We start from the raw sequence: 213,784 nt of genomic DNA on the forward strand, positions 1-213,784 counted from the left end.
ATCAGCTTTCACTACCGCACATGAATTAGGTGAGGACTCTGTTTAGTTAAAAATGGCTTTTACTAAGAAAATAACTGCAAAAACACCTCACACAAGAAGTGTGACAAGTTAAGCGTGTGAACATTGTAAAGCGGTGGGCCGTGATGTGGTGAACACCGCCACGCCTTTGACAATCTGTGGTCTATTTAAGCTGAATCCTTCAGTCTGGTGGATTTTGACAGAGGCGTCTCACTAAATCTCTGATTCTTTCATCTTTAAACATGACTAATGGAAGTGTTAGCTGTTTCAAGAAAAAAAAAACCCAGTCAAGGCCTTATTGCTAATGAATAAAACAATGACAACAGCAATCAAGAGTTCTCCTCATCTGTGAAAACAAGGTTCTAATAAAAGACATATGGGAAAACATTAGCAGATGCCGAAAGAACCCTTCATGTCGGGAGTGGTCCATCAGTGCCATCCTTTTACAGGCCTATAAAATAGTTTATACATAGTTGTATACGTTAGTCACACATAATATAGAAAGAGACACAACATACCAACAGAAATACAGACAATGATTTAAAGTCAAACAGATAGGAACATGACAGATGAATGGATGATTTTAGTTGACCTTTTTTACCTTTCTGCAGGTCACGTATTCAGTATGCCACATGACAACGTCAAGGCTTGTGAGGATGTATTTGGAAAGTTAAAAGACAACCATATGATGTCCCCTACACTGATCCAGATTGACCACATCAGGCCCTGGTCTGTCTGCAGTGCTGCCATCATCACAGACTTCCTGGATTCTGGCCACGGTTAGTTCAGCTGCTCTGTTGAAATCAACTCCGTCATATCGTATTATGTGCATCTCATCTGTGATAAGATGCCAGCAATCATTGCTTCCTGGCATTGCTGTTTGATGTAAAATGGTACAGCTAAAACTGTATTGACACAGTCAACAAAGCTAATAAAGTTAAACAAATATACTATGAATAGAAAATCAACACCATATCAAAAACGTATGCTATGATATACAAATCCAAAGACAAGGGTGTCTGTACAGGTAGGACTTTCAATTAATATGAATTTATTAATAAAAACTATTTGCACTACAAAGTATGTTTTTGCTCTCCAGGTGACTGTCTGTTGGATCAGCCCCAAAAGATGTTGTCTCTTCCCGAGGACCCTCCAGGTGTCACCTACTCGCTCACCCGTCAATGTGAGCTGGCCTTTGGCTCGGGATCTAAGCCGTGCCCTTACATGCAGCCCTGCACCAAACTATGGTGCACTGGGAAAGCTAAAGGACAGTTGGTGTGTCAGACTCGTCACTTTCCTTGGGCAGATGGCACGAACTGTGGAAGCAACAAGCTGTGCTTTGGGGGGATTTGTACTGATAAGAAAAATATCACCATGGTTAAGGTGAGTCATTCCACAACCTGACTGATGACAAATGCATTTTTGTTTTTGCATTGTTTTCTTAAAGAGCAACATCATTGTTAATGGACAAGCCATTACGTTAACCAGAAGATGGTTAAAAGTTGGTAAAGTTAGTTGGCTAAAATGGTCTCACTAGGAATAATGGTTGACCTGTAAATTGTGTGGCCAGCAATTTCAGCAAGCATGTAATAGCTTATGAACATTGCCTGTTTCTGCAGGTAGATGGCCGATGGGGTCGGTGGGGTCCCCACGGTCCATGTTCCCGTACGTGTGGTGGAGGGGTACAGCTGTCTAAAAGGGATTGCAACAACCCTGTCCCTGAAAATGGGGGCAAGTACTGCCAAGGACTGAGGGTGAAGTATCGATCCTGCAACTTGGACCCTTGTAAAGACACAGGTAAATTCTGTTTAAAAAAAAAAAAAATGTTCAATATAGATTTTCTTAACTCATTTCCTAATCACCGATTCATTTATTCATAGGAAAGAGCTTTCGAGAGGAGCAGTGCGAGGCATTCAATGGCTTTAATCTTAACACTAACAGACTCAGTCCTTCTGTGGTCTGGGTCCCTAAATACTCTGGAGTCGCTGTTAAGGACAGATGCAAGCTTATTTGCCGAGCCAATGGAACTGGATATTTTTATGTCCTCGCGCCAAAGGTTCGTAAACTGATATATTTGCATAAACATTGCTTAATTTAGAGGCCGGGTTGTTTTGAAATGAGTGGTTCACTTAAGGAAAATGCTAGAATGTGCAGTTCTTTATCTATGGGACGAAACAACATCCCCTTTTCAAAGCGAACAAGAGACTTGTAAAAGTAATGGTGGGATCGTATCTGTCAGATATGGCCGTGTGAAGTGACATAGTACAGGGCTGATAAAGAGTTGCTGTTCACGTTATCTCTGTATCAGCTGCACTGTATCCGCTTACAATACTGACACAAATAATTCTGACTGAAGCAATAAACCAGGAGAGGCCAGCGATTTTATAACAGCGACGATAAACCAATGTTTAATAAATAGATTTAGGTCGGAGCCGATAGTGTAGTGGACAGTGCTCCGACATATGGCGCAAACATACGGCGACCCGAGTTCAAATCCCGACTCGAGGTCCTTTGCCGATCCCGTACCCCTCTCTCCACCCTGTACTTTCCTGTCGTCTGTCAATTACTTACTGTCTATTAATAAAAGGCAAAATGGCCCAAAAAATAAATAGTTTTAGATTTAGCTTTATCAAAGTTTTTCTTGAGACTTGGGGCTATTTGCTTTTTCCAAAAACAATATGGTTAATTTATCTATTTATATTATACATATAAATATTAAATGTGCATACATGCGTTAATATACACTGTGAAAGATGCTGTGTTGTTTTGAACCATGCTTGGGTGATTTACAGCATGTTCTGGGTTAATTTAAAGTCCCTTGTAGTCCATAATTTTGAGCATCATAATAGCATATATAAAAGTTTTACCTGTCACAGTAATTTCTTCATGCTTTAAAACAGCTTGAATGTAACTCTACACCCTTGCCTCTTTAGTATAGGCGGATCAATGAATATGCAAATTAGTCCCCACCTCTACTCAATTGCATAGCAAATTAGTCCTCGTCTCCACTATTTCGCACCACCTCGGACCATAGATATATATCTACATAGATGCTACAGTCCGCAGTTTCAGACACATAACTGCATGCTAAGTCCGGTTTCACACAATGCATACGTGAACTGCGCATTTGCAGCACTAATCTTTTAGCGCTGATGTTAACAGGTTACAGCCCTCACCCTGCATGTGTGAGCAGCATGTGTGGGCATTACAGAAGCAGAGCTGAAGCAGCTGTGCTACACTCGTTCAACTGTGATTGGTTACATGTTTGTGACGTAGAGAAAACACGGCAATTTCAAACCGGGAGAATGAGTCTTCGGAAAACAATTTTATGGAAAAAGTACTCAGCAATGGTTTTGAATGACGAATTCTAACATGGTTTACCGTAAAGCATATAAAAAACGCAAAATAGACATTGGTTGGATTTGTTCAGCCTTATCTCACAGGAATTTGAACGAGTTGGCTAATTTGTATGAAGTGAATTGAACAAAAACGTAAGATTATAAAAATAAACAGTAATGAAACCCCACTGCTAACCCCACTGTAAAAAATTTATTGTTCAATCTACAGTAACTTACTGGCAACAATTAGCCAGTAAGTTACTGTAAATCCTTTTTACAGTAAGGGTACTGTACTTCCATTTACAGTATTTTATGTATACACTGTGAAATCAAAAACACTTAAATACTGTGATTTAAGTTGTATTTACATTATCTTACGGGCTAATTGTTGCCAGTAAGTTACTGTGAATACGTTTTACAGTAAGGGTACTGTACTTCCATTTACAGTATTTTATGTATACACTGTAAAATCAAAAACATTTAAATACTGTAATTTAAGTTGTATTTACATTATCTTACGGGCTAATTGTTGCCAGTAAGTTACTGTGAATACATTGTACAGTAAGGGTTTGTAGTCACTTCACAAAGGCTCTGAATGCAATCAAATGCAAAGTGTATTTGCTACATATAATTTGCTAGCTTTATTTTCAGAAAAGTACTCCCTATTTGCTCACAAAATTAACAAAACTTTGTCACACAGATAAAGTAATTTTCTCTTACACAATTTAAACTACAAACATGCAAGCCTCTCAAATTCTCTTTCATTGGCAGATTTTAAAACACTTTACAGACACTCAGCTTTACACCTTGAAGCATTTTAAGTTGCCATACCTCATTGTGAGGCATGCAGTGATAGTAAATGTTATCTTTGTGGTAGGTGGTGGATGGGACACCTTGTTCCCCTGATACTTCAGCCGTCTGTGTTCAAGGAAAGTGCCTTAAAGCAGGCTGTGATAGCAAGCTGAACTCCAACATGAAGTTTGACAAATGTGGTGTATGTGGCGGAGACAACAAGAGCTGCAAGAAAGTGTCTGGAATGTTCACAAAGCCCATGTAAGTGCCAGTATGTTTCAACAGTGTCAGGGCCTCAGTGCAAAAAGTTGTGGGTTCAATCCCTAGATTAAATGCACTGCAAGTGGATAAAAGCATCTGCTGCATGTCAGTTGAAAGCATCATGATTTATTTCTTGTATTCGACTTAAGAATGAAATCTACAGTATATGTGTTTCTCATTTTTGATCTCATTTTTCAGAAATGGATATAACTTTGTGGTGACTCTACCTGTCGGAGCCTCAAACGTGGACATTAGGCAGCGAGGTTACCGGGGTTTGGTCAGTGATGACAACTATTTAGCAGTGAAGAACATTCATGGCATCTATCTCCTCAATGGAAACTTTGTGGTGTCAGCCACAGAAAAGGACATTATTGTAAAGGGAAGCCTGTTGCGTTACAGTGGAACCGGCACGGCAGTGGAAGTGCTGCAAGCATCGAGACCACTAAAAGAGTCTCTTACTGTGGAATTGCTATCCGTGGGAAATATGACTCCTCCTCGGGTCCGGTATTCCTACTACCTGACTACGGTAAAAAAGGAGGACAAGATCTTAAAGAAGGAGGCGAAGAACCCTATGCAGAATAGCGTGTTGGAGGACAGTAATAAAGTGGAATTGAAGAAAGCAGCCAAGTGGGTAGCCGCAGACTGGAATAAATGCTCGGTTACTTGTGGAAATGGGGTCCAATTCAGACTGATACAATGTTTGGACACAGATGGGAAAAAAGACACACGTTGTGACACCACCCACAAACCCAAAACCATGAGGGTGTGCGGTGACCCCTGCCCAATGTGGAGCATCGGTGAGTGGTCACCATGCTCAAAAACCTGCGGGAAAGGATTTAAGAGACGTCCGCTGCATTGCATCACTCAGACAAGGGTGTATTTACCTAGAGACCGGTGTTCAAGCAGAAAAAAGCCACAGGAACTGGACTTCTGCACCGTTCAGCGCTGCTAGTGACCATTTCAGACATTTTGGCAAAATGTTTATGTGTTTGTTTCCTCCTGTGCCTCACCTTTGAATTACGTTAAGAAATTGGGAAGATGCAAACTCTTTGACTGATTTATGTTGTAAGGTGCAGTTTAGATATCGCCTACCTCGAAATCGACATTGTTTTTTAGGGCAGCCACATGAAGTTAGCTGAAAGGTTTCACAAGTAATACATAACCTTCAAGTTGTTATGGCAAAACCCGAACGATTGCAACAGCATCTCTGCATGTGGATCGTAGATGAAGTGAGCATATCCAAAATGTGGGTTTGTATTTAGACTGTACAAATATATGTGAATAATTTGATCCAAATGTGAAGCATTGTATGCAAAATAAGGCAACTTGGTCCATGCACTATCAATTTTGCATTCGTATTTTGAGCTGAGCTAGTATAAATCACTGACGGTACAACAAGCAGATACTTTTGTGGTAATTTACCGTGAAAAAGAAAACAGAACCTACACAGATATCATATAAATGTTAAAATTTAAGTATTAAACTTGACGTGTTATAATGGTGCTTTACACAAAGAGATAAAACCTGTTAATATTCAGATTTATCACATCAGCTTTCTATAAACATATACTATAAAAAAATCATTGGTTGTCTTAATGTTCTAGTAAAATGTGTATTTTCTGAGAGGTTTTAATGTTGAAACAGCCTGGTACTGCAAATGATTATACATAAGGCTATACTAGTGTAGTTTTACTAAAACTAGATCTGATATTAGAAAAGTGATGTCTTTATCTTTTTTTTTCTTTTTTTGGAGAAGAAATGAAGTTAGATCTGTACATTTGCCGCCTTCTGACAGTTTAATCTATCAAATATTGTTTTACAGGTCAATTCCCAGAATGATTACCCATAATGCAGCTGCTATAGCCACTGTAAGTGTAAAATCACTATGTTTTTTAGATAGACCATTAATGGTTTTGTTGTAGGTGTATTAGATCTATTCTCTGCTGAACATATGAAGATTTATTGTAATATTGTAAAAAAAAATCCTGTAAACAAGTTGTATTGTTCTTATTGCTAAGCTTTGAGAGAAATGTCTCTTCTATCCAAAACGAGGATCCATATTTTAGTTTTTGTCCTTGACACCTCTTCTGATGTTAATACGGCAAAAGGCACTTATCTTTTTGTATTGAAATCCATTGTATACTATGTATACATTCATTGTGCACAAATAAACAAAGAAATTACATTAAATGTTTTGTTAATGCTCTGAAGAAATATCCATGCACGTATACCCGTGTCTGTCATGCCTCAAACTACTTAAAAACCTCTCGTGATTTTATCATGCCACACTCTTTACCAAAGGCCGTTTGGAGCGTCATGGACAATTCTGATGATGCAAGTGTTTCCTGGAAAATAAAGCAAAAAACTGACCACCTCATTGATAATCCTTTGCTTTTGTTTGAAAACGCTTAGGCCACACAGAATCTGCCCTTTCACCGAACTCAAAGGCTTTGTTTGGTAAATATTTTGGCAAATTTGATAAATGATGTCCGGTCCACTAAAAATATTTTACCATATGTGACCCCCTGTCTGTAAAATCCAGACTCAAAAGTCTCATAAAATAATGATGGGATTAGGAGCATTAAAGTTTGATTTCAATCACTGATTTTACACTGATTTCAATCTTTGATCTTACTCGGTCAGCATTAAAGATATATAGTATAGTTTGGTAAATCACACACGCACAAAAAAAGCCTTCACATGCAGGGTCACAGAGTATTTAAAACGTTTCTGAATATTTTTATAAAAAAAAATGTTTAACAGATGGTATACCACATGTTAGATGAATGTTGGTCTACAGATGAATTTAAGGTCTACATCTATAATTTATGAAGCAATGTGCATATTTCTTACAATAATCACAATGGATAACCTGTGACCAAAACAAAATGTATTCATTCTCCAAATATTTAGGGGCGGTTTCCCACGCAGGGCTTACCCTAGTCCAAAATGCAAATGCATATCTGATCTACTTTAATTTGAGAACACCTTGTACTGACGTTTATTAGTGACATTGTTTTGTCTAAAGAATGGTTTGTTTGTAAAAACGACTTAAATGTTCAATATAACAAAGGCAGAATCTTGGATTAATCTAAACCCTGTCCGGGAAACCGGCCTATAGGGTTGTGGGACGGCTTGAGCTTATCAAAGCATCTTAGGCTATAGGGATGCAAACACATGAATGTCAGTCCATAAAACAAAATGATTAAACAAAGTGTGAATACACTATTTTATGAACTAATAATATCAAGACAGTTTTATGCTTGAAAAATCAGAAATGTGTTAATTGCTCAGGGAAGATTTTCCAGGTCAAACAAGTGCAAAATAGCCATAAAATATCTGCATTCATAAACAGCTGCATTAAAGAGGACTACAATTTATCTTTGCCAGCTCTGCAGATCTCCTGTCAATACAAAACAATGGTGGTCAGTCATTTCCATATTTAATATTTCCAACTCAGTGATTCATAACAAATGTATTTTCCCCTGCCGGGATTAACAACAATTTGTACAAATTTAACATTGTGTTCCTGTAGCTCAGTGGTAGAGCATTGGGTTTAATTTCCAAAACGTGATTCGCTGTAAGTCGCTTTTGGATAAAAGTGTCTGCCAAATGCATAAATGCAATGTATTAAATGTATTACCATTGAAATCACAGCAATGAATTGTTCAGCTCTCTTGAAATTCTGATTATAACTACAGTGAAACTTGTTGCATGCTTTGCTGAATTAATGTTAATGTAGTGACACCCAATATTTAATATATGAACTAATATTTTCTGCATTTTATTAACTTATTTTGGCATCTTTTAAAACTAATGCATCAAGATATCGTGAAACACTGACTATAATAAAATACTGTCATTTTTAAAATCAGTTTGTTATATTTGCTTTGCTGAATTTATGTTTATGCAGTTTCATCAAGTATATATAAACTACTATACTGTATGTAAACTACTGTATCTACGAGTGATGATGTTTGGCAGGAGAATTGTCTCCACAGACAACAAAAGCAAAATTTTCATTGCATGAAAAGATTGGATACAAAAGATTTTCCATTTAGTCAGAAGAAAGCATAACAGCACAATGACTGCATGCATACACTGCAAAACGTCTGTGATTATAAAACTAAAAGCTTTGTGTTTCAGGTCTACTGGGGTTTTCTTAAAAAAATAAAATAATAATAGAAAGAATGTCAACACTTTTGGAAATGCATTCAGTGCCCATTTTATACTGTTCCTTTTGAGCATATAAGCACAAAGGGCAAATGCAAAAAGTTTTCTTTTCACTGCTACAATAGAAAAGGTTTGTGCCACTTCATTATATTAAAATACTCAACTGCCCTGCATCAATTGTCACATGGGATAGACCTCGTCTGCTTTTAACTTGAGAACACCCGTGAAAATCTACTTGATCAGCATCACTGAGGTTAATGCTTCAAGACGGCACCAGGAAGTATGGACTCATTTTAAAGTCAGAAAAATTACCGTTTAAGACATAGATATCCTGAAGTGTTACATAAAAACGAACCCCCACTCGCCATACATCTACATTCACACATTCAGTGACGTGAACTTCATTGTAAGCTATTAACTCATTGTAACCTATGTCTTTGTATGGACCACCATAAAAATCAAAAGCCAAGCGTGAAGCAAGCCAGCACCAGTTAAGCAAGAGAAGAAAGACTCTGGGAACTAAAAGACCACATCTAGATTATCTTTGGCTTCACTCGTCTGTTTCAGAGACCTGCTTTTAATCGACATCTTTTGAGACACAGCTTAACAAGGTCATTTGAGAGTTCAGGCTTAGAAACTGAACAGGACCTTCTGTTAAAGGCGTCTTACATTATGAGCTGTTGGACTATTGAACAAAGAAACCTCTACAATATTGCACCAAGTTTAAGATGATAAAATGGGGTCAATATCTAATACTGACATGCACATTACGGTTTCAGTAAGGGAAGTCATTTATTAAGTTTCTTCATGTTCTCTGAATTTGATATAAAACTTAAAAGGATCTATGTGAAGATCTGGAAGGAGGAACATCTGGTCAGATCATGACTATGATTTCAAACATTAATGACGGGTTACTGATATGACCGTGCATATAGTTGTTTTACAGCTGGCTTTTCTCACAAAACCGTCACCTTTGGTACACTGTGAAACATGGATTTGCATTTTACTATAACTTGGATTTTAGTGGTTGATGAATATCCCAGTATGGAACTTGTTAAGATAACTCTGTTATCAAAATTTTTGTTGGCTGAACTTTTGATTGCTGGAAACATTTTTCAGATGAACTCAAAACTGTAAATCCAGAGAAATATGAGATCACATTCACAAAGCCTGAATAAATTATGTGAATAACATAATCTTATTGTTTGTTATTTTATCATTCGTTCGGCCATGTGTGTCTGGTTAAAAAGTGACACAAAGTCAAAATTAATAAAAAAAACAAGATTAGTTTCACATTAATTTCCAGACTATCTACATATACTGTAAAAAGTGAAAGTTGGATTAACTTAAAAAATTACTTTAATTGGTAACACCTAATTTTTTTTCAACTTTATGTGTAAATTTTAAATTTAAAAAGCTTACATTCAAAAGTTTTTTCACCTTACATTTTCACTTAAAGTTGGAAAATTTAAGTTGACAAAACGTACATTTTTAAGTTTTATCAATTGTTTTATCAAAAAAGTAATTTTTTAAAGTAGATTCAACTTTTACTTTTACAGTGTACATGCATGGTCGTTCTTAAACATTGATGTGCACAAAACAATTTCATGGCAATTCGTATGTATTTTACAAGGTTGGTAATTCGTATTATTTTGATACTCACATTCATATGTTTCTGTAAGATTAGCTTTCGCTCAGTAATACTAGTGTTAGGGGTGGGGTTTCATTGTTCATTTTTATAATCATATGTTTTAGTACGATTCACTTCATACGAATTTATACGAATCAGCTAACTTGTAAAATACACACAAATTTCTGTAAGATCAAGCTGATATGTAATGGTTTTTATAGACCCCTTCAAGGTTTGTAAACATTGAATGACTATCGGGTGCGCCCGCAGCATGGGGTCAAACTGTTCATACAATCGAGGCTTTAAAATTTTATCTAACAGGGCTGAAAAATGATGACTTACCTCAAATGAAGTGAGCACTACAAACACAAGCCTCTTTGATATTTGCATTGTTCCAGTCTGCACGTTAATAGCTTGCAGCCGCAGATGTTGTATTTTTTTGTTTTTGAGATTCTTCATGAATCGCGAAAACTTAACGGAAGACCTGGCGCGATTTTCAGAGCCCACGACGTAAGAAGGCATTTTTACGATACCGAATAACACGCAACTCAATCTGCTGTAATTACTTTTCTGACCCCGACATGCGCAGTGGGAACCGCCTGTGACGTGAACCGTGAAGGGGTCTATACATGTTTTTGCTAATTTAAACACTGTTAAAATAAAAAAATTCCCTTTAAAAGAGAAAAGTTGAATCAACTTAAAAAAACAACTTAAAACATATAAAAACATTTTTTTTCTACTAAATTTTTAAAGTAAAAAACACTTTAAGTGAAAAATCTAAGTTGAAAAAACATAATTTTAGGTGTTACTAATTGAAGTAATTTTTTCAGTTTATCCAACTTTTCACTTTTAAAGGGACACTCCACTTTTTTGAAAATATGCAAATTTTCCAGCTCTCCTAGAGTTAAACATTTGATTTTTACCATTTTAAAATGCATTCAGCTGATCTCCAGATCTGGCGGTACCACTTATAGCATAGCTGAGCATAATCCATTGAATCTGATAAGACCATTAGCATTCTGCTTAAAAATAACCAAAGAGTTTGGATATTTTTCCTATTTAAAACTTGACTCTTCTGTATTTCCATCGTGTACTAAGACCGACAGAAAATTAAAAGCTGCGATTTTCTAGGCAGTTATGGCTGGGAACTATACTCTCAATCTGGCGTAATAATCAAGGACTTTGCTGCTGTAGCATGGCTCCAGGAGGCGCAGTGATATTACGCAGCACCCGAAAATAGACCCCTGGCATTAAAACTCTGGTCATTTTTGAGCGCAATGCTAAATGGTCTAATCAGATTCAATGGATTGTGCTAAGTTATGGTAAAAGTGGTACCGCCAGACCTGGCTGAATACTGTAGATGCCAATACGGTAAATATCAAATGTTTAACTCTAGGGGAGCTGGAAATGAGCATATTTTCAAATGAAGTGGCGTGTCCCTTTAAAGTGTAATACAGCTATTCCAAATATAAGTTGCTAAACAGTGTATGCAGCTAGAACAATGTTCAAGTCAGTCATAATTTGCAACTCCTGAATATTTTCCAACTTTTCCCACAAGGAATTCCAAATACTTATTTGGAGAAAAGAAACTGCACCGTCTGCGTTAGTTAGCAACTTAATTGGGGATTTTCCAGGGTTACTGCAGATTTAAGTTGCTATGGTGAAAAGGTGTGATGCACATCAAAATAAAGGTTATGTTTAATGTGTGTGAAATCATGGCCTTGCACTGGAACTGGTGAGCTCATGGGCACTCCCTGATGATCAACACATAGGAATAGCCACGTACAGTATTGTGAAATTGTGTAGCCAGCATCATTTACCCAGGCTGACTTTGGAGCATGGCTGGTGTTGACAACTAAATGTGCTTTTGAGAAGCATAAGGTAATTATTGATATGTTGAAATGGAAATATTGAGGTGGGCAATAACTGAAAACCCCATCTTAGACCACAGAAAAGGATAAAAGCAGTAACTGATGTAATCCACTTGCATAAACTTTACATAAGTTCATCTGACATTCTCTTCCTCATCCTTTACTTAAGGAAGCATCTAGTTGTAAATATGATTTTCTTGTTTCCATGGGTTTAAAACAAAAAAATATTTTAGAGCTTAAACTCACTTTCTTGAGTTGATGTTTGCACTTGAGGGATAAAAAAATGAAAAAGCGTTTTTGAAACATCATTAACGATGGACGCCTGTATATATTTTTCCATGGCCTACTCTCAGTCAATATACTAAGAGATAAGGTTATACTTTATGTAGAAAAGAAAATCACAACAAAATCTTTTTTTCTGAGTTTTTACGGGCATGTTAACCACATCATGCTGCAGTGCATGTTGCTTTTAAACTCTTGTTTAATGTCAATTTGTTTGTTTAGTTTGCAGTGTTTGGTAAATTGGGAAAACTTTTGGCACGGACTGGACAAACACTTGAGTATCTGTTGTACGTCCAGTTACCAGAAAACTGCATTAGACTAATGTTTAGACAATTTTTATTTAGTATTACCTTTGTTGAAAGAACACTTTGCAAGTTGGACTAAATATTTTAAGTAATACAGCATTTTTTCTTTAATGTAATGTTCCTTTCAGGACAGATCATGTCATCATTTTATTTCATCAGTGAGTTGAAGATGAGTTCTGGCTACTTCTCCAACCAGACAGTCTTTGCTCGATTTCAAAGCTTCTTTACCCTTACACAACAAAACTGTCTTTTGTTATCTTAAGAAGATGAAACCAACGAATGCCAGGAATCCACAAGCGATGCCAAAGCTTTGATCCATTATACGGTCTTCACTGATGCTTGGCCTTTTAAAGCGTAAAGCAATAGTTCTTTGTCATAGATGCACTGTAAAAAATCAGAGGCTGGAAAACTAAAGGTTACATGCATCAAACTTCAGGACAATGTCTGTGCCAAGTAGTTCACTGAACTCAATTTACGGAGTAATTTCCCATGTCTTTCAACTTCATAACAAAAATAAAATCAGTTAACCAGGCAATTTATTACATGTTGATTTTTGTGTTTGCTCAACTAAGAATATAAAGTCCACCCAACTTATTTTTAAAACAGAGTTAAAGGGAACATATCATGAAAATCTGAATTTTTCCATATTTAACTGCTATAATTGGGTCCCCAGTGCTTCTATCGACCTAGAAAATGTAAAAAAGATCAACCAATTAACTTAGTTTTGGTAAACCATTCTCTGCAAGCATGTGAAAAAATAGGTAATTGAAATGTGACCCCCTTGTGATGTCAGAAGGGTATCTTCTTATAATAATACCATCCCTTAATCTGCAACTATTCAACCACAGCACTGCCATTTAGTGCAGAGAAACAGAAAATAATTGACAGCACAAATGAGTTTCAATTTTAACAAACCACCATTAGGCGATCAATGTTTGCATTTCATCAGCTCATTTGCATTTAAAAGACCCCCCCCCCCCCCAAAAAAAAACCTGCACATTTTTGCTCACACCTACAAAGTCTAAATTTTAAAATGCTGTAATAAATTATCTATATGGTATTTTGAGCTTAAACTTCACATACAGATTCTGGGGACACCAAAGATTTATTTTAAGACTGATCTCACAGAAAGTCGTGTTATAGTCATGAAAATTTTGATTAATTTATTTCTGTTCATGGAAGAAATTATTTTTTTTGTGCCTTGAGCACGAATGTCTTTGTCGTGTCACTCATGCAAATTTCTATAAATAGTTTTTTGTGTCCATAGCACGACTTTCTTTTTCGTTTCATTTTTTGTATTGTTTTCTTAATGTTTTTTCTTATTTTCTTACCATTGTCGCTTGGGATTGGGGTTAGAATCACTTTCTGTTACATTTTTAGACATCCTACACCAAACCCCAACTCTGACCAACACTCTAAAAACAAACGGTGCTATATAGCACCAAAAGTGGTTCTTTGCTCGTAATCATAGAAGAACCGTTTTTAGTGCCATATAGCACCGGTGAAGCACCTGTGTAGAACCATATAGTGCTATGTAGAACCAAATGTGGTGCTATATGGCCCCTATATGGTTCTACACAGGTGCTTCACCGGTTCTTCACCGGTGCTATATGGCACTAAAAACGGTTCTTCTATGGTTACGATTCAAATCAACAGTTTTGGTGCTATATAGCACCGTTTGTTTTTTTAGAGTGAAAAGTTTTAAAAGCGGAAGAATAACATGTAGAAACCAATATATAACAGTACATCCAAACCCAAACCCCATATCTAACCACAAGCGACAATGATTTAAAATTAAGAAAAGAAGAGAAAACAATACTTTTAATGACATGAAAAAGACAGTTGTGCCACAAAAAGCTGAATTTCGTGCCATGGACACGAATAAATTAATAAAATGTCTCCAGAGTATGTGAAGTTTAAGCTCAAAATACTTAATAAAGTGAAATATACACTCCATACAGGTCAAATATCTATACAAAGAGTTTGTGTTGAATACACTTTTACTAAGTACTTAATATTACATAATGCATCAAGACTCAATCATGGTGACAATCAACAAACTTCATTCAATAAAACCAGCTTTAAATACAACAGATAACGTAACACAGACAATAATAAGAGCATAAATAAAGCCAGCAAGCACTATAACAGTAATCCTTTGTAATAATATCAAACACATCATTATAATGTTGGAATGCATTCTGGGAACTTTCAAATGCTTGTTGAATGTAAAATTGTTTGGACAAATACTTGAGTATCTTAAGTCTAGCTAACAAAAAAACATTATTGGCAATATGTTGAGGACTAATCTTCTTCAGTATACACAAAACAATAAGTTTTCTCTTCCTTTAAAAAAAAGTTATTTTATTACCCTATTTGGAAAAACATTTTGAAGTTGTATATTTTACAATGCAATACACTTGTAATTCACAAGTGGTTGAATCTGTAGTGCAAATTCCATTGTATGATAAATGGCTTATGTGTTTAATACCAGCTAATCAGGAAAGGCAAAAATATAACAGCTGGATCGCATCGAAGGTCAGACCTGCTGATTTGGTTCTAGTTTGAAGGAATAACACAGGACAGAACAAAAGTTAAATGTTAATTTGCCGTGTTTGCATGGCATGTTGATTAGTGTGATTACACAGACACAGTGCTATAATAATAGTGCACAGAGTTATTAAACAAACATCTGTGCTAGCAAGGAGACAAAATAATAATGTGTGGCTTTCACCTTTCAAGTGATTTTAACAATAGTGTGGTCTAGAGATGCTTGTAAGAAATCCAGTCAACTGATCTCTCCAGCTGTCTGAAAGTGTTTGCTTCTCATAGTGTCAGTTATCTGTGAATGAAGCCAGGTGGGTCCACACACAGAGCATGGGAAAGCTTAACTTCATTAGTGATGTGTTAAATTACAGACAAGACATAGTGTGAAACATGTTCTGTCCTCTATAAAACCTTTCTCTGTCTCAAACCCGAACAAGACAATTTAGTAAAACAAATTCTTTAAAACCTCTTTCCGTATGAGAAAAAATTTAGACTAGAGGTAGTTCGAATATTAATTTCATATCTAAAAGATTGATTCACAATGAAAGATTGACATTATAAAGGCAGTACAAAACACATAAATGTGTTGTCTCAGTAACAATGCAATTCTATTTTTATAGCATACCTCAATCACATACCATCACTTGGACTTCTGTGCGAGCAGCTACGTGGGTTGCCAGATCCGTGTAACAAAACCAGCCCATTAATGAACAAAATTTTTCCATCTTTAACCACTGAAAAAATCTGTTTAAAAGTAGACTAATTTCTTAAATCCGCTGAAGGCCGCAGACTTGGCAAACCAGTTTTTTGTGTTCTCGGTTAAAGTTCGAATGCTTCTCTTTATCTTTGGGTAAATGTACAGTAGCAATGCATACAGATTCGTTTTGGGGTTTTGGGGCCTTGATTATTTATGTAAAATAATGCACTGACTATTCAAGTAAATTGTTAAAATTTAAACTTGATATTTACAGTATACTGGGGCATGTGCAGATTTACACTGGGGCACGTGCAGAGCCGTTTATAGCTGTTTTGACACCCTAAGCGAAACCTCTATTGGCCCAAACACATTCATACAATTTAAATGCAATATTACACACAAAAAACCCCCACAAAAATGTACACATTTTTTCATTGTCTAATAAAGTTTTATAAGAGGAAAATAATTTTGTGGTTTTTACTGAACCATTTTTTTTTTAAATTGACCTTTGAACCCTCTGATCTAATGGTGGTATTGAGCGCTGAAAATGCTAACTTTACATTATTAATATTTTTAATTATTAATAATCAGGCAGTAACTGATAGCCCTCTGATCCAATGGCATATGTATCAGATTGACAGTACGCATGCTTAATGGTGCTAGGGGAACTGTGGGGGCAGCAATCATATTTTAAGGTGGCTGTGCTACCTGTTGGACCAGGGGTAGGCAAATATTTTATTTTTAGCTGGCCACATCATATTTTATAATACATTTGAAGAGCCGCGTAGTAATAATATTACTATGTGAATGACAAATTTAGCTTTATTTATTCCAAATCAACACTTAATTATTACTGTACTATGTTATAAATGGACATTTATCTGCTTTTAGGAACACAAATAAAACTGTACAAATGCTCCTGTGCAGATCATACAGTATTTACAGTTCTAAAGCAAACATCATAATCAAAGTAATATATTTAGCATAGTAAGACTTTACAGAATTTAAAGTAATTTACAGTAATCATGATGAGAAAAATTAACCATGGATTATTTTTTTAGTAACCATGATTTTAGCAGATAAATTACCATATGTATTACCATAGTTTTACTACACATTAAATACCATTGCTAATATGGTGAGAACATAGTAAACTTGTGGTTACTTACTACAAATAAAACTTTGTTACTATAGTTTAATCTTAAAGGGATAGTTTGGCCAAAAATGATATTAAACCCATGATTTACTCACCCCAAAGCCGTCCAAGATGCATATGTCCATAATTTTTTAGACGAACACATTTTCAGTTATTTTAGAAAATGTGCAACTTATTTTGTTGCAGTGCTCATTTTTCACTCAGTCAAGTCAGTGAAGCGCAAGTCAAAATGTATATGTGCTTTTTGGCACTTCCTGCAGCTTGTGGCACCCTAGGTGACCATCTATACTAGTCAACCTTTATAAGTTGTCTTAATATCAATACCCATTCTTGTCCCATAAACTTTTTTGATCCACTTCAAATGCTGACTAGTGTAGTTCGCCTATGCCTAGAAACAGCCCTGTGTTCATTAAATACCTTCTGCTTAAAAAATCTGCTTAATCATGGCCTTAGGACATTTAGAAATACCGTTTTTTTTTTCAGCAAAAGCCTCTAAGTGCATGAAAGATGAATTGGATGAATGATGGAGTGCAAAAAGACAATGGATCACATTCGTCAACTTGCGTCCATTTTAAGTACTTTGAAGACAATCCGCATGGATCACAGCGCCCCCTGATGTATGTTTCAGTTTCTTCATTTTCACATTCTGACTTTCATCATTTCCAATGCTTAGTTGCAGTTTTTGTAACTGTTTATTATGTCTAGTCTTATGTCTGTTTATTATGTCTAGTAAGAAGTGGATTTTTTAGAAGAGAAGGCCAAAAAAGCTTGAATGCACTTAGGCTGGAATTATACGGCAAACAGTGGCGGTTCTACACGAAATTAAACCCTGGGCGAGACTCCCTTCGAATTTTTTGACAACACGCATAATCTTTTAAAAGCGAATCGTATTTGATATCAAAGTTTATAATAAACACTTGGCAAAACAATTCAAGGTAGGCATACTCACCCAGAACAGCTTAAACTACATAGGAAGTAAAATGTTGCGATATGCAATGGACAGATCAGCCTATTGCTATCAGGGGTGGGGTCCACCCGAGTTGACGTCATTTGCCAGCATCGCATTTGCAAGGAATAATACTTTTATTATATGAATAATGAGCCTTTTAATTGCCATTACTGAGCATAATAACAAAGCTCATTAACAAAAAACATGTCAGATGTACTTAGAGGGGTTTGCAATCTCGTGTGCAATCTATAAAGTCATTATATTTAAACAAGCAGCACACAACAGAATAAAACACAGTAAAAAAGCAGACTAGACTAGAAAAGTAAATCACATCAAATGTCCACCAATAGATTTGCATTCCACTGCAGATTTATTTACTATTTACGTGATGATGACACTGCAGGTTTTGCTTGTTTTCCTTTGCATCTTTGCTATTAACATACCGAAGGACTTGTAAAACTAAAGCCCTTAAATCTCTCTCCAATGCCTTTAAATCAGAGTAGATAACAAAATGTAGTTCTTTATACTGTGATAGGCACTTTAATAGTTTTTATATTGTAATAGGCATTACTCATTGGCATCTCAGGGGTTTGTGAGGTTAAACATCTTGTCCGATTACTCTTAGGTCAGGTATGTCTCGTAAAGCCTCGGGTGTTGTGTCAGTCTTTTCAATCATTGCTCTGCCAGTCTTCTCTATGAGGTAATGCATATCCTAAGGCCTTTTCTGAGACGCTCAGTCCGTAGCTCTTGCACAACAGCTTGACTTCATCAGCTTCACAAAGTTGTATTTGTCTTCACTGCAGCAGGTTTTCGTTGTATTGTTCAGCACCACAAAGGAGATGTAAAATTGAAAGCTCCCATAACACACACTGTTTCCGCATATATGATGTTAATCTGGAGTACTTATAAAGTAGTATTAAAATCTTAATATCTCCGAAGAGACTTTAGTTTTATAATATTTATAAAAAACAGATCAGCTCTAGCGATTCTTTCCGATAACGGAAAATTCGGAAGGAGGAGTTACGAGCTGCGGGAGGAGCGAGTCGCGAGCCAAGCAACACTTTATACAACACTGTTTAACTTATGATTCACTGCATGTTCAGGCCCATTTATATTATATGCACTTATGCGCCAATTTCCAGCCTAACACAGAAGTCTTGCTTACCGCATGCAACTCATGACCCAGTTGGGACTTTTTAATGAAATCCAGCGTTAAACAAACACACAAGCAAAATGGTTCATCGATGGCATCACTGTAAATAACTTTTTAAAGCAATTTATTTTTAGGCGCATAAGACAAAAAACAGGCATGTAGATACCATGAGAACATCACACTTCTCAAACCTTCACATAAAGCTGCTTTTGAAAAGCAAAGTGCACCAAAACTATTTATGACTTTAATGCTTTTTGACACTGAAAATTTTTCAAAATTTGAAGGATATTTATTGTACTCCCACCACATTCCAAAAACATTCCCAGAACAATCCTTTATACGCCCTACACTATTACTGTATAATCCCTGTGTGCTGAGCCAAGCCTGGATCAAGCAGCAAACATTTACATGTATGCATTTGGCAGACACTTTTATCCAAAGCAAAAGTGCCTTCAAGCTATACATTTTTATGAGTGTGTGTGTTCCCTGGGGATCAAACCTATGACCTTAACATAATGCTCCACCAAATGAGCTATAGGAACACTTACTGAGCTACAAGCACATCTAACATTCCCAAAACATGACAATATAACAAAGCCTAAAAATTGGGCCATGCTAAGCAATTTAAGTGAAAACATCTTAACGTGCATGGTCAAACATTGTTATTGTGCTTGATAACTAACTAGTCCAGTGACCAAAGACACAAGTAGGACATACAATAGTCAAAAGCTGCACTCTTCTATTTTCGAGTTTTTAACAGCAGCAGTCAAAGCCAACATCTTTTGGTCTTTTTGAAGCCAAGAGGATTTTTGATGTCCAAATGATGGATTCTTATCTTGCAGCATTTTTCTGAAATCCCATACATTCTACTCTACATGGAAACCAGCCAAGGCTTTTAAAGAAAAATCAGCAACCAGCACCGCACACATCGCAGCTGTCTGTCCACATCACTCAGAAGTGGTCACTTACCGTATTTGAGACAACGTCTCACCAATTCTTTCTGTTTAGAAAGACCATGGGTTAGGCATGTATTGTCATGGCTATGACAGAATTAATGAAAAACAGATGCATTGAAAACAGATGATTGTCAAGGCGTCAGCCCTGAGTTTCTGTTTTTCTTGCAAAAGCACATTTTAGTTAATATAAACAGAAATGTTTAAACCCCACCATCAAAATGCACTTACTGTACTTTTTTCGTCATTAGGATGCGAATGTTTGAACAGAGACGGAAGTAAAGCGCTTTCTTTACACTGGAAGCCATCGTAATGTTAAATCTGTGTTTTTTATTTACTCTCACATGCCATCATATTGCTTAGTTGGTCTGTCAAGTGTGCAGCCCGGACATTCATGTAACCTTGAACCGCGCTCGAGCCCACCTCTGCAAGTCGGCCATGGTGCGATTACCCGAACCACGCCCGAGCACGGTTTGGTTTGGATAGTGTGAGTGCGCCCTTAATGTCAGTTTTTATCAATTGATGATTGGCTCTTTTTACTGAAAGGCAAAACTTATGGGGAGTGCATTTCCCCCATCCTCTTACAGCAGTGCCACATCTTGTTAATATCTATTATATTTGTTTTCACACAGCTGACAGGATTAATAATCTTAACAAGATAAAAATAAAAGTCTCACTGTTGCAAAACATTAACTTGAAGTTACTTCTAATGGGAATAAAAGGCTAATCATTTCATGACAGGCACAAATCATTGTATTTTCTCATTCCTTACAATCAGGTGCTCCATTGAGACTCAGGGAAGAGTTTAGACATCTACAGTATGACTGCATCTGTCTGCCATTTTGAGAAGGCCAAATGTATTTTTTGGAGATGGCGTCATAAGCAACACTTAGGGGAAACACAGTGAGTAAAGAAGTGTGCAAAATCCGAACAGCAGTTTAATGGGAATTTAATAAGGAGTCATAGAAAAGCTTCTAGTAGACCTGAGAGATTTGTAACACTGTCAGTTTAACTAAAAATCACTATGGTACTGAACATGACCACTACCCGAGGTGACAGATGGACTTGTACTGTAAGAAGTAGTTTTGTCATCTACAGTAAATTGCGATCACGTTAATGGCCGTTAAAGGGATAGTTCATCCAGAAAGAAAAATTTTGTCATAGTTTCTTCACTCTCATGTTGTTATAAAACTGTATAAGTTTCTTTATTCTGTTGAACACAAAGGAAGGCATTTTTATAAATGATGTATCCACAGTTCACGGTATCCATTGAGTTCCATTGACTTTCCTTCTATGGAAGAAATCTCTTTTCTTGGACTGCAATGGTTTGTAGACAACAGTTTACGTCCTCAGCGAGTTGACGTGGACTTGATGAACATAATTATAATTCTAATCACAGCCTGTAAGTAGTCTATGTTTCCATATTTAAAGAATTTCCTACTGACTATTCAAACCATGACACGAGTTTTGAGTTGCGCTTTTTGTATGGTAAGAAGCGTGACATTTTCGTCACACGGTTGAGGAATTTGGCCAATCCAACACACTGGATAGCTGGCACACCATGCTTTTGAGAATGATGAGCTTTGTATAAATCGACATGTTTCAGCAACAATAATGTAGGTATGTGGAAAATAATGTGTTTTTTAACAATTAACCTTGTAAACGCATTGCTTTACACCAAATACACCAAATAAGATTCTTTTTAGCAACGTCATAGGGTCTCTTTAAAACCAGAGTAATGCATTGCCAGATGGAGAGAGTTGTAACACAACTTTTCAATGTATACTTTGGACCCACAAAGACATAACTGGACACCAGGCCTACATTTGTCACAATCGTGAAAGCACACAAACGCAAACACACACACGCACACATGCACTCACCTTTATGTTAACAACTAAGAATTTAGATAGATTTAAATGGATGCCTTTGTTTTTGAGGAAATTATGAAATACTTTGGAATCTTGGCTTTTTATGAGTGTGTAAGCTAATATCATTTTACAATTACCCTATAATCAGATTTTCCAAGAACCCTGTCTAATTCCCAACAAAAACGACAGGAAAGTGTGTTGGAAGTGGAAACCTAAGAAGGAATAATTAAGTAAAAGCTGTTTCCCAATGGATATTTTGTTACCGATACATCTGTGTACCTCCAGAGCTAGGCTGACTTATTCAATTATTTTTATTGGCTCTAATTCTTGTTTAGATCATTGCAATTTTCTGGTGGTCCATCCCAGATGACTTTAATGTATTGTAGCAGTGGCTACAATATAACATTCATTAATCAACAGCTAACAGTTAAGCATCTGTGTTGTTGCAACAACTTAATCTTAAAAACCCAGTTGGATATTCAACTAAAAAATTTAAATAATTTCATCAGTACTGTACATATATTGCAAAGTCTTGTCAGTACTGTAACTGTAATACTCAGAAATGCCTAACATAATTTTTTCCTGTCTGTTTTATTTGGGATTCTTGATCTGTTCAATTTAATTAAATCTTTGCACATCAATGTTCATCTCAGCGAGATTTATTACAGTGGACTTCGCCAAAAACAGACCCAACATGATTACACAATGCCGTTGAATCACCGGACAGCGTCCTCTCGGGATTGCGTCAACAACAACCCTTCCCACATTATAAACAGCTGTTCCTGTTTAACCTTCTCTCCTTTCTGCCATTATAACACATCATCCACAGGTAACATGCAAAATGCATCAATAGACACTGTCCATTGACAATAGACAAACTGATCTAGGGGATTACTCCTATAATAGATCACCCTATCTGTGAAAACCAAGCTAAAGTAATATTTGTGATTTAACGTTTTCTACATGAAATCATAATCTAACATTGTGTATACATTGTATGTATGTCATGTCAAAGGTGGAAATCAATGAGTGACATCAAACTTTGACGCAGTCATTAGTAAATTAACCTGTCAACTAGAGTAATCTGTAGTGAAAAAGTTTAAACAACTTTATTGGGCATTTTCCCAGACAGAGTTTAGATTAAGCCAGGACTAGGCCTTGGTTTTATTAGGATATTGAAAGGTACAGTACAGGGTTTTAGCGGACTGCAACTAACCTCAATTTCGAAACGCAATGAGAAGCTACGAAAGATGCCACAGGACAAACATCCCATCATCTGATTTTAGGGACAACTTAGGGACGAAACACACTCTGTAAAACATTTTGTCAATTTGGGCTACTGTAGAAACAAGATGGCGACTTCCATGTAAGGAGACCCGCAGTGTATATAGATAAAAAAGGCTCATTCTAAGGTAATAAAAACTATATAGTTCATTATGTAAGGTCTTTATATGCCACTGATAATATGTACATTATATTGCATTTCTGTCAATAGATCCCTATAAAAGTTACACATTGCATCTTTAAGTTGTTTTTACAAACATGCCTTACAAACAACATTACTCGTGTGCATCTTAAGACAAAGCAATGGCATTGATATATTTAAAGATATGTCAATCCAAGCTGTTTTCCAATAAGATTAAGCCCTGTCAAGGGCTTAATCGTTTTGAACCTAAACCATAAGATGCCTTAGCCAATAATACGCTCAGCTGTTCTTTTTGCTGTCGCACAACATCTTGCACTTATTAAACGTGTAATCAGATATGGTGTCCTGGTGTGATTTGTTTCATCCTCGTGTGTGTAATTATGTGTAATTAAGTGCACAAGAAGACACTGACGCCGAGTTCCTCTCAGCACTGGATGTGACATACTTCAAATGTACCACTTTAAACCATAAACCCTCCATTGCCCAAAGCTCGTAAGAAGACATGCTAACCGCTTTTGTTAGCTTTCCAGTTTAGCTGTCAAAAAAATCATATTGTGCCAGATAAATGATGCTGTGCTAGCATTTGTCCTGCAGGTGTATCAACACAGAGGGTAATTCTACATACTGTAGGAATTTTGGCTGATTTTACTTGTTTACGTAAGAATGTTTATGCTTAACTGTGCCACACACGCATCTTGCCGAAATCATAGTTCCAGGCTTCCGTTCTAGCTGGAAATGCGGAATTCTATTATATTTCCAAGTAGGAAGTTTGGAATTCCTTTAAGTTGAATGGAATGCAGCATGCCTGGTTGCTAGTTTAAGCACTCGCAGTGTTTATCAAATGGGCATTTTGTACATTAGATTAGATTACATTTCATTTCACAACCCACTTAAAGGTGACAAAGAATAATTGAACGGGGTATTTATCCTTGTTTTGTAATGTGACATGTAGACAACAAAATATTGGTTTGGTCTGTAATGCCTTAGAAGCTTTTTAAAAACCTCTCTTAGAAAGCTATATTAGGGTGGGGGATTGAAAACGCGTGGGTTTTCAACTAGTTGGCGTCCCTTCAGGCTTTACTGGCAACCTCACTATAATATGCAAGCACTTGACACTGATTGGTTACCTTTGCTGCCACTCAAAAGAATGTTAACTTTGCCGTCTTCAGAACACGGACAGACCAAAATGTTACAGATAGGAGGGCACCACAGATATATACACTAGATGTTGCCTTGGGGTTCTACTGTAAGCTTCCGTCAAAACCGCCGCCATCTTGGAACAGGGGTCTTGTCATAGGAAGTAGCTAGGTAACGCTGCTATCTCCGCCTGTACTTCGAATTCATGGACGATGCCGGACTTTTGTTCTGCGTATGGATGTTAGGCCTAGCCTGGCTCCGCCCTCCTACGTGCTTCCGCTTAATTTTCATTTCGCTTCAGCAGTACGTCTGGGATTGCTCTATAGAGTTTCGTTTTCTCCTTCAAAAATCTGCAGGACCAATCAGCGAACAGATGGGGGTGGCTAAGAACGATGACGTTGAGGTCGTGCATCAGTTTGAGTTGTAGTTCAGTAATGGCAGCGGAGAAAGACGTGAGAAAAGCTATTCGGTCCGTTGTTGCAAAACTGCCGAATATACAGAAGTTAAAGCCGGAGCAAGAACCAGGTTTGCTAAGTTTTGTTTGTCTGATTATTCTGACTTGTTGTTTCCGTCCGGTATCGGTGCATGATATACGTCACGACCACACGTTAGCGATTGGCTTTGGCAGATCCTGAGTGACTCTGGGCAGATCCAATAGTTTTAAACTTCAACAATGGACCCTCCTTAACGGAAGTAACACTTTGCAATGGAGCGTGGCCAGACTCTCTGTACAAATGAAATGAATGTACGAGAGTCTGGTTGGACCAGGCTATGTTAGGCCTACTAGCAATGCATTATAGTTAGAAAAAGTAAATTTTCATAATATCAAAACTTAAATTTTTTTTCTGGACTCAATGCTAAATACATGTCTGACTGATGAACAAACCAAAAGAAAACCAAGAAAATCTAATTCATGAAGACTTATGGTGATATTATTTTTCGTTACACCATTGCCTACAATGACGATGATGCAGGGCTCCTGTTTCAAGATGGCGGCTCTAGTTGACGCATTCCGTCCAATGAACTGCCGTAGCCAAGGCGACATCTTGTGTACATATCTATGGGAGAGCACACCTCGGGACGCGACTCGCCATTTCGCTTTGAGCTTCGTGAACAATGCTGCAATTTACTTCCCGTTGGAGGTGAGAGGCCGGATGTATGCAAATTATTTTGAAGGGGAGGGAATTGATTGAGAGTGGGGGGTGAGATGCATTTTACGTAACATGTATCCGTTGTTCAGATTGGGCCATTTTCTGGCGGACATTTCTAAAGGAGGAATTTCTATGTTCAGAATACTTTTCGTATGTTCGTGAATCTCAGGACCCACCGTAATATTTATAAATGGAAATATGGTGGAAACACACGTTTTCTTTTAGAAGAGAGTAGTTCTTATTTCCTGGTCTATTGTAATATAGGCCACTGTAAGTTTAATTGCTAGACCAAAATACCCTTTGGTATGTCGTATCAAATCTTTGTCAACAACATTTACGACCTTTTCTCGCTTTGAGACCCACAAGTGGCTCCGAACCCACCCGCATTAGAGTATAAAGCTTAAGATGCACTATTTACTAAGCAGGTCTGGACAGTATGGGCATTATGAGGATGCTGCATGTGGGTTTTACATCATTTCAATGATGACTTATAAGTCATAACGTAAAAATTACTGTTTCAGTTCCTTGCAATAACATTTAAAGACCTGAAAGTTAAAAAAATAAGACTATAGACACATGAATGCAGAACCTTTATTTTGAAAAGTGGATGACAAGTTGCTTAAAAATGTAGTATTTAATACAATTCATCCACCATAAATGTAACCGTGTCCAAACCAATACTTTCAGTAACCTCTTACAGTACATTATTGCTTTTGTTTTATCAGTTTGTATAATAGGCAGTTTATAAATGGCAGGTTCAACTGTGACATCCAACTCAATATAGTGTGTCGACACGTCTGTGCATGCCGCAACATCTTGTCACTCTAACAGTGAAAACGAAGTAAACTAATATGATTGTTAAGGCGAGTTACAGCTTCTCAAAATCAGTGAGATCATGTTGATATTTCTTTTCACAATGAGAGCTTTGTTTTTTGTCTCTTTTGTTTGGAAGTTGACGCTCACCGCGGGTCTCTGGGGCTCCGGTCATCACACTGAAGCATAACCAAACCACGAAAGATGCACAATATGATTGAAAGAAGACGAAAACTCAGAATCAGTATTTACAATAACTGTAAAGCACCATGGTAACAAACTATGAAAAAACCTTATTGTATTGGCTCTGTACAGGTGTGTTTCCTCCGCTGCTTTGCAGTTCCAACTAAACAGTTTGTTTGACAAATCTCGCACATCCATCACTGGTGGTGAGTTAAACCCTCTGGGGTCTAAGGGGTTTTTAGGGCCCTGGGGAAGTTTTGACATGCACTGACATTTGTGCTTTTTTCAGTTGCTTAAAAACATATTAATGGCAAAAGTCTCATAACACTGTGTTCATCACAAACTGGGCTACAATATCATATAATCAACATGTATGTACATGTTTGTATTTTTGAGAGAAAAATGTTTATGCGTGGTTTTTGAAAAAGCAAAATTTTTAAGTCACTGATATAACTCCACAAAACTCATTCTAAACATGTTTTCCCAAGACTTTCCAAACTGGATCTAGTAGTCTAGAGTTTTTTCTTCAAAATGATGTGAAAATCATATGGCCTACTCAATCACATAAAGCAAGATATTGATTTACAATTTCTAAGACACTTTTGCTTGAGAGAGGCCGTATGCGTGGAGGCGGGAAAGCTCCTGAATAATCAGTGATTGACAGCTGAGAGACAAAAGAATTGAATAATGAGCCTTGTGGGGATGTTCAACAGGAATGTAACTACCTCTGTAGTAAAACCATGATAAGGTTTACTTTTCAATATAATATATATATATATATATATATATATATATATATATATATATATATATATATATATATATATATATATATATATATTTCTATTGAAATATTTTCTATTCATTTCACAAGTATAAGTTACCTTTTAAAATCCATGGTAGCCTAATCCTGGTAAAGATACTGTTTGGCCATCGTAAAATGAACACACTTCAACCCAGGGTTAGTGTTTGGTTGGCCAGCGAGAGGTTTACTTTTGTGCAGTAAAAAGCTCAAAAGAACAACTGCCTATCGTTGTCTGGACTCCTATTTGTGTTTTTGTAATCATTATAGTAGAAACACAACCAGGGACACGCGTGATAAACTTATCAATGTTTGTTTACAGCCGCCGCCATTACCTCACGTGTTGATCATGAAAGCAGTGAATGTGTGCACATGCGAGTGATCCTGTGTTTAATAAACTTGCTGTGCGGAGATATGCGCTTAGACGCAACTAAATAAGGATTGTACTGTTTGCAATCGCGTATTTTATAAGAATACCAAAAAGCGCTTCGAGTTTCCTGACTCGCGTGTTTGTGTGTATGTGCGTTCCCGTCGCCTCAGCTGTTTGACGGAAGACAAAGAAAACACTCGCGTCTGGAGATACTGACACACATCCGCAAGTAAATAAGGATTTATATGTCGGACATCGATCCCGTCACACTGACGAAGCACAAACACTCGCGTCTGTCTGGAGATTTAGGCGCGAGTAAACAAGTATGTGATGTGTGTAATCGCATCTTTTATAATGATACCACAAAGCGCTTCAAATATGAGGCATTGTGTGTTTGTGTGTGCGTTTGGACGTCGATCGAGTCACACTCGCGTCTGGAGATAACTTTAGTTACAGTCACGAGTAAACAAGTAGATGTCATGTTTCCAGCACTCGGATTAAAACTCATTCACAGCAGTGAATGGCTGCAGAGACGGAATGGAATGTCCATTGACTGTGGGGTTGCCTAATGAATATGGATGTTCTCTGCTCTTTTCTTCAATGGAGCGGGGCGTGGCTCATTATAGATAATGAAGCAACAGAAGAAAGACGGTACATCTCTCTCTTCTAATACAGTTAACTACGGAGCCCTTCTCATGACATGGTAAAACTTTTTTTTTAAATCGTGGCCACGAATTAGCAATTCGTTACCACGAATTAGTAAATCGTGCGCACGTTTTAGTAATTCGTTCCCTCATTTAAGCTAAATCGTGCGCACGATTTAGTAATTTGTTCCCTCGTTTAAGCTAAATCGTGTGCACGTTTTAGTAATTTGTTCCCTCGATTAGGTTAAATCGTGCCCACATTTTATTAACTCGTTCCCTCGATTAAGTTAAATCGTGCCCACGTTTTATGAATAAGTGCCCAGAATTTCATTTAAACCATCGGAATAGTGACGCTTATCGCAGCTCAATGCATTAATACATTGCTATTAAGTATAAAATTTAGGGGTGACCCCGAATAGTCGAAGATTCGATGCATCGATAGGAGAAGCCTGATTCGACTACCAATCTCACAGTCCAATCGTCGCAGATGTGTTATGAAATGAGGATCATTCAATTTTAGCCGTATATGGGTTCACACATTATCTGATTTCACATATAACAGCTTTCTCACAATATATTAATATACAGCATATTATTATAATGCTGCAAATAATATGTGAAGTAACAGCTTTCAATAAATATTTTTAAAATGCGTTAATAAATCCAACATCCCCTGTGACCGGGCTACACGGAGGTTTCTTAGTTAATAAAACATTGCCTCTTTGTTTCTACATTTAAAAGACAAAGCTGGCAATTATATTATGGCTATAGATTTCTATTCTTTCAATAATTTATTTTATTTTATTTATAAATCACTCTGGGTTATCTGATTTGATTTAACTATTTGGCTTGTGTTTTGTTTCTGTGCACTTGAGGCATTTTGAATATTTGTTCTGCACCTTGTTACTTCTGATGACCTTATTTTATTTAAAAAATGTATCTATTATAAAACGTAAATTCTGATCTAATTTAAGTCTGTAAATTTTGGATAGCTTTTCGTTGTATCAATGTTGCGCTACTGCGTGGTGGCCATGCTTGCGCATGTAATTTAGCCGAACAGGCTAGGTGCTCTGCCTCTCATATTTAGGAGTTCATCAAGCTAAACATTAAAAAACGGATGTTTTTCGACGGGTATAAGTTTTTAAAATGTATTTATCATACATTTTGGTTATCTTGTCAAAAGTTAAACTACAAAACAGGTAAGCCGTTATTTAAAATTTCGGTGATGAAACGGAAACTATCTGCACCGAACCTATTTCTGCCTGACTTTTCTTGTGATTTAATATTATGGTTGGTGTTCACTTTTAAATGATAGCAAAGAGATTCCTGAAATAAATAATATCATCAGGTCTTTCTGTATCTAAAGTGAATACAGAGAGGATCAAAGTCAGAGCAAGCAAACAGGTATTTCTGTGCTAAATAATAACGCATAGTGTCTATAAAATCATTAATTTCAGTGTTTTTCTTGTTATAAATTAAAGTTTAATAAATTGTAAATAAAGATTAGTTTTTATCATTTACAGTCACAATCACAAATTATTTGTCATTTCTCATTTGTCGGGTTTTTTTTTTTGGTCATGACTGCTTTGACGCGCTATATCTCCAAATTAAATAAAAACACTGAATTAGCCGAGGTTTCCAAGGCAGAATCACCTTTGTTATTTTTTAGGTTTAGTTATCAAAATTTATTTTTGTGTGATGTTCTGTAGATCTTGGCTTTAAAATGTTATGAGGAATAAATAAACAAATGTTGCCTTATATATTTTACCTTAAAAAAATAAATATATAAATGCATCGTCAGTTTTGTCTTCGTTCATCACTTGAAAGACAGTTTTGGTCACTTTAACAGAAAGTTGTTTATGTGTGCTGCTTGTGAAAGAAAATAAAAGTTAACAATTTGTACCTGGTCTGGCCCCCTCCCAACCCATGCAGACAAACATAGATATGATTCGACTATCGGTCGACTATGGAAAGATTCGACAATTCTGATTCAAATACGTAAATCCTTAGTCGAGGACACCCCTAAAAGATGCACACATTATTCATGAACACGTTCATCTCTGGCCTGGCTCTGTTATGTAATAGCTGATTGACAGGTGCGCAACTCCGTCTTTCGAACAGGTATAATTTTGTATAGTTACTCATTTAGGAAAATTATCCATGATTTAATGATTTTATTATTATTATGAAAATGTTTTTTTTTTTGCAGATTGATTACGATTTGTATACCCTAGTTTAAATACAAGACCTTTTTTTTTTTTACCACGGAGGGCCGGTGGTATACGGAATTTCCCGATAGATTTTTTGGTCCCACTCCGCCCCTGACTGTATTAATGCGTTAGGCGTCACATTAATGTCCCTACTTTTTAATGGCCTACTGTGCACGAATTAATAAAACCGTATAAGACCCAAGGTGTATGAATTTGATCCTTACATAGCACTGTATCATGAGCCAGTTAATGTCCCAATATGTTTTTTAATTCTGTGCAGGAATAAATAAAACGAACTATGTGACTTATTAATAAAGTGATTTTGCATTAAGCGTCATGTTAATGTCGGTTGTGTTAAGTTTTTTTTAATTCTGCACAGGAATTAATAAAACTGTATATGAAGTTTGGCTCATTAATAAGGTATATAGATCAATCTTGATCTTTACATACTGTATTTATGCGTTAAGCGTCATGTTAATGCCCCGATGGTTTATTTTTTATTATTCCGAGCAGGAATTAATAAAACTGTTTAAGACCCAAGATGTATGAATTTGATTCTTATATAGCACTGTATCGATGCGTTAGCTCACGTTATGTCCCAATATTTTTTATGTAATTCTGGGAAGGAGTTAATAAAACTGTATATATACACGAGCCTAAGGTGTATGAATTTTATTAGGGGTGTCCTCGACTAAGGATTTACGTATTTGAATCAGAATTGTCGAATCTTTCCATAGTCGACCGATAGTCGAATCATATCTATGTTTGTCTGCATGGGTTGGGAGGGGGCCAGACCAGGTACAAATTGTTAACTTTTATTTTCTTTCACAAGCAGCACACATAAACAACTATCTGTTAAAGTGACCAAAACTGTCTTTCAAGTGATGAACGAAGACAAAACTGACGATGCATTTATATATTTATTTTTTTTAAGGTAAAATACATAAGGCAACATTTGTTTATTTATTCCTCATAACATTTTAAAGCCAAGATCTACAGAACATCACACAAAAATACATTTTGATAACTAAACCTAAAAAAATAACAAAGGTGATTCTGCCTTGGAAACCTCGGCTAATTCAGTGTTTTTATTTAATTTGGAGATATAGCGCGTCAAAGCAGTCATGACCAAAAAAAAAAAACCCGACAAATGAGAAATGACAAATAATTTGTGATTGTGACTGTAAATGATAAAAACTAATCTTTATTTACAATTCATTAAACGTTAATTTAAAACATGAAAAACACTGAAATTAATGATTTTATAGACACTATGCGTTATTATTTAGCACAGAAATACCTGTTTGCTTGCTCTGACTTTGATCCTCTCTGTATTCACTTTAGATACAGAAAGACCTGATGATATTATTTATTTCAGGAATCTCTTTGCTATCATTTAAAAGTGAACACCAACCATAATATTAAATCACAAGAAAAGTCAGGCAGAAATAGGTTCGGTGCAGATAGTTTCCGTTTCATCACCGAAATTTTAAATAACGGCTTACCTGTTTTGTAGTTTACCTTTTGACAAGATAACCAAAATGTATGATAAATACATTTTAAAAACTTATTCCCGTCGAAAAACATCCGTTTTTTAATGTTTAGCTTGATGAACTCCTAAATATGAGAGGCAGAGCACCTAGCCTGTTCGGCTAAATTACATGCGCAAGCATGGCCACCACGCAGTAGCGCAACATTGATACAACGAAAAGCTATCCAAAATTTACAGACTTAAATTAGATCAGAATTTACGTTTTATAATAGATACATTTTTTAAATAAAATAAGGTCATCAGAAGTAACAAGGTGCAGAACAAATATTCAAAATGCCTCAAGTGCACAGAAACAAAACACAAGCCAAATAGTTAAATCAAATCAGATAACCCAGAGTGATTTATAAATAAAATAAAATAAATTATTGAAAGAATAGAAATCTATAGCCATAATATAATTGCCAGCTTTGTCTTTTAAATGTAGAAACAAAGAGGCAATGTTTTATTAACTAAGAAACCTCCGTGTAGCCCGGTCACAGGGGATGTTGGATTTATTAACGCATTTTAAAAATATTTATTGAAAGCTGTTACTTCACATATTATTTGCAGCATTATAATAATATGCTGTATATTAATATATTGTGAGAAAGCTGTTATATGTGAAATCAGATAATGTGTGAACCCATATACGGCTAAAATTGAATGATCCTCATTTCATAACACATCTGCGACGATTGGACTGTGAGATTGGTAGTCGAATCAGGCTTCTCCTATCGATGCATCGAATCTTCGACTATTCGGGGTCACCCCTAAATTTTATACTTAATAGCAATGTATTAATGCATTGAGCTGCGATAAGCGTCACTATTCCGATGGTTTAAATGAAATTCTGGGCACTTATTCATAAAACGTGGGCACGATTTAACTTAATCGAGGGAACGAGTTAATAAAATGTGGGCACGATTTAATTTAATCGAGGGAACAAATTACTAAAACGTGCACACGATTTAGCTTAAACGAGGGAACAAATTACTAAATCGTGCGCACGATTTAGCTTAAATGAGGGAACGAATTACTAAAACGTGCGCACGATTTACTAATTCGTGGTAACGAATTGCTAATTCGTGGCCACGATTTAAAAAAAAAGTTTTACCATGTCATGAGAAGGGCTCCGTAGTTAACAACGAATTACAATATTTGTTTTCGATTTCACTTACATCTTCCAAAAGCAGACATTCCAAGCATTATGTAGACATTTATCTTTTGTTTATATGACAAATATTCGTTAAGTTAGAGTTAATTTTTCTGACGTGTTTCTGAAAGGACTTCACTGAGGGAGAGAGAACAAAACGCGCATCATGTTTATTTTCTTAATTTTGCGAAAAGCACAACATGCTGTTTTTATTGGGAGTGGACAGAAAAAAACTACACAATTTAACGTTTTAAATGATGTATAAATCATATCTGTATGTCAAAAATCAGCAGAGTTATCTAAGTCTCTTTGGGGAGTGATCGAAAAATAAAGAGTTTGCGGCGCCCGCGCCGCAGCCGACCCCAGAGTGTTAAAGGATTAGCCACGATGATACTTTAAACATGTAAAGCTGGTTAACAGTAGTGTTCCTGTGTAGCATTATTTTGCTAGTGCATTATGTTAGCAATTGAAAGGTCATGGTTCGAACACACACACTGATAAAAAAAACTATGCATTGAATGCATTTATAAAAGCATCTGCCAAAAGTATAAATGTACCAGATGCCTGTGGATCCATACTATGGTGAATGCAATTGATTTGTACTTGACAATTAAGGGTTAAATCTACTATGTCTAAGTTTCGCTTTACCTGCTCAGTCAAAACATCTTTCTTCTTTTCTGAATGTTTTTGTAATATATCACACAGCTTGTCAAGGGTAGATGACTCACTGATTACAAACGCTGTCTTTTGAAAATAACCAGAGAGACCCAAATCGTTGAGGTTAGCAAGTAGCAACAGTTTCTTTAGTGCTTGAAGTGTCAGGGATTTCAATTCATTTGAATTCCTGTGAAGCATGCCGTTTCCAGATAATCCACCAGCATTGAGACCTAACAATGCTAAAGCTGGATAATAATCGTTGCTTAATGAGAACCGTTTATGTTTATGCATTTGACAGATGCTTTTAAAGTGACAAGATAAACATTTTAGCAGTATGTGTGTTCCCCTGACTTTTGCATTGCTAATGCAATGATCTAAATCATCAGAAATAAAGATACAAAAGCTGTCATTGGGACGGTACCCCCTTTGAAAAAGTCCTAATATGTGCCATTCATGTACAGAAATGTACCTTTGAAGTACAAAAACTTTCTGAAAGGGTCCTGGTCCAGTTTTTGGACCTTTATTTCTCAGATTGGACCAGATGAGCCATGATTTGTTTTTCTATATATTTTTTATACATCACAAATATTGCAAAAACATTTATGTGCCCAGCATAAACAGTGTCATCATTTTGTGTATTGTGTTCATGCCATGTATTCAAACTAAAACTGTGTTCTTGTTAGATGTTATTAAAGGAATAGTCAATTTTCTTAAAAGAAAAATCCAGATAATTTACTCACCACCATGTCATCCAAAATGTTGATGTCTTTCTTTGTTCAGTCGAGAAGATTTTTCTCATTTTAATGGACTTTAATAGAGCCCAACATTTAATCTTAACTCAACACTTAACAGTTTTTTTTCAACGGAGTTTCAAAGGACTCTAAATGATCCCAAACGAGGCATAAGGGTCTTATCTAGCGAAACCATTGTCATTTTTGACAAGAAAAATAAAAAAATGCTCTTTTCAAGCACAACTTCTCGTCTATAGATCCGGTCGTGATGCGTCAGCGTGACCCCACGCAATACGTCATGACATCAAGAGGTCACAGAGAACGAACGCGAAACTACGCCCCAGTGTTTACAAGTGTGTTGAAAGAGGACCGTTCCTACGTTGTTGTATGTCAACTGATACTAATTAATGTCTTTGTGTCAGTTTATTGTTTACAATGGTCCGCAAATGTGCGTTTTATATATGTAACACGTGACCTCCCTACATCACTACGCATTTACGTTAGGTCACGCTTAGTCTCAGCCTCAGATGTCACGCCCACAAACTGTTGGCTGAACAGTTTGAATCAGTATTGAAGGTCTGGCTACGCGAGACTACTGACAAAGGGTCGGCCAGGCTTGGAAAATGAGGCTCTTTCCAAAACCTGTTGGCAAACAGGTCAAAATATCCCTTTTCGACTCAACTAACTGCCTCAGGCAAAACTCCTGAACGTCTTTTAGAGAATCTATGGCGTGAAGTTCGCATATTTTTGAGAATGCAGCGTTCAGCTGATCACGATAACTGCTCATTATTACCCACTTAAATAACTGCTGCTCTTCCTCGATCGAACGACAGAGCTGTTTCCTTTCCGGACCAAAAAAATCGCGACACTCGCGTCTCCTGGAAATCCGTTTTTTTTTTTCAACCAATCAAAGGCGACTTTAACATTCTCACAGGGTTTCCAGAAAAGTGTACGAAAAACATCAGACGTTCAGCCAACAGTTTGTGGGCGTGACGTCTGAGGCTGAGACTAGGTCACGCTGGACCGGACCTAGACGAAAAGTTGTGGTTTAAAAGAGCATATTTTTATTTTTCTTGTCAAAAATGACAATCGTTTTGCTAGATAAGACCCTTATGCCTCGTTTGGGATCGTTTATAGTCCTTTGAAACTCTGTTGAAAAAAACTGTTAAGTGTTGAGTTAAGTATTAAATGTTGGGCTCTATTAAAGTCCATTAAAATGAGAAAAATCCTGCAATGTTTTCCTCAAAAAACATAATTTCTTCTCGACTGAACAAAGAAAGACATCAACATTTTGGATGACATGGTGGTGAGTAAATTATCTGGATTTTTCTTTTAAGAAAATTGAATATTCCTTTAAGACTGTGTTTTGGACGATGTTATGGACTGCAAGGGGCGTATTTGGTTTGATCATCCGGGGGTTGAAGTGTCAACTATACATACATGTATGTTTGCATTCATCATTATATAAATATTGCTAGTTTTGACTATTGGTGGGAAACCGTGTGTACGATATCACTGCATTATTGTTGAGCACATATTGTATGAGATTTTACTCACTATTACACAGCCTATAACCACTGTATACTTAAACTGACCAAAAAAGAGGTAAACATTATCCATCATGCTTATGTAAAGCAAACCAGGCGAGAATCAGAATAACTAAAAACGGGCTGTGTTTCCAGAAACGTATGCCCTTACATTTGGATTCAATCCAAATATTTGTAACAGCACATGGAGCTTATTACACATTAATCCTCAATTACCTCACTAGCAAACACTGGCTGTAAGGATCATGACCCGCATGGGAGAGCGAAAGTATTAACTTTTATGTTTAACAGCTGCCAATTACAAACGACACCAGCACTATCAACCTGCACGACACCAGCCAGATCGTGACATCTTTAGTGTTCATTTGAGCTAATTTTACGGCACGACCGCAGTTCTCCGTTCCAACAAACTGAGGCTTATTCATGACCCATACACGGTGTCTTTTGTGTGGTTTACGGTATCACTGACCTCAACCCGCCGCTATTTGTTCAGCATCACATTATTTTTTAAAGCTCAAAAATGTGAAACAGTCAAAGAGCTGCTGACTCCAAGAATGAGAGATTGATTCTTGTGCCAGCTCATGCTTAAAATACCTCTGTAAACATAAAGACCCCTCTCGACTGAAACAGGGCCCGACATGCTGAAAGTGCTTAGACTTCAACACAACATTCAGAAGAACCTGAAAATGTGAGAATGTGCTCAAATATGTCCACTGCGAGACCTAAGGACAATTTTTCTATATGACTGACATCCTTGTCAGACCGTAATCCTTAAGTCTTGAGGGATCTTTACTGAGGTATTATTTCCTTGCCCTTAGGTGAAGCAAAGTTTCTATGGGAGCCCGAAAACAAAGTCAACAATAATTTCACAGTCACCTACAGTACTGTATATTACAAACAGACCCTCATATCCTGTGAATTTAACCCTGGCTGATATCATGCAAACGTACACAGAATACCAAGAGAAAGCTACAGCACATGATGCGAAGATGGTGCAGAAGATCCTATGTTATTAATGCACAATCAAACTTAAAGTGCTTTCAAGATATAGGTGTTTTATTAAGTGTGTTTCATGGGAATCGAACACACAACCTTTAGCACAACCCTTAACCAACTGAGCTAACTGTACAAGAATACCCAAGCCAAACAATGACAATAATGACAATCTGTAACTCATGTATTTTCTTAAACATGAAGGGTGGGTCGTGTACATAGTAGTCTAACATTGATGGGAAAAGGATTCAATTCAATGACTTAAATGTATAAATATCATCAAATGACTGTTACTGGTTAGGCTTCATTGCCATTTAAGCTTCACTGCCAGAAGGTCCGTGTGCTGTTTGTTTGATCTGCTCTGCACTGGCTTGTTATGGAAATTCCACTTCTCTGACCGTATGATCTTCAGTCCTGGACTGAAACTCTGTATATGACATATTCATGCATGACTGCTCGTAATCCATCTTGGTGACACACATTACAGAACAATGTGAAGCCACTTGAATGGCAATATTAAGCAAGATTTAAAGGTGCAATGTGTAATATTTAGAAGGATCTCTTGACAGACATGCAATATAATATACATAACTATATTATCAGTGGTGTATAAAGACCTTACATGATTAACTGTATTGTTTTTATTAGTTTAGAATAAGCCGTTTTTATCTACATACACCGCGGGTCTCCTTACATGAAAGTACAGTAGCCCTAAATGGACAATTGTTCTACAGAGCGCATTTACTCCCCACATTGTCTCAGACGACGACATGTTTGTCCTGTGGCAGCTACTGTAGCGTCTTATTGTGTCTATAAATTGAGGTTGGTTGCAATTCGCAATCTCACATTATACTATCATGATTGTTCTCTTTCATTTTTTTTCTTACATCCAATAGTAAGTGATGTACTGTACTGTATGGTTATATTTCACGTCAACTCCAGTGGTCCATGGCTAAAATTTTAATTTTTACTGAAGATAAAGAAACTAAAAAGATGAAGAAAGCCAAATTATTATGTGTCAATGATGAATATTTACCAAGTAATCTACAAATTTGTAAAGTGGAGTCAAAACAACAATTTTTACCTAAAATGTGGAGTCACATTAAAGGTGGCATCATCATTATTTCATTTATACACAAAGATTGTTAAAACTATTATTGTTTTTTTTTATGTTGACTTTAGCAATCTTCGTTGCATTGCATGCCAACAGTGACAGTTCAAAGTCTATTGGGCGATTTCCCGGACAGGGTTTACATTAATCCAGGACTAGGCCTTAGTAATATTAGGAAATGTAAGGTTTTTTTACAAACATACCTTATAAAAACAATAAATCTTCAGCCTTCAAAATAATGTATGTTAAGATAAGTCAGTGCAATATATTTTTAAATTAAAGCAGCTCAAACATGCATTTTTAGTCTTGGACTAGGATAAGCCCTGTCTGGGAAACGGACCCTATATTCCTGTACCTTTGTAGGTATTATACTGTAGCCTATATCTTTATATCCCTTTAAATTCTGGAGGAATATTAACTTGTCTTTTAGATCTAAATGTATAAAGCCCTATATGGTACAGTACCAGAGATATGAAGATCTAACTATGGCTCCATGTGGAAATTGTCAACGTGATCACACGATAAGTTATAGTTTATTCATGTCCATGGCACGGAATTCAGCCTTTTTTTTGTGCCTTGAGCATAAATGTTTTTTTCGTGTCACTCAGCACAAATTTCTATAAATACTTTCTCTTTCCATGTCATTTTATGTATTTCTCGTTTTTTTCTCCCTAATTTTAAATCTTTGTCACTTGAGGTTGGGGTTAGAGTTGGGATTTGGGTTAGGATGTACTTTTATTTACTGGTTTCTACAAGTTTGTCTTCCAATTTTAAAACTATTCTTCGGGTTAATATGTCTAAAAATTTAAAAGAAAGTGATTCTAACCACAACCCCAAGAGACAATAGTAAGAAAATAAGAAGAAAAAAAACTATGAGAAAACAATACATAAAATGACACGAAAAATAAAGGAAGTCGTGCCACGGACACAAGAAACTATTTACAGAAATTTGTGCGAGAGACACAACTTTTTGTAGATTTATTTAATTACAAATGTTTCTTTTCACTTATAATTTGTTCAGGTAATGATGTCTGAAGAAATGTACTTATTCTTGTTTTTTCTTTTTTTTATGTCTATGATGTGACTTTACATTGATTTATTGGATTTATAAAACAAACGTAGGTCTTAATCCTCAGTTTTAATTGGAATATGCCACATGATGCAATGTTTAGATTACAGAGCTATAAGTAGATCATAAAATTTTTAATGATGACCACACAAAGCAGTGTATTATGTAATTATGCTTGTAATGCTACGTACATGTGTAAAAAAAATGAAGAACTTAACATGAATATTTTCTGCCGGGCTGAAATGGGGATTTCCATTCCAAAAGTCACTAATGCATTCAATTGCCAGCGAAGTGAGTCCATGGAATATCCGTTACATAATCAGCCTGTTAAAGTGAATCACATACGATGTTGTATATGAATGAAATCATGGTTAGACTTTCAGTTCGTATGATGTGATTCGAACAAAAATGTACGATTATCTGATTAAAAGCATGAATTAAACCCAAACTCCAACATCAAAGGGATGAAAGCTGATCGTTTAAAAACGTTGAATGAGATCGCACAAATTGATTCGAATTACCCAACTCGTAAAAAAGTATGCCATGTACTTGTGTTGGAATCCTACAAGTTACTTTGCTATACATTTTTATTTGTTGCAGACAAAAATCTCTGTAATAGTTGACTAGCTGATCAAAAGTATTTCTCATACAATACATTACCATCAATGCTGTCGTTGAGGTCCTCAAAGTAACATTATGTTTAATTCAATCAACTAATCGATTTCAAAAAACAATAAGTTTCAATTTTAAGCTCACAACCAGGATTAGGTGCTAATTGTTTTTCACTTATCATTTCCCACTGATTGTAGGGTTTTTAGTCATGGTTAAGGTTTGGGGTGGGTTTAGGTTTTATTTACAAAAATCTTGCCCTTGAGTCAACACAATTGGTTGCCCTGATGACATCTCTCACTCGGCAAAATCAGGTCGAGCGCGGTGTTAACCCTCCATCATAAAGAACGATAGCACATTATGTTGTCATCACAGATTTCTAGGTAATGTTAAATTGCAAAACATTAGTGAAGTACAACCAAACTTCAAAGTCTACACATTCCATAAAGAGCAACATATCACTGACATGAGTTTACCAAACTAGACCTGCTCGGGCACGCTTTAACTCAAAGCCATAACACACACTACATGACTAGAATACATACACGTAAAAGATATTGCAAATCAAGCGGGTTGTTGTTGTAGCAAAATAAACCCCTTCAGGGTGATGCATGACTTTGGGGTCTTGTATCACCCTGAAGGAGTTCATGTTGCGAACCAGCTTGATCATGTACTGTACATTATCCTCCTTATTACACAACTACTTGCAACATAAGTAAATAATAATACACAAAATTATGATTTAAAATATTTGATTGGTTCATTTCTGTGAAAAAATTCTAAACTGGCATGAGAAAAGAGATGGCGGAGTGATACATTCAACTTATGAGCATTGTGTTGTAATAACTCAATTTATAGCCTCATTATAAATGGTTTTCCAATTTTTATGATGTAGTGATGCTGGACAATAATGCAGTTTCTTGGCATGAAGATGTACGCAATGTCTGTATTTGTTTTATAAGCAAAGCTTAGCCATATCAAACAATGAGCGAACATCTAATCAAGACATTATTTTCTTTACAGTAATAACTACCATTGTACCATGCACTTCCGAACCATCTGGCTAAAGCTGGAAATGTGGTCGCTATAGTGCTCAGGTGTTTCCCAATTATTCCTGGGAGAGCTCGGATGGCTGTTTTTCACATGCTTGAATTTCAAAACTTCTCTCTACATGACAGAACTGAGTCATTAATCACAAGCAGAACTAGAGTTGCTATAAGAGCCTTTTTGACCAATGACATTCCAATCTGTGCTATGCTGAAAATAATAAGGTTGTTGTTTTGAGTTAGGGCCTTCATCCATCATATTGTAATTGGGCACTCAGGGGAGCGATTCTGAAAGATCCTTAAACTGTGTTTTGAAGAACACTCATTCATTCACCACTCACAATGACCTTTCAGACGCGACATAATGAAGTTCTGTACGGCATTTCGTGAAATTTTGGTACTTTAGGTCTTTGCTACAGTACATTCAAAAGTTTTTAACATGTAGATTTCCATGCGCTTGCTGAGAAAATTTTTTTTAAATTATCTTTCAATTTAAATTATCGAAGAATAAAGTGCACTTTTTATTTTCAGTGGTTAATGGCAGAATAATTAAATGTGATAACTTGAGTTTTCCGAAACCATCAATACAATACAATGGTTGTCAAAAGTTTAGGATCACTTGCTCATTCTTAATCCATGTTAATTTTCCACATTTTATTGATAGTAAACTCATCAAAGCTAATGAGACAAATGCAACTAGGAATTATGTTTTGGACTTAAAACATCCAAAATATATCAAAACTTTGTTAATTTTTTATCTCAAGTGAAGTCACCTTTTACCTAGAATTTGTAAAACTCACATTCATGTCATCTATTTAAAAAAAAGAATTTGCTAAAATACAATTTTATGTATATTTTTTGTCTAAAGTAAGTTGAAATATTATGGGTTGGTTTCCCAGACAAAGATTTGCTTAAGTCAGGACTTGGCCTTTAATTAGGAAATATAACTATAAAACATTACTTGTGTGCATTTTGATGCAAAACAAAGGGCATTGATGTATTTTAAGATATGTCATTTGTTTTCAGTTTGTACAGCTCTTACATTTATTTTAGTGTAGGACTAGTCTAATCCCTGTCTGGGAAACCGCCAGTTTCCAGGACAAGGTTTAGATAAATCCAGGAAAAAGTTCAAGTTTTTAGGCAGTTTTTACAAACAAACCTTACAAAAAAATAATACTGGTGTGCATCTTGAGACAAAACAATGGTACTGATATATGTTAAGATATGTAAGTACAAGGTGTTTTGAAATTAAGGCAGCTCAAACATGCATTTTAGTCTGGGACTAGAATAAGCCCTGTCCGGCATACTGACCCAATAACATACTGTACATATTTTAAGATCATGAGAAACATTAAGCTGAAATGATCCTAAACTTTTTTTTAACAACATTTATCAAATATTGTCACATGCATTAGTAAAAACTGTTCATTTTTTTATTATAACTTAATAAACTATAAATAATAAATAATCCTACAAAACTGAATACAACGATAGCTTAGTACCCTTAACAGGAAAAGAAAGAAAAGAAGAAAAAAGCACACATCGATAGCATACATGTCTATACTCTCAATTTCCATCAAGTCAACAAAAGCATCGCCAGAAAGTCATATAACATTTTGCAAATGGGAAGTGATCCTAAACTTTTAAAAGGTACAGTAGTGTGCATTTTTTTTTAAATAGTTAAAGACGATCCAAGAAACAAATTGTCAAAATTGTTGGGTTTAAACGTAATCCATTAACGCTGCAAATCTATACTGCGTGTCATATTCCAAAAATAGACTTTGTTTAAATGAGTAGCTTCCCAAAAAAAAAAAAATGTATTTTCAAACCCACAATATTCTTCATTCCATATAGAACAGTGAAGGAGAAAGGTACCAGACACTCTTTCAATGGCATTACAATGAACAAACCTTTGAAATGAACAAGCAGCATGCAAAAGTAAAAACTCTCTTTCGTAAGAGATTCTCCTGTTGTGTTCTACAGGCAATGATACACAGATCTGAAACAACATGAGGGATTTTTATTTGTGGTTGAACAAATCCTTTAAAAATGCAATTGAAATCATATTAAAGATTATATCGTTGGTTAACCTCAAAGGCTAAGTTAATCTGTGTGCCTTTTTTAAGTATAACGTATACTGCATTTACTCAAGCAACTCAAAGGCAATCATTTCATCTCAACATCTGTAAGAGGTTTAGCGCTGGTACAAAGCAAATTTCCCTCTCTGAAACGTAAGCATGGCTCACGCATGAAAAAAAAACCCTGTGACCGCAGCTGTTTCAAAAGCTGTCAAAACACCCATGCTAATACAGTCATGTGCTCCCTCAAGGTCACTAATTACATAAAGATTTTAGATGGTGGCGCACCAAATGTTCTCCGAGGTAACAACACGCAAGTTCACTCTCAATTTCGCCTGACCTTTTCTCATGCGTCACCTCCATTTCTCATTTAAATGTCAACGCCTTGATTTACACCAAACAAGCCGTGGGGTTAATACATTGAAAAATGTAAGCTCATATGTTACATCGTCATCGCCTCAAGCGTAAAAAAAACGGTTGTTTCAAAGGCTGGAGCAACTTTTCGGGATTACTCATACAGAACATACGCTTTGTTTGCATGGTTATGAAAACATACCCAGGTAAAAAAGTAGTATACTTTAGTGTATTAGAAATATGATTGAAGTACATGAAGTATAAAACAAGTATGCTTCTACTTGTTGTACTTAATTTAAAGAGTATTTAATATGTACTTTTTAAAAGTATACTTCCAAAAAGATATAATTAAGTTCAACTTAACAGTCCAAAAAATAAGTATACTAATTTACCAGTAATTCAATTATCTTTTAAATGTACTTTTTGAAAGTATACTTCAAAAAATATGTAATTAAGTTCAACTTAAGAGTCCAAAAAATAAGTATACTAATTTACCAGTAATTCAATTATCTTTTAAATGTACTTTTTGAAAGTATACTTCAAAAAATATGTAATTAAGTTCAACTTAAGAGTCCAAAAAATAAGTATAATGAATTTACCAGTAATTCAATTATCTTTTAAATGTACTTTTTGAAAGTATACTTAAAAAAAGATGTAATTAAGTTCAACTTAAGAGTCCAAAAAATAAGTATACTAATTTACCAGTAATTAAAATATTTTTTAAATGTACTTTTTGAAAGTGTACTTTGTTGTCAATGTATTTTAAATTGTATAGAAGTTTATTTTTTTTAAGTGTATTAAATTTGACATACTTAGAGTGACAATTCAATATACTTATGGGAAGTATATTTTTTGGAAATTAATTGTTAATTTACTTTTTTAGCATACTAGGATCTCACTTCATTAGAAGTGTGACTTCTGTACACTTTATACAGTACACTATAAAATAAGTGTATTTTTAGTTGCATATCAGAGTACTTTCATAAAATACGTTAGAATAATAAAATGTAGGCTATACACTGCATGAAAAGAGCTGTATCCAGACAAATACGGATGGGAAATCCCTGCTAAACTTTAGGTTTGCCAGATAAATGAGGCAGAGTGCTTGGAAACGTAATACTCAGAAGTAAACTCGTGAAACATCCAGAAACCTTGTGTATATGGATGTATACTGGTGGAAGTTTCTAGGAATCCTCACAGCTGGTTGTAAGGAGTGCTGGTTGTGAGGTGTGAAGGGTTAATGACAGAGTTGCTGTCTCTGTTTTCAAAGCTGGGTGGGGGGTTCAAGGCAGCACATAACATAAAAACATTATATATCTACAAGTGTGTTTACTAAATACATGTATTATTATGCTAATGTAATTTAATTGATAAAGGTTTTTTTTATTTAAGAAAATCTGAGCATCACTCAAAATAACTGTCAACATGTTTGTCAACTAAACATGTTTTGTAAACGTTATACATTTTATAAAAATATTTAATATTTTTATTATTGATAAAGTATAAAGAACAAATCAGTGTGAAAACGCAGATTATAAAAAGTACATAAAGTGCCAGCAGAGGATCCAAAATAATGAAAAAAAAAAAAAAAACATCCAATGCAACTTGGAAATTGTAGTCAAAATACATCTACAGCAGCATGCTAAAGCAGTACCAACGCCAGGGCAAAAGACTCAAATTCCCAGAATGCACCTGCACCCACCCATTCATTCCCACCAATCAGGATCAACGGCATTTTTCAAACCGCTACTGACTCGTTTTCATGCTAAACAGTACGGCTGAGGTAAGTTTGACTTTCATTCCTTTACATCGCGCAGATCTGTTCCATATTTGTTCCTATTTTGTTCTTCACTGTGATTATTTTTGTCTTTATGCGAGAAGTGTTTTAATTTAAAGCACACACAGGAAACATTAAGAGTAAGTTATACACTGTACACAGTAACGTTAGGAACTTGAACATGCGGTTTTTCAGTGAGCAAAGTAACATGCAAAATGCCTGATAAACGAATCAATTCGATGTTTAAAACTTTAAAAATAAAACGGCAAGATTACTTGTGTTGGAGATGTTCAGCTAACTGTAGCAAATGGCTCTTTCTGCTATTTTAAACGATAACCTTAGACGATTTCTGTTGTTTAAAAGCTCATTGCTGTAGGTAAGTTCTGATAGATGCTGCTTATTTTGCAAGCCTGTTTTAATAGCTTTATTCTGTTTAGTAACCAAGCCAGCTTCACTTTAAGTTTAAGATAAACTAACGTTAGATGTTGTTGTAAAGAAGCTTGGAGTCAAAATATATTTTAAAGTTGTATGATTGTCTTCTTTTTTAATATGATGTCTATCCATGTTTGTGTTTACAGAGGTCATGTACCATGTGGTCGACCTTGCTGACGCTGAAGAGGTTTCTGTGTAAAAATGATGTAAGTTAAGTTTAATCTTTTAATTTAATATTGTGTTAATTCATGCCCATGTCATGCTGGCTACCAGTCAAATATCGCATACAATTAAAAATACTATTAATCACCAATAAAACCTTAAAAGGCCCAGCACCTTCGTGTCTTAGAGAATTAATATCAGAATACAATCCAACACGTACACTGCGGTCGCAAAATTCTGGTCTCTTAATTTTCCCTAGAATATCAAAAGTGTCTAAGCTCTGAAATGATTTGCCAACTGGTATCTGTGAATCAGACACAGTCAATCACTTTAAATCTAAAGGGACACTTCACCCATTTGTATTAAGCTTTGTATCTTTAGAACCCCAGTCATGTTTTTGAATGGTCATGCATCATTTCCTGAGACAGGAGAAATACAGATTTCAGTGTTGCACTTCCTTCTTTCAATGATGTAAAAAATTATAATTTTGCATCATTGAAAGAAGGAAGTCCAATATCTTTGTTGAGGTGGTGAGACTACAAACACCCCTTTTTTAGTCAAATAGGCACCAAATTCGAAATGTATGTTACATTTCCACTACAAATATGAGACACTTTCAATAAAGATTAATGTTTCTACAGGTGAAATGCTCCATTAAAGGATAATTCTGGTATTTAACACTTTGAGTCTTATTTCTGGTTTGTTTTGGATGAATTACAGTGATGGACACTGTAATTTTGACAATGGGTCGTGTCTTTTTTTGACTCGTTTAGAAGCGTCTCTTCACTGCTTCAGAGTGGAAGTCAAGGGTCATGCACAAACATGTCATTAAAACAACACTTAACCTTCATTTTCAAAACTGTCCCTTACGAATATTAACCATGGTTTTATTGTGGTAAAAGTGTAGTAACCATGTTTTTTTTGGTCAATTGATTACTATGAGCAAAACCATGGTTTTACTACACTAACCATGGTTTAACTATGGTTTTTGAAAACCATGGTTGTCAAAACCATTGTTATTTTGTGGTAGCTATGGTTTTACTACAGTAACCATGGTTTTTTTGGTCTTAACTGTAGTAAAACCATGGTTAATTTTCGTAAGGGGTGCTACTCACCGAGTGGTTCTTGGTGTTCGTTGATGATTAAAAACAAGTAGTGTAGCGAAATACAGTTTCTGTGGTGTTTTATTTGGCATTTTGTAAAATTCCATTGACTTCTCTTGGAAGACTCATTGCTCGCTGATATATCACTCTGCCGCCGGAAATGGAAAAGGGTCTGTTTACATCTGGTTGTAGTTTTTTCGCTCGGTTTCTCTCAAAAGGCTAGCATGAGCAGAGCAACTGTGCCCTCGGAGTAGGGCACAAATTTTTCCCATATTTGATGGCTCAGTGACCAGCCTTAGGTTTGAATTTGAGCTCGATTGTGACTGTCTATACGCTAGACACCAAGTTCCGTTCAGCATCCTTGTTAGGCAAAGTGGTTGTCGCCATCAAGTGGTCAAGAGTGTGCTAACGCTTCAGACTCAAATATAGAGCGGAAGTATATACGTGGTTGTGAGGTGTCTGAAAAAATAGATCCACTATAGCAAATAACACGGATTGAAATCATACATTGCTCTGATATATTTGTTTTTAATCATCAACGAACACCACAAACCACTCTGTGAGTAGCACAGTTTTGAAAATGAACGTTAAGTGTTGTTTTAATGACATGTTTGTGCATGGCCCTTGACTTCCATTCTGAAGCAGTCAAGAGACGCTTCTAAACAAGTTAAAAAGTCAAGACACGACCCATTGTCAAAATTTCAGTGACCATCACTGTAGTTCATCCAAAACAAACCAGAAATGAGACTCAAAGTGTTTAATACCGGAATTATTCTTTAAGACTTTTTTTTTTTTTAACAAAGCATTCACATAATTTGTCTAGTAAATTATACTTATCTCGCAAAAGTTAGCTTGTACGGAACAAAGCATTCACATAACTCGTCTGGGTAATTTACTAATGCCGCAATAGCTAGCCTGTCTGGAACCGAGCAGATATTAAAACAACACTGTGTGACACTGCATTACATGTGAATGGCCCCTACGCTAATAGGATTTTGTTTCTCTCTCCCTGTCTCGTCCTCAAACCCGAGGACATTGAGACAAACAGACCAGTTCTGGCTGCCGTGGAGGTCAACTAGGGCTGGGTAAAAATATCGATTCATCAATGCATTGCAATTATTTGTTTCTCAATTCAATATCGATTCATCAAATCCTATGAATCGATTCAGCCCCCCCGGCCAGTGGCGGCGCTGTGGGCAACACTCTAGTGAGAGCGTTCAGCGTTGTACAAGGCGCTATATAGAAAGATAAAATAGAAAGATCAAAGATGGCAAACAGCAGCACTTCTTTCAAGCCTGCACCATCAACGTGATCAAACATTAGCAGAGGTGGAAAGAAACGAATTACATTTACTCACGTTACTGTAAATGAGTAGTTTTTTGTGTACTTTTACTTTTTTGAGTAGTTTTTAAAATCTGTACTTTTACTTTTACTTTTGTTTGAAGTATTGTACTTCGCTACATTTTAAATCATATCCGTTACAGAGTATTTTTTTTTTAAAGCAAGGTGATAAAGACGCGCAACGGATGATTGATGGGCGGGGGAACGCGCAAAAAGAACCATGGAGACGGACGAGACAGGCGCGCGCTAATGCAGACCCGCCTCAGTTCAAATCTTATGAAAGAAACCCCTGGCCATATTTAAGCGACCACTTTCCACTGACGCGAAGCGAGTGTTTCATTCCTATGAAAGGTAGGATTCATGCTCTCGAGTACGAAATTGCAGACCGGGTTTTAACGCTCATTTGCACGACGCGTTTTTAATACAATGCGCATTATCCATCGCAGCTTCGCGTCAAGTCAAACACAACTTCAGAACGTCCTCGAAAATGCGCAGGTCATTAGACATTGCAGAGAGAGAGAGAGAGAGAGAGACAGAGAGAGAGAGAGAGAGAGAGAGATCTGACATCAGGTACTCAGGGACGCTAGAAGACAATAAACGTGTCAAAAGTATGACATGGCACTCATCTCATTATATGCTCATTTAAACTAGATATATAGTTTAATAAAATAATGTATGTTACCAGCAATACATAAATTACAACCTTACTATAGTAATTGTATTTACAAGCTGCTGACCACCTTCAAAAGTGCATAACTCACATGTAAAATCATTAAATAATTCCATAAATGTTTCTTAGTTTAAAAAAGCTTTTTATTTTATTAACTTTTTGTTATTGCACTTTAATTGTAAAGATGTTCCTACAATTAAAAATAACTAGTTTGAGATTTATATTCCCTTGTCGTTTTTGAACTATACTAAAATCCTCCACCTCTCCCCGCTGTAAAAAAAGTAACTTTTACTCTGAGTAAAGTTAAAATGATTTACTTTTTACTTGAGTAGATTTTTAGACCAGTAACTTTACTTTTACTTAAGTAAAATAGTTTATACTTTTCCCACCTCTGAACATTAGTAATACTACACACATTATTTAAAAATATACTCAGGTCCTTAATTGCTTGTGTATTTACTTATTATTGAATCGATATCGAAGGAAGTAAATCAATATTGAATTGAATCGAATCGAATTGAATCGAAGCATCAAGAATCGAAATCGAATCGAATTGTGAAATTGCTAACAATACCCAGCCCTAAGGTCAACACACCACTGATCTACTGGCTGCCCTTCAACGTGATGCCCAGCCGATGCCTGACCACCGACGGAACTAGGGCTGCACGATAAGTCGCATGTGTTTGTCAGGCGCATCTCCTCAGTAATGCCGGTTCCTTGATTAGTATTAAATCGCCATCAGCTGTTTTCAGATGTAGCAGCTTTAACTACACAGAGCCGTAGTTCACTGACAATCGGGGCAATTTCGCATTAATTATCGCGGACGTATCGGCTGCGATATGTATGCGATATGGCCCAGCTTGTCAGGGAACTACGGCTCTGTAGTTAAAGCTGCTCCATCTGAAAACAGCTGATGGCGATTTAATACTAATCAAGGAACCGGCATTACTGAGGAGATGCGCCTGACAAACACATGCGATTTATCGTGCAGCCCTAGACGGAACCCGTTAAATCTCCTTATCCGTTTACATCCCATATATATATATATATGTGTATATCTTTTCCTCCTAGGACTTTTTGTTCCTCCCTGAGGTTTTTCTCCTAGGGTTTTTTTAACCCCGGGGAGTCAAGCAACATTGGCTTAACTTAGCACCCTCTTGTATACGAGACATTATTAATTTGCTCACTTGTAAAGTTTATTCATAGCCGCTGTATTTTGCTACTTATATTGTCTGTCGATTTTTCTGTTTCCCCTGCTTCTTTTAATGTAAAGCTGCTTTGAAACAACTACAAATTGTGAAAAGCGCTATATAAATAAAATTGAAATTGAAATGTCTCTTTCCTGTTTTACAGATGCAGTGAGGGAGTGATTCCCCAACATCGAGGTGGCAGAGATCCGGGACCTTCTACGGAGGAAGTGCAACAATGCCAGTTACAAGGCCTCCAGTAGTTCAAATCAGAGCTAGATGTCCATATAGTACAAGTTGTTCGCAATTGTTCTCTTCCCGGCATTTCAAAGAAAGTCGACTGTTTAAGGTTCCCCATTTTGCCAATATCTGTTTTGTGTGTTACTTTTGTGTCATTAATAAAGATCCTTTTTTGAAATGCAGTTTGTAATCTGTTTGTGTGCATTTGAACTGAATTGTTATATTATACACTTGTAGTGTAACAGCAATATTCATGCTTAAGTATAACAAAATGGGGATAAAAGTACAAATTAAATATACTTAAAATATAAAAAATACACTATAATAATATTGCACTGAAAGTACGTGTCTATGATGTTTAGGTTATAATTGAAATTCACTTTAAAAACATTATTATTGTCATAGTGGGACACTTTAAAAGCACTAAAAATAGTTAGGAAGTGCATTTGTAGAGCACTTGAAATATTACAGAGGCATACTAAATTAACATAGTTTATACTAATTATAAGTATGATAGCAGTATGCACAAAATGTACTTAAACACAACTATAATTTGTGCTGCAATGGCTTTTTAAGTGTATTTCCATTAAAATTGCAATACAATGCAATTGTACTGTAAGTGTGCTTAATTACTCATAAATCTTGATTTTCAGGAGTGTATTTTAGTGCACTTGAAGTTTAAAAAAAGTTGTTCCATTTTAGCATACTATTTACACTTGAAGTGTAATCAAATAGGTGTTAAGTTGAAGTTAATACATAATTGAGTACACTTAACTATACTTGGATTTGACGAAAATAGTACAAAATCTAGAAAATATACTTAGTACACTTTTTTAAAGTATATTTTTAATAGAATTTTTTTTCACCTGGGTATGTGCATGTAAAAAAACTTATTAGAAACAGATACTGTAATGCAACTGATTTTATGCAATACGTTATTCTATAATACTAAGCTTAAAATGCAGTAGCTTATATACCGATGAAGTCTTTAAAATGTTACTATCAGGGTTCCCACACCTTAGTTAACTTCAAATTCAATGATCTTTCAAGGACTTTCCAGGTCCAATACCCTCAAACTCAAGTACTTAATGTGGGGACACATTTTAAATGAGAGCAAGGTTACATTGTGTTACCTTTTAAGATACATTGTTATACAGTTGACTTTTGAGGGAACTCGCGCTGCGTCACTGTGGTGACACTTTGGGGACACCTCCAGGGGTCTGAAGTGCATCTAAATGTGTATATCAAATTCAACCAATGGTGAGGCTTAACGACAAAGACAGGGTGACGCAGGAGCCAGAAAGTATATCGCTATCTGAAATATTGCCAAAGACGGTGTTACAGGGACGCAGGAAGTATGGCAAGGGAGACGCAGCGTCTCGTTCCCTTTTTAGGGAACAACACTTACATACCCGAGACGTTTTCATGTGTCAAACACAACTATGCAAAAAAGCATTTTGGTATGAATCAACATTCGCATACATAAGATATAAGCATTTAAAGCGAACAGTTTAGCAGGTGTGCTTAAAAAGTCTAGAATTTGTATTATATTTTCCTAAACTACACAGGGAATAATATGGATTTTTTTCCAGAAAATTTCTTTCATAAAATAGATTTAAGCACTTTTAATGACCTGTCTCTATGTAGGCCTATGTATATTTTCAAAAACTTTCCAGGGCCTTGAATTTTTTCCCCAGATTCACAAACTTTCAAACATTTCAAGGACCTGTGGGAACCCTGTACTATATTTCATAAAAAGTTACTCTAAAAATGTAAACTCTAAATTTAACACAAACATGATCTCATTTCCTTATATTAGCTACAGATAACAGACATGTATGGTTTTAGCTCGAGTAAACAATGTAAAATTCAACAAATTAAATGAAAATAAAGATAACGTTTGTTTCCAAAATACACAGTCTGCCAGTTAAACAGATTATTGGTTGAGTATTGCTATAATAATAAATGTGCCATCAAACACAAAATATTAAACCGGTTTCTGTATATTAAGTCTATGAAAGCAAACGACACAAAAGCAATGCTAGTGGAACTGCTTTGCTCAGTGAACCATAAACATGTGAACAGAGATAAAGATGTTTACATGCGAGATGACCCTCGGGACACGACCCTGCCTTAGTTATAAAAACAATGTCATGTTCAATGTATAAAAACAGCCGGCAGAAGTGATGTGACATATCTAGCCATTATTTAAACCTCTCTGAAAATCTTACAGCAATGCACTGTAAGATAAAAGCAACAACTTTAGTTAAATTACTGGAGCCAAATGTCTGTTTTTAAGAGGAAAGTGCATATACCGTACAACACACAGCTTAACTGCATCCTTTTACATTGGGAGGATCGGAATGTAGAAATCAATCAAAAGGATTTTACATTTAAACTGTTTATCATTGCAGCTGTAACATTATTTGGCAACACTATTACCTAAATAAAAAAGTCTAGTGAATAAACACATTACTTTGCTCTGTTGTGTGCATTGGTTCGCATTTTTGTTGCTGTACGCCTCTTAAAACTTACATGTCTCCTGTGAACAATTTAATCATATTTCTCTATAAAACGCATGACTTCAGCTATTAGTTTTTGGCTCAAAAGAGTCAAAAATTTGGCTTTTCTTCTCACTTGAAGTCAAACGATTCGAGTGCTCTTGTTTTGATCATGTAAGCTGATAAGAGCCATTTAAAAGCAGTTGGCGAACTGTTAAACAGCACAGAGGTCAAACAGCCCATTAGTGTCACATTAATGCTGAGAACCCTTCAGTAAACACAAAACAGAGCTGCTCACAACATCACTGCTAATGGTGTTAAAAATGAGTGTTTATTGTAGACATTTAAACAATACAGAGAACTTGAACTATTTTACTATAAGTCAACGTGTAGCCTATGTCTTTATATTTAAACATACATAACATTTACAATGACTATGCACCCTCATAATGAGATTTTGGAAATATTGCGGTTACACTTGTAAACTCATGTAAACACACAACTTCCGAAAGCTTAGGCAGCTGACTTGTTGCCTCGCTACCTCATAAGGCAATGACTTCAGTTAGTCACAATACATACCGAAGAGATTTAACCTTATTAAATCACATATATTATCATATTTACGTCTATTTCTTTAAATGGAAAATGTGTAGTTTTTCTATGCTGTAAGCGGTACCGAACTAAACTACACGTGTTATTGGGTGTTTATTTAAACAACCCAACCCAAAATAAACATTCAAGAGATGTAAAATGATTTCCAACCAACAAATACATCTGTTCTCTCTGTCAGCACTTCCAAAGACATGAATCACAACTATTCTCATTTACCCACAATGCACTGCAGACCTTCCCCAGCTCGCTGATCTAACCCGCTGGCCATTTTTTGGCAGTGTCATATGAAGTACAAGCAATCGCTGGAGGAATGCAGATAGAATCAGGCCAGAGCTGGAAGGTGAAACTCATGCCTGAACAACGCCGAGCACCAATGCTAAGAGCATTCGCTATGGCAACCCAGTGTTTCACTCAGACTGGGTGGAGTGGAAGTTTATATACCAGGAGGGAGAGCGACTGCCAATTTCTGGCAGATGTATGTTTGAGGTCAGCTGAACACCTGCCTCCAAAACCTTTTACTCATTAGTTACCACGTCAGTGATGCACGTATAGGACAAAAAGCGCATACATCAATTGTTGCTTTCGTTCTCCACCAGCTATGATTCAAATGATGTCATATTGAATTTGAAATATTAACAGAATGATGATTTCATCTGTAATACTGCTCTGTCATTTGTGACCGTTATTAAACAAACACACGATTATACATCTAGCACTCGTATTTCACGTGTATGCTTTTCATTAGGGCAAATAAACGGCCACCTATGATCTGCTTCATGTCATTCGTAAGGAATGCAAGGGTTCCTGCCCCTCAGTTCGGCTTTGTTTTTGTTCCGCTGATATGGCACTTTCATAATGTCAGAAAAAAATCACATGCCACTATTTAGTTTACGTCTGTCCATGATGAAATTATTAAAAGGTTAAAGGGACAAGCCGTCACAGATCAGGTTTAAAATTAAAATCTTGCTTTAGTTAAGAGTAGTTACTCTGTTTGTTTACACATGTTTAATGTCACTGCATGGTTTTCCTGTACAATTATTTTTTAATCTTGATAAACCACTAAATGTCTAATCATCAGGCACTGATACTGGATCAATATTGAACTATTTGAGCTAATATAACGAAAGTAATGGCCATTAAACTCTTTTTTAAATAAGATGTAAATTGTATCTGTAGTATAAAGGAGTGATACTGTTGTATTTTGAGAAACTCTTTTAGCATGCTTTTGCTCAAAGAAGGGGTTAACAGGGTAATGCAGAAGGTTTTGTGGAGGATATGAAGGATAATGTGTTTGAGGACCCTCTGTAAGGCTTTAGAAAGAAATTCACTAAGAATTATAGATATATGCATTGGTCTCTTTAATGCCATATGCATTGTTCATCAACAAGATTGAGCACTCCTATGGAGTATGAATAGGGAACGACGCAAAGTCCCACCTTCCATTTACAAGAACCAACTGCGTTAGGCGCTTTCCAACCTGTGCACATGCGCACTGTGCAGTAGCCAATGTGATTTATAGTCTGTTTTTACATGTATGCAAATGCTTGCGTGTGGTTGAACGCACAGTTCATTATAGTTTATTTGACTCGTAGGTCAACACAGACACAGATGCATGCGCATTACGAAAAAATGCAATGCATCTCCTGGGCTACATACAAGAGATACTTTAATTAGGGAGATATCAACCTTCAGTATTCTACCATTGGAAAACCTGTAACGTCAACTTGGCTAGCATGCGGCGCCTCAGCCAATTAATAATGATCATTGACATCTATTACGGGCATTAATGTTGTGTTCACACCAGACGCAATAGAGGCGGCAAAAACGCGGACGTTTGAACATTTTGGGTCAGTTTCCTGAACAGGGATTAGACTAGTCCTAGACTAAAATAAATGTAAGAGCTGTCCAAACGGAAAACAACTAGCACTGACATATCTTTAAATACATCGGTGCCCTTTGTTTTGCCTCAAAATGCACACAATTAATGTTTTTAAGTAAGGCATGTTTGTTAAAACCTGTTATATTTCTTAATTAAACTAAGGCCTAGTCCTGGTTAAGGATAATCCCTGTCCAGGAAACCACTCCCTCGCTCGCTCGCTCCCTGTAATCACGTCACTACTAGAGCAATCTCCTGATTGTTTAACGCAGCGCAAATATCTGCCAAAGTTCTGATTTTTCAACTCGCTCAGCAACGTTCAATTCACGTGGAATGCGTGTACCACACCGCAGGATGCCTATTCGCGTCTTTGCATTGATTTAAGTAAATCACTCATGCTTGCCGCCTCTTGGCATCCTGGTGTGAACGCCACATAAGAGTGTTATGACAGTCAGTTACAGTTTACATTGTACAGTTTATTACCAGAATCTGGTCTCCTTCCCTGTGTTTAGCAGTACTACGCGTTTTTATGCTAAGCTTGCAGGCTTCATAAGTACATGTTCATACTACATTCGCCTGTACGCGCATGCGCAACCTAGGTGTGCTAAGTACATGCAGTTACAAAAATCTGCCGATGCGTATACAGTGTGCATGTACTATTCGCAACATGATCTCACAAAGTTCCGTGGGATAGTCATAGAATTTTTTGCTCATTTTTCCGTGACATTCTCACGGATCTCCGCATATGACTTTCTTTTCCGTGACATTCTCACGGATTGGTTACTCAACTGCTTTTTCCTATTTTCAAACCATTGTCGCTTCGGTTTAGGGTTAGATTTGGTGTTTGCGTCAGTATGTCACTTTAAGTATTGGTTTATACAATTTTTTCTGATTTATTCTTTTATATTTTCTAAACTTTAATCAATTGTCGCCTGGAGTTGGGTTTGGGTAGAGATGTCATTTTATGTAAATCTAACCCCAAACCGAAGCGACAATTGTAAGAAAATAGGAAAAAACAGTTGAGTAACCAATCCGTGAGAATGCCACGGAAAAGAAAGTCCGTGGCAGGGCCACGGAAATATGCGGAGATCCGTGAGAATGCCACGGAAAAATGAGCAAAAAATTCCGTGACTATGCCACGGAAATTCGTGAGATCAGGTTGACTATTCAATATGATTCAGTATGTGTAAAAACTGCACTATACATTTAGCGTAAGAAACAAAAGTTGGCACAAAAGTTGTTAGGCTTTATTTCATTTTTTCAGAAAAACTTAGTTTTATTGTGAGTTTAGAGATATCTGATTTCAAGTAGATAGGAGTCTTTAGTCTTGCATGACTGAAAAAACTGCCCGGATGTGTTGCAAACATGGATGCCTAATGGCGTGACTTCCTTAGAGGCACTTTAATATGAAAATAAACCATTTACAGAGCGTATCTGGATGATGCGACAAAACCTAGTTTGATTGCGTGAACTTACTGTAAAAGATACAGTAAAGAAAAATTACAGTGTTAAAAACTTACTTTTCATGGTTCAAAGTTTTCTACTAGAAAATCATAATATTGGCAGCAGTGTGATGAAGCAAAAAATTAAATATATTTATGAAAAAAGTCTTTCAATTACAATACTACAAAGCCATATATTGCAAACACACTGTAGTGCAAGGACCAGTACAGACACAGTGAGTGCCAAAAGTCTAAATAGTAAAAGACAGAGAAAACAGCCAAAGATAAAAAACACTCCCTCTTACTTCGATGATAATGTCTGCTTAATCATAATAACCTTCTCTATAAAATCCAGTTTCATTGAGCTGTGTAATGGCAGTAGATCTCTACAACAGATCCGTTATTACGATCATTTACAGAAGAAAACAAGCATCTTGGGAGATGGTGCGGTGGATGATAATGAAATCCGATCGTGTCTTCTGTCTCCTAATGTTTTAGGAATACGAGTATGATAATACTATCAAAACACAATTATAGACATCAGGGATGAAAACAATATCCCATTTAATTGTGTTGCCAGGATAAAATTGACTTTATCTCATGAGAGTTTTCTCTCCAAATGGATTTTTAATGCAATTCATTTGCGCAGGCAAATGGAAAGCATGCGCAGAGACATGCATGTAACACGACAAGCTCTTTCAGAAATTGGTGGTCTTGTGATAATTGCAAACGGCAGACTGGGTCTCATATTTGCAGCGGGCAGGGCGTGTTGGCACTGGATCTGATGCCGTGGGGTGGCAGTTGCGTAAACCGAGGCGCACATCTGCATGGCCTGCACAGGCTCCAGTCTCTCCCATGATGTCATGAAAGATGAGGTCACTGTTGTCATTACGAGTCCAGAACAAGCAGGGGTCTTGCCTGCCTGTCTGTCTGTCTGCCTGCACGTACACAGGTGCAGGGGTCTGGCAGAGGCTGAGACAACCGTGCAGCTCTCTGTCTCGCGGATCATTGAAACCCAGACTGTCAAAAGCAATAGGTACATATGTGCTTGCTTTCCTCACACTGATCTGTGATCAGCCACGGAGAACGTACGCCATTTAGTCTCAACAAGAAAATGTATATTATTGCACCTGGGTCAACACAGTATCATTGCAATGCGTACCTAATTTACGAGGTGACCACTTTGTAAGTATTCGTACAATCTCACGAATACATTTCAGTACTATCGGCTATTGTTCCAGTGACGTTGAGGTTAGGAGTGAAGTTTCATTTGTGCTTTTTTTGGCAAAATAGATGATAAGTTGTACCACCTGGCATTTCTCTGAATGGGGATAAAAAATCATTAAAATTTACTGAAAACTTTTAAACACAATTTTTAAAAACGCAATACCTGTAATTATAAGTTTTAGAAGCATTTTTTGTCATTGACACATTTGACGAATTCCTCAATAGTTGAGTCATGCTAATAGTCATTTTTCATATGCGATAATTATATCTCGCTTTGTTTCCTGTTGAATGAGGAGGAGATGAGGTTCTCGCTAGCTTATCATTAAACCGAACCCTTATTCTTTTCCAGACAGTCTCCCACAGCAAATGAAACATAGCTGATGTCAAGAATCATGGTGGGAAGTTTGATTGAGTCCAGTATAATCGTATCCTTCAGCAGAAACCTGAGACACACAAGAGGAGCTGTGTTTATAAGTCACATCAACACCCAGCATCCTTCAGTCTATACGCTGGGTCAGAAGGGCACTGTTGTTTTGCAAGAGTAGGTTACATTACCTCAGTAACTGAGCATGTAAGATGACATCACACACTGTAATTTTATTGGACGGACTAACTTGTGACGTGTCGCCACGAACCTTTCACACGATAATAAGCGACATCTTTCAACAGCTACGTGAGGAAATCCTATCATGTAAGTTGTTTAAGAGCTCTTCGTATGTCATCAGACAAAAACTGATCTCACGGAGACAAAATGTTCTGTCGTGTAATGTTGTCGGGAAGTTTTGTGATTGTCAAAATGCTCAAGTAAACGAATTTCACATTTAAATATTTCCTGGAAGGTTTTGTGATTACAACCAAACCCAATTTAAATCAAAAGCGTCTTTAAAAGCAATCATTTTTGCAAGTAGCTCTCACAAAAGTGTACGGCGGAGATGTTTTACAGTACCACAGATGAATGCCGTCTCAGGGGATGATGACAAAATCGTAAAGCATTTTCCCACCAAAAAGCTGAGAAGTAGGAGCAGGTGCAGTTGACGAATAAATGATAAAGTGTGATCGGATTAAAAGCGCCACTTTCTCCCACGGGGATCAGGTTTTGTGTTGTACCAATGGCATTTTACTAATGATTTAAGAAATTGTCATCTGAGATATTTTGAGTGTGTAATCATTCAAGGCAGAGTATTCTTTAATAATACTCCATAGGTTGAGTATTGATTGCTAGTATGCATTATGTCAATTACAGGTTATGTTTGCTATGAAATACAACCTTTCTGTGTAGAATGTACTGTATACTATGGCTTAAAGGATTAGTCAATTTTCTTAAAAGAAAAATCCAGATAATTTACTCACCACTATGTCATCCAAAATGTTGATGTCTTTCTTTGTTCAGTCCAGAAGAAATTATGTTTTTTGAGGAAAACATTGCAGGATTTTTCTCATTTTAATGGACTTTAATAGAGCCCAACACTTAACACTTAACTCAACACTTAACAGTTTTTTCAACGGAGTTTCAAAGAACTCTAAACAATCCCAAACGAGGCATAAGGGTCTTATCTAGCGAAACCATTGTCATTTTTGACAATAAAAATAAAAAATATGTACTTTTAACCCACAACTTTTTGTGTAGGTCAGGTCCAGCGCGACCTAACGTAAATGCGTAGTGACGTAGGGAGATCACGTGTTACATATAAAACGCACATTTGCGGACCATTTTAAACAATAAACTGACACAAAGACATTAATTAGTATCAGTTGACATACAACAACGTAGGAACGGTCCTCTTTCAACCACTTTTAAACACTGGGTTTTTTTCAACGTAGTTTCAAAGGACTATAAACAATCCCAAACGAGGCATAAGGGTCTTATCTAGCGAAACCATTGTCATTTTTGACAATAAAAATAACAAATATACACTTTTAAAGCACAACTTCTCGTCATGTAGATCCGGTCGTGATGCGCCAGCTGACCCCACGCAATACGTCATGACGTCAAGAGGTCACAGAGGACGAACGCGAAACTCCGCCCCAGTGTTTAAAAGTGTGTTGAAAGAGGACCGTTCCTACGTTGTTGTATGTGGAATGATACTAATTAATGTCTTTGTGTCAGTTTATTGTTTAAAATGGTCCGCAAATGTGCGTTTTATATATGTAACACGTGATCTCCCTACGTCACTACGCATTTACGTTAGGTCGCGCTGGACCTGACCTACACAAAAAGTTGTGGGTTAAAAGTACTTATTTTTATTTTTCTTGTCAAAAATGACAATCGTTTCACTAGATAAGACCCTTATGCCTCGTTTGGGATCATTTAGAGTCCTTTGAAACTCCGCTGAAAAAAACTGTTAAGTGTTGAGTTAAGTATTAAATGTTGGGCTCTATTAAAGTCCATTAAAATGAGAAAAATCCTGGAATGTTTTCCTCAAAAAACATAATTTCTTCTGGACTGAACAAAGAAAGACATCAACATTTTGGATGACATGGTGGTGAGTAAATTATCTGGATTTTTCTTTTAAGGAAATGGAATATGTTAAAAAAGTGTATCGTTTTGGGTGTGTCCTATAAAAAGCAAATGAGCTGATGAAATTCAAACACTGATCACAATATTGGTGGTTTGTTGAAATTGAAACTCAATTGTGCTGTGAAATATTTACTCTCTGTCTTTTTCTCTGCACTAAATGGCAGTGCTGTGGTTGGATAGTGCAGATTAAGGGGCGGTATTATTGTAATAAGAGCTCCATATGACATCATAAAGAGAGTCAATTTTCAATGACCTATTTTTTCATGTGTATGAAGAGAATGGTTTACCAAAACCACGTTACTCGGTTGATCGTTTTCACATTTTCTTCACTGGGGACCCAATCATAGCACTTAAATATAGAAAAAGTCATACCATGGCCCCTTGAAAAACAGTTCTGAATTTATTATTTTGGTAATTTGTTATTTGGTATAATTTGGTAAATATCATGTGACTATTTATGCTGGGAAAATAGCACCATAATGTTGAACATAGTTAACTGCTCATTTATGTGACCTAAACTCAGTTATTTAATAAAAAACATACCATGCTGAAATACGATACCATCGTCGTGCTGCTTGCCCTCCTTCTTTCCAGCGCATTTTCAACGCGACATTCTGAAAAGTAAAAGTATTTTCAACGGTAACACTTTATTTCGATAGTCCACTTTAGACATTTTACTAACTATAAGTAACTTTGCAACTACTTATCAACTATCAATCTTTAGAGAATTAGTAGAATGTCTGCTTAATATCTACCAACACTTTATTGTGATGATATCTCAACAGACATTCAACTGTCTATAAGTATCTTTGCACGTGCTTGTCAACTTATTCCACTAACCCAAACCTCTTCCCTAACCCCAACCCTTACAGTCTACTAATACACTAATGACAGTTAGTTGACGTAACTGGCTTAGGCTCATTCAAAATAATGTATTTGTGCGCTCTAAAGATGCGAAATATGAATCGCCCCTTGTCGCCAAATGTGAAGCATCGTGTTCCTTGCTCTAGATTACTCGCAGGATTTAGCTTAAATTTTTTACTCGAGTTGAATATTTTTATAATGGGGCATACACACCAAACGCACATTCAATAATTTGCGCGAGTAGATAACATACAAAGTCAATGTGAATTGACGCGAACTGACGCAGACCGATGCTGACATGAACGGACCGACATGAACGGACGCGAATTGGGCAGCACAAATGCCGCGAAAACACACGCTATTCACCTTACACGTATCTTCGCATAAGTTGAAAATATTCAACTAAAACTACAAATTTGCATAACACGATGTTAAATCTCTTGGTAATCTAGAGCGAGGAACGCAATGCATCGCATTTGATGTGTACACAGCGTTAAGACGTCTGTAAGGGTTTCGTCTTGTGTTTTGTTTTCAGGTCTTTAATTTTGAAAATTAGTACTCTCATTTTTTGTTTGTTTGTTTCATTTTGTAAAGCGTCTTTGCGTCCTTTGAAAAGCGCTATATAAGACTTATGTATTATTATTATTATTATTATTATTATTATGTCATGTTCTGTTTCCAGTCTTTTATTTTGAAATCTAGTCATGTCATGCTTCACATTCCACTTCCTGTTTGTTACTATAAAACCAGTTCAAACTCATAGGCACACTGCGAAGTATTGTAAGTGTAAAAGCTGCATACCAAGCGTTCTTGTGTCCTGTGTTCATGTTTATGGTTTGGACCCTTGCCTGTATTTTGGATTACATTTTTGGATTACCCTTTGGATGTGTTTGCCTGACCTTTTGGGATTTTATAAATAAACTTCTCTGCATTTGAATTCTCTCGCTCTTACTCACTTTGTGTAAGCAGCCCCTTTGTTACAACGTCTTCTTGTTTTGATGGTTAATAAGTCCCACAGAAAGCAATCCTCACCAAGGCATATGCTTAAACCAAGTCCTCATAGAGAAAACATCTATAGATGGCTAAAAACATTCAAAGCATGCATTATATTATCCACTGGCGGCAATTTACTGAAGCAAATGCACTTTCTTTGGTGTGCAGCAAAAAATAGTGCTGGGTTATTTTAAATCCAGCATTTGAAGAAAAGAGGACACACCCAGCCATTGGGTAAAATTAACCCAGAAAATGTTTATATTTGACCCAACAATGGCTTATAACAACCCTGCATAGGTTAAGTTACAACTCAGCGGGTTGGGGTCATACCGTTTGGACCCAACGCTGGGTTAAAAGTAGCCCAGCATTTTGTAGTGTGCATTACTGTATACAAAAAATAGCCCCAAAGATATTCAATATGTATGTACAAACACAGTCAATGAAAAAATGACTTTATATAGGACAGAATAAACACTTTAAACTAGAATGTAAATGAAGTAAAGGGAAACAGTATACTGTATGCTCCTTCAGAGACTGCAAATCCAAACTTCACAATTAAGATATTTACTTTACACTGCGTGTAAGAGAGCCACAGTCCACCCTCATAATTGGGCCACGTGAAATCAAGCGACAGCCTTGGTTAGCGTGAGATGCCAATTGTCATCTTCTGCTTGTTGGATATACAGTAGTTAGTCTGATGGATAAGTCCAGGAAAGCAAGACAAGCTCTCCAGAGAAAACAGGAATACAGTCAGAGGGCATGAGGACATTCACAAGCCATCATTACCACATGATTAAAATAACACATGATGGAGGACAACAGCTTAAGGAGCAAAGGCCGGGTACAAACAGGGTGTAAGAAATAAGGAGTTGCCATGCCAACCAAAACCTGCTGGATATAACAAACTCGTACAGTGTAATACAGCCTTAAATCATTTCTTTCCAAAAAAACAGTGAAGCCAAGTCTTTTTCGTAAGTCTTTTTGGGAATATTCAACTGCATCATCATTTCGTTTATTTTGGGGCTAAATGTCTGTAACAGTAAAAGAGAAACAGAAATAAGGTTTCTAAAATCATGCATTATTAAACAAACAAGGCCAGAGAAAGAAAAGATCGGTGCTGCCACAACACAAGCATGTCATGTGTGCGTTTGCCAAGAAGTTTCCAGCAACCATTTGTTTTTTATTGCATTGCTATACAGTTGTTGGGTGTTATGAGTGGTTGTTGGGTGGTCACATATGGGCACACTGTCAAGTGTCTAGGAAATTCCCCAGATATGGCAAAAATTCACAGGAAAGACTTTATGTACATTTTACAGTCATGGGTTTTTTGGGGGGTGGACCCCCTCTCATCTAGGTCCAATAAGTACTGTAAGGAGTATTATGGAGGATCTTCATGGCAACCCTAAATGTTCATAAAACTCCAAGTACATCTAGAAAAGAGGCTGTAACTTTAAATAAGCCATTTGGGGTTTTACATTTATTCACATTACGTTTATGTTTTTGGCAGACTTACATCTCACATTCTAAAAATTCTGTGTTATTTTCCATAAAAAGTCTGTCTGTTGGGATGTAATTTAACCTATGCTTGGTTGTTTTACCCATTGTTGGGTCGAATCTAAAACACCCCACGGATGGGTTTGTCCCTTTTTGAACCAACACTGGGTGGATTCAAGGTATACAATTTTAACAGTAATGTATGTGTGTGAATCAAACAACAATCTTTATGGTTCTAACACAACGCTCTGCCCATTAATCTACAAGAACACAGAAGGTTTTCATTACATTTACATTACAGCACTCAGTGAAGGAAAAGTTACTGTCCCCCACATTGAATATTTAAAGAGCAACTATGGTCCGATTCACGATTTTACATTTTCTTTGGTGTGTAAGTGTGTATTAGTTCATGTTAACAATATGCAAAAGGTACAAACCCCAAAGTAAACAATGACGCGAGTTATCATCTCCAACGTAAATCTCTTTTCTTGCACTACAACAAACAGACCGATTGTAGGCAACAGTTTACTTCCTGGGATTGGTGATGAAGACAAGACCGACATTATCATAATTCCTCCTGCTTTGAGTCACAACCTGTAAGTTTACTCCTGTTAGCATTGAATGTGACCGAATCTTTCAAACATGGTAAGGAGCGTCACATTTCCAGATGACGTCAGAGGTATTTAAACCAATCAGGGACACAGCGCTTTTCAGATCGATGTGTTTTGTACAAAATATGAGCGTTTGAAGAAAGCAGGAAATCTGGAGCTACAAAAATGTACGGTATGTGAAAAATATTTTTTTTTTACCATAAACCACGCAAACACATTGTATTATACCAAATAAAAAAAATTTTAGCTATGAAATACGTGCTCTTTAAGGATCGTAAAAATGCAGCATTTAGTAAAAAACTAAATTTTATATTACTTTAACTTAACAAAACGAGTTAAACCATTTCAACTTGTTTTTATAAGTTATGTCAACTTATTACAGGTCAAAACTTAAAATAGTTGGTTGAAATGACTTGCATAGCAAAGTTGTTTTAACTTCATGATCCATTTTTATTACAGTGTAGGTTATTCAGTCAAAAAAAAAACATTTTCCTAATTTCCTGTCCTCTTATAGCTTTCCAAATCCTCCTCCTTTGAACTCACAAGTTAATTTTCCCCATGCAACCTGGTTGTAAAGTATGTTGGCTTTCATCCTTGCAGCCCAAAGCAGCATTATGTATGTGCATCGATTATGTTATGCATCTACTTGAGGTGCAGCTCTCACGAGAAGCACTGCCTCTCATTCCCCCGGTCAGATCTCCTCAGTAATCAGTGCAGAAACAATATACTGTACACTCCCTTCTATACAAACCCTTTACACTCTCACGCACCCACAACAGCAGCACATCCACGCAAGAGTCAGGAAAACATGCGGAGTGACGCAAAGGCACCAAACTTCCCCTGTACACGCGCCAGCCCAGATGAGAACCATGTTAATCACTGCAACATCTGACAGTCCTTGTTTCTTTCCAGAAGAAAGCATGATGTCACGCTAAATGTTGTAACATATTGTAGCGCTAGTACATAAGAGGACCTCCGGTATAAACTTGTTGTTTCTTCCGATAACAAGGTGACATAATAAATGGAGAAAATTGGACATATTCATTATTCACGGTCGGTGTATGAAACTATAACTATTAAATTACAGTATTATGATGAATACAAAACTCTTAAAAAATTATTTTCTTGAACAAATGTTAGCATTTTACTAATACATAGGGCAGTGTCCTGGACAGGGTTTAGGTTAATCCAGGACTAGGCCTTATTTTATTAGGACTTTTTTACAAACATACCCTACAAAAAACACTACAGGTGTGCATCTTGAAATAAAACAATGTCACCGATATATGTTAAAATTAGTCAGGAGAACCTGGTGTTTTTAAATTAAAGCAGCTCAAACATGCATTTTAGTCTTAAACTAGGATAAGCCCTGTCCGGGAAACCATCCTGTTAACTTATGCAATTGGTTAGAAAAACTATTAGGAATAATTCATTCAAATATTAAACTTTATCATTTATTCAGCCTTATGATGTCCCATATGCAACTATGGACTACAAAGCCCTGGTCATAAGGGTGGATTTTTTCTAGATTGAAATGTACACATTATCTGAAAGTTGAAAACACACTTTTCATTGATGTATGGTTTGTTAGGATAGGACAATATTTTGCAGAGATCCAACTATTTGAAAATCTGGAATCTCAAGGTGCAAAAAATCTAAATATTGAGAAAGTCACCTTATATAGAAGTCTTTAGCCACACATATTATTAATTATAAATACAGTTTTTATAAATTTATGGTAGTAATTTGATCTTTACTTAATACACTGAAAAAAATATTCATTCAATTTACTCATTTTTTTAAGGAAAGTGGTTGCAATCAATTTATTTAAGCTACATTTAAAGCTCCACTGTGTACTTTTTTAAGTTAATTATTAGCAAAAACCCATGTGTTCTTTCAAAAGTATGTGCTCATTCATATGTAATTACTTCCCACCCACTAATCAAAGTATTCTCGTAAGTGTAGAATCTGCTATTTAAAATACATACGGTCGAGTCGCTCGACTAGCTGAATCCATGTTGTGCCTCCATCTTTGAAATACATTCGCCGACGAGGGACATTCCTGAAATTCAAGCTCCGCCTTTGGCGCTTTCAGAATAGACTCACGCTGGCCGCTAGCTGAAGCCTCCCGAGGTTGCATGTGTAGGCGGTCTTATTTCAGAATATTAACAATTATAAAGCTGACAATTATTCTTAGTTAATTGTAAATTGATGTAATATGATTATGACTTGCGAATGTAATGCTCAGTTAATTTAAATAAACCTTGATGACGTATGCAGCCTATGCGACCTGTGCAGACTGAATGCTTCGGATTTTAAAACAGCCGCACACTGTGATGAACCTCCGATCTAATGCTTTGATTTGAAAGCCTGTTGAAGACCTATTTTCGAGGACATTAAAACACGTCGCCAAGGAAGTGAAAAGGGGATTTAAAACGACAACGCGACAGGAAAAAACAACAAGACCAAAGTCAATATTGGAGTAATGTTAGTTTTCCAAGATCATGAGGCTCACAGGACTCGAAGTTACCTACTTTCTATCTTCTCCACAGGTAATTCAGCATATTTGTTTAAATATATACAGTCTATGGTGTAAACTCAAAGTTTAATAGCTGCTTGTGTAACTATAGCATGGTTATGCATAACACTTGTTAGTGTAAACACGCATGTGGTTTAATGTGTTCGAACAGCCACATGCCGTCTCTCCCATTTATGTAATCTGAGGTACTGAGATAAATGTTTTTCATCTTTTCTGACCTCTAGCACAAACACACGGTGACAGCGCTATTTTTAGCCTTTCATTGATAAAAGCGTCTGATCTGCGCGTCTTTCGTTTCATTTTACAAGCGTGTGAAAGTTGCGCCATCTTTTTTTACCAATATCAGAGAAAGCTCTTACATATACACGGACATGTAACATGTTTACTTAAAACATAAGCATTGGACTCTGACATAATATTAGTTTGCGTCCATTTAAACCCGTCATTACTCCCGCTCATGATTAAATGACATGAGAGGGACTCGTTCACAGACCACCCTCTCAGTAATCTGGAGGGAAGCGGTCGAAAATGGACAAAAAGAGACGGATTTAAACACCAAGTGTAAACGTAATGTGTCTCTCTGGTCCACTTGTGATCCGATCGACGAAAACACATCTTAATACCAAGTGTAACAGTCCCTGGGATATTTTTCCTCGCGTCGATGAAAAAGGAGTGTCTAAGCTACGTTTATGGATGTATGTGATTTTAAGCGGACATAGCATGAAAATAACTTTTTCCATGTTTAACATGAATCTGTGTGCTTTGATGGATCACAGGCAAAGGACATTGCAAATTGTTCATTTTTTTCATTGCTTTTGCTTTGTAGCTACTGGCAGCCATGTTAACCTTGGCATGACACGGCCACCGAACGAGTTAAAACGCGTTCCGAATGGTGGGGGCGGGAAAAGAAAGTAATATTCAGTTGGTTGTCATATAGAATTTCACCGCTAGATGGGAGTAGAACCTACACAGTGGAGCTTTAAACAAAAGTTTTTATTTTATTTTACTTTATAATCTTTATTGTTTAAATGTAGCTTAAATAAATTGATTGCAACCACTTACCTTAAAAAATTGAGTAAATTGGTATATATTTGGCAAAAAAAGTATATTATGATTTTGGTCAACTCCTCAGATCCCCTCACCCCTGGAAAAACTAACTTATGATCTGCATCAAAGATCAGATGCTTTTTGGCGAACTTGTTCGTCTTTGTGGAACTTTCTGGAAGATTTTCAGTGACTTATATTTCCTTTTAAATCTTTTTTTTTTTGTCTATAAAATGGCCCTGTTAGTTACTTTGATATGCCCTGTTTTGTTATTTTTCTTTTTATTATTATTTCTTTTTATTATATTATTTTTGCATTCTATATGCCTATGTCTGAACATCTGTATATTCAAAGATTGTAAGGTGATGTGGCTGTGTGTATGACTGTGAGATACCGGTACCACTGTGTTGTGTTATTGTTACAATAAAAAAATAACAAATTTTTTTTTAAATGAGTAAATTGAATGAATACTTTTTTCAGTGTACAAAATCGATAATTTTGAACCATACAATGTATTGTTGGCTATTGCTACAAATATACCCATGCTTATGGTCACATATGTTTATGATTTCCTTACTTCAGTTAAGCACAAACAAAAATTTTTTATTAAAATGCCGCCATGTTATCTTCTGTAATAACCCATGGAGCCGTGTGGATTACTTTAATTGATGTATGAGCCTTTTTGGAGCTTCGCCATGTTGACCCCATAAAAAGATCAAATAAGGGCATTTTCATGTAAAGTTATTAGTTTGTGTTCAACTAAAGAAAAGAAGTCATATACATCTGAGATGGCATGAGGGAAAGTAAATTAGGAGTAGATTTAAATATTTGGGTGAACTATTCCTGTAAGCATGGCTTCGGATAAACTTTAAACCAAGTACAAACGACGCTAATGTATCTTGTACACTTGTTTTAAATCAGACTATAAACTCGTACAAGTCTTGTTTAACGGTCTAGCAACCACGAAACAAAACAAGGCGGCTTTGTGATTTTGCATGTTTTATTGCTAAATTCAGATTTTACAAGACCTCAATTTTGAGTTCTCACAAACGCAAGAAATACACAAGCCAAGTGTTGTGCCAAACATACATAGCACAGCATACATTTCTTGGAATTTCCTCAGGTTCGGGACAGATTTTTGTATTTGTGTGTGAATCTCTGAAAAGGACAGAGGAAATCCGAGAGGAACATCTGAGGCTAACAGCAGCTGCAGCTGAACGTGTGCTATTAATCGGGAATTTAATAAACACATACCATATTCCTGAGAAACTCCCACTCCAACAGATGGTATTGTCAATTGCTTTCGTTGGCTGCTCGGATGGAGACCCATCTCCTAACTTCAACAACCTTTCAAACAACACTTTAAAGAGTTAACGAAATAGTCAGCAGGTCTATTAGTTTATACAGTCTCAAGGCACAGAAGAGGTCACTAGGACAGTACACTTAAAAAGGTCATAAAGGTACCTCTGAGGGACTAATATGCACTCTTTGGGTCAAATGTCTACTTTTTAAAAGGGTACCGCCCCACTGACAGCTTTTGCACATTTTTGAGTTTCTTGAGTTGAGTTTGATGTAAGCTCAGCATTACAGTAATGTAAGGGAATTAAGTTGTATTTGTTAAAATTAGTCATTACACGGCTTGTTGGAATGCTTGATTCTGATTGGCCAGTCACGACGTTTGCAGATTTGTTATTTCCAGATAACAACCGCTTAAAACTAATGACACACGGTAAGGATGCTGCAATTAAATCTTTTTTATATTAATATTTATATTTATTATAGTTTATTATTACACAATTAAATATAAATGGGTTTATGATAAAAGAGATGCTCACGTTTGCCAGATCACTTAATCTCATGTGTAATCAGAGTTTAGTGTTAAGATAATTGTATTGGCAACAAAGATGAATAAACGTTGAAACTATATTGCTCACCATCTCATTCCCCACCATCATAAACACTAAGGTGTTACAGCCTGTGTTCACTTTGATAGCAATCTTTATGTTTGTTTTGTAATGTAAAACGTTTTTTGCACAAAGACCACCAAAGGCTCCTCTGGAATTCAAAACAGGACGACCGACACAGAGCGCAGTGTCTTGTCCTGGATGAGCCTCTTGCTAGATAATGGGCAATTCTGCTATCAATGCTTGTAAATGCAGCTAAGTGCATCTCATCATGAAACAGACCCGAAGCATGAAAGGTCAAGAGAGGTTCAGCCTTTGATCGTGCGCCAATGTAAAGCACAAAATAGACTGGGACCATCCGAGAGATCTATTCAAGTTTGATCACTGCCCTGTGTTAAACCGAGGCCAGTCTGCGAGGGCGGTTGACCTGATGAGCACAGTCATTTAGGGACAAGCCGTCCCAGACGTGTCATGAGGTATCACAACACTCCTCCCATCTCATAACTTACTTTTCTAATGGAGGTCTTCATATTTCTTAGGCGATGTGTGTCCAGTGTGATGTCCAGTTCTGATTAAAAATTAAAGGATCAAAATGAAAGCTGAGCTTTAATTTATATAAATAGGTGTTGGGTGAAACTCTGTGAGGATACTGTAGTTTACCCAAAAATTTAAATTATATTATCATTAACTAACCCGCATTTACTTTCAAACCTTGTTTTTCTGTAAAACACACAGCAGAGGTTTAGCTAAAATGTTTATGTTGTCTTTTTATGCATGCAGTGAAAAACTTCTTGTCAGCATTACATAAAATTTCAAAGCAGCATGAACGTGAGGCATAGCATTGGTCTATGGGGGGACAGAAATCTCAATATGAATATGCAATAAAAACCAAATTGTCCTTAGGACATAGATATACAAAACAGTAAAGACTGTTTGCAGATCTACTGTCAGAATAACTATGGGATTAAAGTGTAATGTTGCTGACCTGTACTGTAGTATTCCCCAAAAAGCACACACAAGTCAAGTTTGTGGTAGCATTTGTGATAATTTTAGGCAAAAAATGTGTTTTACTGGAAAAGCGACATTGATTATATAAGTGTAGCTATAGTCAAAACAAGTCATTTTCTTTAGGAGCATAATATTTGGGATTTAAAGCCACATTTACATTGTGCAAGAGAATCAGATGATGTTAATTATAGTACATTAACTGAGGATATTGTACACACATAGCGTATTAAATTTAACCAAAGAAAGACATTTTAAGAACGAAAGATAAATATTTATGCTGAATATACACTCCCATTCTGAGACCACTACAGTGAAAACTCTTCTATGTTGCATTGAGCAAATAAAAAAATCATGACAAACTGTATAAGCATAAAAACTTAATTAAAAAGTTTAGTTAGAAATGTATTTTGATCAAATAAAATTTTTGAATAGATAGGAGAATTATATTTGGTAGGTTTCACTTTTGTTTATGTGCTTATCTGACCCAAAACAAAGCAGAATTTTGAGTTTCTTCTTCTATATTTCTTTTATTTTCTTATCAAATCCCTAAACGTCATTTATTTACAGGTTTAAATGACATATTTAGCCCTAGAGTTTCTATGTGATTTTAGACCCCAATGTATTACGTAGGGTAGAGACTGAATTTTAGTCTTTGCTCACACTGCCACCTGATGGCTGGAAACCAGACGACTGTAAAATCCAATCTGGTCTAGGGCTCCTGCTGTGGACACAAAACCACAAACTTGTGTTTTGTTTAGTATGTTACCCTAAATGAATTTTGGTAAATGCCAATTAAAGGCTGGATGTTAGATGACAGTAAAATTAAATGTTATTATGGCCATAAGCAACTGAAAGCTGTCAGATCAAAGAAACTCTTAAGCAAGTTGGGTTTCATTGCCTTTCATCGTGCAGACTGAAGGCTATGAGAGTCTGATGATCACCAGGTGGCGCTATGTGAGACAAAGCTTCAATACATATATATTACATATATATTACAAGTTATACAATTTCTCTATCACAATACATGTATCACCATACATACAGTACATTAACAATGTAAACAAAGCAGTGTTTTTGATCACAATTGATTTAAACATTTCACTCCTATAAGAATTCTACAACACTGAAATAAAGCAAATGTAACAACACAATATTTAATATAAGTGCATATTTTTGAAATAGCTATATAATACAAGATATTATAATTTTATATAATCATAGAAAACTAAACTATTTAAAACATTTTAATCAAAGTTTTTTCTTTATAGTCTCATTAATTTTTTCTTCGTATTTTTGTATACCAATTTTAATGAAACTATTGAATACATTATAATGTATAAATTGTAATATGGTGTCTAATAAAGTGACTAATAAAGGTGATAAGTTTAAAAAGGGGATCCTTTTACTAAAAGGTACTTGGGGGACACGAAGGTTCTTCTATGACATTAAAAGTGAAAATCCCTATTTGATTCTTCTTGTCATGCTTATTTTAAATATTTTGTTTATTAAAGTATTATATACTGTAATTATACACCCTAAGAAAAAAAAATACAATATATAACCATCCATGACAACTTTTGTACCTATTTTTTAAGAGTGTAGTTTGATAGTTTGCTTCAGCCTACACCTTTTGGTCAATAAAATTGTAATGGAATTTTTTTATTTTTATTTTTTTGTATTAATATTCTTTTTTTTTTTTCTCTCTCTTTTTGAATGCTTTTGTATGTGTATATGCATAATTGTATGTATGTACTTATACGTTTTTATGTTTTCATGTGCAAACATGACCAATGCATTTGTTGACCAATAAAATCTAATAAATAAAAAAAAAATATATGTTCAAAGAGATGGTTGGTCCCATAATAAAACATCTGTCATTATTTACAGTACAGGTTAGTAAGTGACATAATATGTCATATTATGTGACTTGCATAAGTGATTAATCCATTTTGCTGAAAACATTGCTTAAAACGACACTTGAATGGCTGCATCTCAAAATGAATAACTGTGTTATGAAGAAGTGGAGGACACTACATATTAGACTGATAGGTTTTACAGTAAGACTGTTAAACACATCTTACTGTCTTTGACTAAAGCCACAGGATAAAACAAAAACCAGACCCCAAACTATACTTTTCAACACTTAACCTAGCGCATGTATTTGAGTTTATTGCACAAGATAGAAAGGGAACGACAATAAGAAAAATGTGCATCTCATTTTTGCCAAAACTTAAAGCATGTCAAATGGTTCTCGACAATAAACGTTTAAGCGAATGATTGCATAACTTCAGTGAAACCATGTGTTTTCCACAAAAAAATGAAGGACGGGTTCAGTCTAATCTTCAATTATTCAACAAGCCTACAAAAAAAGGGAATTTAAGCCTTACGAAATCAATTATCACCAAATAAATATGACCGAAATGCTCAACGTGGCCAAAAATACAGCATATATGACAAACATGATTTATTGCTGTACTGAACAAAGGATAAATTACAAACCCCATGGATGGCGTGAAAACTTTATGCAACAGCCAGCCAAAGCAGGATATAACTTAAGTAATTTGTTGATTTATATTATTTAAAAAGACCAATATTGTGCCAGAAATGATCACTGACAGAAGCAGCACGGCTGTCAGGTTGTTCATAATCCGCACATGCTGCTCAAAGGTAATGACATCCTGTGATACAACAACATGCACTTTCCAGAAAGTCTTAGAGAGACGAGATGGCTTTGAAAATGTATGTGTGGACAGGACCTAAGGAGTGACCATGTTTCAGGGTAAACGTTGCTAAGTTCATTCACAATTTTCTGACAAACTGTTGTATGATTTTGCTATATGCAGTCAAGAAGATCTCTGCGGACGGACAAGCCAAAAGTATTTTATTCCATTAAACAGTAAAATTATTATTTCAATTTTACATTTACATAATTCTTGGTAAATTTACTTTAGAAATGTATCATTTTTTTTTATAGTTATCATAGGTATAAACATTTGGATTTAAAGCTCAAATGCTTTATAAAACAGTCCTTCCAGAAAAGCAGTTTTTTGTGAATGTTGTGGGCAAAAATCCTTCATCTTGCCGCACCCTTTCTTAAAAAATGCGATGAAATATGCGGGTATTTATGCAATTTAATTGCCAAAATTGCGGGAAGTTGCAAAACCTATGTGAACTTGCAAAAACTGTTTGCTGCTTTTCTTTTATGTTAACATGGCGAAATTACACCACTTCATAACATTCCTATGAAAACAGGGGACATGGCTGCACATGGGTGAACTTGCTGCTAAGATATATATGACTTTTTGCTACAAAAATGTGGGAATTAAAAAGCCCCACATATTTATGTGGCGAAAGTGCGGCATATTTAAAAAATTTGGCCCCCGCATAAATATGCAGACTTCGGCTAAATGGAACCATGCAATCGCATTATCGCGTTTTTCTGTAGAGGGACTGATAAAAGTTACTGGACATTAAAGTGTCTCATACTTGGCTATCCAAAACAACCCAATTAGAAAAATTCAGGTAAATAATCACAAGTATTCCACTTAAGAATCCTTTGAAGAAACATGAGGTTAAAGGTCCAATGTGGGTTTTTAGCAGCATCTAGTGGTGAGACATAGATATATACACTAGATGTCGCCTTGGGGCTCTGAGCATGCGTCAAAACCGCCGCCATCTTAGAACAGGGGTCTTGTCATTGGAAGTATCTAGGTAAAGCAGCTATCTCCGCCTGTACTTCGAATTCATGAACGATGCCGGACTTTTGTGCTGCGCATGGATGAAAGGGCTACTAGCACTATGCATTACAGTTAAAAAAAGTAAATTTTCATAAAATTAAAACTTTTATTTTTTCCTGGACTAAACGCTAAATACATGTCTGACTGTTGAAACGAACCAAAAGAAAACAAAGAAAATCGCGTTGATGACGATTTATGGTGATTTTATTTCTGTTACACCATTGCCTACAATGACGCTGATGCGGGATTCCCCTGTTTCAAGATGGCGGCTCTGTTTGACGCATTCGGTCCAATGAACTGCTGTAGCCAAGGCGACATCTAGTGTACATATCTATGGTGGTGAGATTGCAAATTGCAACCAACAGCTCACCCCACAGCTCACCCCTCAATTTCGAAACGCATAGCAGTCCCTCCAGAAAAACGCATGACGTAACGCATAATCAGCCAGTCCGCTTATTTATGCGGAGGGATGCATTTTTTTTAAATACGCTGTACTTTCGCAGCATAACTTGCAGATTTCCGTGCGCAAAATATGCGGAGCTTGCATGATTTCATAATCCCTGCATTTTCGTAGCGAAAATCACATATCTAAGCAGAAAGTCGAAAATTTTGCATTAACCTCACACAAGCGCAGACATGTCCCCTGTTGCCATGGGTACCTTATGAAGTGACGTGATTATGTGACATAAACATCGTTGAAAAGCTGCAAATGCTGAAAACAAGTTCCCGCAATTTCATAGCATAAAATTGCATAAATATCCCGCACATTCCATCCCAATTTTTAAGAAAAAGTGCCGCACGATCAAGGATTTTTGCCTGCAACAATCACAAAAAAACCTCTAGTTTTTCTGAAAGGACTGGCATAGAGAAGCTACGGTAGCCGCCACAAGGACCAAATATGCTCTGTAGATCAGTTTGTCTGTTTAGAGCTACAGTAGAAACATGACGGCGACTTTCATGTAAGGAGACCCGCGGTGTATGTAGATAAAAACTATGGTAATAAAACAACAATACAGTTCATTACTGTATGTAAGCTCTTTATACACCACTAAGAATATAGTTATAAATATATTATATTGCATTTCTGTCAAGAGTTCCTTCTAAAAGTTACACAATAATGCACCTTTAATGCTGTAGTTCATGGGTTCCACCAGATTACATCACCATGAATTCCCTCAGCAAGTAATACAAAAGCCGTCTTACAATGTGAAATCCCACAGGCTGCACATCTACATTCAATGTTTGCTTGCTTTATTTGTAAAGTCAATCATGACGAGGACACTGGATTTGGATGCAGGGTGGTCCCGCATGGCAGGCCTGCTTTTGCAGACGTCAATGGTGACTAAGTCTAACACAAGCGGTTCCAGCTCTGCAGCACTGCAGGATAAAAACCCTGAGCTCTGCGGTCTAAAATCAGGTTAGCTCTAGTGATTGTTTCACAATGTTTGTAGAAAGTGCTTGTAGGGATATACCTGGCTTATAAACACATTTTGAGAATATGGACATGTTTAAAGAGGTCTGTAATCAAAGTAATAAATCTGACTCTAATTCAATGTTCGTTTGAATGTAGCTCTTACACATGTTTACATTTATACTTTAACACAGGCAGATTCATTACTAACGTATCATTACTATTGTAATGCAGAATGTCAGAGCTGTTCCTTTCCTTAATGTAAAAGTAAATAGAGAACAAGATTTTCATGAATAATGGCTAACATTTTAACTACCAAGAGTTAACAATCTAAAGTTTTTTTTTAATCAGACCCTGTTCTGCACTTTATATGTATATGAAGAAAAGTGTTCTGTTTAAAACATCGACAGAAAAATGTGACACAATTTTCATTTTTGAATATGCTTTTCCTTTAATATCCAACATGTTTTTTTAAAGTTAAGCAATCCTTATGTTTTGCTCCCTAAGATCAACATCGCTAGTATTTCAGTACAACACATATTTTTAAGTAACTGGACCTTTAATATTTAAAAATTCCACTTTGACTGAGATCAGGTTTTATTTCTGTAGCTTCCAACTTATTTTTAGCGCCAATGTCTTTTATATGCCAGCTCTTAGTGAGTCAATGGCACTGAGTGTTTGGGATTTTGGCTATTCAGCAAGTAAGGCCTAAGAGTAGGGGAGAGCGGGGTAAGTTGTCATACGGGTAAGTTGTCACACTGTTAATAACTCCAACACTAGAGGCTCTATCTCAAAAATCAAATAGCCACTTTATGTGACTTCTTCTTCTATAGTCAACTTCCTGTTCACATGTGGTCAAGATCACTGTAATCTGAGGTTAGCACAATTTTCTTATTTTTCTGCTTAAAAAGTAAATAAAAATCACTTTACATGTTATGCAATACAACTTTGCTAGGTGTGAATGTTTAAAATGATTATTTTGCACAAAATAGAGGAGACCGTAAAGTGTCTTTTGATACTTTAGCTAAAGTGATATGATGAGCTAAACTTGAGATTTAGACAACATTAGCACACAAGTAAGTATGGGGCAAGTTGTCTCAATGACTTTGGGGCAAGTCGTCACATCTGACAACTTGCCCCTGTACAAACAAACACATCGAACATGCTCAGAAAACACGATATAGAAAAGAATAAGCCTCAATCTAGCAAAAAGCTGTTTCAAAAGAAAGGGAAGCAGAAATCTGGACCTATGAAAAACAAGGCAGCTAAAAGAAGAAAAATCATGCAAGAGTCATCATCAGATGATGAAGAGTGCTTCTGCCTCGTCTGTGTAGAGCCATTTTCAAAGAGTCGTCCAAAGGAGACCTGGGTAAAATGTGTAAAATGCAACAATTGGGCCCATGATGCTTGCACCTCAGGCAATTTATGTGTGTCAGAATTGTGATTCTGGAGATGAGTCCTATTAGTCATACAGGGCATCTGTTTTGTTCAGAGGTTAAACATGTTAAGTTAAGCAAGTTATCTGCAGCGTTCCATTCAGTTATCTGGTTTTATGTGAAAGCCGTAGAACATTTGAACCAAAGTTCAAAGTAAAGTGGTCTTGCCACTTAATTGAAATGTGCATTATTTGGATTGAAATAATTGTTTTTCCAGATTCTCCAGGCACGGATGTTTATATTTCCAGTTTGGTTTGAGTTTAAAAATTAAAATCAATATTCACAATTAAGTAGTTGTGTTCTTATTTTTAGATAATCTAGTGTGACAACTTACCCGCCCTAGTGTGACAACTTACCCTCCGATGGGGCAAATTGTCACAAGTGCACAGTCACTATTCAACAGTCTACAACTCTGTAATGAGATAAGATATAAAGATGTTATGAATACAACATATGTGCCCAAGACTTCCTTCTTTCATTTGGTATGAGATTTATACCATTTTGATGTATGGTGCTCAGTAAATGTTAGACAGTGTGAAAAGTGTGACAACATACCCCGCTCTCCCCTACTGTAAATGTTGAGGCCTGTGATGTATTATATAAATGAAATCTCTATTCAAAAATGTAAAATACACTCAATACTGTCAAAAAAAAGACCAACTTGAGACCAACAAAAAAATTTAATTACACTTCAATTATCTTTTTTCCGAAGCTGGTTTCTGTCATTTACTGTAGTTTTTATCACGCTGATGTAAATTCAAATGTTTGGTTTTAAAATAGGTTTGTGTTTAGTTAGTTATTTAAATGATATAAAAATGGTGGTTTCACATCATGATTGACAGCTGTGATATCGTGTGATATGGGCATTCTGCGAGAGAGAGGGCGGGGTCTTGATTTCGCGGCTTAACTTCCTGCCCACTACTGCGCATGACTGGTCCCGAAAACGCTACTGCGCAGACTCAAGACCCAAGATGTCAGCGCCATATCGGGACACTGGCGGCTTCACTTTTCACCAATGGAAGAAAGCGAAAAGGCATCGTCCAAAACACATTGTAGTTTCAAAGTAATGTTTACTTCATATTTTTGAACACCATTTTTCTCATGTAAGCATGCTAGTGTGATACTACAGTAGTGTGTTCAATTCAGTCAAACAAACCAAAAACAGGTTGTATGATGCATGCAGATCGATTTCAATCGCTATAATATTACAACACTATAATATTGCAATAAACTGTGGTCCACTGCACATTGTTATTTCCTCTCACAAAAAAACGGAAATATCTATAGATGCTTACATGCCCATGCTCATAGTTTACATTCTAATCAAAAAAATTTTGCGTCAGTAAAGCTGTAATCTACTGTATGGTGGGATGTGTTGCAAAACACCAAGGTTTGTGCTAGCTTAGCATCATTAGCATAGCACCACTGCAGCCCACGTCAATGCAGGCCTTTGGTTTGACAGAAATGATTGGCTTTAATTGTCAAAGGACTTGTTTAAAAACTTTTAGAGAGTCATCAAGGACAAATGAGCAAAAACAAAGAACTTTTTTCATGTGATGGCGAACATCCACTCATCGTTTTTATTTCATTCACTACATTGTGTGCTGCCCCACAGGTTTCCTTTCCAAACACGTGTCTTTTAAGGCAAAGAAGAAAAGTAATAACAAAGCCGTCTAAGACATAGTGTTAAAAATCTACACTCTTGTTTTGGAAAATCCAGAGATCTTTGAGAAACATATGCACAACATCTTGTGTTTCTACAGTACATCTGAAGACTAGAAGAAAAACTGGTTTGTTATTAAGTATTATATAACTACACTTGGTCTTACTTAAGCAGAATATTGTCCTATATTAGGAACACTTTTACTAAAATACTAAAGCATCTGTGGGTACGAGGAACCGCTGGACACCAGACCATACATTTAAATATACTGTAGTCAGTATGAATTTAGATTACAACAATAATATAAGGTGCAGATGGCGAGATTTAGGTTTGTTGTACCTTTGTTAACACATTAATCAATTTAAAAAAAGCAAGCGGCTATTTGTCATCAATATAATTTTTCAAAGATTTAAGATTAAAGTCAACCTGCCAAACTCATTTTGTCGGCTCCAGAATTAGTCCCAGATAATGTTCTGATTTCAATAATGGGATGTCCCTCTGTTAATCCATTTCTGTTGATTTTGGAAATAGACCTTTTTTCCAAAGGCAAAACTGGACAACGGTTTAGAGATGTTTTTTTACTAAACTCTTGGAAATCTAGATGTTTAGTTCCAGGATGTCTGTGCTTATAATCTCATGACATGAGCAGTGATCAAGGCTGTATTATTTAGGATTAATGCATTTAGGTCTCTCTGTTATTTTCATAATGAATTACCATGCTAATATTTTTCCTTTAGAAACCGTATTAACAAAAAAAGTCATAAAATAGCATCAATATTATTAGATATAGCAAACCTTATATGTGCTGCCAAAAAAGGGTCTATTGTCACATTTATTTTTATAAGCAGAGGGGCAAAAGTTTAGTTGAGAAATGCAGTTGTCCACTATTGTCTATAATACAGTCCAGCTGTGCTTATACACAAACACACACAATAGAGTTAGATAAAAACAAACCTTGCTTGATTTTCATTAGACGGATAAAGAGTGGCGACATTCACGTTAATTCAAAAGGTCACCGACACAATTACATCTTTATAAATACGGCATTTAATTTGTGCCAGAAGATATTTATGTGCTGTTGTAGATTACAGATTATATAAATAGATAAATAGGGAAAACATGGAAGTGTTTGGTGGCTTCTAAATTCATTCCTGTTTGGATCCTAAGGAATGAATGGGGCTAGGCTAAATGCTAACGCATTCACGACACGCTGTACAAAGATTCAGTGCACATATTGAATAAAGATAGCTGTGTATTAATTAGTCTAAGCTGAGGTAAGAACATAGTAAAATATTGAAAAACTGTGGTGTTTTCCTTTAAGGAAACAGCTTGATGATCATCATGCATACTTTTTATAATGCCAAGCTTAAGTTTAATATTACTGTAAACCCTAGAATGAGGGGAAAAAAGTAAATTCTGTGAAGTTCCTGTCTGAATTCTAGCGAATGATGTTATGAGGTTAAATATTAGGGAAATTATGTCCAATTATAATACATTATTTCACTACTAAAAGTGCAAAATATGTTGGGTTATTTTCAACCCAGGGACAAACTCAGCCAAATATACATGCATGTGTGTGTATTTATATATATACAATTATTATACACTGTACACACACACACACATATGATGTAAACAAAAACTTTTATTCTGCAAACAATAAGTTTTCTTTTATCGTTATGAAGTCCCATTAATATTTGACCCAAGAATGGGATGAAAAAACCCATCAAAGGTAAAATTACAACCCAACTGATTGCGTTTGTCTGTTTTTAAACTAACGCTGGGTTAAAAATAATTTTGCAGTTTCTCAACTAAATGTAACCTGTACTGTAGGTCTAAGTATGACCAAAAAGAGAAAACAAGAGAGTTTGTTCATATTTTGGTACATTGTTTGCTCCATTTAATGCAGGTATATCTCAGCATGTGATGCTTTTTGGTACCAGCTGTTTTTCTTGTTTAAGTTTCCAGATCACATGTTACTATTTTCTACATTGACTTGATTCACAATTAAGTCAGAATAAGTTACAACAATATAATAACACAAAACAGAAAGTAAAACACACTAGGCACATGACAATGTCCCTGTAACATGCATTTCCACTGAATATTAATGACAATATCTGCTGAGGTCTCATACGGTAATTCAACATACATAAAGACAAAACATAAGGCGTACAATGTATGCGCACCAGAAACAGTTCACTTACAAAATGACAAAAAGTGCAACGTTCAGCGCATTAAGCACAAGCACGGTGTTGTAAAGCCATCATGTCACTGTAATGCATGCTGAGCAACAGCAGTAAACCTCAAAATCTAAATTTGCATGCACCAAAACTAAATTTGCATGTACCACTAACATGATGCAAAGATAGCGAGATGCAGATAAAACACTAAACTGCTTTTAAAAGCAATGAAACGTTTGAAAACAGGTCAAAGTAGAAAAACTTTGACAGTAACAACAACAACATCTTGAACAAGACAGAAGCTTTCACTGTTCTTACAGTCACATGTGCATCTATCACAACTGTATTTTTTACTGCATTATTTACATACATAAGGCAATGAAGACATTACTGTATGTAATTGTGCTAGAGGCAAAATAGGTAAATGTGTAAACCATCATGAATGAAGTGTGAACGTAAAGTTCGACAACAGCGTGTGCAATGAGGCATGAACTAATATTTACAGCGAGTGACAAATGGTTGTACAGGTGAGATGTCCATGGCAGAAAGCTCATATATGGAGATGATAGCCATGCAAACAATTACAGCCAGGGGTGTGCTTATTCATTTTAAACACACAACAGATTTTTCCATGCACCTACGCAACTTTCACATTATGATGAGTAAATAAGGCCCACTGCAATTGGATATCATTTGGTATCTGGATGTAATTTGCCTCTATTACACAATACATCCAAATGAAATAAACTTTAATAAACATATTAAGGATTTAACCCAAAACAACAATTTGCCAGGAATGAGACACAATGTACAATACCTCAAAGACCTGTTTTAGAAATGTTTAAGAAGCTGGGCCTGTTTTTGACACATAAACATGACCCTTCTTTCCACAGAGCCAGCTAACCACTTAATCACAGGTTGTGAAGGGCTGTTTAGGGCTTATTAACTTCAGCTAAAGACCACAAAGCACGTACAGCACTACTGTGACAACCGAAGCAGTTGTGACATGTGTGAACAACAAACTTGATACATTACTTCAGAAGAAACTCATGGGAAAAATTGTGTTTCTCTCTTTAAAAGAGAGCAGAACATCTTTGATGAAATGCTCCAAAGCAAAATGTGCATCAAGTGAAGGGAACATGTGTAAACAGGTGCATCAAGAACGAAAAGGGAACATACTGGCCAACACTCGATCTACGAGAACGTTCCCAAATTTGAAGGGGAAACAAAGTGGATGCAAGTTTGAGGTCTTGCGACTAATTCAAATCCGGTGTGCGGGCTTTAAAGATCGGACTCATGTTTTGATAAAACACAAAACAGGTGGTCATTAATCAAGGTTAGCCCGGATATGAGCAGTGTGTTTCAGTCCCAGAAAAATGAGACTAAATCGGTGCCAGACACCGCAAACACGGATTCAAATCCACACACTGAACACAGGACGGTTGTGACTCGCATGTTCCTGTTTGTATTTTGTATATAAGTGATATTTTCAATATGCAAGCCTGGTTATGCTTCTGGTCAAACTACGGTGGCAACTTCTCGGCATTTTTAGACAGACTGTGCAGGAGCGTTTTCTGAAAGTCCCTGTCGGACGCCTCAGGGACGAGAAATTCGATGAGCAGATCCCAGATGCAGTAAACAAGGTGCCTGCAAGAAAATAAATAAAACACCACAAAGGGCACAGTCAAGGATCACAAGCACATCTAAACACACCTAAAGTCCCCTGACTTGGCAGACATTTTTAAAACAACCTGGTGGAAACAGACAAAAGGCAAACAAGAGAAAAGACTGAAATCTCCCAAAGTGTGAAGGTTACGTTTCAATGATGCATTTCAAATGAAAGCCAGCAATGCCTCTTTTTACATGTCTTTAACTCTTTCCCCGCCATTATCTCATCAATTAAAAGAAAAAAATTGGCAAAAAAAAAACGTGTTCCTGATAAATTTATATTGTAATCTGTCATACCGTGATTATCCATTAAATGGCGCATTTAGAATTTATTTTTTTTATAAATTAGGTAAACTCTGTGTATATTTTAATTAGAGGTCGACCGATATGCTTTTTCTCTGGCCGATGCCGATGCCGATTTTTTAGAAATCAGGGCAGCCGATAGCCGATATGTTTGGCCGATTTTCTATATGTACATAATAATCAAAATGTTCTCATCATTATTAGCAGATATTTTAAATGCAAAAATGTCACTATTTAAGTCAAAGTATTTAAAAATATATGACTGGTCTTTCTGAAGAGTTTTACAACCTCCTCTGCACCATGCATTTATCAGACACAGATTATTACCTGACACTCTGCTGTCATCATCTTTGATCAGTTTTTTACCATGGCTTTTATTGCTTTGTAGGATAAAATCCTTATTTGGTAGACCTGATAAAATATTTATTCATCATAAAGTTAACATAGTAAATGTCTATGGTTTTTAGTTGAGACTGTTATTTAGGGCAAATCTTTCTAAACACATTTACATTCTCATTTCTGAGACGCTATAAGTGACTGATTGTGCTGACAGTGACGTCTTGTGACTTTAGTGTTGGGACAGATCTGTTGTTTCAACCGTTCATTCAAACGAATCCGTTCAAAGGAGTCAGTTCGCGAATCGGATGCGCTGTGTTCTAATCCAGGCTGAGCAGCGCAAAACTGTAAACAAAGTGTTACTGTAACAACACGAAAAACATTTCCTCGGTGGATATGATTTGGTCTTCCGACCTTTCGCCATCGGGTCAGTTTTGTTTTGAGTAATAAAAGCAGGGAGACAGAAAGCGTGCGGGCGCGGCTCTTCTCTCTCTGTCACGCAAACAAAACTCATCATCACTCATTAATCACATGAAATGAGCCTAATCTTTGCACGGACAGTGCACCGCGAGACATAAGTCCGTCGCGCTGTTGTACTGGCTGCTTAATTCGCGCGATCCACCATCATTTAGTAAAGCTGTTTGTGAACATGGCATGGCTGCACACACACGAGACGGGAGCGAGCTGCTTGCAGCAAGAGGCAGGCAGCGTCACGAGCTCTACAACAGCGCTTAGGTGCCCGCAGATGCGCCTGCCTATTAATCGGCCTAATTTTGCAGCAAAATCGGCCAAAGCCGATTTTTTAAAATATGCCAAAAATCGGCCAATTAATCGGCCGGCCGATAAATCGGTCGACCTCTAATTTTAATATTCGTTCTGAATTTGATCTCTAACAAAATTTCTTCAAAAAAAGCAATTATTTTCACTTTTTGCTAAAAAATATATTTTTCAGAAAAATACCCATATTTAAGTGTTTATATACAGAGAAAAAAATATAGATAGGATAAAGGTTTTTTTCTGTTTGTTTGTTTATTGTTTGTTTGTTTGAAAGCAGAGGGTCCGTTCTTTCATTTGATATATTTGTATGTTTATATATTTTTAGAAAAAATTTTCCTGGAGACATTTTGTGAAACTTTTGTGAAATCACAAAAAATGCTGGCGGGCAACTTTTCAAAAAAAAAAAAAAAGACTGGCGGGGAATTAGTTAACTATCAAAAGGCAGGACTTCCAGACATATAGCTGCCAGATTATATGTACTCCTTATTCTCTCCCATGGTAGCATATTTTTACATAACATTGCTTAAAAAAGAAAGTAAATTTACAATTGCTTGCAATTAACATTAAACTTATCATGCTACAAGCATTTATACAACATTTTATCAGTACATGCATTATATGTCTTTTTGGTCATTATTTGTCTTGCTAGCACCATTCTCTACCAGGTGAGCTGGATATAGAGTGCCTGTCCTCCATGACTATTAGGACAGTAAAAACAAAATTGCTCTGTTTGCTCAGGAAACAAGACATTTTAGGGAATTCACCTTTCTTGACTCCACAGCAATTTTGCCAATCCTTATGGAAGGGACACAGAGTGGAACAGCACTCTCAAAACTCCCAAAAAGATGGTGAGAATAAACCAAGTACTGTATGGTAACCATGGCAACAGCCAAAAAAGATGTGCCCCCATAAAAGGGCACAGAAATAAACCCTGTTTATCCATCATTTGCACCAGCTTGCACTATTTTAACCATTTAAGTCACATGTCAACTGGGATTTGTTTATGCTGCAGGGCTCGCAAAATCGCTAGCCGGACGTCCCGGGGCTATTGTGTTTTGCAGTCGGGCTATCAAAATCCATCCCCCCCGCCCGTCGGGCTATCTTGACTTATCAGGAGGAAAAATATAAATGCTTATGCATCTTTCACAGATTTGGATGGGTAATTGTGATGTATGAAAATCAGGCATCGGGTATTTAAATTGCGTTTGAACGCGCGCTCGAGTTTTACTTTTACTTTCACGCGAAGCCGCCGTACAGGAAGCAATCTGTACTGATTTGTTATGGATTTTTTGTAGCCTGGGTGCCAGCCGATCTTAGCCCGCCCACAACATTTTGAGGACAGGAAGATTGGTCTGGGGTTTCTCCGTTAAGGAGCTACTATGGCATGCGAGTCCCAAAGCTGGTCGACCAATCAAATTGTCAGGGCCCACAAAGCCAAGTGGCATTTTCTTATCTGTGACTTCAGTTAATATTTTAGATTCAGAATCTGAAGTTAATAGATATTTCACTTCAGTTAGAAGCAAATATTTGTACTGATGATTATAGTTTTGTGTGTTATTTGTGTTTTGATAGATGTTTTGTATCAATATTCTACATTAAAATTAATGTATTTTTATTTGGGCTACTTGCATTCATTTCGGGCTACCAAAAACTGAAGATTGCCTGCCTGAAGGGTTACTAGGGATTTTGAAATTTTGCGAGCCCTGTTTTCGGAGATGGTAAGAAAACATTGTGAGAATTGTATCAATATAAGAGTGCAAAGAGTTAAGACCACAGCACTGATATTGATCTCTCTCTCTGTTTAGTTTGCCAACACACCTGTTTATAGTGGGGTCCTGAAAGGAATCCACAACCGTCTGCCAAGACATCCTGTACTTCTCCGAACCGAGCATATCAGAGACCAGATCTGTAACAACACAGAAAACAAACAATACTACTAAAACTACTAATAAACTACAGCAAAATTACTCTAAGCTTGTTTGATTTATTTGTTCCTGATCCATAAAACTAAATTACAGATGTGATGCTGTGGACTAGCTGTTTTCCTGAATAACAAATACTACTTGTATGCCAAATAGTCATTATTGCAGTCACATATTATTTTTAGAACATTTACTGTACAAAACAGAAGTCAATTTCTTCGTTTCAAACCTGGTTGATCCAATCAGATTGTAGAGTCTGAATTTTACATCTAATATTAAACAATGTAGCAATTATAGCAGCACTAACAAAATATCCTTAAAATTATTATTATTTGTAGACTAACCTGGCAGTAGTTTCATAAGGCACTGAAGAGCCTGCTTTCTGGTTTCCTCTTTCTGCTGTTGGCTGCGCTTGGGACGAGGCTGAACAGGCAGATTTCCTCCAGGCCAGATAGCCTCCTGAATCACCCGCAGGTAAGTCACCCAATACTGCGTACAGGTCACATTGGCCACACCCACTTCCATCCATCTACAAGCCAATCACAACAGTACACACAGTTGGTAAGAATTTTCCGGATTTCTGCTATTGTAGCCATATTGACTATTCATAGCCAGCACCAAGTGTTCCTGATTAAGGCACCTGATGTTTCCCAATTTCCATTCAATAAGTGTCCTGTGTAAGCCACTTCAGATAAAAGTTTAGTCAGTAGTCAGTTCTGTCTTGGTAGTCCAACAGACAAATGGCCAACGCAGACCAAATCAAGCTATACTGAAACCCAAAACAACATTTTGTAACTTGCAGAGCTTGATGGAAATGTCTGTAAACGCATTTTTTATACCATTTTGTTTTTCAACTGAAACATCAGATTTGCTGGTGAATATAACTTTGACTATAAAACGATGATGTATACTGCATTAAAATACAGACAAAAATTGTAGCAATGGAAAGAGGAACTCAAGGAGAACATTGAGTAATTGAATTAAACATCAAGTCCTGGAGTCCTTAGACTATCACGATTGTCCTTCAACAAGGTGCTTATGCAGCCGACAGTAATCGTGGTCTATTTCAGTTAAAATCTGAGACAAGCCACATATGGATATAGTTTGTCCTAACAAAATGCCAGTAATGAAATGGCATCTCATTTCACAGCATTCATTTGGAAAAAATAACTTTTGGCCACTTCATTTTACATTAAAGAATATGTGGATAACTGCAGGGTTGCATAACATTATGTAGGGGTGTAACGGTACGCAAAAATCACGGTTCGGTGCGAACCCCGGTTTTGAAGCCACGGTTCGGTTCATTTTCGGTACAGTAAGGGAGAAATGCAAACATTAAACTGCAGGTTGTTTATTACTTTAAACTTTTTTTTACAATTTGTTTACACTTTTTTAAACACTTTATTAAAGTATAAAATATATATAAAATGAAAAAATAATAAATAAAATACTACTGCAAAGTTATTTTTTACATTATTTTATAACAGAAGGTAACTCTTATCTTAACCTTCTCTTAAACTTTTTCTACTAAAACCTTGAACTAACAAATTCAATTCCTGAATACATTTATGAACTATTAGCCTACATTTTTGCCACTAAAAATTTTCTGTTTTGATTTATTTTGGATTGTTTAACTCACAGAATTGAATTGGCTATGTACCATCTCTGTATAAAAATAATATTACTGCTCTATGTGTAACTGCATAGCAAGCAACATGATGATATACTTATTATACACTCATTTTGAGATTAGTGAGCTGCATACATAGCCATCTTTGATCTTTTGCACGTTTCTCCTAATCTTTGCTTGTGTCATCAATGTAAGCTGTGACTTTACTTACGAACCTCTCCGTAGCTGAGTAACAGCTGAGTAAGCCCGGGTTACAGCTCTTCTCTGTCCCGACCAGCTGATCGCATTGTGACAATGATATGATTGACGTGATATGCAGATGAAAAATCTGATCACGCATTCCTTATTCTTGCTGTCACAGAAAGCGCGTCTCATGAATGCGTAGCAACGAAAGACGTGCATCCTCTCACGCACTTTTGAAAGAACAAAGCAGCGCGTTGACACGCGTTTAACATGCGCTTTTAGATACGACACGTAAACGTTTACATCAATAATCAAACGGATATACAACTAAGTAAATAAAAATCTTTCTGCGGGCCGAATTATGTTATATGTTTGACAGAAGACTTGCGCTGAACGCGGAGACTTCCGCCACTTAATATGTTCGTGCGGAAACGCACGTATTATGTTCCGCACAGGCGCACACAAAATACTTTCGGTGCACGTGCGCACCGTGCCGAAAGCCCTGAACCGAAACGGTCCGGTTCGAATACACGAACCGTTACACCCCTAACATTATGTGGATGAGATTGGGTTTAATCTTTTAATAATCACCACCACTATGGCAGACGGTCGTCTCAAATGGAATTAAAGTGGAAAAATATTATTAAACAAACTGGCATCTTTACTCAGAGAGCCGACAGTACTGTAAATGAGGCACTAGATAGTTTAGCATCAAGTCTTTGGAGGTTCATAGTAGTTAACATGAACTAACAATGAACAACACTTCTAAATTATTTATTCATCTAGTAAAAAATGTCAACTTTTAGATTTTTACAATTAAAAGTTGTTGTATACGTGCATTATATTGCACAATAAACTAACATGAAGAAACAATGAACAACTGTATTGGAATTAATTTAATATTAAAGGCACAATATGTGGGATTTCACTACTTGAGGGCGAAAACTTAATGACGTTATGACAGAAAGTGGAATGATGGGAGATGTCGTTTTGACTATCTAGAGACGTATGGAATTCGCTAATCTTTCTCATGGATGAGGAAATGAATTAATGTTTTATTACCTGTACATTTAATCACACTATTTTATGTCATCCAAATGAATTAACTGCAAGAAACAACAGCTGGGTGCTGTATAACCACCACTTCCGCATTTGTCCACACATGTGGCCATAATTTCTACAAGCTGAAACTGAGAATATTACTCCAGTGATAGGCAACAATGACAACGGATGAGCCACTGTTTAAAATAGGAATTTCTCTGAATTTATAAATCCTATAGGAACTTTTGAAATAATGTAAGGACACAACTGCATGAAATATATCACATTGTTCAAGTGTTTTTTGGATAATTAATTACAAAAATATTACATATTGTGGCTTTAACAAGGATTATCAGTACTGAACTGCTCTCTGCTCAAGTTAGCAAATGCATTAATTAATGTTAATTATTAGGACCTTATTGTAAATTGTTACGTTTTTATCCAGTAAAAATAACCTGTTAAACTCTTTCCTTGCCAGCTTTTTTTTTAAAGTTGCCAGCCAGCGCCAAAATATTTTATGATTTTGACACAAGTTAAATGCCTTCCAGAAAATTATGTCCTTTAGATGTATAAACATACAATACATCAAATGAAAGAACATACCCTCTTCTTAAAAAAAAAAACCCTTTATCCTTTCAACCTCTCAAATATGGGTAGATTTCTTCAAAAAGACAACATTTTGAGCAAAAGATATTGCGTGTTTGTGAAGGACTTTTGATAGAGATCAGATTCAGAGCAATTATCAAAACATACACAGAGTTTTTACTGTTTGCCCTAAGGGGTTGCTTCCAGGTTTTTTAAGTTGGTGAAGAGCACCACCTGGTGGATAATACCGGAAATACGGATTGACAGAAAAACTCGTCATTGGCAGGAAAGCGTTTTCTCTTAAAGCTCACGTAACACACGCTGTTTCTGCATTTCTGATATTAATCTGGAGTACCTATGGAGTAGTATGACATCCTTTATATCTCTGAAGAGTCTTTAGTTTAATCAGATTTATAAAAGAAAGATTAGCTTTACCGAATCTTTCCGATAACGTACGAAAAAATGAAGAAGGAGGAGTTATAACACTGGAGGAGCGAGTACCAGTCATGCAACACTATACAACACTGTTTTAACTTATGATTCACTACATGTTCGTGTCATTTACATAATATACACGCGCCTATTTCCAACATAAGACAGAAGTCTTACTTACCACGTGTAACTCGTCATGAAAATCCACCGCATCAAACACACACGCAAAACTCCGCTGCTAATCCGGATAATAAACTATATCCATTTTTTCCATAAGGCTGGATGTCTTCTCCTTACATCCAAAAACACAATTCTTGTTGTGCCATTGTTGACTTTTGAAATTAAACAAAGCTGAGTGGCGTGATAAGCTGTTAGCAAGCTCTAGCGTCTCCCGCTGACTGACGGCTGGGCGGGGTTTTCCGGGGGAAGTTTTCCGGCGGAAGCCCATATAAAGAAGTGATACGTATCGAAAACCCCTGAAACGTCAGTTAGAACCGTAATCGAAAAAAATTAGCCGAAACTTGTACGAACCCTGGCGAAGTGCATTCGGCACAGAAATACTCTGAAACACGCCCAACTGCATTTTTGACACTTTGCCTACGTTTAGCATGAGGAAACAACTCTATAACTGTGTTAATAAGTCAGAATGCTTGAAATACCATTAAACCCCCCCTTTAACAATTGACACGTTACGCCGTCAATGGCGGGGAAAGAGTTAACTTTAAAAAAGTAAACGCTTAAATGGTCATGAAAAATGTTAATTATTTCAGAAATGTTAAGTATAAAGCTTTTTGACCAGCGTCACATGAACAAACTAGAAAACAGTTCTCATCGCTTCCGCTAAAAAATGTTAACACCAGTATGAACTGACGGCAATATCTATAAACTTTTACGATATTCTGCTAACCTAGCTAGTTGTTTTAATTATAGAAGAAAAATAATAAAACATTAAAATATAAATCCACCTATGCAATTGACATCTCTATATTAAATGAAGCACACGCAACAGACCTTAATCAAAAGTGATGTGACCTGTTTTGAAGAATATGGAAGTTTGTTGTGCAAAACCCCATTGAGGACAACTGTGTAGGACATTGCCTCCTTAACAACACACGTAAGCTTTGACAAACTTTCTTCTGCATGTAAATATGGAAAAAGAGGATTTGATCGCTTTTTTTAACCTCTTTGATGACTGATGAGTATTAGCAACATTAGCTGTCTAACTATAAAGCAGTGGTAGTACACAAATGTTTGTAATTTGTATCGTCAATCATAACAACTAAATTGTGCCTGCCAAAGAATTTTAACTGTTGATTTATTGCAGAGGAAAAAAATATATTCACAATTAAAACAACTAGACAGTTGAGCAACTGCATTCAGCAGAAGTTATGGTAAAAACAACTTGCGCAAGATGTTTTAAGACTGTAAATTTGTGAAACTATAAATATGTAGCCCATTCTTGGCTCAAATAACATAAACATTCGAGGAAACAACTGTCCACACCTGAAGGCCTTCTCTTCTTGTGAAACTATGTGAAGCAGGCCCCAGGATTTTCACGTGTGATTGATTTAAGTCTGCTCTGTGCTTCAATTACATAGCTGGTTTATTTTAGTACTTACTCTTTGAAGTCCCACAGATGCTGCATGGTGACAGTGGCTACAGTAAATGACGCTGCACACTAATAAAAGTCCTGCTCACTCAGTGCCAATACACCCAGTAATATGTCCACTTTAGCAAGAACTCTATTCTGAGATAAATGCTGAGAATCTGGTCACACTACTAAATGGGGCTTTTGGTTCAGTTCTGCACAGCTGTAATATTTCACACTGGAAATACATCTCCATCATTTTGTCTTTCATGCACTCTACAAAAACATGGGCTGAAAAAAATGTAAATGTATTTATATGTAACATTTAGGTACAAATTTGGTCCCAGTACCTTTGAGGTACCATTATGCACCTCAAACATGCGCTCTTAGTTATAAAGGTACTGCCCAGTGAGAGCTATAGCAACTTTATATCTGACAGTGTGAGTATCCCTAGCTGTCACTTGGGTGGTACCCTTTTAAAAAGTACATATTTGCACCTAACGAGTTCATATAAGTACCTCATAGGTACATACTGTATACATACCTGTATCTAAATAGTACATTTTATTTTTTTAAAGGGTGTTTGGCGAATGGCCAGCTATCCAGTGCATTGTGATTGGCTGAATACCTCAAGCGGGTGACAGAAATGTAACACAAATAGCTTCTAACAGGAGATAATAACATCTTTACTTATGAATACGAGCCTGAATCTGATCCAGAAAATGCAGATGATCAAACTTTGCCAGCATGGCTTGAGCAGAATGTACCAGATTGGTAAGGTAAAGATACTAAAGCATAAAACCATGTCTGCATTTATGATCATAGAAACGACAAAAAACAAAACTCGTGTTTGAATCGTGGTTTGAATAGTTAGTAGTAAATTCTTTAAATATGAAAACATAGACTACTTACAGGCTGTTTGCTAGGAATCAATCCCATAACCATCATGCGAGTAAAGCAATGCTCTGCCAGTTAAGCTACTTGAACACTGATGGGACTCATAAAGGGATAGTTCGGCAAAAAATGATATTAAACCCATTATTTACTCATACGAGTTGCATATGTCCATCGTTTTTCAGACAAACACATTTTCGAATATTTTAGAAAATGTTTTAGATTTTAGTTAATTAAATGTGAAATTACGGCGTCCACGACCTTCAAGTCCAAAAAATGTGCGTCCATCCTTCACAAAATAAATCACAAAACGGCTCCAGGATGATAAACAAAGGTCTTCTGAGGGTAATCCGCACGGTGTTGTTGTAGAAATATCCATATTTAAAACTTTATTAACTAAAATAACTACCTTCCGGTAGCGCCGCCATCTTAGTTGCGTCCACATTCAGGATAAGAGCTTACGCAGCCTACGGAGGTTACTCTGCTGCTGCTCTGTGCCCCGCCCTCCGAATTTGTCATACGTCACTAAGAAAAGTGCATACACTACGCTAATACTCTCTCCTGAATACAGAGGAGTCTAAGATGGCGGCGCTACCGGAAGGTATTTATTTTAGCTAATAAAGTTTTAAATATGGATATTTCTACAACAACATCATGCGGATTACCCTCAGAAGACCTTTGTTTATCATCCTGGAGCCGTTTGGATTTAATTTGTGAAGGATGGACGCACTTTTTTTGGACTTGAAGGTCGTGGACCTCGTAACTTCACATTTAATCAACTGAAAGATCTAAAACATTTTCTAAAATATCCGAAAATGTGTTTGTCTGAAAAACGATGCACATATGCAACTCGGACAGCTTGGGGGTGAGTAAATCATGGGTTTAATATCATTTTTGGCCGAACTATCCCTTTAACTACCCCCATACCTGACCTATTTGTATATCAACATCTATTTCCATAACAGTACCAGGATATAAACACACACTGTACGTACATACGGCCTTTCTGTTCTGTTACACAATAACAATCTAGCCCAAAGCGGTTTACAACAGTTTAGTAGTAGATGTTTTTAAAAAAATGCTAAATGATTTTAGGTCCAAAACAAGAGCGCCAAGTTGCCAGTCAGCAGTAAAGAGAGTAAAAAAATCTCAAATCAACACACATACGTAACACTTGAGAAGCTCTGATGGAACAAATACTATAGCTGTTTCAAAACAACAAGTAGATCATTTTATATTATTAATGACATTTCTGCCATTTATAAAGCCCAGTTCATGTAGACTGGCACAGCTCTGCGCAGAGACGTGCAATATTAGGGAAGACATTTTTCTAGCCAATAGGAGTGGAAAACAAGACTGCTGGAAGCTCAGTCGAGCCGATTAACTTTAAACTACCCTTTCAAATTTTTATATAAACCTTCATTCCTTCTGACACTCCAAAATATAAAGATGATAACTATATTCCATTTGAAACCGTGCCTAAACTGCATCTTAGATAAACCTGGAAAAACTGATGTGCTGGAACACTAATCCGAGTCTGAAATGTATGGCGTTTCAATGACGAGATGTAAACTGACCGTCTATCATCTCAGACGGAATGGAAAGTGCAGCAACCGAATGAAACAATTTAACGAAAATCAGTTTGACGGCTTTGAACATTATTAATCCAAATTAAGTTTACAGTACGTTCGTTTTATTGAAAAATGAAAGCTGTGGAAACAGAAATCGGAAAGAAAATAGCAATTATGTTACAAATATCTGTGTTATGTTAGATAACATTATAATTTTTTATATACAAGTACATTGTTGTCATCTGCAATTATATTCTGTGCTCATTTTCTGTTTGACCAATATAAATGTTTTTTTTTAATGACATGAGGGTAAGTGCATCGTAATAATCATGTCATTTTGGGGGTCAACTTCTCCTTAACAGCTTCTTAAAACTGAAGGTTATAAAGACCTTAGAGACAAACTAGGAAGCAGACAGGGCCTGTAAAAGTATTTCATCCCCTTCAATGAAGTATTTTAGTAGATCTACGTTTGGCAAAAATCACAGTCTTGAGTCTATCGACGGGTCTCTATCAGATCTGCACATCTGGCAACTACAATATTTTCCTATTTGGTTTCATGGAGTTCATGAGCATTTTACAAGTCTACCAAGAAATTCACAATTGGACTGAGATCTGGACTCTGCACTTGGCCACTCCAGGACATTAACATTGTTGTTTTGAAGACATTCCTGTACAGTTTTGGCTTTACTCTTGCACTCATTGTCTTGTCAGAATACAAATCTTCTCCCAAGTCAAACATGTTTTTGACTCAGTCAGGTTGTCCTCCAGGATATCCCTGCATTTTTCTGGACTTATTTTTCCGCTTTTTCCTAAAAAGGCTTCCAGGGACTGGAAGGCAAGGGAAACATCCTAACAGCGTGAACAAAGGTGAGACGATGTGTTTCTGATGCACTGCGTTCGGCTTAAGCCAGGCATGTAGTTTAGTCTGATAGCCAAAAAGTTCTTAGTCTCTTTAAACCACAGAATCTTCTTCCAGCTGGCCCCACAGTCTACCACATGTTTTGGCAAACCTCGGCCAAGATGTCATATAATATAAAGTTGTTAATGGTGAAGCACCAGCGCTACTTATAAAGTTACGAGCCTTGAAGTTGCCACTGGCGTCTTGGTGGCCACCATCACCAGTCTCCTTCTTATACATCGAAATTGTCTCGTATCCAACTCTGCCTTTTACTTTTCAATAACGTTTTCGCATAATTGGCTTAAAGTGTTTTTTGTTTTTCATGGTGTAAGTAAGTTCTGCATATACTGATGATTCACCAGAACCAAACTTTCCAGACAGAAGTGTATTTATACTACAACAAATTGTAACTTCTTGACCACACACACATCTCGATTGAACTAATAATGTGACTTGTAAAGCCAGTTGGCTGCGTGGCTGATAATTTAGGGGTGTCATAATGAAGGAGCTGAACAGTTTTGGTTTATTTTGAATTTTACACGCAGTTCTTTTAGATCACAGGTCTGATTTCACTTTACGATTAAACAGATTCTGTTGCAGAGAAAAGACACATCAATTTTACTGTAATCCAACGTTGGAAACAACACAACTTTGAATAAAGGTATAATGCTGGCTTTATAAAGTCAATATAATCAGGACAGAGCGAACTAAACTCATGCAAGAGCAGGTGTCTGTAACAGGTGTCTGTTCAGAATAATGCTTGGATATCTTTGTCCAAATAGAGGCAACAAAGGAGACCAATTCAGATGTTATTGTTTTACCAAATGGAGGTAATGATCCATGGGATACAGTATGTGGATCCAAGAGCCAATTTGCACTGTGTAACAATCAAACACTGGATCGTCTGCCAGTTTTTTAAATACGCCATTACAAGTTAGCAGTCCGTTTCAAAACTCAGAGGAATGTTGTACCAAAACACAATGTCTTTCCAAAATCCAAATTATCTGGTTTGTCTCAGACTAATCAATCAATCCTTGCACAGCTATTGCAAAACAAAAACATACTTCCAACCCAGTCTATATTCTAACGTATAAGCTAGAAATAATATATTAATATGGATACCAACACACTTGTTTCAAACGAATCACCGCTGATACATCTACCACACAAAGCCTGAAATGGAAACAACCTTACAAAGACTCTATGGTCCTTTATTCTAAATAGACTTACTGATAGATTCTGCTTTATTTATTCAGAATAGATTCAGTTCTTAAAGATCTGAAAGGTGCTGTGTGTAAATTTTAGCGCCGTCTAAAGGTGAGATGGCGAATTGCAACCAACGGCTCAGTCCACAGTAGAGGTCTTCACAGGTCCACTTATGGCGCTTTTCCATAGTATCCCACGGTTTGGTTTAGTTTGGGTTGGGTCAGCTCACCTCACTTTGGCGTGGTTAGCTTTTCCATCGAGTTTGGGATCACTTCGCATTGGGAGGGATTATAGGCATGTCGTTATATTTGCGCTGCATACTGCTGTGACATCATACAAGTGATGTCACAGCAGTATGCAGCGCAAATATAACGTCACCACGCCAAAGTGAGGTGAGCTGACCTGACCCAAACGAACCCAAACCTAAACTTCGTGTCTAAAAGTTTCACGTTTGCCTCGGACACAGGATGGGTATAATAATAGCGGCATCGGGTCTCAGGTAATTTAAAATAAATGTGTTTATGTCAAACGGACCCAAAAACCCGACCTCTCTCGTGTGGCTGCGTCAATGTGCTTTTCAAACCTCTCCTCTGTTTGCCAAGAGCGCTTGCGACATTGTGTGGCTGGCGGTAGGTTACTTTTCGTTGAGACAGACATGTCAGTCAATTTTAAATGTAGATTTTAGCGATTTCCTGGGTGTCGTCTTCAAACAAACGGAGCAGCTCGTCAAATTGGTTGCGAGACCAGCTGGGTTTCTTTCTGTCTGACTGCTGCGTGCGGGGCTGCAGACTGCACACACGTCAGTGCTATTTAAATTCGGGTCCAGTCGTGTAAAAAAAGCAAATCTCTGTGATATTATGACTGAGTGGATCCCTGACAAAGTTTTTCGAAACGCTCACTTGATCCTGCATATCTCTGGCCGGTACCGGTGATCAGCTCGGATGACGAATCTTGGGTCCCCCGTTCTCAGTCACCCCACTTTCGTAAAGCTGGTGTGAATCCATCCAATCTGCGGATGCCGGATCGGGAAACCCCAATAGTCATGGACCCTGCTAGGGTAGGCCTGGTGAATGCTAGGTCGCTCGCAAACAAAACATTTATTCTAAATTAGTTTTTTTTACTCGCAACTGCCTGGATATACTATGTGTGACTGTAACTTGGATGGGTATTGGTGAGTTTACCCCTTTTTTAAAGGTTTTACCGCCAAACTTTACATACTTTAATTCTTGTGGCTTAATTCTTTGCAAAAGGAAAAACCACCAACAATCAAGAATGCATGATACAAAGGTGTCATGGCTCTACAATCAAAAAAATTTGTTATAATGAAATCTGATGCTGCACAAAATCTAAAAATGTGTCAAGGCCAATGTTTTTACTAATATTTGACATGCCCAAGATTGTGAAAAAGGTGAAAAAAATACAGTTCACAATCACTTTTTTATATTGAAAATCAGTTATTTTGTGTTTTCAAATCAGTGACATCACTTATGAACTTGGCAATTAAAGACTTCACTTTTATGGTCATCAGGTGTCTACACTTTAAAAGGAGAGAGAAAGATGGCGCCAGTGTTTTGGTCGGCTTGCCGTCAGCTCCTACCTGTTCGCTCGTTGTGTGTGTTTGTGTTTCTCCTGTTGTCACTCTTGCAATATACCGATGCCTTACGGACTTATGACCGCTCTATATTGCTACATATCCAAAACTCCTTAGAGACACAATCCGCTGGGAGTCTTGGCCCTCACTTCAGATGCCACCCGACATTCAACGACCCTTCCGCGGACTGCGTTCGCCAGCTTCCATGCTGCATCTCCCACCGCAAGAAGCGGCGCAGGAAGCGAGGAAATCGCGGCGGTGTTCGAGTGCGGATCAGAAACTTTGTGACTGTCTTTCACGCGCAGTCATTGATCTACCAACCTTTAATTACCTCTACAAGTGGCAGAGGCCTCTACCTGACTCGTCGATCATGGGACCCGAGATATTCCTGTCATCTCTCCATTTTACCGGCACGGTCGGCGATGCCCGACTGCCCTGCAGCTCCACCGAGACTTCGCTTCCGAAATGGGGGAGTGAATCCCCGCAGCATTCGTTCCTTGCAACGCTCTCGACTTCCACGTCCTTTGGATTACCTCTCGGCTAAGGTAGCACTATTAAACTGCAGGTCTGTGTCTAACAAAACCTTTATTTTAAATGCCTTTTTTACACAGCGAGATTTGGACATGTTGTTTTTAACGGAGACATGGATTGGCTCCGGTGCTGGCGAGTCATCTGTTTTTGGCGAACTTTGCCCGATAAACTCTTCATTCATAAGCACTCCGAGAAGATCGGGAAGAGGAGGCGGAGTGGCTTTGATTTTTAAAAATCAGCTTAAGGTACGAAAACTTTCTGCTGGGAGCTTTTCTTCCTTTGAAGTACAATGTGTGAAAGTTGAATCTGCTATACCATTGATATGTGCAGTTGTTTACAGGCCTCCCAAATCAGATAATCATTTCATAAAAGAATTTTCAGACTTTTTGTCTCATCATGTAACATCTTATGATCGATTGTTGATTTTGGGTGATTTTAATATTCATGTTTGTTGCCCAGATAAACCTCTGGTCAGTGAATTTTGCCATATAATGGAGTCATTTGGTCTTGTGCAGCACATAAATCAGGCAACTCATGTGCAGGGGCACACTCTTGATTTGATTTTATCTCATGGTTTCTCCATTGATAACATAAGCATTGAGGATGCATCTTTCTCTGATCACATGCCTATTGTTTTCAATGTTACATTATTGAATACATTGTATACAGCTAGAACTGATGGTCATTACTCTCGTCATATTAACCCTTTTACTGCAAATAAGTTTTCTGAATGTTTTTTGGGGACTGATATCACTGCCTCTATAACTGCACATAACCACCCCTCATGTCCTGATGAGCTTATATCATCCTTTAACACATCATGCGTAGCTATTCTTGAATCTGTGGCCCCTCTTAAGCTCAGACGCCCAAATTTTAAATCTCAGCAGTGGCTTGACGATTCCACCCGCCATCTCAGGCAGATATGTCGAAGAGCAGAGCGTAAGTGGAAAACTGACCACCTCTCAGTCTCATTAGAAATATACAGAAATTCCCTGGCAAATTTTCAAACTGCAGCTAAAAAAGCCAGGGCTAAGTATTTCTCTGACATTATTAGCAAACATTCCCAGCGCCCCAAAGTTTTATTCAACACTATTAATTTAATTGTTAACCCACATGTCCCTTCTGAGGTCGAAGCATCTACAAATACCTGTGAAGAGTTCTTGAAATTTTTCACTGAGAAAATTGAACACATTAGAACACAGCTCATTCCGGTTGTAACTGATAAACCACTATATTCTAATGCTAGAGCAACTTTTGATCAATTTCAAGCAGTGTCTTACAATGAACTATGGGACATTGTAAAGCAAATGAAACCAGCAACAGCTCCACATGATCCTATCCCTGCACAGATTATAAAGGATGCGTTTGACGCTATAGGTCCCTCTATTCAATTTATTTTTAACTCCTGCCTTATCACTGGCACAGTTCCCATATGTTTCAAGCATGCGGTTGTCCAGCCTATGCTAAAGAAATATAACTTGGATGGAAAATGTCTTAATAATTATCGGCCAATTTCAAAATTGCCATTTCTATCAAAAATTTTAGAAAAGGTGGTTTTAACACAGTTGCTTCCCTATCTCAACTCAATAGAGATTCTAGAGCCATTTCAATCTGGATTCAAAGCACGTCACAGCACTGAGACAGCCCTGTTAAAGGTGACAAACGACCTGTTGCTCACTCTTGACTCAGGTGACTACGCCATTCTGGTCCTGTTGGATCTTAGCGCTGCATTTGACACCGTAGATCATGGTATATTATTAGAACGTCTCGAACAATGGGCTGGCATAAAGGGTACAGCACTTAACCTTTTCCGTTCCTACCTTCAACAAAGGTCTTGTTCAATATCCATAGGCCAATATTCCTCATCCACTGCCCCTGTGTCTTATGGGGTCCCCCAGGGATCTATTTTAGGTCCAATACTTTTTTGCCTTTACATGCTTCCCCTGGGTAACATTATCAGAAAATGTAATATCTCATTCCATCTTTATGCGGATGACACTCAACTGTACATCCCACTTAAAACCAGCAGCTCCTTGCAGCCTCTTTTGGACTGCCTGAAAGAAATAAAAAATTGGATGACTAATAATTTTTTACAGTTAAATGACAACAAAACTGAAGTAATTGTTTTTGGTCCTTCAAAATCAAAAAATTATTTCACTGGCAACCTTGGTCCTCTGGCTCCTTATGTTAAATCCCATGCACGTAGCCTGGGTGTCATTTTAGATTCCAATCTGAACATGTACAAACAAATTTCATCTGTTGTTAAGAATAGTTTTTATCAATTGAGAATAATCTCCAAACTCAAGCCTGTTTTGTCATACAAAGATCTGGAAAAAGTCATCCATGCTTTCATAACATCCCGCCTAGACTATTGCAACTCTCTTTACGTTGGTCTCCCTTCGACACTAGTAGCACGGCTTCAGATGGTCCAAAATGCAGCGGCTAGACTACTCACAAACACAAAAAAACATGAACACATTACACCTGTCCTGGTCTCCTTGCATTGGCTACCAGTCCAGTTTAGGATACAATTTAAAGTACTTTTGATGGTTTTTAAATCTCTTCACGCCTTGGCCCCTAGTTACTTGGCTGATTGTATCCATTATGTAGCTCCCAGCTCACGCAGATCTTCAAGTCAAGGTCTTCTCCATGTCCCACGGTCCAGGCTTAAGCAAAAAGGTGATAGAGCCTTTTCTATTGTTGGCCCCCAGCTGTGGAACCAATTGCCACTTGATATTATAAATGCGTCTTCGATAACCATTTTCAAAGCCAGGCTAAAAACACACCTATTTAAAGTGGCTTTTACTGTGTCTTAACTGTCCTGTCCCGTTTGTCTGTAGTATATTGTTTTTCTTGATTTTGTCTTAAATTTCTGAGTGCTACTTTTAATTATTTAATTTTATTACTTTGTGCACTATGTACAGCACTTTGGTCAGCGCAAGCTGTGTTTTAAATGTGCTATATAAATAAATTTTACTTACTTACTTACTAAAGAATTTAAAAATTATAAAAATTTTGTAAACATTTGGTAGAAAAAAATTCATCAGATACATTTTTACAGAAGTTTAATTTTTAAATTTTTTTCGCCACTAACAAAACGAAAGGTAAAGAAATCGAAGGGTTAAAAACATTTTAAGTGTCGGTGCTTGACTTCGTATTCATATGCATGTTTTGAACTTAATGTTTTTAAACTGGGTTGTGTAAATCGGTGCAATGTGCCGTGGTTTACCATCCACCAAAATACAGCAAAGATTTTAATGACTTTTTGGATTTTTTGGCTGGTATAATGCCAAATTATGACAGTGGTATTGTTTGTTGGAGATTTTATTAAACCTTTTTGCTGTCCTTCAAATCCTCTTGTCAATGACTTCTCTCATTGACAATGACTCTAGACCTCATTTAATATTTTAATTTAGTGCAGCATGTCACTCTCCCCACACACAATAAAGGGCACACATTAGATTTGGTTTATCATGCGGCCTGCCAGTTTGCAATATTGAAACATGTGATGCTACTTTTTCTGACCAAACGCCTGGACTGTGTGAAATTTAAATTTTTCGAAACTACCTATTTTTGGATTGTCTAAATACTGAGGAGGTAACTTCTTTGTTTTATTCCACCTGCCAAAACATTTTGGATACTGTTGCGCCATTCAAGACGTGTGCTAAACCTAAAGTGGAACCATGGTTAAATGATATCAAATGTGCTGCAAGACTGGAATGTAGGAGAGCCGAACACCGATGGAAAAAAGACAGGCTGCAGATATCTTTTGACATTCTTAAGTAGAGTTTGCACAAATATCAGCAAACTGTCAATAATGAAAAATCTAGATACTTTCCAGATATTATCTGCAAAAACTCTCACAAGCCACGTGTTCTGTTGATTAATGCTGTTGTGAACACTTCAAAATCAATGGGCTTGGAATTTTCTGCTGAACTATGTGAAGGGGTTTTTAATTTTTTTTTGTTGAGAAGGTTGCTTCTGTAAGAGCAAACTGCTTCCGTCGATCAATCTCTTTCTACTGTTTGATCTGCTGTTTTTAATCAATTTGAACCCGTCTCTTTTGCTCTCCTAAGAGATGTCCCTGTCAAAATGAAATCCTCTGCCTGTTGCTTAGATATCTTCCCCTCATATTTTTTAAAAGATTTAATTGATGTTCTTGGTTCTAATATCGTAAATAGCAGTCTGGCCTAAGAAGTTGTGCCTCAGAATTTTAAACTTGCAATAGTGGAACCATTAATCAAGAAAGCAAATTTGGATACCTCTGTACTTGGAAATTTCAGACCTATTTCAAGGCTCCCATTTTTTTCAAAAATGCTGGAGAAAGTTGTTTTTATACAACTGCAGTCTTTTGTAGAGTTAAATGCATTTCAAGAATTTTTTCAAGGGTTTTAAATCTCTTCAAAGCACATAAACTGCCCTGGTTAAATTGTATAATGACCTGTTACTTGCTACTGACATGTGATTATGCTATTCTCATGTTCCTTAATCTAACGGCTACATTTCATACTGTTGATCATAAAATCCTGATCTCTAGGTTAGTTTAAATCTAATTTATCTGAGAGAAGTTTTTTAGTTTGCCTTGGGGATTTTGAGTCCTCTTTGGCACATCTTTCATGTGGAATCCCTCAAGGTTCCATTCTTGGTCCTATTCTTTTTTCATTATACTAACTCCCATTAGGCTCTATTTTCAGAAAACGTGAGATTTTGTTTCATTGTTTCACAGATGATACACAGCTTTATCTGCCATTAAAGAGGAAATATTCATACTCCATTGCACCATTGCTTGAGGATGTCAAAACTTGGATGGTGTTAAAATTTGTATCATTTTATGAGGGGAAAACTGATGTTATACTGTTTAGGCCTGGCGGTGCTTGTGAGTTTCCAATTTAGATTTGGGTGTTTTATGTTCATATGTGAAGTCTTCTGTGAAAAATGTAGGTGTTAAATAAGATGGGGATTTTAAACTGAACAAACAGATTAATTTAGTAATTAAGTCCAGTTTTTTCCAATTGAGGCAACTATCCAAAGTTAAGCCTTTTCTTTTGTTTAGTGACTTTGAGAGTGTTACACATGCTTTTATTTCTACCCGTCTTGACTATTGTAATGGCCTCCTTGTGAGCATTAATCAAACTTATCTTTCACGTGTACAGATGGTACAAAATGCTGCTGCTCGCCTATTGACTGGTAATCGTAAGCATGAACACATCACACATATTCTTGCATCTGTACATTGGCTTCCCATACATTTCAGAATTGATTTTAAGATCTTTGTGTTCGTTTTTAAAGGATTACATGGGTTAGCACAAAAGATTTATTAAAGCCTCACACTCCAGTAAGAGCTCTTAGGTTGGCCAATCATGCTCTCTTGGCCGCTTCTAGGATCAGGCAAAAGGGGGGGAATCAAGCTTTTGCGATGGCAGCCCCAAAACAGGGGAACAGTTTGCCATTAAAATGTAAGATAGGTCCAAACACTTTCCATTCTTAAATCAATTATTTTATAGGCTAGCTTTTAACTCAGTTTGAGAACTGTTCTTTATGTTCCCTATGTTTTATTATTACTGTAATGTTGCTTTTGTTCCATGTTGTTGTTTGTCTATTTTTAGTGCTAGTTTTTGTTCTAAATTGTGAATTTTTTGTCTGTGCAGCACTTTGTAACACACTTGCTGTTTAAAAAAAAATGCTATATAAATAAACTTTGACTTAACTTAAGAACAAAAATGTTACACAATGCATCTTTAAGTACTTTAAGGGTTCAACTGCGACACAACTGTATACGTAATCTTATATAATCTAGATCAGGGTTTAATCATAAAATGTAAATAAATAACCCTAAAATGAAAAATTTGAATAAAACATATTTACTAACAAATCCAATAATAGCAATAACCATGTAAAATTCTTCTAATAAAAATTTTGAAATGTCTAAAAAGTAAACATGCAAATGTGCTATCAAATTATTGAAATAATTACTTGAAATCTCAGGGGGTACTTCAAGTAAATAATTTTAGTCAAGGGGGTTCGCTGACAAAGTTTCAAAACTCCTGATCTAGTTGACTGGCAAATGATAGAGCATTTTGCTTTTGTGATCACTGAAGCTCATCCAGTAGGAGTTAAAGTAAGACATTACGCTTCTGTCAATGCCTATTCAGCTTGAATATCTCCAATCAGATAAAACACTTGAACAATAACAACACTGTTTTAGTTGCAATCTAATTGTGTTGTTAAGGTCAACCCAAATAAAATGAATAGCCCTTTGTCACAAATACACACAGTCTTTCCTCACAAGGTCTAGTATGTTATAACCGAACAAAGAACAGAAAATCAGACGATATTGTAAAAGGACTTCATTGTGAATTGCAGGGGTTTTGTAAACCCAAAGGGGTTTATTTTGCACTAGCCAGCTATCTGTTTTTCATTCTGCTTATTACACGCTTGCTTACCAACTAAACAAATAAATGTGCATGAAATATTGATTTTGATATTGACCTGAAACTAGCACAGTGCCGAAAATTAATTTTAAATTATAGAGTTTATTATACAAAAACGACAATTATTTGACCCCTAAATACAATAAATGTTTCTGAAAGCCGTGTAATAGAAACATATTAATTTAATCAAGAATACCCTGAGAAAATGATAAATAACAGATCACAGTGTTATGAACCTCTGGTCATAACCATTACAAAATTCTAAAATTGACTTTGGACTTCTCTGCAGTCTAAAAAAATTAAAACATAGTTGAAATGAACCACCATGTGCATGATCAAAAGCTAATTTACAAAAAAGAACAATGAAAAAATAAAAATGATTTTTGGAGGTTGAGAACTAAGTTTGAGGGAATGATTTGGGAATTTTTAAGTCGCCACAGAGCAGCATTGTGAACTTATAGGATAAAAACTTAGTTTTATGTGAAATAACAGTCGTGGGTCATCTCTTATGCTTAAAGAGATCAGGCCAGCAACCTGTTTAAAGTTATATGTACCGAATTCTCCTATTTATTACAATTACCACACCATAAAATTCAGATTCATCATATGTGCCCTTAGGTTTATATATATTCACCTTATGAACATGTCCTCTAAAATGGCCATCACGATATGCCAAATATCAAAATAGACATGAATCAGTGTGGCCTATTAAAATGTGAGAGATATTTCTACTACTTATTAACATATGTGACCCTGGACCACAAAATGGGTGTATTTGTAGGATTAGCCAACAATACATTGTACAGGACAAAATTTTAATTTTTAAATGCCAAAAATCATTAGGATATTAAGTAAAGATCATGTTACATGAAGATACTTTGTACATTTCTTACCATAAAAATACCAAAACTGTATGTATTATTAGTAGCATCATGCGTTTATTTGGATAACCTTAAAGGGACACTCCACTTTTTTTGAAAATATGTTAATTTTCCAGCACCCCTAGAGTTAAACATATGATGTTTACCGTTTTGGAATCCATTCAGCTGATTTCCGGGTCTGGTGGTATCACTTTTAGCATAGCTTAGCATAATCCATTGAATCTGATTAGAACGTTAGCATTGAGCTAATACGGGAGAATGAGTATAGTTCCTAGTCATATCTGACTAGAAAAAGAAACTTTTAATTTTCCGTCTGTCTTAGTACACGATGTAACTACAGAAGAGTCAAGTTTTAAATAGGAAAAATATCGAAAATCTTTGGTTATTTTTTAGCGCGATGTTAATGGTCTAATCAGATTCAATGGATTATGCTAAGCTATGCTAAAATTGGTACCATCAGACCCGGAGATTGTCTGAGTGGATTCCAAAGCGGTAAAAATCAAATGTTTAACTCTAGGGGGGCTGGAAAATTAGCATATGTTTTTTTTAAAGTGGAGTGTCCCTTTAAAGGTGATTTTCTCAATATTTAGTTTTTTCACCTCCTGATATTTTAATAATTATATCTCAGTCATATCTTACAAACCATACATCAATGGAAGGCTTATTTATTAGGCATGTATAAATAATGTATAAATCACAATTTTAAAAAATTTACCCGTATGACTGGTCTTGTATTTCAGGGTCACAAATTGTATTAATCAGAAGACACTGCCACCAAGTGGCTTTACAGACATGTTAAATGGCCTCTCAAACCCCTCCTGAAGATCTACCTTCAAGCAGCTTGGATCCAGCTTTAATCAAACCCACCTGAGCCGGATAATCAGGGTCTTTAAGTTCCCTGAAAATGCCTGGTAGGTGTGTCGCCTCTGATCTGATGCAGAAATCGGCACCACATTGAAATGTCAGAACTTGTTATATAATAGCAGATGTTCACATGTTTGTCTGGGGTAGTTACTTTTAGTCAAAGTTGGTGCGGTCATTTCCGAGTAGCGGGCTAAAAGTTATTTATATTTATATCATATGGGAACTAAATATCGTTCATCATTGTTAACATTCCACTGTTGTTATCGAGGGTACAGAGGTATGATTAAAAATAAATCTCTCCGGTGGACCGATCCTTGTTACCGAAACTATCCTGTCCCTAATCCATTGCTAATAAAAGCACAGTTCACTTTAAAGATATTGCTGTCCATATGGGACACTTTGCAATAGCATTTCATCAGAAGCATCCTGTCTGAGGTCTGTGCGGCAGAACGTGTACATTTCCATGTGGAAACTCCTTTGGATAATTAGGCAGACGAAGACATCCGGACCAGGGCTAAAAGGGCTGCAGATGACGGATGAGCAAACTAATTTCTTCCCTCGGTTGATGTCCGCTGTGTCTGTCTGCGCTGAGGCACAAGCAGCTGCTGGCTCGTTTTTCTGTCGTGCTTGTTTCCACACGATCACATGTTGCCGAGCCTGACCGGCGTGTTTTATTTAGATTGTTACAGCATATGCTAGTGATCATCTAATGTTGCAGCCTCATGGGGCAGGTGTCACATTTTAACAGACCAATTAAAAGCTAAATTGTGAATGACAGATTGGGTGGGGTGTCCGTAAAAAAATGTTTTGCAAAATGTGGTTACTGTTGTAATGTTGAATATTGTTTATTTATGTCCAATATATGCAATCCTATAAACAGTGTCAATTTGGAATGACCACACAATGCAGTGCATTACAAAATATGGTACTGTGTATAAGTGAAATAGAAAATTAGAGCTTAAACCTTACATAAACATACACTCACCTAAAGGATTATTAGGAACGCCATACTAATACTGTGTTTGAGCCCCTTGCGCCTTCACAACTGCCTTAATTGTACATGGCATTGATTCAACAAGGTGCTGAAAGCATTCTTTAGAAATGTTGGCTCATTTTGATAGGATAGCATCTTGCAGTTGATGGAGATTTGTGGGATGCACATCCAGGGCACGGTGCTCCTGTTCCACCACATCCCAAAGATGCTCTATTGGGTTGAAATCTGGTGACTGTGGGGGCCATTTTAGTACAGTGAACTCATTTGAAGAAACCAATTTGAAATGATTTGAGCTTTGTGACATGGTGCATTATCCTGCTGGAAGTAGCCATCAGAGGATGGGTACAAGGTGGTCATGAAGGGGTGGACATGGTCAGAAACAATGCTCAGGTAGGCCGTGGCATTTAAACGATGCCCAATTGGCACTAAGGGGTCTAAAGTGTGCCAAGAAAACATCCCCCACACCACCACCAGCCTGCACAGTGGTAACAAGGCATGATGGATCCATGTTCTCATTCTGTTTACGCCAAATTCTGACTGTACCATCTGAATGTCTCAACAGAAATGAGACTCATCAGACCAGGCAACATTTTTTCAGTCTTTAACTGTCCAATTTTGGTGAGCTCGTACAAATTGTAGCCTCTTTTTCCTATTTGTAGTGGAGGTAAGTGGTGCCCGGTGGGGTCTTCTGCTGTTATAGCCCATCCGCCTCAAGGTTGTGGGTGTTGTGGCTTTACAAATGCTTTGCTGCATACCTCGGTTGTAACGATTGGTTATTTCAGTCAAAGTTGCTCTTCTATCAGCTTGAATCAGTCGGGTCATTCTCCTCTGACCTCTAGCATCAACAGGGCATTTTCGCTCACAGGACTGCCACATACTGGATGTTTTTCTCTTTTCACACCATTCTTTGTAAACCCTAGAAATAGTTGTGCGTGAAAATTCTAGTAACTGAGCAGAGTGTAAAATATTCAGACAAGCCCTTCTCGCACCAACAACCATGGCATGCTCAAAATTGCTTAAATCACCTTTCTTTCCCATTCTGACATTCAGTTTGGAGTTCAGGAGATTGTCTTGACCAGGACCACACCCCTAAATGCATTAAAGCAACTGCCATGTGATTGGTTGATTAGATAATTGCATTAATGAGAAATTGAACAGGTGTTCCTCATAATCCTTTAGGTGAGTGTATATTATATCTTATATTAATGAAACTACACTATACAAGGAGATTAATTTTCTATTTATTTGCAATTTTACAACACTGTTACACAAAGTTGGCATTGTTGTATCCCAAAAAAGTGTCTTCTTTTTTGTCACATCTATAACGCATGTATATTTTCCTCATCTGAATTAGAAAACATGAGTATAGACTGACATGTTTCAAGTCTGGTCTCTATCATTAGGGGTTTAGAAAATATAAACAGATGGTTCAATATATTGTTAATAAATGCATCCTCTGAGAAAATATTAAAATTTTTGACTCTAACTGCAAATCCATAACGCTGGAATTGCCCATATGAATTTTTTTAAGAATAAAGCAACATTTCAAGAATGTGAAATTGTGCACTTAGTCCCCAGCTGAAGTAATGTATTAAGTAATTCAAGTAATGATTGTAAACGAAATGCAGATGTTGATATCAAGACATGGAAGAAGCGTTAATCGTATCTAATACAAAACAAAGCCTTTTACTTAAAAGCACTTTAATAAGCACTAAAATAGCTTTAAAAAACTTAAATAGCTTTAAAAAAAGTGTCTGCACGACTAACTATACAAACTTTCATAGGGCCAAACCTGTTTCAGATGTAAAACAGTGATTAGTCTGTAAGTAAATTAGTAGCGATTTACTAAGCAATTGTAAACGTAAGCTATGCGACTGCAGATCTTAAGATAGAAGGCCAGGATTTCCTAACCTGATGTTTTTAATTATTCATAACAAACAATCCAACATAAAAGGTCAATGTCAAAACCGTCTTGCAGTTGCACAATTGGCTGCACAGTTTGCAAGAAGTAATATGGCGGTGTTTACACTGGTGAGCTAACTTAGTAAACTAAACAATTCATGAGGAAAATTACTTGCGTAGTTTATCTCCATCACCTCAATGTACCAAGAGAGTAAAAAGTATCCCACTAGAAAATGTAGTCACCTTTGCCATATGCACCAAAAATGTCCACATACAGACGCTTCTGATCGTATCAAGATGGGAGTTCTGATTGTTCCAAAGCACCTCTCCACAAAACTCCCAAAAACAAATTTAATATTACTAGCACAATCCAAACGAAGAAATAATTGCGAAGATGATAAATGCATGTTCTTAGAAAGATATTACGGCAGCTGGGAAACCAAAATGAACCAGATTACGGTGGTTGACATGCTTTTCCATCCAGAGATAAATGACTGCAGTCCAGCCAACAATATTGTGGTATGATACTGAACCAAGTCTTAAGAGGCTGTGGGATACATTCAGAAATGTTCTCCTGTGGGATACATTCAGAAATACACCAGACTGTCACAACTGAGACAAATCAGATATTAATCCACGCACTAAGCCATTTTGGTTCCGCAAGTATTTTTCCCATTTTTTTTAAGGAAAGCAAAACATGCAGACATAAATAAGTAGCTTAGTTAAGGTACGGAATGCCATTACGTTCTCCGAAGTGCATCTTGGAAGTGGGGGCTTTGTTTACTGCAATTTTCTGATTGGTTAGATTTTCTCTGCAAGTTCAAAGGTAGTTTAGTTCATTAACAAATATTCTGTTGATAACCAATCCTTTAAAATTCAAGCAGAAATAGTCTGAAAAGTCTATGCTCTGTGTGACCCTGTCTGTAAAATCCCAACACATCGTAATTCATACGAATTTTACACTAATTTGTATTTTTGTACGATTTGCTGTCGCTCCTGGGACGTTGGGGTTAGGCGTGGTTTTAATTATTGCTTTTTATGATAATTGTACGATTCATTTCATATGAATTCATACGAATTAACCAACTTGTAAAATACATACAAATTCCTGTAGGATCAGGCTTGAAATCCAGGATCAATTATCAGTGATGCCCTTACGAGTCATCCAAAAAATGGTGGGTTGTTTATACATTGATACTTTAAAGTGATGCCCGGGTCAATCAAATTGTGAGAATAGGAACGTCAAAGTTTGACTTCAATCATTGATTTTACATAGACATGAGCTGTGTCTGAAACTGCCTACTTCGGTACTATATAATAGGCGAAAAGCAGTAAGTGAGGCAAATAGTATGTCCGAAATCGTAGTATTCGATGACCAGATGACCTACTACTTTCGGCAAGATCCTGAAGTGTTCATTTTGATAGACACTTTACTATCCCATCAGCCCCCGGGAGAGGAGTTATCCACCGAAGAAGAAGAAAAAGAAAAAGGAGGAGAGGTGTTTTCATTCAAAAATGTCCGAAAATTTTTATTTTCTCTTTTTTTTAATGTCTGAAAGTGGTAACACGGCTCTATTCAAATGCAAAAAAAAACAGTACTGTGCAAAAGGCCATCACCACCAGACTTGTTGTTTTAGGTTGCATTTACACCAGCCGCGGTAGAGGCGGCAAGCGCAGGTGATTTACATGTTAAGCCAATGCAAAGACGCGATTACACGCGCATTTTTAAGGCCGTTTCACATGGTACGTGGCAACCACGAGTGTTTAGTTCTTTTTCAATAGGAGACGTGCGGAAAGCAGCAAAACGGGGGCGGTTACAGAGGTGAAGTGGAGTTGGTCCACACGCCTTGCTCGTGCACCCAAAATTCTGTTCCTTCTCCGGACATGGTACTTCATGACAGCCGCCGTTGAAGATAAACAAAGTTGCACTAAATGCTGCACAAAACGCTTCCAATACAAGAGAAAAGCTGAAGCCGCGTGGCAATTTTGCCACTTACCACATAACGTGTGAAACGCCCATTATCCTGCGGCGCGGTAAAAAAAAAATCTGAACTTCGAAGGATTTCCGCACCGCGTTAACCAATCAGGACCTTGCTGTAGTAGTGACGTGATTGCAGGAAGCGAGCGGAGGGGCAGAGCCTCCGCAGAGTCGCAGAAGCCCCTCCCATGATGCGCATTTCCACGTGAATTTCTCGAATGACTAGAATTATACACGCGGCTTTCACGCGTGAATGAAGCGTGTGAACTCAAATGTTCAAGTGTCCAACTACGTGCGAATAGCGTGTTTTTGCCGCCTCTACCACGGCTGGTGTAAACACAACATTAGAAGTTTTAATGTCCATCCATATTTATTTTTCAATATATTTTATTAAGATACACACAGAAAATACAGGAAAAATGTAAAAAAAAAGTTATACAATTTTCAGGACTAAATGTCTTCTTTAGGCATCGTCTGTGTTTAGTATGACCTCTCTTGGCACTAAACACATCTTGAGCATTTTGAGCAGAATAAATTAAAGCAACACTATGTAGTTTTTTTACCTTTAAATAATGTCTCTAAAATTATTTCAGTGAAAAGAACAACTTTTAACTGGACAAATTGTACTGTTGCTGCAACCTGAGCAGCCTCCTAGCTGCTACAAGCACACTCTGAAAGTGGCGGTGGAGGGTAGGAAACACAGCCCCGCCCCTCCCCCTGCCTGCAGAAGAGTGTCTGATACCAGGCACTGTTGCACTTTTCAACCACATGGGGGAGCTGTATGTCATTTTTACATGGAAACTACATAGTGTTGCTTTAAAAAGACTAATTTCTTTAAAATTAGAAATTAGGATTTTATTTCATTTAGGTTTAAGAGATCCTGCAGTTTCCTGCTACTGTTCAAGTAGAAGGGGAGGTCACCCTAAAAACTTTATACAGTTTTTAATACTATAAACACATTTCCTGTATTTTCTGGATGTATTCTATTAAAGAGACTGAGAAACAATTATATATGATCACTACACAATTGCATGGTGGCCTTAAACTTTTGCACAGTACTGTATATTAAACAGCTGTCCCTTGTGGTTAAAATGTGCTTGTTTAACGTCATTCCAGTTAGGTACTAACTTGTTGTTATGTCACGTGATGTATTAACATGGCGGATATAATGCGTCCGAATTCATTCATACAATCCATAATCCACAATAAGTAAATACTTCATTTAATTCAGTACCTACACACTGTCATAGTATACTCAATATTAAAGATATCAAGGTTATATAATTTTACAAAATGTTCCTAAAAATTATTTACTATTTTACTGATCAGCTCTAACAAAGAAGACTCTGACAATGGGTCTATCCAGCTGTTTAGGAAAGAAACAGGCCTTACTCCAGCTTTCCTCTGCAATGGCTATTCGCCATGAGCTAAACATGGCAGGATGCCTATTTGCTAGCAGGTGTTTAATACACGGCTGCACAACCGAGCCATCTGAATCGACTAGACATCACACCACGAGTATCTGCGAAACAGATGCGTACGGTGCTAAGGGCTTGCGTGTACGATTTAATGCAAGGCCTGGCATTTCAGCCCGAATCCTCAAGTGCAGACAAGTCAGGATTAAAGACGGCAACAAAAGCCTGCCTTTTATAGCAAGGTTTAAAAACCTCCCTACATTAAAAAGACATCCTTGCGCCGCAGGATAAATCTGTAGTTTTCAGACATGCGGTCATCGCTAAACAGCAAAAACAAATAATACTTTCATTAAAAAAATTGGACTTGGGGACTCAACGGGACGTCTTGTGGCTGTTATTAACTCCAGGAGAAGCAGACCGGTGGATGGTAAAAGCCTCCTGTTGACAGCTTTAAAACACACTTCCTACATCATGTTGTCATCAATGCATACTTGCCAACTTGTTAGAGAAAATATCTCTATATTTATTCTAGAACGATCACAGTATCGTGCAGAAGTTTTGGGAGGAAATTACTTACATATTTTTTTATCTTAAAAACTATAAGTGTCAATGTTTATTCACAAGATGGACACCATGTTTTTGTAAGGTATGTCTGTAAAAAGCATCCTTATATAACTAAGGCCTAGTACTGGCTTAATCTAAACCCTGTCTGGGAAACTGGTTTCTTAGAAAACATTCAACGTCCAAAGATGCCTATTTGATAAGTGATCTACAAATAATGCTCCAACTGACGTAAAGACGTCTTTAATTTTTCTTGATCAATTTCAATCAGAAATGCCTTTGTTTGAAATTTTCCAAAACCCTTAAATTTGTTGGTTCCTGTGTTATGGAAAAAATGTCAACGGTATTTTTAAAAGTGGTCTCAGACATACTATGTAACATTTTGGTAGCGAAAACATTAAGATATTTCATTTTGTAATGTTATATAATTGTCAAGATCCAAGCCAATCTGATAAAAAAGCAATTACTGGCTTGTGTGATTAAAAGTATGGTTTAACTAAAAACAGAAAGACGCAATTATGAAGCACTTTATGCATCACAAAAAAGTGGATATGTATGTTTTGTTTCATAGCAATTTAATAAAACATAGTTTATGTTTGTATGACCTACAAAGTCGTTTCTTACTACTCTGTCTTCCTATTATCTTATATATTTTGTTATATCTCTGTTCCTATATCTTTTGTTTATGGGCCTGCAATAAGCCTGTGATATTTGAACAAAATACAGTAATAAAAAAGCACAAAAGTCACACACCTTTCCATCAGGGTTCCAAACAGCAGTCTGATAGTTCTCTGAACGTTCTCAGTACACATCCAGCTCCACTGGTCCTTTATGATCAGACACAGGATATTCAGAGCCAGATCCGACAGAGCTGTGTCACTTGCTGTACACAAACACACAGACGCACAATACACAACTCAGAAATGTTGGAAATGACCGGGAGAGACTGCGGTTAGAATTCTTGAATGTGTTTCTACAATGATTTTGATTGCCAGAATGAACGTGAATAAGAGCAGAGAATGCTGGAGTCCACGACGAGAATACATAACACAGAAAATATGAATAGACAGATCCAATAACTGACATGTTTTATTAAAATATGGAACCTGAAATGCCCTCAAGTGTATGTTGCTTGACTGTAACTATGAGAGCTGGTAAATGTCAATGCAAGCAACATATTGAAAGTACTACATTGCCCTCTTGAGTTCATACTGAGACATTACAGTAGTGGTTCTCAAACTGTGGGCCGTAAGATGGTGCCAGTGGTGGCCCCAGTTTAAAGTCTTTTTATAAAATACATTATTTATCATAAATTCTGTGCAATTGAACTTCAGAAAAATAAGGTTTTGTTTAATTAAAGTTTTTATATCATAAATTTTACTTAGGGGGGTCATGAAGGAATGCACCGTACACAAGGGGGCCGCACTCAGAAAAAGTTTGAGAACCACTGCATTACAGATCAATATAATGGACTTAATAATGACCATAACGGTAAACAGTTAGAGATTACAACAAACAAAAGCATTTAGTGTTATTAACCAGCTACTAAGAAAACTATTGTGTCAATGTTATGCTTAAATTTGGCTTTTTTTTAGCTTAACAATAAATGATGAAAACCATCAATCCATATGAATTATCAAAAATCAATGACTCCAGCACTTATGCTTTCTATAGTAAATGCACAGATGTCATGTCTCATGTGACTAATTCAGAAAGCTACAGCATCCTGTGAATCTTATTTCCATGAGGAAGTCAAACTAGTAAGACCTGATGCACAATGATGTTTGAAATGCTGGTTATGCGTTTTTTAAAACTTACTGAAAGGAAAAAAGCTGTCAGCATTTTCTGCAAATGAAAATGGAAGAATCTACCATGGCTACAAAAACGAGATCACAATGAAAGACAAAACAGAGAAATTGTATGTTTTAAAGTGCATGCAAGCTTTTCAGCAAAAACATCTACTATACTTCTTTAAAAAAAACACTTCTTTAGATAAGACACATTAAATAGTTGCAAAATCACTAAAGATGCAAAATGTAAAAATGAACAAACTAAACCACACATTAGGGGGGCGCTGTGATGCATGTGGCTGCCACATTAGGGTTGTGTTCAGGTCCAAGTACGTAAAATTTTGTAAATACTCAGAGGTCCAAGTTTGATTTAATACACAGTCACTTCACATTTGTCTTTTGCGCACTTTGAAAAAAAAAATCGACGTTTACCAGATTCTGTCAATAAAGCAGTATTTCTGAATGGCCTAGGGCCGGGATTAAGTGGATTTGAAGCGAAAGTATTTGATTAACATACAATACCTGTAGAGCATTTGGTTTATATCATTATTATTTTATTTTTGACAGATGTGGTGTTTAGTGGCTTTTGCATCTGAGCTCTTCATATGTTCACTCATGCACTGTTGCTTATCTACAAAATGTCTATAAATTTCCTAATGACACAAAAAAACTCTTTAGTTTAACCAGACATAAGCTGGGATAAATATATACTGTTAAATATCTGTGGAACCACTTGCTGAGCCAATTTTTGGGAAAATTTTACCATTAAATGTGATGTTAAAAAGTTTAAAGCAGCAATTACCAGTATGGCTGCTAACAGATGCATTTTGTGGCTTCGCTCTGGCACATACGCAAGGCTTCATGTCCCATTTGGCTCCCTGGCCTCCACCCCTCTCTCCGTCAGCATCAAAGCCTAGAGCTTTACCCTCATAGCGCTCCTTCTCTGAGATATAGCTCTCCAAACCATTCAATGAGAATCCATTGAAAACCTTCAAAGGAAAAAAAATCCAACAAACATACTTGAGACACAAAACAGTTCAGGCTTTAATTTAGTTAACAACGTTAGCTGTTTAAACATTAGGCTTCATAAATGATAAGTGTGATACTTACAGTGCTGCTATCATCAAAGCAGTAAAGCACTTTGGGTGTCATGTCAGACACGTTAAAAGCAGGTGCAATTTTACTGGAGAACCTCATTCGTGACCTGGAAATCATATGATCATAATCACATTTACAATACTGGTCAAAAGTTGCTAAACACTCAACATAACACAAATGTAACTGTTGGAATTAGGTTGGTGACAAAGCATCCAACATAAATAAAAACTGTTATATTTTATCATCTGAAGTGCAGTCACTGTACTTGTGTCATTTTATCAAGAAACTTCTTGAAGTTTCACCTTAGGATAAATGTTAAAAAATATCAAAGGAGTTTGTTGATAATTGAAACAATCCGAAATTTTTAAAGGTAACGCAACCGCATGTCTGCATCCCCCTTAGTGGGGCCCCCTCTTCATATTATGCTCATAAGCTCTTGAGGCTTTTGCCGCCTGTTTCAATCTGGAATAGGCATAGCACGTTAAACTTGCAGTTTCGTAGAAAATGCATGATTTAAACGTAAAGAGGACTTATCTGTCTGGCAGCCAGAACGAAAAAAGAAGCAAGAAAAACAGGAAAAGAGGAAACAGGACAGTGGTAAGTAATGGCGAGATGATGATTGACTTACTGCAAGGATAATTAATGATATATACTTTAGGTGTTAATTTCGTATTAACTCTTTCCCCGCCATTGACGAGTTAGAGAATTAAGAGAACTCGTCAATTAAGAGAAAACGCTACCCTGCCAACGACGAGTTTTTGCGGCAATCCGTATTTTCATTATTATCCACCAGGTGGCACTTTAACCCAACTTTTAAAACCCAGAAGTATCTTCGTAGGGCAAACGGTTCAAACTTTGGTATGTTTTAATAATCACTCTGAATCTGATCTCTATCAAAAGTCCTTTACAAAAATGCAATTATCTCAGCTTTTTCCTCAAAGTTTGGTATTTTTGAAGAAACCTACCCATATTTAAGAGGTGATAAAAAAAAAAGAACAGATAAAGGTAGGATGAAACTTTTTTTTTTAAAGCAGAGGGTCTGTTCTTTCATTTGATATATTCTGCCCTACAAAGCCAAAGGGCAGTAACTACGCATTTGGTCAAAATTGAGTTAAGGGCTGAAATGGGCTTTGTGAGATCTGTTGTGTCTTGTGACAAAGTCTCCTGATTCAATTTTGTCCCATTTAGGAGAAACGTGTGTGCCAAAATTGCAGTGACATGTTTGACTGGCTGGTGTAAAAAACTTAAGGGCATTTTTCTTAGTTTCAGTGTTTGCGTAGTTACTGCACTTAGCCTTTGTAAGGCAGTATTGTATGTTTATATATTTAATGGGATGCACCGATAAATGCCGATATACACTAATAATATGTGGCCGATAACTATTCTTAATCGCGCCGACGATATTATTCACAGCTATTTCATGTACTACGGTTTTTTATCAGTAAGTCCTTATCGATCTGAAATCACTGTTAGTTTGAGTCGTTTATGAAATGCATTTAAAAAAGCAACACTCGTCAAACATAATCATTATACATATTCTTTATTATCATGAAAATACCTGAAAAGGTTTGAAGAACAGAAATATAAAAATATCCTTAAACCATTTTCTGGAGCTGCGTGTCATAGTTGCATGTGTACGGTTCTTCGTCTACAGCGCATATTGAGTTTCTGCACGAGAGCGCCCTCTGGCTTTTAAATGTAGTGGCATTTTAGCGTAATTCATTGAGAAGCATAGCAGGCATCATCGGACGATATATCGGTGCACACCTAATATTTAAAGAAGAACATTTTCTGGCATTAAGATTGTGGAAAGCATATAAATGCTGGAGGTGGGCGGCAACTTAAAAAAAAAATGGAGGACAGCCTATTATAAATATGAAGATTGTATTGTATCTCAAAGGTTATATTCTCTATTGTGTCTTCTATTAAGATTATGATTAAACACTTTATGTTCTGTTAGATCTGTTTTGACTATTTATTGTACGTTGTTTAATTATATGTCTATGTGACAAAGGTATATTAAGAAAAAAAATATTTTAAAAGGGCCTCACTGATTAATTTTGCCTGGGACCCCACTTAATGCAGCTTCGCCTCTGTATACAGTTAACACTTAAAAGACTAAACACTACTGCCTCTCTGTTGACATACTTAGATTTTTTGTCAGTGGTGAGTTTCCCATCAGGCTCTGTGTCCATGTCATCAGTAGGACTCTGTAGTTCTGAGCGAGGAAAGGCCGTCTTCAGGGTATCCACTATAGCGTTCACTACAATCTACCACATGTTACACTCAGTCAGTGTTTATATATCAAAGCAAGTTAATGCAATGTAGTTCAATACTTGCCTACATTAGCAGAGATTTGTTAGAGTTACCTTGTCTATGCGTGAAACGATGAATGGTTTCTTCACAAAAGCGATTCTTGCATCAGTGTTCAAAGCAAGAAATTCTTGCATTTCCTCGCTGTCGGCCGTTTCAGGAATGGCACAAAGTTGCTGTGAAAGTAGAAATTAATTGGTGACATACTGATTCACAAGTTTTATTGAGACATAAAAATTACCAGCCCGTACCAATTGTGTGTTCATCATGAATCAGACTACAATATGTTGGCTGTTGTGTGCGACTGTCTAACTGTATAGTGATGAGTGCTCCTTAATTATTGTTTTGGAAATGAATGCAAGGCGACACAAAATATTACAAACTGCATGTAGGTCACATCTAATGAAACAGCATGACTGATGATAACTCTTGAAAGGTGCAATATGGGACTTTTAGTGGCATCTAGTGGTGGGACTGTGAATTGCAACCAACGGCTTACCCTCCATTACGAAATGCAAAGTAAAGCTACAGCAGACGCCACAAGACAAACACTTCATCCGGGTGTGCCTCATACATTCTGAAAAGTGAAGCTGCTGGCTCTTTGATCGCCCCCTGGTGGCTGGATGCAGTACAAGTGATAAACCCAGCCCACTCCATGCAAACGAACGGGACTCGGTGTGTAAAAAACTTCACTTCCAGTAAAATTTTCTGAAAGGTGGTTTTGCTCATTTGAGGTAGTTGTTATCAAGCTGATATACAGTATGTTAAATTTTTTATTTTTGTGATAAGTTTCATTTTAGCTAGTAGAAAAGGGGTGTGTCGTTATGATTGACAGCTTCTCTGAGCGGACTATCGGAGCTTTGAGGGAAGTTTGAACATATAACTATTAATTTTCTTAGATTTCTAAGAATTAGAAATTAGATTTCTTTGTTATTTCACACCCACAAAATGAGTTATATTTAACAAATAAGATGTTTAACTCTTTCACCGTTGCCAGCCAGCGCCAGCGTTTTCATGATTTTCACCAAAGTTTAATGCCTTCCAGAAAATGTTCTTCTTTAAATATATAAACATACAATATACCAAATGAAAGAACAGACCCTCTGCTTTCAAACAAAAAAAAAACGTTTCATCCTACATTTAGTGGTTCTTTTGCAATCAGCTTTTGAATATGGGTAGGTTTTTGCAAAAACACCATATTTTGAGCAAAAAGCAGAGATAATTCCATTTTTGTGACGGACTTTTCATAGAGATCCCATCTTTAAAACAGACACGGACATGCAGCAGCTTGCCATAGGGCAATACTTCCGGGTTTAAAAAGTTGCGGAAGGGGACGGAAAATCTCGTCATTGGCGGGGAAGCGTTTTCTCTTAATTGACGAGATATCTCGTCAATGGCGGGGAAAGAGTTAAGGGGCATGGTTGAATTGGGCGTGTTTTGGGAAGAAGTTTGATACCGCGGCTCCACCTCGGATGATTCCTTCTGCGCATGCCCTGGCTCCAAAGTAACGTTTTTGCATAACTTGTCAGTGCCAATCATCGTACATTTTACGTTCAGTTTATTACAATGGAAGGAAGCGTTGTTGCATCATTAGGGTTGTAACGATTAACAGTGCAAATGCGCGTTTTCTCAATGAATGAATTTGAATGAATTACGGTGAAATCCCGGCACTCCAGGGGGCGCTCTTGTGCAGAAACTCCATTTGTGCCACAGAAGAAGTAGCATTAAGAATGCTTTACCAGGAAATGTCTACAGGAATATTTATATCGCTGTTCTTCAAATTGTTTCAGGTATTTTCATGATAATAAAGAATATTTTAAATGATTTGGTTTAACGAGTGTTGCTTTTTTAAATGCACGTTATAAACAACTCCAACTCGTTATGATTTTAGATTGATAAGGACTTCCTACTGACCAAATGCCGTAGTATACGCACAAGCTGTGCATTAAACAAAGAATCGCAGCCTTGCGATTCAGAATCGATTTCAAACAGGCATTTTAAATGGGACACACGGTTGAATCATTACATCCCTATGCATCATCCATCTTTTCTTACAGTCTATGACGTCATCGCTTGAGACAAGGTAGTAACATAACACGCTCTATAGAGCAGTTTAGGCCTACTGTTGAACCATGACGTGCAAAATGGAGACTCAAATGTAGGAGGACCCACAGTGTATGTGGATAAAAATGGCTCAACCACAGTAAAAAAACACTACAGATTCTTATGTATGGTCTTTATGATAATATAGCTATAGACTTTACTGAAAATATAGTTATACGTATTATATTGCATTTCTGTCAAGAGATCCTTCTAAAAGTCCCACGTTGCACCTTAAAGGGACACTCCACTTTTTATAAAAAATGCTCATTTTCCAGCTCCCTAGAGTTAAACATTTGATTTTTACCGTCTTGAAATCCATTCAGATGATCAAACCGTTCTGGTGTAATAATCAAGGGCTATGCTGCTGTAACATGACTATTTTCGGATGCTGCGTAATATCACTGCGCCTCCTGCAGCCATGTTACATCAGCAAAGTCCTTGATTATTACGCCAGAATGAGAGTATAGTTCCTAGCCATATCTGCCTAGAAAATCACAACTTTTAATTTTCTGTCGGTCTTAGTGCACAATCTAACTACAGAAGAGTCAAGTTTTAAATAGGAAAAATATCCAAACTCTTTGGTTATTTTTAGCACGATTCTAATGGTCTAATCAGATTCAATGGATTATGTTAACAATGCTAAAAGTGGTAGCGATCCCCCGAAGTTTGGCTGAATGGATTCCAAAACGGGAAAAATCAAATGTTAAACTCTAGAGGAGCTGGAAAATAAGCAATTTTCAAAAAAAGTGGAGTGTCCCGTTAAATAACATGAAATCTATGTGATCTCATTATGTTAAATAAACTTACTCTGAGAAATGTTTCCAATTGCCCTTTCCTTGCCTCAACTCTGTCACTATCCATGTTTCCAAATGGAAGTTCAGGAAAGATCTTCTTTGGTCCTTTTATATCTACAACAAACAGCACATCAGAAACAATATACACTTTTCTTTTAAAGCTTTGGCACTGTCAATACTCACTTTTAAGAATTTTGCGTAATTCCGGTTTCTCCTCTAAACGTGTCTGAAGGTTGAGGAATTCACTGTATCGTCGGTTGACAGTGTGATAGGCCACAGGCTGCAAAGATTCTGGATTGTCAGAGTCCACAGCCGTCTCATACTGTAAGGCAAATACATCAAGCATCATCCATCCATACCTAACATTAGTATGTTATTAAAGGAATATTCCACTTATATAAAAAATCATGATAATACATCCGATCATTTTAAACTCCATTGAAACATGGAATGTTTTCCTAAAAAAAAAACGTAATTTTTTCTTGACTGAACAAAGAAAGACATAAACATCTTGGATGACATGGGGTGAGTACATTAGCAGAATTTTTTTATGAAAGTGGAATATTCCTATAAAACAAATATTAAAACAATAATAATCCCTAAGAAGTATTTGGCACACTTTCAAATATATGTATTGCAAAGGCAACAAAGACAGGCATTTGCAAACAAATGATGCTAGACCTTTTCTCAGAAGTTAACTTGGACATTTATGTAGTTAGACACTTTAAATTTACAAAATGAAAATAAAACACTGTCACTAATGAGATAACTGATAAATTACCTTAATGGTGTAAAGAGTATATGGATGAGAGCCAGTGCCTCTGTGCTCCTTTGCAGTGATGGTCCCGGTGATGCGAAGGTTCTGGATAATGACTGGACCTTCTGGGCTGCTAAGAGGCTCAAAGTTAAAAGGTGCTAGGCAACTTCCAGCAGCCGGTGAGGAAGCTTGCACAGGTGCAGCCAAAGTCAGCTCACTTGGGTTCACCATACCAGGTTGATCCGAACAAGTCAACCCTTTCATCTCCGATGGCTGGCGATGGCAAAAGTTGGATGACTCTTCCTCTGCCACGCCGGTGGTTTGTAACGATAACTCCTGAAGGCCCGAGACTAGAACCTTGGGGCACTCCTTCTCTGTTGAATTGGTGTAAGTCGGAAATTCATCATCCAGATCTAACGCAGTGTCTACTGGAGTGGTGCATTCAGTAAGTCTTTCTGAAAGCACCTCTTCTGTGCCAATCAGAACCAGCGATTCCAAGGAGCTCCTTTTGAAGTCGGTCAAATGAGACTCTAGGTCCAAATCTGTTTCTTGATAAAATGGATTAGGCTTGCCAATTCTCATAAAATCCCTTGGACCAAAACCTGATGGAAATGGTTTTGTTAGCCGAGGCTCCTCTTCTTCCAGATTGTGTGGAGAATAAAGTTCAGCTGAGTCTATGACATCAAAGGCTGACAGTTCTGGTGTTGGGGCTTCTGTAGTTGTTGGGGTCTCAGGGGTGACTTTTAATGTCAGAACGCAAGGAATCTCAAGTTCCTGTGGCTTGTTTTCTTGATTTGACGCAACTGGTGGAGGCTGAATTTCTACTGGCTTCGGTTCTGATGCTGGTTCACTGGACTTAGTGAAGGCACTAACAATTAACATGTTTAACCAGTCTGGATCAGACAATTTTACAATTAAAGGCAAAATAACATTGCACGCAATAAGTTCGCCCACGACAAATCGACCTGTTCTGGTTTCTAAATGTGGGGGAGGTACAAGAACTTGTAAAAGAAGATCCACAATGGCCCTTAGATAATTCACCTCAACAGCAGAGCTTTGAATAGCAGGGTGGAGTAAACAAAACTTGTTGTATTCCTCCGAGAACTTTGTAGAACTGGTGCCGCCAATTTCACCTTTTACAACAACCAGTCCATCAAGGTTTTCCTTGGCACTCAAGAAGCACTGGAGGTGGCATCCAGAAAGGTCTAATATCCTCTGTGTTAAAGCTTTACTATCGACTCCTGCTGCTCGATTCTTGAGCTCCATCGCCATAGAGATCATGGCATTGTGAACCTCATCCTCAAACTCTTTTTCTTTAGATACGGTGCTATACCACGAGGAAACAAAATCACGTATGATCTTGCCAACTGTCTTCTGAATTTCATCTTCAAGTAGCTGCTCACTCTCTCCTCCAGATGAGATCTCCTCCAGCTTTACAAACCGCTCCAGATGGACAACACTGTCGGAGTCCAGGACAGCCTGAGAGCCAAGCCAACCACCTAGGACCACTAAGAGGCTTGTGAAGAGACAAAGAAGCCAAACATTGACCAGTAGGTGAAAGAGGACCATCCAGGCCAGCACTGCCCCAAAACCAAGCAGCCTCTTCTGGACCAAAAACTCTGATAAGCCCCAGGGGCTCATGTTGGGATGCTCAGGCTGAGACATGGTGGAGGTTTACATGCTGCTGTAAAAACATATTAAATGACAATCAAATTTTCCAGTCTCAACGTATTTGGCAGATGAATTTATCAGATGTGCATTTAAACTAGGCAAGTTTAATCAGCATGTGTGTTCCCATGGCCATACAGTGGATTTCACCTCAATACCTCTAGTACTAGATCTTGTTAAGGATGTAGCCAAATATTCAATGTTCAATCAATGCAAAGATTAAGTATACATTAATGAATAAACCATAGTGACCACCATTCTGTATATTATGTATATGTGCTTTTTAGGATCTTTGGTACTGTTATTATACAACAAGTAAGTAGTAGCTGACCACCCTACTGAATAATCCAGCTAAGACCAGCATAAGCTGGTATTGCTGGTGTAACAAGCTGGTTTAGCTGTGTTTTGGTCACTTTTTAAGCTGGTTTAGCTGTTTTTGGTCACTTTTTAAGCTGGTTTAGCTGTTTTTGGTCACTTTTTAAGCTGGTCTAGCTGTTTTTTGGTCACTTTTTCATCTGGTTTAGCTGGACAGGCTGGAAAACCAGCGGACCTACAAGAATGACCAGCTTTGCCAGGCTTGGAGGACCAGCGTTGGACAGTTACTGCCACCTTAAACCAGCTACCAGCTTATGCTGGTCTTTGCTGGATTTTTCAAAAATATATTGAAAATGACAAAACGACAGAATAAATGTGAATGTATCCTACAATGTTTGAAGGAGTTCCTATATTCATTAATTATTTTGATATTTCAACCGTAGCGTCATTTTGAGGTAAAATTTGGTTACCATGGTATTGCTTAGAAGCATCCAATGATCAATATAGTAGATCTATTATGGATCAGATAACTTCGGTAATACCGAAAAAAAATATATTAAAAAAATTATATGATGTCAATACTTCTCATTTTAATCATTTAAGTCTTTAATCGTGGTTGTTATTATGTGTCTATAAAGACGTTGATGTATGTGATGGGTAACGTTATCACCCTGGCGATTCGTACGTGCTAAACATTGGAAGCTTACTATATCTAAATGAACTCACCTTAAAAACATGTAGGGTGGACGCGAGATGAAAAAATACATTTGCAGACCAAGCAATTCATGTTTAATGGTCAGACTTGCACTGTTGGCCTGCTAGTGTTTTGACATCCTCTTCCTCGTCATCTCTCTTCTATATGATGCACTGTACTCAAGCGTTCTGTCGCCCTCTTCAGGTCATCCGGGTAACTGCAGCACCCTTTTTCTGCAGTTGGCTGACTGTGTGAGGTTTTTAAATAACTATAAACTGTCCTCTCAATGTGCAATTAAAACATATTTAAATACAACTGGTATTTAAATATTTCAAACGTTTCCCATTTTAAAAAATCAAATACTGTCAGACATTTAAGACACTGATGCATTTCTATGACTTCTCAATTTATTTACTAGAATAAAAGACTTCGAAAATGATTGCATATATACTAAATGTACAAATAATCAATTTCTTGCTGAAATAGAAATTTAGAGCAGAGCAACACAGTGTAGAAATGTTAATTTATTTGTGCCTGAAAAAGCACAAATTTAATATTCACTGGTAATTGTTGTTGGTTTCTTTGTGTGTTTTTTGCTATGCCCATATAGAAACTCAACATTTGGGTACTGTATTACACTTTATTCTGTTGGCAGCCATTGAGATTTTTGCTTTTCTTAGAGATATTTTTATACTTTAGATGTGTAATCCAGCCTCAATCAGATGCATACCACATCATAAACTCAAAAGCAACATGAGTAAAAGCTGTTCAGTGTCTGTTTAAACATGAATGAGTCACTTACTGTAACTAATCTGCCAATGAATGCTTTATTTCTGACTGTTAGCCCTGCTGAAACCGATGTACAACATCTGCTTTCTTTGAGACAGACGGTTATTTCCATTATTCAGTAATCTTAAGGGAATCCCCTGGAAAACACTGAGCTAAGCAGACTGTGTGCCATTTTCACATATGTAATTTACATTTTCTATAGATTTTACTTCCTGTAACAGTATGCTTATATAGAAAACAAAAGCACATGCACGATTTGAAAACAGATTTTGTGTACACTATCACTTATTAATCTCTAAAGATGCAGCATGTCTATAGATGTAAGTGATTCATGCATGATGTTGCAATAGAAGACACTTTAGTAGATATAACATGATGCCAGATAGGGTGAATTCATAAAGTGGGCCATTTGATGTTTATCCAGTCAGTTCTGCAAGGCCATTTGGGTCGAGTCCAGCTTCACACTGATGGCGATGCATTGATTCTGACTGGATACAGCAACCTGGTCATACTAGCAAACATAAAAATCAGAATTAATGTCATGTGATTTCATATAAAAAGTAATTCGTACCAAATAATTATAAAATATAGTATTGAGGAAAGTTATTGGTTTTAGTTGTAACAGCCACAACATTTGCCAAAACAATTGAGGGGAAGATAGAAAATCACTATATAACCTTTGTGTACAAAACACTGAAAGCATTGAACTGAATTTATAATTCAAAAACTGTCATTTTGATTTAAATGAACTGTGGTGACCACACTTTGTATCAGCAAATGTCCATGACATTTACATCACAATCTAAGAATAACTGGACATGAATTACTTCAATTCATTTTAAAGATTTTCTCGGCTGCGTAACTATTTGCACATAAGCTATCAAACTGTGGCATTAGCAGATTTCAACCCTCATACTTTACTGCAAAAAAAAAAAAACACATTAGTGGACATGCATGATCTATTACATTTTTTAGATGGACCCCTGTCCCCCTTCTACTGAACAACATGGCGGCCACTACACTAAAACAAGTCAATATTAAATCAACATATATTTTGTGTTATTTTAAATTAACAAATTAAGTTTAACTATTTCAACTTGTTTTTAGTTATGTCAACTTATTGCAAGTCTGCATTTGTTTATGGCCACTTTGAAACCCATATGCAATTTCGCAGGCAAATTAAATATAGTTACTCTCAGTGGACAGACTGATATTGGCCTACTTACCAAAAGTCGTAAAAGCCTTTATGAAGACATAATATCAGAATGTAATACAATACGAAACCTTTTGCTTATTTGAGTAAACAACTCATGCAATGGCATAAAGTGACATTCTAGAGAACTCTACACAACAATTTGGTGAGGGCCCTTTGCTATTTGGGCATGGCAAGGCCCCCATCCACAAAGAAATGATTTGCTGAGTCTGGTGAAGAACTTGCCTGGTCTGCACTAAAAGCCAAGACCTATTGAATCCTATTGAACAACTTTGACCTCACTAATTCTGGTAACCAAAAATATATCTGCACTTTTCAAAGAAACATTTAAATTGTGTTAGACAAATTATAATTGTGATTTTATAAAGACAGCAAATTGTTCACAAACCTAAATAATTATTGGCTACAAACAGTAGACTTTTTCAAATTTAGCTTCGTCTCTTGAAAATTTCCCCAGTTTGAAAAAAGTTTCATACCTTAAAATTTCCATACCTTAAGATTTTATTCAATTCGACTTTTTCAGTCGCACAAATTACAATTTTTTGTATTCCCTGATTTTCCAAGTCTTTCACGACTGTAGGAATGCTGATGCATACAGTATGTTTTTACTTCTTTAAGACCTTGTAGGCTTCTGTAATACACAATTAACACTACTGGTCAATGCACACAGCCTTCTTACAAAGTTTGCAATTAAAAGCTAATTTAGTACATAATAAAGCTTCAAAAGTCGACATATTTGATTTTATTGAGGCTTGTGTATTTATCCATCATCTATACAGCACTGTGGGATACACGTTTAAAAATGTATAAGACTTAAGTCGGGTTTGTGAACCTCGGCTTGATGAGATTCCCACAAATGCATTAACTTTTCAATCCGCATTGATTTGTACAATTCATTAATTGTTGGAAAGTAATTCAACTTCCCTTGGCAATACTGTAAAAACCTATAGCATCCAATGGAAGCCAATCCTCAACATCACTTGATCACGGTGCATCAGCTCATCTGCACTTTTGAAGTGTCAAGTCTTTTTTTTTTGTTTTTTTTCATGTTCCTTTTATGGTAAAACCATGTAAAAAAGTCGATAATCCAAAAGAAGGCCCAATCCTGATAATCCGTTTGATATGTAAATACAGGAATCGTCTAAGAATGCACACTGAGGTTTTGGGATGTGAGGACATGTGGCGCTTTCTCATTCTTGGTGAAAAACGCATGCTCATCAGATCTGAAGAACAGTTTCTAGCCGAAGATGGTAGTGATGATGGGGACGTTCGTTTTCCCCTAGTGTCCGTATAAAAGAAATAGAGAAAGCAAAGGAAAACTCTAAGTTGAACTACTGGTCATAGGTTCATTCGTAGATGCTCTGGCCGTTTGGAGATAACCGGGTAAGCCTGCTGTTTAAACTGGCCCATGTTGGAGCCAGCAGGTTGCCTGATGGGTAAAGGGGCGCTGGCCTCTGTGCTGGCCGTGACGTCCATCTGATCCATGGTGGACACTTCCATAGCGAGCTCTGTTGGGGACTGGAGGGAGGAGCCTTCAGGCAGATTGGAACCTCGTGGCCAGCAGTCTCCTGAGAACTTGAGTGGGCTGAAAGACACAGCGTTCAATGAGCACACTGTTCGCATGCACTAACTCTCTCTACTGTATTCATTACAGAAGGCATTTGTGCGCCCGATTACCTGATTGGTGTCCTGGGGCTTCCCAAAAACCGGCGAGGTGAACGTATTTTTGGCTCAAATGAGAATTTCTCCTTAATATTTTCCAACACAGATGGAGCTACATAGGTAAATCCCTGCAACAAGTAAAACCACAGGTCAAGAAATTATGGCTCCAACAATTGGAAAGAAAATAAGGTCCAGTGTAGCCGTGATCTTACCAAAAAGACCTGATTTGCACTTTCACTTAGTGTGGAGTCATCGGGGCTGTCGACGGGAGTCTGGCTGGTGAACTTTGAATCAAACTGGCTCACATCATCAGCAGATTGCTGTTGAAACAAGACACCAGCTCGTGTAATACATCTGAACTCCATTAATCCTTAAGATGCCAGCAAAGAGCTAGAATAATATATAGTTACCAAGAAAGGCTTGAATGGTGGTTCTACTTTTCGCGCAAGAAGGTCGTCCCAGTTAACATGTCGGAAGAAGGGATGAGTCTACGAAACAAATATAAGAAATGCATTACATAGAGGTGAAAAAGGTGACAGTATAAGAAATCATACAAACATTGTATGTGGTTTGGGGGGTTAACTTCCCCATAAGATTTTTTTGCTCATTTTGGTCTCAGTCTCACCTAGGGTTGCAAAGGGGCAGAAAGTTTCTGGTAAATTTCCAGAAACTTTCAATGGGAACTTTATCTGGGGAATTTTGAAAATATTCCAAATTGGAAAGTTAATGGGAATTTACAGGAATTTATAGGAATTATTTGGAAATGTATGTAAACTATATCATATACAAACATAAATAACCATTGTTTGGTCATCAGCAGACATTAATGAAAGGTAATAAAAATTTTGAAGAATCCTGATAATTACAAATATTATTAAAAATTCTTTAGAAATCATTCTAATATTCATGAATTCTAATGGATTTTTGATCAAATAAATGAAGGCTTGATGAGCAGATGAGACTTTTTTCAAAAACATTCAAAATAGCAATGTGTCCAAACTTTTGGCTTTACTTTCAGTTTCAGGTTTTTTCTAAACTGAACTCTTGAACAAATACCTCATCAAAAAATAACAAATGTTTGGTTTCCTAGGTAATCTACATGTTGTTTATTTGCTTGTTATATAAATAAACTACGTTTAAAGTACTTTGTTGTTATTTATTCTTAGTAGAGTTTACCGGAAGTCACGTATTGACCACAAAAGCCATTTTTTATATGGTGTTACTACCAGAAATGCTCACAAGTCTTTGAGCTCGAGTCCAAGTCAAGTCTGAAGTCTCTGGGCTCGAGTCCAAGTCAAGTCTCAAGTCTCGTTGTAACAAATGAAATTCTAATAACAAATAAAAAAATTACAAACATTTATAAAAAAGAACAAAGTTGCACATTAAGTAAGAAGTAAAATTAGCATTAGGTAAAGAAATTAAATTAAAATGATAATAACACTGTCTTTATTGTACAAATTAAATATTATTATTAATATTTTTAGAGCAATAGAAGTGATTTTCTGTTTGTCTTGGGTTGTTTGATTAACATTAATGACACAGACTTAAGTAGGTTAATTGAGGTTACTGTCTCTTTAAGAAACAATAAGCCCAGACTGGTTTCTGGCTGTTTTTTATTAGAAAAAGAATACTGTGAGATCATTTTGTGTGTATGTGGCCTGTCAAGAAAAGAAAGATTTTATGTTGGCTTAACTTTTGAAACACTTCTCTCTGTATGTGCACTACTTAGGGCACTTAAACGCGTGCTCACACACAGGCGGAGGGCGAATTCCAAACAGCGCTTCAGGAAGAAGATGCAGCAGTCGCTTTACATAACAACATTACGTTGTTTTTCATTGCTCTCTTCAGCAAATGTATGTTAATGGACTACATATGACACACAGTAGCGCAACTCTGGACCTGACTGGAGCTGGACCGGACACATTTAACCGCATGTGCATACAGAAATCTGCTCACTTGAGCGCCTTTTTGCGGTTAAATTGTTTAACCATTTAAACAATTGCAAGCCTTAGAAACACGTTAATGATAAACTTACCCTATTTAAATTGCATATTAATCCACGAATCGCATGTGAGCCGAAGCGCGGATCCGTCACAGCACTACCCAAAGCTTCAGATGAATGGCACAGCAGCGGCTGGTGCAGTCGCCATGTATGTTCGTCATGTGTTACGTCGCGGGGAGGTTGTAGGTAACGGAGAGAGGGGAATAACAGCGAGCTCCTCAGACGTTTCCTAAAAATAAACATTGTTCCCGAATCGCGCGGCTCGAGTCGGAGTTGAGTCTGAAGTCTTTGAGGACGAGTCTCAAGTCGAGTCTGAAGTCAGTGTGTGTGCGACTTAAGTCGCACTCGAGTCCGATTCTCAAACTCGAGTCCCCATCTCTGGTTACTACTGAAACCGTCTACTCTATAGGCAACTTTTTGAAATTTCCACTATATATTCCCATTAATTCCTTGTATTTCCCATATATTTCCATGAATTCCCATATATTCCCATATATTCCCATTAATATCCATATATTCCCATTAATACCCATATATTTCTGTTACTTCCGATGGAAATTTCCTGGAATTTTGAACCCTAGTCTCACCTCACTCCAGTCTATCCATTATTGATTCTTATGATGTTTATTGTGCTTGACAACCAATGTGCTTTGAAAGGGAGTGAGAGGGTGAGAAGTGGACTGAGCCATTGGTTGCGATTGTTGCAATGGGTGTCTGTCTCTCTGCCTGCGTGTGTCTGCACGTGTCTGTCTGCCTATCTATCAACATAACACTGTATTTAAACATACCTGTACTTCTGTTGCATCTCCAGGTCCAGCCCCAAGCCGAGATGAGGCGCTTCTTTTCAGTAGCTAAAAAAGGTAAAGAGAAGAAGTTTAAAATAATTTTGAAAAATAAAGAAAAACTTAAACAAGCTACAAAACCAATCTGAATAAAAAACAAGCATTTCAGTTGTGACATAAATGATATAAAAGTTTGCCTACCCTTTTAAGTAGGTCCCTGGCTTCTTGCGTGAGGTAGGGTGGGAGGTTCAGTTTGCATTTAAGAATTTTGTCAATGGTCTTCTTACGGTTCTCCCCCGTAAAAGGAGGCTAGAAAGGCAAAAACATAAGCAATCATTCATAAACTTCCAAAGCATAAAAAAAGGGCACTGCATAAAATGTTGATACTCACTGCTCCCGTCAACATGTCATACATCAAAGCCCCAAGACTCCACCAGTCAACAGCCCGATTGTGTCCGCTTCTCATTAGGATCTCTGGAGCCCTGGAGAAAAATAGAGGATCTCGTCACGCTACTGCTGAATTCATTCAAACGCACATCACGCGGATATGTCGGCCAATGAACGGCGACAATAGCAAAATAGAAAGTTAACAAGCACTTACATGTACTCAATAGTGCCGCAGAATGTATGGGTGACCGTGCCATCGTGGATCGACTCCTTACATAGTCCAAAATCAGTCAGTTTTACATGTCCTGTAATGATAAACAAGGATAGTACAAAGCATCTTAAATCCATTTAACAAATTAACAACATAACTAATAACGTTAAACCATGTTAACTATTCTGCTAGAGTTAACTCAATGAAGTAGTCAAACCTTGGTTATTGAGCATGATGTTTTCAGGTTTGAGATCTCTGTAGATGATGCCTTTCTGGTGCAGGTGTCCAAGAGCCATAGAGATTTCAGCCAAGTAAAAGCTGCATGTAAAAAGCCCTGAGCATCATTCTGATAATCTCCGCTCATCTCATGTTGAATGTTATTGTATGAAGATTTGTCCTTGAAAATGGACACTTACATAAAACACTGTTTTTATTTTTTAGACAAAACTAATTAACTGTACTTTTAACTTTTAGCATTATGAAAGCACCTAATGCCAATCGCTGCAATAGTTCATGCTTGAAAATACGGCTGCAACAACCAAGCGATTAATTTTATGAAAAAAACAACAACACATAAATACTACTCAATTCCATTTTTCATTTATTAAAGCTAAATAAGGCACTTAATTAGGGTATTCATGTGTAGAAGTGTACTTTTTACTCTTTCCCAGCCATTGACGAGTTAACTCGTCAATAAAGGGAAAACGTTTCCTGCTAGGGATGCTTAACGATTAATCGCGATTAATCGTTAGCAGAATAAAAGTTTTTGTTTACATCATATATGTGTGTGAACTGTGTATAATAACTTTGTATAAATAAATGTACACACATGCATTTATATGTTTTAGAAATGTTTACATGTGTATATACATTTGTATATTTATGTATGATTTATATTATATATAAAAACAAATACTTAATAAATAAATTTTGTTTTCTTAAAATTATACATGAATGTGTGCATATTTATATATATATATATATATTTATTATACACAGTTTACACACATATGTGATGTAAACAAAAACTTTTATTCTGCTAACGATTAATCGCGATTAATTGTTTAGCATCCCTACTTCCTGCCAATGACGAGAATTTTTGGCAATCCTTAATACCGCTATTATCCGCAACTTATAAAACCAGGAAGTATCGCCCTAGCGCAAACAGCTGTATGTCCGTGTATGCATCTGATCTCTATCAAAAGTCCTTCCCAAAATCGCAATTTATCTCAGCTTTTTGCTCAAAATTTTCAGTTTTTGAAGAAACCTACCCATATTTGAGAGGTGATAAAAAAAGAACTAATGAATGTAGGATGTTTTTTTGTTTAAAAGCAGAGGGTCTGTTCTATCATTTAATATATTGTATGTTTATATATTTAAAGAACAACATTTTCTGGAAGGCATTACAAAATCATGAAAAATGCTGGCGGAGAAAGAGTTAAAGGTGCAAAAGCCACACACTACTACAGAGTTTTACTAATATAATCTTTTTGATTTTGATATTTCAAGACTTAATTAAAAAAAGTTTGTGCAACTTTTAAACAGTAAAACATCTCAAATGTCAGTAAATCTTAAATGTCAAAACATAAAAAAAATTTAGTCTTCAGGGATGTGTGGATGAGGAAATTTCACCACAGATTAATAAACTCATTTTAATATTTAACTTTAGACTTTGATGAGATTTAACATTATTCATTATCAACAAAATAAATAAGTCGCTATGATATAAATTATATGTTAATATACATGCATTGTTACAGTAATAAAACCTTGATTTTCCCCTAACTTTAACTCTTTCCCCGCCATTGACGAGATATCTCGTCAATTAAGAGAAAACGCTTCCCCGCCCTTCCGCAACTTTTTAAAACCGGAAGTATTGCCCTATGGCAAGCGGCTGCATGTCCGTGTCTGTTTTAAAGATCGCTCTGAATCGGATCTCTATGAAAAGTCCGTCACAAAAATCTAATTATCTCTGCTTTTTGCTCAAAATGTGGTGTTTTTGCAGAAACCTAACCATATTCAAAAGATGATTACAAAAGAACCACTGAAGGTAGGAAGAAAATGTTTTTTTTGTTTGAAAGCAGAGGGTTTGTTCTTTCATTAGGTATATTGTATGTTTATATATTTAAAGAAGAACATTTTCTGGAAGACATTAAACTTTGGTGAAAATCATGAAAAACGCTGGCGCTGGCTGGCAACTTTTTTTAAAAACGCTGGCGGTGAAAGAGTTAAAATAGATGCTTTGTTGTAGGGTTTTCTTTAAAAAAGTAGTGAACCACAAACTATTAAACAATACTAACTCATTATATTAAAGGATGAAATTAAACCTTTAGCAACCAGCGTTCTTTTGCGCATTTGTTTCCGCCATGGTCTGGTCAGGGTTGCCAGATCAGCATTAAAAAACAGCCCAATAGCCATGCAAAATTAGCCCAAAAGCATTCCAATGACAGAATGAATTCACAGTCCAAATGCCAAACTAATGAACCAAATCCTTCCATCTCTAACCCGTGGAAAACCTCAACCTGCAGAAAGCTAAAAGTAGCTCAATTCAGAACTATGCCGAAGGGAAAAGTGGGACCTGGCAACACTGTGGTCCGAGCAATGCTGCCTTGCTTTAAAACAAGCTGATAAACCTGACAAACATTCGGCTCGCGTTTTATGAAGAAAACGTGCCTGACATTGAGCACGCAGCTCATCCTGTATGAAGAAACAGCCCCTAACTTTATAAGTGCACAGTTGACAACGAAATTTCATTGATTTTTATCAATTTCATCGATTAGTTGTTGCAGCCCTACCTGAAAAAATAAATTGCTTTTCTCTTACCAGGCCGTGTCCTCCATGAAAATCCCCTCTCGCTCGAGTTGCATGAAAAGCTCCCCACCTGCAAGCAGAAGTTTTGAGCAAAAACTTGAATGTTTCATTTGAGTTTTACAAACATGCAAATTAAAAACTAAATTTTAACAATAAAAGTTTTAACGTAACTATGCAAAAAAATAAACATTTAAATAAGAAATTCTTCAGAGGACAGAATATCTCTCTTAGCAACTCTACAGCAACAGCAAGAGACTGGAAAGAATGAGAATTTATCTATTTCAAACGGACAAAGGTTGCTCTCGATTCACCAACCACTTAGATATTCAAGGATGAGGTAAAGCTTGCCACCCGTCTGAAAGGCATAGATTAGATCAACGATGAAAGGATGCTTGACTTCCTCTAAGATGTTTCGCTCGGCTTTAGTATGCGCTGTGTCCTTGGCATTACGGACAATCATGGCCTAGTTAAAAGGTAAAGTAAGGTTAAGCTTACATACGAGATGTAATGCAAATCACAGCATTCAAATTTAAGGAATTTGCTTAACCTTTTTCAAGACTTTCATTGCAAAAATTTTTCCAGATGCTGCACCAGATACTTTCCGTACCTGGAAAACCTACAGAAATGCCAAAAACCAAAGTACAACATTAAAAAACAGTACAGGTTCATTTGGAATATATACACAACAATATGCCTGATATTCGGAAAGTTTAACGTTAAAATTGTACCTTCCCGTAACCTCCTTTTCCCAATACACGGAGCAGCTCAAAGCACTCCGGCCGAATGTTCTCAGCCCCTTGGTTTACATTGTCTTCAGATATCTCGATCTTCTCACATTCATCCATGTTACTTAAAGGACATAATGTACATTAGGAAACTTGTGCACTAACGCACTTATTACAACCCAATTCACATGCTCATCCTGTTTTGAATCATATTTGTCTACAACGTATATCTGAGCAATTTATTACATGTACTAAATATAAACAACATGCATACTTACAATTCAAAGCCACTACACTGATCCATGATTTCATTGATCTGAGCCTGCAAATTAGGACATTAATATAAGATATCAAAATGCATTGAACATGATGTTGGGTGGAGAAACGATCAGAGGAGCACAAGGAGATAACGTTACGAGGCAACAGTTGGCAGCACTTCCAGTTTGAACATAAAAACCTAAGGGGTCAGATTTCGCAATACTATTCCCAGAGATGCCACAAGATGACATGCACCATCTATGGTATTTTAACCTCCAATCGACTGATCCTTATAAAATAACAATACTCACTAACTAGCACAAAGTAAACCATGAAGTCACATCATGCACTTGGCGAAGATTCAGATCTAGTGAGCGAAAAAATGAAATGCATCTCGCATTACAAGGTCTACATGTAGCCCTTTAAATTGTCATCACTAACGTAACGTTACTTGCTGCCAGGTAGCAACCCTACACAAAAAAAAAAACGATATCGTTTTATCTTTGTCTTGTACATATGAAACAGCTTTCATGCATTACATATCATTAATACCTTGCATATATGCTGTCAAACTATGTATGGGGTTAAGTCAGTCCATTTAAAGGCACCGTAAATAGATCGTGTTAGCATGCTAGCATAACACTGACGCTGATTAATCGGGCCTCGGGCCTTCGAAACACTCCCGCTCGCCGTACACAGAAAACCAGCGGGTCGCTTACCTCCTCCAGCTCATCATCGGAGACATTTTCCTCCGGCTGGTCGAGGTCGATGTCAAAAACGCCAGCCATCGTTAATTTCGTTGTCTGGGGTCGCTTTAAAACGCGTGAGGAGCTAACGCTTCCCGCCTCATGGACATGCATGCATCGTCGCCATGACCGGCATGCGCGCGACACTCACACACAGGGGCTGAACCTGACACCCCCGCGCGGAGGAATGCATGACATTTCGATTTTTATCTTTTACATTTTTTAAATGTGAACATTCTTTTGGCATCAGAAAATCTAATTATTTAAACATTTAAATAACCGTTAGTTTTTATTATATCATTTACTAACTGTTATATAACACGTGGTTAAATTATTAGAATGAAAATTTTCTTGATACAAGTAAAGGAAATAGTTTTTTTTTAAATGGTACATTAAATTTAAAGGTGCGTGAAACTATATTTCGCCTAAAATTTAAATATGTATGCTAAATATTTAGATTTAAATACAATATAATGCATTGTGACATTATGTTCGTGACAATTAACTTTATCCTTTATAATAACATGTTTTATATAGGGCTAGCATTTGCTGATCTAGTACTGATCTATTTATCCATCTCGCATAAATGGTACAAGGGAACCACCCAAAAATCCAATAGACCCATCTCCAAAAATCGGTGTGTGTGCTCCATCTGCTGGTTATAAATATGTTTGTTACCCTATCTCCCATCATGCATCTGTTCCAATGCTTAAACCTTTACCCGCCTTCAACTACACTGAATGAAGAATGTTTAAGGAATTTACTTTTTCTTAAATTAAGTGACACTATTTGGCGCTGTTTATTCAGTGGGATGACTCTTTAAATAGTAAACTGACATCCATTGTAGTTATAATGTTAGTTAGTTATCGAGTGAAAACGTATACGTTGCTATAGCTACAGTGTAGCGTTGCGATGCGTTTCGTTTATCATCGTGTATTTAAACCGTGCTTTCATAATGTTATCTTAAAGTGACCAAAAGAAACTGCAGATATGTCCGTAATAAGTTTACAGGTGGGTCAGTGTGGGAATCAGATAGGACAAGAGCTGTTCAGTGTTATAAATGATGACTGTAATGGAGCAAACAGGAAGAAGTACAGCGAGTGCAGTAACGAGAGATTCTTCTATGAGAGCTCTACAGGAGGTAAGCAGTCTCATAACTTGAATGTGTGTACTTAAATAACAGATTATTTAGGCATGTTTCATTGTTTTGTTCATGTTCTGCAGAACTTGTGGCCCGGTCAGTGCTTGTTGACATGGAGCCCAAGGTTATCTATCAAGCAATAGCCAAAGCATCTAAATCTGGAAGATGGAGGTATGGAGACAAAGCATATTTCTCCCAGAAGCAGGGCTCTGGAAACAACTGGGCTAATGGGTAAGAAGTGATAGACTGATATATCACCACCAAGTATTTGTGTGACACGTGAGTTTATTGTACGTTTTTGAAGGTTCTCCATACACGGGCCACGTCACAAAGAGGTTGTTGAGGATCTGGTACGGAGAGAGGTAGAGCGCTGTGACCGGCTTGCAGGAATTTTCACCATGATGAGTGTTGCGGGTGGCACCGGTTCTGGTGTGGGTACCTACATCACTCAGTGTTTGAGGGATATATACCCCCAATCTTTCATCTTAAATCAGCTGGTGTGGCCTTATGGATCTGGTGAGGTAATTTACCTGGTATTTCTGAACATTATATGTGTCTTGTATAGGTTTTTCTTTTGTTAAAACAGACAGCCCCTCCCCAAAATAGTGCATTGAAACTATACCTTTATTATCCGTATGTATGCCCCTTGGGAACGAGCCCATGACATTTGTGTTGTTAAAGGGACATTCCACTTTTTTGGAAAATATGCTTATTTTCCAGCTCCCCTAGAGTTAAACATTTGATTCTTACTGTTTTGGAATCCATTTAGCCGATCTCCGATCACTTTTAGCATAGTTTAGCACAATCCATTGAATCTGATTAGACCATTAGCATCGCACTAAAAAATAACCAAAAGTTTCAATATTTTTCCTATTTAAAACTTGACTCTTCTGTAAGTACATCGTGTACTGAGACCGACAGAAAATTAAAAATTGCGATTTTCTAGGCAGATATGTCTAGGAACTATACTCTCATTCTGGCGTAATAATCAGTGACTTTGGTGATGTAACATGACTGCAGCAGGCGTAGTGATATTACGCACTGCCCGAAAATAGTGCCCTTGGTTACTTTCAATGGCAGGGGACTATTTTCGGGCAGTGCGTAATATCACTACGCCTGCTGCAGCCATGTTACATCAGCAAAGTCCTTGATTATTACGCCAGAATGAGAGTATAGTTCCTAACCATATCTGCCTAGAAAATCGCAACTTTTAATTTTACTTAGTACACGATGTAACTACAGAAGAGTTAAGTTTTAAATAACCAAAGAGTTTCATATTTTTCCTATGTTTTAGCGCGATGCTAATGGTCTAATCCGTAGACTGTAAAAAAAGATGGACGACGCCTGTTCACTCTCTTCCATTGGTGAAAAGTGAAGCCGCCAGTGTCCCGATATGGCGCTGACATCTTGGGTCTTGAGTCTGCGCACTAGCGATTTCGGGACCAGTCATGCGCAGTAGTGAGCAGGAAGGGAAGCCGCGAAGTCAAAACCCCGCCCTCGCTCTCGTAGAATGCGCATATCACACGATATCACAGCTGTCAATCATGACGTGACACCACCGTTTTTATATCATTAAATAACTAACTAAACACAAACCTATTTTAAAAACAAACATTTGAATTTACATCAGCGTGATAAAAACCACAGTAAATGACAGAAATCAGCTTCGAAAAAAAGATAATTGAAGTGTAATTAATTTTTTTAATTGGTCCCAAGTCCTATTGAATAACATGGGGAGGCGGGGTTTATGACCTATACTGGGACCAGTCACTGGGGGGGCGATCGAGACGTTTTGGCTTCACTTTTCAGGGCTTGTGCGGCACGCTTGGTCTAATCAGATTCAATGGATTGTGCTAAGCTATGCTGAAAGTGCTAGTGCCAGACCAGGATATAAGCTTAATGGATTCCGAAACAGTAAGAATCAAATTTTTAACCCTAGGGGAGATGGAAAATGAGCATATTTTCAAAAAAAAAGTGAAATGTCCCTTTAACGCAATGCTCCAGTGGTAGCTGATGATCTCAAATTGTCAAATATTCACTAGAATTTCTAAATTTTTACTTTTTGCTGATATGAATTATTTTAATAATGCTTGTTATTATGTCCCTTTACAGGTAATTGTGCAGAACTACAACTCTGTGCTTACTCTGTCCCATCTCTACCAGCTCTCCGATGCTATTCTGGTTCACGAGAACGACGCGGTGCACAAAATCTGCAGCCGACTGATGAACATCAAACACATCTCAATTAATGACGTTAATAAGGTGATCGCTCACCAGCTAGGCAGCGTACTTCAGCCCGCGTATACTGCTGATTCATCCGGCCATTACTGCAGAAACCCAATAGGTACAAATGACTCACAGTTCACATCCCATTACTTTTAATCGCTCTGTGGGGCATCAGGCACTGGTTTAACAGCATTTGTCTGCTTCATGCAGGGGAATTGGTGAGCTCCGTCGTGTGTCACCCTGAATACAAACTGCTAAGCCTGTGTAACATTCCTCAGATGTCAAGCAGCTCTTTGGCCTATAGTGTATTTACCTGGCCTGGCCTGCTGAAACATTTACGTCAAATGCTCATCGCCAGTGCAAGGATGGAGGAAGGTGAGTGATGTGGTGGTGTCACGTCAAGATAATAATTGCATGGTTAGTTTGTAAACAGACAGTCACCCTGTGCTAATACTGTATATGACTCGTGGACAGTGTATAAGATCACAAGAAATGCACAATAATACTTCATTATTCCTGATCCACATGATGGTTTATGTAATACTCTATTGTTTTTTGAAGGAATGGATTGGACTGTAAGTGTGCCCTCAGTAGTCACATATGGAGGAGAGAGCGCAACAAACAGCAGACAGAAAAGTTTTAACATGTCACTTGCAAATCTTCTCATACTGCGGGGAAAGGATGTCTCCACCACACAGACAGGCAAGTTGCTCTCCAAAATAAAGAAAAACCTTAAGCCGGTTGTTATTGCAGAATAAATCCTGAAAGGGTGATCAGGGACCCCTGATCCGAGATCAAATGACAAATCCAAGATGATATCTTCACGCTAATCACGATCTGGCTAAATCGGTTTTGATTCGGATGATTAGTATCACAGGATAAAATGATCTGAGATCATTGCACGTTCGTGCTTTGAATGAAAGGGAAAACGTATAGATAGTAGAAACATTGATCAGCAACGCTATGATTGGCTAATTGTTACAATGGTCCAAGTTTTTAACTCCTGCATGATTAAAGGTTATGGTGAACTTGAAGGTTGCGATAAACCCAGCTAAAGCTTTTTTTGTGTGATTTACTGTGTTTTCTACATAAAATCATTCTACATAATGTAAAGAACATTCGTTTCAGAGATCAGTTCAGCCCCTAGCCAGATTAATTAATAAATACAGACCGGAAGCTCAATTCGGCTCAGGCACACAAACGCAAGTATTCCATATTGCCATGTAATAAGCATTAATAATGATCGACTGGTTGTATTTAACCTCGCTTAGTACTTAGAAGGTTTTTATAAGAAGCTAATATAAAAATACGTTTATCTACAGATGGTTTAAAGGATCCTGCATTATATGTGCCATGGCTTAAAACGGAAACTAGTTTTAGCACATGGAGCTCCCCTGTGCCCTTCAATGGATATGAAAAATCTGCCACTTTGGTCAGTAACAGCCAGTCACTTTTGAAACCCCTGGACAATATAGTCAGGAAGGCTTGGAACATGTTCGCATCGAGGTAAGAAGGAATACCGAACAAAAATCTGCTGTACACAAAAGCTTAAGAATGAGCCTTTAAAAGTGTGTTTGTTCTGCAGGGCTTATGTTCACCAATACACTAAGTACGGGATATCAGAGGAGGATTTTCTCGACAGCTTCACTGCACTAGAACAGATCATCTCCAGCTACACACATCTATAAATCAGCAGTGGCGGCCGGTGCCTACTCTTCTGAGGAGGCAAAAAAAATAATAATGTGTTCGTTGGGTCATGGGAACCTATGTGCATCGCGTGTCATGTCAAAATACGTGCCTGTTGCATACGTGTCGAAAGGGTTCAAGATAAAAGAGACGCTCACGTTTCGCAAGACACTTCTTTAACACAAGAATCTGTATGGGTCTAAATTCTGTAAACAGGTCACATTAATGTCCAGTTAAAAATATTGATTTGGAGTTTGCAAAATACAACAAGAGTGACACTTAATAAAATAACAAAAAGGGCCTTTGTTGAGGAAGTCAAAAAAATTGGCAGAGGGTGTTTTAAAAATTAAAGTTTCTGATGAAACCAAAAACTGCTATCGCAAAAAACATGAAAAGGCAATTGTGTCATGCTTTGGCAAGCAATAGCTATCTGTCTACGTTAGAGATTCTCAAAGTGGGGTCAGCGGAACCCCTGGTGGTCCCCAATTCTTACCCAGGAGGTCCATGAAACAATTTGTTAAAGTGTGTGTGTGTGTGTGTGTGTTATATTACTAAGTATCTGGCAAACGCAAGCATCTCTTTTATCATAAACCCTCACATATTTTGATATGACGTGCAATGCACATAGGTTCACATGACGCATGAAACACATGTTTTGCAATGACGAACCACACAAATGACGATGTTTTGACAATTCGTGTCTCCTTGGAAAAGAAGTCATGAGCCACCACTTAGAATTAGACCTTTTACATGGCCCTGGAAAAGGATATTTGTAATATATTAATAAAACAAAGTCTTTATTTAAAATAAAAAATTTTTGAATATGCACATAATTTTTGTAATTTTAAAGTTTTACATTTAAAATTGTGGTAACACTTTACAATAAGGTTCATTAGTTAACATTAGTTAATGTATGAACTAACATGAACAAACCATGAGCAATACATTTGTTACATTATTTATTCATCTGTGTTAATGTTAGTTAATAGAAATAAAGTATTAGTAATTGTTGAAATTAACATTAACAAATATTAATAAATGCTCTATTAGTGCAGTTCATTATTAGTTCATACTAATGAACCTTATTGTAAACTGTTACCAAAATTCTTTTATATGGAAATCTCTAAAAAATATGTGTGTGTTATCTATAATTGTCCCATTGTAAGTACAAAAATGTCAACTGAAACAGGTCTACATTCTGAAAACAGTTCACATTAATGTTTAGTTAAAAATGATTGATTTTGAGTGTGCAAAATAAAACAAGAGTGACACTCAATAAATCTGGTTTACAAGAGTGCATAAGAGACTTTGTTGAGAAAGTTAAAAAAAAATCTAAGTTTCTGATAAAACCAAAAACTATAAAAAAAAAAAAGATCAAAATGCAATTGTGCCATTCCCAGCAAGCACTAGCCATCATTTCTCAGTCTCAGCCATCCTGGTGGTCCCTAATTCTTAGCCGGGGGTCCGTGAAACAATTTGTTAAAGTATGTATGTGTTGTATTATTTAGGAAATATTTACATATTAGGACCTTCTAAGAACAATGTTTATTTTGCTACTTTTAATTTTAAATAAACAAGATTCCAGATTTTTTGTGTTATTTTTATAACACAAAACAAGTGTAAAAAATATGCTATAAGGTAGAAATATACTTGGTAACAGTTAGAATTTTAAGGGGGTCCTGTAAGGGGTCACTTGCAGGAAAAAGTTTGAGAACCACAAGGGTCTCATTTATAAAGCTGTGCGTAGGATCCTTACTAAATGTCTACGTATGCACAAAAGCCAAAAATGTCATACGCCAAAAAATATTAAGACTTATAAAACAAAGCAATGTTCCCTTTATAAATCACAGAACACCTGCAAGTGTGCGCACATAAATCATCATCAGATCCCACCCTGCAAGCCCATTCTCATGTCAGATTTGTTTTTTATATACTAGTCAACATTTAAAGTGGATCAAACAAGTTAATCAAAGTTGTCCTAAAACAAGAATGGGTATTGGTTTCAAAACAACTTCTATGAAAGTTTTTCAAATGTTCATGTCAAATGTTGACTACCTTTGCGTGGGAACTGCACGCTTTATTAATGAGACCCCTGGTCTAGGTTAACTAGCCTATAGACCTACACTGAAAAAAATTATTCATTCAATTTACTGCATTTTTTAAGGTGCAATCAATTTATTTAAGCTACATTTAGAAAAGTTTTGATTTTAATTTTCTATTTTTTATGTAGCTTAAATAAATTGATTCCAACCACTTACCTTAAAAAATTGAGTAAATTGAATAAATAATTTCTTTCATTGTAATAGTCCAGCTATGAGTAGCCAAAATAAACATGAATTTAGTTATGTGTCATTTTTGCAAAAAATGGTGTTTGACTGCCCAAATTGTGCCTTGTTTAAGACTAGACATCTAGGCTGCATTTGGACGGCTGTTAGACGTCTTTTAAATGCAAAAGTGCTAGCTGAGAACCCTTTTTAAAACATACACAGCAGTAATTCCTAAAATACTCAAAAAGAAAACCTGAATGAATGTGTAAGTACAGTGAAAGTTTAGGCAATGATTGTCCTCCAACAACTAACTACACATTTAAATTTTCTTTAAAACAATCAAACATCTATTTGAATCCAGACTAAAGAAGTGCTATGGAAACAAATTTAAGATTGTTAATAATTTTATTCACTTCAACATTTCTGGCTGCATTTCTTATGAGAACAGACAACTTTTAGAAACTCATCTCTGGCACAAAATTCAAACGTGAAGAACTCGTAGTAGTTGACTAAACCCAAAGTTTCAGTCAGCCTATTAAACTGCTGTTGCCATATGACTGACAGCCAACACCAGTCTGATAAGCTATCTGACAGAATGGGAGACTCATTGGCTGTATCAGTACAGCACAGTACACACATAAAAACACAAAAGATGTCTGCCCTGAAAACAGTGGTTTGTATCGGTGAGAATATGAGCCTACAGATGATCATCAACCTCACATATGCCTTAAAGAAGTCATTACATGAAGGATACAAACCATTGTTTATGTAATAATATATTTTGATGCATCCAAATATTCTCATTTATAAGACATCAATTAGATTTTTTGCCTTTCACATACCTTTTATCTCCAACTTCTTTTGTTTCTTGGTCCGAAGCCACAGAATCAATTTTTTTTTATTATTATTGGTAGATCAAGGTAAAAAGCAAAGTAACACGACAGATGTATTAATCGATTTAATGATAAACAGAAACACAATAGTTCTAAGAGAAATGATAGTTACCTACAGAAAGATTTCAGTCCTGAATAAGAAAGTAGTATGGATCAATGTATGGTTTAAGATCAAATGTCAAAACTTGAAATGCGCTAAAAATGGAAGATTAGTTATTTGTTTTCTTAGGGTCAAAGTTACATCCACTTGTTTGTGACATTTTAAGTTCAAGTCCTCAGCAGAATAAACACGTACGCAAGTGTTATTTACAAGATGTGCAAACTATTTAGAAACCATGATGATCCATGATGAGTTGATATTGCTATCCTCTTAGAACAGTTAAAGAAATACAAAATGACATCATACGGATTAAAAAACACAATCCCTGAAAAGTCCAATCACAAAACCGACCCTGCCCATCCATACCTGTGCATTAGAAATTAAATAAATCAATCAATCTATTGATTAAGAACTGTATTCACTTCAATGGAAGCATGACCTCCAATGTTGCATAAGACATTGCAACAAATATGACTCCGCACAGCCCGTTTACCTAGACTGCCTTGTTTCTGTTAAGACAAAAATCTCTAAGGTTAAATCTGATTTTTTAAATAGCCGAGCACACTACGGACAAATGAAGAGACTTCACGCAACTAAGGGGATCTTAATAAACATACAGAAGCACACGCATAAACTAGTGCCCGTTTAGCTTAAATATTTTGCAGGTTCTGAAACAAAAGCATGAGATGAGGCTTTTTGCAAGTCCGTCATTTTGTTTTCTCCTCCGCGTATTTCTTCTGCTGGAGTCGCTTGGCGTAACTCTGTGCCATGGAATTGATGATGGACAAAATAAAATAGCACACCATGACCAGCACCACTTTCTCAAACACCCATGAAAGCCAGCTTTCACCCTGCACAGAGAAAGAACAAATCGGATTAAAACTGAGGCGTTACCCTTTAAAAAAAGTACAAAGAATCCATATTAGTACCTCAAAGGTACATATAGGTACCAAATGTATTCATAGCTTTTTCTGATTTAAAAAGAAATGTGGAACTGAAAGGCTTACCGCCGCACTGCCCTCTCCCGCTGGATTATGAAGCTTAGATCTCTGGGCCTCCAAGTACTCCCTAAAAGGTTTCTGAAGAGATGCTCCAACTCCAGGTATAATGCTGTACAAAAAAAATTAAATTATGTGATTATCAAAGACTTACCGAGACCTGAAGCAGGTAAAACTCTTCTCAAATCAAACAATTCACATAACAGCTTTCTCCAAGTGACCGTTCCAGCTAAGGTGCCACAACGGACTGAGGCAGTAGCTCTCTGAACCCTCACTTATATCACTCAGGCTTCTGTAGAACTGGTCTAAACCAATTAATGAGGAAGTGACTCAATATTGTGTCATCACTGTAATGTAGGAAGAACCGCCCAGATTTGGGTGGGAGTGAATGTCAGTAAAGCAGAATCATGGTGTAACATGCATTATAATATTTCGGCACCAAATTTCTGTAGAGTTCAAGGTGCAGCTATTCTATTTTCTTTATTACATTCACAATAAGCATTGAAAATAACCACGATGCGAACTCTAAACATTACGTTATGACAAAGCTATAGTCACATGATGACTAATGTGTCAACACGCCTCACCAAAAAAGGAGGCGACCTTATTGAGCAACGTATCAAATTCAAAGGATCAAATCATGTGATCACGCACACGCTCCACAGACGATTTAAATTATGAATCGATGCAGCTTATTCATTGGTGAGGAGTCCTTTCATCATATTATTCAAAGTTCCAACATGGAGACCACATTTCTAGTTTTGAGTCACTCAAAACTTTCTGCAACCCCCACCCATCAAACAGACATCACCATAAATGGTGAGGGTTTCTTAGACTTAGTAATAAGTGGACTCAGCATGTGGTACAAAAAAGACATTTTGGGAAATCTGACAAAAACATATCCAGGGCACAGGGAAAATGAAGCATGTTTTGCACCGTGGCATACGTTTAATGACAATGAATTAAAAAAAACAGTGTGCATTCATGAATTCTGTTATGAAAATAATGCCACAATGACAAAATCTGATTCAGTGCTGTGCAGGATAGAAATTATTTTTTTTTAAATATGACCTGGACTTGTTCTTGATACGTTTCATGGGGTTTATTTTTTGACCTAGACCAATACAGAGAAACAGATGCTGTAGGTGATTCACACTAAACAATGTTAAGAATGTCTGCACGCAAGCTTTAGGAGTTTCCCACGGGTCACTGAAGAGTTCATTGAATGCTACTAGATCCTTTTTTTTATTTCCTTCATGCCATTAACATTTTAAAGTTTCATTTAATTTTTTTGATCATGTAAATAAATTAACATTTATGCATTTGGGTGAGGTTTTAATCAAAAGCGACTTGTAATGTTTTTTGGGTATCCAACCCATAACCTTTACACAATGCTTTACCAATTGAGACAGTTTATTAAAAATCTTTATTATTTATCTGTTGCACAATGAACAGACTGATAAACAATCTTTATTGCCCTACAAAGAAAAATTCAAGAATACATTTTGAATATTCCAAAATATTTTTTTCTAAAGATACACCAATACAAAATTTTTCCACCGATACCGATAGACGATTATTCAGACTGATATCTGCCGATACCGATAGTTTGGTGGTTATATTAACTAAATTCGGAAGATTCTTTACATTTTCTATACAAAGAGCTCAAATTCATTGCATTTTCCTGTTCTCTTTTGATTGAAAGGATATATCAGCCACGACTATCGGTCATAGCAGATAGTGTGAAAAATTGCTTTTATTGGCAGATATATTGGTGCAATTATCTCTAATTATTTTATTTCAAATCTATTTTTAAATGAAAATCTTTGGTTGTCACACATTTACATTTATCTATTTTCTGTAGCTTGCCTCTAAACCAGGGGTCATCAACCTTTTTGTGAGCAAAAGCTACCGCAATGGATAAAACAGGGCTGGAGGGCTACTTTTTTATATAGTCTATTCAAAACTTTTCTATTTTACTTGTTGATTTTATTTTATTTTACTTGTTAATATGGTTTATCATTGCTTAACATACATAAAAGAAAAAAAGCTAATATAAAAAATATGTAATAAATAAATATATTAATAGAATTTGCTTTGGCGGCCATGTTGGAGACCATGCTCTAAACGAATGCACTTTTTAACTTAATGCTCTATTTTGACCCCTACATGCACAGTGCAAATGAAATATTGTGACTCACTAGATTTTTGAATGCTATCACTGTGTTCAAGATTAAAAAAGATCCAATAGCCCAATGTCTTTTAAATGTGCAACCCCACTATCTCTGTAATATTGACTAGCTTACATTGTGATGTCCACTTCGCAACAGTGTGAATACTTACCCGATCAGAGATACCATCTGCTCCACTATGTGCTTGCTGAATGTTATGATAACAAAGAGTTTCTGTAAAAAAAGAAGCAAAATATCCAGACAATGAATCAACGGCACGTTTTTCATTGCAGTGGTCCCATGCAGCAGCTTTGATGAGATTTTATGTGAGGGGTAAATAATGTCTTCATAAGATACACAATAACCTCCCTAGACGACACGTGACACCCGCTGAGATCACCGCCTGCTACGCGGTAATGCTGTGTCAGGTTTGATCATTTGGGTGAAATAAACAGTTTTACAGACATCAGATGTACCAGTGTCTAGAATCTGCTGAGTCAACATACAGAACTGAACAAAGGAGATTCAGACAAAGGTGTGGCTTTGATGACTTAATGGTACTGGCCTCTGTAATTGACTTTAAAAGGAGCATTACATCTTAGGCCATGACTCGCTAAAAAGCTTTGTGCTATGTTAGTATACAGCAATGAATGGTAAAACTAGATATTTGCTATTGTAACATTTGTGAAGTAGTTCACCCAAATGTGTGATGCTGCCTATGAAAAACCAGCTAAATGCATCTTTTGTGATTTTCAGTTTCTGCAAAAAATCATCCTACATAATGTAAAGAACATACTGTGAAAATATAATCTTGATAGCTGTAATATTGACTGAGTAAGGTCGTAAAATCAATGACTGAATCAAATCTTGATGCTTTTAAACTCATTATTAGATTATAAGATCTTAGCATGGATTTAGATACAGGGTCACATATGAATATATTTTTTGTGCAGAACATGACAGCATTTTTATATTAAATTATTAATTTGTGTTCAACTGAAAAAAGAAAGTGATATACATCTGAGATTAATTATAAGAGAATTTATATCTGGATAAACTAATGGACAGACTATCAATATACCTGAATGTGCATTTTAATAACAGCCTTCCCAATGAGAGTCGCTCCAAAGAAGGTCCAGAACGGAATCAAGAAATGACCACAAGTGATTCCAGCCAGGTCAAATAACGGATTCGGGATCTGAGAAGATGAAAGAAACATATCACACTACAAATCAAGCATCTGAAACGTTGACAGCCTTATATCACTTATATTTAAATATCTATAGTGTATCTCTTTAACATAAATTTCTAAAATAAATACATGTCTTTGTGTTGTGACAAACAAATATATTGTTATTGTGGTTTTTAATTATGTGGGCCAGTACCACAAGTATCAGTGGTTTAACATTTCAGAAGGCTCTGATGGGATTTATTTCTAAGTAAACAAAACAGACGTTACATTTGCCACTTTCATTCTGTGTCATTTTTGTTAACAGCATGTGTAAAAGTCAAACTACTGCAGCATCCGTGCCAAACAGTACTAAGAGCTACGTTTTTTTTTTAATCTGCATACCATGGACCGTTCCTTTCTAGTATACGTATGACATTGTCATAAGTCGCATGGTATATTTTATGCAACAGACTACAATACATTGTACAGATCAAAATTATTGCTTTTTTTATGCCAAAAATCATGTTCCATGAAGATATTTTGTATATTTCCTAGCGTAATATATCTAAATATATTTAATATTAGTAATACTTGTTGCTTAGGACTTCATTTGTACAACTTTAAAGGTGATTTTCTTAATAATTTGATTATTTTGCATCCTCAGATTCCCAATTTTCAAGGGCCAAATATTGTCCTATCCTAAAAAACCATACATCAATAGAAAGCTTTTTATTTAACTTTCAGGTGATTTATAAATATCAGTTTCAGAAAATTGACCCTTATGAGTTTTGTGGTCACATTATAATAATATATAAAATTTGTACTTACTGAGGCACAGGCTAGAATCCCAAAAAATCCCACTTTCTGGACCATATTTTGCACTGCTAGTTTAGCTCTTGATGCAAAATCCTGCAAAGAATCATAAAGTTTGTTAAATAAAGTTTGATATCTGACTTTTTAAAAGGTTAATAAGTTTCATTTAGGAAAGAATAAACAATCGATGGGAAATAATTTACATTGCAAGTATTTTATTTACCACAAGTAACAATTTCTAGGAGCACAAAAAAAGATTTCAATCTAAAAATGCAACGAATCATATAAAGTAATCTCTGACACAATTTTGCGCAAAAGCTCAGTTCAAAAAGTGTTGACAAATTGCTGATTCATTCACAGAACTTCTAGGAGCGACATACCATATTTAAGACCCCCTATTAAAAGTCTTTGTGTAAAAGCATAGGCCATGTGGGGTCCACTTAAACACTAAGAAGCTGTGATTAAAGGGAAGCTCTCCACTGAGTCACTCGCTGTTCAAAGGTCTTACTGGAAATTAGGGGAGAGCCCTTCCAAGAAATCATGTGACCCGCATAAGTGAACCACAATAGTGGGGGCTCAAGACACACTAACAGGATATAGTGTCAATTGCATCATGGGTGGGCATCAGTGACAGATTTTAGGTCAAGACCTCTGCAGGCAAATTGGTTGGAGTAAACCTCTCTACCTGATCTCCTGATCAAAAGGATCTGCGGTCTACATAAATGATCACACATACCTCTAATCAAGGTGAGACACATGGGTCTAATATATATTATAACATATACTGATGCAGTGATGAAATCCAGACCTGTGCGCTCTGTGCCTGCTCCAGCATCTCCTCAAACTCCTCATAATCTTCATCATCGGGATCTGCTCCGGAGAGCCGGGCCGCTCGCGCCATGAAGTAAGGGGGCAGCTCTCCGATGGCTGTGCCCGCACCCTGCAGACGCAGTCACAAACAAAAGGTTTAACAGAGTCGCCTAACTTAAAATAGCAAGTTAGCAAGTAGATCAACTGTATTAAACATGAAATTTAATTTTGTGGCACTAAATCAGCCACATAAAAATCAAACATGGAGGAACATCTTATTTCTGCATGAATTGTTTTATGCTAAGGTGATTCAAACAATTTATGTTAATTTTTAAGCCTAGGTGGGTGACATCACTTCCTTTTGCCAATATTTATTGAAAGGTCCAAAATATTTTTGCATCATCCTTCAGAGTTAGTTTGAACCGTTTGGTCACTTTCAACTGAACCCACACATCTAATTGGCCGGTTCGGATGTGTTCATGAATCTATGCATGAAATCAAGGACCCAAATCTTCAGGAGCAGCTTTGATGTTCGGTCTGATATGATGCCGTGAAAAAAAACTCACCCACATGCAGGCCTCCAGGCGAACCTTCGACATGATGGTCCATAGCGAGATGCTCTCCTGTAGGACCTCCTCCTCTGGACAAACTATCTGAGCGGGGTAAGGTGGCTCAGGGAAGTTCACAGAGCCACATTCATATGCAGCCAGAGTCACAGAGGCTATGTGTGGACCCTGAAAAACATCACTTAGGTAAGACTTCTTGATATGGCACTATGCAATGAGATCACAGTTACGTATACAAAAATAGAGCACAACACGGACATCCACTTTGCTGTGTAAGTATTGATGTCTTGTTCCTTTTAATCAATAGTAATCCAGTTCATCACCAGGAATTCGGATATTAAAAACAATTTCTGTAAAAATAAATTAATCTAAGGAAAATTATGATTTTTATGGTAATATTTTACTATAAGGTTGTATTTGTTAACATTAGTTAATGCATTAGCTAACATGAACTAACAGCGATCATTTCTTCTACAGCATTTATTATTCATCATTGTTCATGTTAATTTTAGCATTTACTAATACATTTTTAAAATAAAAATTTGTCTGTGTTCACATTAGTTAATGCACAATGAACTAAAATTAACTAAATTTTACATTAAAAAATACATTGTTAGTTCATGTTCACAAATTTTTACTTATTAAACCAGAATTTTATGTTCTATTCCTCATCCATGAATCATTTCCCTTTTGTAAACATCGTCATGTGATATATTTTTAAGACTAGTTCCTCACGACTAACAATTCAATGTTGGCAAAGTATGTAAAACCAGTATAAACACACTTCAACACATAAAAATGTATTGAACTGCAAAAAGCTTGTGGTTTTTTCAATGCATTACAATATGATAATAATGATGACAATTCATTTGCTAAGTGAAAACATTCAGACGTGTCACTGATGTCATTTTCCCCAAGGGCTGTGTGGGAGAGCAGACTAGTCACTTTACCGTGTCCAACATTTTTAACCTCTGATGAACCTTCCTTAACCAGAGAAGGCTAGAAAGACTCGGGTGGTACCATTTAGTGACCGGCTCCAGTCAAAACAACATTAATTCAACAGGAAATGCTATGTAGACTTTCATTTTCATTTAATACTTTCATTTTGAAACAGTAAAATTCCCAATTCTTAAATATCTCAAACCCAAACTAAATCATAGCAATGTTTCTCTGCTGAGTGTTGGGGTCTTTAAAGTGATGTGAGCCAATCAGAGCCATCACAAGTTAGTCATGCTCAGAGAAATGATCTCATGATGCTGTCATAGCAAATGCTAGCAGTCAGAGCCTGGTACAGCAACCAATGTATTCAGTTACTCATTGCAATTGATTTTATTTCGCTTTCCCAGGCACCGAAACATAACACAGGTCAGGTTACTTCCCACAGATATAGATTCATTGCTTAAAAATGATGACAACATTGCACTTCAGACAAGCACTGTCTCTTTAAATTCTTTGGAGTTTATATTCATCTAAAACATAATTATCTTAAGTATTTCACATGAATCTAGAGTTTGTCATTTTCCCTCTGCAAACGTTTTAAAGGCCTTTAAGCAGAGTTTCTCCCTGTACTGTTGAAACATTGTGTGCATCTGCACTTTCACATCCCATTCTGTCACAATGTTAACCATAGACCCACAAACTAAGGACAAAGTACTAGATCTCTGTGGTGACAACAGGGTGAACGTCAGTGGGGTGTGACTTGACCACAGCCGGTGGAAGTGGACACTTCTGGTCACCATCTAGTTTGTTCTGAGTCAGTGGAAATTGGTTGAAAGGTTCCGATAACAAGATGTTTTATATAGAGCAGAAGGCGCTAAGAACCGGACAAGGACACGTGCTCCCGCTGTGACTCTATTAATAAACTTTTGTGGGACACTGACCACACCCCTACTCTTTCCTCAAGACTGAGGGCCCCATCGGGTATTTGACCGTTAATCTGAGGAAATACCCAGTTATATATATATGCAAATCTGTTGAACCTATTGGCTAACTTATCAAACTTTACCACACAAATGACTTTTCATTTCTCAATATCAAGCTACAAAAATTTTTATCAGCTACAAAAGATTTTCCTGTAGCTCAACAGGAAAAGTACAGAGCCCCTAAGGTGACATTGGAGAAAAAAAAATCTAAAGATTAGTTTCAAGCGCGTACATGAAACTACCGCGAGTGCACCTGAAACTACCGCATGCGCACGTAGAAATTTCACAAACTATTTGCTTTCACGTGCGCACGCGATGGTTTCACGTGCGCACGCGATGGTTTCACGTGCGCACGCGATGGTTTCACGTGCGCACGCGATGGTTGCACGCGAAACAACTTTATTTAATTTTTTTCCATGTCCCCTTAGGGGCTCCGTAGAAATGCACTGCATTTGCAACAAAGATTGTGTGTTCACTTAACAGGAAAACATTTGTACTGATTAAAAAGTATAGACTGAATGCAATGCAAGTTGCTTTGGTTAAAGGCACACAAGGCAAGTCTGAGTATTATTTCTCTACTAGCTCCCCCTAGTGTCTGGGAGTAAATGCGTTCTATATCTAAGACTATACGAGACTGAAGGACACCGGGTCGGATACAGCGAACTTGCAAGTGGGGTATTCTTCCTACAGACGGTAGGGGCGGGCGAGAGAGTCTTCATTCGTCATGTAATGAGTCATTTAACCATATACCGACTTACGAAGATGATTTATTAACATAAAAATGCTGCCTTGTGTCCCTTTAAAAATTGGGGCTGGGCGATTTGTCCCCCTAAAAAATCTGTTGACGATTCGATTTGATTTTTTCCCCGCCCCTATTTAAAACAAAATAATTGCAAACTGTACATATATTTTTTAAATATATATTTAATTAAAAGCATCAACGTGAAATTTACGTAAATCCAAACCAACTCCACACGACTGAAGTCGAAGAGCATTTTTTTGGAAGGAGCTGCTCTCTTTCGCCGGCTGTTTTTGCCATGTTGTTTGTGTATGCATGCGCTGCCCTCGGGAGAGGGGAGGGGCAGAGGGCTTCGCCGCAGGGAGCGTGCTACGGAAACCCTGAAGGAAGAATTGGCGAATGCAAAATGTATGTACTGCGCTATACTGCGGAGGGGGAGAAAAAAATCTTTAAAAAAAAATCGATTTTTTGAAAATATGAATCGATTTGACATACCAACTCTATTTTAAAATCAAATCGATTTTTTTCCCAGCCCTATTAACTCTTTCACCACCAGCGTTTTTAAAAAAAGTTGCCAGCCAGCGCCAGCGTTTTTCATGATTTTCACCAAAGTTTAATGCCTTCCAGAAAATGTTCTTCTTTAAATAAATAAACATACAATATACCAAATGAAAGAACAGACCCTCTGCTTTCAAACAAAAAAAACAGTTTCATCCTACCTTTAGTGGTTCTTTTGCAATCAGCTTTTGAATATGGGTAGGTTTTTGCAAAAACACCATATTTAGAGCAAAAAGCAAAAATAATTCAATTTTTGTGACAGACTTTTCATAGAGATCCCATCCAGAGCGATCTTTAAAACAGACACGGACATGCAGCAGCTTGCCATAGGGCAATACTTCCGGTTTTAAAAAGTTGCGGAATAGCGGTATTGCGGAAAGACGGAAAATCTCGTCATTGGCGGGGAAGCGTTTTCTCTTAATTGACGAGATATCTCGTCAATGGCGGGGAAAGAGTTAAAAATATAAAAAAAATATATATACGAAAACGCAAGGGTCTGCAAACAGTGCACACAACGCAATTTTCTTCAGCAGAATAAAAGCGCAATTTTTGTAACCGCGTGCACTTTGTATGCGCAAGTCGCGCATGTGCGTTCATGACAATGTTGTATGTAGGCCAGAAGATGCATTGCATTTCGTTGCAATGTGCATGCGTTGAACATCTGTGAATACGTATGAGTGAAATAAACTATGCTGGGCGTTTGCCTGTGTGTGTAAAACAACAAACTTACCAGATAAAGAAGAAAAGTGTGAAGTCCAGTGCCAAGACCAACTGAAGACAAAATACCCAGGCCTACCCAGTAGGCACACCACAGGAACTTCTTCTCCAGGTACTGTATATACTACAAACAAAAGTTAAAAACATTTTAAGTAATGCAGGGCTAAAAGAGATTGAGCAACAACATTTTACAAGTAAAATTCTCAATAACTCTCTTTGCTCACCATCTGATGTTCTCCTTCTATTGTGTAAGCCATTGAGATAAGTGAAAAAAGGACTAGTGTCAAAAATACCATGACCCTTCTTCTCCAAAGCCTATAAAACAAGTCAAAAATATACAGTGGTAAAAAAATATAGTTGTGCTGGGAAGTGTTTAACTCAGTGATAATATTCAAACTAGGGACGCTCCAATGAGCTGTATCGGACAGTATTCAAATTGGACTGAATAGCGTTAGGAGTTACAGAATAAAAGTCTGAATGCTTACTTTGATGCCCATTCTTTAAGGGTAATGAGAGTTTCTATGAAGAAATACTGTAGTGTGATGATAGGCCTTTTCCACAGCACTAAAGACAGACGCTCTTCTCTATCCTGTAGTCTTTTCTCTCTCAATGATGAATCTGTGGGTACAACGCACTTTTAAAACATGTTTTTTTTTTTTATTAAAGATGCTGTATATGTGCTTGAATCCATATAGAGGAAGTAGGACGCTGTGAGTTTAAAACCCAACAGCAGATGGTAGTAAAAAAACAAAAATGCATAATCTTTGACATCAACAAATATAATATTCTAAGATTGTAGATTTTGTATGACGACACCTCATATTGGACACGAAGGTTGCATAATAGATATATAACAGTAGATCAGACTATCAGTGATGATGAGGGCACATTAATGAACATTCATATCTTGAACTGACCCTTGATCAGTTCAAATGATGCTTTAACAGCGATAAACAGGATGCCATTGATTAGATCATCTTAACAAACCTGTAGAGGTGCCATTGTGCTTGTCTTTAGATCCTAGTCTCTTCTGTGGTTGTTCGCATTCAGCTCCATTTGCAGCCATCTCCCTTACCTGTTTACAGTTTCAGACACCTACAGCAACAACAAACAAGTAAAACAAGCTTTGTGATGACATCTATTTAACATATAAGGAAAACATTCAGGAAGGGAGATAAACATATGCCTAAATGTGCAATGACATACAAAGTTTGTTAGGGTCAAGCAAACATACAAAATCAATCTATGCTAGCTTTTAAGAAACCTTTGAGATGATTATCAGTTTTAAGTACCTTTGGCCATGAACATAACTCTAGGTGAGAATAATGACATTTAAATGTTGAAAAATTATTCGAGATAAACATACACAGGGCCTCATAACATAACACATCGTGAGAGCTAAGGTGGGACGTAATGAATAATTTGAATGGCAAACAGATCAAACTCTGACAATGTATTGTTGTATTATATATTTGGCAAGTGATCTAAGGGATTACAGTACAATGACCCGTTTTAAACTTATAAATGAGATATATCAACAGTTATACTAATGAAGAAAACCAAAAGATCTGTTTCGGTTTCCGCTTAGGTGGTCTTTAAGTCCAACAGTCCATGTGGGTGACGAACCGGCGAGAATTAGCAGTCTATGCTAGCTTTAAGCTTACAGTCACTGTTTTTAGATGGGATTTTAGGATAAATACGCGGTGATATGTACACACTATAAACCTAATTCTGGTTGAACGTATCAAAACACAAGGTTAAAGAAATTTAAAGGAGTCATACCTGCAGTCACTCTACAACCCTGACAGCAGCAATAAGACACAGCAGACACCGGAAATGACTCATGCTGAGCGATACAATTGAGCACTTTAATTATTTCAAAATAGAAGACATATCAAAATGTCTAAAAATAGAATCGGATTTTGTCACGCCACCTTACAGATTTTACGTAAAACGAGCTAATTATAGAGCATTATTATTCACTAAACTATTTAACAATTTATTATAAAGTAATGTGTAATGTAATCGCATATTAAGCATAATCTTTTACATGTTCACTGTAAGGTTTGTGAAGAGATATATTCTTATGAGCTAATATAGAAACTTCTAAAAATATTAAGCCTTTGGGTCTTTTATTTTGTAAAGCAAGCTTCCGTTGCACTGTGGCCTTTCTTAAACCGAAGGCTGCAGCATCCGGAGGTCGCATATGTAGGCTGCATACGTCATCTTATTTCAGAATATGAGCTATTATAAAGTTGACTATTATTCTTAATAAGTCATAAATTGTTGTAGTATGCTTATGACTTATGAATGTAATGCTTAATAAACCAGGCTTGATGACGTATGTATATGCGACCTCTGCAGGATGCAGCCTTCGGACTGAGAAACGGCCGTTGTGGCTAGAAGGGATACAGCTAGTGCCAAAATATCGCCTGATGAACACTGATTTCATCCTAATCCTACATAATCCTAATTAACTCTAAACACAACATATCACGGGATATAAAACGTAGCTGTATCATATCCAGCAAAAACTGCTATTTTTCGCCCTAATCCTACCCCAAACATATCATCTCATGAGATGTAGCCGTAGCTGTATACCTCTAGCCAGAACCGTTTTAAGTGCATTCTCACTATCAAATGACTCCACCAGTATGGAAGGCCAATAAAGCAAAAACGTGCGAAACTAACGTGTTAACGCGTAAGTGCGTTATAACACGTTATTTACACATTGACATGTAATATATGTTAACATGTTAGTTTAACATGCTTTTGCTTTAATAGCCTTCAATAAAGCTTGTCACAACATGTATGTAGGGTCCGTGTACCTTCGGATAATTCGTTTATTCGTTTCTGTCTTCAAAACGGAAAAACAAATAAACAGTTCATTTATTACATATTCCACTATACTGGTGAACATAAAACACCAGTTTTGGGTTTGTTTGTGTCAGAATGTGATCTAATGCATCAAATAAATTTACAATAAAACCAAAACGAAAAATCTAGCATTTTATGATCAAAGTTCGTTTTTGTCCACCCGAAGTTCTCTTGTTCTGAGCGCTTGTGAACAGTAGCATTATAAATATTAACATTAAAAAGCAACTTCATCACTTAAGGAAGAGACGGACACATAAAGCTACCTGCTGTGCTGGGGCGGGAGGGTGACGCATACCTGTACAAGCGATCAACATTATTGTACTATAATAATAATAATATACTATATAATAGGCATATACTATAATAATAAATAATACACAAGCTTGAAGACAAATTTATAGGCGTTAAGTTGAGACCCATAGGCTTCTTTACACTTAAATCAATTTAATACCTTAGCAGACATATGCCAATGAAATCATTTTAATAAGATTGTGCATATGACAGAGCAATGCTCTCCTGTAAATCTTATTCGCTTATACAGTCCGACTTTTAAACTTTTTTCTTGCAATTATTATTTATTCGGATATGGCACGGTGATTAAAAAAAATGTGTATGCTTTTGCCCAATAGATGTGGCTGCGTTGCGATTTCACTGTTTGCAGCATACCGTGTAAAATGACAATAAGGATTCTTGTGGTGTGGGATTAAATTTAAGAGTATAAATACTGTAGGGGTCGGAACTCTGGTCTTCCCTGACGGGAACGGGCGGTCTGGCCTGTGTTTCCCGAAAAAAATGAACTTAGCACTTAAGAGCGCTTTCTACGAGCTTTAATGAACGTTAGTTATTCTTTCACGTGCATTCCCCAAAAATGCACTTTAACAAGATCGCACAGTGGCCATCATTTGTCAAGAACTGAAATGTCGCCTATAGATGACTCTTAATTGTAGCACAAGCTTGTTAAAAGTTTAGCCTAATAATCTTCACCCAATGTGCATGTAATAATATTTTTAATACTATTGTTTAATATTTTTCAATGAATTATTGGACGTAGAATTATTGAAGTAGTAACAGATTACAGCCATAATAAGGGCGTGAATTGCACTGTGCTCCTATTTAAGATCTCATTCGCTTACAGTCCGAGTTTTGAATTTTATTTCTTTTATTATTATTATTTATTCGAGGCACACACATACACATCTAAAATAGAGGTCTGCGCGGCATTTTTTTCGTCCCGCACCAAAATTCACTCTGTGTATCACCGCTTAGAATGCTTTTTTTCCAAACTTTTTTCCCTGCGACGTTTGTCACTAATTATTAGCAAAATATGAATGAAGGGAAAACGTAGGTAGTGCTATGTAAAAAATAACTTTTAACTGAACTAGCTTAACCGACATTCAGCCTATAAAGAATGTTCATAGACTGTCTTTTAAGGTGCCCTTGTGGCATCATCGGGATGCAAAGACATATTGCCAGGTTTAAAGGGCATATTTAAAAAAAACATTCATGGTCAACGCAAAATGTAACAGAGAAACAGACATTAAATAGGGCAAAGCATATCACTATATAAACATATCACTAAAAACCATATAAACCTATTTTCTGCCAAACAATCTTGCAGGTGTACATGTGATCAGAATGAAGTGCGGATTCGCCAACGCTAACGCTATCAAAGGATGTCGGGAGTGCGCTATTGTCAGTCAGGGCTGCATTTCCCAAAAGCATCGTAACTTATGTAGCACAGCTCTACCATGATGATGTTTCGCCTTTCATCTATTCTTTAAAATGTAGAAGGCAATACTTGAGGAGACTAACGATTTGCAGAGACATTGTATCATTAAGCTCATATAATTCATTCTTTGATTGTAAAGTTAATAATGACCAAAGGTTGTGCTTAATATAATGTGTACAGTATGCATAGAACAGTGTACATCCGTGCTGGTAAAAAAAAATAAATGTAAAATAAACATTACATAGAAAGGCATAAGATATTAATATGATATATTACATGCACATTGGGTGAAGATCATTAGGCTAAACTTTTAACAAGTTTGTGCTACAATTAAGAGTCATCTACAGGCGACATTTCAGTTCTTGACAAATGGATAGCCACTGTGCGATCTTGTTTAAGTGCATTTTTGGGGAATGCGCGTGAAAGAATAACTAACGTTCATTAAAGCTTGTAGAAAGCGTGCTAAGTTCAATTTTATCGGGAAACACAGGCCAGACCGCTCGTTCCCGTCAGGGAAGACCAGAGTTCCGACCCCTACCGTATTTATACTCTTAAATTTAATCCCACACCACAAGAATCCTTATTGTCATTTTACACGGTATGCTGCAAACCGTGAAATCGCAAAGCAGCCACATCTTTTCTCATGTAGTGGAAGAGGTTTGGGCAGCATTTATTTTTTAGGCAATAGCCTACACATTTTTTATGACCGTGCATGCCATATCCGAATAAATAATAATAGCAGAAAAAAGTTTAAAAGTGGGACTGTATAAGCGAATAAGACTTACAGGAGAGCATGATTGCTCTGTCATATGCACAACCTTTTTAAAATGATTTCATTGGCATATGTCTGCTAACGTATTAAATTGATTTAAGTGTGAAGAAGCCTATAGGGGCTGTTCTACAAGTTAACGCCTATAAATTTGTCTTCAACCTTGTGTATTATTTATTATTATATGCCCATTATATAGTATATTATTATTATAGTATAATAATGTTGTTTACGCGTGTATGCTGGCTGCTACACCCTCACGCTCCAGCACAGCAGGTAGCTTTATGTGTCCGTCGCTTTCTAAAGTGATGTACTGCGATGCGACCACGTGTTCCCCTTAAGATGCTATTTAATATTTATAATACATCAGAACAAGTGAACTACCGGTGGCAAAAACGAACTTTGATCATAAAATGCTTGATTTTTCGTTTTGGTTTTATTGTACATTTATTTAATGCATTAGATCACATTCTGACAAAAACAAACCCAAAACTGGTGTTTTATGTTCACGAGTATAGTGGAATATGTAATAAATTAACTGTTTATTTGTTTTTCCGTTTTGAAGACAGAAACGAATAAACGAATTATCCGAAGGTACACGGACCATGTAGCCCGTCGTGTATGGCTTGTCATTTTAAAATGGGTTCTGTGTCATGTAAACTTATGTGCATCACACGTGATGTCAAAATAGCAGCCTACTGGAGACACTTTGAACGGTATATGATAAAAGAGACGCTTGTGATACTCACTTAATCTCGTGTGTAATCAGAGTTTAGGGTTAAGTTAGTGTTTTGTGAGTATTTTGTGAACGTGAGCATCTCTTTTATCATAAACTCTTTTGACGAATGTGCAGCAAGCACGTATTTTGACAAGACACATATGGTTCACATGAAGCAACAAACACATATTTTGACATGATGAGCAACACACTACACACCGAATACATTTTGAATTTGAGCCTCTCGGTACAGCAGTCAACGACCACTACTGGACTCCAAAGAAATTACCCATAAAATTCATGCCCTTTTTTCAAGGTTGCTAATTTGTACAATAACTACAATTAAGATGTATACCTTTTCAAATCATTATAAATTATTTTAAAATGTACATCTAATACGCAAATAAACAGGAATGCCTTGGAATTTCTGATCTAGGTATGCATGATCTGTGAAAAAAATAAAGTGCCAAAATATATGATGGAGAATGGATGAGTTTCATTTTAATCTTTGCCAATTTACAATCAAGCCACCAAAATAATCACAATCCTGTAAATGTATTCCTCTATTTTACGATCTGCAGATCGCACACAAACTTACAGGAGGACAAAGAATTGGTATCCATTGTGTATTAATTCTTCTGTACACTGCAAATATTGAGCTAGAACAGCACAACAACTGGCACACACACACACACGAACCTTAATACAAAGAACTGGATGAGTAAACACAGAAGTCAGAAGGATCAATGTATCCCTTGCTCATTTATGGAAATGGATTCACACAAGAAAGAGTACTGTATTCAATACAAGGAAAGGTCACCTGTTACACATGGAGTGAATGAGATGTTTACAACTACGAGGTTGATCGGGGAACCAGTTTCGGCTAAGGGATTAAAATCGTTTACTATATTCATGTCTGTATGCACTTAAAATTTCCATACAGCTACATATTTGTGTAGAATATCAGATTATTACTTAGTGTTAGCTAAATGTACCCATGGATGCATACGATCATGTTCAAATATTGTTTTAACCTTTTTCAGAATATACAATAATGAAATGCATTAAACAGATTGACAGTGTAAGCTCTTCACATACAATACATCAAAATTAAGAGTTCTACATTAGTTTCCTCTCACAAGAGTGCAAATCAGATGCTTCATGACATATTTTAAGGTTAATTGCTCGTCTCACAACTCGACTTACATACACAACCCATGCCCCCTTAAAAAAAAATTGCCTCCAAGAAAGAAAACGTAGTAGCCTTAAATATGGAATGTGAAATAACAAAAGATGTGGTCCGATTATTTTCTTTGACAACACAAATAAAAATGTCCTTCGTTGCATTTCAAGGAAAATAATTTAAAACGTGTATCCTTTTTTACTTTATATAACCTTGTGAGTAGACCACAATAAGCTAGTAAGAAACTTAAGGAGAGTTGGATGGACAGCTGCAGGCAGGAGGACTCTACATGCCATAGCCAAAGCCTGGCTGTGCGGGTTGGCCGTAGCCAGGCGCTGTGGGGTAGCCGTAGCCGTAAGGCTGCTGTGGGGGTACAGCGACATTGGGGCCTGCAGTGAGCATTAGCTGGGGTGTGCCTGCAAAATAACACAAAAGACAGGAGATTAATACCTTATGTACCTTAGGATGTTGATAATCACTTGGTTAATGAACTTTAACTCTTTCTCCGCCATTGACGATTTATCTGGTCAATTAAGATAAAATGCTTCCCTACCAATGACAAGGTCAAAACTTTTTTTGATCATCATTCTGAATCTGATCTATAAAAAAGTGCAATTATCTTATTATCAAATTAATTTTGTTTGAAAGCAGGGGGTCTGTTCTATTATTTGATATATTGTAGATTTTTATATTTAAAGAAGAAATTGTTCAGCAAGGCATTACACTTTTATGAAAATATAATAATAATAATAATTTATTATAAATATAATAATTTTATAAAAATATCTTTCAACTGCTTCATTTTAAATCCCTGTAAACCCAAACAGTCTCATGAGACAAGCTGTTGTCATATTCTGAGCAAACTGACGTCACTCTGTGCAGGCCCCGCCCACACCGTCTAAAGACAACAGTTAAGTCATAATTTTTATTTTAAGCTGTTTTTACATAATTCATTGCCACACATTTATTATGATCAATGAATTAAGGTGATAGTTTTATAATAAAAAATATACGTTTTCGGTATAGATAACAGTAAACAGGGAGGGGAAGCAGCATCAGCTCATTTGCATTTAAAGAGACACACACAAAAAGAGCACTTTTTCCTGCACACCCAAAAAAGATCCTTTTCAACATGTTAAATAATAAATTATCCATAGAGCATTTGGACCTGAAATTTACAGGCACATTCTGGGGACATCTGAGACTATTATTACATTTTGAAAAATGTTCATACAAGGTGATCTTTAATGCACATTGTACATTTGTACATAATGCACATTGCATAAAATGTACATTTACATTTCTACATTATAGAGACACTTATATCCAAAGTGTAGGATTATTTTTTGTAGAAAACAGTCAATTACAAGAAAAGACCGTGGATAACCAATTGCAAAAGCTAAGCAAGGTTCCTACCATAGACGATGGGTTGTGCCTCTGTGAGTTGCTCTTCCTCTTTCCTCAAAGACTCTGAAGCATCCAATTTATCAACCTGAATGAATAAGAGGGAAAAAGAAAGATAAACAAGAAAATGTGAACAGAGGCAAACAGCCTAAACTCAGTTACTAGTGACTGCTGGATGGGACCAATCATGGGAGATGCATAAAGCCAAGCGTAATATAAGGGCACACACGCTATCAAAGCAGGTCTCAGGGCACAAGCTCTTTGCCATAACACTTCATATCTTATAATAAAACACTCGCATAGAAATCACCATTTACTACCCACACCGTTATTATCCACCTACACCATAACCACTATGGCTTTTCGAGTGCTCTGTAATAAACAAAAGACAAAAAAGGTACTAAACCTCGATGGTCCTGCCATCCAGACAGTCAGTATCCTTTTCAAAACAGTGCATATGTAGAAAACAGAACCCTTTTATTCATTTACTGCTTCATAATTCAATGATATTAAAAACTGTGTGTAACGTCTAACTTTAAGAATTATAGCACTTGCATAAAAAAATTCCTGATAATTTACTCACACCATGTCATCCAAGATGTTTGTCTTTCTTACATCAGTTTTGTCTTTTCTTACAAGATTTTTTTTTTAGGAAAACTTCCCAGGATTTTTCTCCATATAGTGGACCTCAACAGTTTCAAAGCAGCTTCAAAAGGCTCTAAACGATCCCAAATGAGGGCACAAGGGTTTTATCTAGTAAAACAATCATCATTTTCGATCAATATGCTGCGTTTACACCAGCCGTGGTAGAGGCGGCAAGCGCGGGTGATTTACATGTTAAGTCAATGCAAAGATGCGATTACACGCAGATTATTATCCTGTGGCACGGTAAGCGCAGCGCGAATAGCACGGAACGTGCGGCGCGGATGGCACGTTCTGTGCGAATTGAGTGTTGCCGCGGGAAACAAGCGAGTTGAAAAATCTGAACTTCGGCAGATTTCTGCACCTCGTTAACAAATCAGGACCTTGCTGTATTAGTGACGTGATTACAGGAAGCGAGCGGAGTATCAGTGGAGTCGCAACAGCCCCTCCCATTATGCAAATTTCCATGTGAATTTCTTAAGTGACTAGAATTTCACGCGCGAATGAAGCGAGTTAACTCAAATGTTCAAGCGTCCAACTACGCGCGTTTTTAATTCTAATAGCGCGTTTTTGCCGCCTCTACTGCGGCTGGTGTAAACGCAGCATTACACAAGCCGTGTGACCCGCCCTTACTTATTACGTAATTACGTCAAAAGTTCACGCATGACGTGACCATTTGAAACAATAAACTGACACAAAGACATTAATAAGTGTCATTCCACAGACAACAACAATAACATTTGAACACTCCTCTTTCTCCACACTTGAAAACACTGAAGCAGTAGTTTAGCATACATCATGCGTGACCTTTTAACTTGATTACGAAATATGCAAGGTTGCACTGGCATATCACAAGGCTAGTTCAAGACGATAAGTTGTGGTTTAAAGTAAATCTTTTTATTTTTTGTCAAAAATGACAATCGTTTCAATAGATAAGACCCTTATGCCTCGTTTGGGAAGGTTTAGAGCTCTTTGAAGCTAAATTGAAACTGCAAACTGTTGAAGTCCAATGAAATCCACTATCTGGAGAAAAATCCTGAAATATTTTCCTCAAAAAACTTAATTTCTTTTTGACTGAAGAAACAAAGACATAAACATCTTGGATGACATGGGGGTGAGTAAATTATTGGGAATTTTTTTATGAAAGGGGAGTAATCCTTTAATGGAGGGACACTGCATATTGAACAGGTGCTGTAAAAGATGCCCCTGCAAAAGAGAAAGTCACTCTGCGAATGCTACAAACGGAAACTTAGAAAAGTCTTCTAGGTGCCGAAAACAACCAAAATCAATAAGATATAGCTGATAACAAGTACATTTTCCTGGTGTCTTACACTCCTTGAGTAACGAAATTGGGGTTTACAACAGTTCACCTAAAAATGAAAACCGTCATCATTTACCAACAAACTCTTCACCTTTTGAGTCCCACAGAAGAATGTCAAAGAGATCAGGAATGACATGAGTGTAAATAAATGATGGCAGAAATTTCATTTTTGAGCAAACTAACCCTCTGATGGTGCATTTGGGTTCAGTTCTCTACATAGAGCTGGTATCATTAACATTTAAAGGAGTACACTGTTGAGCAGGCTTAAAGAGATCGGCAAGTCAAAGTTTCGTTAAAAGGGAGAAATCATGCCACAGGTGTAGTTTGTTATTCCTATGTTAAAAGAGTGCATGAGAGAAAGGCAGAGTAAAGTTGTGATGAGTGAGAGATGGTTTACAGAGCCATTCACGGCTTCCAGAGGCAGGCAAAGCCAACAGCCAAGTTCCCTAACCTTTCAAGAGGGCTACTGACATAAACACATGCGTTTAAGGTAACTAAAACATACAATGGTTTTGATCATGGAAGGATCGCACTTTTTCAATAAATAAAAAAAGACGTCGCTAGATTGTAGTTCCAAAGCAAACCGAGCAACCATGCACCTCCCTGCTTTAAAGAAGAAATTGAAAATATGGTCACTTCATTTTGCTCTGATCCCACTTTTAATCTAATACTAAGACTACAATAGAATTAGCTGATGAACTTTAATAATGTTACTTAATTTTTAGTTAAAAAAGAATGATCGTTGATAAACGTCTAGTCGACAGTGTAGTTCATCAGCAAATTCCAGCTCGCTATCGTCTCTAGGTCTGAGGCTCACCATCACAGCGTCTGGCATACGAGATGGTCAGTAATCTAGAAGAAACTCGAGGGAAATCTAGTTAAGGTGTGAATCGAAAAGCAGCGGGGTGATATGGGAGGAAAGAAGTCATGCAGATTCTTCAAAGTTTCAGTCTTCCAAACTACAAGGGTTAAAGGCGGAATAAGAGTGAACCTTCACCTTTTCCTTAATTGCATCAACCTGAAAGGGAATTTAAGAGTGGCAGCTTAAGAAACAAAAGCAAACTTAACAGTCCAGCATTGAAAAAAGCAGGTTGAGAACAAATGCAGAAAACCCCAGAAGTGTTAAAAGAAATTAACAGCAGGAAATCATAGAAGATAAACAAAATGTCCTCCCTTTTACTCGACTAGTATCACCTTTCGCAATTATAAATCTAAAACAAACACTTCTGGTTGAGATGATGGAGGATTCCTAATGAATTATATATATTAAATGATTCAAGCTAAATATGTTTAACTGTGCTCATGGATAAAGTAAGAATTAAAACGAAGTAATAGTTCACCCGAAGATGTAAATTTCCTCACCCTTATGGCATCCCAGTATCTTAAAATTACTACGGAATACATTTAAAAATTTGGGTGAACTATTCTTTTAAAGCGATACTCCAGCCAAATATCAAAATAACCCCATGATTTACTCACCCTCAAGCAATCCGATATACATATGTCCATCATCTTTCAGATGAACACATTTAGAGTTATTTTAGTAAATGTCCTAGTTTTTCCAAGCTTATAAGGGGAGGAAAAAGAGTCCAGGAAACATCTTCTCACTTTAAAGCCCAAAATCCAGCATCTATCTTTAACAGAAGTAATCTACACAGCTCCAAGAGGTTAATAAATGCTTTTTGCAGGTAATCAATACGATATTGTAAGAAAAATATTTATATTTTAAAATTTACAAACTACCGTATTTTCCGGACTACAGCCCAATTTTTCATAGTTTGGCGGACACTGTAACTTATATAGTCAGGTGCAACTTATACGTCAAAAACATTTCATATGAACCAAGAGAAACCATTACCATCTACAGCCACTTGATTTGGGTTGCCATGTTAATTTAGCCTATTCAGCCTCCCAGGTATGTTCTGTATATTATTGTGTATCGTGTAAATAACTGTTGACTCTTTCCCCGCCATTGACGAGATATCTCGTCAATTAAGAGAAAACGCTTCCCCGCCAATGACGAGATTTTCCGTCTTTCCGCAATACCGCTATTATCCACCAGGTGGCGCCCTTCCGCAACTTTTTAAACCCGGAAGTATTGCCCTATGGCAAGCTGCTGCATGTCCGTGTCTGTTTTGAAGATCGCTCTGAATGGGATCTCTATGAAAAGTCCGTCACAAAAATGGAATTATCTCTGCTTTTTGCTCAAAATATGGTGTTTTTGCAGAAACCTACCCATATTCAAAAGCTGATTGCAAAAGAACCACTAAAGGTAGGATGAAACGGTTTTTTTGTTTGAAAGCAGAGGGTCTGTTCTTTCATTTGGTATATTGTATGTTTATATATTTAAACAAGAACATTTTCTGGAAGGCATTAAACTTTGGTGAAAATCATGAAAAACGCTGGCGCTGGCTGGCAACTTTTTTTAAAAACGCTGGCGGTGAAAGAGTTAATGTTACTTTAACATGTACGGACACCTATTCAGTATGCTGTTCTTTGCTATTGTTTAGCTGAATAACTTGCCTTTCCAGATTAAATGTCTGTTATTCGGCTTGGATTTTGTGAAATCATTTTCAAAATAAATGCAACATATAGTCCAGTGTGACTTATATATGTTTTTTCCTCTTCAAAACGCATTTTTGACTGATGCAACTTATACTCCAGAGGAGCGACTTAATAGTCTGGAAAATACAGTATCAGGTAACAACGCCATCTGGGACTCAGTCAATGAGGGTGAGTAAATTATGGGGTAATTTTGATATTTGGCTGGAGCACCCCTTTAACATGCTAAATGTAATACCAAAAAGTGGTATTTTTTATAATGTAAAATAATTATACAAATAACAAGGAAAAAGGTGCATACAAGAGATCCATTCCAAAACCTAGTAAGCTAACCTCTCCAGACAGATTTTAAAAGCATCACATGTGTTCAACAAACTAGGTTTTGGAACAAAGCGTTTCTACAAAAACTGAACTTCGAAAAGCTTTTCGATCTAAAAATATTACCATCAGACCCACTGGGTAGAGGGCTCACCTTGGAGAGGTACTCCCTCATGACCTGAATGAAGTAGGGCATGGAGAAGTCCATGAGGTTGTGCCTCCATGCGGTCTCCAGCACCACATCGGGCCTTAGCAGGTCATAGCAGGTGAAGAGGCAGGCAGCAAAACACTCTTTCTTGTCTTCTTCCAAGAACCACTGTAGAAGCTCCTCAGCCAGCTCAATGTCTTTAGACTCTGAAGCGTACTGCATTGCATCCTGTGAAAGACCATGAACGGAACTGGTTAGGAAAGTCCTGCAAAAAAAAAGATATGCTCTGGTTTGACAGTCCATGTGACTAAGGCCGAGACCTTGTAGAGTTTGTCTTTCTTGCAAAGCTCCACACTTTGCTTCCAGCGGTTGTTGCCTTTGAAGAGGTAGGCGGCGATTCGCCTGAACTCGATGAGTTCGTGCTTCTCCAGGCTCTGAGCCAGAGAGATGTTGTCGAAGTTGTCGTAGGCGTCAATAGATGTGCGCAGAGCCTGTGGAGAACATAAGACCATTTGGATTGAAAAGCTGCAAACTATGAGACGTTTCATAAGATGCCATGCAGACCATGTCCCAAACGGCACAAGTGTTGATGTGATCTCAGAAAATCTGGAAGGTCCAAAAGACCTCAGAATGTGTTTTGCATTACGTCAAAATAGCTGAACCAAAAGGAAGGATGGTGCCTTTTGGGACAGGACCAAAGTAAAAACAGAGGTCACAGTATACCACTGACATGCTTCCTACCTGGTAATCTTCTTCTGTGATGAAGAGATTATTTAGTGCCTCATTTACACTCTTGTTATTGTGGTTCTGTACAGACCGCAGGTACGGCTTCACCAATGACAACTGTTTGACCTGAACACAACAGCAACATCAAAATGAAGACATTTCAGGGTTCGATTTTAAAAGCAAAGTAATGGTCTAAGGGTCAGTGACAAAAACGGTTTGCAAGATGATAAAAAAAACTTGTTTTAAAAGCATGCATCAGTTTATTTCAATGCACATAGTGTATTTATGTTAATTTTTTGCAATAAAAAATATTACATTTGCTCTATTTTTTAAGACTGAATGGACCTGAAATGTCAAATGGTGTAACCGCCAATTGCGCCAAAGAATGAGAAATATTCAATATTTTATCCACCTTGATGGCATGTAAGCATAATCACCAAAAAAAGTCAAATAAAATTGTATTTGTTTGTTTTTTATATTTGTCCTGACACATGCAAATACAGCTCTGTTTTGTAAATAATCTTTGACAAATTATGTAAAAATGTATGTAAAAAAATCATATTACACTAAACTAGATGAATATATTTTATTACACTTTTTTATGAATATATTTATATTTTAATTTGAAAAAATACTAGTTACACCAATTGACACAGACCGGTTACACCACATTGACATTTTTGCAATTATCCCCCAAATATTCTTTCAAAATGAAATAAAAACAGAAATTTTAGACTAAACTATGTTTGCAAGTAATCAGTAAATTTATTTAGAAATTCTAAACAGATCGATGCATGATACCTTGCTGAAGAAGTTGACGGCACGGGTGTGGTCAAGTCGCGGGGAAAGTACGATCAGCAGGTCGTTCAGTAACAAAGGTTTAAACTCCAGATAAAACTGAATGGCTTTATAGTACAGCTCAACATTGGCCACCTGCAAAAGACAACAATACTTCATGTGCTTTTCTTTTAGATTTATAACACTGAAAAATTGAATGTTGCTTTCCCATGAAAAAACTGTGTGACAATACCTTGGTTATGATGTCTTTAAACTGACTCTCCTTCCAGGCATCTGCCGGATGGTTCATCATAGTGATAATAGCATTGTCATACTCCTCATATTTATCGTACAGGAAGACTAGCTCTCCCCATAGGTGAGCCTGCTCAGCTGCTCTCAAAACCTAGACAGCAAATTGATAAAGTTTTCATTCACACCTTATGCACATGTACATTCCAATAAAATAGATTTAATTTACATGACAGAAAATGACCTTGGGAATGTTGACCCTGGACCAGAAGAGCTCCAGGTGCTCCCTCATCTTCTGCGGTTTAAATTTGGAGTATAGGATAGCCAGCTCTGTAAACATCCCCATGTGAGCACGCTCCAGCCCGAGCGCCGCCTCCAACATAGTGATCAGCTCCTCGAAATATCCACGGTCCTGATGAAGCGACCACAAATATTTATTAGCTTCAAGATTGATGGGTAATAGAAGGTTCTTACTAAAGCGATACTTGCAATGGTAACAGACCTATTGACGAATAACCTCACATGACATTAGATATTTAACCTGTAGTAGTAACTGATAAAGTGTACAGACTGACCTGGTAATAGTTGATGAGCTCCTCAAGTTCGTCAGCATGTACAACAATATGCAATCCACACATCTGAGCCAAGCGAAACTCCTTTCCATCAACACAGGCGAAGCAAACCTACAAATGGAGAACACCAGTCAGTAATCTAGCACCGCTATTGTTTGCATTTGGGATTTTAGCAAGTTACTGTGGCTTCCAAACTATAATCTGACCTCTTTCCAGGTCCTCGTGCTGTTGGCTTTGCGGGCTCCGTCGACAGCCGCCTGATACTCGCCGAGATGCACCAGAGTCGAAGCCAGGCGCCCAAAGTTGGACACGTTGTTATAAAGTAGTTTAGCTGCCTCGTACATCTTTTCATCGTAGCATCGGTCACCAACCTAGACAGAAAACGAGGAAAAGGAGTCTCTCATTTAAAAAACATCATCTCCCAATGTTAAACTGAAGTAGGAGATTGACTTCTTATTACTTGTTGGATGTGTGCGTTGTTAGGCCCATTTATAAACTCTTCCAGTTCAGCCAGGCGGTTGGTCTTAGCCAAGGCAAAGATCAGCTCGGTCTCCACGTACGATTCCCGGGCCTTCTTACGAGCCATCTGCAGGAACTTCACCAGATCCTCCCAGTTTCCTAAAGAAATACAAACATAACTATACTCTTTTCTACATTTAATGAGTTTACTAATGAATATCTTTGCGTTTCTTACCGCTTTGTGCCGCAGCTTGTCCCACTTCCATGTACGCTGAAGGATCATCAGCTTTGATGTACGAGTCAATGGCCTCCTTTACCAAACCCTTCTGCAGCTGAGCTTTAGCCAACTGACTCCACACCGCAGGCTCATTACAGCGCTCAGCAAACTCATAGGCTCGGTCCAGATTGCCAATGTGCTCGATAAGAACCTGCAGTTAAGACCAAAAACAGGGCATAAATGAAATGGCTGTCCTTTTATAAACACATAGATGATAAATGGTATTTGGTGGGACGCACCTGTACTGCTGATGTGTTCACGTCAAATTTCCTGAAGATTGCGAAAGCCTCTTCGAAGAGCTCATTGCTGATGGCAATGTTAGCGATGTCTGGGGCGTCGTAATTGTCCAGGCGGTTGATGTACTCCATGACACGAGTGCGGTCTGCTTTGATGGCGGTCAGGATCAGAAGGTTTTGCAGGTTCCTGTGACACGAATTACGCACAAGATATTGTTTACAAAGCATTTATGGAAATCAGGTCCCATATCCATCAAATTTCCAGGGATTACCTGTGTTCGCTGAACACCGAGTTGTCCAGGACAATCTTCTCCAGAAGTTCAATGAGCTCATTGGGCAGGTCGGCGGTCATGAAAGCTTTGACAGTAACAGAGACCTCCTCGGGGTCTTGGGTCTCAGAGAGGGCGGTCTGAACAACCTGCGGCGGGCGGTAATGTTAGGTAATGTTCGTAAGCTTTAAAACTTTTAACATAAAGAGCCCCTTTTTCTCAGGTGTACCTGGTCGATCAAAGGTCTCCTGTAGGGATTGCTTTCCAGAAGCACACTAGCCCACAGCTCAGGATCCTTTCGACGAACAAGGTATCGGGAAAGACTTTTGAAGAGAGAATTCTCGTTGCAAACCTACAAGAAAAAATCAGAACAAAATGTACTCACTTTAAGAAACTACAAATGCTTGTCCAAAGCCAAAAAAACTCAATTCCTTACATGGATGAGCTCTTGGTCACACTGTCCTCTCTCGTAAGCCACACAGGCTAGATGAGGGTCCCTCTTCTCGCAGTATTTGCCCACCACGCGACTGTCATAGAAAGGGTTCTCTCGGAGGAAGCGCTCAGGGTTGTTGTTGCTGTCGATGTAGATCTTAGCCAGAGCATTATGGGTAGCCGGTTCTTCACATCCCTCATGGATACGAGCCTCCAACCACGGTAGGAGCAGCTTCAGTCTGTCATGCAGAGTAAAGCGTTACTTCAAGGCCAGAGGGATCTCTGGGGTTAAATTTAAAAGCAGGCAGTGGATATTTTCACCTGTTCCTTTTCTCCACCTCGGCCACCAGTTCATCAGTAGAAAACTGCCCTCTGACCACCAGAATGAGGTTTTTGATGACGTCCTCAGAGCAGTCCACATCCAACAACCCTCCGATCACCACAGGCAGACGGCTGGGGTTCACCTGTAACATTCAAAGCTTTTACTCACAGACGTCACTTTGTAACTAAAGCATTACTCAGGGCTCGACATAAGGAACTGCCCGGTTGCCCGGGGCCAGTGTGAGAGAAGCTCGGGCCAGTAAATCGTATTGTCACTTGCCCGATCGGGCCAGTGCTTCACCCTCAGTCACTAAAATATATTTTCTGTCTGCGGCCCGTTGTCTCTATGTACTCTTACGCAATGTTACCATTGAGACGCATTTTAAGCGGCGCGAACGTAAACTTCTTAGCAATAGCATAAAGTTTCTCTTACCTTATTGGTTGTTGTGGTGACTGTTGCGTGTTTTGTGTGATACTCAGCTGGTAGTAGTAAGTTAGAGCAAAGATACGTTAAGATGGCGGAGGCGCCGGCGCCCTCCGATAATAAGGCCAAATGTAAACTTTTTTTTGCATCTCGGAAGCATACATTTACTTACATAAAACACGACGAAAGAAACGATGCGATGTTTCGACCATTTTCCGTCAACTTCCGAGTATAGCAGACAAGTTGGGATCCTTTTTCGTTAGGACCAGCAACTACCGCAAACAAAATGTTGAAGCCCATGAGAAAAGTCTGATAACGCTTCATCTGGTCCACCAAACTTAATGGCGAGACGTATGAATGAGGAGAATTTCCAGCGCATCGAGAGACATATCAACACAGCATATCACGTCATCAAGAATGAACAGCCATTATGTCATTCGAACGGTGTATTGACTTGCTTAAAAAAAATTAAAACAGAGTTTATGTGGGATCTCAGTACCACACAGATATTGCATGTCGGAGGTAAGAAATATTTGGTTTAACGTCTTTTCTAATACAGGGTATATAGCAATCCTTATGTTAAATTTACTACTTTTTAATACCTTTTTTACTACCTTCAGAATAGTTTTTAAAACCATCACAACACTGAATTGCAAGTGTTAATCAGCGGCCTTTCTATTATTTACACAGATTTTGACATATATAACATACAAAAAAGAATTAAAGTGAAAAAAATTCTTCTGACTGAAATGTTTTTCAGGCCAAGTCATATTCCTTTACCTAACACTTTATGTAGGCGAGTAGGGATGGGCACGAGTACTCAATTGCTCGAGTACTCGAACGTGGCATCAATGATCGATCATGAAAACGATGATCATCTGGGTTTATTTACTTATTTATTGTGGCATTTGGATGTCTGGTTAGCATTACAAGCGCATGTTGTAGTAAAGACTGGCTCTGGACATGCGTGTTTGACGCGTCTCGAGATACGTTGACCGGCATATGACATCAGTAACATTACCATGCGTGATTCAAAAACAAACAGATAATTCCGCGCCAACTAGCCGATCCGCGCAATGAACGGCATCCCGCCGATCCCGTGAACCCGGCCACACCTCACATCACTGAGGCACTATGGTTTAAAAGGATGACGTGATTTTCGGAAATACAGTCAGTCAGGGGCAAAATCTACATCGCCGTCAAAAGTTCAATGGGTTATCATATCATATTTAAACATCAAAGAAATACCAGAGAGCCATACGAGCATAACATTACATCTTGACTGAGAACAGGTAAGGGGACGACACGACACAGCTAATCGCTAAAATGATAGCAAAAGACTTAAAGCTGCTTAATGTTATGAAGCTTGTGCTTTGACTAGACATGTTTCAAAGTGCGCGGTTTATGATGCACATCCACAAAGGGAGTTAAACTTTCTGTACATAACTTAGTTAACAATGTAACTTAGTTGAAGTCTTGCATTTTATGCAGATAGATGCACGTTGTACATTTATGTTGTATAAAGGCTTAATATTATTTAGAGTGCGTCATAGAGAAAGTGCTCAGTTTGTGTTTATTAACCCTTTAGTTTCACTTCATCACGCAGCTATTCATGTAAGAGGTTTCTGTTTAAAACATTTAATTCATTAATTATCTAGTATGTGTTCATTGTTCTGTCCTAGTTTCTTCAAAATTAAGTTTTATTTGAGTGTTTTTAATAAAAATATTTTCATTTTCACCATGACGTATATGCCCCGCCCCTTTGATTGCCCCGCCCCCAGTTAATCGAGAACTCGTTCTTCAGACCTATGGATTAATCGAAATGAAAAAATGACATAAATGCACATCCCTATAGGCGAGACCAATAGCATTTTAAGGGGATATTTTGCCATGAATTCCTCTGTGTCCTGTGGCATATATAGGTAGCTGTAGTTTGCAGGGCATTTCAGATAAACAGCGAAACAGCTAAATAACTCGCTATATAAAAAGAAAACATGAATATCACCACCTTTAATGAATCTTTTATTAATTATTTATTAATTGTTAATGTATTTATTTTAGCATTTACTAATCATTTTTTTTATCAAAGTTAAAATTGTTAACATTAGTGAATTTACCATGAAATACAGTCAATTACTGTTATGACATAAACAAGAATTAATGAATGCTTATATACTCTATATTTTTCATTGTTTGTTCATGTTATATAATGCATTTACTAATGTGAACAAATACAACTTTTTCATATCATATTATTCACATAAACGAATAATCCAGGGTCTGTTCTGTTCACACAACAGCTTTTACAGTCGCAGCTCTAATACAGTAACGTTATGTATGAATATAAACCCTGAACGAGTAACTCGAGTCAAACTCGTGTACAATTCGCACAGGATGTCTGTAACCATAGTTGTAAGAAAATTAACCATGGTTTTACTACAGTTAAGACCAAAAAACTGTAGTAAAACCCTGGTTACCACAAAATAACCATGGTTTTGACAACCATGGTTTTCAAAAACCATAGTTAAACCACGGTTAGTGTAGTAAAACCATGGTTTTGCTCATAGTAATCAATTGACCAAAAAACCATGGTTACTACACTTTTACCACAATAAAACCATGGTTAATTTTCGTAAGGTGTAAATAAATGACTGTACCTTTATTAACAAAATATTATGTTACAATAGAGGCAGCGCTGATGTGCTATTTTATGCGGAATGTTTCTGCTGTTTACTTTCTCTTAAGACCTAAACGGTCGTGTTTATATGAGGATATTTGCAAAGACGGGATTTTAGAGTGTTGATGTGTTATTTAAGGCCAATAAAGAGGCAAAAATTCTCACAACACAAGCTCAATGAGAAGCACTGACACAGACAGCGGACGCATTTAGCACTGTTTTTTTTTGTGTTTGAATGGCTTAAAATCACTTGTTTTTAAACTGCGGTGCTTAAATATATGTACAAATGTTACGTTTTTGTGACCACGCGCAAATGCAACTGCAAGAACCGACAGGTGGATGACATCAAAGTGTTGCGAGAGCATTTCGGAAGCAGTCTCCTCTTATGATTCCTCGTCAATCTCTCTGACGGGATTTGGATGTCATCTGCCTCTTGGTTCTTGTGGCGCCACATGAAGTTTACCCACGAGTTTAACAAACCCGTTGTATCAGCCACTGGCTAGATCAGCATAGCATTAAAAACGTGACGCGGATGATCACGTACGTGAGAAATCATTTACCCTAAAATACAGGACCGCTAACGTTAGTCATACTGTGCAGACACGTAAATTACCTGGCTGTTTGATTTTCTTAGCCCACGAACTGAAAGGCTTGCCAATCTTCAAAATTTCGCTAAGCCAAGTCAACCTCCATTGGTCTTTTACACCTTTATCTATCTTCAAAACATCGGAGCCTTCCTGCATTATAAGTTTGACCATGCTAGCTGAAATAAAGTTTTACCTCAGCTTAACGTGATACAGCCAGAAAACCCGGAGTGGATCCGGTGTGTAGTGATTACAGAACGCTTACAGTGGAGAGAGGAACGTGATTTGGCTCCACCCCAGGCTTTGATCAAATCCCAGAGACGAAAGATCTTTGATTATGTGCCCAGATATGCTAAAGCCCATATTTAAACGCGAACGCAGACAGAATTTCAATCAGAATAGGACACCTGATAGTCTGAAAAAAATAATACCTAATTTGGAAAAAAATAATACCTCTAAGCCAAATTTAACACTTTTAATGGCCTTAAATTTGACAATTCTGATTTATCACTTTTTAATACTTTTTAAAACCCCGCGGATACCCTGTAATAGTTAACTCTTTCCCCACTAATGATGAGTTTAAAGTAATCTATATTTCCGCTATTACCCACTAGGTGACGCGCTTACCCAACTTATAAAACACTGAAGCATGTAATCAACGGCCGCGTGACGTCGACCAGCGTAGCGCAAGCTTAGGGAGGACTGTTTTAGACATGTTTATGTGAAAACCATAATTTTTGCAATTCTGTTTGCCAACACTTTATCTTTAACTCTTTCCCCACCAGCATTTTTTATATTTTCACAAAAGTTTAATGAAAGAACAGATCCTCTGCTTTTAAACAAAATTGAGATAATAGGACTTAGTATTTACTGCTTTTGGATCCGTATATGCTGGTTAAGAGTGCCACCTACTGCATAATAGCGAAAATATGGATTGACGTAAAAATCGAGGGAAAACCTTCCGATCTCTCTGTTGAAGCCAATACAGAAGGGACTTAAACTGCAATTCATCAACTGGCCGCTACAGACTGGTTCCAGAAGGGACCCCAATGTTAAAACGCCCAACTTCAGAGCAGAAAATAATATGTTTACAGGATGGTCTACATATCTAATTTTGCCCTTCATGACAACTGTGAGGGGAGTACATTTTTTGTAACTCATCTGTTTAAATTATATTAAGCCTTAAAGTTCTGCATAATTAAGGGCATGGGTGAACGGCCAGTCGAGCTAGGTGGGAGTGGTTTTAGCAACCACCCACGCCCCGCTTCTTTACCCATTTTTGGATATATGCGAGTGATATACAGTGACGAGCGGCCAAGATGGCGACGACAAGCACCGCATACTATTGGCTTAAAAAAAAAAAAACTCTTCACAAACCGATGGGTGACGTCACGGACACTACGTCCATATATTTTACAGTATATGGTAAAACATCGTCTCTGGCAGGAAAGCGTTTTCTCTTAACTGATGAAATAACTGGTCAATGGCGGGGAAAAAGTTAATCAGACTAAAACAGAAAAGCAGGAAGCATAACAATTACCTTTTGCACGTAGATCTCAATGTACTTCTGCAGGTTGTTGCGATACAGGTAGAGCACAAGGTCGTGGACAAAGTCAAAGCGGTCACATACAATAATGAGGGGCAGCTGGTCGGTTAGTTTCGCCTCCTGTTTTAAACAAACGTTAAATAATTTATTTAAGTGCACATGACATTAAGATGTTTGCTTAAAGGCCACATCAAAATTCAAGAGCCCTTTATCCTTTATTTATAATTAATGGGAACCCATTTTTTGGTTTATCCCTACCAATTATGATAAAACATACTTAAAGGTGACAAAGAATACATTGATACAATATGTTAAATTGTTCTCTGATATCTCCATAAAATTTATGTAACTTTATTAAGTGCAAAAAATTATCCAGAGATGGTTTTACATGTCCATTTACAACCCAAGGATTTTCCTTTATATGAAATGGGCTGTAATTACCTTATTTGGAAGGGTCATGAATAATAATGTTGAGCTCTGTTCTGATTGGTTGTTTCACAGTGTGGCTCGTGAGCCTCATGTCAGTAGCTCACATTACTAAACAGACCATATATGTTTGAGATGTGACAACAGTACACGGCATGATGTAGTAAAACAGTAGATGTAGTGAACTAAATCTAATGCAATAATTTCCCCCTAATATTGTAAAAATCCGTGTTCGTCTCACACCTTAAGAAAGTTCTTTACGCGCTCAGGATCGTAACAGTTGCTCTCTCTGCAGATTCTCTCAACTTCTTTAATTTGACCAGTTTTGCAGGCAGCCTGGATATATTTAAAATGAACCTCTGGATCCTGGCTGAAGTTCACAATGGAGCCCAGGAAGTAGAACAGACCTGCCGACCACACAAGCAGTTCAGAATGTGCAACCCAAAACTTGTAATGTAAAGAAAGAAAAAATAAATAATGTAGCATGAATACCCTCAAAGCTCTTGAAGGACTCGAAGAGTTCGGTTAGGCCCTGGGTGGAGAGCTGCTCGTGATACTTGGAGGCCACCTGGACGCATATCTGAAGGTTCTGCCTAATGTTGGCAGACAACATTGCTCTCAGACACTCCAAAGAGTCCTCCACCGACAAAGAGCCAAAAAAATTCACCAGCCACTGTAATCGGAGCAAAACACATTACGTCCTACGTTCCTACAACCAGAACTTCGCATTACAAAAACCACCCATTACCTCGGGGTTAAGCAGATGGGTGTGAACCACAGCCCGTTTGATATCATACAGGTCGGTGTAGTGCTCCAGAGCTCTCTGCAGAAGACCTGCCTTCTCACACAGCTGAGCCACATGTGCGCGGTCATAGTGAGTGAACATCTGGTTGCCCAAAATAGCATCAGCCACCTGAAAATGACAATATGCACTGTGAAATACTGTATTTAGATATGAAGTCCTATGCATCTATATATAATGTTCTGCATTTGAGACCTGTGGAGCATGCATCAGGTTCATCTCCAAAAGACGAGTCTGCAAAGGACCCTCGGTGGGGCGGTTGTTCTTCAAGGCGTCCAACAAGAAAGATGTGCACTGCTGTATCAGATTATATTCCATAAAAACGTCCACAATCTGTAAAGAAATAGAAAAACATCAGCAAATGATGTAGGAGCAGACTAAATCCTGTTCATTACACATTAGTGTGAATATATTCCCGTTTCAGACCTGAGTAATGTCAGCCAAAGGTTCTTCATCTTGAACGAGCATTTGAGAAAACTGCAGACCTTGTTCTGGACTGATCCTCATCACGTTCCTCAACAGGAAGATCCAATCTGGAGTGTAGCCAACCTGTACACAGATGGCCTCACATTAGAGAGCGGATCTCAAATTTTAAATCTCTCACACAGGCTAGAGCACTTTAAAATCTATGCACCTAATTTTACGTAACCATATGCCTGTGTGGACTTCTTGTATATTATATGCATATAGAGATTTCATTCGTGTGCAGAGGTGTAGTGAATATTGTATAGGTAATACTTTATCTGTGTGTATTATGCATATAATGTTCCTGAATAGCTTAACATGATAAAAGTATGTACTAAACCCACCTTTTTCGCATACAGTACAATTTTCTGGAACTGTCCAGTTTCGGCAAAACACTGGATAACTTTGTTGGGAACATTGGCCCTTAGATAAACGCTGAGCGCAAGAGTCGGGTCTACAGACTTCACCAGATCCCCCAGTTCCTCAGAGCACTCCAGCTGCAAAAAAAATTGTTATTTACCACATTTTGAAACATTGACAGCCTGCTAAGAAAATGTATTATTTTGACATATGAAAAATGAAGCTGCTGTTTTTTATACTAAATATAAATATTTATTTAGTGAAGGATGCTCATAGGGATTCAAACTGAAGTAAAGGTGAAAAAATTAAGTGCATGGTGCATTACATGTTGCAAGTAGATTAACTTAGTCCATTAAAGTGACAGATAGTGTTTATTTGTAGTAAAACCTGCTCGGAGGCACTACTACTGTGACACAAGCAAACTCGATGGCAAAAACATTTATGATATGCATTTTAATACCGATATCTATACAAAAGATTAAGCACCTTATCCTCCTTTAGCCACTTCTCCAGGAGCTGCTTGCGGCCTTGCTGTAAAACTGGCCTGCATAGCTCCAATGATTCGAACTTGTTCAGCTGGCCCTGGTCTAACAGTATCCCAAAATACTGCAGCAGGGGAGAGGTCTGACCGGGCTGAGCCGGAACGCTCTGGAAGCGACGAATGGTGTCTGGAGTGCGCAGAATGCCCTGAAAAAAGGCAATCAGTCGATCAGAAACTTCAATATATGCCTGAGTAAGGCCTAATGAGGAATCAACGTGACGTGATCCGCTGTACCTTCGGTGCATTTGCAGCCACTTTGGCAGCCTCAGAGTAGTTGCCACCAGCAAAAAGGTTGTTGAATTTGCGGGCAAAGAGTTCCTCGGCACCTGCCAAGTTATTGCGGACGGCCATCCTGAGGGCCAGGTCGGGGTTCTGCAGAACATTGGTGATGTAAGGGATGATGTTCTCTTCCTCCACGCACACGGACAGCACCTGTAAAATAAAAGCCGGTTCATTATAATGATCTCAATTTAGACTACAAAGTCCTACAGAAATGGTGTTGCGGTTTTAAGGTAAAAGGTTTTGTATTATTCAGGTTTAAATGTTGTCAAAATGAGTTGGACAAGATAATTATGGACACAGTTTACGGAATTGTCTGTTGTTTCTGATAAACTTTTGATTCAATGGTTAATGATTAAAATAAAAATTATTTTTATATAAAATAATTGCTTATCAAAAAAAAAAAAAAAAAAAATTATATATATATATATATATATATATATATATATATATATATATATATATATATGTAATAATAATAATAATAAAAATAAATTGTATGTATATATATATATATATATATATATATATATATATATATATATATATATATATATATATATACACACATGAAAGAGTTAGTGAATAGTTAAGAAAATACTGCCAACAAAAGCCATCACACATGAGAAATACAACCCAAGCAAATAAATTAGACTTTTTAGTCACTACATAAATACTATTTTAATTATCTTTAAAAGATATTATTATGATTTCAAAATGTGACAAATAAATAAATCCAAGGTTTTGATATATTTACTGGTTGTCTAGGACAGTGGTTCCCAAACTTTTTCAGCGTGTGGCCCCCCCTTGTGTACGGTGCATTCCTTCGCGCCCCCCCAAAGAAAATTTGTGACAAAAACTGTTCTAAAACTCAACATTTTAATAAAAAAACATTAAATTATACAAAAAAGTAGTGCTTTTGGTTAGTAGCCTTATTTTTTTAGGTTTAATTACACAGAATTTATGATAAATTAATGTATTTCATAAAATGTCATAAAACTGGGTCCCCCCTGGGACCATCTCACGGCCCCCAGTTTGAAAACCACTGGTCTATGATACACATTCATCTTTTGCTGTTACAATACATATAACTCACTAAACAACAATTTTTTATTCTTTTTCAGAAAAAACGAATTACTGCCAAAACAAGCTCATAATAAAAAACATTAACAAACATAATAACCGCACAAAGTGGCTCAAAATGATGTTGAGTCAACCCATAATAACCCAAACTGATTCACATAATATCCCATTTTGCACTTATTTTGCAGCACAGCCTGTAACAGCTGCAATATTCACTATGACTGCACATCACAAACTACTATAAGAGGATTAGAACGCACATCTTTCCCACATACTACTGACAGTCACATGCTTTTCTGTCTGTACATGTCCAAGAATCAACAAATGCCATTGCTTACTGGTATTACAGACAGAATACAGATATCTTGCAATATGTATTTTTTGGTAATTCTTGGAGAATATAATTTTAATAAGGTTAAAACATTAGCTAACATGAATGAACAATACAGCAGTATATGTTTATAGCATTTATTAATTGTGTAAATACCAATATAACTCTTCATTATTGTTAATTGTGCAACTAATCTTAATAGACACAACCTTTGATCTAAAATATGCATTTATAAAGGTTAAAATAACATCAAATAAGGTTATAAGTATTGTTTATTGTTAGTTTGTGTAATTCATTACATTAAATAAAATGTTAACAAATGCATCCTTACTGTAAAATCTTTCTAAGATTTCCATAAATAGCTTTGGTGCAGTCATTTTAAATAAGTTATTTTTTGGATATAACAATTGCAAACATGATTATTATATCAGCCTTGTGGTCGGATCGGTTGCTGGGCACGAGACATTAATGAAGAAAGGAAACAAACAAGAGCCTAACCAAACCCCTGGATCGTGTTTCTGTTCTCTCTGCATATTTTATGACATTCGGGCCTGAACTCAAAAATAATTCATCACCTGAAGGCATTCCCTTACAACAGACTGAAGACCACAAACTAAACAGAGTCTAAATATGTGAAAACAAACCCCTGGTTAGCCACTAGAAAAAGCTCAGCTGATTAATTCGAATGTGCTGACCAAACGTTAGGACTAAAACTGAGCCAATGCAGCACTTCATTCTGTCTATGGGTAATAACAGCAGATACAAAGCGTAATACCTGTCCTTTCCGGTTGACGCCGATGATTCCAGAAGTGGCTTCATGAGGGGCCGTTACAAAAATGGTTTCTCCGCTGATCCTGTTCATATAGATGCACGTGCCGGTCTCAAGGTCATACAAGTGGATGTATCCATATTTGGTGATGAGAAACACAACATCATGCTTGGAGCTTATCTATATTGGGACAATACAGAAAAGAATTGTCATTAATATTTATTTTCTAAAAAATTTTATGTGCATATATGGATACAGACACACTGAACTTATCTGATAGAGTAAAAAAACAGAAGATTAAGAACAATGCTAAAATGCAATAAATAAAATATATAATTCTCCAGCTCTTTCCACATCTTTTGATGTTAACAGGTGTAAACAAATTTATTCTAGCACAAATGTATTTATTTATCTGTTACTTGGTAGAGGTTAGCCAAATTTAGGCAGATCTTCTGATAAACCCTCATTCATGAAATCCATAAATAAAACAAGGTGAAAGAAAATACAACCAAGACTACATTACATGCAGGTAGGGCTGCAGCGACACATTTACGTCATCGATTACGTCGAAATTACATTGATTCGGCCGAAATGACGCCAAATTTGCTCATTTTAAACTACATTTTGCAGATTGTTAAGCAAAAAGCGTTGTTTGAATTTTAATTCTGGCTATGGCTGTAACGATTAATCGTGCAAATGGGCGTTTTTCTCAACGCGTTTTCTGGTTTCATTCTTTTAATGAATCACAGTGAAATCCCGGCACATCCCAAAGCTAGGGGGCGCTCTCATGCAAAAACTCCCTTTGTGCCACAGAAGTAGCATTGCAAACACTATTCCAGGAAATGTCTGCAGGAATATTTATATCGCTATTCTTCAAATAGTTTCAGGTATTTTCATGATAATAAAGAATATTTTGAATGATTTTTAATTAATTTATTGCTTTTTTAAATGCATGTTATAAACGACTCCGACTCATAATGATTTTAGATTGATAAGGACTTCCTACTGACCAAATGCCGTAGTATACGCACAAGCTGTGCATGAAACAAAGAATCGCAGCCTTGCGATTCAGAATCGATTTCAATCGTTACAGCCCTAATTCTGGCACTTTAATTTTTTATTCTTGGAAATTTTAACTACGTTTAAAAGTTTAAAATACTAAATGGTAGAAGTTGTACTAATTAATTATTGGCAAGTAAGCCAAATGATTAACCATCGTTTATCAGCTGACAAATCGAAAAAATTATTATTAGATTAATCGACGAAAAATATTTGTTTGCTACATGGCCCTACATGCAGGTTTCACTTGCCTCATTTACAAACGCTATATTTTTATTGACATTCTCGGTTTACTTTTTTACAATAAACAATTCTGGTATTTTCAAAATATTTTGTTGGGTCGTCACATGAGCCTCAGATGGGTGCTCGACCAAAAACCAAGTAAGATGATTAAATGTAAAGTCGGTACACCAAAGCTCGAACAATCAAAATGTATTTCATTAATTAAATTTCAAACGTATGAAATTTATATAACGCAAAGTCTTTTAATTAAATAAATATTGATACATTTGGAGCTTTGGTGTGCCGACTTTACATTTAATCATCGTCATTTGATGTCCAATGTAAAATCTGGGTCGTAAAGCGAAACCAGTTGATGCCGTAAGAAAAACAACATTGTACAGTTTAATCTCAATGAATACAACGGCAAAATTGTTTTTCAAAACGTAAATGCCTCATCAAACAAATGCTATAAATACAAAATATAAATACCTGCATAGCAACTGGGAAGTCATTCTGGGCTTCTGGAGGGAAGAATACGTCCACTGCTTTCTTTGGAAAAGGCTGATTACCTGATGGAGGTGTCCCAACCTCTATAATGTGCAACTAAAATAAAAACAAAATAAAAGCAATTTTAAATGACTATTATTGCATTGCAAAAACAATCAAGATTTTGGTTATTTGACAATATAATCAGACCTTTCCTCCAGCTTGTCCCCGAACAGCAAAGCAAAAAAGTGTGGATTCCTCTGCATTCCCCTCCATTTTAAACTGTGCAAACCCAGCAGCGTGGCCTTCAATTGGCTGTGACACCTTTCTGTCCACTGAGTAAAGCTGCATTGCACCCACAACACGGTTTTGCTAAAAGAAAAGGTTACGACGGGTTAAAAAAAAGCACAGCAGTAATATGCAGGACACAGTACGACTTCATAAAATCATAATAATATCAATACGAATTTTTGTACCTGTGCTGAAATTCCAATTAGAAGCAACCATTTCTGTTTGGCGTCAGTGCGGTAGTTAATAATCTGACAGCCCGCTAAACTTGAATGTCGGTCAAAGACTTTGATAGGCTGCGAGTCTCCTTCCATACTCCAGTGATAGACGGCATTGTCCGTCACAAGTGCTACGGTATTGAGAGAGATCCACTTCCAAAATGTAACATCTTCGGTCATGGTGTGGGCCTTCATCTTACTCTTCATCTCAATGTTGAAAATCTGAAGGGTTTTTGCAGCTGAAATTCAGGAACAGATGTCATTTGAATAAAATTGTCAGATTTAAGGTGTACTATTTGAATGGTTCTTTTGTTAACATACAGACATCAAGCGTAAGCTAACAACATGATGCGTATGTTATATTGTAACTGTACAGTAATTAAAGAAATATAAACAATATGACAAAGCAGTTACAAAGCAAAAGAAACCAGTACAACAAGACAAACACTGCAAACATTTACAAACATCAGGCAGAGTTTTGATTCGCATGTAGCTACTGTTAAAAATATTTTTTGTAGTTTTAACACTAATACGATTAACTTTATTAATAATAATAATAATAATAATACATTAATATCCAAGTCAAAATGCCAGAAATGTAAATAAATGTATTACTAAAAACAAAAATCTTTAAAGAAAAACGAATAAAAACTGTTACTATCATCTGCGATCACACCTCTTTAATTATGAGTTTTATCTAGCCTTTAACTAGTTAAAAGATGTATAAATATTTTTTTCTTTTTAATAAATATACAGTTACCCTACTTTTCAAGCAAAACATTTCATAAGAAGATATGCTTAAGTAGACAATGAAATCTTTGAAAAAGGCTATTTTGTAGCTAATGATATTATATTCATGCATTATAAATACATCTAAATATTTCTGGGGCCACACTATAGCTTCCTTATTCCAAGCTAATATTTGTAAACCATAGTTAGTGCTTTTTTATAATAAATAGTAAATTATGTTGGATTTTCAGAAGAAAAATCCCCACGCAATCCTTTTGTAAACTGATAGACATTTTACAAACAAGGGCCAGTTATTATGATAACCATTTACACTAAACGCACTTTTCTACAGTCGTGCTAAATGGTTCCAAAGCTGGTAAAAAGGAGCCCTTACACCAAATAATAAAGAATCATCCTCAAAAACACACTCGCTATTTACGTCGTATTACATCGAATTACAATTCAAAGATGTTATTATCAGCCCTAAAGTGGAAAATTAAACCATATCCATGCTTGCTTGGACAAATTTGCAAAAAATGAAACGACTACACAACGAAAGCGATTTGGCACGGCGGTGGAAAAGCAGCTAAAATATTTTTTATTTCAAAGACAACTGTAACATAAGGTAAAATGACTCTACTATCTCCAGCTACAAGTCAAAATTAAGACCAATTTATTTATGCTTTCACTAATTTCAAAGCTATATTCAACTTCAAGGCAACTATCTAGATAAAAAACTACTGTACAAATAGCTTAAGTTTATTGCACTTGTATATGGTAGACCTTTGCACTGCATTGACAAAAAGCTACAAAACTAAAGTAAAAATAAAAATATTTTAAAAAGTTGAATATTGTTATTTTAAATAAAAACAACAACAATAATCTAAAGGAATAGTTCATGGGATAGTTCACCCAAATATGAAAATTCTTTCATAATTTACTCTCATGCCATCCCAGATGTATAATGACTTCCTTTCATACATCCATCACGTGCATGAATCAAGTTTATTGATGTGCCGCCATATTCAAACTTGATGCAATGATCTCCATGTTGCCATGAATACATGACGTTCACTAAATAAGATCAAAATATTTATCATTTTCTCTCACAAATGTGTCCTTTCGCTTCGGAAGACATTTATTAAGCCATTTGCGCCATTTGTATTACTTGATGATGGATGTATATGCTTTCTAGAGCTTCAACAAATTGACCCCTTTATAAGAAGATAACATGACGGCATTATAAATATAATATATACATTAATTTATTGGTGTTTAACTGAAGAAAGGAAGTCATATACATCTGGGATGAGGGACAGTAAATAATGAAAAAAAATAAATCACCAAAAACGGGTGTTGCTACATCACATGCATGTTACATTATCCCGACCCCCTCCGTATAACCTAACCTACATCTGTATCATTCAACATCAAAGGCATTCAGATTAACCCCACATTTCACATTTATAATCCCACAACTCAGAATAGATGAATTTGAACTCACCGTCTGCAAACATAAGAAAGCAGTAAGAAACAAAAAAATAAAGAACAAAAACAAGCAAGAACAGACAAAGCATTTATGACGGCAAAACATTTCCAATAAGCATTTTAAAGGCTATTCTTATCCAAACAAATTACAGAAAGAAGCTTTACTACGTAACAAGACAGAGATGACTTAGAATATCAACAGAAATTTGTTGAAAAAAATTGTTTTATATATAATTTTATCTTTTGACAACACAATAGTAGTACACTACTGATACTAAACTTAATGAGAAATTAATTGCAGTCATGATATATATGGGGAGTGGGAGGGGGTTGCAGGATATGAACCTCACTGAATTGTACAGTAAAGAGTAAGTGAGTTCCCACAAATTATCATTACATGTTCAAGAACCTTTCCTAAATTGTGACGGGTTCCTACAACCCTGCATCTTACCTTTAAGAGCAATGACTTTGCTGGCTGGGTTCATAATGGCACTGTCTGCAGAGATGGGCCTGCGGATGGGAGTATTCGGATCGCTCATGTCAATAATCACCACCTGGGCCTGCTCGCCCACCTTTTCCCGGATACAGATAAACTTATCCGACTCCATCGTGAGGGTGCTGAACCCAATGTTCGCTGGGTTTATGCCCAGGTTCTGGAGCTGAAGAGGACAAACATTGAAGATGAGCAAAGTTACATACAGTATTTGCACAGTTATTGGTGCATTCTACTATTCATGGGGTTTACAGGATGCAAGGGTTGTGTATTAAAAGCTAGCATACTATTCTAGACACTAGGCATCATACAGCAGGTGCTTTTTTTAGACAGCTTCACATGCCTATGTAAACTACGTTTCAGTACAGGCTAAAAGTCATAAGCATGACGTCCGCAAGACCATTTTAATGTCCATGGGACTTTTTGTGACAAAAATACGACAAAGGTGTCTCTCACAAACCCGTGCTCCTCCACAACGACATGCGCATGCGCATTGTCAGAACATCTAGTAATAACTCCAGTCATATAGTCGGGTGACTCGGGTCAGTTCAATATACATTTTAAAAGACTTTATTATTATGCAAAACACGTAGATGACAATTAACGAGTTCACTAATAAATACACTTTTAAATAAACGTCAATAAAAATCCACACCATCTACCTTTACGGCTCGTGTAAAGGATGGTTATGAAAATGTACATCGTGTATTCAATCGCATTTGGGAATAAATTCATCAGATAAATTGTTTAACAGGGCATTGTAGATCAAAACGAATTGGTGGGTGGATGTATGGATGTTTGCTGTAATCCTTTCACCGATCACTGCATCCACCTGGCTATGCTTAAAACCCTACTGAGTTCCCTGGCTAAACAGCATCACAGATGCACTCGAACATTCGACTTAAACGATTAACATTCACTGAATCAAAAACCACATTTGCGCTTAGACTACAAAGACTAACAGTATTGACACCGTTCAAAAAATGTTGTCTAGGTAGGCAGCGTACTATTTTTCAAGACACATCCATATAGATATAGATGGGAGGTCATTCATTGAGCTAGTGCTAAAGCTAATGGGCTCTGTCACCTCTATTTTAGCAGACTCGACAAATATTAACGCTTCAATAGCATCACATATCAACAAAATGCATTATAAACCCACCTGCAGGTGCTCCTGAAAGCGAATAGGCAGGATCTGAGCCATGGTTAGGGCTTTCTGTTCTCAATCCTCCCGGCCGGACTCCTCGCAATATTTCTGCCTAGCTTTAGCGACCGACGACCTCCTCTCCACGGACAGCCCCGATTTAAAACAGACCGAGTGCAGGACTGCCGGTTTTATCAGATGGAAAATGCAAGTGTCTCGATTTCGTCGTGTCAAGCCGATCCGCCAGATGGTTGATGTTGTTTTTTTCTTCCCTCTCTGCACGGATGGTACTCGCTCAGACCCGCAATGGCGGCGGAAACAGCTCAGACTGACAATCCGGAAGCAGCAGCGCGGACTTTGCGGCGGAAGGACATTTGCGATTTCAGCGATTTTGTTAACCGAGGGGACGATGCGCGAAGCTGAGATTTGATGTATGTGGGCGTTTGGTTTCTTAATATTTTAGATGTGATTTAAATGTGCTAGTGTAAATGGCATTGGATAGATGAAATAAATCGTTTCATTTTTGCCACATCATTCAAGTCTTCATGTTCGGTGTACGTCAGTTCCGGGTGCCCTCAGTATTGCTCTTTAAAATTTATGCGAGGCACGATTTTAACAAAAATATTTATCTCCCATTAGAAATTATAAGTCTTATGTAGTAATATTTTTCATTTTCCACATTGAAAAATATTTTAGGATACTACAGTATTTAAACTGTAGTAAAATGACTAGATACTGTAGGTTTAAATATTAATAGTAAATCATTAACTACAATTTACTATAGTAAAAACTACATAATAATAAAGTATACTTACTATATACAAAAATTTATTAGTTTAATAAATACTTAAATATACTGCAGTATTTTTCATGTGTAGTTAGTAAAAACTATTTCCACATTGAAAATATTTTAATATACTATAGTATTTAAACTGTAGTAAAATTACTAGATACTGTAGTTTGTAATAGTAAATTATAATAAATTAGAGTATTTATTATTTTACTAGTAATAAATACTACATAATAATATAGTATACTTACTATATATGACAGAATACTACAATTTATTAGTTTAATAAATATTTAAATATACTATAGTATTTTTCATGTGTAGTTAGTAACTATTTCCACATTGAAAAATATTTTTATATACTATAGTATTTAAACTGTGGTAAAATTACTAGATGCTGTAGTTTTTAAATCTTAATAGTAAATCATAATAAACTAGAGTATTAACTACAATGAATTCATTTATTATAGTAAATACTACATAATAATATAGTATACTTAGTATATATGACAGCACACTACAATTTATTAATTTAATAAATACTACAATATACTACAGTATTTTTATTTGGGTTATTTTTAATCATAACATGAATTATGCTTTTTTTACTAGTTTTATATGAAATTTTACATGTCAAACAAAAGAAAACCACACAAGCATATAAAGAAAATAATTTATTTACACAAAGGGCTAAAAATATATGTAAGAGTATAAAATTCCTTTCATTTCCTTGACTTTTTAGCCATATTCAAAAGTCCACAGGGACTAAAACCCCCAGCTTTAGCTGTAACCAGGGATTATGTTCAGAAATGTAAGATTAAAAAATCACATCTATATTCAGCAGCTGCACAATCTGTGTTGAATATCCGACGGTCTCACATCCTCTCACGTGTCCTTCCCTTGCAGCCGATTCTGTTTTCGCTGCAAGAATCGCGCACGAGCATCAGTGATTGAGCTTTCGTCATTTCTTTTTTCCAGTTTCTTTGCTGCTGCACCTAAGGCCTCTGTTAAAACACAAACATGTGTTACCAAAACATGAAGCACACACTCATCAGACAATATCACAATGAATGAAGCCTAATCAAACACACCTGCTTGTCGTTTTGCTGCCTCTTTCTTTTCCCACTGGGCCATCTCTTCATCAGTTACTTCCTCTCTCGCCACACTACTCAACTCATAGACGTCTATTTCATGCAGCTTTGGCAACAGGTCCTGCACCCATTCATAACGGATGGGACACACTGTCCTGACATACACGCGTGAGGTGACCAGCACATCATGGAAGATGATCCAGTCCAACTGCAATTCTTGACCAAACAGCTGAATAAAGAACGTGACAATATCATTTTTATGATATTTTAATGATATTGTCGCAATAGGATTAAAAAGTATTGTGGTTTAAAGAATAGTTCACACAAAACAAAACATTCTGGTCACTGTTTATTCAAGAACCTACGGCATTTTTAAAGGTGCTGTGTGTAGATTTAAGCCCTCTTTACAGCAGTTTGTCCAATTACGGCTACTGTAAAAACATGTAAGGAGACCCGTGGTGTATGTATAAAAAACGGCTCATTCTAAGGTAATAAAACATAATGGTTCATTATGTAAGGTCTTTATACACCACTGAAAACATAGTTGTGTGTATTATATTGCACTTCTGCCAAGAGATCCTCCTAAAATGTGCACACTGCATCTTTAAATAAATAATTTTAAACTTGGTGCACGTCTGTTTTGAAAGCTAAACCTAACAGCAAAAGGGATTTCAGAGCTTCATTAAATAAAATGTCTGATTTTTTGCTCCACTTGCTCTACAGTATACAGCTTTGGGTAAAATAATCCTATAATTCCTTACACACGATGAAGGATGAATGAGAACTGTGGATCCATGTCCATCCATAGTGCAGAATGATTTCCCAACAGATCTGAGAAAAAACAGAACAGCTTTAATACTGGCTTCTCTGCAGTGTGACTCAATGCTATTGTTTTAAGTGATAAATGACCTCACCTCCTGGCGACATTGGTGAAGTATCCCAAACAAAGGCACTGTCGCAGCAGCTCGCTCCGACTGCCCTCAAACGTCTCATGTGGAAAATCTTTCTGCTACATGTGCAGTAGAAAACAAGTTGTAAGTGGTAATGAAATAGTAAAAAAAAACTATAAAAAGAGGAACTGTGGATTACCTGCTTTTGACGTAACAGAATCTCTCTTAGCTGAGTCTCAACACTGAAGGCTGACTTGACCGCTCTCCAATGGATCCAGTGTTCTTTGCACCATACTGATGGATTGTCACTGTAAATGTAGAAATAATAAATAGCTATATTGCCATAGACAAAGACTTCCAGACAAAGTCTTTTCAATAAAGAACTTCTCAATAAAGATCAGTGTATGTGATTTAATATAAAGGGTTTTATCCCCTATCCCCAAATATGCCCAGAAGTCATAAATCGGTCTTCTATGGTCTGATTAATTTAGTTTTTGTTAAAGGAAAACACCACAGTTTTTTAATATTTTACTATGTTCTTACCTCAACTTAGATGAATGAATACATACCTATTTTTTTCAATGCGTGCACTTAATCTTTGTATAGCGTATCGTGAATGTGTTAGCATTTAGCCTAGCCCCATTCATTCCTTAGGATCCAAACAGGCATGAATTTAGAAGCCACCAAACACTTCCATGAGGTGATTTTTTTAACAGATAAAAATGAGAACTATATTGTATGGGGGAAGAGAACTTAGTTTGCAGCACTTCAACCTCAGGTGCAGTAATATTGATGGAAGTTTGGGCAAGAGGGTGAGTAGTCAGTAGTCAGACTAGTAGTCGGCCAGCATACTTACTCATGTAACTACTTATGTAACAGTCTTAAAATAGGGAAAACATGGAAGTGTTTGGTGGCTTTTAAAGTCATCCCTGTTTGGATCCTAAGGAATGAATGGGCCTAGGCTAAATGCTAACACATTCGCAACGCACTGTACAGAGATTAAGTGCACGCATTGAAAAAAGATAGGCATATATTAATTTGTCTAAGTTGAGGTAAGAACATAGTAAAATATTGAAAAACGGTGGTGTTTTCCTTTAAACTGTTATACTGTAGGAATTCCTTAAATTCTGTAAAACATGAATCATTTATAGCAGAATGCCCAAGGTGATTCCTTCCCATACAATAAATGTGAATGGTGACAACAGCAATAAGGGCAAGGCAAGCCCTTAAGTGAATAATGCGCAAAACTTTACTTCACACAATGAGTATTTAATCAGAAATCTTGGAATATATTGTGCAAATATTGACATTTATAAGGTATAATTATTTTGTTGCTTGAGAGACCCTGGTCCCTATCCACTTTCACTGTACAGATAAAAGGAGTCTAAGCATATCTCCTTTTATGGTGCATGAAAAAGTCTTATGAGTTTTGAACAAGGTGAAGTTGCATAAATAATGATAACATTTTAATTTTTGGTGAATTATTTCTTTAATTAGACATTTGTGACCCTAGACGACAAAACCAGTCATGTCACAGATATATTTGTAGCAATAGCCAACAATACATTGTATGGGTCAAAATGACTGGAATTATTAGGATATTAAATAAAGATGTTCTATGAACATATTTTGTACATTTACTACCATAAATTTATAAAAATGTATTTATAATTAGTAAATTGTGTTGCTTAGGACTTGATTTGGAAAACTTGAAGAGCGATTTTCTAAATATTTAGTTTTTTTGCACCCTTAGATTCAAGATTTTCAAATAGTTGTTTCTCAGCCAAATATTGCCCTATCCTAACAAACCATACATCAATGGAAATTCCAAAAATGTACTGTTTTTGTGGTCCAGGGTCACATTTGGTTAAATAAGTGTCTGTTCATACCTCGCCCTGCACTTCTCAAAAACATAAAGCAGCATGAGGAAATCATTGGAGCCGCCGGCACCAGCAGCTATCTCTTTATGTCTGATCTCAGCTTCCTTCTGTCGTTCTGTCTTACCTACGGAAACAGCTCAACTGTTAGTCAAAGCACACAGAATTCAACACTATACTACAGTATGAGATGATATTTTATAACAAGGTGATACAGTTGTGCTTTAATACATTTCCTAAAGTGTTGTCCAGTGCACTTGCTGCACTACACATCACTAACATTTGTAATGAGTTTCACAGAGTGTAAAGGTTTCAGACATGGTTACCTGGTCGAATGAAGATATTCTCTACTGAGAGCATGGCAGCCACAGACAGCATTACATCTTCACACCCAAGAGCAGCAGCTTTGAGAAGTGCACGAGTGAGATTAGGAGGAAGGGGGAACTCAACCATCAGTCGCCCCAGTGTAGTCACTTCACCTCTCCTGCATCCAGAAGACAAATATTAGCAAAAGAGTTAAGATGAACATAATAAAGAACCGGCACAATTAAAATAAATTTACTAAGATTTAACGTTTCAGTATTCGCAGTACCAAGACTACAGTGATGTCTCTGAAAATGCGCCTGCATCAGAAATCTCTAGCAATGCATTTAACCTAAGTGTTGAGTAGTATTATATTGATATTAGTATTACCTACCTATCAATTGCATCGTATTGATACAGTTGCTTTAGAGCGGTCAGGATAAACCTTTCCTCTGGACAATCAAGATATGGAAATCTAAATGCATAGAACGCAAGAAGCATTCACATATGACCAATGAAAAATATTTAAAACAGTAGAAAAATATGCAACATCCAAAAATTAGATGATACCTAATAACATCATGGACTCCGAGACATTTCAGTGTTAGGATAACAGATGTAAGGCTGGTGCGCTGAATCTCTGGAATGGTGTATTCTGGCATGCATGTATCCCAGAATTCTTTGCTGTAAATTCTGAAGCATTTCCCTGCCGAAGTTCGTCCAGCTCGTCCGGATCTTTGCTGAGCCTCACTTCTGTACAAAATCATCATTAGCACTTATTAAAGATAAAGGTTGTTCTTATGGCAAAACTAGGCAATTGCTATGCTTAATTGCTTAAAGTTAAAAATGTCAATATAGTATATTATACCTAGATAAAGGGTTAAAATTATTGAAAAATGTCATTGAAAAGCTGTTTAGATATCAGACTTATAAAAAATCCATTATTAACACAAGCCCTACTCAACACAATAAATCAAGCAAAGGAGAGCGTATTTTAGCATAGAAAACAATTACATTTTAAGATAAAAAATTTAACACACAGTTTAACACTCACTTTGAAATAGGCACCACTTCTAGTATATCCAATCCAACCCTTGAGTTGTGGTTTAACTGCTTCACAAATCCACTGTCAACAATATATCTATAACAAAACAAAAAGAGTGCAGAATGTGTTGGGTCACATAAGACGACTCTGTGAGAACAATAAATCATTCAGTGGGGCTTTTTCTGGGCTATGTTTAACACCTACTTGATTCCATTGATCGTAAGCGAAGTTGCAGCAATGTTGGTTGCCACCACACATTTCCTCACACCTTTCGGTGCAGGCTGAAAAATTTGCTTTTGCTGATCTGTAAAAATATTTACAGCATTACTAATGTTTATTGATTGCTTCATGGCTAAGAAATATAGATCAACAAGACCTTATTTACAAAATTTTGGGATGAATATTTCCTTAAAGACATGTTCAAGATAATGTTCATACCTGTTGGCATGGACCCATACAGAGGCAGAATAAGAAGCCCTTCAACAGACCGATCGTGGACATCATAACGGTAGTCTAAGATCTCAGCTTTCTCAAACAGCAGATCACAGGCTTTCTCGATTTCCACCTGTCCTGTTCATACACAAGCACAGAACTACAAACTAAACAGGAATATTTGGAATATGATCTGACCTATATGATCTGAGAAGTATTACTGTACAGCTCATCCTAAATATCAATGCTGAGGTTACCAGTAAGGAAGACTAGAATATCTCCAGCTGCTTCATTTGAGTGCACATCTAAAGCCATCTTCACCACCTATCCATCACAAACATAACAGATTTACAGGGTGTAAAGAGGAGTAAGACATTTTACAGTATAGCTCATTTAATTTTTTCAAAAATGCATACAGTCACAACACACCTCTTTAACATAGACAGAACTATCTTTGTCTTTTGGACCAATCAGATTGCAGAACTTGTCCTTCACTGGATACGTGCGCCCAGGAATGGTGAAAACAGGACAGTTCCCGTAGAAAGAGCTTAGCTTTTCTGTTTCTAATGTTGCTGACATCACAACCACTTTCAGCTGTGTTTCACGTCCATGGGACCCCTTTGACAGAGTCTTTTTGAGTAGCCCAAGTAAAACATCCTGCAAAACATATTAAAACTTTTTTTTTAAGTTGTTTTAAAGGAACACGCAAACGGTCACTAAAACAAAGTATAAACTTAATTTTTGTTTTGGTAATAATAGCATAATTAATGCCTGAAAAAGTGTGACTTCAAATATCTTTAAGCACCATGAAAATAACAAATCAAAGTATCTTGGTAATAACATAACTGATCACACATTCTGTACAACGTAACCAAGATCCACTCGAAAACCACTGAAACCGTTTCAAAACATTTTCTAAATAAATCTACAAATTTATTTCAAAGGGTCAACATACAGTGTTCAAACTCCTTTCATGGGCTTCATCCAGGATCACAATGCTGTACTGTTTTAAACTGGGGTCTGCAAGGATCTCCCTCAGCATACATCCATCTGTCATGTATTTAATCATAGTGTCCTGATACAAATAAAACGAGATGTAATATCAAGAATATGTGATTATGTATATATAATATTCTACTCAATGCACATGTTGTAATATTGTCTCTTACCTTTGTTGAGCAGTCATCAAAGCGCACCTGGTACCCTACCTCTTCACCCAGTCTGACACCCATCTCTTGACTCACCCTTTGGGCTACAGTGATGGCTGCAACCCTCCTGGGTTGAGTCACCCCAATTTTACCATGCTTGCAAAGGTCTGAAGAGGGTAAAAACTCAAGATTACTGGATTTAATCTGCTGAAGTACACATCAGAGTTGGTAGGTGATCACCAAATACAGAATAGATGAAGAGTCATCCATACCTGCTTTATATAAGTACTGTGGCAGTTGAGTGGTTTTACCGCTGCCGGTTTCACCCGTTACGACGAGGAATGTATTTTTCTTTACGGCCTGAATGAGTTTGTCTCTGTGCTGGTAAATAGGAAGCTTTCTTGATTCATATTCCTCCTCGGATTCTCTTCTCTTCTTAAACGTTGACATTTCGTTCATGCACTTTCTGAGATGTTCAGCTCTTCCGATCTAAATTCTCCTCAGAATAATACGTCTTAATGAATAATAAAACCTTTCATTAGGTGAATACGCAAACCTTTTTTAATGAATGTTTAATATGTTGTTGTGTCGCATATAGAATATTTCTGTAGTGTGAACAATTCACTAACTGAGCTGAAATCTTTTGTCGTCCGTAGGTCATTTAAACACGTTAGCGCCATCTGCTGGATCGGATGAATGATCACTTCCTTTCTCAATCAGAAGGCTGCATCCTCCGGAGGTCGCATTTGTAGGCGGCATCCGTCATAAAGTCCGTCATATTTCAGAATATTGATAATTAAAAAGTTTACTATTATTTTTAGTTAATCTTAAATTGTTGTAATATACTTATGACTTGAAAATCTAATGCTCAGTTAACTTAAATAATCCACGCTTGATGACGCATGCAGCCTGGATATGCGACCTCCGGAGGCTGCAGCCTTCTTATTAAGAAACGGCCTGATACATTTTTGAGCTTATTTTGGGGTCAGCTTCTAGTTTTAACATGCAGGAAATATTTAAATATGCTTAACGTAACAATGTCACATTTAAGAGAACATTATAATAGTTAGATTTATTCAGAATTTGAATTGAGAAAACTAACTCTAATCTAGGGTAAACAAAAACAAGGTCATCATTAATTTTTTGTTTAATTGAGGACATTAATTTAAAAAGAAATGAAAGAAGATGTATACATAATTTAATGTATAAATAATAAAAAAAATTACATTTATAAAATTATTTATTTACTGAAATGTTTGTGTTTTCAGCAAAGTTAGTAGTTAAATATTGCAGGACAACAACAGTCAAAGCAGTTGAAACATTTAATGATTTGTGCATATCATTTAACAAGTGGAGTTTTTCCATAAAACATGCAATAACAAATATGAATGATTTCCTTTAAAAAACATCACTGCCAATCAATAGTATTCTTCCAATGATCTTCCAAAAAGCAATGTTATGCTGTAATCTATGTATTAAGTGGATTCTGTGAAACTGGACTCTGTCGACACAATCCACCGCCTGTAGATCAACTTCAATCCCCATAGATTGGATTTTTGTACTGGTAAGCTGCTATATAAAAACAATAATTAAGTGGTCATCAGTAAATGTTCAGTAAAACATAAAATGTCATATAATCCAAAACAATGAAAAGCAATTACGTTTAGTTTTTTTCCGTTTTTTACCAGCATTGCTTGAAACGGAAAGTTCCTCTTGGTTAACTGAAATATTTCAAACAGATAATATGTTTGTAAAATTTTAATCAACTCTTGCAACAGTTAAAGTTCCACAAGCAAAAGTGCAGTCTTACCATAATATGGTTTTGGATCTGATGCCTCACTTGTAGGTGGCTCAGGAGCAGCTCTTCTAAAAGCTGATATTTCATAAAATGATTAATGCTTATACAATAAAGTAATCTAAAAATACTGAAAATAAAACAAGAGGCAAATCAAGAGATAAAAATAATGAATTACCTCTTTGTGGATTTTGATTTGGAGCATGTGCTTCATTTTCTTTATGTGAAAAAATGCATTTATGTCATGATGGTGAAAAAAAAACGAGAATTCTATAAATAATGAAAACTTCAATCTCACTGTAAAAAATGATGTCCGATCAACATATTTATGTTATTTTAATTTATGGTTAAACAATTTTTAACTTGTTTTTCTAAGTTATGTCAACTTATCACAAGTCAAAACTTAAAACAGTAGGTTAAAGTGATATTTTTTACAGTGTACATGTGTTCATCACAAAAAAATGTAAAAAAAGAAACATACCATAAACAGTTGTGTTTTCCCTGCCTCGACCTTAAAAAAATGAATAGCCTACATAAATACGTTGATTTTGAAATAAAATTAGAATGAGATATAAGTCTCACTATAAGAGATATAAGAATATATTATTATACTTCACTGTGAAGAATCTCAAATCTTTCAACATTTTTTTTACTAACCGAGTTATCCAAGTTAAAACATACAAAAATTGTGTTAATCATGTAAACGTATATCAATGTAATTAGATCAGATACACTCTAAAAACTTTAATGTAGCATTGGGTCAAAAGGGACGAACCAAACCCATTGTTGGGTTGTTTTAACCCATTGTTAGTTCAAAAGAAGATTTTTGGGTTCATTTATCTCACTGGTTTTCAAACTCCTTGGAAGGCACGAGATGGGCAGTTGTATGACATTTTATAAAATTAATGCATCATTAATAACATTTATCCTAATTTCTTAGTATGAGATGGTTTTATGTCATGAATTTTCTAGGGGGGCACAAAGGGATGCACCAAATACATGGGGGGGGGGGGGGGTCATCCCTTTTTGATCCAACGCTGGATTTAAAATAACCCAGCCTATTTTGGAGTGTAACATAACATATTATGTGGCACGTGAAAACAAATATGCTAAACCTGTGTTACTATTTTCTTCATCGCATTGTTCTTTTTTTATTTTTATAGCCCATGAATACCAAATACCAAACCACTGGCTAGAAACAAAGACATTTCTTACCCCTGTTGTTAGGGTTTCTGTGCTCACTGCGTTCTGTATTTGGTCTTTCTTCTGTGTGGTTACCTAGTGTCGAATGTTTTTAAAAGAGATCCATCAAATAAAATGCTCAGACATGTAAAAACAAGACAAAGTATTACCGCTCACCTTCATTCTGTACTCCAATAACAGAATTCGATTTTGATGATTCATTTACATAGTTTCCTGTCCAACAGAAGAAAATTCTTTCTATCAGTGATGAAACATAATATATATATATATAATATATATTATTTTTTATTTATTTTTATTAAGTAAATAATAAATTAAAAACAAGAAAAAACAATGCTCACCCCACAACTTTGCAAACAAGTAAGTTGCAATAAAAAGCAGAATAAATAATCCAGCTCCAGCCGCAAAGTATACCCAGGGGCTTAAAACTATATTTTCTGCAAGGAAATGCACATATTAATAACCAATGATGTTTGCACTGTAGCAAATATTTTTTGCAAATACTACAATGAAAGTAAAGCTAATATAATTCTTCTTACTCTCTGGACGGGTTGTTTCGGTGATCTCCAGTCGCCAGCATTCCCGGTTGAGCTCACAACAGTATGAACCAAAATCTGAGGCCTGTACATTATGAATAATGATGGAGAAGTTTCCTAATGCAGCTAGGATGGGAAAAACAGTCACCCGTCCTCCTCTAGGATCATTAAAGAAGATATTCCCATCTTGTGTGATCTCTAGGAGACTTGATGATAAGTGTCTCCAACTCGCTGTGTTTGTTTTATTAGCGGTGTTATTGCTTATTTCAAAGTAACAAGGGAGCAAGACCTCAGATTTCAGAGGAGTTCTGATTGTGGATAGTTGAATATCTTCACACTTTCCCTTGCAGTTGCCCAGTGCTAAAAATGTAAGCGTTATAATGAAAATATAACTGATCCAGTACCATACACAAGTACATATTTGTGTCTATGAAATATAGGCCTATCTATAGATTTTTACAGAATAAAACTTTTTTGTTATTAACTTTAAACACACTACAGTAAATGAGACAATATATGAGTCTGTCTGTGAAATCTGCAGATTAAAGTATTTTAAGCTTATTATGAGATAGGAGCATAAAAGTTTGACTTTAATCGTTGATTTTTACTTTAATTTTAAACATGGCTTTACTCAAAATTAGAGATATCAAGGTTATATTTTCACATAATGTTCTTTACATTACATAGGATGATTTTATATAAAGCAATAAATCACACACACAAAAAAATACTCAAGTATGTGTGGGTGTTCACATAATAGATCATAAATGCTGATCTTTTTGAACCTACCTTTCGAAGTCACCACCAAACAAAATAATAATCCGATTTGTGTCACGTACATCATGCATGTCATTTAAGGTGTCAGTAGCAAGTGGTCAAAACTTACAGCATGAACAAAAATAGAAGCTGTATGTGGGATGATGTCCTCAGTTATTTCCTGTTAGTTTACACCCCTTTACAGGGGCAACTATAGTTGCCTATAGGAGATGTGATTTTTCAGTCATAGTAATTTTTTTTTTTTAATCTAAAATCATGTATGGTTTTCTATTCCCAGATTAGTGCCTGGTTTGATCAAACAGTGTCAAGGTGAAATGCATTCAGTAGTAAATTCGACATTTACTTCAAATTGACTTTAAATGTAACTTTGCATTCATCTGTTGGAGGTTGCACTTAAAGGCTAGGCTACCTCAGTTTGAATAGCAACTTTAACCACATCCTGTAACAAAAACAATGCAAGACTGACTCTTATGAAAGTTATGTTAAATAAACACCTGGTGACCTATCAGGGATATCTCTTTAAATCAACGATTTAACAGATTTATCACACAGGTTTTTTTTTACATTATATCATCCTATTCACCACTTGACCAATGTTATTATTTATATCTGATTTGTATAGACTTAAACCATGTTACAAAAGCCACGTTTCCCATATCAGATCAGAAACTTATACATTTTAAAACGGTGAGCGCATTTTAGCCACAACAATCAGAAATGTTTATCCTTTACAATCTAAATAAGTCTGATAAATACTGATAAATGATCATTAAGTCTTCTGTTAAATTAATTTGCCTTGACACAGCAATAAACATGGGTGTTACATAAACTAAACAATAGAGAAATAGATCTTTTAACACTTTAAATGTTGATTTATGTGGTCAATGTTTATAAGTCTTACCATTATTCGACGTTTCTATTGTTTTACATAATCACACAAAAACACAGCCAAATGCGCCATCTACTGGAAACGAGTTTGTAATACATTCAATAATGTACAGTTTATTTCTGCTCCATAATAACAATAACATATTGATGAAATCATATGCAGGATATTTTCACATTTATTACATATACAACATATTATTTTACAGTTTTACACTAACTCTCAAATCGATGTCTATAAGAAACAGCAAAGACAGATTAAACATAACTGAAGAAATATAAAACAACATTTTAAAACCATTGTGATATAATAGTCCTGCAAACTTGATATTTTGTATAAAAATATTACAGTTCCATGTCTTGTTTTTATGTAAATGCCTATAATGGACCTTAAGGGGGCAATTTTCTGGACAGGGCTTAAAGGCGGGGTACATGATCTCTGAAAGCCCATGTTGATATTTGAAATCACCTAAACAAACACACCCCTACCCCAATAGAATTTGGACCTTCTTTTGATAGACCCGCCCCACATATACGCAACCCCAGGCAATAATGTTAGGCCATGTTTACATTAGAGCATTTGCGTTTTAAAACATTTTAAAATGAAAACGATCCTCGTTTATACTGGCATTTTATAAAGAATCTTCATCCACACTATACACCACCATAAACGCATGAAACATGACCAATCACGTAACTGGGCATGCGCATAAAAGTGTAAAATAACTTATTACTCTAATAATAGCTTACCTTTGCACGTTTATGCAGCCTAGGGGTGTGCGATATTGTCAAAAAGTCATACATGGGTCCTTTGCTGGCAACTATAACAGACACTATTTTTGAACCTATAAAAATGTGTTTGGGAAAGTCTTATACTGTTCTATTTCCCCCCTACAACATATTAATATGATTATTAGGTTAATTTTGATTTTATAACTAAACAGAAAGGTCTTTATGATTTAAAAAGAAAGCATTCAAGTGAACAGTACTAAACAGTAGCGAACTTGAAGCAAAAATAAATTTTAGCAAATGCAAACTTCAATCAAACATAGTAAGAGGTGAAGTATTGCTTTAGCCTACCAGAAATGCATATTGCATTAATTTTTAAAAGTGAGCGAGGTCCATGCACGTCCTCCGCTAGCAACACACAAATAGCTAAAAGCGCAAGCGCCTAAACGAGCATTATATTAATGACGTTGAGTTTATTGTTTTTATTAATTTATATTCACAAAACTTATCAACAAAACATCGATTAAAATTAAGAGACAAATTATCTGAAACGAAATTCATTTTAAAGTAGCAAACAAAACTCACATTAAACTGGAAAATAATGTCTGACCCTGACCATTACAATTCTCCCTTCATATTGGCCTCTACAACGCCTATATGGCATTTAAAATTACAGTCTATCTTTCGTAAGCTAACTATATTTAAACAAAACATAAACACTTATAATGTTCTAGCTCCCCCTACAACATATTAATATGATTAATAGTTTAATTTTGATTTTATAACTAAACAGAAAGGTCTTTATGATTTAAAAAGAAAGCATTCAAGTGAACAGTACTAAACAGTAGCGAACGTGAAGCAAAAATAAATTTGAGCAAATGCAAACTTCAATCAAACATAATAAGAAGTGAAGTATTGCTTTAGCCTACCAGAAATGCATATTGCATTAATTTTTAAAAGTGTGCGAGGTCCGTGCACGTCCTCCGCTAGCAACACACAAATAGCTAAAAGCGCAAGCGCCTAAACGAGCATTATATTAATGACGTTGAGTTTATTGTTTTTATTCATTTATATTCACAAAACTTATAAACAAAACATCGATTAAAATTAATACAAATTATCTGAAACGAAATTCATTTTAAAGTAGCAAACAAAACTCACATTAAACTGGAAAATAATGTCTGACCCATTACAATTCTCCCTTCATATTGGTCTTTGCAACGCCTACATGGCGTTTAAAATTACAGTCTATCTTTCGTAAGCTAACTAAATTTAAACAAAACATAAACACATTAAACCCAACAATACAAAACATTAATATAAAACAGACATTATCTATAAGGATACATGTTAAAACAATCCGATATAGCGTTTATAATAGCTGGTTGGTAGATGTTTACTATTTTTGGCAAAACCTCCGTTGCAAACCAACATTTACATGAATAAAATAATTTTTACTTTGAAAATGATGGGCTGTCACGTTAACATCAGCTGTTCGTTTACATAAGACTCCGTCTACGTTCATTTACACTCAGAGCAACGTCTGAGTTCTCAAACTAAAACAGGGTCTTCAGCGTTTGCGAACAAATCCGTTTATGAGGGTCGAAAACGGTGATGTAGTGTAGATGAAAGGCGTAAACGTAGCAAAAGTAACGCGTTTTAAAGCATAAACGCATTAATGTAAACATAGCCTTAGTTAGTAGACGCACCCCTTACTGCTGATTGGCTACAAGTGTGTTTTGGTAGTCGGCCCGACTCCCTTTTCCAAAGTGTTTTTTAAAAACCATGCACCCTGCCTTTAAGTCAAGTCCCACACTATAACTGAATGTTTGTGCTGTCTTAACTGAAAACAGCTTGCACGAACATATCTTGTATTAGAGCTATTGTTTTGTATCAACATGCACACTAGCAATGTTTTTTGCAGGGTAAAACAACTTAAAATAATGTATTAATATAACTAAGGACCTTTTATCAAACACAATTAGTCTCTATCTGTTTCAGATACATGCCAAGTTATATAGCTTTTTTCCAGATTAGGTCAAACTGTAAAAATAATGATTAAAAAAAATCACAAATCCTTAAAGTATACATAGGGTTTTTTGCATCCTGTTCACATGCCGTCTAGACCTAATTGTTCGTTTCTATACCGCCATTTTCTACCATACTGACCACATCCTGTTAAGAAATGTTTTATATTATTTAATATTTTTATTTTATATTTACAGATAGATTTTGCTAGTTACTGTGGGGACGGTGTGGGTTTGGTGGTTGAAGGTACAGGGGATTTTTTGCAGAAAGCCCACGCTGCCCTTTGTCATGAAAATGGATGATAATTTTTATACATTATATTCAATTATATTTGTCTTACTCTTCACATATAAACAGTTTCAATTCCTCTGCTTCGACCTTCAAGAAAAAAGCATAAGTTTTGAATCTGCTTTCTTTTCAGTATTATTTATAATTTTGTTATATTTAAAAAAAAAAGTTTATTGATAACAGAATAAAAAACGAATTGGGTGTACAGTGCAGCTTACCTCCAGTCTGTACTCCATTAACATATGTAGGTGATCTATTTAAACTATTTCCAATCCAAGAGAAGAGATTTCCTATCAAAGATAAAACTGACTTTGTAACACATAGGCTATATTAAAGTGACATTTGTTATTGTTTATCCTTGCACTTGAAAGCTAAAAACAATACTCACCACAGAATTTTAAAAACAAGCAGGCTATAATAAAAAGCAGAATAAATAATCCAGCTCCAGCCGCAAAGTATATCCAGGGGTTTAAAACATTATTTTCTACAAGGAAAGGTACATATTAATAATGAATGATGCTTGCACTGTAGCAAATAGTTTTTGCAAATACTACGATGAAAAAAAGCTAATATTATTCTTCTTACTCTCTGGACGGGTTGTTTCTGTGATATTCAGTCGCCGGCATTCCCGGTTGAGCTCACAGCAGTATGAGCCAAAATCTGAGGCCTGTACATTATGAATAATTATGGAGAAGTTTCCTACTGCAGCTAGGATGGGGAAAACAGTCACCCGTCCTCCTCTAGGATAATTAAAGATGATATTCCCATCTTGTGTGATCTCTAGGAGACTTGATGATAAGTGTCTCCAACTCGCTTTGTTTGTTTTATTAGCGGTGTTATTGCTTGTTTCAAAGTAACAAGGCAGCAAGACTTCAGATTTCAGAGGAGTTCTGATTGTGGATAGTTGAATATCTTCACACTTTCCCTTGCAGTTGCCCAGTGCTAAAAATGTAAGCGTTATAATGAAAAAATTCAGATTAAAGTCTTATAAGATAATTATGAGATAGGAGCATTAAAGTTTGACTTTAAACATTGATTTCACTGTAATTGTAATCTTAGACTTGGCTTTACTTAAGATTAAAGATATCAAAGTTATTTTCACAGAATGTTCTTTACATTATGTAGAAAGCAGTAAATCACAAAAAATACTTTAGCATGGGTAAGTGTTCACAGACTGCGTCACATATTTCTATTTCCTTAATTGATCATAAATGCTGATCTTTTTAAACCTACCTTTTGAAGTCACCACAAAACAAAATAATAATCCAATTTGTGTCACGTACATCATGCATGTCATTTTAGATGTCAGTAGCAAGTGGTCAAAACTTAACAAAAAGCTGTTTGAAGGCTAATGTCATCTGTTATATCCTGTTTGTTCACACCTCTTACAGGGTCAATGTTACCAGGCAGGCACGTGCACACATAGACATCAAAGGGGGCTTGAGCACCTGCCCTTTTTATTCCTGGAGAGAAAGTGCCCTTTTTTTCTGGGGTGCCTTTAAAAAAAAATAATAATAATATGATCTTTATTCATATAACAACTGATGTCTGTCTGTTTCTTGTTTTTTTTACTTGTTGCTTATTTAATTTAACATGAATTTATTCAGGAATCATTTTAATGAGATTTAAACTCTTATATAAAGAAAAATAGCGCTATTTGTGGCACACAAACGGTTAACAGATGAGTCCCGCCTCCAAAATTCACATCCCTAATATGATTGGCTTTACCTTTCCTTAGTCCCGCCTCTCCAACTTACTTCGCTTTATGATTGGTTTGTCTACACTCGTGCTGCATCATTCGGGCTTCAAGCGCAAAAGCTCAGCCTGAACGAGACGCGATCATGTGCATGATTATGCAGGCAGCTACCGGTAAGTGTGTGAGTTTAGTTTAGTTTATTTATTTATAGAGCACACAAATTACAGCGTGGCGCTGTCCAAAGTGCTGTACAAAGGCAATTTTAAGAATGTCATCATCAATACATTTTAAGGAAAGAAAAACAATAACAAATATAAATAAAAAATAAATAAATGTATAATTTAAGATTATAAAATGTTAAACATGATGTGTAAAAGACAATACTGCACTAAAAAAGGTTTCAAGAGGAGGTAAAGGCTTTAGATAATAAATAGGATTTTAACTCCTTTTTGAAAACAGACACTGACTTTACAGCCCTAGTTTGGTAAGGTAAAGAATTCCACAGTTTCGGACCAATGACCGAGAAAGCCCGGTCCCCTCTAAGTTTTAGTCGAGACCTGGGGACAGAGAGAAGCAGCTTATCAGAGGACCTAAGGGATCTAGTGGGATTGTGGTGCTTTAAAAGGTCAGAAAGATAAGAGGGTGCCAGCCCATTTAGAGATTTAAAAACCATCACTAAGATTTTATACTCAATCTGAAAATGTACAGGCAGCCAGCTAAGAGAGCAAAGAATAGGGGTGATATGGTCATGTTTTCGTGTGCCAGTCAACATCCTGGCTGCTGCATTTTGAACAGCCTGCAGTCGTGATAACGCTGACTGACTTACTCCTATATAAAGTGAATTGCAGTACTCTAGTCGAGAAAAAATAAATGAATGAATAGTTTTCTCCAGATCTCTAGAAGATAAAAAGGATTTGGCCTTTGCTAGGAGTCTCAGATGAAAAAAACAAGATTTTACGACAGCATTTATTTGCTTGTCGAACTTAAAAGCATTGTCAAAGTAGACACCCAAATTTCTTACCACTGGTTTGTTATACAATTCCAGTGGTCCCAAATTTACTTTGTCACTCTGCCCAAAAACAATGATTTCAGACTTATTTTCGTTTAGGTTTAAAAAGTTGTGAGACATCCAAACCTTCATTTCCTCAAGACACTCAGTAGCAGCAGATTTCACATAATTAAAAGGTAAGTAAAACTGTGTATCATCCGCATAGCAATGGAAAGATACATTATATTTTCTAAAAATCAACCCCAGAGGCAGCATGTAAATAGAGAAGAGCAATGGAGCAAGGACAGATCCTTGAGGGACCCCATATTTAACATGACCTTTAGAGGAGAAAGATTCCCCTATTTGTACAATAAAAGTCCTGTTTGACAGATAAGATTTGAACCACTGAAGGGCTACTCCATGTATCCCAACATAACTCTCAAGACGGGAGATCAATATATTGTGGTCAATGGTATCAAATGCTGCACTCAGATCTAATAAAAATAAAATAGCAGAAACACCAGTATCAACAGTTAGTAAGATATCATTATACACTCGTAGAAGAGCTGTTTCTGTGCTGTGAGGAAGAAAGCATTCTTATATTAACAGTTTTATGCACAAAATATAGGACACGTTGTTACACATAACGATTCAGGGACATTGTTTTCCACGGCAATCCCATATTAACCTGAAGAGTTGCAAACGTGTAACAGTATAGTGTATGTAGTTTAAACAGACTGCTCATAAAATAATAAAGCACAAACAATAAAATAATTGCTAACTGCAGTAGTAAGCTTTTTTGTTTGCGTTTTTTGTAATGGCTGTTAAATAAGTATAATGTGTTATATAGTGGAGTGCTGGAGTAGATTGGGAAGAAATCTGATGGTTCAGGATTTTACTTGCCCAGTCTGAATTTTCACTGACATCACAAAAAAGTAAAATATAAAATACAAATAAAATAGGCCGTATCTATATTTGTTGTTTCTGACATGTGTAACCCTAATAAATATGAAACCTAAGATTAAAGGTGCCATAGGATGTGTTGTCATAATATGTTAAATTGTTCTTTGACAATTACATAGAAGGTATGTTGCTTTATTAAGTGCAAAAAATATCCAGAAACGTTTTTACATGTTTATTTACAACCCTAGAATTTGACATTTTAATTAAATGGTCTATTTTTGCCCTAAAGGTGTCAGGAATCGGATACACAAAACACGAACCCAGATGCGGACGTAATAAAAAAAGGAATTTATTACAAAAACAGGGGAAAAAACAGGAAAACAAAACCCACGAGGGGGCAAAACAAGACAAGGGCAACAGCACTACACGAAACTGACACTAAACTAACAATACTAACATTAAACTTTTCAAACACAAAACAGATCAAGACTTAAATATACACAAAACTTACTGGAACCGACAGGGCAAGAAACAAGCATGGGACAAGGCATGAAACAAGACGAACGTGCACTGGACAACAAACACAAGGACTCTTAAATAGGGAGAAAGTAAATTACATACAGCTGAAAATAATCACGAGTAAGGGATCGGGGAAAAAGTGACGAGACCCGGGAAATGCGTGGTCGGAATAAACCAATACTACAACCACACATTTCCCACATAGAACATATGTCCTGTCAGAACCCTGCCATGCAAAACTAGATCTAAATACCAACAGGATCCGGCAGGATTCTGACAGTACGCCCCCCTCCAAAAGGCGGCTACTAGACGCCTTCGAAGGGGGAACACTAAACATGGGACAAGACAGACTGCATACACGACATGATCCATGAAAACATAACAAAGACTAACAAGGGCAAACAGGCAATAACAACAGTGGGATTGGGGTGAGACAATAAAAATAATAAACAAGGGAGGGGGGGTGGGGGAACACAAAAGTTCATAGGGGTTGGTCCAGGGTGGGAGGGTGGGAAAGGAGTCAGGGTGAACTTGGGGAAAGTCCTGGAATGTTCATGGCCAAAAATTGCAAAATCTGGCTGGGGTTGCGCTGGTTGCGGCCACGGCTGGGGTTGCGCTGGCTGCGCACACGGCTGGGGTTGCGCTGGCTGCGCACACGGCTGGGGTTGCGCTGGCTGCGCACACGGCTGGGGTTGCGCTGGCTGCGCACACGGCTGGGGTTGCGCTGGCTGCGCACACGGCTGGGGTTGCGCTGGCTGCGCACACGGCTGGGGTTGCGCTGGCTGCGCACACGGCTGGGGTTGCGCGGGCGGCGCACACGGCTGGGGTTGCGCTGGCTGCGCACATGGCTGGGGTTGCGCTGGCGTCTGCGTCGAAGCCTCTGGGCGCTCTGGACGCTCTGGCGGCTGCGTCGACGGCTCTGGGCGCTCTGGCGGCTGCGTCGACGGCTCTGGGCGCTCTGGACGCTCTGGCGGCTGCGTCGACGGCTCTGGGCACTCTGGCGGCTGCGTCGACGGCTCTGGGCGCTCTGGCGGCTGCGTCGACGGCTTTGGTGGCTGGGTAAGATCCCCCTTCCTCCTGTTCTTCCTTCGAGGTCGCGGAGCAGAAAGTGGATGAGGTGGTGCTCTTAAGTCGGAGGAGGACCCCCCAGATGAAGACTCCCAGGAGATCCTCCTCTCACGCTTCCCTCGAAGGGACAGAGGCGGGGAGCGGCTCTCTGGAGCCGGAGGAGAGAGTTCAGGGTCGCCGAACCCCCACATCCCAACGGTCCTTCCCTCTCGGATGGACGAGAGTCGATGGGGTTCGGCGGTACGGTTCGGGTTCCGCCTGGTGTTGACCTCGGGTCCGCATACGAGCGGGTCAAAAAACTCGTAACCCGACTCGTATGCGGGGCGGCAACCCTTTCCCCGTCTCGCCAGGCGAGTACCGGTGAACATGTCCGCTGGGTTCTTTTCTGGCACGTTCGTTCTGTCAGGAATCGGATACACAAAACACGAACCCAGATGCGGACGTAATAAAAAAGGAATTTATTACAAAAACAGGGGAAAAAACAGGAAAACAAAACCCACGAGGGGGCAAAACAAGACAAGGGCAACAGCACTACACGAAACTGACACTAAACTAACAATACTAACATTAAACTTTTCAAACACAAAACAGATCAAGACTTAAATATACACAAAACTTACTGGAACCGACAGGGCAAGAAACAAGCATGGGACAAGGCATGAAACAAGACGAACGTGCACTGGACAACAAACACAAGGACTCTTAAATAGGGAGAAAGTAAATTACATACAGCTGAAAATAATCACGAGTAAGGGATCGGGGAAAAAGTGACGAGACCCGGGAAATGCGTGGTCGGAATAAACCAATACTACAACCACACATTTCCCACATAGAACATATGTACTGTCAGAACCCTGCCATGCTAAACTAGATCTAAATACCAACAGGATCCGGCAGGATTCTGACAAAAGGGTCATAAATAATAATGTTGAGCTCTGCTCTGAGGCTCATGCCAGAAGCTCACATTAGTAAACAGACCTTATATTTTGAGCCCTTATCAGACAAAAATACATTTTGAGTAACAACTAACAACTAATCAGCTAAACGCTAGCATATGATATAGCATTTATTAGCATGTAGCGCTAACTCAGCAGTCACAACTTTGTTTTTAGCATTTTAACAAATTTGTAATTAATGTGTAATTTAAAGTTTTCAAAACATGCACATTGTGTAATGGCTTCCTTTGCTGCTCTATAAACCTAGACTACTAAGGAGACCATGGTGTCTGTGTGAACTGATTATTTTGTAGACATCTTTTGAAAATTAAACAATTGCGTGAGTTTGAGGAAGATAAAATTAATTAACTTTTTAAATATTTTTTTTAAAAAGGAAGTCAAAATTGTGTTAATATATATACTTTTTGTTAAAAAAAAAGAAAAAAATATACATAATAATGAGAAGTGCCCTTTATTTCACTTGAGCCCCTGCCCCTCAAAATGTCTGTGCACGTCTCTGTTACCAGGACAGGGGATTTTTCTGCCATATTAATTTATAATTTTCCTAAAAGGAATGTATGGTTCCCTTTTGTCATGAAAGAACACTATGGGAACATCAGCAGGTTGCGCGTGAAATCGTCGACCCGACCGTTACTTTCGTAACCTCGGTTCACCGTGAAACGGGAACGAGTCATCAGGCTTGTTTGAGATGCGGCTTGCCTCGCCTGATATTTGACTATAGCAGGCTGCTGCAGGGGGAGGAGTGAAAAAAGAGCAAATCGGACACTTCACGCAGTCATGTCAACCACAAACGTTTCTGTTGTGTGAAATATAAACAGCTCACAGTACAAATAATTCAGCAACAATAAAGGGATTCATTTAAAAATATAAATGTCATAAGTAAATAACAAGTTGGGAAAAATATAAAAACTACTGTAGTGGAGTTTTAAAAATAGAGAGTATGCAAGTGACGTCACCTTCGGCGAAAGTGACTGCGGTTACACCCACTGAGTGGAAAAAGAAGAGCGGCAGAATTTGTTTTCAGTGTGAAATCAGCTAAATAATCCACTATAATCAGCGAATAATGCAGAGTGTGCTGTTTTGACTGGCTAGTTAATGTTTATTATGAAATCCAGAAAGACCGGCATAATTTGTGCAGTAAGGGGTTGCCATAATAGTTGGTATAAATGCAGTAAATTTCTACTAAACATTTAGTTTTAACCATAATCCAAGCAACAGAGGTGAATGTGGATGTGGCGCATGTCATGCACCCATGATCTCTATCCACACATCCATCCAGTAAAAACTTTTATAGAAACTGCCAGTAAATAATAAATAGCCTACAATAATTATTCAAAAACAACTAATATTATGCTGATAAAAATATGCTGATTTAGCTGGTTTATTCTACTATATATTATTTTAATAAATTAGTTAATGTTTACAGTGGGTACGGAAAGTATTCAGACCCCTTTAAATTTGTCCCTCTTTGTTTTATTGCAGCCATTTGCTAAAATCAAAAAAGTTTTTATCTATCATTAAAGGGACAATAAGTAGGATTTCCCCCCATCTGGTGGTGAAATTGTATTTTGCATTCAAACGAATAGTGCTCTCTAGCGCCTCGCTTTTTCAAATGCGTGTTGCAACTACGGTAACCGTTATGTACTCACTGATCTCCTTGTCTGTTTAATTAATCTGATTGGACTTGATTAGGAAAGGCACACACCTGTCTACATAAGACCTTACAGCTCACAGTGCATGTCAGAGCAAATGAGAATCATGAGGTCGAAG

General features: G+C 36.8%; 8 protein-coding genes and 1 long non-coding RNA gene across 16 annotated transcripts in view; 2 read left to right on the forward strand and 7 right to left on the reverse strand.

Annotated features, from left to right (window-relative positions):
* adamts15b (ADAM metallopeptidase with thrombospondin type 1 motif, 15b) overlaps window positions 1-6,853 on the forward strand; it is an 11,814-nt gene extending 4,961 nt beyond the window's left edge. The window contains exons 2-9 of one of the 2 annotated variants that reach the window (XR_010542870.2): window positions 1-29; window positions 630-797; window positions 1,118-1,401; window positions 1,638-1,815; window positions 1,899-2,074; window positions 4,234-4,409; window positions 4,608-5,884; window positions 5,925-6,853. The exon at window positions 1-29 is cut by the window's left edge and continues 104 nt beyond it. Coding sequence is in view for 1 of the 2 variants with exons in the window: in XM_065281409.2 (XP_065137481.1) it covers window positions 1-29; window positions 630-797; window positions 1,118-1,401; window positions 1,638-1,815; window positions 1,899-2,074; window positions 4,234-4,409; window positions 4,608-5,361 (1,765 nt within the window). In the remaining variant the exon portion in view is untranslated. Of the gene's footprint in view, window positions 30-629; window positions 798-1,117; window positions 1,402-1,637; window positions 1,816-1,898; window positions 2,075-4,233; window positions 4,410-4,607 lie in introns of both variants that reach the window. The other variant, XM_065281409.2, reaches the window with a different exon arrangement.
* Window positions 6,854-81,270: 74,417 nt separating this feature from the next.
* Window positions 81,271-125,480, reverse strand: snx19b (sorting nexin 19b). Of its 2 annotated transcripts, none has more exons than XM_065281410.1 (12): window positions 125,333-125,480; window positions 122,648-124,307; window positions 122,050-122,188; window positions 121,880-121,980; window positions 119,026-119,145; window positions 118,805-118,926; window positions 116,669-116,762; window positions 116,361-116,547; window positions 114,522-114,651; window positions 86,937-87,121; window positions 86,489-86,576; window positions 81,271-83,233 (listed from the first exon to the last, which is right to left on the reverse strand). In XM_065281410.1, the coding sequence occupies exons 2-12, from the start codon at window positions 124,286-124,288 to the stop codon at window positions 83,110-83,112; spliced, it is 2,931 nt and encodes a 976-aa protein (XP_065137482.1). In that variant the 5' UTR covers window positions 124,289-124,307; window positions 125,333-125,480; the 3' UTR covers window positions 81,271-83,109. The 2 variants fall into 2 exon arrangements, with proteins under 2 accessions (XP_065137482.1, XP_065137483.1); XM_065281411.2 differs by having other exon boundaries at window positions 122,648-124,304; window positions 125,333-125,469.
* A 2,549-nt stretch (window positions 125,481-128,029) lies between these two features.
* On the reverse strand, window positions 128,030-137,049 carry rps6kb1b (ribosomal protein S6 kinase b, polypeptide 1b). Its single transcript, XM_065281412.2, has 15 exons — window positions 136,860-137,049; window positions 136,161-136,204; window positions 135,886-136,006; window positions 135,705-135,773; window positions 135,473-135,620; window positions 135,170-135,227; window positions 132,564-132,664; window positions 132,350-132,440; window positions 132,140-132,230; window positions 131,950-132,057; window positions 131,755-131,817; window positions 129,375-129,452; window positions 129,177-129,284; window positions 128,980-129,092; window positions 128,030-128,887 (listed from the first exon to the last, which is right to left on the reverse strand). Exons 1-15 carry the CDS (start codon window positions 136,998-137,000, stop codon window positions 128,641-128,643), a joined length of 1,581 nt encoding a protein of 526 aa, XP_065137484.1. The 5' UTR covers window positions 137,001-137,049; the 3' UTR covers window positions 128,030-128,640.
* Window positions 137,050-137,281: 232 nt separating this feature from the next.
* On the forward strand, window positions 137,282-142,477 carry tubd1 (tubulin, delta 1). Its single transcript, XM_065280156.2, has 8 exons — window positions 137,282-138,027; window positions 138,111-138,258; window positions 138,332-138,548; window positions 140,140-140,371; window positions 140,464-140,628; window positions 140,815-140,955; window positions 141,576-141,759; window positions 141,839-142,477. Exons 1-8 carry the CDS (start codon window positions 137,877-137,879, stop codon window positions 141,939-141,941), a joined length of 1,341 nt encoding a protein of 446 aa, XP_065136228.1. The 5' UTR covers window positions 137,282-137,876; the 3' UTR covers window positions 141,942-142,477.
* A 2,674-nt stretch (window positions 142,478-145,151) lies between these two features.
* Window positions 145,152-157,548, reverse strand: vmp1 (vacuole membrane protein 1). The gene is made up of 12 exons (XM_065281413.2): window positions 157,447-157,548; window positions 156,652-156,759; window positions 156,150-156,282; window positions 155,889-155,979; window positions 155,678-155,788; window positions 151,729-151,896; window positions 151,161-151,292; window positions 150,368-150,448; window positions 149,450-149,566; window positions 148,541-148,602; window positions 146,207-146,309; window positions 145,152-146,050 (listed from the first exon to the last, which is right to left on the reverse strand). Exons 2-12 carry the CDS (start codon window positions 156,728-156,730, stop codon window positions 145,907-145,909), a joined length of 1,221 nt encoding a protein of 406 aa, XP_065137485.1. The 5' UTR covers window positions 156,731-156,759; window positions 157,447-157,548; the 3' UTR covers window positions 145,152-145,906.
* A 4,683-nt stretch (window positions 157,549-162,231) lies between these two features.
* On the reverse strand, window positions 162,232-190,602 carry cltcb (clathrin, heavy chain b (Hc)). Of its 4 annotated transcripts, none has more exons than XM_065281414.1 (33): window positions 190,086-190,602; window positions 188,882-189,089; window positions 186,184-186,452; window positions 185,918-186,079; window positions 185,711-185,824; window positions 183,947-184,120; window positions 181,713-181,910; window positions 181,424-181,624; window positions 180,922-181,074; window positions 180,539-180,661; window positions 180,308-180,445; window positions 180,059-180,223; window positions 179,803-179,983; window positions 179,554-179,717; window positions 178,879-179,004; window positions 173,654-173,796; window positions 173,337-173,571; window positions 173,130-173,252; window positions 172,904-173,049; window positions 172,635-172,818; window positions 172,354-172,546; window positions 172,120-172,277; window positions 171,866-172,030; window positions 171,663-171,770; window positions 171,332-171,499; window positions 171,092-171,241; window positions 170,863-171,012; window positions 170,077-170,187; window positions 169,656-169,826; window positions 169,342-169,563; window positions 167,305-167,325; window positions 164,357-164,432; window positions 162,232-163,356 (listed from the first exon to the last, which is right to left on the reverse strand). In XM_065281414.1, exons 1-33 carry the CDS (start codon window positions 190,125-190,127, stop codon window positions 163,226-163,228), a joined length of 5,073 nt encoding a protein of 1,690 aa, XP_065137486.1. In that variant the 5' UTR covers window positions 190,128-190,602; the 3' UTR covers window positions 162,232-163,225. The 4 variants fall into 4 exon arrangements, with proteins under 4 accessions (XP_065137486.1, XP_065137487.1, XP_065137488.1 ...); XM_065281415.2 differs by having other exon boundaries at window positions 170,863-170,994; window positions 190,086-190,601; XM_065281416.1 differs by lacking the exon at window positions 167,305-167,325 and having other exon boundaries at window positions 190,086-190,601.
* Window positions 190,603-191,516: 914 nt separating this feature from the next.
* On the reverse strand, window positions 191,517-198,429 carry dhx40 (DEAH (Asp-Glu-Ala-His) box polypeptide 40). Its single transcript, XM_065281418.2, has 17 exons — window positions 197,916-198,429; window positions 197,665-197,810; window positions 197,451-197,570; window positions 196,925-197,152; window positions 196,753-196,819; window positions 196,502-196,633; window positions 196,268-196,367; window positions 196,073-196,159; window positions 195,589-195,771; window positions 195,413-195,493; window positions 195,042-195,199; window positions 194,728-194,842; window positions 193,038-193,146; window positions 192,863-192,957; window positions 192,710-192,779; window positions 191,949-192,177; window positions 191,517-191,861 (listed from the first exon to the last, which is right to left on the reverse strand). Exons 1-17 carry the CDS (start codon window positions 198,100-198,102, stop codon window positions 191,743-191,745), a joined length of 2,226 nt encoding a protein of 741 aa, XP_065137490.1. The 5' UTR covers window positions 198,103-198,429; the 3' UTR covers window positions 191,517-191,742.
* A 515-nt stretch (window positions 198,430-198,944) lies between these two features.
* On the reverse strand, window positions 198,945-202,437 carry LOC135770471 (uncharacterized). 3 transcript variants are annotated; one of them, XM_065280159.2, is made up of 10 exons: window positions 201,967-202,437; window positions 201,181-201,537; window positions 200,983-201,078; window positions 200,798-200,854; window positions 200,654-200,716; window positions 199,920-199,949; window positions 199,617-199,655; window positions 199,454-199,516; window positions 199,329-199,364; window positions 198,945-199,215 (listed from the first exon to the last, which is right to left on the reverse strand). In XM_065280159.2, exons 1-10 carry the CDS (start codon window positions 202,028-202,030, stop codon window positions 199,178-199,180), a joined length of 843 nt encoding a protein of 280 aa, XP_065136231.1. In that variant the 5' UTR covers window positions 202,031-202,437; the 3' UTR covers window positions 198,945-199,177. The 3 variants fall into 3 exon arrangements, with proteins under 3 accessions (XP_065136231.1, XP_065136230.1, XP_065136229.1); XM_065280158.2 differs by having other exon boundaries at window positions 198,945-199,212; window positions 199,305-199,364; window positions 201,967-202,435; XM_065280157.2 differs by having other exon boundaries at window positions 198,946-199,215; window positions 199,305-199,364; window positions 201,967-202,431.
* Window positions 202,438-206,271: 3,834 nt separating this feature from the next.
* Window positions 206,272-207,275, reverse strand: LOC135770472 (uncharacterized). Its single transcript, XR_010542637.1, has 3 exons — window positions 207,118-207,275; window positions 206,470-206,826; window positions 206,272-206,368 (listed from the first exon to the last, which is right to left on the reverse strand). It is a non-coding gene; the product is annotated as an uncharacterized lncRNA (long non-coding RNA).
* Between the last annotated feature and the right edge of the window lie 6,509 nt (window positions 207,276-213,784).

This window comes from Paramisgurnus dabryanus, chromosome 8 (assembly GCF_030506205.2).
Source record: "Paramisgurnus dabryanus chromosome 8, PD_genome_1.1, whole genome shotgun sequence".
In the NCBI taxonomy this organism is placed as follows: domain Eukaryota; kingdom Metazoa; phylum Chordata; class Actinopteri; order Cypriniformes; family Cobitidae; genus Paramisgurnus; species Paramisgurnus dabryanus.

Coding starts and splice junctions, on each gene's coding strand:
- vmp1 (XM_065281413.2), bottom strand. CDS start 156,730: ATGGCTGCAAATGGAGCTGAATGCGAACAACCACAGAAGAGACTAGGA. Junction 155,980..156,149: donor CTTAAAGAATGGGCATCAAA/GTAAGCATTCAG, acceptor CTTGTTTTATAG/GCTTTGGAGAAGAAGGGTCA. Junction 150,449..151,160: donor AGCAGGCACAGAGCGCACAG/GTCTGGATTTCA, acceptor GATTCTTTGCAG/GATTTTGCATCAAGAGCTAA.
- dhx40 (XM_065281418.2), bottom strand. CDS start 198,102: ATGAACGAAATGTCAACGTTTAAGAAGAGAAGAGAATCCGAGGAGGAA. Junction 197,571..197,664: donor TTGATGACTGCTCAACAAAG/GTAAGAGACAAT, acceptor TATTTGTATCAG/GACACTATGATTAAATACAT. Junction 196,634..196,752: donor TATTCTAGTCTTCCTTACTG/GTAACCTCAGCA, acceptor GTGTATGAACAG/GACAGGTGGAAATCGAGAAA.
- cltcb (XM_065281414.1), bottom strand. CDS start 190,127: ATGGCTCAGATCCTGCCTATTCGCTTTCAGGAGCACCTGCAG. Junction 189,090..190,085: donor GCTTTCAGGAGCACCTGCAG/GTGGGTTTATAA, acceptor TGTCCTCTTCAG/CTCCAGAACCTGGGCATAAA. Junction 169,827..170,076: donor TCACAGAAGAAGATTACCAG/GTAGGAAGCATG, acceptor TGTTCTCCACAG/GCTCTGCGCACATCTATTGA.
- rps6kb1b (XM_065281412.2), bottom strand. CDS start 137,000: ATGCATGTCCATGAGGCGGGAAGCGTTAGCTCCTCACGCGTTTTAAAG. Junction 136,205..136,859: donor CCGATGATGAGCTGGAGGAG/GTAAGCGACCCG, acceptor CCTAATTTGCAG/GCTCAGATCAATGAAATCAT. Junction 132,058..132,139: donor ATGACATGTTGACGGGAGCA/GTGAGTATCAAC, acceptor TTGCCTTTCTAG/CCTCCTTTTACGGGGGAGAA.
- tubd1 (XM_065280156.2), top strand. CDS start 137,877: ATGTCCGTAATAAGTTTACAGGTGGGTCAGTGTGGGAATCAGATAGGA. Junction 138,028..138,110: donor CTATGAGAGCTCTACAGGAG/GTAAGCAGTCTC, acceptor CATGTTCTGCAG/AACTTGTGGCCCGGTCAGTG. Junction 138,549..140,139: donor GGCCTTATGGATCTGGTGAG/GTAATTTACCTG, acceptor GTCCCTTTACAG/GTAATTGTGCAGAACTACAA.
- LOC135770471 (XM_065280157.2), bottom strand. CDS start 202,030: ATGACATGCATGATGTACGTGACACAAATCGGATTATTATTTTGTTTG. Junction 201,079..201,180: donor CGAAACAACCCGTCCAGAGA/GTAAGAAGAATT, acceptor ATTTCCTTGCAG/AAAATATAGTTTTAAGCCCC. Junction 199,517..199,616: donor AAATCAAAATCCACAAAGAG/GTAATTCATTAT, acceptor ATGAAATATCAG/CTTTTAGAAGAGCTGCTCCT.
- snx19b (XM_065281410.1), bottom strand. CDS start 124,288: ATGTCTCAGCCTGAGCATCCCAACATGAGCCCCTGGGGCTTATCAGAG. Junction 122,189..122,647: donor ATACTCTTTACACCATTAAG/GTAATTTATCAG, acceptor TTTGCCTTACAG/TATGAGACGGCTGTGGACTC. Junction 87,122..114,521: donor TTTGGAACCCTGATGGAAAG/GTGTGTGACTTT, acceptor ATTGGCTTGTAG/ATGGATGGAAGTGGGTGTGG.